General features: G+C 35.6%; 10 protein-coding genes across 10 annotated transcripts; 1 reads left to right on the plus strand and 9 right to left on the minus strand.

Annotated features, from left to right (window-relative positions):
- Positions 1-569: 569 nt before the first annotated feature.
- Positions 570-11,151, minus strand: LOC149076511 (sn-1-specific diacylglycerol lipase ABHD11-like). The gene is made up of 6 exons (XM_089244085.1): positions 10,962-11,151; positions 7,166-7,319; positions 5,808-5,981; positions 5,242-5,427; positions 3,511-3,707; positions 570-874 (listed from the first exon to the last, which is right to left on the minus strand). The coding sequence occupies exons 1-6, from the start codon at positions 10,967-10,969 to the stop codon at positions 742-744; spliced, it is 852 nt and encodes a 283-aa protein (XP_089100211.1). The 5' UTR covers positions 10,970-11,151; the 3' UTR covers positions 570-741.
- Positions 11,152-13,488: 2,337 nt separating this feature from the next.
- On the minus strand, positions 13,489-22,351 carry LOC149076512 (sn-1-specific diacylglycerol lipase ABHD11-like). Its single transcript, XM_089244084.1, has 6 exons — positions 21,962-22,351; positions 20,692-20,845; positions 20,386-20,559; positions 20,001-20,195; positions 15,645-15,844; positions 13,489-13,737 (listed from the first exon to the last, which is right to left on the minus strand). The coding sequence occupies exons 1-6, from the start codon at positions 21,967-21,969 to the stop codon at positions 13,599-13,601; spliced, it is 870 nt and encodes a 289-aa protein (XP_089100210.1). The 5' UTR covers positions 21,970-22,351; the 3' UTR covers positions 13,489-13,598.
- A 3,353-nt stretch (positions 22,352-25,704) lies between these two features.
- LOC149076513 (sn-1-specific diacylglycerol lipase ABHD11-like) lies at positions 25,705-34,112 on the minus strand. Its single transcript, XM_089244086.1, has 6 exons — positions 33,882-34,112; positions 32,274-32,427; positions 30,450-30,623; positions 29,433-29,627; positions 29,104-29,306; positions 25,705-25,955 (listed from the first exon to the last, which is right to left on the minus strand). The coding sequence occupies exons 1-6, from the start codon at positions 33,896-33,898 to the stop codon at positions 25,817-25,819; spliced, it is 882 nt and encodes a 293-aa protein (XP_089100212.1). The 5' UTR covers positions 33,899-34,112; the 3' UTR covers positions 25,705-25,816.
- Positions 34,113-37,292: 3,180 nt separating this feature from the next.
- LOC149076514 (sn-1-specific diacylglycerol lipase ABHD11-like) lies at positions 37,293-48,662 on the minus strand. The gene is made up of 6 exons (XM_089244087.1): positions 48,334-48,662; positions 44,367-44,520; positions 42,716-42,889; positions 39,567-39,761; positions 39,236-39,438; positions 37,293-37,516 (listed from the first exon to the last, which is right to left on the minus strand). The coding sequence occupies exons 1-6, from the start codon at positions 48,339-48,341 to the stop codon at positions 37,378-37,380; spliced, it is 873 nt and encodes a 290-aa protein (XP_089100213.1). The 5' UTR covers positions 48,342-48,662; the 3' UTR covers positions 37,293-37,377.
- A 2,892-nt stretch (positions 48,663-51,554) lies between these two features.
- On the minus strand, positions 51,555-53,976 carry LOC149076515 (uncharacterized). Its single transcript, XM_089242252.1, has 2 exons — positions 53,800-53,976; positions 51,555-51,714 (listed from the first exon to the last, which is right to left on the minus strand). Exons 1-2 carry the CDS (start codon positions 53,964-53,966, stop codon positions 51,555-51,557), a joined length of 327 nt encoding a protein of 108 aa, XP_089098378.1. The 5' UTR covers positions 53,967-53,976.
- Positions 53,977-54,874: 898 nt separating this feature from the next.
- On the minus strand, positions 54,875-73,802 carry LOC149076516 (sn-1-specific diacylglycerol lipase ABHD11-like). The gene is made up of 6 exons (XM_089244088.1): positions 73,402-73,802; positions 63,419-63,572; positions 61,124-61,297; positions 60,811-61,005; positions 59,871-60,073; positions 54,875-55,106 (listed from the first exon to the last, which is right to left on the minus strand). Exons 1-6 carry the CDS (start codon positions 73,407-73,409, stop codon positions 54,968-54,970), a joined length of 873 nt encoding a protein of 290 aa, XP_089100214.1. The 5' UTR covers positions 73,410-73,802; the 3' UTR covers positions 54,875-54,967.
- A 2,846-nt stretch (positions 73,803-76,648) lies between these two features.
- LOC149076517 (sn-1-specific diacylglycerol lipase ABHD11-like) lies at positions 76,649-85,683 on the minus strand. The gene is made up of 6 exons (XM_089244089.1): positions 85,608-85,683; positions 83,675-83,828; positions 82,080-82,253; positions 80,521-80,715; positions 78,154-78,359; positions 76,649-77,059 (listed from the first exon to the last, which is right to left on the minus strand). The coding sequence occupies exons 1-6, from the start codon at positions 85,613-85,615 to the stop codon at positions 76,921-76,923; spliced, it is 876 nt and encodes a 291-aa protein (XP_089100215.1). The 5' UTR covers positions 85,616-85,683; the 3' UTR covers positions 76,649-76,920.
- A 4,223-nt stretch (positions 85,684-89,906) lies between these two features.
- LOC149076518 (uncharacterized) lies at positions 89,907-101,969 on the minus strand. The gene is made up of 5 exons (XM_089244091.1): positions 101,670-101,969; positions 98,007-98,180; positions 94,847-95,032; positions 93,293-93,477; positions 89,907-92,127 (listed from the first exon to the last, which is right to left on the minus strand). The coding sequence occupies exons 1-5, from the start codon at positions 101,835-101,837 to the stop codon at positions 91,986-91,988; spliced, it is 855 nt and encodes a 284-aa protein (XP_089100217.1). The 5' UTR covers positions 101,838-101,969; the 3' UTR covers positions 89,907-91,985.
- A 9,460-nt stretch (positions 101,970-111,429) lies between these two features.
- Positions 111,430-214,953, minus strand: LOC149076519 (bicaudal D-related protein homolog). The gene is made up of 11 exons (XM_089244092.1): positions 214,125-214,953; positions 126,221-126,436; positions 123,057-123,173; positions 122,013-122,159; positions 121,574-121,762; positions 119,647-119,775; positions 117,912-118,121; positions 116,633-116,758; positions 114,884-115,020; positions 113,449-113,569; positions 111,430-112,187 (listed from the first exon to the last, which is right to left on the minus strand). Exons 1-11 carry the CDS (start codon positions 214,380-214,382, stop codon positions 112,035-112,037), a joined length of 1,803 nt encoding a protein of 600 aa, XP_089100218.1. The 5' UTR covers positions 214,383-214,953; the 3' UTR covers positions 111,430-112,034.
- A 7,797-nt stretch (positions 214,954-222,750) lies between these two features.
- Positions 222,751-226,638, plus strand: LOC149076520 (uncharacterized). The gene is made up of 2 exons (XM_089244093.1): positions 222,751-222,784; positions 224,952-226,638. The coding sequence occupies exon 2, from the start codon at positions 225,145-225,147 to the stop codon at positions 226,087-226,089; it is 945 nt and encodes a 314-aa protein (XP_089100219.1). The 5' UTR covers positions 222,751-222,784; positions 224,952-225,144; the 3' UTR covers positions 226,090-226,638.
- Positions 226,639-264,800: the final 38,162 nt, after the last annotated feature.

The following is a 264,800-nucleotide window of genomic DNA, read 5'->3' on the forward strand; positions in this document are numbered from 1 at the left end:
GAAAAAAGATGTCCATAAAAATTTTGATGTCAAATATAGCCAAAAATACGGCAGCTCAATATAAAACATATATCACGAAAGAAAAAAAACTAATAATTAATACTTTATAATGCACTGCCCATATACCTTGCCACCTAAAGATTATGGTTGTCTTATTCTATGTATGGATAGCTTTTTGATTTGTCCCACTATGTATCGCACTTTTTTTTAAACTTATCAATTCAGTTGAATTCTCGATCTCCGGAGGTAAGCTATTCCATTTATTCACAATCCTATTAGGGAAAAACTCCCTGCGACACCGCGACTTGGGATTGTCCCTTACTAAACGGTACTGGTGTTCCCTTGTCGAAGCAGTTAATTGACTGTGTGTATTAACAGCTGATGGTCCATCCTATCCATCCCGTTGAAAATTTTAAACACCTCGATCATATACCCGGGCACCTGCGTGCTTCCAATATGTAAACGTATTCAAGAAATCTTTACATCAATTTCCACACAAATTATGATTACCGTAGTAAAAAATTTGAAATGTTGGTAAAACTGGTTTCGGAATGGAATAAAATGTATATCTGAAAGATGAATTTTTATTTCACATATAAATAAATTCATTGTTGGTTTTTACATTAATTGGATCGAGCACTTGCTATTTATTGATTGATTATTTTGGAGAACAGATGTACATTATCACGATTTCTTAGTGTAAACTTCATTTGCGTCATATAATAAAGAAAATTTTGAAAATCATTTTAAAAATTCGAGAGCTGCCGATACGAATTCTCGTGGAAATTCCAAATGAACCAGATGAGTAGCACCTTCGATAGCGTGAAAAATAGCCTCTGGAAACATCTTCAAGATGTAGTCTTTATCACCGATCCTGTGCAACAAAAATGAAAATCATGCTTTAACGACTATTTCGATTTCACCAGTACAGGCTAGATACACTTCTTAAACTAATTAATTTATCAACTAAACTAATAACTGAACTACAGTATTACGTCATTGCATACTTTCTTAAATCATTGCATACTTTCTTAAATCATTGCATACTTTCTTAAATCATTGCATACTTTCTTAAATCATTGCATACTTTCTTATTTGCAAATATTAATTTGAAGAAATCCGGAAATATCGTTTCGCATTTTTTGTTATGGGTAATGAAAGTTTGATATTTGAACTGAAAGAAGTTCCAATGTAAAAGATAGATAATTTATAAAAAGTGGGACGGAAAAAAAAAACCATTAAAAAGATTAAAAAATAAAAATTCTCGAAAAAAGGAAAATCCAGATGAAAACTCGGATCACAGAAAATAAAAACCAGATTTAAAATGAAAAATGCAGATTAAAAATGAGAAAGTCTGATAAAAAAAAAAAATAAAGATTAAAAATGGAAAATGTTGATCAAAAATGAAAAACGCAGATTAAAAGTGAAAAATTCAGATTTAAACAAAAGTCATCATAAAAATTCACATAAAAAAACTCCAGATCGAATAGAAAAATTCATGTCAAAAAATAAAATTCAGATCAAAAACGAAAAATTTTAGATGAAAAAGAATAATTTCAGAATAAAAGAAAAAATTCAAATTATATAAAAAAGAAAAATTTTAGATGAAAAAGAATAATTTCAGAATAAAAGAAAAAATTCAAATTATATAAAAAAGAAAAATTCTGAAATTAAAACAATAGTAAATCTATAAAAAAAATGGTTATTCATCGATTTGTTAGTTCGCTTTATTCCTCATTTACTAGTAAAATATGATTTTTGGGAATTTTTATGCATGGCATCTAATAAAATAACGTTTCTAAAACATAGCAGTCAATGCATTGTCTTTGAAATCTGTAGAAGCTTACACGGAAGGGTTTTTTCTTCCGTTGTAAGTGTCATTGAGGCAATCAACTGTTGAAATATTTTTGTCGTATATATTCATGGAAGTAAAATACGGTATTTAAAAAGTGATAGAATGTATTTAAGAAATCATAGTTGAGCACATGCTATCCATTAGCAAGACGATAAGCCCGGGTGACGCAGTGGTAAGATGTTCGTTTTCCATTATGAAGGTAACCGTCAAGGTCCACGGCTTAGAATCCGGGCACGACATTAGAGACAAGTTATTTACCTACCTGGGGTGGCCACCTATAGATCGCACCTTCATTCCCCACCCATCTGTACTGGTTAGAAATTGCTGTATTGCGATATAATGACTGGAGTTGGTGTGCGGTAAAGTACAGAAGCAAGACAGTAACCAGTGGAATCGTCCAAAGTTCTGTATTGGGGACTCTATTGTTTCTGGTGTTCAGTTATTGATATCCCGCTTTCTTTATATGCGATGTCCTGCTACTTATACGCTGATGAACTAAACGTTTTCCTAATCATTGAAGATTTCCGATTTGCCTACGAATTGCAACTTGCATGTGACCGCCTGATGGAATGGGGTGATTCAAATCAAACTACCGGTGGCCAAGAGAAAAAAACGTTCTTGATGAACATTGGCAACAATACGCGCTATTTAATTCCTAACTGTATTATAACCTCCTTCGCAAAACATACAGACCTGGGGTATTTAGGTGGACCAGAACTTGTCCACATCGTGTTACGTGAGGACAGTCACAAACAAACAAGAGAAATTCCGCCGCTTATTTGATAAGGAAGTGTTACAGGAGATGCTACGGGGGGGGGTGAGTCACTTATGTCAGCTTTTGATGCATTTGTCTGGCCCATCTTAGAGCACGCATCGCCGGTTTGGAGAGTCCCCACGTGGCTGGTGACATCGTTCTGTGGGAAAGCACTCAGAGACGAATCACTAAGTGCTTGCTTCGTGACTTATACGATCGTCATTTGTGAACGTCTAAGGATTTTGGGTGAACATTCTTTGGAATGGCGCCGTCTCGTCATTCGATTATGCATGATGTAAAATATTATATTCACGGTCTTACTCACGTACTTCATGTTTTTCAGAGATCTGACAAACTCTCCCACCAGAAGCTATTCATTGTGTATACGCATCCCTTTTGAATTTTTTCTCGTTTTTATGTCGGGCGGGTAAAGTTTGGAATTGCCTACCGTCAGACTTGGTCATGTCACCTACATATTCTTTATTTTGCGAACATCTTTCTACATTTGACGTTTCGCCTTTTGTGACAAGATGTCGATTCTGATAATTGTTATATTCATATATTGTAATTATTTATAGTTTTTTTTGCGCCTTAAATAGTATCTGAATTTTTACTTTTGTTCTTGTGTGCCATACGCTTCTGCATTGTATGCATTTTTGTGTGTGTCTTGTATGTAGTTTGGTGGCACATTGTATGTATTTCTGTGTTTATATTTTGAGTATGATATCTGTGTCATGATGTGAGTGCAACATTATGAGTTGCCTTTCGTGATTTAATTGCATAAATAAATAAAAAGATTTCATTAATAGTATTCGTTAATTTTGTCAATTATAAGTATGCCAAGACTGGTAATGCTTTTTTGTTTCTCTTCTAAATGATGAGCGGAAAGACAAATACTTACACATTGTATGTTGATCTGGTGCCGTATATGAATATAGCTTTTCCCGAATATGACCCTTTTAATAAGTTCCTGGGGTTAACGGGTCCGAAGAAATTTTTTTCTATAACATCGATGTTGGCTTTCCACTCGTAACCCTTTTCCGTTTTTCTCAGCTGAAGCACATCCGGATCGAACTTGGTTCTCTCGGTGGTTTGTTCCTGTAAGAAACACACTGTCCATTTGACATCTGTGAATGCAAATTATTGAATGTAAAAATTGATTGGAAATTATAAATTCTCTCTCTCAGTCATCAAGAACAGGAAAAGCTGCAATTATTTTAGATCGCTTCCTTTGTATGTATTTTGGCATAAGACTGTTTACAATTGAATGAGTTAAAGAGAAATTTATGATAGCCCATACATATTTCCTACGCATCTCAAGTTAACACTAGAAGCACTGTTTGGGTCATTTGGGATAAAAAAAATTCAGCTGTTTCAGTGTTAATTTTTCCAATGCTCTTCCAGTTATTGCCCTTTAAAGTTATTTATTTTTAATATTCTAGCAGTTATCAGATTATAATACGAAATAATTTTCAAGTTATGAATAATTATTCATAACTTGAACATTTTTACAGCAGTTTCGGCTTGTCATGTCACAAAAAGTTCTTGGGGTGCCAAAATCGTTTTGTTATTTTTTTTTTTAATTTATTATGATACGAATGAAATCTGCTAGTTTTGTTAGTCAAATTATTTCGTATATCTATGCCGTACGAAAATAGTAATGTTCTATCAACGCAACATTGATGCTAATAGTTTGCGCAGTGAGCCGAACTGATAGTTTTCAACGTCGAAAATCGTCATTTAAGCTCAGCAGTTTGCCATCGGAAATAGTTCATTGTAAAATGTGGAAATTTTCTCTTCTTTTTCAAAAGTATTACACTCAATTATATTCTAATTTAAGAGGTAGATTAGCAGCATGTATATATTTTTGTATTATTTATTTTTGCACATTTCCCTGCTTTGTGTTTTCTGAATTTATTCTAGATGTGTTAAACGCATTATATATATATATATATATATATATATATATATATATATATATATATATATATATATATATATATATATATATATTTATTTATTTATTTATTTATTTAATTTATTTCGTATTTTGCATTTGTTTAGATTTTGGCATTTCATTATTTTTGATTTTTTTTTCATTTTTTATGCTACAATATTTTGCATTCTATGTATGTACATTTAAATGTGTTTAATAAAGTTTTCTCCGACACGGTGCCGCCCTTGACAAGGGCTAAAATTGGCTAAAGGCGATAGGGTCAGGGCCATGTTAGGTTTAAAAAGAAAGCATATCGATATCTGGAGTCGCTTTTCTCGAGTGCCTAAAAGGAATACAATAATCCGTGTAACAAACTTTCTTCTTTTCCATATCCAAATTAAGCCTCTCTCGTACGGCGTTTGACCCTTGCACGCCATTCTGAGTATGGGGTGAGCATATGACCCATATTTTACGGGACACATTATTTCTAATTGGCACCTTCGAAGATATTTCTTTTTTTAATTTTTTCAAATTCATTAGATGAAATCCACCGGTGTTAAGTTTGTGTCAGATTCATTTGGGAAATTAAATTAATTACTAGAAATTTTCTTAGGCACGCGCTTTCGCGCCATCTTCAGGAACCGGCTTACTATGTAGGCTGTTAACAAATGAATAAACAAAGATATGTTCACTCACCTTCGGAGTATGACCACCCATATACTCAAATATCTTCATCTTGGCTGTGAGTTCGTCGACATCAGAGGGGACAACTTTGATGCTTTCCTTCAAAAGTCTCAAGTACAAGAAAGGGAATCGTCTGGCGAGGTCAGAAATATGAGCGGGACTAATGTCTTCTATGATCAACTTCTCTACTTTCTCCGGCTGTGATAAATAAGGAATATTTTAAAATTAAACTTAATTAAGAGAAAAAAATTGTCACCTTTCACACATTCAATCACTAGTAATTGGACAACATGAACCATCAGTTCATTTTACGTGTGACAAACCTAGTCTTGACAATCATATTATCGGCTCATAACCAACAACTACGGAGATTTCTATTCATTTTTGCAACGGATAGACCTCGTTATCCATCAGTGAACTAATGATACTACTACTCATCAATAACCAATCTTTGTACTTGGTAACAAATACAACCAAGTACACGAATGCCTGTCACAATAAAATTATTGTCTCCATCTAGCAACATAAGATTCCAGAAGCACCTTGAAAACATGTGTCAAGTAAGCATATTCACGTACCTCAGTGAAAGCCAAAGCCATAGCTATTTTTCCTCCCATACTGTGACCAATCACTATTGCTTTCGGAATGTTTTCGCTCTCCATAAAATGACTGACATCTTTGGCCATAGTGAGATAGTCAAATATTTCACTCCAATCACTGTCTCCATGATTTCTCATATCCAGTCTGTATAGCTGTTTCATAGAAAAGTTATTGTAAATGTTGGATCAATTTTTCTTATTATTATTTAATTCCTTTAACAATCTTGGTTGTCGAACAATCGTTATTGGCAGAGTTTAATTGGAATAAAAGAGTTTAATTGGAATTAAAGAGTTTAGTTATCAATGCCGATCGAATGAATAAAATGTGTAAAAAACTAATCAGTACCGTAAACTGGGGCAACTTTAAAACAGGTGTTGTAACTTTAGGACAAGCATTATTTCATATTTGACATTATGTGACGGGCTGAGTTTTCGTGTATTTGTCCCGTTCTTCATTTAGATTTCTTCGCAACAATCAGTAGAATGCGCTGAGGTGCTTAAATATATTCTGAGTGATGCTTCTGATTCTTAGCACCTTGTTTCTTCTATTTAGTGATTATCATAACTTTAAGAAACCTTTTGAAACTTTAATTAGTTAAAATCTTACTTCAAGTGAAAACAAACATGTAGTTATCCAATTCATAATTTTATAATTATTAGTTTACTGTTTTAGTTATTTCTGTGTGTTAGTTTTTACGTAATAAAATGCAAACAAATTGCATTTGACGAGGTAACATCAGGACATAGTTGTCCAAATTTTGGTAAGTAGCTCTTGACTTATTATTTACTTCTTATTTCAGGTTCAATTAATTTTTTTTGCTTTATTGTTGGAAGCTGTATAGAAATAAAACTTCTAGTTCTTCTTAAACTTCAAAATAACAAAAAGAACTTTACTTGGAGAAAAACTATAAAAAACGTTTTTTGTTAAGAAACAAACAAAAATAATGAAAATTTTTTCATTGTAAAACTCCTACTGTAGAATTGCTACAGTCTAGTATCTGTGTAACATCAGACGAGAGTATTAATATGGCTTTCTGGGTAGAAAAAAAACTTATGTTACCCCGCATTGCGGATGATTTGTAAGACAACAGAATTATGTGTGTCTCTCCCTATTTATTTCATACATAACGTTTTAAATAATCGCGCATGGTAAGCAAGCTGAGGGTTGTATATAGATTGCACTATATTTTTCCACAGAAATCATGTTCTTCATGTTGTTACAGTGTGGATGCTATGTTAAAAATTGTGCAATACTCTTGTCTTAAAGTTATCCCAGTTCACGGTACCGAAATTCTGCTGAATAATCGAAAATCTCATTCCTCTCTTTTTGAACTTGCCTTTCTGTTCGTTCCGTCAGCGATAGGACCAGAAACACGATTCCATATTTCTTTTGATGACGTCATCCCGTGTATTAATATTATAGGTGAAAGCTCCGTCTTTATGCCCGTAGATGGCTCCACAACATCATGAGCTATCTTTATTGGTTTCCAGCTGTTTGATATTATCAGTAATTACAAAAATTACTGTATTGCAACTAAAGCTTCATGCTTCATTAAATGAATGAAAACTTATTTTTATAAGTTTAAAAAAAATTATTGTCTTTTGTAATAAAAATGAGAAGAAACTCATCTTCTCATTTATCAACATGCACAAACACAACCAAAACATTACCTTATCGAATTCATCGTCCTAGGTTAAATTTAAGCATGATGTCCTGCAGGGCTGGACAGATCTGATGTACAACATGCCCGGGCATGTAAAAGTTTTGACTGGGCATGCACTTTTTTCAACAACATGCTCGACGACAGCATATTAAGTAATTTTTTGGGCATGTATTAATCGGGCTTTTAATTTTTTTTCCGATTTGTCCAGCCCTGATGCCCTGTGAATTTAAATCATTCATTGACGATTTACCATAGTTATCAAAACGAGCTGGGAATTATAGATAATTATCGGTAAAATGTGATAAATCTGCAAACAATTTAACGACATTTGGTCGGTATAAATGCATAATAACCGGATTTACCACTCTACTACTACTTCACCGCACATATATTTTTCTCAGCGGAATTTCTAACGAATCGGCACATGCCAGAACACGTGTTCTAGGTGGATGTGTGAACCCTAACGTATTTATGTTGTCAGAGTGGTGCTTGTTTCGCTTTCTTTCTAGTGCTGCCACCTGTCCCCTTATCTAATCGCAGTCACCATAACATATAGACATTTAAAATAAAAATTGTATTTTTACAGTGAAATTCCATTCATAGTATTATCCAACACCAGGGGATTAACCGATAGCAGTATATGAGAATTTTATATGCAATCGTCTCATAACAACAACTATTAAAATCCAACCTTCAAAATTATTGTTTTATTTAGGCATCAAATTATCGATAGACGATCGTTTATACAGTAAAACTTGCCTTCAATGCAATAAATTATTGTTCCCGTGATATCAATGCCGAAATACACATTAAAAACCTGGATTAAACCGAACTTGTCCAACGCTTAAATGGAAAGGAAAATTTTACCTTCTTAACGGAAAATTTCACACCAACACTTCGACTGTTTTGCGACCAGTAGACAAAAACATCATATAAAATGTTAAAGTAGTGCTCAATCGAAATGTTTTACGCAATCCTTATTTGCCAATGTGAGTGCTTCAATCCCCCTTAGATTAGCAAAAACTGTTTCCGTACTTGATGCTGTCATTTTGATTAGCCATATGCAGTAAAGCAGTTGCTTCCTGAAACTGTGACAAAATTCTCCGGAAACGCATTCTTTTCTACGTTTGAAATCAGTGCAAGGGTTGGATATCCAAATGATGTGCAAGATTTGCAAAATTGTATGCTAGCTGCTTCCCGTGATCGCAGTGCTGAGCAGGGCCGGAATTACAGATAGACGAAGGGAAAGTCGAGGCAGCAAATTTTAGGCGAGAGTGAAAACACCGTTAGAAAATCACCGAATTTTACAGTGATCGGGGCAGCAAAATTTATGTCACCCTCGCAAAAATCCTAGTTACGGCTGCGGTTCTGAGGATTACATAAACATAGACGGCGATGTGCAAACTGAACCTGACGACAGATATTGACACCCCCCATTGGAAATTTTAGAGAAAATCAAATGCAAAAACGTAAATGTGTGTCGTCAAATTAGATGAACAGGGCGGGGTGACGTTTTATACAGAGATCTGTGACAATCGAATATTTAGTAAATACAAAGTGCAAAATGTAACAATTATTTTAACTATATATATTCAAAATTAATTAATTAATTTTCATTTTTCACCAATCTGGAGATCGTTGCATAATTTTACACCTTATGCCAATTGAATCTTTATTAAGCGGAAACCTGTGCTCAATGGAAAAATCTCGGTTTCTCCTTGCGATTTCATTGAAGAACAGGTGTGTTTTAACGTATATTCAATTTTCCCACTTTTACTTTCACCGTGAACCTTCAAGAAATACGATTAGAACTTCATTTCTTTTAGCAACTCCCTAAAAACTGACCTATTGACTACATTTATAATAGTATTTTGAATGTAGTTTTATATTACAGCACCCCAGACTGAGTAAACGTGTTTTTTTTAATGCATTACAGATTTAAAGACTTTATATTTTATATGTTGATATAATTTACGAAATCACACACACACAACACATCATTTATTACGAAATCATTGGCTATAATGCAATAATTTTGACCAATAAATCAATTGATGGCTTCGTAAAATCTTTGAGAATTATATTAAATAGTGTTTTAAATTGCAATGCGCTAATGAATGAGTAATAAATACATTATTAATGTACATGATATTTTTACGTAGAGCATAATTGTAACAGCATTTTAGTGTGTCTACGATTTTTTATATTAGTTACAATCGGTGGCCACGGGCACAATGTCACATACGCCACGATTTTCTTCGGCACCAGAGAACTTATACAAATACAAATACAACGCCACAACAGGCAAATTGCCCAACGAGGTGGCTGACCTAAGAACATCATGGATCCCCGAGCCATTTTTTGGAGTCCCTACCTACTACTGCTACACCACACATGCACCCCCCCCCCCCGCGGAACCACCCAACGAACCCCCAACGAATCGGTACATGCGGGAATGTGCGTGTACGTGTAGTGCAACCTGACGTAAAGTTTGTTTCGGTGTAATGCTTGTTATGTGTAATGCTGTCATCTGCCACCAGTTTTTCTAACTATGAGTGAAGTGTTATGATTGAATGATCTATCGTTGTAGGACTGTTGCTCTCTGTGGCGAGACTTTTTAACGGGGAGATCGGCTCGCATTTGCGCCTTGAAGTTGGGAACCACAGAAAACCAACTTCAGCCGACCACCACTGTGGGGTTCGAACCCGGATCCTCGCATCACGAGTCCGGCACTATAACCACTCGACCACCACAGCGGCGGTATGAGTAGCTACGTGTTGCAATTTAATGATAATGCTGTTTTTAACAATAAATTTTGGAATTCACATTCCCTCACGGAAAATTACATATAAGCTTCCCCTAAATAATAGACATATTTCATATATCTCTTCCATATAACTTGTTTTAGAACAGACTTCACATAGATAATCATCTCTAAATTATAAACTAAATATTAGCCTTCCAGTGGGCTCGAGTATGTCGGAGATGGATGAAGGAGATCGCGTATCTCCTTCATACGCGTACCAGCTGAAAGGTTAAAAAAAATCAGAGAACACAGCAACACTACTAATAACCTGACATATTGGAATTGAAGTCTGGGGCGCGATATATAGCCCAGGTCGATAAGATACTCGCCTAAAGTACCAAAGGATATTTAGAGGTGTCGCGAGTTCGTCCTTGTCAGAAAACTTTACTGACTTCAGAAACGGTGACATGACCGCAGAAAAAATTGCTATTGTAGGGAGTCCCCCATCGAGGGGTTAGCACACCAATCTCTCGATGAGTATAAAAAACAAACCTGCCGTTCGGAATCGGCAGTAAATTGTAGGTCACGGTCTAATTAGCCCTCGTGTGCAGAAAATGACCGGGGTGCGACAAAAATGATCAAAATGATGGCATTGAAGTCTGATCAGGGCCGATTCGATTATAGCATTACTCATTGAGATTTATAAAATAAGATGAAAAATACCTGTCCATTTTTAGGATGAATTGATACTTCTGACGAATTATCCAAGGAAACTCCGATTGAAGGTTTATTAATTCATAAATATGGGAATCTGTATCCGCTTCAACTGCTACCAGCTGCCTGGTAGAGTGACGTTCACTGCCGGTAGATTATCAGCGTGTAGTTGTTATCTTGTTTGATTTACTTCCCTTTTTGGCCTCCAAATTGTATGTGGCAATGGCTTCTTTGTATAGCATAAATTCAAGGTTAAAGTCACGATAAAGTTCGGAAATAGACTCTTATAAAAGCTAGAGCAGGGAAAGAAAAATAAATTATATGATAACCTTGATATAGTGGTTGTCTAATTACTTATGATGATGCCAATTCATGTTTATTAAATGTAGAGAGTGTCCAGAACTTGAATAATATACTCTTGGTTACTTCTTTTAAAGTGTTGTAAATTCTCTTTATTTACTTCGCTGGAAACTTCCGGTTAATGAGGAAGAGTGTGTTCAATATCAACGTATCATTCGCATTCTGATTGCTCCTTGTCAGTGTGCTGGGTATTTTATTCACTCACTTACTGTACGTGCATATAAACATTACCAAGACTCGTGGAGAAAGGAAATGCAATATAGAGAGCATCGCATTGCATATTACTTAAATAATATGAAAATTCAAGCATATACCATCTGTATTTCAAAATCTAGAAGTCAGATGGCAACACCAGCAAAAAAACAAAACCAGCACAATTCTGACTGCCCAAATACGTTAGAGTCACGTATTCACTCAGAACACATATTACGGCATGTACCAATTCGATAGAAATTTCATTAAGGAAATGTGTGCAAAGTGTGTGTACGGTTTAGTAGAAGTATTAGCATAAAGATCAATTCTTCCAACTTTGATGCGCAAATCCGAGTCGATCTCCCTGTAAAGGAACGTCTCTCCACAGAAAACACAACATGATACTTACATAACATGAAGATTCAAGCATTAACCATCTTAACAGCTGGCTGATGCGAAGATGAATTTAGTAGAGAAAGAAAATTCAAAACTGCTCTTGCAGGGGATTGAACCCACGTCCTCTCACTTGCTAGATAAGCGCCCTAGATCACTATAAAGGAAACGGATTTTAATCTTGTCTTTGAACGGTGTACGGCGTACTGTCGTGCACCGTACACGCCGTACATGGACAGTCAAATTATCCTCGGAAAGTCGCCATCTGGTGGCAGATCAGCAATTGTGAGCTCTGGCCTGAGTTAAGTCCGACCATCCATGTACAGTCCCATTCAGAGCACACGAGCTCTAAGGAAAGATTGAAATTCGTTGCCTTTGTTGTCTAGTGTGTTCACCCGGCAAGTGAGAGGATGTGGGTTCGATTTCCCGCAAGAGCAGTTGAATATTTTCTGACTCTTTTCCAAAATTCATCTTCGCATCAGCCAGGATGGGCACAGCAAAAATCACTAACCCCCCCCCCCCCTTCAAATTGTCATGTTTTTTTAATGCAGTATAGGCTTTCTTCCGATTTTCAGCAAAGTGCTGTAAATAGAGGGGATTAGGAAATGTGCTCCATTGAGAAATCAGATTTACAAGGTGTCTGTGTGACCGGATGTATACGGCCATGCCCGTCAAACTGTTTTAAAAATCTTCGTATGGAAGTGAAGAGTGACATCATCCTCGGATTAACCATCCTAACTTCAATATATGGATGACACACATAGATGGCAACACCAGCAAGCGCATCTCTGACAACATAAACACGGTAGGGGCCCACGCATATAAAAATACACGCTCGTGCGCGCGCCTGTGTGTATTTTGTTCAAGGCCGTGGTGTCGCAGGGGATTTTTCTCTAATAGGCTCGTGAATAAATGGAATAAATAGCTTACGTCCCGAGTCGTGAATTCTAACTCAATCGATAAGTTTAAAAAAGAAATACGATACTTACAATGTGTGGAATGAATCAAGAAGCCATCCATACTCAGATCAGACAACTATAATTTTTTATGGACATCGTATTATATTTTCAATTTCAATTTATTTTATTATATAATTATTTTTTTCTCATAATTATTGACATTTCGTGATAATTGCTCTCATTTTGGGTTGTTGTATTACAGATATATCTAACACTTCTTTTTTTTATGGGTATCTTTTTTTTTCAGCCACCTCGTAGATCATTTTGTGTGTTATGGCAGAGCCCCCTGACAAAGGCTGAAAGCACACAGTTTGAAAACCCCTGCCCTATAGGCTCATCCACCATCATTGAGAGCAAGTGTGACGGCAGTATCATCGCTATAGACAATCGCTGTTCTCCATCCTGCTATTTTTAACAATTAGGTGTGACTTTGAGCGGCAAAACCAGTTATTTATTTAAAGCTGGAGTACGATGAGTTAACCCTCCTTTCTAGGTGCCTTAGTGCAGTGAAATCTTATCCATGTTACCCTGGCACACAGCATTTTCCCATGAAAATAAAAATAAAAAAGTGTAATGCTATACATAGATATGTCAGGGATTTTATCTTGGGAAAAAAATTAACAATCGGAAAAGAGATCCAGAAAAATTTAATAACTTTTTTTATTAAAAAGTCTATACAATCGCTATGGCAAAACATTATGAGATAGCAGAGAAACACACACATGCGAATCTGTTTTCCTTTTTAAGCTGCTTGAATGAAGTCAACACAAACTTGTACAAATTCCTCTGGATATTCTGCATGAACGATGTGAGTTGCGTCTGCGATTTCTTCGAACACAGCCTTCGGAAATATTTTGTGAATCTCGTCTTTCTCGTCCATTCTGAAAATATTCGTGGCATTCATGAAATTAACGTAACGAGTGATAGGTATTAAATGAATAGGTAGACATTTTTAGTAAATTATTAAATTATTATTAGATATAGTTATCGAAATTTGGTTCAGTATTCGTTACCGTCCATCGATGCCTGAGTGGAAATTGATCGCTTCTCGGCCTTTTGGCTAAGATCAAAGTGACTGGAAATTGACTAGAGTACGAGTATGTTTTTCCATATTCAAAATTCGCGATCGGGCCAAGCTCAAAAACGAAAGAAAAAATTTTCTCTATTATGTGCCACTGTTTTTTCCTTCCACTTTAATCTTTACTTAAATTCTACGTTTCGGATAACCCCTTAACCTTTCCGGCCCGCGAAAAGTGTTCTCTAAAAAAGTATCAACACACAAAACGATACGATGTCTATCTCCTACGATGCTTATAGGCTGAACATATATTTTTTTCATAACAACACGGAAAGCCCCAATCCATATGGGCTATCACCAATTACCACCAAACAAAAAAATATTCAAGTGCAAGTAAAGTTGCCAATTACACGAAGAATTTGTCAAAGGCAAGTTTAATAACAGCCTAAAAAATTGTCAAAGGCAAGTAAAATTACCAATTACATCCAAGAAATTCAAAGGCCAACAAAGTTGTCAAATGCAACAATTTATATAATTCGTGAAAATAATCTTAATTCTTGTGATTTCAAAAATACCAAACCCTATAAAAACATTTGTTTTTCTTTTACTTTACCTTAGCATTATCTTTCACTCCTTCGCTACGGTTCGGTGATTAAAAAAATATAGTATAACATCTTATTGTACAAAAAAATTGATGATGTAACATAGGGAGAGGGTAGCTGAAACAGAGGACGAAAGTATGGAAAAAATCAGTTTTTCTAATATTTTTTTGTTTCTTTCCTACGTGTAAATAATGATACCACTTCTTTAGATTTAGCTCTGCTAGTTAAATTGCATGTCGCCCAAATTGCAAAAGTTAGCACGTAAAGCGGTTAAACTCTTGACTGCGCAAATAGTCAAAGATACGCGTCTCTTTCTCTCTACACGTACGAAAAAAATGTCCCTATATCTTTCAGTTTCCTTTCGTAAAAGATAGATGACAATAAAAGTCAGACGTTTCACATACTGAATAGGATCGGAGGGGAAGGGGCATAAAACAAGCAAATATGTCATAAGTAAGAACAAGAATAAGTAAATACTAAAAGAAAAGAAAACGAGCACTTATAAATTTGTACATTATCTATACATATTGATCTATTTTCATCTAAAAAAACAATTCAAATTATTGAAGAATGGTTGAGCCAGCCACACTAAGCAACCCGAGTGACAAGATGCTCGTCTTCCACTATAAAGGTTACCATCTAGGTCCATGGGTTCGAATCTGGGCATAGAACATCAGAAGCAAGTTCGTGACTTACCGAGCCGGGGCGACCACCGATGGAGGGAGCCTTCATTTTTCCCACCCAACTCCACTGGTTAGAAATCGCCGTATAGCGATATATGACCGGGATTGGTGTGCGATAAAGTAGCCACATTTAGACCATCATCCAAAAGCGATGGAAGCAGTTAAAGTGATTAAAGTCTGTTTAAAAAAAACTTTTTACTCTCTTTTCAAGACTTTCTGCGAAGAGGAACTAAAAATGCGCACAGCCAGAACAAAGTATTAAAATTAAAGACAAAAGAGTTAAAAAGACAAAAATTAAACGAAATAATCAATCGCTGATAATCACGTAAAATTTTGTATTCAATTTCTTAAATTTCTTCCATTCATTGTAAGTTTGGCTGCATGACAGCCACAATACGTGCACAACAATATTTCCCCAAGCAAAATTTGAATTAAAAAAGAAAAAAATAATAATCACGTACATTTAAAATTAACTACAAACTTACATTCGAAAATCTGATTTAGGCCCACAAATGAAAAGCGTATCACCAGGGAATATTTTTTTGACCTGATTTACGAGTATTTTTGTAAATATTTTCTCATCGAGGATTACTTTGAAATTCGTTTTCCATCGGAAACCATCGTCGGTTTTTGCGAGATCCATTTCAACGCCATAACTGCCTTCAGTGCGTTCATTTGCTGAATTCTAGAAAACAACAACAATGTGTGATGTAGAATTATGGAGAAAATATAAAAATATATAAATTCGTAAAATCGAAAACTCGTAAATGGAAAAGACGTTCGAAGTAATTGCATATTCGCATAGTTCGTGTAAACGGTTCGTAGATTGGAGGTTCATAAAATCGAACGCCGACAGAAACTGTATTCCGGAAGTACATGTGTAATAGCACCATTTCATACAAAAGGGAAATTTTACAGAAGAGGAGTTTGATTTTTATTTTGTGCATCTTTTTTTATACAACTTGCTTCTTTTACAAAGTGAATATTTATGTTATTTATTGAAATTGGTCTTCGTACCCTATATCTACAACAGCGTTATAATACGGCATTACCACGTTATTCCGATCTTGAAAAAAATGGACAAAGTGCCCTTTACCTACAGATATATGGGGTGCATAGCTGAATCCACCAACCGCAAATTACTGGCGAACCGTTGATCCTTGCGGCATACTTCCAATTAGAAAAATATACAAAAAATATCTGCATGAAGAGAGAATCTCGCGCGATAGAAAACTTCTCTAGGTTTAACACATGACTAGATCCAAGAATTCTCGAAAATTAGTAATGTGACGATTGGTGAGGTGTATACGAAGCGACGAACATGAAGCATTCCTTTATTCTGCATTAACCTGCGAAACATACAACCCTTCGTGATGAAGGTTAAAATCGAACTCTCGAGAATGTCTTCGTCTCTCGATACAACTTAAATCTCACGTGTCTCGTGAATAAAAGTATTACTGTACATCCTTGTTAACAGCTTGCCTGTTACATACTCCCCCTCTGGTTTCGCGGACGTCCCGGCAAGGAACCAGCAATAGGCGTTATGGGAAGTTGTTCAGTGTTCTTGTTAGTTCCAACTTTGAGTGGTCGTCCCTTCTTTCGTGATGACACTACGGATACAGCATCCGGTTTCACACATGGTGTGAGAGAAGAAGTACGATATACGCTGACAGAGACACCCGATTTGGCCGGATCAGCGACTATGTACCTCGTAGGCGATCTCTGGGCTAGCACAGGGTATGGTCCATCTCGTTGTGGCGTGAACTTTGTCGACCAGTTCTTCCTTCGAGAACTCGGTTTGGAACCGTTGTCAACATAACCTTTGCGTTCATCCCGTTTTTGTTCCACTTTCTGCTTCACAGAAACTCTTGTAAGGCTTTGCATGGGAGTCAACCTGTTTTCACGACTTCTTTGGGCATGGCTGCGACCTTCTGATCAACGCGCGTTAGGGTTTTGATCCGAATATTTAATGCCGCTCCCCCTGCATTTATCGTTCCCTTCTCTAGCACTGCTTATACTTGTTTGGGTCCTTGACTCATGGAAGCTATTGCTAGACGTTATTGTTTGGCTTGGCATTTTGCAACGATGCAGTATGTGATAATATCCTGGTGATCCTGGACTGCGTCGCCTGGCACCGTAAAGTTCGACTCGTTCGTTCCTGCGGAAACGTAAGTCTAGTACTTGCCTGCCTGTCGGAGTAACTCGTGGTTGCCTTTGCACCGATTGGTGATGAAAGCTTCTTGCGGATCGGTGGATTTCGCTATGGACAGCAAGACGTGGATAGCCAGAAACATGACGTGGATAGTCACGGACGCGACCTGTTTGGTTCCTGAGACGTCTAGACCGATCGCACCGCTGAGGTTCCGATGCCATATCACCATGGTGAACTTCGCCTTCGGGAGTGTCTCCTCCCCCTGGACTGAAAAATTTTTCATTCTTTTTCCACGACTTGTTCAGCACTTGTTTCCGTTGCTGTCCTTCAACTTGTCGTAGTTGGCAAGAATTCAAGTTAACATGCTCTACTACATGTTGAACAGTTTTAATCGTAGACTCGTTCACAAAGTGGAATCGCTTCCGAGTATTTTCCCCGAAGAACCATTGCCTTCGCTTGAGATCCAACACGATACCAGCTTTCTCTAGAAAGTCGATTCCCAAAAGAGTTCTGTTACCGACGATTCCAGGAAGAACTATAAATTTCGTCCTTAGTCGCTTCCATTGGATGTTGACCAATACCGTTGTGGTCCACACATTCACCGTTGATTGCTGTCCGTTTGCAAGACGCATCTCGATAGTTTCCCGATGGAATTTGGCGTTTTGCTCTTTCAAAATACAATGCAGAGTATCACTTGCGATACAGTGCGTAGCACCACTGTCGGCACAGGCAGTTCCCACTTTGCCATTTACATGAATTTTTAACAATGCTACGGGTTTTGTTACAGAAGAGCATAGATTCAGTTCCAACTGACCAAACTGAGCGGTTGTCTCTGTCATTTCGGGATTACAGGTCGGACACTGCGCTCTAATTACCCCCGGATATCCACATCCATAGCAGCTTAGAGGTCGCTGTTCATCCAGGCTGATCATGGGAAGTGTCTGTTCATCTGCACGAATCACTGGTTTTGATGACGTCCATGGATATTTCCTCGGTGTTTGCTTTCGACGACCCTCGACATCGTACTGCTGGTTGAATTTCTTTGTGGAAGTACTCCTGGCATCTTCATACGCGTCGAGTTTCTCCGCTAGTTCCGATGGGGAGATCAACATGGCCCATACATCGATGAAATGTTCTTTAACTTGTGGAGGGCACTTCTTCTTCATCTGATCAGCTATGACTAGATTAATCAAGTCCTCGAATGTTGCGACCTTAACTTCTGTTAACCACCCTTCAAGATACGTTTTCAACTCAAAATAAAAATCACGCCATGAACTCTCCGAGTTCTTCCGATGCTCTACAAAAAGCTGTCGAAATCTGTCCGCATGTAGCTTAAATCGCTTTAACAGCAGTTCCTTGAGATACCGATAGTCCTTGAACTTCTCGTCAGGCTCCCTGGCACAGATCCTAGCCACCTCCTTCGGTAAGCTATTGATGAGATACGTAATCCGCAATTCTTCCGGAATCTGGTGTAATCCCATGTGTCGTTCGAACAGGACCAGGAACAGTGAAATGTCATCTGATGATTCAAAACGCGGAACCGACACTTGAAAGTCCCGATTTGTCACAGCCGGTCGAACGGAAGCTTGGCACTTCTCCGCTTCTATCCTCAGTCTCTCGAGTTCGAACTGCATTTCTGCTCGCCGGTTCCTCTCTTCGGCATCTTCCCGTCGAATCCTCTCCTCTGTTTCTTCTCGTCGAATTCTTTCTTTCTCTTCGGCATCTTCCCGTCGAATTCTTTCTTCTGTTTCTTCTCGTCGAATTCTTTCTTCTGCTTCTTCTTGTCGAATTCTCTCTTCTACGAGGGTCTGTAGCACTCCTTTTGCGAAGACCTCATCGTATTCTTTACTGGACGTAATCAGCTTCTTCAGCTCTATCACTTTCATCTCGGGTTCGGTAGGTTCGGCCATCTCTTCGGCAAGGCGACGGAGTTCGTCTTTTCGATATTTCGCCAAGTATGCCATTTTCACTCACTTGGTACCTAATTAGGATGTCCGCTTAGCTAAAAACACTCACGCGTCTATTTTAAACGTTGGGCGCCAATGTGACGATTGGTGAGGTGTATACGAAGCGACGAACATGAAGCATTCCTTTATTCTGCATTAACCTGCGAAACATACAACCCTTCGTGATGAAGGTTAAAATCGAACTCTCGAGAATGTCTTCGTCTCTCGATACAACTTAAATCTCACGTGTCTCGTGAATAAAAGTATTACTGTACATCCTTGTTAACAGCTTGCCTGTTACAGTAATTATTTTAAATATGCCAGTATTATATAAATTATATGAAATAAAGTTTAAAAATGTATAAAAAAACAGCTTGCACGAATGATAAAATAACGTCATATGGATGTAATTGAACAAAAATTTATTCAAAATGAAAGAAATTGCATTTTATGACAGCGCAGCCTATTAGGAGCTGGCACTGTGACGTCACAAAGCGTGCCTTCGCGGCGTGATTTTTGAGAGTTTAGTTGTGCGTAAAAGGACTATAATTTTATTAATTTAACATATATTTATGATAATTCGCCACGAAAATTCTAGGAAAAATTTAATCGAAATTCGTCTTATTCCGAATTAATATATATTATACCATCAAATGAATAGATAAACTAGAAGATAACCATTTTTATTATCATGCAAGTCATTCAAGCAAATCTTCTCAATGTAAATTGCTATTTGCACCAACCTTATAATAACCGGCCATGATTTTATCCAGTAGAGCTTTTCTCACTATGTTCTTGGCTTGCACCAAGCTAACATCGGCAGGAATCACGTCCAGCATCTTGTACTTCATCTCTAAAACAGTACGCCCTGCAGCTACTTGATCTGGTTTGAGTTTTAAAGGCATATCTTCGATAATTACTTTCTCCACTTTATGGGGCTAAGGAACGAAAAAATATTGTTGTGAAACCATAAAAATTGATGTACTAAAATCGATTTTAATTCGATGTATTCAGATAAATTGTGTCTCCGTCGTAATCTTCTTTTTTACCGAATAGGTCTTTCTTTTTTTAAATTATAGTCAGTTTTCCTTCCCTGGAACACTATTCTAGTCTGCAAACGCCACTTACGTATTTAACGGCAACTTCCATTGCCGCCTTGCCACCCATGCTGTGCCCAATCAAGATTGCTTTTGGAATTTTATGTTGCTCCATGAAGTGATTCACGTCATCACCCATGATCTCGAAGTCGAATGCGTCACTCCAGTCGGAATCACCGTGGTTCCGAGCGTCGAGTTTGTATACCTTCAAAAAAAAGGACAACTTTGTTACTGAAGGCGAAAAAAAGCTCTAATTTCTCGCAAAACTTCTTATTAACATTCAAGCCGAAGAGACTAATTGTTTTCCAGTTCAAGAAAATTAAAATGATTGCCTTACTGTCCGATGAGTGGCATCAGCGAGAGGTTGATCTACATGGTTCCAATCATCTTTTGTCATCGACATACCGTGCATCAATATGATCGGAGATAATCTTTCATCAGCTCCTTTTGATGGTTCTGTGACATCATACGCTATTTTCACGGGTTTCCAACTTGAACAATAGATAATATTAACTTTTTCAAGCGAGTTACACTCGCTCTTCATTTGAAAGGTAGAGGGCAACACTACCTTTCAACAATCATATGATACAGATATCTAGCTCATAAGTTTCCAACACATGAGTTCTCGCGGAACAATTGATGGCGATGAGAATGTTCCATGGAACCCAAACAAATTTTGAATATATCTCTGACATACAGGGTGTCCCGTGAAGCTCATGAAATAATCACAAATTCTATAATCATTAAGTTCTGTATTCAAAAAACCTCACTCCTAGCAAATAAAAAAAATCCAAAGAAATAATGGCTTTTACGACTTAATGCCGGAGTGTTTCGTTAAATACGGATTACGTTTACGGTCACTGTATGATTTCACTGCTTCAAACTCCGGGTGTCTTATAGAATTAACGTCTCATAGAATTCCAACCAGCTTCTCATTTAAAAATGCTATTTTTTAATAAAAATCCAAAAACACTTTCCAACATTACTCAGCACACTCAAGGGGAATCCCTTATGTTGGAATTGGCCCAGTTCGTCTGTAGTATCCAGTATTTATAGAATGAACCTCCACCGTATCTATATTACCCGTTCGTATTTATATCACGAACTACACCATTGCCACAGTAGTGGTCTGCTGAAGTTGTTTTTCTGCGGAATGCGAGAATTTTGTGCCGGAGTTGTTTATCTTTGGTTCCCAACTTCGAGGTACGAATGTGAGAGAACCGATTTCTCCTTTAGAAAGTCCCGCCACAGAGAGCAACGGACCCACAACGGTACAATTATTCAATCATTGCACTTCACTCACAGAAAAAATTGATGGCAGATGGCAGCTCAAACATCGGTCGTAAGATCGGGCCAAGAACCAGGTCACTATTAGATGTTGCTGTAAGAACTCAATGTGAATGAATCATCATAAAGTGAATGAATTCTTTCGCCCCAACCGATTTTTTTGTTCCAGACTGTATTTGATACAAGTATCAAGGCATGATTTTTTTTCCTCAGAGAAACTGAATGACTTATTTATATCAGACAGTAATGTTTTGAGCCCCGTGAAAATTAAACGAAAAGCAACACAACTTATAAGTACCGCTCTGAATAAGTTTACTCACCTGCTCATGGTTAAACTATCGATTGCTGTTGTCACCGAACGAATCACCGGACGAATTTTAGTATTTTTTTCACCTCACGGAGAAGGGAAAAACAGAATGAGATACAACTCTACGTTCGTGATATCTTGGATGGAGACTTCAAATAAATACAGTGTACGTGGAATTGTGGACGCGGGAAAGATTTATCTGCTATAGATAAAATTTCGTACTCGAACAAAGAAACTGTGAATTTTTTCCTCAGTAATGTGTGATAACGTATCTGACAGAAAACGTACAGCGAAAAACCGCTTTCTGCACTCGAAAGGTTTCTTAGCTAAATATTATTACGGACGTTTTTCAGTCAACAGTTCTATCTAATCGAGCCAGTGTTTCCCATCAGTATTGACATACGAGTGAGAAAAGAAAAACCCCCACAAATATATAGAAAAGAAGGAAGTAGTAGTCTTCAAAGATCAAGTAGGGATCACGGACATGAATCGGCCTTGGTTCAAATACTGTCCAAGTCTGTTTATACGACGTTCAAGAAGACTCCTCAAAACGTTGCGAAAATCGTGCTATACTAAATCTTCTTTAAAAATAAACCGCGTACACCCTCGAGACCAGTATTATCCGAAAGAAACTTTTTGAAGGATAATTTCACTCCTCTCTCCAAAATTTTAAGGGGTAATTTTATGAAATGAGGGGTATTTTTTTAATGAAAAAACAAAGTAATATTATATATATATAAAAAAAAAACGCATACTTTAGAAATTTGGAGGAGTACTTTCACCACCTCTACGAAATTTGTAGGGGTGAAATTGAATTTTAATGCGTGAATCACGCGTGTGGATGCGTATTGGCGAACACTGCTTGAGACCTCAAAAAAAAATTATGATTCAATGTTTTAAATCTATATATATGCATACGTTACGGTAAATGTGATGAATCGGTTATCGTTAATGAGTTATTATGAATACTTACCAATCGTCTTGGTAAGTTTGATAAATTTATCACTTTTTTATCGGTCGGCTGAAGTTGGTTTTCTGTGGTTCCCAACTTCAAGGTGCAAATGCGAGCCGATCTCCCCGTTAAAAAGTCTCGCCACAGAGAGCAACAGTCCTACAACAGTAAATCATTCAACCATAACACTTCACTCATAGTTAGTAAAACTGGGGGCAGATGACAGCACTACACATAACAAGCATTACACAGAAACAAACTTTACGTCAGGTTGCACTACACGTACACTCACATTCCCGCATGTACCGATTCGTTGGGGGGTTTCGCGGGGGGGGGGAGGTATGGTGTAGTAGGTAGGGGCTCGGGGATCCATGATGTTCTTAAGTCAGCCACCTCGTTGGGCAGTTTGCCTGTTGTGGCGTTGTATTTGTATTTGTATTTGTTATGTTAATACAAATACAAGGCCACAACAGGCAAAATACCCAACGAGGTGGCTGAGGACAAAGACGCCCATAACAAATATGGATTTCATATATTTCTAAAATGCAGCAATCCTTGAATTAACTATTTATGCATGATAAAATAATATACAATGCTCATAAAAAATATTTATGGGTGTCTTATTCTAAGTATGGATAGTTTCTCGATTTGCCCCAACATGTTTACCGTATTTCTAAAGTTTGTCTTATTTTAACGGAGATTATTCATAATTCCCGCAAGCGTCGTTGGTAAATTTGATAAATACTTGAAATTTATCGCCTTCGTGATTATGCATAATACGCTAGTGTGATTGGTGAATTTTATAAATATCGGAAAAAATCCCTGATGAGTTTAGTGTGTGTGATGAATACAGTCGGACCCCGATATAATGATACAATACATCTATGAATTATCATGTTTAGTTTATCATGCAGTACGATTTATCATGTTTACCACCGATGCGGCGCTTGGGTATTATGCATAACCACCGATAAAAGTGATAATTTTTTCAGTATTCATTAAATTTACCAACAACGCTTGGGTACTACTCATAATAGCCGGTAAAAGTGATTAATTTAGGGAAACATCAAATTTACCAAAATGATTTTTAAGTATGCATAATAACCGCATTTATCGCACTTAACGTAACATACGTAATTGATTTTCTGTCTATGTGTGTGTTCTCTATAGAAATCTAAAATTTTGTATTGGTCATCACCGAATTTTGTATACATGTTACGGCTAAAGACAATTAAATCCTAGGCTTTGCCAAGGCGAGTTGGTAAAAGCCCGAAAAGTGCTTTTACCAACGTTTTCATTTCGAACTCTTATGAAGTCAAAACTCATTTTAAATGAATCAATTAATCATCGTGATTTTATTAGTTCCTGACGCTTAAAAATTGGTAATTATGAAAAACGTTAACCACCGTGAACCTTAACCACCTGAATAATAAGTTCATTAATGAATAATTGGTTATTTATCGTCAGGTTAATTATTTTATTAGTCAATTTTTAACTAATTTTAATTATTGAATAATTATAGGTGATAATTCATTATTAAACGGCAGGAACTAACAATAAGTTCATAACGGTTATTTATTTGATTAAAAAACGGGCTTTGATTTGGTAGATGTCCGAAGGGGAAACGTTAACAAGCGTATTTCGGGCGTTTACCATCTCGCCTTGGTAAAACCTTCAGGCATTTACCGTAGCATATACAGGGTGTCCTGTAAGTGCTAATGCGGTCATCATCTTATCATTCGTCTGTCATAGAGGTGGTTTCAGTTTGAAAAATGCTCAAAAGGAATTCAAAAATTACCTTGTACCAGTTTTGAGAGTGGAAATACATTGTGTCCGAAAATAAAAAATTCAAAATTTTAGACGGTGTCCTTGTCCTCTAACTTCCAATTAGAAAGTTGTTGCCCTGTATCTCCTGAGGCCAACAGAAAAAACTTCCGTGTTTCTAAGTGCAATATTCGCCGAGTTCATAATTAATTTTTGCTTCCGAGTTCATATTTAAATACAATCGAATTATGTTTTAACTAATACCATTATGGCGGAAATCCCGTTTTAACGAACACTTATCTAACCTCCCAGATAAGTTTACATAGGAACAATGAAAAAAGGCTGGAATTCCTTTATAACGAAATTTTATTACGAAGTTATTTCTCCGGTCCCCTAACCTCGTTATAACGGGATTTGGCTATAATTATTAAAGGAAAGCTGAACGTACAAAATTTAGTTTCATGAGAACTTGAATACTATATATTTTTTAGTTCTTGAATGAAAACTACACGCGGATTACACAAATCTGCTGTTTGTTGTAGAAGCCGCAGCGTTTCTACGAAAACTTTTACTTTCCGGTGATTTTTCTGAAAATGGCTGGCATATAACCTCGAGGCTTATTCACTAGAAATTGCGGTGCATGTATTTGTACGTATCAAGTTATATAAACCACCTGTTTCTGAGATTACATTGAAGATATAAAATTCCAGTAGCTTCGTGCGGAAAACCAGAGATTTTCACATGAAACAGAACGTCGTTAAAATATTGGAAAAAATCCCGTAAAATTCACATCATAAGGGATTACGCCGCACTTTTAGTGCAGAAAACAATAACTTTCACTGATGCATTTTAAGAACTCCAACGAATAACGAATCGATTTGAAATGCGAATGCTGATCAATATTATTAATATATTCTTACGCATAATATTTCTGCCAAACAAGGAAGTGCGGCCAATTCGCAAAATGGCTGAGAGTTGTGGCCAAAAAAAGTTCGATTTATCGACATTTATATACATGAAAATAAATAAATACAATAACGTACAGAGTCATCGTATTTTAATTTTATTCAGTGCTACAATTCTTTCTATTGCATTAAAAAAAAAAGTAATGTGAATTTATTGTAAGATGAATCAGAAACAGCAAGTTTGCGTTTAACATCCCCGAATAAACTCGACTGAGAATTCCGTGAATTTTTCTGGATTCTCGATGTGTACCATGTGAGTTACACCAACGACTTCTTTGAATGTAGCTTTCGGAAACATTTCTACGATTTGGTCTTTTGCATCCATTCTGAAAACAAAAAAGTAGTGGTGTGATAACAAAAAATATATATACAGGGTGTTTTTTAAAAAAATCGTTCGATTTAAAAAAATCATAATTATTCAGCTTTCAATCCGTTTTGATCGAATAATGTAAAGGTAGAAAGAGGGAAATCTCTAGCTTCACACAAGTTGACAACAGGTAGCGCTAATGCTCTTCCTTCGACCGCCACTTCAGTGTTTGTCACGATGAAGACTTCACAACAAAAATCGTTTTATGTTCTAAGCTTCGCGAAGTGTGAGTCCGTAACAATTGTTCATCGTGCTTTTCGTCGACAATACCATGGTGTTGAACTTCCTTTCGATCAGAGCATTAGGCGATGGTGTAAAAAATTCCGGGACACGGGTTGTCTGTGCAAAGGAAAATCCCCCGGCCGTCCCTGCATGTCAGACGAAAATGTGGAGCGCATCCGACAGAGTTTCGCACGTCGTCCAGAGAGGATGCAAACATGCTCGCAAAAGTTTGGGACAAATTTGACTACCATATAGACACATATACCGTGCATCCCAAGATGGACATATTGAGCACCTTTAATTTGGTTTTTAAAAAAACTTTGATTAGATATGTAATATAAAATTAATCTTAAGTTTCTATGTTCAATATTTTTCGCAGTATACGCATTTCAAATCAGGTGATTCTTTTTGAAACTCCCGGTATATCGACAGATAAAATAAACCGATCAGTATTTCTTGTCAAAGAATATTAGGAACGGTAATCCAGGTCGGTAAGATATTCGCCTAAAGTACCAAGGGATGTTTATAGGTATCGCGAGTTCGATACCCGGTTCGCCCTTGTCACAAAAATTTCCTGACAAGAGTACAACAGAAACGGCAACACGACTAGAGAAAGAGATTGATACCGTAGAGAGTCTCACATGAGGGGTTAGCGTACCAACCTCTCGGTGAATATAAAAAAAAGCTGACGTTCGGAATCGGCAATAAATTGTAGGTCCCGGTATAATCAGCCCTCGCGTGCAGAATATGACGATGGTGCGACAAAAATTATCTAATGGTCAAGGAATAACGATCGGCAGGACAACACAAAATTACATCACACAAACGGGTATGGCATTTTACTGGCGTAATAACTACACAACCCCTTGCAATGTGAATGGCATATCTGAGCACTACTCGCTATTTGGAAACTTTTTCTGACTGGAACTATGCCTTTAAGATCAATGGTTCAGCATTGAAATGTCTCATGCCCTGTTTGCTATGCACCCTGTATGTAAAATGTATATGTCCTGACTGACTGTCAGTTCAGGACATGACATTAATGATGTCATGACATGACTGACTGATTCACTGATTCATTATCGCCAAGCCGAAAGCGCTGAAGCTATAAATACGAAATTTGGTCAAAAGTTTCATTTTGTAATGTAACACTAAGAAGGGTTTTGTTTTCGAAATTGAACCCCTAAAGTGGATTCTAAGATTATATGGAACAATTCTCACTGAGCCAAAATCACTGAAGGTAAAAAAAAAAATATGAATTTTGGTTAGTATTATATCTTAAAAATTCAGATATCCACTAAGACTGAATTTATGAAATTCCAGTCCCCATGAAGCTGTGTTCAAATGCTACACGGGATAATCCATCGCCGAGTAATTTTGAGGTAACAGAATCCACACGAGCGAAGTCGCGGGTAACAGCCAGCAGCTTGTACTGGGAAAACCAGTCATTCTTACTTATGTAAATGCTGCTAGGTCGATAGGATATTGCTCCATAGTTTTCTACAAAAGTCACTTGTGTGCACTGTGGATAGCTGCTGTGAGACACTTTTACGCTGACTGCCGGAAAGGGGGACGACATGGTCGGGTTTGGTTTGTTTTCTGTGGAAAAAAACTCTCCACAGAGAGCAATCACGACTACATTTAACATTTACGCATAGCACATACAGGTAAAATAACTACCAAATAGTTTCCTTCTGAATTCGGAAGACGGGTAGCAACACCTCGGATGGAACACACGACATGTATTTCTCGGAGGGGAGGGGGGGAGATAAAAAACTTTTGATGATCGTTTCTTAACACATGCACGGCGCATTCCGACATTCACCGATTCGTTCGAGGTTTATTAGGGGAACTTTTACGAGGTGCATGTGCGGTTTAGTAGTAGTAGTAGCATGTGGACGTCACTACATAAGGTTCAGCGATTAGGCTAGCTAAATTTAAATCAGTGACGCGCAGTAACACTGTGTCGAACTGAGTAAAATTTGAAGCTTCTCACATGATTTGAAACAGCATCTGCACCAGCTGATTTAGTCACGGCTGAAATGCTATTAAACACCAGAGACGCATTCATGGTTCTGCCGCCTGTGGGTGGGCTACGTGAATTTTGCCGCCCCCCTCCCATTCCAGTCTAATTATTTGACTACGCTTTCCTCGAATTCGCCCCATCCTGTGATATATCCCACCTGACTCCCCCCCCCCCTTCGTACTTCTTGGTCTCTAAAGTGATTATTTTAGTCATTATCGTGCTTTGCACACTATTTAAGTCACTCACATGCTCTTACACACAGTAAGGTCACTCGTTTGGTCACTCACATGCTTGCTTACGCTCTAAGTCATTATTTTTCTCACTCAAGTGTTCCAAACCCTCTAAGTCACTGAAATCAATTGGCTATTGTCATTCTCTCCACAGGAAATCGAACCTAGGATCTCTTACATACCAGGTAAGTGCACTGACCGTTATACCATAGAAAGACAGTATTCTTTCTCTCAAAATCCCCATTCGTCACTGTTTTGGTCACCCGATGTCTGCGCAAATGCGAATTTATTGGGAATTACACAAATTTCGTCACCCTTCTCCCACTTTACTAATTTTTTTGGCTACTCATTCTTCAAATCTGACGCCACTCTGAACTTTACAACCAGGGCTGTAGCCCACTTTAATCCTCCTGTAAATACGCCACTGTTAAGCACTTTATAAATTACAGTTTGAATAGCTGCAGAAGTTCTAATTGTGCTAGCTTGAGGGGTTGTCCTAAATGCAGTCTTAAGTTATTTGTAGCCAAGTGTGGTTAAGTGTCTCACTTACCATGCGGCGTCAATTTTGGATACTCTTAGCTCGGAAAACCTGTATTTATTTTCTTTGGCAATACGTGAAAAGTACTTACACCCGGAGAAAGGATTCGGTACCGCAGATGAAAAGGGCATCACCGTTGAATACCTTGTCGAACTTATTGCCCAACATCCCATAAATGACTTTATCGCCGATTATAAGTTCGTAGTTTGTTTTCCAGCGAAAACCACCGTCTTCAGACTTTTCCAATTCAATGTCGACGCGGTAGGTATCACGAGTTTTTTCGTTCACAGAGCCCTAAATAACCAGAAAAAATTATAATAACACAAAGTATTCACAGATGGTAATAATTGAAAATTATAGGCGTATACAAAAAAAATTGATAAAACTATATTTATAAAACAATCGAATAATTTTAATCACCTTCATTAAATCCATAAACTTCTCGAGAAGGAATTCATTGATTATACGTTGCCCTTCAGCCAGGTCCGCATCAGCTGGTATCATGTCCAAGCATTTCATCTTCAGCTGTGAAAAACTTCGCATTTGATCGACAAAATAACCTTCGATACTGAAAGGCGTCATGTCTTCGATGATTATTCTTTCCACTTTCTCAGGCTAAAAATGGCAAGTGGGCATGTCAAAAAATATTTTTTTTTTTCAAAATTAGTTTCAGCTATTTCATGATATACAGTAAAACCCTTATTGGCGGACACCCCCTCAGATTCTGTCACCCCTCTTTTACGGTCAAATAATAATTTACTCTTGTACGATAAAAGTATGCATTTTGAATCCCTCAATAACAAATTCAAATTTATTGTTCTGGTCTTAAAACCAATTGCAAAGGTGACAATAACGTGAAAGGTACAATTAAATATAAAGTGAAAATACACTTGAAGGCCCGGGTGACGAACGGTAAGACCATTATATGCATGCTAAACAACAAAATGTACACGTCTATTCGCAATACTGCATAGAAGAAGCAAACCACATTCTACCAAATTCTACAGGTGCTCAACACTGTTCAAAAGTAAATATAATAATATAATTTCATAAAAAGCTACAACGCAAATGAGTTCCGAAACATTGAGATGTCGGAAAGAAACCAGAATATTTTGTATACAAGTCTATCGGCGTTATTTATAAAGTATGTGAAGGATTGGTTTATTGTAGAGGCTCCCAAGTATTTTATTCTGTAATAACTATAAACCATGCATCTCAGAATCACGTGCTGCCAAGTTTCTAATACCCTTTCATTACAGAAAGAGCAGGTATCTTCCCGATTTATCGCCAATACTCTTACCATTCACGAAGATCGAGTCTACTCCGAATCTAAGTTGTGTGAAAACCCGTGAATCATTCAATAACAGTCACCCTGCTTTTACGGACGATTTTTTTTTGTCTCGTCGGTGTCCGCAAAAGACATTTATGCTTACTCACGTGTTTGCCGGCCATTTCCATAGCTGTTCTTCCACCCATGCTGTGGCCAATCAAGATCGCTTTTGGAATCTTGTGCTGATTCATGAAGTGATCAACGTCGTCTCCTAAGATCTCAAAGTCGAATGCGTCACTCCATTCGGAGTCACCGTGATTTCGAGCATCGAATTTATAGATCTACCAAAAAAAAGAAAATACGGAAGAAAAAACAACACAATTATTTGAATTGTATGGGAAAGATTGAGAAAAACCTTATTCTGCTTAACCACATATTAGTTATACTCAATATACAGGACAGAATGAATGAACCGAGAATGACCAGGCTCTGTCGCTTACGTGATTCTAGTCATTGCCCTGGAGGGCTTGTTCGTGCCGAAGGAAATTCTGAAATACAAGGAGAAAATAAACGACGTGATCCCTAAAGCAGAATAACAGATGGAGAAAATAGATCATCATGTTAGTCACCGAACACTTCAACACGTGAACTGTTAGTCACTGAACCCTTCGCAACGAACCTCCGCCGTTTCGAAGTGGTCCTTAATGACAAGTACGGATGCGGTCAGATTCCACCAAAAATGCGCTATGCGACGGCTTGCCATTTCGCGGCGCATCTGCACTTCAGGGTCCTTGATGAACGCTGGACCGCGACATGGATAAAATTGATACTCAAAAGACCAAAACTAACGAAACAACTAGTAAACCTCTTCACCTTCCTGAGCGACAACCCAGAGAAGGCCAAGCTAATGGGGAGGCCAAATGATGACGGAAAAGAGTTGGCTCGGACATTCCAGTGGCACGCCAGAGTTCAACCAGACTGACAACAAGAAGCGTTTGCACAGAGATCCAGTCGGACTCAGAAGGAGCTACTAACGATATGACTTAGTTCCCTCCTTTGGGTCCCACGATGGGGATGGGGGCTTCCGATTTCTCTTTTAATAATTTCGTATGTATATATTGTAAATTGTAATTTTAAATATCAAATGTGAAAATATGTGCCATAAGGTCTTCTAGTAACATTTTTAATTATGAAGTATTCAAATTTATTTAACACTGGTCATTATAAAACTACTATAAAGCTAGGGTCAACCTGGCCCAATAGTCATTTGCAAATATTTTGCTTCCAATATTTGCCTTTCCATGATGCAAAGAAGCCGCGGCGGCATCAGCTGACTGCACACTGGCCCAGCTTGGTAAATATTCCTTGGCGAGAGAATATTTGCCAAGAACAGAATCGTTTTTTGCAGAACGCTCTTCGTGCTGTGACTGTAGACGTCCTTCAACCAATGCGTGGGAAGACGCATTGGAATATCAGGAAGGAAAGCGGCACCTTTGACTTAGGTTGAAAGCTGGAAGGTACTCGACCAGCCTTCCGATACTTTCCAGCCTCGAACATTTCACGATCACTGCCAATGGTGGCACTGCCATACTACTTTGCCCATGGAACGTATTGGACCAGCCTTGACACGAGTGTGGCCATAGTTTTACTCAAGTAATGGATCAAACTTCCGTACGTAGTAAAGAAAAATAGTTTCTCGTGCCAAAGTGCTGCCGACGGTATGAATTCGCAACGTCTCTCCAGCGCCAGCGGTTAAGATCAAACATATATGTTTAAGTCAAGGGCTTTTGATCAGGGGTCCATGGACCCCGTGGGGGGTTTTTAGAAATATTTCAGGGGTCTGTAAGCTTGTCCGAGGTACACAAAATGTCAAGAACCCTGATCTAAGTTTACGTTATGGAAACACGCTGTTGCCAATGACGGCCTTCTATCAGGAGAAACTTTTTCCACTTTAATTCAGTATACAAAAAATAGAAAATATATTTTTTTACTTTACGGTGAGTGGCATCGGCTAATGCCTGGTCCAGATTGTCCCAGTCTTCCTTCGTACGTGTCATGCCATGCAATAGTATGATTGGAGCAAGTTTGTCATCCGAACTCGTTGACGGCTCTATCACAGAGTACGCAATTTTAACTGGTGTCCAGCTATGAAAAGTAAGGAAAAACGATGGTAATAATTAGAGCCCGGATTATACGAACTAAATAAATGGCGAAATATGTACTTAAAAATGTGAATATATGCATGGGAAAATCCAAAATATGCATAAATAAACCCAAAATAAGTAATGCACTAAAACATCGTGAAAAAAGTTAAAAACTCCGAATTATGTCAAAAATGAGAAAATACGCATTAAAAAAAAAATCCTTAAAATCCTTAAAAAAAATGCATATTTTCTATTAGTGCATATTTTTCTATTAGAAAAAAATATTCCCACATATGCAAATACAGCTTACGAAAATAACTTCGAATACTTGGTTTTCCAACTTCGATGCGTGAATGCGAACCGGTCTTTCATTTGAAAAAGTCTCTCGGCAGAGAGCAGGCAGACCCCTTCAACATAATATTTACATAAAATGAAAATTCAAGCACATTTTTCAGCTTTTACTTCACAATATGGAAGGCAGATGGCTGAAAAAGCTAAAAAAAACACGGAACAAACGCATTTCTGACAGCATAAATACTTTAGGACCATGCATGTACATAAAATTACACACCACGTTCCGACATGTACTGATTCATTAAAACATCCACGTAGGAATGTGTACGAGGTACATGTACAGCCCATAAGTAGTAGTAGTAGTAGTAGTTTATGACGGGTTAAAATGTTTTTGCTTACAACATGAAACTACAACGTGCTTATCACTGTTTTTGACAGAACAGTCAACAAATGGTGTTGGCCTCGACAAATACGAAAAGTCTGAGACTTCATTTACAGTGTTTGAATGAACAACCCTTTTAGACCCGAGCATTCATTTTTAGGAAGTTTCAAAATGTGTGTGTGTGTGTGTGTGTGTGTGTGTGTGTGTGTGTGTGTGTGTGTGTGTGTGCGCGCGCGTGCGTGCGTGCGTGCGTGCGTGAATTTTCGATACTCAAAAAATGTATTAGAAAATTTTTATTTTTCAATTTTTTGTAAAGAAATAATTCCCTTCGTTCAAATGTTTTCAGCCAAGATGATATGCAAAGTACATTGATCTTCACGTATAATTTTTTAAAGAATTTTATTGCTAAATTTTATGTAATAAATCACACTTTCCGGAGGCACTTTCTCCTATAAGCCATCTTAAAATCCACTGAAAGTTCAACTTCAAGTGCTACCCTCTGATGAAAACCCCCAAAGTTCATATTCACCATATTTCTAACTCAAAACTTACGCAATTCTTCATGTCAGGGTTCAACTCAGTGAGGTCAAAAGAAAAAATTCTACAGTGAGAAAAAGCAACCAAGCATTTATGGCACCAGGGTCTGAAAAAGGATATACTTTTTTTTTTCTCATACGTTAATTGCATGTCTATAGCAAACATTACTCATTCGTACATTATTCAATCTGTTATAGGATTTTTCAATAGAGAAAATGAAAATTTTATATAATACTGCTCACTTGCACATGGCTGCCATTTTTAGTGAACTTTGAGAAACGGGCGTTTTCTGTTCCCTTTCAAGTTATCAAGGTCAGAAGAGTCCCAAAAAGAGATATCAGAAGTAAAGTTTTTTCTCAACGTTGTTCTTATCTTTGCCTACAAACTACGTAACTTGGTTCTATCTTGATATCTTGAACTATGCCAGCATCCGAGTTGTGACTTTTTACTGCCAAATAACGTTTCCATTAAGCGCCAAGAGGGAGTTGAAACGACTGTGAGTCACTCATTTTCACTCGTCATTTCAAATGAAAAAAACTTCAGCCAAGGTCACTCATTATCACTCACACGAAATAACATACAACAATAATAACTGGGACAAAACATCATCACGATCTTGAGCTCTTTTCCCCTATCGCGACAAATAAGAAAAAATTCATGTATAAAATGATGATATTGCGTTTTTTTAATGAAAATTTCTGTTTCAGAATTTTTTTTCAGATTATTCTCGTATTTGAGGTTATAGAAATGCAGATAAAAGAAGAAAAATTTCTGAAAACTCAAATTTATCTGACATTTGATAAAACAAGGAGAAACAAATATTGAATCGTATTCAATATTTGAATTTTATATTTACCGAAAAACTCTTAGTTCTAAGTAAGCATGAAGAAAAGAATCTGTGTGAGAATCTCACGCAATAGAAGTGAAACTTCTAGGTTTGACACATGGCTAGCTAGATTCACGAATTCTCGAAAATTTGCAATTACTATAAATATGCTAATATAATATAAATTATGTAAAATAAAGTTTAAAGATGTATTAAAAATGGCTTGGGCGCATGATAAAATGACCCGACATGAATGTAATTGAATAAAAATTTATTCAAATAAAAGAAGAGAGAGAGAGCGCAGCGCAGCCAATTAAGGGTTGTGATGTCACAAAACTTGCGTTCACTTGCGAAATATACTCTCGTGTACCCGGAGGGGTGCAGCGTCACGGGGGGAAGGGGAAGGTGATAAACTGCCTGTATATCTTGTATTAACAAGTGAAGAGCGACATTCATGTCATATATATAGCCATCTGGTGGCTCGTCGTCCATGAGCTATTGGCTGATCGATTCACCGTCCATTGCACGGTTCCGTTCGGCACATATATACGCTCTAGCGAAGGAAAATCTCTATCTCCTCTGTAGCTTAGTGGTCAGACCACTCGTCCGGCAATCGAGGGACCCGGGTTCGACTCGCGGTAGAGGCAAAGATGAGTTTTTCCTTCATTAAAAAAAATTAACATCTCAAATAATAAATATCTTCACAACATCCAATCTTCCGTATATCTTGTATTAACAAGGGTGAAGAGCGACATTATTCATGTCATAAACTGCCTTTGTTCGACACAAAAATCATCCAAACCCCATCCCCCTTACCCAACTTTATTTTCTTACACAGCGGAACCTCTGTTGGCATTCCTCACCACCACCACCACCCTGTTCTTCGCGGCCTTTCATCACACAATGAGTTAGAGGAAAAGGAAAGTTGGATTTTTGAGGAAAAATAAAGCTTTTCCCTTTTTTGTGATGAATTTTCTCTCCCTCACCAACTTTCACTGTTATGTCGATGTAGAAGTTTCACTGCAAAAATTCAGACAGATAAACAGTGAAGAAATAAAATGGATAAATAAGCAGAAAAGTATGATTTCAATGCTAATATCTGTTGTAAATATTTATAATTAATACGTAACGACTGGGCCGTCATTTCAACTTTTTCCAGGGGGGGAGAGGGCAAAGATAGCATATATATATATATATATATATATATACACCACTTTTAGTGTATTTTCAAAAGCCGGGACCTGCGTAACAGATATTCAGTATCAATATTATTATAAAATAGAAAAAAATACAATTAAAATAAGAAATCGATATGTGACATAAAGGGCTGCGTTACGAACCCGAAGTCAATTTTTCAAAAATGGCTTTAAAAAAATAATTCATTAAATTGCAAATCAAATTCAAAATTGATTATTATTTCATTTTTTTTCAATCGATTATTATTTTTCAAAAGAAAAGAAAGAATTAATTAATTGTAGTGTAAATATATACCAGAAAAAATACTTTGGACCCAATTTTCTCAGATTTCAGTTTTTGAGCTCATCCGTAAAACGTAAAAAAAAAAAATACTGCCTTCAAAAATTCTGTAATTTCGCAGAAATGCTTATTCGACATGTGTTGGTGATGTAAATCTTGAACGTGGACAGCTGACTATTTTGCTAGAATTTCAAAAATTTTTAAAGTTCGACAAAAAATATAAATTTCAAAAATCTAAACTCAACCTTTTTTTAAAAAAAAAAAATACTTCCTATTGATCAATTGAGGTTCATTTTTTGTATCGTTGATTGTTCAGAGAGTATGAAATCACTTCGACAGAAACTATTACTCATTTGGGCGCAATTTTCCCTCCACACCCGGCATCGATTTCAATCCGCAGCGTGCCTAGGGAGATTGGGATGATTAGCGTAGTAGCGTGCCCCATCATCTTGAGATATGAATATTTTTTCAAAGAAAATTTTTAACATGAAGTTCTTAAAATGACGTATAGATAGCGTGCGTATATATATATATATATATATATATATTTTTTCCTATTCTCTAACAGGTTCGCTTGTACTATGTAGAGTGAATGTACGTTGTTGAGTAGTGGGGTAGAGTCCCTACTTGCACCCAATCAGTATTTTGTGGATTCGAACCAAAGGCTGGTTAAAGAGTACTAAATAAATAAAAAAGTAAAACTCTTCAACCAGCTTTGGTTCGAACCCCTGTTCTTTGTATCACTTTTTCTTTTTCGATTGCAATAATCGATAAAATAATAAATATACATGAAACCTGTACGAAACGGAACTCAAGAGACTGAATAAGTAACCATTTCGACAGATTTCCATTTTGTAAAGGTGCACAAACACACATAAAAGCATTAATCAATGAAGGGACTATATTTTGATTGTGTCGAAGATGTAGATTTCCGTCCCAGACAGGTTTCACTGCATAGTGATATTTCGGCTTACGAAGTTTTAGAGCGTAATTTTCTGGAACGATATATTTCGTTAGTCGAGATATCACTGTCTTGTAACGTGTGAGTTTGAATGCCATCTATCTTTTACAAAAGACAACTAAAAAGAAAAAGATATTTTTACTCAGCCGTTTTGAGAGAGAGCAGCTTTTATCCGACTATTCCCGCAGCCTGAGGGTTAAAGAAGTTTTCTTATACAAAAAATATATAAGATAAAATATTTTTTAAATTAAAACAACTGTGTGCAGCTGAAATTTATGGAGCAATGACGAAGAGATAAACGGAACTCTAATCCCAATCAAAGTTATAACTTGATCTCTGTCATACATCAAAATACTGTAAATTAATGAAATAAAATGTACGGAGCCATCGTAATGGTATTTTGATTTTATTCAGTGTTACAATTCTTCCTATTGCAATGAAAATGCAAATGAAACAAAACCAGCGGTCTTTCCTTTCAAGTTTCTTGAATAAACTCGACTGATAATTCCGTGAATATCTTCGGGTACTCTACGTGTACCATGTGAGTTGCATCAACGACTTCTTTGAGTGTAGCTTTTGGAAACATTTCCAAGATTTTGTCTTTTCCATCCATTCTGAAAACAATAAAGAACTATGATAACAACAAAAAATCCAATAGGCCCTATACACACAATAAGTAGATCAGCATTTTCTTTCAAGGAATATCGATGTGTGCGACAGTGAATAAACTACATCACATGGGAATATATATATAAGGTCTTCGGGGGCTAAAGGTGTCAAAAATTTCTTTCTTGTACTGAGAGAATCGCACATGCTTTACTTATGAAAATACTGCGAAGTCCATAGGGTACAGTTCAATGTTTTTTATTCATGTTTTCTACCAGTCTCTCGTGTGCACTGTCGGTACGAGATCTTGGCTTCTCATACTTTCCTATGGGAAAAATCCCCTGCCTTTAAGGAACATTAAACTTTCTATTCAATTTAGGCCCCCAATTTTTTCTCAAATTTTGGAAATATTTTTATACAATTTAACGAAAGCTTTTAGAATATTTAGTTGCTGGTTATCTTTTTTTTAAACTTCCATTTTAACCATTTTTAAAACCTTCCCAAAATTTACTTATTCATTTTGTACCATGGAATGTTTTAAAATAATTTTAATGAGAAATCTTCTCGTTAAAGAATGCAGCACCTAAGTGCTGAGAGACACACAAAGTTTCAAGACATTTGAACGATATTTTGCTTCCGAAGTCGGAAATAGGATGGCATTGCTTCAAGAACACATGACACATTCCTCAGAAACACACTGGACAACTGTTTACAGAACATGCACGGTACATTTCGACATGGACCAAGTTCTTCAGAGGAATGTTTAGGAGGTGCATGTGCAGTTTAGCAGTAGCATATGGACATAAGGGCAGCATAAGGCTAAGTGCTTAGGCTAGCTAAATTTAAATAAGTGACGCGTAGTAAACGCTGTGCACCGACTGAGTAAAATTTGAAGCCAATCACATGATTTGAAACACCATCTGCACAAGCTGATGTAATCACAGCCCAAATGCTATTAAACACTTGATTGAGTACCGTTTGTATACCTGCAAATGTGCAGAGAAACTAAAGGTGACCATATTGAACTTTATTAACCTGCAAATAAACTCTTGGATTTGCCTTATTTAAGAGGTCTTTAACCTTTCAGACAATGTGGGCTGAATTGAGACTTCCCATTGAACCCGCGGGCCACCAACTCATATAGTTTGGTGTCATCTTAATAGTAGGGGCTAATGGGGGTCCGAGTTATGACCCAGAGGCAAAAATAATTGGAGACAACTTTTACTTATTCTAAAATTATTTCTTTCATTAATGATCAATCTCGATTAGTGCTTTTTATATGTCTTTGGATAAGTCTTTTTTTCACTAATTCTGAAACTTTTTTCATTAATTACAGATTAAATTAATTAATTCTAATTAATTAGTGGTTAGGAAACCACTAAGTGGCATGGGTGTCTACTAACACTAACAAATTCCCTGGACGGATCATGCTGATCCCTTGCGAATACGTGAAGATGGCGTTATTTATTTAAAAAAAAAATTTAATCTGAAATCACTTTAAATGATTCGTAGTTATTTGCTTCGGTAATTCTGAAATTATTTTTCTTCTCAATATATCTTGAAATAATTTCTTTGAATAATTACGCAATTATTCTTTTATTGATAGTGAAAAAATTTCTATAAGTAGTCATGTTCGGTTCTCTCTCACTATAAGGCATTAATTTTGGATACCTTTAGCGCGGACACCCTGTATTTGTTCTCTGCGGTCATAAGGGAAAAGTACTTACACTCGGAATAAGGATTTGGTACCGCAGATGAAAAGGGCATCACCGTTGAATACTTTATCGAACTTCTTGGACAACATATCAGAAAGGACATTATCGCCGTTCAAAACTTCGTAGTTTGTTTTCCAACGAAAACCACCGTCTTCAGACTTTTCTAATTCATTGTCGACGTTGTAGTTTCCACGAGCTTGTTCATTCATAGGCTCCTAAATAATCGGAAAAATGACCGTAATATAAAGTATCTACTAGTATCCATGGTGATTACTAAAAATTGAGCGCACAGAACAAAATTTAATAAAACTACATTAAGAGAATCAAAGACTTTTTTGATCACCTTCATAAATTCCATAATCTTCTCGAAAAGGAAATCAGAGACTATACGTTGCCCTTCATCCAAGTCCGCATCAGCTGGTATCATGTCCAAACATTTCACCTTCAGATGTAATAAACCACGCAACTGATTGACAAAATCACCTTCGAGACCGCAAGGAGTCATGTCTTCAATGATTATTTTCTCTACTTTTTCAGGCTGAAGGAAATGACAATTGGCCTCATTAAAAAATAAATTAAATGTAAAATTTTCATATTGTGATGAACAAAAATTGATTGTGACGATCAATAGAATGAAGAGCTAATTCATCATTTCTATTATTTAATGTTACTGCAATAAGTTTCGATAAAGAAGAAAAATTCTATTCGAAGCTGTATTATGTTTGAAAAAATTTTTTTTTAACGTTTTAAAATAAAATTATAAATGTGACGAAACCTAATAAATAAGGTAAATATCAAACCGATAATATGAGATTCAAGTTAGCGAATAGGAGATAAGCACAAAGGGTGAAAGATTCGTTTTTCATTCCCACAGAAATTCATTTCAGCCACACTTCACGTTCTGAACAACTGCTAACGAATTGTACCATCGACATGGCAAAGTATGTTAGTCACAAAATATCAAAAAATTATGTTTCTCGCGCATAAAATAGTATAGGCCCATGCCGGTGCCCTGGTGAAGCTAGTCATTCGCTACAAGAAATGGCTTAGTTCCTTCTGCTATCCAAAGATGGCGTTAACGTTTTCAATAGGCTCACAAACGTTTTGTTTGTTGCTCACCTAAAATTTGACTATTGTGACACATGCTTTCCCACGTCGACGCGACAATTAATGAAAATACTCGAAAATATTGTGTTAATATGTGCCTGACGGTTACGTTTTTCCATTCAAGATTTCAAGAGTTATGTGCATAGGCGGAGATAGACGAACGTATGGGGGAGGGGCACTGTCGTTATTGCTGGGGGGCACGATGATCATAATGTCAGTTCATATATACACATATGCATTAGATCAAAGAAGACTCCCACATTTATTGCCTGTATTATATAATTTTGATAAAATCTTTCACTTATTACTTAATTGTTTTTTTCGACTACTATCAAAAAACATTAGTTTTGGTTTCTTTTTTTAAATAAATTCAAAAACTAAACTAAGAAAATTTACTGTTTTGTTAATATTTTTTTGAAATTTGGAAAAAAAGAGTTTCAATGAATTTAAGAACCCCATCGTGTGAAATTATCGAATTTTAAAGTTGGGGGGGGGGGGGCAAAAATCCTGATTATGGCCCTGCCCGTAAGTCCTAACTCGTAGAGAAATGGTTCCAATTTCAGTAATGCTCAAAATGTGTTCACAAATCACTCTATACCAGTTTGAGAGTGAAAATACAGTGTCATAAAATCAAAAAATCTAAATTTTTACACGGGTCTTAAAATTAGAAATCGATTGCCCTGTCTCTTCTAAAGCCAACCAACCGAAAACAAATCACGTTTGTAAGTAATATATTTGAATTAAAAAATCGGAGAAAGGAACAGCATAAACTAACGGACAATGCTCTTTTCTCCTCATTTAAACTGTTCTTTTCCAATTTTTCTCCACTTTTTGAATTTTAATATTTCAACAAATATTGCAATTAGAAACGTGCTATTTTTTGTTGGCCTCAGGAAGAAAGACAAGACACCCACTTTCTAATTGTGTTTTTTAAGACAGGGCATGCTTACCAAAATTTATTTATTTAGTGACATGTTGCATTTTCACTCTTAATACTGATACAGGGTGGTTTTTGAACATTTTGAGAATTTTTTAAAATTGGATTCATTCTCCTGCAATGAACGGTTGGTGAAATGAATTTCCAGTTAGGACTTACAGGACGCCATGTATATACAGTCGGCCCCCCGTATTCGCGGGGGTTACGTTCCGGGGGTGACCGCGAATACGGGAAATCCGCGAATAACCGAAACCATAGTTTTCTTCTTGTATATCTCGTTTATTGAACATTATGGGGAAGAGCAGGGTGACGCAGAGGATAGAACGAAATGTAAAATCGGGTGCAGCGATTGTTGGCGATGTTTTCTGAAAGAACATTGTGATTTCTGCTTGTCGTGTCTTCTTCATATCATCAAGTATGTTGTAATATGATGACAAGGCTTTCTGTACCAATTTTTCTAAATGTGAAGAGCGTACCATATGGGGATCTATGCCATGAAAACAATCCATTGCTGATTTGAACGTGCGAAGCCTTTCCGCTATGTTACTCATGGTGAACCTGTCTTCTACTTCTTTATCTTGATCTTCATCTGGTACCGCTTCAGTTTCAGGTGCAGTCAACCTGCATTAATTCCTCCTCGGTCAACACCTCTGAATTGCTATTAATTTAGCTGTTCGACTTCCTCTATATCCACATCATTGAACCCTTCTCCACCCCCCTGTTTCGCTAACGTGACAATGTCTTTTATAGTCTCTTCAGTTGGCTCTGTAGAAGTGGTTGTATCCTTTAGTGCACATTGTGGCAAAAGATTAATCCAACCCAAGAGGACTGTTTCTCTCTTGGGGGCTGCCTCGGCTCTGGTGATGACAGTAATGTCATTAGCGAGCCATTCTAAATATGCACAACTCAAATTTTGAAAACAAAACACATGAATGACGATTTCTGAGTGTTGCAAAAAAAATTCCAATAAAGGAAAAAAAACCGCGAATACGGGAGGCCGACTGTATGTTTGTTTGACATTTGGTTAAATGTTTGGCGTATTTATTGTCATGCTCATGTCATTATCAAATCTAAGCTCGGCATGCTAATAACATAAGATAAAATAATGCAAATAAACCGCGAAATATTTTTTGGTAATAATAGAGTTTTTTTCTCGATGGAAATGAAAAACAATTGCGGACTCTAATCGAAAAAGAAACTTTTTGCAATGCGAATACGGCGATATATATATATAAGCGAAAGTTCAAAGATAAGGTGCCGAAATGCCTTGTATAATACATATTTCTTTTAAGAATTGAAAAATTCAAAACTTTCATTATCATTTCCAATCTTCTAAATAATCAGTCAACATGTTGTAATTTTTTTTCTGTCCCCCTTCAAATGCTCCTTCGCACCCCCCTTCCCGGTGAAGAACCACTGGTTTAGACGTTACATTAATGCTAACTTACGTGCTTGCCGGCAACTTCCATTGCAGTTCTCCCACCCATGCTGTGGCCAATAAAAATAGCTTTTCGAATTTTGTGCTGATCCATGAAGTGATTGACGTCCTCACCCAAGATCTCAAAGTCAAATGCGCCGCTCCGTTCAGAGTCACCGTGGTTTCGAGCGTCGAGTTTATAGACCTACAAAAATAAAATACGGGAAAACTGTGAAATACTTCATTTAAAGATTCCGACTATATACGTTGAAAACGTCACTTTGGATATCAATTTTTATTTTTTTATTTTTTATAAACGCTTCATTTCTCTTGTCATTCCAAGACAGGCCTTGTTTTGTTCATATGACGCTCAGAACCGAAGTTACGTACACTTTAGTGTGCTGCGTTTTTACATAGAAGTAATAAAAACTTTGAAAGCGTTTAACCAAGAATACTATTTTTGACATTTTACTTGAGTTCGAAACATGATTTCTAAAAATTTATTCATAGTATCAGTACGAAATTTTAATATAATATTCTGCTATATATTGTTATATATTCTGCTATATGTTGTTGCCGCTGTGGTGGTCGAGTGGTTATAGTGACGGACTCGCGATGCGAGGATCCGGGTTCGAACCCCACAGTGGTGGTCGGCTGAAGTTGGTTTTCTGTGGTTCCCAATTTCAAGGCGCGAATGCGAGCCGATATCCCCGTTAAAAAGTCTCGCCACAGAGAGCAACAGGCCTACAACGTTACAAATATTCAATCATTACACTTCACTTAAAATTTAAAGTATAGATGGCAGCACTGAAATATCATACACAACACTAGCTACACACTCAGACTGTTAGGTGCACTCACTTTGTTCCAGACTCTGCCACGAAGCTGGGCTGGAAGAGGTCTCGGCAACGGGATAACTCCGGTGGCAGAGACCCTGGCGTTCATTCATTCATTGCTATATATTGTTAAGATCGTGAACTAAAAATCTAGGATCCATCACATATATGTGTCTAGTTACAGTGTTTTACAGACTATATGTAGAATGAAATTCCAAAAACTTCACACTAATATTAACAGATTTGAGTGAAACTTATGAGCATGTACAATCTTTTAAATTTTGGCTCTTAACTTGCACTATTATTAGCTGAATGTACTGTGAAAAATAAAACAAAACATTCCATTCATATAATCTTTTGCAATCGCGTTTCGAATATCACATGAATTTTGCTCAAAATGTTTCATAGAGAATGACAAGGTAGTCCAAAATTTATTATTGTTTTCATAATTTTGGGACACTTTCTAACAAAAAATGTTATTAAAGTTCACTCCAGTACTAGTTTACAGACACGGCCGCAAGTTTTGAAGCGAATACTTTTTTGAGTATACCAACATAAGGAAATTAGTATCATCGGACTTGTACTTCGAATAGCTAAAAGACGATATACCAATGTTGTCTATTTGAGTTGTGAACTTCTCGAGGTACAGCGTAAAACAATTTCGTTACGAATGCGGGCCCCGAATTAGATGCCCAAATTGGTATATTGGTATTATTGGAAACGTTTAAACTTTTTTGAAACACGCTGTTGCCGAGGATGGCCCCTCTATTATCCCGAGCAACTTATTATCACACTTCAATTCAATACACAAAAACAAAATATATATATATATATATATGTCTGTACTTTACGGTGTGTGGCATCGGCTAATGCTTGATCCAGGTTGTTCCAGTCTTCTTTCGAGCGTGTCATGCCATGCAATAATAAGATTGGGGCAAGTTCGTCATTCGCACCAGTTGACGGCTCTGTTACCGAGTACGCAATTTTAATAGGTGTCCAGCTATGGAAGTAGAAAAATAAGGATGGTAATTATTTTGTGACACCATGCAGTTTTACTGCACCTCAAATGCGGTTGTAATATTTTTTCGAAACATTCACGAGTCAAATCATGACATTGCATAAAGTTAGAGTGCCGGTTTTACGTAAAAGCATCGTCCTGACAAAAATATGACATGCAAATTTTTAAAATTTACAACATATAATAAAACATCTGGCGATGTTTTCTTCTGTATATATTTCAACGCGATGATATATACTGTATAAACTGCATGAAACAAAGTCAGCCCCCAACATAATGAATTCGTACCCGGAAATTACTCGAATTGTATCCCTTCAAATAAGCTTCCCCACACCCATATAAAAAAACGGAGATTCATTATTAATTCCCACAGCACATCCCTAAAATACCTTACCATACATACACCTTGTACATATTCCTCCGAGGAATTTCTATTTATTTGGTGCATGCCAGAATGTGTTGCGTGTGTATACCTAACGTATTTATGTTTTTAAAATTGAGAGTGTTTGTGTTATATTGGTGATGCCATCTCTCTTTAATTATAGAAGTGAAAGTGTCAGTTGCTTGAATTTTCGTGTTACGCAAGTATCGGGGCGAAATGTCTGCGTGTTGAGAGCACGTAGCGTTACGTTGGAACCCCATTCTGTTATCTGCATATGAAATATAAAAAATGCTGAACATCAGACTGCTTAAAATATCCCGCTGAGCTGAATGAACATTTTTATTTCGGTGGTATCAAGGACCCTCACGTGCACAGAACGGTTTTTTTGCGCTCAGAGGTTCGATATCTTTACAGAATGACAGACTAACATACTACTTTTAGAATTTGGGGAATTTTTTTCTGCTCGCAAAATATTCTGTGTACACAGAAGCATTCTCAGACTGTAAACGTCCAAATTTAGCAACCTTATTCACCATGAAAAAATGGTGCTTTTCTTAGTTACTTTTGATCATAGCCAACAAACGGGTAAAAATAAAATTAATTTTTTCAGCACAAATATGTCTTCTAGAAAATATTAAAAATAATTATACAGTACACACAATATTATATTACATGTGAGAAACACGTGAATGAACTGGAACCCCTTTTGCCACCCATCAAATAAAACTGTTGTAATTCTTCGATTGAAATTAGCAACCGGTTTCTGATTAATGTGCCGCATGAAAAAGACAACATGATGCGATAATAGTTAATATTTTTTAAGCAATAATATTACTTTCATTACCAACTGTGTCTTTGTTGCTGTTTGTATGTTGTAAAATAACGTTAGTAAAACTTGCGTAGTGCAGTCACCCTTTGCTTTCTGTGATCATAATCCTGAACCAGAATCGAACTTTTCTTTTCTTCTATTCCTTTCGATTGCGAGGATGGAAAAATTTCACGAGTTTTATTCATGCTATTTTGCAACACACACGCACATAAATAACAACTGTTAAAATTTCGAATCAAACTCGTTCATTCAACCAATATTATAGCTTGAAAAATGTGAATAAATATCATATTGCTTTTTTTTCATGCAACGCATTAATCAAAAACCGGTCACTAATTCCGATCAAAGAATTATAACTTTTTTATTTGACAGGTGGCAGCAAAAGTTTCAGTCCGAAGATGTTTCTTATATCGTGCCTCTCATACCAGAAGCATGAACATGCAATTTCTTTTTTGTGTTTATCAGCTGATTGGATCCCTTATTTTTCTATCTAAGTTTTGTCAGAGAGACAAGCATGTTTAATCCGTCTTGAACATGTTGAAAGCATGTTACAAAGTATTTTATGGAAATGATACTCATAGAGTAGCATGGGTAGAGTAAACATTGAAACGTCATTCCCACGCTTTAGAAATTTGCATATCCATGTTTTAGGCATAAAGAGGCCGATATCTAATATAACGCTGCAGTAGTTCTAAACCTTTTTTTAGCCCATGGCACCTTTGGATCATTTTTTTTCTCTTGCCCCCCCCCCGACCGTCTTACCCTGGGACCCTACTCTCATCCAGGACTCTGGTTCAGGCTAGGCGGGACCCAGAGTGGTGTGTCGGGAAGGTTGATGTATAGTGTAGGTTCGTTGGATTTTTCCGTATTTTACACGGCCTTAATTACATAATATACAGAAATACTAAAATACACCTGATGAAAGAAGTAATTTTAGAAATATTGGAAAAATAATTCATGTATCTATATATGTATATATAATTGAAGAAAATTTATAATTTACTAGCTGTTACCCGCGGCTTAGATCACGTGGATTTGGTAATCTGAAAATTACTAGACGATGATTTGCCCATACAGTATTTGAACTTATCATGATCCCCGTAGAGCTGAATTAGCGATAAATAGAGAAGCCTTGTTCACCTTAAAAAAAGGAAGAGAGGCGGGAGAAGAAAGAAAAGAAAGAAGAGTGGAGAGGAACAGTTACAGTGATATATTGGATAAGAGAGTATTAGTACAGTGCCTTGCTTTTTTTTCGCCTTCACCTACAAACTTTTTTTGTAGTTTCTTCTTTACCTTTTTTTGTGTTCCTTTTCTCACTTCTATGTACAGTATATAAGGATTATCTGAGAAAGATACACTACATGTCTGTGTAAGCGGGGCGAGGGGAGGAAATAAAGCTGAGGAGGACCTCCACCATCGTTATCTCGTTGAGATATCATGATCATTTTTGTCGCACCACGGTCATTTTCTGCACACGAGGGCTAATTAGACCGGGACCTACAATTTATTGCCGATTCCGAACGTCAGGCTTGTTTTTTATACTCGTCGAGGGGTTGGCGCGCTAACCCCTCGATGGGGGACTGCTTGCGGTAGTAATTTTTTCCCGCGGTCTTGTCGCCGTTTTTGTTGTACCCCTGTGTCAGGAAATTTTTCTGATAAGGACGAACCGGTTATCGAACTCGCGACACCTCTAAACATCCTTTGGTACTTTAAGCGAGTATCTTATCGACCTGGGCTACCGCGCCCTTGAGATAGCACAAGATACATCAGGAAAAAAAGAGATTGAAAAAGAATCAGCTCGATTGAAGTTATTCCACTGGCGCATGGACGCAATATTACGTCCCTGATCGTAAAGGGATTAAACTCCGTTTTCACCGGGGATTGATTTTTGAAAATCCTCTTCTTAGTGAGTCTACATCATGAAATAAAACTATTGACCAAAAATTTCATGTTTATAACTTCAGCGATTTCGGCTCGACGAGGATGCATCAGTCAGTAAATCAGTTAAGACATGTTATTTTATGCAATTTATGAAAACATAGTAATAGAATTACTGAAAGCAATGATTACAAAATTACTAATAGAAATAATATTTCAGCATTATTGAGAATAATTTCAGTATTGTCAAGAGTAAATAATTCATTAAAAAAATAAATTTTTGATATAAGTAATTTCATAAATGATGAAAATTTAAATTAGTGGAAAATTAATTTCGAACTATCGGGAGAAATTTCAGACTAAATAAAATAAATAATTGGTTTAAAAAAAATTATTAATCAATTAATGAAAGTAAGTTATTTGCAAATAAATTAAAAACTCCAATTCTCTCAATAAAAGAAAATAAATACAGAGTAAACAAAAGTGTTCAATAAATTTGGCCTATTTGAAACCGGGAATACCACGGCATAACCGAACGGCCCGCGGTTTCGTGAAAAGTACAATTTGGTCCGCAATGTCTTAAAGGTTGAAGAGCCCTGGCATACCCGGTCATTTTTATAGTGAAAATTTCTCTCTCGCGCATAATTCAAATCCGTTATAGCATTTCTCAATAGCAAAAAACTAAAATTTATACGTTATTACTCACTTGCTCATGGCTATTGTTTGCAGTTAACGTATAAACTTGAACAAAACAGACGTTTTCCGCTTTTTTTTTCAGCTTATCAGAGCCACCAGAAATCCAAAGAACGATAACAACAGTAAATTTCGCTCAACGTTTGTTGCTGTTAAGTAACTACATCAGCATCCGAGTAGTGAATTTCTACTGCCAAATAATGTTTCCATTAAGCGCTAGGAGGCGTTCCAAAAGGAAGCCGAAACAAGGTCGTCAGTCAATCATTTTCACTCGTGATTTCAAATGAAAAGAAACTTCAGCCAAGGACACTCAGTATTACTCACACCAAATAATATAATAATAATGAAAATGGTAAAAAAGAAGAAGAAGAAGAAGAAGCGCTTGAGCTCTTTTCCTATCAGGACGAGTAAGAATTTGAAATAATAATAATAAATGCTTATCTATATAAAAAATGGTGATTGTGGTTTTCTAGTGGAAGTTCGTGTTCCCGAATTTTTCTCAGATTGATTATAAAATTATTAAAGAAACAGACAAAAGAATAGAAATTCCTGACATCTCAAATTTTTCTGACTCTTGATTGATAGTATCAATCAATCAATTTTTATTTTTACCTCTGTTCAGGCAATTGCCCGCTACAGGAAAAAGTTGGTGAAGTGTGTGTGATAAAAAAAATCTGGGTGAGAATATCGCGCAATAGAACTGCACTTTCCAGGTTGTTACTGGTCGTAATATATCGAAGCGTGGGAACAGACACACTCCTTCCCACTCTACCCTAACCTGATATTCTTTTCTTCCAAACTGAGTGCATCTCTCATCTACAGTCTCTAAAGGGGACGTTCTACGATTCAAGCGGCGTCACGGGGGGATGCGGCAATGAGCTAATATCGCGTAAGCGACAGAGCCCGGTCGTGCTTGGTCTGGTCTGTTGAGTTAATTGTACACCCTGCATTCTCTTAGGGAAAGTTAATGAAACTGCCTTTATCCGGCACAAACCGCAAGATGGTTCAGGCAACCGTTTTTGGAGGGAATGGGGGGGGGGGGGTAAATAGGAAATCTTACGTTATTTCCGTTCCACTTTTTCTGATTTTGATTTGAAACTTCGCACCGCTCCCCAAAAGAAGTTTCACTTCAAAAACATAAAAAAGTGCAAAGAACATAATCTCACACAACGAAAGGAATAATATAAAATTACAAAAAAATAAAATGAATGCGCACGGGGGAGGGGGGGGGGATGAAGAGTGGATAAAGAAAGGTCTCGAAAATTTTCAGAAACTAGATTATTTTCTGCAGTTTGGAAAAATATATTTATTTATTTTTTTATTTATAAAGGGATCTCATTACAATGGAAACGAAAGTGCATTAGTAATCTTTTCGCCGTGAGATACACAAATTGACATTGAAGAAATCCTCTAGCCCAAAGCTTTGCTTGTTTTTTGTTTTAAAAAGCTAAATTTTTTTCCCTCTGAAGACGACACCCATTGTATGCAATAGCAGTTTTTTGTATTTGCCTTATTCATTGAACTCCGTAATTACTGGTTAAATATTTTTTTCCTTCGGCAAAGTTGACCTACGTTTCCAAGTAAGCTTTATGCACGCACGAAATGATGCCAATCGCAGAAGAATAGGATGATGTAGTAGCTGAATGGTTGCGATTATGTTGCGATTTACGGATTCCGTTATGTTAAACTGAATAATTTGAACTTTTTCTTGCAGTCCCGCTTTTTGAAATGTCTCGCCAGAGAGAGGTCCAAACCTACAACAGTATAAATGTTAAATCATTACACCGCACTCATGGTTTGAAAAATAGATGGCAGCTCAAAAATTCACGCACATCACTGTATACGTACTCGGAATGTTGGGTACACATGAACACTTCCGGCACACAACTCAATCAGTGGTAAATTGCCCATAGCGATAGTTTTGCCTGTTTGGAAAAAAGAAATTCCACTTGAAACTTCGACTCAAATAAGTTCAACTTAGTTCTCCATTAGCATAGTGCAGTGGTTCCCAAACTTTTCGAAAAGGCGACCTCTTCCAACAAGGAATTCATCTGCTTCGTACGCTACATAGTGACCATATGTCCCAGTTTTCCGAGGCATGTCCAGTAAATGTGCTGTCCCGAAAACACTTTTCGGAACGCTTTTTTCGGTTTTAATTAGGTGATATTGACTTTCAACAATATTCATTATTTTTTTAAATATTAACTAAATATTTCTTTTGTTTTTTTATGTACATACAGTTCCTTATGCAAGATGGAAGTGTAGCGAGGCATGTACTCCTTGATTGAGGTGATTAAGAAAGAACCATCCGATTTCAAATTACGTTACACTTGAAATCGACCATTAATGAAATTTTTTATAAAACATAGACATCCCCCCCCTTATTTACCATTCTGTGCTTTCAATATTGTAAAAATATACGATTTTGAAATTGGGTGAATCTCTCTAAGTCACCATGCAGGCCTATAAGTATTAACTTGATATATATTGATTACTGTGGAAGTAGAATTAGATAAAATGAGGTTGTATGTTGCATGGTAAGTAGCTCAACTAAGTAAATGGATTTCTTTACTTTTTTTTTTACATATTTTTAAAATAAAAATAAATTTCTTATTTGGACATTTTATTTTAAAGAATCCCTCGCGAACCCCCTAGTTCAGTGACGAAACCCCCAGGGAGTCGTGACGCATGCTTTGAGAACCAGTGGCATAGTGTATTGGAGCTGTTGGTGTTTTTCCGGATTATGGGAAGAAAACAAATACAATCTGTGAAAAAAGGAAGTCGTAAAGGAAGCTGTATGGCTACTTTAAGACAGGGAGTTCTTAACCTATCGTGTGATATTTTTTCCCCATTAGATAACGGCCATGGATTAGCCCTCTGCAGCAATTTTTTCAATGGATCTCCCCGGGTTCCCATGGGATAATTTTCAGTTTCCATCATTGCATAAATGGCACAGTTGGCGCTGAAAAATCGCAATTCATATTACTTTAATTTTTATATGAATACAAAAACAAAAACAAAAAAAAACACGGTGCCCTTGATATCTCCCAAATGACCCTTGAGAACAAGAGTCCTTGTTCCAAGTGAAGGAAACGTCCCTCACTGATTCCAGGAAGTTGATCAATCTTCATTTCATCAACTACTGAAACTAGGTATATAATGGAGGTTTCATATCTACATGCACTCAATGTTGTCAGGTCAAATTAATCTAATTATTTCTGAAAAAGAAAAAGTCTATACTTTACGGTGAGTGGCATCAGATAATGCCTGGTCCACATTGTCCCAGTATTCTTTCGTGGGCGTCATGCCATGCAATAGAATAACAGGCATGAGTTTGTCATTCAAACCCGTTGATGGCTCTGTCACAGCGTACGCAATTTTTATTGGTGACCAGCTATGAAGTGTAAAATAAAATGACAAAATTTTCAAACTCTGATGCTTCTGTAAAGTACTTTCAATATTTTTGATGCAGTTTACGTGCAAAATCACAAAATTTCATTAAGAAAATAAGTTTTTTTTTTTCTAATGGGAAAGAGGAAACAAGGTTTCAACCCTCTAAAACTAAGGTTTCTGAATTCGCATTTATTCTTCTATTATATACGGGAAACGTCATTTCGCTGTAACCCGTACCGTCATCTACCAAATAAACTTACAACTATCAGCATAAATCTTGTAGTAAAGTTTATTATTGGTTTCAAACCGGTATACAACATGAAAATGACCAGTATGTGGTATAATACTATATAACATTTATTTTTGTGCTGAATACTCGTATTTATTTTACGTGCCATAATACCGGTTATATGTTTTTTTTGGTGCTTACCAAGAATAATTTTGGGGCAATTCTTTAAACAACCGGCACTATGGCGAATGAAATTTACGCCGGTATTGAACATAGAAATAAAAATCATACGATATATCATACTATACATCAATAATTTTCATGCAGCATGCCGATTTAAAACTTCATAATAAATAAAAACTTCATAATAAATAAAAACTTCATAATAAATAACTTCATAATAAATAAATAAATAAATAAAACTTCATAATAAATGGTAAATAGTTTCATTTTCATTTAATAGGTGACAGTAGGAGTTTCAGCGCAGTGGTTTTCTATTTCACACAATATTTATTCGCATTCTTTTTCTGTAGCGGGCCACGAGAGTAATTCAAATTTGAATTTATTTATCTCTCAGTGTTCAATCCAAGATAATTTATCCTTCTCTCACTTACACAAATATTTAGGAGAGAAACGTCTTTCGTTCATGCGCTTCACTTCTCCGAAACTATCAAGAAAGCTAAAAAGCCCCCTTGTCAAATATGGCGATGAAATACGGCTCTGTCGATCAATAACAATTCTATACGAAATTATCCGATCTGTTCCCCATGCTTAAACCCTCGCGCCATCTGAAGGATATGGTTCTGTATTCATAGCAAAAGCAGATCGTCGGAAATTAAGAGAGTGGCACCTCTCTCAAACCGCTAAACGCTGGTTTTCGATTCGGGGTCTGTGTCGCCTGTCCCGCATATTACAGCTCCTCAATCATGGAGTGGCTTTGAGAATTAGATCATCCTTGTCAGAAAACTTTCCTGACATAAGGGTACAACAGAAACGGCGACCTGACCACAGAAAAAATTGCTACCGCAGGGAGTCCTCCACCGAGGGGTTAGCGCATCAATCTCTCGATGACTATAAAAAACAAGTTTGCCGTTCGGAATCGGCAATAAATTGTAATTCCCGGTCTAATTAGCCCTTCGTGTGCAGAAAATGACTGTGGTGCGACAAAAATGATCAATGAGAATTAGATACAATGCTTCGCGCACAGTTGTCGAGTCCGCGGATCAGCGGTTTAGGAACACTGGGGTAGAAGAGCACTCGCCCGGTTTGCGAGGAGACGGTGTTTCAATTCCCCGTAGAGGCAACTGACTTTTCTTTCCTGAATTCATTTACTCATAAAGCTAGTAGTCGAAACCCTTGTATGAATTGAGGAAAGTGACATCATCTTCATAGTATTCAGCACATAATAATGTAAAAAGAATAAGTTAACTTATCCACCCAAACTCACAGTCACCCCTAAACCTCTCCATGGAACCCTGGTTAAGAATCACCGAGTTTTAAAGGTATATATCATACGACCGTATTCATTCACAGGGCTTAAACAACAGTCTTAGGGTACGAAAACCGTGCAAACTGGTTTTCGATTCTGACAGTCGTCTCACTACGAATTGGTTAAAAAAACTTGTAATTCAGGTCTTTAACGAATCCGTAGCGCACGGACTGTCAGAAACGTAAAGTCTGCCTGCACCCATGTTTGTAACCTAAAAGGTTTTGTTTTTTAACCAGTCCGTAATGGCGCCGACTCGCAGAATCGGAAACCAGCGCGCACTATGTTCGTACCCAAAGATTATTGTTTGAACCCTCCCGGTGAATACGTAGATATTCATCTATAAATATGATAATTTTGTAATCACTCACTTTGCAGCTTTCGGCATATCTTCAAAGTTTGACAAAAATTTAGTCTTTTTCAGACAAATGAGAAACATTAGGTGAGAAATCAATGGCATTATTTCGATAATGTTCTTTGCGTTCCTTATCTTTGTTACATCGGCGTAATGAATTTTGCCTGCAAATAACACTTCCATCACACGTAAGGAGGCGTCAAACACACACACACGAGGCCAAACGAGGAAGTCTGCCAATCACTTTTTTTTTAAACTCGCTATACAATGAAACCAAGGCCATTCATTACAACTATGACAAAATTAATGGAATAAAAAAACAGAAAAGGATGAAGTTTGTGTGCTATATATCGTTCGTTTATTATGCTATAGATGAGATAGATGCACAAATGAAAGTATGGATTCAGCAAGAACGGAAATATCTCGAAAAACCGTATTGATAACAGTCATTGAACACGCAGCCTCATTGAAAAATTGTATTTGATAGTGAAAAAAATTGAAATGTGCCGATGTAACTGATAATTTTTTTTAAGTGACGGTTACTGAACTCATTTTTACGAGAATAAAAAAAAATTATACAGCTAAAAATAGGAAATTAACTTTATTTCGGAAATCAACTAATTGATGAAAATGTGTTTCTTTCCACTAAGAACTAAAATAAGTTTCATACCTATAGAGATATATCATCAAATTACAATTTTTGTCAAATCATAACAGTGTTACTACTGCAGTCGACCAACGCTGCAGCGATGCTTTTTGTGGATTAAATTTAAATACAACGTTTCTTGTCAAGTAATTTAAAAATATTATTTACTTTTTTAATTTGACATTATTATTTTTTTTTTCATGTCCACAATTAGACCGTGGACCCCAATTGGGAACCACTGCATTACACAATCGACGATTCAATAAGATTTGAAAAAAAATACCGTTGTAGAAGGATTTATCGTTGCATCTATAATCGTTGTAGCGGTGTTTCACTGTATAGTAGGCCTATAACTTTCTAAAAATAATCACCGAAAAGTTCACGTTTTCTATAACCTCTTTGAAAGGAATTATACGCATAAGAAAAATCTGAGAGGAAACAAAAATTACTGCCACAATAGTTTTATCAATCAATAGTTACAAATAGAATTTTCATGTTGATCATAATCATCGAACATCACAAACGTGCCGCAGATACTTCAAGATTTCTGGATAAATTCGCCGCAGTGTCGCACGTAGTCCTCTGGATATTCTGCGTGAACCGAATGAGTCGCGTCTCGAATCTCTTCGAATATAGCCTTTGGAAACTTTTGGACAATTCGGTCCTTATCGTCGATTCTGAAAAACAAGAAAACAATGTAGTTTTATTGATTTTTTGACGTGAAACTTCCATAGAGAGAAAAAAAATAAATTTCTGTGAGGGAAAGAAGATTCATCACATAAAGTAAAACGCTTTATTTTCTTCAAAAAACCCAACTACCTTTTTCCTCTAACTTATTCTGTGATGAAGGTCCGAGAAGCACATGGGTTAATAAAGCACATGTCAATAAAGGTTCCACCGTGTAAGAAAATAACGTTGGCTGTGGAGGGGTCGGCATGGACGGTTTTTGTGTCGGACAAAGACAGTTTATTACATTTCCCTACCCTCCGTGACGTCGCACCCCCACTGGCCAAAGAAAATATATTTCGCACGAGAACGCCAGTTTTGCGACCTTACAGTGCCAGCTCCCTAATTGGCTGCGCTGTGAACGCAATTCCTTTTACTTTGAATAAATTTTTATTCAATTACATTGATGTCGGGTTATTTTATCATGCGTGCAAGATGCTTTAATGCATTTTTAAAATTTATTTGCCACAACTTATAAACTGACGAGCCAAAAAAACTGAGATATGGAACCAATCAGAGTACGGCGCTGCGGTCGGCAACGCCTATATAAAACAACAAGTGTCTGGCATAGTTGTTAGATCGGTTACTGCTGCTACAATGGCAGGTTATCGAGATTTAAGTGAGTTTGAACGTGGTGTTGTAGTCGGCGCACGAGAGATGGGACATAGCATCTCCAAGGTAGCGATGAAATTTGGATTTTCACGTACGACAATTTCACGAGTGTACCGTGAATATCGGGAATCCGGTAAAAAATTAAATCTACGACATCGCTGCGGCCGGAAAAAGATCATGCAAGAACGGGACTGACGAGAATCATTAAACGTGACAGACGTGCAACCCTTCCGCAAATTGCTACAGATTTCAATGCGGGGCCATCAACAAGTGTCAGCGTGCGAACCATTCAACGAAACATCATCGATATGGGCTTTCGGAGCCGAAGGCCCACTCGTGTACCCTTGATGACTGCACGACACAAACCTTTACGCCTCGCCTGGGCCCGACAACACCGACATTGGACTGTTGAGGACTGGAAATACGTTGCCTGGTCTGACGAGTCTCGGTTCCAATTGCTTCGAGCTGATGGACGTGTACGGGTATGGAGACAACCTCATGGATCCTACATGTCAACAGGGGATTGTTCAAGCTGGTGGAGGCTCTGTGATGGCATGGGGCGTGTGCAGTTGGCGTGATATGGGACCCCCTGATACATCTAGATACGACTCTGACAGGTGACAGGTACGTAAGCATCCTGCCTGATCACCTGCACCCATTCATGTCCATTGTGCATTCCAACGGACTTGGACAATTTCAGCAGGACAATGCGACACCCCACACGTCCAGAATTGCTACAAAGTGGCTCCAGGAACACTCTTCTGACTTTAGACACTTCCGCTGGCCCCAGACATGAACATTATTGAACATATCTGGGATGCCTTGCAACGTGCTGTTCAGAATAGATCTCCACCCCCCTTACTCCTACGGATTTATGAACAGCCCTGCAGGATTCATGGTGTCAATTACCTCCAGCACTACTTCAGACATTAGTCGAGTCCATGCCACATCGTGCGGCACTTCTGCGGGCACGCGGGGGCCCTACACGATATTAGGCAGGGGTACCAGTTTTTTTGGCTCTTCAGTGTATTATATTTGCTTATTTATAATAATTACAAATTTTCGAAAATTCGTGAATCTAGTCATGTCAAACCTAGAAGTTTCACTTCTATCGCGTGAGATTCTCAAACAGAATTTTTTTTTCAAATAATATTCCGCTGAGCATGATGCAGCTGTGATTTGTATCCCACTGAAAGCCAACTGAAAAAAAAGGATTGATGAAAAATCCATCACACATTTTAAAAACAATCAACCAATCGGCATAGTGTGTCGTTGCACAAAAATACTTACTCATGACGTAGTGTTTTTTTTCTTCTGATAAATTTAAAAAAAACGGTCCAAAATTTCACTTAAGTGTTCTATCATAAAAAAGGCATATAAAGTGCAAAGTCTATCACGATTTGAGCCCGCATTTCAATCTGAGCACTTTACATAGCTCGGGCTACATCGAAACCAGTGGTTTTAACCTTTCTCCATCCCGCACTAGTTAGAAAATATGTTCATAATTAACTGTGTTAATTACCCACTTGGTAGTCGTTTTAAAATTTTAAACTTTAAATTTAATTGCAAAGTTAAATAGTTTTTTCAGGTAAAAAACAAAAGTATATAGTATCAAAGCAACAAAATGAAATTTACAAGATTTTTTGTGACATTTGTCATTGATTTTTCATATTTTGAAATTGAGAGGATCGATTTTTTTGAAGAGCCGCCCGAATGTGATCACTTAATTTACGTGATCTGGATTTTTTTTTTTTTTGCTTTTGCGGGCAAATGTAATGGAAACCCTACTTCGCAAAGGGGAGTGGTAACGAATGGCCGAAGTGTGTTCGTCAAGCTGTCTTCCTTGGTTTTGGAAATAATTCCAACCAACTGAACAAATGTTCTGAATCAGAATTTTGAAATTCCTACATAATGGTAACGCTCTCTTGTTCAACTTCTAATTAAATTACCATCATAGAATGAACATCGAAAAGAAATGAATCTAGTATCACTAACGGAAAAAATATCGTTCAAAAACATCTGAAAACTGCATACATGAGATAATCATTGTCTTCTATTTCCCTTCCTACTGAGAATAGATGGGATTTTTTCCCCCTCTGAATTTCATGTGACAGTTTCTGCGAGCGAAAGCCAAAAAGTAAGGTGTTGAAATGCCGGTGTAATAAATTATTTTTTAAATAATTTGAAAATTCGATTTTTCATTTCACACTCACGATCTCCTCAATAATTAATCAGTCAAAATGTTCACAATTTTCTCTTTGACCTCGCACCCCCAAATATCCTTTCGTGCACCCCCCCCCCACAGGTGCATGAACCCCTAGTTACGAACCATTGTTCTAAATTTATCGATTGCAACCAGTATCGCAAACTTATCGATTCCACAATAAATGCATGCTTGTTTGACACTTAATTTTTTGACGTTTTTCCTAACATAAAAATCTTGAAAATATGCAAGCATTTATGGAATAAAATACGTGAAAGTATTACCTTACAATTTACCCTCTATTTCATCTCTTCTTTTTCAGATTATTTCTTATCTCATTAAGTTAAAAAATAAACAAAAAAACCATCAATATATACTGTATATTTACATATACACACACCTCTTTTTAATTAAAATTCTCTCTATAGATTCGAATGAAAACTACGCCTACCTTATGCACAATAACTATTCTTCTTTCTAGAATCGCATTGCGTTTCATAAGATGCAGTTTCAAATGTTGAGAAAAAATTGCTATTGTTTAGTTTCTTCTTAAGAAATATAAATGAGGAAACTACTTTTTCTTTGCAATTTTATTTTTTTAATTCGATAAAAATTACCAGATGCAGCAAAGTTTGAAGACGGCTTGTCATAAAGCAGACTCTAGTTTACAGTTACACGATCTCGTTGATTGTTTATCGAGCTGAATTGGAATGTTGTTGAACATTGAATCGGTTTTATGCTGGATCTTTTGAAATTTTTTTTACACATTTTAATAAATTTTACGTATTTTACACATTCATGAATCGGTTCTTGTTTTACAGCGAGCATTACTCTGGGCTTAGAGAGCACAGAGCTGTGAAGAAATAAAGTGAAATGTGGATGAAAAAAATGTGACTTTCAGAATCCAGCATGTCCATAGAACCAGACTTATCTTAACACATGGGCCCATGTGGGCATGACTTTCACATCTATAGGCGGCAGACAAGATTAGATCAAATGTAATATGTAAGGTGCTTACTTATATATGTTACTTCAGCTAAGTTTGGGGCCCCAGAACAACTCGGGCACCCATGATGTTGAGACGGCTGTGCATAAAACCCCCACAAGGAAGAAGCTCACTGAACTCTAGGCCAGGGTAGTGTAGATTTATTGTTTAGGTTTGTTGGATCGTCCGTATTTTATACAGACCTATCTCCACCCATATAATTCGGCTGTTGGGAGGGAAGTTCACCTCTCTTCTACCTTCCGTATCCGTGCTTGTGCCTGGGTTCCAGAGATGATCTTATTTAAAAATTGTTTGTTCATTATGAATTTAATTTTGATTAAATTGAATTCGATAAGCAAAAAAGGGGTTTCGCACTTGAAAAATAGATGGCAGCTCTAAAATTCACGCACATCACTGTATACGTACTCGGAATGATGGGTACACATGAACTTCCGGCACACAACTCAATCAGTGGTAAATTGCCCAAATTCCACTGACTGATTCCACGCATGAGGGTGGGGCCCTATATAAGACAGGGGTGCCACGAGAGCAAAATATGTTCCAAGGGCGGTCATGGGTTGAAAAAGTTTGAGAAACGCTGAATTAAATAGCAATGAATCGCTTTGTGATAATATAAAAACAATAATTGTGATAACATAACAAATGATAATGTAACAATTAGTGATAATAATTCATTAATTCATGCTTAATAATCATTGTTAATAATTAAATGAGTCTAAGTGTAGTTTTGAAAAATCCCATTTGAGTGTGCCGCGGAAGTTAAACTGTGCAGCGGGCTTGAAAGAGGTTGCAAAACTCTGCTGTACTGTATAAAAAATAGATATGAAAGATTCTCGAAAAATTTGTTCCACCAATCACGTATGATCTGAACTAAATTATCGTCACGGTACATACATTCGGAAGAGAGATTTTGGACCACAGATGAAGAGTACGTCACCATCGAACACTTTGTCGAACTCTTTACGAAGCATTTCGGGGACGCATTTGCCGTTATTAATAAGCTCATAATTCGTTTTCCACTTGAATTCGCCCTTGTCAGTCTTTTCCAAGTCCATGTCGATTTGATATTTTTCTCGCGTACGCTCGTTCGACGAGTCCTACAAGAAATAGAATAATAATAATTGACTCACATATTACATATATAATTTCATCATATAAAAATCCACCTATAGCAGCTCCGCTTGGTTGGCGGATCAATCGTATGACACTTAGATATATCATTTCTGGGGTATCTTTTTTTCAATAAATATTTAAATATAAGGGTAGATCAAATGAAAACGGAGCTGTTATAATTTGGTTTATTCTTGTATGAGTGTGGCGAAACTGTGTTGAGGTACAGCGGGATATATGAAGAAAGCAACCTCTACTGCAGAATGGACTTGCCCTAGGTAGCCGCACGGAATCACGTGCTATGTCGGCCAACAGTATCTCCTTCTTCCACCTGAAAAATGAATAATACCATGTTGCTCTTCTTTACTCGCAAACATTCCGCAGACGCAAATGGAAAAAAAAACCCGATTGCCTCTTGGACGGTACTGTCGGCTGACTGTCTGTAATAGACTGTCTAGGGTAAGTTCGTTCCGCAGTACGTTGCTACCTTCTTTATATCTCGCTCTAACTCTGCACAAAGTTTCACCGCACCCATACAAAAATAAACCAAAACTAACAACTGTTCCGTTTTCATTTGATCCACAGCTTGTTATATTGTAACAAGTGAATCGTTGAAATCAATTACGTAAGATCGCTATCCATTTAGTTTTGATGGACAGCAGTACTGTGTGAGAATAATTATTGCGTATTGAAATATGAATTAGGTGGATCAAGTTCAACCAACCTTTAATATTTCCATGACTTTGTCCAGCAAAAATTCCCTGATGATTCGTTTGCCTTCCACAACATCCGTATCAGGAGGTATGAGGTTGAGACATTTCTCTTTCATCTGTAAAAAGGTGCGCATTCCAGTTACAAAATCCGCTTCGATGCCCAAAGGAGTCATATCTTCGATTATTATTTTCTCGACATTGTCAGGCTAAAAGTAGAAATATATGGTTTTTACATGGGCGAATATAGATATGGCACCAATCTTATTATATATGATGGGCAATCAGGCTCTCGTCTCTGCACGAAAAGGATGCACGCATACTTACGTATTTACCGGCCACTTCCATAGCCGTTCTACCACCCATACTGTGCCCAATCAAGATGGCTTTCGGGATGCTATGTTCTTTCATGAAGTGGTTCACGTCGTCACACAAGATGTCAAAGTCAAATTCTTCGCTCCATTCGGAATCTCCGTGGTTACGGGCATCGAGTTTATACACCTGAAAAAAAAAAAAAAATAGCCACATCATCTTTTTCTCAGATTTGCAAACTGACAAAAAAAGACCGTAATTTCTGGATAAATTTTCTTTAACGGACACTCCTCGTTAGCGGATTCTTCTTCAGTGCCAAGGGTGTCCGCTATCGGGAGGTTCTACTATATAAAAAAGCAGGGTTGCTTCTCTCGTGGTTATATATATAGCACACTCTCCTGAACTGCAAGTGGACCGAGTTCGACTAACGGTAGAGACCGCCACGTTTTCTTCCCATATCCACATCGGCATAATATCCAGTAAAGTCTCTTCCCATGATGTAGTGTGAGAGCAAAAAAAATCATATCTGTCTCTATAAAATATTTCCTGGCAAAAATGTGTAATTGGTCAGTTTGCTTCTTATGGATAAAGTGGAAGTCCTTGACTTTTATAGTTTACCTAAACGCAGCATGTGCACAGTAGAGGAATCATTGTAAACTGGTATCAAAACATAGATTTTGTTTATAAAAATTTTAGATAATAAAATGTGCACAAACTCCATATTAATTAATACGTAATTTATCACATATACCTCAAATTATGAATCTTAGAAACATAAACGCCACGATGGAGCTGCTTATAGAAATTACGGAATTTTGTGGCACTGCTACTGACACATAACCGTATATGCACCTCGTAAGCATTCCTCTGTGGAATTTCTAATGATTCAGCACATGTCGGAATGTGTGTTGTGTGTGTTGCGGTATTTATGTTGCCAGAGTTTTGCTTGTTCCGTGCTCTCTTGCTGTTGATGTCATTTGTCTTCAATATTTTGAAGTGAAGATGCTTTCATGCAAAAATGCTTGATTTTTCATGTAAAGTAATTTTTTATGCTACGTGTTAAACGTCTGCCTGCTCTCTGTGAACAGAGCGGCTTGCATTCGCGCCTCGAAGTGAAACGTAGTAAAACAACTTCATCATTTTGTACTGAAAACCTTTTTTTTTTCTTGATGGATCATATCACAATATATCGCCAAAAACTGCTAATATTTTTTGAAGGTACGTAGTGAGTAATTCTGAATATATATGTAAATCCAGTAATTAACTTCATATCCTCGAGACAAATACAGTCGGCCCCCGCTTAGTCGGAAAATGGATACCCTTCTGAAACAAATATAAAATCCTTCTTCACTAAAATTTCTCCCATAAAGACAATGTTAAAGTCCCCCCCCCCTCCCTTTTTAACCTCTTTACGATCACGGGCGTTGTCCAAACTCCAGCGGAATAAATTCAAACAAGCTCTCTTTGTTTGCTTTCCTTTTTCTTCACTATCGCGAAGCTTTATAGCAAGCCTATTATCTACGGAAGACATATAATTTATCTTTGTACTACATAAATGTGAGAGCGAAAGAGAACACGTAGGGTGAGGGTGAAAATAGGACTCTAAAAAAGACTCCCTTATCTATTATACTTCGCTTTTTATGTATTCCCCCTTCTCCGTTTTTCTAGCGTACGGTTAGGCTAGGACAATATTACCATATTTATCGCTAATTCGTTAAATACAGATAATTCAAATTTCTCTCCAAACGCTTTAAAATGAAGTGATTAATATCATAATTTCGACCGCTTTTCTCCCGCTTAATTGAATATTACACTTCGCATGTTAACTGTTAATACACATTAACTACTATACACGTAATATTTTTATTGAATGAAACATTTGTAATTAATAGAAAGTATATTGCTAAGTTAAACACATTTGAGAGTGAGTACCGGCCTCCAAGTATTCAAGTTGTCTTCAACATGTGAATTTAATAACTATTTTTGTTTTTGAATGAGCCGATAGAGGGCGTTAACTTGTCTATTGAAAAGTGAAAATCTTAGGTATTGTGTGTTATTGCAATTAAATACAAATTTCATTTTTTTTTTCCTTTCCTTTCATTTTATGTCTGATTTATTCGAAAGATCCCTCATTAGTTTTCAATATACCTATTATACTAACGTTGTAAAATGGCAATTGAATTGTTTCCAGCATAATCGGATGACACACACTTAATCGGATATTAAGTGCTGGAATCGTTGATATCCGATTAAGCGGGGCCGACTGTATTTACTAAGAATCGGTCCATAAAGAGAAGGAAAATGTCATACCTTCCGATGCGTTACGTCAGCTAATGGTTGATCGATTTCATCCCAGTGATGTCTTGTGCATGTCATTCCATGCAGTAGAATAATTGGTGCGAGCTTGTCATCCAATCCAGTAGTCGGTTCAGTAACGGAATAAGCGGTATTGATTGGTTTCCAGCTTTTCGAAATGAGAGGGAAGGAAAAAATATCAAAATTATTTTCAATGAAAACTTTCACAACTGCCTATATTATTTCTCTTAATTATATTATTTCTCTTTTTTTTTTAGAATAATTTTTACCAATTTTTCCGCTGCAAGTATTTTAGAGATTTCTCTCGCAAAAGGTTATGGAAGAAACGGGTATAACATAAATAGATCAACGTTTCTTAACCGCAGAACAGACCTGATATAATTTTAATTTCAACTAAATGAAAAAGTTTGCAACTAATTTTTGCAACTGATGGAAGTAATATTAACCTTAAGGGTTCAAATATAAAAATTAGATCTTCGCACCATATCTCATACAGTGACATACGGTAAATCGTAATATTATAAATATGTAGTATTGCTAATTGTAGCCAAATAGTTGCAACAAATTTTCTAATTATTGCTAAAAATTGCGGAAATAAACAACTGCAGTTAATCGCGATAAACAAAAGATGTATTTCACGAAAAGATCATTAATAATTATTAGGAGACACTAAAGTAAAATACGAGATATTGTGATCTGAAATAAAGCAGAATATGTGGAACATCGCCAATTATCGCCAAAAACGTTGCCATAAGTAGGCAAAATCACCAATTGTTGTTGAAATGGCTGAAAAAAGAAATGAGAGGGAAATTATAGAGCTACTGGAACTCGAAGTGGATTGAAATGTAGTTCACGAAAAAAGCGTTAAAAACATGAAAAAATACGTGTGATAAATATTTATTTTTATGGGCATAACCATCATAATATCATTTATAAGTTATGAAAGTTATCTTTATTTACGATTTTAGTATAGATTAGAAATTAAAATAAGCTTCTTTGAAAAACAACGGGACAGTCGTATAAAAAAAGTTGGAACAAACAGAGAAGAATATCTCATCAAATATGGTGCACACATCGTCACGCTACCCATGCTTGATTGTTTCGGATATTTTACTGGCCCTTGTGATCAAAAAGCTTAAGAAAGAGAGAGAGAGAGAGAAACGCTGAAATAGATCATTTCATTCCCCCCCCCCATTGTCAGAAAAACTTCGTCAGCTCTGTGTCCTACCTCTTAACGCATATTGGGATCACAGATGAACGCCGGGGCGGGGGGGGGGGCAACAGGACCCCCTATGTTTCCCTGACGATCAGAATTTTTTTTTCTGATGCAAAAAATATTCTGAATAAAATTAAAATTTTGGAAGAAAATACCACTATATGTGTCTGTGTTATTATATATTATCAATTTCTGTTCATTTCAATGCTATTTTGTGAAGGCTAATAACACAAACTTCCTCTCTATGAAATTCATTGCGACCCACCCTCTAAACCAGCCATCCTCAACCTATTGCTCACGAGTACCATGGTGCTCCTCGAAGCACCAAGACTACTCAGTGCTCGTGTCCGCTTTCGTGCTCGCAAGTACTTTATCAACGTTTCGATTAAACATCCCGCAAAAATTTCATTCAAAGATTACAATTTTGCAGATTTCAGGCTTACCAATGTTATTGCCGTCAGAAGTGCTCTTCGTTTGGTGATGGAAATATGCAGCGCTCACGCGACTCGAGAATTTTTGAAGAGCCCTGCTCTAAGCCATGTATGCTAAACCCATGGCCTGCTAGCCAAATGTGGCCCTCGGGGTTTATCTGATGTGACCCGCCCCAAAACCTAATTTTGTAAAAATGAACTAGGCGGCGCATTTACAGATCGCTTAAGTGAGAACCGGGGCACAATTCCAGATCATTTAAGCGGACCGTGGCCCAATTTCAGATCACTCAATTATACCCGTGGCACATTCACAGATCACTTGAGTGACCCGATGCACAGTTCCAGAACACTTAAACAGTCCATGATTTACATTTAGAGATCCCTTGAGTAATATATGACACAGTTTCAGAGCACTTAAACTGCCCGCAGTGCAGTTGTACATTACTCACGTTACCCGCGGCACATTCCTAAATTACTTAAGTGATCCACGGCGTAATTACGGATCACTTGAGTGAAGTGTGGCACAGTTCCAGAACACTTAAGCAGCCCGCAACACATTTCTAGAGCACTCAAGTGGCCCGCTACACATTTTTAGAACACTTGAGCGGCCCGGACACATTTCCAGATCACTTGAAGGATCTGCAGAAGATTTAGAGATAAGTAAGGTGCCACTATAGAAGACTTAAATATAAATACAATAGATAGAATGTTAGTTCAGGTGCGTACAAACTAGGGAAAGTTTTCCTCGTCTTTGGCTCACCGAGTAAGATGCCATCAAAAATATTTCATATTTCTGTGCTGGATGATGTATTATGTGATATATGATGATCATATTTCTGTGCTTCATCATTCAAACCCCCCCCCCCCTTCCCTCGTCATCAAAAGTCAGCAAACCCAGAACCCCCCCCCCTCCCCCTACCGATGCTGACGTAATACTTTAATGATCTCTAACAACGATTCCATTCAATTCAGCAAGTTGCTCCCCCCCCCCCTCCCAAGCTCGTGTAAACGCTTCAAGAGTTTACCATGTTGGACCCGATCGATTGCCTTCTGGAAGTCAAGATAAACTACGTCGACATTTTTACCCTTATCCAAAGCCTTAGTCACTTAATCATAGAAGGAGGTTGAGGTTGGTTACACATGACTTTCCCTCTTTCCGAACCCATTCTGATTTCCCAACAAAATATATTACTCTCGTCCATCTACTTCATCAATTGCCTTTTGATAATGACTTCCAAAATTTTCTAGAGGGAGCTCGTCAAGTTCACTGGACGATAATTGCACACGGCTTCTCTACTATCATTTTTAAATAATATCGGAACCACATCACCAAGTCCCTTGGTACGATACCCTCAGCAATGATATTCCTGCAAATCTGAGCGAGACTGGCCCCAACAATTCATTAGCATATTCCCTAAGGACCCTAGGATAAATATCATCTGGTCTGTTTTGCTTAGGACGTCCACATGTTGCACTTGAATATCATTGAGGATTTTATTGCCCCATGCAACACCCGTACATTGAATATCGTTTTCGGTATTGAAAACTGGCGCGAAAAGAATCATTGAATGCATTACATATGCTTGCATTACTCTCTACCCTAGACCCTAACAGCCTACACTCTTTTGATTTATGTGTTCATTGTATGTCGAAATGCTCTTTAATAAGGGAAAAAATTCATTGATTGATTAAGTTTATTTGATAGTAGGTCATACAAGGACGATTTGAGTCGTGTACATATATGTGCACGTCAGGGCTTGAAAAAAACTATCATTAAAAACGTTTAAAATCGTTAAAAATGAAGATACACGTGTGTACTTCATACTGGAGCAAAGTGATTATAGAGACGCGTGGTCAATTTTTGTGCAATTTGTCATCTTATCAATACAATCACGTCGTCTACGTGTATGCTGTGTCCAATTCAGTGAGACTAGAAAATCCCCAATTAAAAAAAAAAGTTCTAGATTCAAGAAATACTTGCATCGCTATGCGATGTAAGTATATTTAAATAACGTTTTACAAAAGCCGACAGAGACTGGGATCAAAGAATGAGAAGTAAATCCGTCGATCCTTCATGATATCTGACTTGTTGAGGTCTTTGACGCGTAACGAAAGTACGTACTTGATCCTGTCACGCGTGATGTAGAAGAATTCATCTCATCTAAAACATTATTTACTTCTCGGTTCAAGTATTCTACAAATAATGTAATGATGAGTCACCGTCTGTGTTCGAAAGTGACTCTGGGAATGTCGTTTGTCTAGAAAACCGGTACATTGCTCTCTTTCCTTCTTAAAATGTACGAAAATTTAAAACGGTTGAAACTGATAAATACTTGACTCGGTTCGAAGCATGTGAAAAAGAAACTATATAATCGCAATTTAGTTATTATTCGTGACCTTTGACTGTTGTTTGTTCGATTTCCTTTGTGCTGACTGTTTCAATAAAGACAGAGTTCACACACCGAAAATGCGGGATATCTACCCATTCCTCACCTCCGAACTGGTTAAGCTCTGTATGCCACGTCTAGGAGAAAAGTGATTTCAGTTTCCCCAAGGCAAGTGAGTGACCCGTTCATCATCCGCACTTATATTCCTCTTACAATTCAATCAATGAGAGAACAAAGCACACAAATTGACCCGTCACGAATTCAAAAAAACTTCATCGCATTCCCTCCAACACAAATTCTTAAAAAACGAATTTTGGACTGGAAAATTATCCATGTAGAAACTTGGAAATTCGTGCAAAACGAATCTAGGAAACCGGCTATAGCCGACCACCACTGTGCTGCCATCAAGGTTCGAACCTAGATCTGCGCGATGAGAGTTAAGCACGAAGCCCACAGGACCGCACAGCTGCTAATCAATCAATACTAGTGAAATCTTAATCTTTTGATGGCCGATGTTCCCAATTAGATCATCGATATTATTAATTACAAATAATAGTTTACTCACATGAAAGAACTTAATTTTTTGAGAACATCATAAACGGGGTCAGAATTGTCAGATGTAAGGAAAATTCAAATTCTACTCAAAATATTTTTAGAATAGATTTTCATCATTTTTCTAGATTTTTATGCATTTGCTTAAACATATAAAAACACATCAATATGATATTTGAAATTTAATTTGATAAAATTTAGGCAGGGAAAACAAATCAGCAAACTAAAACATTCTGCTCAGTTGTTTTTTTTTTTTTGGATCGGATTGGATTTTGTGTATATTTGGCGCAAGGACCAATTATAGATCAAACTGCGCCAAAACAGATGATCTCGGTTTTTTTGTAATGTTGGAATTACTATAACAGGTGTTTCCTCCATTGTCAGTTGAAATCTTTATTTTCGAAAAAGGGAACATTTTCCACTTTCTTTTTTTCTTTTCCGTGAAATGCCTTTTTTAATAATTTATGAATCTTTGAGATAAGCTCTGTCAGTTTATGCATCCGTGATTATTCGAACGGGAATATTTTTGGTAGCAATTACAATGTAAAGATAGTTGCCTCTATCAAAAGGGAACGTATCCACCTTTTTTCCATAGACTTCGGTGTTTTTCGTCTCACGATAACGGACACTCATGGGACCGAAAATTTCGTCCGCAAACGAGGAGTGTCCGTTAATGGATATCAAGATACATCTAGTCCCGACGATGTAATTCAAACTTGTGTCTGTGAGTGGAGGTATCCACTAACGGGAGTGTCCGTTACGGTAGGTTCGTGTTTCTTATGTTACTGAGGAGAGGGCAATAAGAGCACCTTCCTGGATTAGTTAAAATCTTCTTGAATCAACAGGTGAAGTATAAATTTCCAATTTTTCAGATTTGAACAGCTCAAATTTTAATCAAAAGGTAACATTTCCATTAATTTTCTTTCAAACCGGAACATTTCCAAAATTCAAATGTGGATAACTCTCTCTTGAATGTTGATCAAGAGACATAGTATTTGAATATTCTTATAACATTCCTACATGCTACTTGTTGGGCTGGTTTATACTTTTTAAAGCATTTTGTAAAGCTTTTGTTTTACCACGTATTGAGTTTTTTTACTTTTACTGTAAATTTAGCAAAATTGGAAAAATATGTTTCCTTTTGAAAATAAGCTCCTCAGTTGATGTAGACATCGTGTGGCTGCTCGAGCTATAATAGTGCTGTGAGAGAAAATATGCGTTTTTCTTCCATTTAACGGGGCGAAATTAAAGTTATCACGAGTTTTCAAAATTTGATAGAATATTTCTTGATTTTGGATCGAGTGCTGTCACGGGAGTTTTCGCACTGGAAGAGAGAATTACACCAGCCTAAATATGGTAGGAACTTTTGCGGTTGTGTGAGTGAAAGGAAAGAGTTACTGCAAACATTTTGTTGGGTAAGTGGTAGAAGATAAGGCAAAGGTTATATGATGCCGACGGGGTTTTTATTAGATTTGTGAAGAAAATTTGAAAATTCATTCGTTTTCTTAGAATACGGAGACTGCTGCTACAAAAAATAAGATTGTGGTTGGTGGGGGGGGGGGGGGACTTTCCTCTTCATCAACATAGAAAAGGATGTTTGACATTCAAACAGGGTAAATGTAAAACTTTTTGAAGATTTCTAACTTTATTTTTCTTTTTTTCCAATAATGTATTTTCAATTTCTTTTCTCTTTTTACTGTGTCCAAATCATTATTATATGTTTAAAATATATTTGTGTATACGCTTGAAATGTCAATTGCATTTTTTAAGCTAATTATTCGTGTTTTTAGGGTTAGTTTAATTTTATTTTTAAGGTGTTAAGAAAACGTTTAAAACAATAAAATACATAATTTTTTGAAGTTTGAAATCTTTTTCTGACGATTTATTACTCGTCCCAAAAATGTGTTATTCACTATGAAGACAAGTTTTTCCCCTAACACGTGATGAGTATTGCCCCGTAATTTCTACTTTCACATATAAAAGATATTCCTCGAAATTTAAAATGATAAAAAAATAAATAATAATTGTGTATACTAGAGCCTGAATCACAATGAAAAAAAAAACTTCGTTGCTTTAAGTAGAAGGCATAGTCTCATCCCATCTCTGAAGGTACCAATATTCTACAACTTCTTGTCGCAACGGAGGTCTCGTACGAGTATACACATTCACATTTATATTGGCACACAATGGACACCTTTCGTGTTCTTAGGCTTGAGTGGACCTCTTACGCAATGCCAGAGGTAAAGGGTAAAGCATGAAAGGTTGGTCAATACTGCTGCATCAGCGTGGGCATTAAATGTCATTAGTCATAATAATAAACGTAATTAAAAAAAATTAAATTTCTTTTGACCAATCAACTCAAAAAATGGTGATAAGTTTTGTTTCATCTCATTTCGCTAGGGTAGATTATGCCATTAAATTGTCAATCGATTATGCTGAAATGTTATGATTCTTTTAGATCAGTTTCAAGTGTTAGAATTTCTGTTCCAAGCAGAGCAGATTTTATAGCATTTTTGGTATAGATAGATATAGTTTGGCATATTGAATAATTATAGCGGAATTTATAGTAAAATTCGATATCGTCTCTCAGGTGTAGTTCCACTGTACACCCATTCACAAATGGTTTGAATGCTTAAAAGTACCGAAAGCTAATTCAAGTTTCATGATTCCTTTTTATTTAAATGTTCAATATTTGAGTTCAAATGAAAAAGATTTGTGATAAATTCTATTCACACCATGCACAGGGTTGCTCATGCAGTCATCGTAAGGGCATGGGTGGGGCTGACAGGGCTCCAGCCCTGGAACCCGGAATGATTCTCATTATTTTTTTGATTTTTTACGCTATAAATTCATAAAGGGGCCAGTGGAAGTCTGGTCTGGTTGGCCCGCAAAAGATCCCAGCCTAGGAGCCCAGCTTCAAGATGTGGGGGTCATGCGCAAGGGCTCCAGAGGCACGCGAAGGTGTATTGTAAAAAAGTATCAACTAACACGTAGAATGTTGTGTAGATTGATACTTTTGACAATGATATGGGAGATATACGGTGGTTTAGGGGAATTTTATTGTAAAAATATATAATTTTTTTCATAAGATACTATCAGTGATTGGCTAGGGGAAAAATTGTCACTCACAAAAAAATAGGGTGCTGCATTGTGATTCGAATCTCACCATACCGCGTTAATACAGTATATTGCACCTTACAAAAGCTGAGCTGAGCTGAATGGAGGTTTTTTCGCCAGTTCCGCGGCACAAATTTTTATGGCCGTTCTACTGGTCTTATCAGTGGGCATCTTCGGGAGGATGCCTATGATGGAACGTGTGAGTGAATGTGGTGACAAGTGTGGTAAGATGTGGTGTAAACATTTTGACGAGTCCGGGAAAAGATGTATCTCACAGCTTCAAATTTCTAATTTTTCGCAAGTAATATTATTCGGTTATAACCACCCATCGGATTACGTTGCCAATCCATCGCGTTTACCCATTGAAACGTGAGTTTGTGGCCTTCAATCCACAGCCAACCCTCGTGTCAAGCCTGTGCAGACTGAAAAGATTTTTCTGTGATTTCCCACCTCCAAGATGCGAATGCGAGCAGGTCTCTCATTTGAAAAAAAAAAAAAAGTCTGTCTGCAAAGAGTAGGCAGACTTTCGACAAGATTTTTCCACAACATGAAAATTTCTAGAGTATGCAAGTTAATTTCAAAATTTGGGAGAGAGATGGCAGGCCAGTTCAGCATGAAACACACCTAACTCTAACGACATAAACGGGAAAGAGCCACATATACACTCAGAATACACATTCCAGCATATGCCAATACGTTAGAAATACCTTAGAGCAGGGGGGGGGGGGTATTCAACGAGTGGCACGGAGGCCACGTTTGGCCGTCGGAGCTTTTTGCTGTGGCCCGCCGACCATTTTTAGAAAATGGCTAAAAACGTTGAAGAAACATGACTACGAAAAAAGTAATAATTTGATTACACCAAGAGGCCAGTGAGAGACGGAGCATGAGGCGCAAATAGATTTTGGGGGTAAATTCGGTGTCTAAATAGGCATATCTACCTACAGAATTCACAAGAACTCTGAAAAATACATTCAGGAAAAAATGATTTCAGAGTTTTTGAAAGAGAGCAATTTCAGAAATTCTTGAAAGAAAAATGTTTTAGAATTTTTGTAAGAAATAATTTAGAAATTAATGAAAAAAATGATTTTGAAATTATTATTATTTCGTGATCGATAAAAATTTCTACTCAATAGGAGAATAATTCTCTTATTGGCTTGAAAACCGGCTAAAATGGTTTTTCCGCATTTAGAGCTGTTTTTTCCCAAATTTCATCCGTTTTTAGAATTCAAAAATATCGCAGTGAATATTGCACTTAGAAACATGGAACTTCTTTTGTTAGCATTCGGAGAGACAGGGCAACAACTTTGTAACTGGGTTTTGGGGCACACGAGGACGGTATAAAAAATTAATGTTTTCCATTCTAATAACTATACAATCCTTTTGAAACATAAATGACATACGAGTATTATACATTATTTGGAAACTTTTTCCAATTGGAAGTATACCCCCTCCCCCCGTTTGTTATGCACCCTGTATATTGCTTACTTTTATTTTGAAATAACGAATTAACCGATCGACATGAACTTTTTAGTATTTTATTCGCAATTGAATGAAATATTTTTTGAAGTCATTGCTTCGAAGTCATCAATTCGATTTCAAGACTCGTGTCCCTTTAAATTTGAATTAAGAAAATAACAGTACCCGTTTTGAAACTTGATTATCTCGAACTGAAAACTTTGGTCTAGCCCTGTTCTTATTCGCACCCATTCAATTAGAGAGATGGTTACGTGGTCGATAATATATATACCAATAGAATGTTTTGTTAGAATGTTGGCCATTTAAGCCACCGACTCAGAAGTGGCTCTAATATAAGGTAGACAATTTTCAAACATACAATGGAAATGCTATTCATTGCTATCAAATCTGCCCCACCTCCCTTACTGCAGTGTCAAAATGATCATTGACTTATAATAACTGTAAAAATGGGCAGATACGGTGTTAATTGATGGATTAAGTTGAACGGGAAAGGAAAATCCTATTCAGACCCCATGTACGAAATTTTTCATGGTCCGTTCTTGCTTTACTATATCACCATCAACACATTTGTATGGACAAAAGTACGCGTGAAAGACGCGTAAAAAATGTAAACGGACATAGTGTTCCAATGTGTACAGTAACAAAAGATATGAAAATCGTGAAGAAAAAAAACGATTGGCATCACTGATAATCAGCACGCGTTTGTATTTCCACTATTTTGTCTCACGTCTTTTTTTCCCATCTACTTTTTACGGGTTTATGTTGAAATGTTAAAGTAAATAAAACGTTATCACTCACCTGCTCATGGTCGTTGCTTCGCGATATTACTTTCAATAACTCTTGTTGATTGTTATCAGGGAGAGAGAGAGAGTCACACAGAACTCTAACTTCACCTATGCTATTTTTTATATTTCCTTTGTTGGAGAAACTAACTACACACGTGAATTTCAGACGTTTTCTGTAACTTTTGGCTGTACTACGTAAGCAGTCACGTGACGATCTAGTCGCCAAATAAAAGGTTATCCTTTTTTATATGCTGCAATTTCGTTCCCATGAGCATCAGCAGTAGTAGGCGTTTCACGTGGAAGAGGAAGTCGAAAGGAAGAAAGAAGACCCCGTAGGGTTGCGTACCCATCAATTCGACTGACTGGAGCTGCTAATGGAATTGGCTTTACCCAAGGCCACTGAATCCTCTCAGCCGAACAAAAGACACCATCATACATACACACATTACATAAAGAAAAATAGCAGGGAAATATCAAAACCTGCTTGAGTTTATTATTTTTTTTTATGAAAACGCTATACACGTTCAAAAATATATTTGAACATGGGGGGGTAATGTGATATCTTCTGAGGTCATGTATTTTTCCAACTTGAAAATCGAGGAAAAAATGGCCATTCTACAAACAGCTATAAAATCGAAAAAACAGTTGTCTTTATGGGGACGCAAAAAAATAGGGATAAGGGCAGTTTTAAAAAAAAAATTTTATACCTCTTTACGATCATCTACAGGCACTTACTGTGTCGTGTCAGACACGGCAAACATTCTTCAAATTAAAACTAATGAACTTATTAATATCTATCGTATCGTGGTTGTTCTGGCGCTGGCAGACATTTTTATGTTAAGGAATGGTTGCCGTATCTGACCTGGTCTGACTGAGTAGATGCGAATACACCCTAATACGGCCCGTTTTGTCTGGTAATAAAATCTGAAAAATTGAATGTGCTATATCATTCGATTTGTCCAAACGTGACCTTTTGGTTTTCATTTACATCTTGTGGTGGAGAATCTGGAGAATTTATTACCTCTTGTATCCAGTTACAGTACAGTATAGCATTTACATTATTTTTATGGGCATCTTTTGTTTTTTTCAGCCACCTCGCTGGGCATCATTCTGGTTGTTGTGGCCTTCGTATTGATATTTGTAGAGTGCAACTGGTCTAGTAATGTATACCTCCAAACCTTGAGCCGTATTCACATCGATAAGTTATCGTTAAGGCGCATATACATTTCCTCGCAGGTCATGGAATGCAGGGCCTCTCGCGACCCAAGTTTGGGTCACAAGAGCTTCCGAGATGGATCGTTCCAATCTTCTAACAGGGGCTCTTGATTTATGGATCCCGCCCCAAACCATAATCGCAGAGGTTCCGAGAAGAGTCGTACGAATCTTCTTACAGGCAAGGGTAATGAGATATGGGTCAAAACAACCCAAACTTGATTCGTAGGGGATTCCAAGATGGGTTGCACAAACCCAGTTATAGCCAAGGATTCTCGATTTATGCGTCACGACCAAAACTCGATTCGCGGGGACTTCCTAGATGAGTCTTACGAATCCATTTACAGTCCCCCTATAAATGCACTTATAGTATCACTCTTTTGCTTTCCTAATTTCGAGGAACAAACAGGCCTGTGAGACGCAAAGTAGATCTTGTTAATTTTGGGTCGCGGCTGTCAAGAAATCCGGATGTAATGTAAGCATTCGCAATTGGTTGTTCAGTAATTTGTACGGTGTTGTGAACGATTCTTGAGCTGTTTGAACTGGACCTACCTGGAATTGGATTTTTTCAACAAAAAGAAAAGGAACCCAAAAGAAGTTTGTATACCCACAAGTGGATTATAACCGCTGTAGAAGACCCTAGCTACAAGGTCGGCTTGCTAATGTATACTCTCCTTTAGATTCGACTAAACCAGTGTTCTTCAATCACTGGTCCCATTTCGTTAAATATTTAAAGCCACTTCATGATTTGGGAGCTGCATTGTTGCAGGGTGAGAAGGATGATTTCCAGCTTCCATTTTTGTAGGGGAGAGGGGGGGGGGGGGAACTGGTCAGACATGTGAGTAATAAAACCAAATAAAGAAATAGAATGAAAGTTGAGATGTAGCGCTTTATATCTCAGAAACAACACTGAAGTCACCCTTATGAGATTGTTTCGCAAAGATGCACGGGTGTTTAACTACTAAAAAATCATTGTTATTTGCCGCATCAAACATTAATTACTGAAATTTTTCGGCAAACACATAAACATAATAACCAGTTTTGTTTTGCATGGAATTTACACTGGTGTGCAGCATGAAAATGAACAATGTATAGAAACACTCTATACATTCATTTTCATGCTGCATGCCGTCTTAAAACCAACAATCAATTATACTTTAATAAATATAGCAATAAAGTTGTGTTTTTTGTCCTATAGATGGCAGTAAGCGGGGCACGTATCAGTACATATCATACTATACGCACGATTATACATTTTCTTCCTACACCACGGTTTCAAAGCAACAATCAGCTTTCCTTCAAGGAATATAACGGGTACTTTCGTTCTGTTATTTGATAGGTGACAGCTAGATTTGATAGTTCATTGCTGTTTCTTGCATGTATAATAGTAGAGTATAAATATGAAGTATGGTAAGTCACAGAACTTTTGAAATAATATCCTACTATTTTCTTTCGCCGGTTCTTAAGTTATTTCTCCGATTTATGATGGTCCGCAAATTCTTTGTTTCTAATTTCACCACAAGTAGAGAAAAAATTAAAAATACTGGCTTAAACAATATCATCCGTGGACACCAAAAACTACACGTATGTTCCACAAACTTTTTTGAGATGAGAGCAGGCTTCAAAGCAGGACCGTAGCCAGAAGTTTATTTTGGAAGAGGGCGACTATTATTTCGAAGCGGGGACCACAGTGATAGCCCAACAAATTTTCAACCACGTTATTATATAAAAACCAGTCAATTTATAAAATTTCGGGTCCCCCCCCCTCTCGCTGCGGCTTCGGTTCAAAGTATTTTCGTTTCACTATCTTGTTGGATATTCGGAGATGCAGCTACCTGGTTCGTAGCTACTTTGAAAATTGTGAACATCGACATTATCAAGGATGAGCATGGAAAAGCGTCCTCCTCTCTCAGTTTTCGAATCTGGTAACTCTAGTTGTGTTGAACTCTCAGGAAATTGTGAAGGGGATATAACGGGGTTGATACATCCAGAGTCAATGGTACGGGTTTAACAATAAACATCGAAAATGAAAATTTAATGAAACAGCATCGGGAAAAAATAATTTAATGCATTGTCATGTCATCTTTATGCACATGTTACGCAGCACAATACGTAATCACAAAAAACTACTAAATTAACTATATCGAACATCTTACTCGGGTGAGAATCCTTGAAATCATAAAACTTTAATAAAAACTCACCAAATACTTGAGAAGCTGTTCTTAGTTAAAAATGTAAATGGATCTCAATTGTAATTGGGACTTATGCACATCATACTGTTTATACTGTACGCAAAAGCATAATGTTATGTTTTCTCTTGTCAAGTTGAGAGAATGAATTCTACACAGCTTTGTACGAATTCCTCTGGGTATTCGGCATGCACTGCATGAGTCGCGTCTCGAATTTCTTCGAATATTGCTTTAGGAAACTTTTCAAGTATTCGATCTTTACTGTGGATTCTGAAAAACAAAAACAGTAACGATATTTACGAATAAAAATTACTACTTATCTTAATAATTTAAGTATTATACCACCTTTCAGACCCCAGCATTCAATTTTTTTGGAATTTTCAAAATGTTTTTGCATTTTCGATACTCAAAAAATGCACTAAAAACATAAATGTCTGCTAATCTTTATTACTTAAATTTTTTAGTTTTTGAGAAAAAATAAACATTTCGCTCAAATGTTTCAGCCACGATGATGCAAGGTATATACATATTTGCATACAACTTTTTTAAGGAATTTTATATAATTTATGTTATAAATCACTTTTTTCCCGGAGGAAATTCACACTCTTTCTCCTGGAAACCATCTTAAAAGACCCCCTTAAAAATTCAATTTTGAATGCTGCCCTCTGGTGAAAGTCAACAAAAAAGTTCATGTTCGCCATAATCGTGGCTTAACTCCCTGAGGTGAAAAGAGAAAATTCTACAGTTGAAAAATCAACCCAAACATTTGTGGCACCAGGGTCTGAAAGGGATACAGAATGAACGCTTAAGTCTGTCGTAAATTACTGGCGAACCATTGATACCAGAAGTATACTTCCAATTAGAAAAAGTACCCAGATAACATGTGAACTCGAGATACGTCTTTTATAATGCGAAAGGTTTTATAGTTAATAAAAAAATACCAACTAAAAGTTGTTGCTATTATTGTTGTTCTGGCCTCAAGAAAGACAGGGCAACAATTACTTTCTCATTGGGTTTTTTAGAACAGGGTGTCCGTAATGTTAATTTTTATATTTTAATAGCAGTACAAAACACCTTGAAATATGAATGACGCATCTGTGTGAGGTCTGCATGTTATTTGGATTCTTTTCTTCTAATTAGAAGTGTGCCTATAATATCAATGGTTCGCCAGTAATTTGTGGCGAAAGGACTTGAGCGCTCACCCTGAATATAGAGATGTATGTAATATGAGCTATAACTACATGAAATATGAAATCCCTGAATAGGGGAATGTTATTATAAACAATGGATATTTCGTTGGAAATAAATCTCATAGGGATATGTAGCTCATTCATTCAAACGAAAGAGAAACACTGATGGCTTACACTCTCATTGGTGACAGAGGACCGCAAATGAAAAACGTGTCACCATGATATACTTTGTCGAATTCCTTGGAAAATAGTCCTATGAGTACTTCTTCATTGGAGATCACTTTGTAATTCGTTTTCCAACAATACCCGAATCCTTCTTCGGCTTCTCCGAGATCCAATTCGACTTTGGACGCTTCCCTGGTGCGTTCATTCACGGCGTCCTGAAAAACAAAACGTAAATGGAATATACTAATGTCACCAGAAGTATCTCATTTCTATTATTTTTCTTTTTATAAATAAATCACAATGAGGTTTTAATATCCAAGAAAATGGATTATGTCCTCTGATGTTTTCTTGTTATCACTGGTATTTCAGGTACTCGATTCAGGTTAAAAATATTTTATTTCGAAAAAAACGGTTTTATTGCAATCATGAATCAAGAATGTTTTTCATGAATCACGAATCAAGAGACCCATTTTGATCGACTGAAATATTTCTATCCAATCAAAAAAAAAAATTGTTATTAAATTTGTATTAAATAATTATAGCTACAAACTGTATGCGTGCACGTACAGCCATGCTTGGGTTATGACAGTCGGCATTCGTTACAACGACCCACCTCGTTCCACGGAAAACGGGCGTTATATTGGGAGCAGGGTTGGACAAATCTCCAAAAATTTACATGCCCGGTTGACATGTAACTCAACATAATGGTTCGGGATGGATTTACAGTTAAACTTCGATTAAACGTCACCGTTCTGGACCCAGGGCTGTGACGGATATAACAGAAATATCTTAAAACATGTGTAAGCAACAATACTGCAACGGGATTTCACTGCAGGCTTGGGATGAAAATGGAAATCCTTTAAAAGTGAAAACATACGTATTGCATTTAATTTTACAAAACGGTCAATATAAGAGTAATAATGCACAGAAATGTATTGTAATACTATAAACCTACGTGACTTTAAAATAATCTGTCATCTCCTTCTGTGTCTTAATTTAAAAATGTCTGTCTGTTAATACTCATGTATTTTCTTTTTAGACGATGACCGGATAAGAGAAATTCACGGTTAAACGAGTGACGATTAATCAAAGTTTTACTGTACTTTAAAAATGTAAATTGCTTTTTTATTTGCATTAAAAAAGTCAAGTCATCTATTTATTTTCTTTTAAATGAAGATTTTGAAAGAATTACCCACTTTGAAAGGAATGCGGTCACCAATTAAAAATCTACAATTAGTCAAACGTCTAACTACTATTTTCCGGGCCATTGACGTTAAAAATGAGAGTGTTTAATTTTTTTTTACATGCCCGACGCGGGCATGTGGTCGAAAAAAAGTACATGCCCCGTCGACATTTTTACATGCCCCGGGCACGTCGGGCAATAGATTTGTTGTCTCTGATTGAGTGGTCATTATATCGGAAGTTTGCGGAAAATTAGTGTCTTAAGAGAATTCATATATGAACGAAATAAAAAAATTATAAGCAGTTGGCATTGAAAATACATCAGGTTAGGATATAATAATAAAAAATTTTAGTAATTAATCACACGCACTCACTCAAGTACCGAATTCTCCAATACCAAGTGCCAAGGTCAGACACAATTTGCAAACGAAAACATGGATCTCGTACATTTAATTTGCAAAAAAAAAGAGGCAGGAAAAGAGCTGAGTTTGGTCGTTGCATTGGATTGAATGTTTTTTGCAAGTCATAATTTTGGGTGAAAAATAACACTGGATGAATTGAAAAAAAAGTAGGACTTATCGCACTGGTCGTTTTAATAGAACGGTGACAGCAACGCATGGTAGTCGCAGCGAGCGTCGACTACATTAGGGAATAAAGTGATTGAACAATAACACAGTCGAATCCCGTTTTAACAAATACCGTTATAGCGAAAAAATCTCATTTTGATGAACACTTCTCTAATCCCCAGATAAATTTACATAGGAGCAATGCAAAATCATGGGATTCCTACATAACGAAATTTCTTTTTAACGAAGTGATTTCTCCGGTTTCTTGGAGTTCGTTACGACGGGATTCGACTTCTTATTTTATAGTCAGAGTTCGCTCGCGAGAGATACTCTGCACCTGATATAGTGACATAGATATTGGTTGGGAAAATGAAAAGGGAGAGGGGAGAATGGAGGAAACCATAATTATTGAGAAAACAAAAAATAATTGCAAAATTGATAACGAAAGATCACTTCAGAAATACCCGTTTTTTTGTTTTGTTTTTTTACTTTCACCCTTATCATCACTCAAAGCGAAATCCTCAGCCCCCCGTGCTTGTGGGGATTTGTTCTAAAAATACACCATGTTTTGCTCGGAGAAACAACAAAATTTTGTATTTTTACTGGCAGATATTCTCTCTGTACTTACTTTCATCATAGCTAATCTCCTTTCTAGCAGGAACTCTTTGATAAGATTTTTGGCCGTAGCAAAGTCAACATTTGGAGGAATAATGTCCAGGCTCTTGCTTTTGAACTGTATGAGTTCGTGCAACACTTTGATGTGTGGAAGTTCGATACCGAATGGTGTCATGTCTTCGATGATGAGTTTTTCAACTTTCTCTGGCTGGAAAAACAAAATCGGAGAGAGGCATCACTTCAGTCACCCATCGTCAAATATTTCTCGATAAATAGCATTATTCTCTCCCTAAAACGAGTTTAACACTAGAACGACGGAAGAGTTCATTTTGATCGTAAAGCTGTTTCGATATGCGATTACACCCAAACGGTTTATCTCAAGTTGTTGAAATTTCACAACTTTTCTCATCTTGTTAGGGCTCTTAAATTCCTTAAATAGCTATGTTCTGGGTTCCTTAGTTTAGTGGTTAAATGAAGTTCTACCTAGAACGACGGTAACAGTCATTTTGGCCGCTATAGAGATGCAGTATAACCCCTCTCACAGCCAAATTATAATTTCGCGCGTATAATAAAGACATGCACTTCAAACCCCTGACTAATGGTTAACCCTCTTTTACTGATGAACTCTGTTGTCCCACCGGTGTCCGCAAAAGACAGATTTTACTATATTTCACTAGAACGATTGCAAATCATGCTGAAATGGACAATCATTTTATGCAAATATTAATATTGAAGAGGATAGATGTTCTGTCATGGTGCTTGCTTTTCTTCAGTACCGTTTTGTACCATTCAAAGGCCCACTTAAAAAAAAAGCTCTCTTTGTGGTACGTTATTCAATACATTTTAGCATTTCTATGGATCTTTGCGTTTTTACTAGCATAACGGTTCTTTCTTCGCATTCGCTGGCATAATGTCACACTACGAAAGGAATCTTCATTTTTCATGATTTTACCAACGGAATGGGCTCCACCCCGTGGACCGAGACGATTCTTATCATTTTTCGTATCTTCACATTACAAATTAATTTACAGAGGACCCCCCCCCCCACCAATTATCCCAACCTGGGGGGGCCCCCTCTGAATGATGTGAGGATCCATCCTTTTGCCACATATCGTGCTTTCAACTACGTAAAAAAAATATTACTTGATGAATTATACAAGAGTTTAAAAAATCATACCCAACCTTTTTTTCTAAAGTAGCAAAACACGGGATTAGTGTTTGTCATAAAATGCCCTTTTTTTCCGAAATTCCAAAAAAAAATTGTTAAGTAAAAAAGAACTATAATGCAAAAATAAATCGGAGAGACTGAAAAAGATGCTGTTATAAGAAATTTCGCTGAAGAAAAAATATTTACGTTCAATTTTACTTATTGCTTTCGTCATTCTAAGTAGTTGAACATCTCTGTCGTTCTAGTGTCAAAATGCGTATACGAATTTACATTTTTGTTTTATCCATTAAATTCATACTTTAAATATTTTCCTGGCATATCAGTATTATATGAAATTCAGTCACGTTTCAAAACTTCAAAATTATGGCCTTTACACAGTTTGTAAGCTTTTTTTTTCAACTTACATATTTACCAGCAACTTCCATTGCCGTTCTACCACCCATGCTGTGCCCAATCAAGATGGCTTTCGGAATGCTATGCACCTCCATAAAGTAATTGACATCTTCGCTTAAGGTATCGAAATCGAATTTCCCACTTCTGTCGGAGTCACCGTGATTGCGGGCATCAAGTTTATAGACCTTCAATGAAAAAATTAGAAATCAGTTATTATGCATAATAACCAGTTAATATGTAAAATCACCGTGTCTTTGTAAGCTAAATAAATTTACCACTTTTACCGGCTTATGCATAACACCTCAGCGTCATTGGTAAATTTGTTAAATACTAAAGAAATCCCTTTCACAGGTGATTATACATAATGTCTAAGCGTATCTGGTAAATTTGATAAAATACTTAAAATTTATCGCTTTTACTGGTGATTACGCGTAACACCCTAGTGCATAGTTTCCCAAACTTCTTGATCCATCGCCCCCTTTATCAGAACTTTTTTCCCGTCATCGCCCCGCAACTCAAGTGAGCCCATAGGATCCTATATATGTTAAATTCGTAGCTTCTGTCGCCCCCTGGACCATTCCATCGCCAACCAGGGGGTGATATTTCCCACTTTCGGGGAACACTGTCCTAGTGCAATTGATGAGTTTGATGAACATGCCAAAAAAAAAAATAGCCGAGTCTAGTATGTTTGATAAAAATAGTCGAACCCCGATATAACGAACTTCCATTTAATGAATTTCAGGATTTAACGATTTTTTTTTCCGAATCCTGTCCCTGTGCGAATATTTGTGTCGATTACTCTCGATTGCAACCCTTATATAATGATTTCTATCGATTCAATAAAAAAAATATCGGTTTCATCTGATTCGTTAAATTGAGGGTCTAGAAGTATTTTGAAAAACAGGCAACTTTTTTTCTAATATTTAAGTAGTAAAGAAAAAAATATGAGTGGAGTAGGTCTCTTCCCCCCCACCCCCACCCCATTCATTCGTTATATCGAAGGAAAATCGCAAACTTTGTTAAATAAGAGTTCATGATTCAAACGATCGAAAACATCTGTTAAATAAGGAAATCATTATATCGAAGTACGATCCTGTACAATTTGTTAAATTGGAGTTGGCTATATAGAGGTCCGATATCCGAGATCCGTAAAGTAAGATTCAATTACAGGAATTATTTTCAGATGATGATTATGCGTAACAACCGGCGAATAGGATGAATTCAGAACGATTTATCGTTTATAGCAACGCTTGGTTATTATACATAATCACCGGTAAAAGTAATACATTTTGGGAAATATATCAAACTTTCCCAAATGGTCGGCGATTATACATAATAACCAGTTATTATGCAGAATAGCTGAATTTATCACATTTTTACCGTAACATAAATAACAACTTAGCACTGTAGTCATTTCATGTCATTCGGAGATTTTCATTACTGAAAATCTTCAAAGATGCGAAACGTCAGGACGTAAATACTCCCCCGACCATGGCCAAACAGCCCGGAAATCGAATGTACTAAATTTCAATAACATATAAGGAATATTTCGTGAATAATTAATTACACACAATGCTTTTAAATAAAATTTCGAGTTCGGTCTTACTTTGCGATGCGTGGCATCGGCAAGAAGTTGATCGACATTTTCCCAGTCATCCTTAGATCTAGTTATACCATGCAGCAGTAAAATCGGTGCAAGTTTTTCGTCAGATCCATTTGATGGCTCGCAAAGAGAATTCGCAATGTCGATCGGACGGTAGCTTGAAAAGAAAGAAGTACGTATACAAATAATTTGGAGTAAAGATTTTTGTGTGACGATTTGCTTCAGAAGTAAATGAAATGTCGCGATTTGCAAAACTTTTGTTCCAAACACAAGCAAATATTATTGTATTATAGTTACAAGTTTTGCCTAGTTCACCGTACCTTATGTATCTATTTTTTGGCTGTAAATCCACCTCTACTCGACTCATATGAGTATGTCACTGTATTTAAATTCCTCTTCCAAACCCAGGATAAACATTCTTATCTTTGGATTTCATTCACTCATTATGGAATGCATGAAAGATAATTTCAGTGGTACAATTTCAACAAGCTGCGAGCGGTTCCTTGTGGTTACAGCCCTCTTTATAACTTCGGTCCATTTATGGTAGAAAAGAAAAGAAGGAAGAGACACAGGAAGAAAAACGGAAAAAGAAAGACAAGAAGGGCCTTTTTGTTTTCGCAAGTGCGGGGATAGACTGTGCGGATTTGTCACCAAATTCCTCGTGTGCGGAACTGTCTATACACCACGTCGTTTCCTACCATGAAAAGGGTTTTATAGCTTTCAAAGTAGGCGGTCAATGTTTTTAAAAGCTGTCAAATCAGAAAATATGATTTTACTATGTAATTAATGGTTATATAATAGTTCTTCTAGCTAAAATCGAACATTTGAATTATGTCTCCATAAGACTACTCTACCAAACACCAACTCTGGCCCTATCGCTATATTGCAATTTACTGCCATTAATGAGATGGGTTGGAAATGAAGGCGCTGGTCACCTCAAGTTAGTTAGGGGAAATATCTTATCTATATCCTCCCTCGGGTTCGAACCCAGGACCGTGACAGCAACCTTCCGGTGGTAGACGAGCATCGTACCACCACGCCACTCGTGCGCCTGCCTATATAAGACTGTCAAAATATATAAATTTAGTTGGCCCCTTTATTTGGCAATGTTTCTCTCAAGCACAACATAGTTTTCGTATATTTTCAAATAAAGGCATTGTATATTGTGAGCTCGTTTCAGAACTGATGCTTCTAAGCAACTCCTAAACATTCAATTCTTACTTGTGAGCTGTTCATGTAGTTTCTACAAATACTATCAGAGAATGCCTTCTATTTCTTGACAATCCTAGCAAAAACGATTTTTAACCCTTGTAATTTTGGAGGGAAATACCATGTGTGGAGGAGACCTATTGCTGTGCAGCCTTCAACAATGAGTTAAGGTGGCAAACAATAAATGGAATTTTTATTTAATCATATAAATACAATGTGTTTCCTGAAGTGCAACATCCCATATTTTTTAAGTATTGACAATAAATTATATTTGCCATGTAATAGCATTCATGGGGTACTTGTTTTACTTAATATAACCCTCAAAAATTTTCTCCTCTCGATATTTCAATGCTTGCCAATTAAAGGGTTAACGAACTTATATAAGTATATGTCATGGCTAAAGTTATCTCTCAGGAATATATTACCATAACTTAAATGTTCGCATCAAAACTATTTCCTTGAATTTTTCTGAACAGCTTCAAAATGATATGTGTGAACCAACTCATAATAAATTTAACATAATAAATTTAAAAACTCTCAATAAATTTAACATGAAATAGTTTAAAAGAGTCTTAAAAATTTGTTAGAGTTGACAAGCTGTGTGCGAGCGGTTCTTCTAAGGAGTTGCAGACTATAAAAGTTGATATGGCATCGACATTGTGGCATCATATCCTCGCGATGACAAACAAACGAATATACATGTAGCCTATTTCTAAGAATTACTTACTTGGTCATGGCGTGCTTCGTGTAAGAGCTTAGTCACGTCTATCTTCGATTACAAAGCGCGAAGTACGAAGAAAAGCACGGCGTCCGTGAAAATTATCTGCTACCAGTTATCAACGTGACGTGTCCTTCACGTGTTAATGTGTTAAACTCAAAAAGTGTCGAATAAATAAAGGAAAAGATTACCTTTACACATAAGGTGCACGTACATAGTGACAATTACTTCGGAAAACTTATCGCACGCCCTCATTACGAAAAAACAAGCAAAATTAACTATTGCTATTATCATTTTGCCAAAATTTATGGAAATCAAAAAAACAGTCCAATTATTGGTAGAAATATTTTTACAGTAAAACACTTCTTTTTTTTTTGAGGATGCTTCTGGGACCAAAAAAGAATCATTCGTAAAATCTGGGTGACAGAATCAGAGGGGTGCTTCTGTGGAAACTAAAATACGGTATTGAAGATAGCTGACACGGTACTTTCTTTGCAAATGAAAGGAATTCTGAAGGTATAAGATACTTTCAAAGTCATGAAAGTACATAATTATTGCACAGATATATAATTAAGATTACAAAAGAAATATTGCACTAAGTATACATACTGGATTTACATCTTTTAGAGAAACTGATTGATCAATGTTTGGTGGGTTTTGCTTAGTATTCAAACTCCTTCCCAAACATTGGCCGCATGCGGCCCATGGGTAAGCTGTTGGCCAGCCCAGGTATTTATCATTAGCTGAATATCCCTCGATAATTTTCGGCAATTTTTTAATCCATTTTTCGCATACTACTTCATCAATGACATCAGCAGATTCCACCGCGCAATTTCTTGAATGAAATTTCGCGACGCACACGAAAACGATCCAATCAACCATTTGAAACTTTGAAGATGATGAGTCTGAATCCTTCTGCAGCTTCTCAAGCTTTTTCTTGTACAATCGGGTCGGAAACAGGTAAATTCTTGCTTCGAGCAGAAACAAACCAAACTAAACGCGCATACACCAATGGCCAGTTCTACGGCAAGTTCTTTGCTGTCTCTGGAAATTTATTTTTCCTAGCTTGATTTCCATTCTTCAGCCATCCTTCCTACCGCTGTTCCATTTGCTTCAAAATGGAACATATCTGTGTCCTTCAGACATTGAATTTAGTTGCAAAAGCACGAACTCCCATTTTACGTTTTTCACCGTATTCGGTGACATTGATCCTGTCTCTTCGGAATCTCTTCTTTTAGTGATAGAGTGGCGAGATTACTAAAGCTGGCCATTTTAAAAAGCGTGAAATCCTGTGAAATATACAGTACAATACCAAAAAACTAGCATCGCAGTTCTGAAACATTAACAGCCCAAAATGTCATTGAAAAGTAGCAAAAAGTAGATAAAATATTACAACTTGTGCTACAATCTAGTGAGCATAATTTGAACTAAAATAGTAATTGAGAGCCCGTACTGGGGTTTTAGTCCAATGGAATGCTCGATGAAATGGTGTCCGTGACCGTATCTGAGGGTGACCGTTAAATAGGGTTTCGAAATACGTTATTTGCATAAGCTTTTTGCCGTGATATATTTATTTGGTTGTAAAACAGAGGTGGCCGTATCTGAGGGTTGACCGTTAAGACGGTTTGTACTGTATTAAATAATTTTGACCATGTTGAATTAAATTCACTTATGGCCATTCATAATCAAACTTGATTTCAAAGAAATACAATATAACTTAATGAGTCATAAAAATAAATACTTTTCTGCCTTTTTTTTAATTTCCGCAAATTTTTTTATTTTCCGCTTTTTATTGCCATTCAAAATAATTAGGGAGAAAAAAAGTATTTTTCCTAGACCTATTAAATTATACTGTGTTTCTTTTAAATCAACTTTGATAATGGACGATCATGTCTGAATTCAGTTCAGCATGAATACGAAAAACATTATCTAGTAAAAAGATAACCATAGATATTGGGCTATGTTTTTGGATTTCTATAAATTTTGGCAAAATAATAATAATAGTTAGTTGAATATTTTCTATACGACCGTCATTTTATTCAATGCTTAGGCACAACGAATACGGTGAGAATGTGATAAATCCAGATAAATTTTGCATAATAACTGTTTACTATGCATAACCGCTAACGATTCTGGTTAGTTTGATTCTCCCTAATACTCAATATTATTTAATAATTGATATCATTTCCATAAATTTATTAAATTTGCCGATTACTATTGCATAATCAATTTTGTATTGATAAAAATTGGTCTCATTGCTGTGATAAGATTCATTATATTTGGATGACTGTAAATGTGAGCAGCGTCTGAACCGGACATAATGAACTCTGATTTATAGAATGTTTTTCAAACACCCCCGAAATAACGCCTATAATTTAGTCCTATTTGACGAATTCTCAAATCGAACTTCGATATAATGAACACCTGTTTGACAAATTTTACGATATAACTCCGATATAACAAATGATTTTAAAAAAACTGTTCGTTTTATCGGATTTTCACCAGTTTCTGTGCGTATACAATCAGACCCAATGTAACAAGTTCCTATTTAATGAATTCTACAGCCGCACTCCGGTATAATTTACTCTTATTTGACGAATTCGAAAAAATAACCAACGAACCCCTATTGGACGAATTTTGCGATTGTACTCAGATATTAATGAATTCTCAGTTAGAAATTTTAACATTAACAGACTTATAACTATAACAAACGACGCTTGGTGGTGATTATTATGCACCATTAAAAGTGATTTTTTTTTTCAGTATTTCTCAGATTTACCAACGCTACCCTTCCCTCTTTTTTTCTCTCTCTCTCTCTCTCTCTAAGTATTGTGCATAATTAACGGTTGAAGTGATAAATTTATCAAACTTACCGAGACAATTGGCGATTATACATAATAACTAGTTATTATGCGTAATAACCATTTATCACGTTTACTGTAACATCTATACTACTACTTCATACTAGTCTTGTCATCATGTTTATCGCATTGTCATCCTATTACGATAAACCAGAACACTTGATAATAAACGTTTTTTTACATTTTATCTGAATATTTTTCCGTTTTACGTAATCTCTGAGAGTTTATCACTGAAGTTACACACAAATATACAGTATATTCACAGCTGCTATTCTTTCCCGCCTCCCTTTCCATACGAATAACAAAAGAAAATAGAAACAATCGCCGCGTTCTTCGTATCGAATCGTGAATAGCAATAGTATTATCCGATTTTCGTAATAAAAGTAACGATGATGATTTCAGAGAGAGAGAGGGGGGGGGGGGTTTCGTCTTCTGTCTCTCACATTCTTCATTTTAAGAAATTCACGTCAGAGATAGAGGAATCTTAATTTTACCCCTTCACGTACGAGATTTTGGCAACAAATTTGGACCATCTATGTTTGACGAATCGGCAATAAATCTGGTAATCTTCTAATCTAACCACACGTTCGGAAAAAGAAAGAACGGGAAAGGAAAAATAAATAAATGAAAAGAAAGGAAAAAATAAATAGAAAAGGGGGGAAAAACTGTAATGGGAATTTCTCTTTTCATCCTCACCCTACGGGTTATCTTTCGCTGTTACATGTATATGGTGAAAAAATGTATTGCACAGGGGAACCTGTGTATAACGATAATGTCTCTATCATGATAAACCTGCCTATAACGATATTTTCTTCAGTCCCGGCGGAATTCCTCTTCAATAGGAAATAGCGAAAATAACTCAAACTGTTTTCAACGACATTTTTATTAATCTGTCTATAACAATATTTTTTCTGGGTCCCTACTGCAACGTTGCAGACAGGTTTTACTGTATCTGGGGGGGAGGGGGGGGGGAGATCACTAACAGGAGTATAAAAGAAACGAGGAGGGGAAAAACAACTTTGATTCATAGGGTTACAATAAACCTTCGCGATGGTGAAGAGAGGGGGGGGGGGAAACACTGAGAAATGGATTGAATTTATCTCACTGGGATTCGGACGAAATATTTCTCCCGCGATTTTGAAGGGCGTTAGAAAATATGCAAAAAAAGAGAAAAGAAGAAAAGAAAAAAAAGAGAAAATGTGATACAAGATAATTTTTGTGTTCACAAAATTTTCAAAATAAAATTTTTTTTGATGCTGCAAATGCCCTAAATCCACGAAAAATGTAAAATGTAAATAAGATTTACTATAAAAAATTGTAAATTGTGTTCGGACAAGTTTGTTAAAATCAATTAAGTTCCAATGACCAACATTTCAACCGAAAAATATAAGTTTCGCTTCCGAAAAAATTCTGACCACCGGCCGCAAGCTTACAATGAAAATGCCCATTTCCATTACAAATTTATTTTCTATTTCTCACTTCCTTTCTTTTTTAAAAAATAGGTGACAACATCTACTAATCACATTAAAACACAAGACAGATGCTGTAAAACTAGAAATACAGAATTCCGTACAGAGAGATGAGAATCAACGATATCCGGTCGAAATGCTAAAATAAAACACCAGGCAGCTGATTCAAGGCTAATATAGTTCCTTAGGGTGTGAACATGGTGCGTCTGTATTTCAGGTTCTGGAAACCCGCTTAAACTCCAATTGGTTAAAAACCCGAATTTCAAGTTTTAAAAAAGTTAAAATTCGGGTTTTTAGAATCCGAAATACGGACGCACTATGTTCACACCCTTATTCAGTAGAAATAGTCTGTTATAGCGCAGGCCACTCCCTGAAATCGAAGCACATGGTCGGATCGGAAGCCGACGCGTAATATATCCCTTTCAGACAAAAGCATTAATTTTCTTTAGAATTTTTGAGACTTTTTTTACATTTTTGACACTCAAAAATTTGCATTAAAAACATAAATGTCAGCAAATCTCTATTTTTAAGTTTCTTAATTTATTTATTTTTATTTTTTTGTGAAGAAATAATTAACTTTGCTCAATTTTTTTAACCAAGATTATGCAAGGGTATATTCATCTTTACATACGTTTTTCCAGAATTCTATTGCTAAATTTTATGCAATAAATCATACTTTTCCCGGAAGCACTTTCTTCTGTGGAAGCAATCTCAAAAAAAAACCCGAAAGTTCAACTTTAAGTGCTGCCCTCTAAAGAAAGCCACAAAAGTTCATATTCACCTTATTTCTAATTCAAAACCTACGCAATTCTTTTTAAGTCAAGGCCTATCAAAAAAATTTCTACAGTGGAAAAATGCCACCACCACATTTGTGTTCACACGGGGTCCGAAAGTGATATATCCCTCAGTGGAAATAACCTGTAATAGCCTTCTGCCACAGCGGAAATAGCCGGTTGCCGACGCGTGATAATGATTACTATCACTCGTCGGATTCCGATCCGACACATGCTTTGATTTCAGAACTTAACCTGCGCTATAATAGGCCATTTCCACTGACAAAGGGGCTATGTATTAGCTTTGTGACAGCTGCCTGGTGTTTTATTTTTGTATTTTGGACTAATGTGTCATTGGCTCTCATCTCTTTACACTGCGCTGAACATTTCCATTATACAGAATACCGTGATCTCATCACTTCGAGAAAAAAATTCATATACAAATTTCAATCACATCAATAATGAAATCTTAAGGAATACAAATGTTAGACATGCTTTTTTCGGGAAAAAAATGTCGATTCTTCTAGTCCAATCTATACGCTACTACTACTAATAAACCACACATGTTCCTCGTCCATATTTCTCTGCGGAACTTCTAACGAATTAGTACATGTTGGAATGTGTGTGTATGTATAGTGAACCTTACGTGAAGTTTGTTTCTGTGTAATGCTTGTTATTTGTAGTGCTGCCATGTGCAATCAATTTTTTTAAACTATGAGTTTTGTCTCAATTCATAGAGAGTGAAGTGTAATTAATGAATAATTATGTAATTTATCTACAATTGAAGTTGTAGGCCTGCTGCTCTCTGCGGCGAGAGAATCTATACGTTGTCTTTTATGGTTCGAAATTATTTATTTTTATTCGAGCATCTTAGGAAAAATAAAGCTGCAGACAATAAGCATCTGCCCTACAATACGCACTAAAAAATTCAGATTTGCAAGAGATTACGGTATCCAAGGAATTTCGCTCTCACGTAAAATGTTAGTGAATTGCCTCGATGTCAGTAGGCCAGGTTTGCAGACGGTAAGGATGAGAAAATTTCCGTATAAAAAAAATTATTCTTCAATAAAATTTTCTCATTCGGTGCTATAACAATAGAAAATATTTAAAAATTTGTACAATCCCGATTGATTCCTCGATTTTTTTTTTTCCGATTTCGAATTATGGTGACAATAATTATGCATCATATGATGAACACATAGTTTGTCTTGCGACTATAATTTATTCTTCAGTTGAGTTCTATTGGTAGTAGAGTATAAAGAAAAAGGGAACAAACGATCCCCTTCACTTCCCATCGTTTAGGTATTTTCGCATCTCTTTGACAAATCGGTGAGGCATCTCCAACATCAGAAGATGCGTCGCATTCTCCATAGTAATCAGTTTCGCATTCGGATTATTTTCAAGAACTGTCTGGAAAATCTTGTCTCTGCAATAATAGACAGAATTCAAAGTAATTATGATAATACAATACATTCTAACGCTATCAACCATGAAATATTCGATCCAAAGTGGTCTAGAGTCAACGAAATTGGCTGCGGGAAAATTAATTTGCAAAAATGAATATTATATAAATTATAATTAATTGAATGGAATTTCACACATGAAAAAATATGCGAAATTATTGCATTTCTAAAATAAGTACGAGTCGTCATAATAGCTTGGTATTCAGCTAAAAAAAACATAAAAGTGTTTTGAGGTTTTATGTCAGCCACGCAAGGAACCGCTTAATCCATGTCTGATTTTTTTCTTGGCACAGGGCCTCTGCCCCTTCATAGCTAAGGCTGAAAGGGCTTAGTGCTTAGTCCAGGGTCCGAGACGTCAGTATCAGTTTTACACAATACATTTGCACTATAGAAGTCCTATAACAGATAACCTTTCCTCCGCCTAACCAGATCATGGCCCACCGCTATGTCTCAAATCAAGAGATAAAACATTGTAGTGACTAAGTATTTGTCTCGTTGTAGGTCTGTTGCTCTGCGTGGCGAGACTTTTTGACTTGAGATCGGCTCTCATTCGTGACTCGAAGTTGGGAACCACAGAAAACCAACTTCAGCTGATCTGTGGTGCCGGTGGGGTTCAAACCCGGGTTCTCGAGTCCGTCACTATACCCATTCGACCACCACGGGGGGAACCTTTCCAAAAGGAGAACCAAATATTCCAGCCTAAAGTTCTGTCTATATAGGCTATGGGCCCTCGACATTACGTACTTTCATTTCATACTAGCAAACAATGCATTGCGACACAGAAAATTCTCACACCAAACAGTTAGTACACTAGCCTCACAGTGAGACGCATAGCAAAAAATTTCATTCGGAATCAGCTATAGACTAAGTCCTGGCGTACAGTACTTACGCATCATGCGCATAACTAATCGTGGTGAGACGATAATGATTGAATGTGATATCCCTAACAAATGAATTCTGCAAATGCATACATGGCCGATAAATAGGTTTCGGGGATCAAATGTTTCTCCCAAGTCTTTAAAACTATTGTTACAGCTCAATTGAATTATGATAGAAAATAACATTCATGTTTGAATTATTTATTACCCAATTGAAAATGAAAAAATACATTCAACGTTTCACACTAACGTTATTCTCTTCGATTCCGAGCCTCGGACTAAGAGCATGTCTCCTTCGTAGATTCCTTTGTAAGCCTTCGGACGTAAGTCACCTTCTTCGGCTTTCTTGTATAAGAAATCGATGTCGGTTTTCCATTTGAACTTACCATTTTCCTTCACTAAATCAGCGGCGACTTTTTTCATGAAAATCCTTTGCTAAGGTAAACAGCAATTAAGCCAGATTATTCTCGAAGCAAAATCATCAAAAACCATGCCGAAATTAATTCGAATTCTTTAAATAAGCATACCTACATGTGGACACTAGTCCTTGAACTTCAAATATTGTACTGTATCTGCAAGTGACAGAGTGATACGAAAAAATACACGCCTTACATAAGAATTTTTACTGAATAAAACCAACTATATGTTGAATAACATGTAGTTACAACCAACGAAACATTCATAAAGTATTTATTTATTCTAAAAATTACGCTAAGAGTAAATGTATCGCTAGAGAAATTCTTGATTTTTGTCGCACTTCTAGCAATCTATATTTTGCTTTTATTTTTTATTTTCTAACTTGATTATTCAATCTTTTGGTTGCGGAAACAGTCGGAGGAATGCTCCTCTCAAAACAGCAGGGTGAAAGAAATTTCTATTTTTTGCAGTTGTATTTTTTGTAAAAGGTAGACGGTACCACTTGAACTCATACGTTGCAAATATGTATAATACAGTATAATAAGAAAAAAACAGTGTAATATATAACAGAGAATCTCTGGGTGTGAACCCACAATCAATAGTGACTGGTGGCAGGCAAGCACTCTTCAACTACTCAACAATATACACCCATGTTACACAGTGCAAGCAAACCTGATAGAAAATGTAAAAATAGTAAAGAAAAAAATTCATAAGAAAAAAAAAAAGATTATATCTACGTATGTCATCTATACGTCGTTTTAAGCACTTCATGTTAAAAATAAAAATTAATTCAGATCATCACAGAATGATTGAGCAGGTGACTTACTACGTTGATCATCCGTGGATGATGGAAGCATTCCGAAGTTTAAGCACTTGAAAAAAGACAAAAGTCAAGAATTAAATCACCGATAGTTCACCGAATTTTTCTTCAAATGTTCCGGGGTAAATTTCTTTTGGTGCCGTCTTTTTTTTTTTTTTTTTTAAACATACGGCCATCTTTAACGGCCCCATAACTAAGTACTGCAGAACGGCCTAGATGCCGCGGCACCATGGAAAATCATTTTATTCAGGTCAGGTCTTTTTGTGCAACAGAGAGAGCGGCAGTTTTTTAAAAGCATTTTTGGATTAGGAATTTCTTTACTTTTCTTTCCCAACTCTAATTTCGCATATCTAATTCAGCATAGTTACTTTACTATACCATTAAGTTGAAGTTGTAATAAGTTTCTCATATGACTACAGCTCTCTCCGTTCCTATGCAAAAGGAATTGTTTATGCACCCCCTGTGAAACAAAGTGCTCTGAAGGTGATCTCTTGCAATTTCAGAACATTATTGATTACAAAGGAAAAATATCATATCATTAAGGAAATTACATGGGCTGTAACGTACCCCTTCAGAATCACACACATGGCTTCTCAACATCGTTTTTGCTTCCATCAAAGACATGTTGGGATCGAGTTTGTTCAAAAATCTGTTTTGTCCTAATAACTGCATCCTACAACAATCCATATATTCCTTTTTATCTTCTAGGTACGGAGCTCTGTCCACAAAAACCAATTTCTCGACGGCGTTTGGCTGAGAATGTGAAACAAAAATATATTACCAATGAGCAAAATTGACCAAAAGTCGTGGATGATTATTATTTAATTTTTTCCAGGAATAACATGATATAATTTTATTTTATCGTACGGATGATTTTTAATGGACAATGTTAGCGGAAATTGGACGATAATTGTGAGAATTGATCAGAAATTCCGGTTTTGTAGTTTCAAAATGGGACCACTCCACCTACGATCATGTTTGAACATATTTGGATATATATTATATATAATATAATATTTTATACCGCCCCTCAACAGATCCTTTTTCACGAGAGCGAAAGGGAAACGTTTCCGGGAAAAAATGACGAAAATTCCGTGAAATTTCAATTCGATGAAATTGTAATATTTTATAATTGTTTTATTTATATAATGAAAATTTTGTCAGTGGATGTTTTGTTGGAGGAAGATATTTCATACTTTGCCTGAAACGACCAGGCATTGTATAGAATGCCTGGATTTCATACTTTGCCGGTAACATATACACTCAAACCTCCAATTTTTTTCATCTCTGTTATTTTTCGTGTACATTTTATAATTATTTTTTTAAATACATATACATTACTAGAAAAATGTCTTTAAGATATTTTTCTAGTAATGTATATCTAACGTGTTTCGGCGCCCCTTTTCATTTGTTTGCACAGCGGATATTTCTGCAACCGTGGATTTTAGAAACACTTTCGACTACAATTATTATTATTTTTTAATGAAAAGTGGTTACTGAAATGTCTTAAATTTCCCGAGGGGTCATAATAAGTAGAATTTTTTTTTTTTTTTTGTGTAGACTCTGTGCGTCTTTGAGCTTAAACTCTCCCAGTTGGCGAAATGTGAATTCGGCTTTAGAAAGCAAATTACGGGAGGTGGGGGGGAGACTTCCCCATTCTTTACTTCATATTTTATAGATATCTTGAAAATAACATATTAATTATGCTGCTGTTTGGTGACTTTACAAGTTCTCGTATGCCATAAATAAAAATGTTTTTTGAAAGCGATGAAATGTTTCGAAAATGGTCACTACATGTCCATTTTAATAATATCAAGAATGAACATATGCAAATATTTTAACTTTTGGAAGATAGATGGCGCTAATTAAGGAGGAAAAAAAAGATGAGGATTGCTGATTGGAATCCTATTACGCAGTAGTTCTCAAACTTTTTGACTCCAGCTCCAGGAGCCCTTTTTTGTGAATAATTTTTATGGCAGAACCTTGTAGGTCTCTTTCATTTATTTATATATCAAATTTATTGATTTATATTATATTTCTCGAGTCAACGCGGAGCCCCTGAGACGTGCACATGGAGCCCGTGCTCCGCGGAGCACGGCTATAACGGATTCTAACACCCTAGCTAAAGTTGTGCTACAAAACGCGATATCGGTAGCAGGACTCACCAGATGCTATGATGCTATTTTAGCATGATATATATATTGATTAATTATATATTAAATATTGCTCAATTAATCTCCGTTTTCGGGGAGTAATGCCGATTGCAGTTATTTTCTCCGTTTATTTTCTATTTTTTTAGTTCACAATATATGCATCTCAAAGAACCCACTGCATTTTTTTCAATCATTGCCTGATTTCATAGATCCTCTGATCTTCGGTATGATCGAAATGTGTGTCGATTTTGTATATGAACAATTATTGTTCGAAGAGAAAAGGTCTACATTTCAATTCAAACAAAATTGCAAATTAACGTACTTTCATTAATCTTGTGGCAATTAGTAACGAATAAGCAAACGATTTTGAAACTCAAAATTCATTATTTTATTTAGCAAACATTTTGGATAATTTTCAATATTTTAATCTGGAACAGAATTTTTTTATAATGTAAAATTGTTTACACCATTTAATGTCACGTCATTTACAAACTTTATCAAAAATCACGTGATTTCATGACCTTCATTATTCGTGGTCATTAAATGACGTGGTTTTTTTTTTTGTTTTGACTTTCGTCATTTAGGGAAAATAACCAAATTTTTGCTTTATGTTTGACGTCAGGAGACTACTTGGGTTATCGCTGCTTTGACAGGTTTTATTTGGCTCAAAAATGTTCAATTTTAGGGACTATACACAAACGGAATTTAAATTATTGGCTATTATCATTTAAATTATTTTATTGTGTATTATTTTAAATGAAAATGTTTTTCATTATTGCTCACTGCGTTAGATTGCTCACTCATCTCAAACGCACGGGAAAAGGTGGTTTTGTTGTGAAACAATTTGGCTGGAAATGCTATATCATCAGTGTCATTTAATGAGTGAAACTTGTTTTATGTTTTTAGTCACAATTCACAATGAAGATTTTATTTTTCAAACTTGCAGTTTACTTTACATTTTCGCAATTTCTTAACCACACATTTGCAAATTGAGGTGCAAATGACTTCCAAGAGCAGTCAGTGCCGTTTTAACGGGGGCCTCAGAAAAATGAGAGGGTAGTTGAATTTTTCGAGAATTTTCCAGGTACGGAGTCGGGAAAATCACTTTGCTCGGGGGCCCGTGATGCTCTACGGCCCTGAGAGCAGCGCTCGTGTTTCATTAATTGGAGGCTTTATTACAAAGGCTACAACAGGCAAAATGCCCAACGAGGTGGCTGAAAAAAGATGCCCGTAACAAATATGGATTTCAAATATAACTAAAATACGAGCAACTATACCAAAAAGAAACTAATGAAAGGGTTTTAAGCACACAAGGTCTACATAAAAACAGTTAATTCTTTTGTATTTATTTTGTGCATGATGAACTCTCGGGAAACTGATGACATTTGAAAGTAACTGCATGCCATTTGGAAAAAATTATAACTGGAAGTATGTTTCTCTAAAGTCAACGGTTGCAGAGTTATCCACTGTGCAAACGATTTGGGACAGCCTGTATTAATAGCATAATTGCACAATTGTCTTCAAGAAGGCGATGATGATATGCAATTAATATCATAAATTATGACTGCACATACGTTTTTAACGCCTAACATGTGTCCAATTGAAGCAGAAAAACTATGACAGATGAAAGAGGCTTTCTGGATTCGTCGATCTTTCATGAAAAGTTCCACATCTTTCACCATCAGATCGCAGGTGCATTCCTTTGGCGAAGGACTGTCAAAATGGTTCCTCAGATCCACCGTGTAAACCTTAACAAACAACAAAGATAGATTAGGATTCAATTCTTCAAATTAAAAAAAAACGCTTCTTTTCTCTTTTTTCATCATGACCGGAATAGAAGCGGTTGACCAGATCGATTAGAAACCTTTGTACCGTACAGAGCAGCCGTTGGGAGTGTGCGGCAGAGGCTCCATGTCTTGGGGGGGGGGGGTGCACTTCTGGAATTATTTATTTCGTAAATTCTCGATTGTCGTCTATTCTGGAATTCTGAATTGTTATCTAGAGAGAAATAATTCTGAAATTCTGCAATTTAATTTGAAAAGAAATAATCCTGGAATCATTTATTATCTTTCATAAATTTTGAATTTCTACCAATTTTGGAATTGTTTCTTTAATAAATTCTGAACTTTCATCAATTTTGAAGTGTTATTTCTTTCATAATTGACTGTTACTACATTTAATTGTCTATGTTTTTTTGTATGGATATTTTTCAGCATTCCTGTATACGTATGGATTTTTCATGCCAATTTCCTTCTCGCACAGAGTGTATAAAATCGGGAATAAAGGGCCCAGAAATTTTATTAAGACGCCTCCGGCCCTGCTATTATTTTCGCACCGGGCCCCGCGTCTGGTAAAGGCGGCCCTGGTACTACCGTAGGATAAATATATACCCAGATAGAACAGCTCACAACCCCGGACTGATGTAAAGCAACTTCCGTTTTCCTGGTACCGTAGGACATTCCAGGATCCGGCTGTGTTCTTGTAAGGATCTCTCTTATAACTCAGGGGCACTTTTATTTCAATCAGTACACAGCCCTGATTCATCGTCACAGAGGCAGTTTACTATCATTCTGCGTCCGAGAAGGTTAACTGGGGAAATTAACTGTTATGTCTAACCTAGCAGGTTTCGGGCATGTATGTGTTTTGGTTCTATCAATTATCTTCTGGGGACAAAACTCATGCGTGTAATTAATCCATTTTTGATCGTTCCTCCAATTCATGACCGAATTGCACAATTTTTTAATAGATAATTATATAACTAGTTAAGCAAATAATTTTTTTTTTCAAATTTTAAACATTCATTTCTGTTTGTGGTCATGGGAATTTCTAAATTGAAAATCAGGATAAAATTTCCAAAAATTTAATTTTCAAAAAGTCATAAAATTGAAAATAATGATAACAAAATAATTTGGCACTGTCTCATTAGACCTTTTAATTTCCAAAAATGTCAATTTCATACAAAAATTTGTATGAAAATTATGAAAAAAAATAGTCCGAATCAACTGTGTAAATTCGGGGTCCCAGTATAATTAGCCGTTGGGAGGAAAATTTATCATGGTGCGAGATAAAGATGGATACTCGAGTAGCGTGGTGGTAAGATGCTCGTCTATCATCGTGAAAGTTTCCATTAGGTCCTAGGTTCGATCCCGGGAATAGATGTCGCCTTCATTTCCAACCCAATCTGTAAACGGCAGTGAATTGCGTAAAGCGATATGGCCGGAACTGGTGTTTGGTGAAGGTGATAAAAATGGACGATGTAGAGCAGTTATTTTCAACGTGTTGCTCGCGAACACCGAGAGTACTCAGTGCTCATGCCCGATTTCGTGCTCGCGAGCACTTGATAAAATTTTTCACGTAATCTTCAATTAAACACCCTGAAAAAATTACATTTTCAAAGACTAAAATTGTGCAAAGTTCAATGATGGATATGGGGGCAGCGCTCACGACTCGAGAAAGGTTGAAGACTACTGCTGTGCAGGAATGATATATTCAGTGTATAGTTAAAATAATGTTGGAATAGCGTTTAAGGGGGGTGGAAAATGAAAATGTAATATATTTTTCATATTGTTTCGCAGCTGTTATCCTAAAATAGAGTAACAAATAATCAGGTCGAGCGTCAGCTTGCTCATTGTGGGAGCCAAGTAGGAGAGACTGATATACCTTAGAACATTATTTTTCAAACTTTTTTCTCAGACCATTTTTACCGTAAAATTTCTCCAAATTCATTCTTGGTATCTGTATACAACATGAAACATAATATAAATTTCAAATTACCTTTTCTTGTCTTACTGTAATCATAAAATATGCATTTGGGAAAAGGCAAGTGTTCCAAGAAACAATAAGGGGTCTTGCACCTTAAAGCGTGCACTGTTGTACCTTGAAACAGGGTAAAATTTCAAAAACAAAAAAAATACAAATTGTAATGAGTATTTTTTAAATATAATCTATATATTTTTTGAAATATAAAATATCAAAATAATGACACGAATAGGATTATAAAGGGTGTTATATAATTGAAGTTCCTGTGTACTCTAAGTAGTTTTTCTCAAAAACTACTCATCCGAATGCAGCCAAATTTTTAGGATACCTTAATGTCAGTATGGTGAAAGTACTCAGACCTATGTAGCGTCCTTTCTAGTAGACTTATTACACTGAAACTTGGTACATACGTCACATGGTCCATGGGGGAAAAAGAGAAATATAATAAAAAAGCGTCACTTTTTTTGAACTGATGGTCGAAAAGTAAACTTTTTTCCATACATCTCTCTCCCACGGTTTCATTAAGATATCCTAAAAATTTAGCTGTATTCGAATGAGCAGCTTTTGAGAAGAAATACTCAGATTACGGGGACTTTAATTATAATTACCCTATATATAAACAAAAGTGACAATAGTGGAGGTAGGAACATATATATGTAGTTGAAATGCATAATCATTCTTTATTATACTTGTAGAAACGGAAATTATGTTTCTAAATCTTTAGTTCCACCAGTTCTTTTGATGCTAGATGATCGCATTAGAGATAAAATATGCGTGATGATCATTTGTGCTAAAATATATAGCACTGATAAACAATAATAGTTTTGCATTTCTCCTCCTAAGGAGATTCATTTGGCGAAAAATTCATTCCACACACTTTGTTTTTTCCAACAAATTCGACTAGAAAATAACCGAAGGTTAATGGAAGCGAAGAAATGAATATAGCTGAAGCTTTTATAGGAAAAAATTATAGAAATTTAAAATATAAATTGTATTTAAAAGAAAAAAAGAAGTATTAAAAATTAGCGTAAGTGTTGGGTATTCCGAGGTAAACTTGGAAAATTTCAAGTTTTTATGCTGTTCCAAGGCACACGATCTTTTTGTTTCAAGGTACATGATGCTCTATTATATCTGAAAAATATTAATAATTTTTTTATGATGTTTGGTATGGTTGAACGCTAGGTACAATTTATCAGGAGAATGCAAAGATTATAATTACTAAATTTGAAATGTTCAGATGAAACACAGCAAAAACAAGAACACTATATTTTTTTACTTTATGCGCCTACTTGCGAAATCTCTGCCAATGCCATAGACAGTTCAGTTGTAAGGTTATGTGTATTTCTAATCTCTTGCACTCCGAAAACATCAGCTAGAAAGCAAAACTGTCAAAACTATTTCAAATGGTTCAAGGTTTACTTTGGTCAAGAAACAACAGTCCCCCCCCCCCCCCCATACCATAAATAACGTTTACTCACAGTTCTCCGTAAGGTGTCGGCCAATAGTTGCGATATATACGGAAACATGTTTTTATTCCAGTACAGACCATGAAGCAATATGACCGGAGGGCGTTTAATCTTTTCGGAATCGACCATTTCCGAAGGTATTGGGTGAAACATGTGGAAGGCCATTCTCACCGCTGCCATTTTCGACTAGGTACAGTGTTTTAGACTAGCAACTTGCAGATGTGGATATAATAACAGGATGAATTCGGTTTTCAGGATGTGTTTTTTCAGTCTCGTACATCTAATACCAAGGAAAAATATCTAAAATAAGCAGAGCCTACTCGAATGTTATCGGACAAATGTGAGTTTAATGTCTCGTTAATTGTGAGTTCTTCACCCTCAATTAACAATCAAGGAAATATTGCTCTCTCTGGGACGTGTGCCAACCATTAACCAACTTTACTAACAAAAATGGTAGAATGTTCAAGTTATAATGGCAAGGAGAAAAATAACGTGATTAAAAAATTGCCTTTTTCTAAGAATTTTCATTTGTGCAGTAATTATATCATTCAATTATTCATCATTTTTAATTAATCGATTTTAAATTTTCATTAGTTTTCAGATCATTAGGCCCTAATTTTTATTATTTCTTTCAACAATTCGAAAAATTTCCTTTAATTCTGAATTTTCATCGACTCAAAATTTTCATTAATTCTTCATGTTAATTTACATGTCTATAATTTTTGAGTGAATATTTTTGAGCATTCCTGTATATTCGTGATGATGCACGAAACTTTGAATGCCCCAATTACCAACCTCCCACCTCTCCGTCAATTAAATATATAAAATCGGGGATAAGGATTGTTGCACCGATCTTCGCATCTGATAAAGACGGGCCTGCGTTACTAACGTCCGAGAAATAAAAACTGAATAAGCCTTCATATGCAGGGTCGTAACTAAGATTTTTGCCACCCGGGCTTTTGTTTCCACCTAAAACTACCGCTCCCTAAATTTTGTCATCAACCGAGACATTTGCCCACCCTCCTCTCTAATTCCGGCTTTGCCCATATGCACTTTGTTGCTTAAACTCATTTCCTCTGTAAGTAAACATTTAATTCATTGTTGTTGTTTTTTTCCCTATTTTACTTCCATTGTTTCGAATATGAACAATCAATTTTCAAATTCGGAGTTAGCTATGAAAAGGGACGATATTTCAATCAGCCTTTGTCCACCGGAAGCAATTGCAAACCTGTTAGATTATTCCAGGACACTCGCGAGTTTGCCTAGAATTTCAATTTAGGTCATCAAACGATGGAGCCACAGAAAACATCGTTTGGGAATGCATTAAAATGTATTGAAAGCGTATAGAGAGTCTTTCTTCTGCGATGGATGTCCCCTTGGTCTCTGCAGTGGAGGTGAGCTCCACCGTCTAGCTAACTTTGATGAGTGAGCTGGCCACTCAGCCTCAAAGCGCTATGGGGTACGGTCAAGTCTGAGCCCCTCTATAGCAGGTACTGGGGCGTTCTGAGAAGTGAACTAGACCGTAATTGATACGCAAGATCTGTGAGAATAATTCCAAGGAACAAAGTTTTCCCGAAAATTTCAGTTCAATAAAGATACACAGTGCACCTCATATATTGTTTTCAATTATGTAATGTAAAAAATAATATGTGCTGTAATAACATGCGGAAACGAAGAACTAGCAGAATTAATGCATGATTTATATCCATTTATTATATTATAATATATTATAGTATAATTCCCCAACCACTTTACGATCAAGGCCGTGAATATTGCGTCCAAACGCCAGTAGGAAACATTCAAATAAGTTCTCTCTCTGTCTTCTTTCCTCTCCCGTCATAATCGCGAAGCTTTGTTGAAACCCAGTGGAAAAAAGTTGTTATTTTACCTCCGTTTATTTCTGTACTCCTATTAGTGATTGTTTTTCCACATGTGATATGCCCTTCTACTATATACATATAAGAGCGAAAGAGAACAGGTAGGGTGAGGGCAAATGGAGAAATCTACTTCGTACGTACTCTCTTATCTACTTATCTATTGTACTGTTTTCCTTTTATTTGTTTTGTTTTTCTTCTACTTTTTTTTCCTTCTCCTTTTTTCCCTTTTCTATTTTTCTAACGTGCGGTTAGGTTAAGGTTACTATAGTTATCGCCGATTCATCAGAGATCACACGAAACATTTTTATCAATTATAATTGAATTCGTATATTACTGTGTATGTTTTATGTTGAAGATTAGAGCATCAGTGAAATCAGTCAATGATTGCGAGAGAGACAATGAATCCTTCGAGGTGCATTAAACTAAGAAAAAAAAGGAAATGCATTTTATACAGCCGTCCTTTTTTCCGTTTGGAAATCATAAACAACGCAAACAATTGTTTACATAATTTGTAATTTTTCAAGGGGGGGGGTGAAAAAAATCCCCGAAAAATGGGAAAAAGATGGTCAAATCTATTGTTCTGTCACTTTGGTTCCCCCCCCCGAACGAAATTTCTGGCTACGCCCCTGGGTACAACAAAAAACGGTGCCTTGACCGCAGCAAAAAATTTCTACCGCAAGGAGTCCCCCATCGCGGGGTTAGCGCACCAACCTCTCGATGAGTATAAAAAACAAGCCTGCCGTTCGGAATCGGCAATAAATTGTAGGTCCCGGTCTAATTAGCCCTCGTATGCAGAAAATGACCGTGGTGCGACAAAAATGATCAATGTTATAATAAAGTGCAAATTATAGACAATGCGAACAATTATTTGCAACATTCATAATTTTTCAGATAAAAAATGAAGTTGATATCAATACTACTGCACTCATTTTATAATAGCAATCTGCAGATGATGTTGTGGTGGCGTGATCGGGAAGGTGTCAGGTCGAATTCTCAGGAGACCGGATTAAAATCCAGCCATAGGAAGTTGAATTAACTTTCTTTATTTTATCTGAATTAGCACCATCTATCGTCCAAAAGTTGAAGTAATTGCATACGTTCTTATATAGATTTAGGTTTGATTTACAGCAAAATTTGTGTCTCCAAAGATAGATCTATATTAGATACACACGATATAGATTTTATATCTAAAATTTTATAACTATTCCCGTTATGCTGGGAGCAATGTTCTTTTTCAGTCAACGAAAGCAAATGTCATTTTTAATGTAAAATGTATCGGAGCAAACAATGTGGGTTATGTTATACACTAAACTGCGTTTATGTAACCAGTAATTACCGGTAATTAATATTCACTTAAGTGAATAATTTCCGAGGGTATTTTTTCCCGAGTGTGTCTTGGGCTCATACGTTAAGATTTCCATGCACCATATGCCATCATTGAATCGTGATCAACTTGTACGATTTCAATATGGCATGCCTTGTTACCATCGAGCTTACATTGCTGGAAGGAGCATGACGTCAGCGGTCTCCGCCTTGGCAGTGCTGAGAAAGATGTCCTCAACATCTCTGTCATCAGATCACGTGACTCGGTGAAATCAAACAAGATCCCCTATAGAGATCAATGTTAAAATTGCCGATTTTAGCACAAAAATGAGAAAATTTAGTGGGGTTTTTCGCCCCACATCAATAATTTTAAAAATTGAATTGAATCTTTGGTTTTCGAAATATTAAGCTCGCTTAGAGATACGAAGCCTAGAAAATTAAATATAAAATAATGAGGCAGACCCACTTTTGCGGTGGATATCCATGCAATAACATTAATTTCAGCTTTTTATTTAAATCTTCTCAAGCGGAAAAATGAGAATTAATGTCTCCATGTTGTCTTATGTTATCAAATTGCATCAATCCGTATAGTTTAGGATGTTTTTAAATTAATTATAGGCCCATATAAATTACATCGAAGAACCACAGCTTTAATCAAGCATTTTTTGAAGCAAAAACAGGCAGATCAATAACTTAAAAAAAATTTCGAAATATCTAGCTCCCATCCCGATGCTAATCAAAACCATAATTAATTCAATAATTAAATAATTAATTAATATAGATTATAATGTATATTATAATTAATAAGTTAATACAGATTAAGTTTCACGCCCCTAAATATTCTTTTGGCATTAAAAATTTAAATACTAATTGTATTTGACGATTGCATTTAAACTTTTGGCTGTATATAAATGATTGTAGAGCTAAATTCACTGAAATGACAATTATTTGTAATACTAATTGGATGGAATTGATGTGGTATCTTGATTCAATGAGAGTTTTTGTTTTAAATTTTCCAGCTTCCCAGTTATACTACTACTATTATTAATTAACCATATATTTACATAGGTACACAATCCTCTGAAGAATTTCCAACAAATTGGTACATGTCAGGATGTGTATTCTGAGTTGTTTGCAAGGCCCCAATGATTGATACTTGGTCAGCCGAGGCAAGCTCAAATTTTGGTGTCCCCGGTAATTTTGAAAGAGAAGTAAAAGAAAGCACTTTTTCTTTGTTCCAACACTCATGACACCAGATCCTTCTGCATACCCCCCCCCCCCAAGTTGCAACCCTGGTTGTATGTGTGGCCCTAACATATTTATGTTGCCAGAACTGTGAGTATTTCATGCTCTGGTGGTGGTGCCTATATTTTGAAGTGAAAGTCACAAGTATCTGAATTTTTCACGTTATGTAAGTATAGTGTCGAATGCCTGCTAGCTCTCAGCAGAGAGAATTTTCGATTTTCATTCCCACTGTATAAGACAAAATAAATGATTCAATGACAGTGACACAATATCAACATAAACTTTATTATATACAAGGATTTCAGGTACATGACATATGCACCACTTAAGTAATACAAGGACGGAATCAGCTATATATAGATATTTGCACAGATATACTGTGATACAGCATTTTTGTTATCTACAGATTGTGTGAGTCAAGCATTTTCTACTCATAGAAAACTAAACATGTAGTATTTACATAACATCATATGGCTGCCGTAATATTTCTCATGGTTGAATTGTGGGTAAATTATGCATGCCAACAGTTTTAATGACATGTTTGCGCAAAGGTATACACAGAATGTTCTCAAAGGAGGTTTCAAATTGTTTTTCTTTGGGGGGGGGGTGTATACATTTTTTCCTGCATTTTCCCCCCGAGTGTGTCAATGTGTTTGAGTAATATCAATTTTTCAAACAATAAACAGCCAAAAAAGTTAAGCAGCTTTATCACAGAATTATCGAATGAAATATATGCATAGACTATATTGGGTGATTCAAGATATCTTGAAATAAATTGTGCAAAAAATATCTATCAACTGAGAGATTCATATCAATGTTATGTTCACTGGCTTTTGACATGAAAGTCAATGAAAATAGGATAAAGTGAATTCTCTACATAGGATATTTTCAATGGGCCATAGCCAATTATATCAAAGAAGTTTATATTATTGTACCATAGATAAAATCGAATAACTATGGGAAATCTTCCAAACCAAAGAGTAATATAGTTATACATGTATATGTTTATACGTTACGGTAAAAGCCTGAAGACTGGTAAAACCTAGAAGGTAAGACCTAGGTTTTATATTATCAGACCAGAGAAGGCCCGAGCTCTGTCCGTTCCATGATATAAGCTCTTTACCAGTGCGGGTTGGGCTATGCTGGGGAGAAGAGGCTTTATACTGGTTAGACCTAGGTTTTACTAAGACGAGTTAATAAAAGCCCAAAAAATGCTTGTAAACATTTTCATTTTGGACTTTTGGACATTTCATTTGGACGAAGTTAAAGCCCGTTTTTAAGGAATAAATTTACCATCCCGAACTAATAAGTTCTTAATGTTTCAATAATTATAATTTTAATAATTATACTCAATTAACAATCCTAATTAATTAACATTATAATTATACCACATAGCAAGCACATCATAACGCCACACCTACTTAATTAGTATTAGAAAATAATAAGTTCATGATGGTTAAATAATTCACCAGTTTATTATTAGTTATATAAATACAACGCCATAACAGGCAAAATGATCAACGAGGTGGCTGAGATAAAGATGCCCACAATAATAATATAGAATTATTAGAATAATAATATAAAATTAATAGAATTATTGAATATTGTAATAAACAATTAATTATTAAAATAATTATAATAATTAATTTTTAAGCATCAGGAACTAATAAATTCAGTGGTCAATTGATTCATTATTAACAGGCTTCCACTGTGTGGAGTTATTAATTAATTTTCTCTGAACAGTATGAACCATAAATCAATCAATCAATGTATTATTTTTTCTTAGTTGTCATTACTAACTACTAAGTTTATGCTGGTTAATTAATTCATTTTTTAATGATTATTAATTAATTAGTAAGTGTCAGGAACTAATAAGTTCATAATGATTAATTGATTCATTAAAAATGGGCTTTGACATGGTAAAGACAGAAATAAAAACGTTACCAAGCTTATTTCGGGCTTTTACAAACTCGCCTCAGTGAAACCTGTGTTTTACCAGTCTTTTTGGACTTTTACTGTAACAGTGTAAGGTCGGTATTACACTATAAAAGTTTGATAAAAGTTCCTTTATAAAACTTGAAAAATGCAACCAATCAGTTGCATCAAAATGTAATGCATAGGTTACATTTGAGCAATGCTCTTGTTGGTTGTTTTTTCACAATTTGTAAAAGATCTTTTATCAAACTTTTATAGTGCAATCCCGGTCTGACACATATAAAATTATTGTTAAAGCAGGCATCATTATAGTCAAACTGTAATACTATAAAGGATATTTTATAATGAATCAATAAAAAAGCATCTGCATATATAACTCATGAAAGATGTTGCCATTCAAAAGTACATATTAAATTACATCTCCATTAAAAAGAACATGAATTGATTTATTTCAACTTTTGCATTTTTCTTCTAACTAGCTGTCATTAGAGATTTCAGACCAGGATTCTGTTATTAGCATGGAGGACACTAATAATGTCAGAATAGTATTAAAGTTATTTTAATGAACTAAATATTGTAGTTGTATCTTCAACATATGAATTGACTTCATCACATCTACCTGAAAAATGAATATACATAGGAACTTTCCTGAATCAGCTGCAATTGCTAAATCAATTTCTTCATGCAAGTGATACTTTGGGTTCAGTGTTATTCAGTCACATATAACAGAATGACACATCAATCAGCAAACAAACAAATAAGTAAGAGAAGCCACACAGAGCGTAATGTTTTACTGTGTGTGTGATTTAAAGTTTCCTATTCTATCTCAATGGTGCTTTAAAAATTAGTCTGGAAATACTGGAGACATTACAGGGAAGCAAAAAAATAAAAATAAAAAGTAAATGAAATCCCAAAAGGACATGTTTTTTTTTCCATATGGTTATTGTAGTATGTCTCATTACCTATTATATTATGTATCACTTTCCTCAATACATATATATTTGGAAGACCATTATCACAAGTTTTGGTAATGAGCTCACAATGAGCCGAAATGACTCAGCATTATGATAAATACCAGAAATATTTAAAGATGACTAAAAACTTTGGTCAAAGTAATAATTCCCCAGTGTTGAGAAATCCATAACGTAAGGCAGCTGAAAAGGCGTGTTTCCCCCCACCCCCACTATACTTAATGCATCAGTTTTTAAAAAAGAAAATTATTTTTTACTTATTCTGTGAATCAAAACAATTGGTTTTATTTTGTATTGGATGTTTAGGTTAACATTGAAAAAAAAATAGTGATTTCATTTTATTTATTAAAAACAAAATAACTGAATTTTTAAGTTTTTTTCCCCTATTTCTATCATGTGTTACAAAGTGTATTCGTTTCTAGTGTATTCAATTCTATTTGTTAACAAAATGTTTTTTACATAAAGTGTCATTTCATAACTGAACATATACTTTATAGTCAGAATACTATCTGGAAATATCCCTTCCTCCGATTTTTATAAAAGTTGAAATGTATTTAAAAGAAATCGGAAATATCCAGAACTGATAAATTCTCCAATAGAAAAGTACTGCACTAAAAATTTTCTCATCCCGTTAAAAACTGACTTTTGAAAAAGTATTTATAATTAATTTAGCAATTGACATTTTATGGCTGAAGTAATATCAAATGATTAATGGGCGAAAGTTGCTCAATGACATAAACTTGAAGCCTCAATTCTAGATGAGGTTTACATCAGTGATACCTCAACTTGAGTGGCTGCACTCGCAAGTAATTCAAAACATGAGTGAGGATTTCAACTAAATTGTACAAGCTTGTGAATTATTTGATTAACAAACACGAGCCGCAAAAAGGCTCATTCAGTGTACAAAAAATTTGAATTCAATACCTTTATCAAAAAGTATACAGTGAATGACTACTACTTAACCATATGTGCACCTCGCAAACATTCCTCTGGGAAATTTAAAATAAATTAGTACATGCAGGAACATGTTGTATGTGTATGTATATATGTTTGTGCTTATATGTGCTTATATGTTGCCCTAACGTATCTGTGTTGCTAGAGTTTTAATTGTTTCATGTTACACTAGTGCTGCCTCTGTCTTCTATATTTTGAAGTGAAAATTTTAAATGCTTGAATTTTCTTCTTAAAGTATCGTGTTGAAGGTGTGCCTGGTCTTTATGGAAAGACTTTTTCAAATGGGAGGCCAGCTCGCATTGCCCTTTGAGGTTGGAAAACTGCAGAAAACCAACTTCAACCAACCATCACTGTACAGTCAACAGGAGTATAAACCTGGATACTCATGATGAGAGTCTAGTATGATGCCCACAGGACTGCACAGGGTTGAATTCACTACACTGTTATGGTACTAAAATAATGTTGTACACTAAACTAAAAAAAAAAATTTTAAACTAAAATACAAAATACTCATTTATTTTTTTGTATGAGTACTTATATATTCTAAGCTGCTGAAAGAGTTAGTGAGTGTTTAGTTTAACTTAGGATGCAAGACTTTCATGAAGGAAAGAATTAGATGAAAGTGTTGTAGGTCGAGGTACCACTGTAGTATTTGGTAGTTTTAAAGAGAGAAAAAAAAATATGTTTGATTTTTAATTAAAATTACATGGAAAATCGATATTGTGAAAATAATTTAAAATTAACTTTTTTTAAGTATTTTTACAATGTCTTAATTCAAAGCATTATTTAAAGCTTTATCTTGTAGATAGCCCATTGCTCAAGTTGAAAAGATCATGGAATTACACATATTGATCTGTTTTTTATGTTACTATACAGTTGATCTTACTATTTTTATAATACATTCATTTGAGCAGAACAAGTAAAAATGTGAACTAAGCAAGACTATCTGTATTTTTTGACACTATATTTCAGCGTTGTCCAAATATTTGTAGTCGTGAACTCCCCCACTTCCATTATAGCAGCGGAAACTAGAGCCATCAATCAGTGAGAATGTCCTCAAACATACTCTGGAGCAGTGGTTCTCAACTTTTCAAGCCCATGGCTCGGTTTCATTCATTTTTGTGAATCGAAGGCTCGGTCAAACCCGTGACTAACGGAAAATAAATGAGGAAAATTGAAACAGCTAATCACTAGCGGCTGGTATGAATGATATCAGAGTCTGGCAGTTGGGAAACACTGCTCTAGAGGACATTCCATCCAGAACAAGTAAATATGATACGATAGCCATGCCTGGACTGCCTGAACTAAACAACATTTCATACTCCTATCAAGAGATGTCACCACAAGTACAATTTTTGTCAAATCATTACTATATTAATACTTCAGTCTACCAACACATTGCAGCAGTGTTTTAGCTCGTTAATTAAATTAAAACTTTTCTTTTTAAGTAATTTATTAACTTTTTTTGTAATTCTAAAATTAAGTCATGAACTTCCCCAGTAAAATGACTGTTTATCCCTTGGGGGTCAGACACCTCTAATTGGGAACTTCTGCTATATTTGATAACATTAATTAAATTTGTAATAAAATTCACTTGTGTATAAAAAAGAGGAAATTTCCATTCAGTGAAATAAGAGAATAGCGAAAAAATTTCTAGATCACATTCATGTATTGCAAGAGAACAAATAAAATATCTGCCTAACCGTTTTGTGATTGAGAACCCAAGTTAAAAGCTTATAAGCCTAATTATGAATGGAGAAAAAAATATGAATGCACAAATTCTTAGTGACATTGACCATTTAAATTTAACATGCAAGGTGAAAATAACTTAGATGAACATTTGAAATCAGTAGCTCTCACTAAACTTGAATATTCAAGCTTATCTATAGTAAGTGCATTATAAACGACCGTTCTATTTGATTTATACAGTTTGTGACACTGGCATAGCTTGAAATGAGATCATTTCAAGATATAAAAAAAAAGACTCCTGCAACTAAAACATTAACAAAAAACTATGAAAAATTGCAATATGAAGCACCAGTCAATAAATTACATTTAACACAAATGCATCATTATCTCCACAGACTAAAAAGTTTGCTCTTAGATGCCGGTCTTTTTGGTGGCGGCGGCCTGAGGAGATTGCTATTATGTCTTTTCTTGTCTTCAGCTTCTTGGTTCTTCAGTTTCTTCATCACTTGTTTGTCCAACAGTACTGCCATGTCCATCTAACAATTTAAAAAGGAAATATTTAAACACATCATACATGAATAGTTATTGTGGAAAAAATATACAGTGGATTCCGCATATAGCGTTCTAATTTATGATGTTCCCCTGCTTATAACTCAATGATAGCAACCTTGTCAAATAAAAATTTCATTTTAGACTAAATTTTTCAAATACATTCTGAAAAATGTGCTGTTATCTATCAGAGAAAATATGTAGTCAAGTGTTTTTACTCTATAAAAGTATTACACTGCATTTATTTTTATTTATTTATTTTTTAAATTCTTTTGTTTTGATGCATACCCCAAATTTTCTAAAAATACTAAGACATTTCCCATGTGGACAAATTTTAATAATTTTCACTGTACGTATGTAGCTATATGTATCCTCCTGTATTTTGATTTACAGAATTGACTGAACAGCCTCAATATTTTAATTTGTTTACGTCACCATTTCTAATTTTCTCACCTTCTACATATAGTAAAGATTTGATGTCTAGTTCTGAAATTTATTTTGAAAAGATTGTTTATATTCAATAATGAGATAGCTTATTGAAAATACTGATAATTGTGGTAATAAAAGTAACGACAATGTCTCATAAAAGCTCAAATTATGTCATAAATATGTAAAAACTCTCTAATTTGAAATAATTTTCATCAGCCTGGCATGCGATTTCACCATGATATAGACTTACATTCGATTCCTTCACATATGAAAGTGCACAAATAAGTTCATTAATCATTCTTACTAATTGCTAGAACAATGCTAAGTTCATTTATGTATATGTTATTTGAAAATTTAGTTGCATATATTAGTGAATGCGAGAGACACAAGATGAATCGACAATTTTTCAAGTCAGTGAATATGTATTACGTATCTTGATCATGTTTTTTTACATAAGAAAAAATTTAAAATAGAATGTCTCGTATCTAAGTTTGAGAAAAAAAATGGCACAAGAGATCTACGTAAAATGCTTACTACATACAACCAAATTTCTATTACTCAAAGTTTTGGTATTCCAAAATAATTTCAATTTATTGTATTGAATATTTTCTATAAGTAAAAATTTTCTAACTTGCTGATGTAATATTGATTGTTAGAAGCACTTTCAGATATTGAAGTTCACCTGTATATACATCACAAAACATTTTCGAACATATAGGCAACAAGAAGCATGTGTAAAAAGCACCCATGTGCAATTTATTATTATTATTATGTAGTGTGTTTGAGAATAGAACAACAAATTAAAAATTAAACACAGACCTGCCACTGCTCAAGTTGCTGAGAAAGCTCGATTTTTTGTTGGACAGCCTCCATCAATTGACTGTTGATGTGAAGGACATCTATTCTTGTTTTCGCTAGCTCAATCTCAACTGCATTTTTCCTTTAAGAAAAATAAGAAACAATTAGAAAAAAACATATTGGGGGAGGGGGGAAGGGAAAAAAAAAAGAAGTCGAACAATTAATTGATAACGTGCAGTAAATACTGCACAAGTTACAGACATGCATTTTAAATAAGTTTTGATGCTCAACAATATTTTTACTCTAAAAATAAATCAAGTTTTGAAAAACTTGAAAAGAAAAGAAAATTGATGGTATGACCATATTTTTCTTCCTTATTCCAAGTTGTTTAAGGTAAGAAAATAAAAGAATTCAAATTATTTTTAATTCTCATATTGAAAACCAGAAAAATAATTAAAAAAAAAAAAAAAGAGAGAAAGTTCCTTTAAAGAGCTTAAAAAAAATGTCACTCTATTTTCTTTTTTTTCAACAATAAAGTTTATTACTTCATTAAACTATTATAATGTGAACTATTTCTTATTATGTATCATCAATGTTTTAAATTTAATTTTGATAAACGAACGTACAAAATGCTGTTCATGCCCAAAGATTCTTCAGACCTCAACTGCATTGAAAAATTCTTAAAATCGTGATAGGCTTATTGCAAATGAATGTAAGCAAATGCACCAACATGAAATACATAGTTTATACTAAACTGAGTAAAAATGTGATAAAGACGAAAAATGTGGATTTTGATTGGCTTTTTTCCACCCAGACCATTTAATGTATACAAGGGAGATTCACACAATTTAAAGGTAATGCTGAATGGCTGCTAAAATATTTGGATGTCTAGGTCAGTACTAGCAGAGGTTGGGGTGATTATTAAACAGGAAACAATAATTTAGCTAACAGTAAATTTTGTAGCTCTAAATGGCAATTGTAATAGCAATAAATCAAAAATTTTTACATTTGTAAGAGACTTGGCATAATTCATGATGAGGAAATGTTTTTTTTTTTTTAATTGCTTAATTTTGTAATTCTAAAAAAAAATTGTCAGCAAGAATATCTCACATGATGTAAATTTTTTTTTCCTGCTTAATACAGCTTTTATAGAATTCATAATTCATAATCTGTTCATCATAAATAGGTTTTATGTACTGCAATTGAAAGAAATTTCCTCACTAGCTAAGAGTTCATTATTGATAGTGCGGGTTTGAAATAGTTGTGTATAAATAATTTTGTTTTTACATGAGCTTCGTTTGAAATTAAAGTACCATAAAACCAAGCATAATGTAAGTGTTGTTTACACTATTATAGTTATGTGTTCTATGTTATTAAATGTTGTGTGTTCCACTTTTTCTGCATTACATAGTATGCCACATATTTACGTATATACAAAACAAGAATATGCATTTACCTAGCTACAGCTTGATCACGAACTTCCCAAGCTTTCTTCACTACCTGGTCTTTGGCAAGAGCACTGTTGTTCATGTCAGCTTGGAGTTGATCCCGAGCTTCTCTAAGTGATGCAAGTTCAGTCTCTTGTAATGTGAGCTGCAAAATGACATTGTTAATTAACGAAAGGAACATTGCAAAGTATTGCAAAGTACAGCAGACTCTTGCCAATCTTTCACATATCAGACTAGGGTGTGCCAGATTATCAAAATTGCTGGATTACTGAAACTCAATTGAGAAAGAGCCCATTTAAATAATTTAAACTTCTAGCACAAACATACAGTGACATGTTTTCTTCTTCTATGCTTGCAGTAGACCCGCTTAAATCCACCAGATCACTTGATGGGCCAAATTATCAAGTATCTACTGTAGTTCACAATTTTAAAGTACATATAATATGGTGTATTTGATAGATGTGATTAAAATTCATTGCAGATTTGTCCAGATTTATAAAGTATTATATTCTTTTATAACGGGTAAATGAAATTATCATAAAAACTTTAAGACAAGTACAAAATAATATTAATAATTCATTTATTAATGATTAATAAACAATAATGCAGTTTTGTTGACTTGCAGTTACATTAACAGAAAGAATATTATGGTGAAATATTTACAATACGAAACTTGATTTTTCAGAAACATGATAAGGCATACATTATACAAATATTAGAAAGCTGAGAATAATACACATATAAATATTATTCAATGCTAAGTCCATTGGACCTGCAAATAATACATAAAATAAGTAAATAAATAACGTTCACTGTGAATTCAGACTAGCTTTTACTCTATCATTACCTTTTCAGATTTTAATTGTTATTTCCTTTTCTATTTATTTCATTTATTTATTAATTTAATGTATTTTCTGCTTTTCTAAAATAACTTCTACATTCAGTTTTGTTTTTGCAAACCTTTAGGGGGATGGTAGAGTGACCATATGTTCTGTGATTTACTGGGTCAGAATCATTATTTCATATTATTTGGTGGTCGTGGCAAAAATGCTAATTTTGTAGGAGCTAACTCAGTGCCGTCATTTCAACTTTTTCCGGGGGGGGGGGGAGGCAAAGCACATGTATTCAATGTATGTGTATATATATATATATACCATTTTTAGTGTATTTTCAAAAGCCGGGGGGGGGGGGGGCAATGGCCCCCCTGCCCCCCAAATGACGGGCCTGAGCTAACTTTAACTTGTTGTGAAGTTTTCATCAGGATAAAAATATCATTTTAATATATATATTGTATTCTCTGGAAAAAATATGATATAGTTGCACTCTAAAAATAATAGCAATACCAATATCTAAAATTATGTGAGAATGCTTATTTAATAAATTTTTTTTCAATTAGATTGAAACAAAAATACAGGACATTTTGCATCAGCACTACAGACAACATTAGAAACATTGGTTAACTTGAGTGATCAAAAAATTTATAATTCATTTTTTTCATTGTCTATTTGTGTCTCAAGTTACATGTGAGTTTCGGTCATTGAGTATCATATTATCATATTTATATTATGGATTTGTGTATGTGTATTGCTGTTTCAATAAATTAATTAATATACATGAAAAATGAGTTAAAAATTTTTTGTAGGACTTCATCGTGAATGATATATAGAATAAATGTCAGTCATTATTCAAACAGTTTCAGTATTACAATTGTGGATATCATTGCTCATCTAGAAAGAAAGTAGATAACAGGAATGTACCTTTGTCGTGAGTTCAGTTATTTCTTCAGTCTTTTTCTTCAGCTCCTCATTTTTCTCTAGAAGCTCCTTTTGAATTTTTTCCAACATACCCCTTTCTTCCAAAATTGTTTGGCATGTCACACAAGGCTGCAACATTTAGTAAAAACATGTGTGATAAATAACTCTGCAACTTTAGTAACGCCACATAAATTTATATGCTCACTTGTCCAGTTATATGATACTTCACAATCTAAACTATTGTATTAATTAATCAATGTATTTCCAGAGGCAGATGATTTCTTTTCTCGAAATTCATTAAAATGAACTTTATATTGATTTTCTAAGTTTATTGAAACTTTGTAAGAGAATCAATATTTAAATTTCTTGAATAAATCATTGAATGTCAGCTTCATATATTAAATGTGGTTTTTTTAGACACTTTTTTTTACCTTAAATATTAAGGCCCCCACCCCCCCTAAAAAGATAAATTTAAGGCATTGGAAAAATAAACTTTCCTGTTTATATTTTTTAATAATATTTGTCAAAAGCACTTCCCATTCAATCTGGATTTTTTCTGTTCATTTCATTTGTGATGTTGTCCAAGGTTTTTTCTTATCCATTATTTTAAAAGTGTATACCTTGATAAATAATGCTATATTTTGCAAACTATGTAGCAAGGTCTTTTCCCCTAATTTCTATCTTCCAACTTTAATGCCATCAAATGTCAATGCAATAAGATATTTTGCATCATCATACTTATTACAAGCCTTGTGTGTATATATGTATACAAAAGGCCCATTTCTTAAGAGTCTGGTGATCCAAGCGACTAATTATGACAACTGGCGCGGATTCAGAGCAGTATGTTGGGTGAAGGCAAATTAGTAAGAGCAAAGGGCTTACAATGAACATACGTTTTTCACATTACGTGGTTCTCAACCCCAACAAAGTACCAAAGGATGTTTAGAGGTGTCATGAGTTCGATACCTGGTTCGTCCTTGTCAGAAAACTTTCCTGACACAGGGGTACAACAAAAAACGACGACTTGACCGCAGCAAAAAATTGCTACCGCAGGGAGTCCTACATCGAAGGGTTAGCGCACCAACCTCTCGATGAGTATAAAAAACAAGCCTGCCATTCGGAATAGGCAGTAAATTGTAGGTCTCGGTCTAATTGGCCCTCGTGTGCAGAAAATTACCGTGGTGCGACAAAAATGATCAATTACACACCTCATATAAAGATGAATAAACATGTGTATGAGTAATCAATTATTTTTGAGGAAAAATCAAAATATTCCACTCACAGTATCATCATGACTAGCAAGAGCTTCTTCAATGAGATGCCTCAGCTCTTTTGTGATGGCAGACAACATTCCAAACCTGATATGATAGGCCTGTAGTTCTTCAGGTGATGAAGATATTCCACTATCAGCAGAACAATCATCCCTGCGCCGCCTGAGATCTTCACACAGCCTTCTCAGCTGATGATATATAGGAACAAGTTCTTGTTGAAGCTGGGAAAATACAATTAAAATATGTAAGAAAGGCAATATATTTTCGGATCATAGAGACAGACGACAAAATATAATTTGGGATAATGGAAAATTTTTTTTAGCTGGGAATTGATATCATTATCAAAACTGATTTGCAGAAAATATGTTACACAGGAGAATACAAATTATTCCAGATACAAAAAAATTCAAGTAATAGAGGGTTGGTTGACTGTTCATATGAGGTATAAAATAACAAAATCTCCAGTAGGTGTCTACCACCTTGAAGGTTACTATCACAGTCCTAGGTTCAAACCCGAGGGAGGATATAGATAAGATATTCTCCCTGGTGAGGTTGAGGTGACCACCGATAGATAGCCCCTTCATTTCGAACCCATCTCATTAATGGCAGTAAATTGCAATATAGCAATATGGCCAGGTTTGGTGAAGTAGTGGGTCGTAGGTGTCCATAGAACCATATGAACCACAGCCTTATGCTGCTTTTCTTGGTTCTGAAGTGGCAGATCTGCATTTTAAGACTCTGTGAGAGATGTTGTTGCAAATAGATTTCTCATTCACAACATATTATCACACTTGAAAAGTCTTTGATTTAATATAATATATTGATCTAGAAAAGTGATTCACAGTTTAAAATCTTTGGGCAACAATTTATAATATTTATTTTGTACCAGAAAAAAAACCACTTGGAATATTATTACTAGAGTTTGGATTATATGCATTAAAAAAGTGTAGAATTATGTTCCAAAACTTGGCAAATATGCACTTGAAAATGGAAAAATATGTATTAAAAAAGACAAAACATCCATTAAAAACCCAAAACATGAATAAAAAATCTAAAATATGCATTCTCTAAAAAGTTATAAATTCCTTAATACATACCAAAAATAAGAAAGTACACATTAAAAAATCACCATGTGACATAAAACAACATAGTTTTAAAAAATGCATATTTTATATTTCTTATTGCACATTCATTTTCAAAAAAATATCCCCACGTATGTATATACTGCATATGAAAATAACTTCTACACATTTTTTATTTAGTATTTTTTTTTTTAGTTTGTTGCAGCTGCTCAGTAACGATATACCAGTAACAAAAGAATTTCAATGAAACAGTTGATATTTGAAAAAAAAAAACCCCATCTCTATTAATTCACTAAATCTACAGCATTAATGCTGAAAAAGAACAAAATATGTGAATGTATTTGCATACAATTATGGGTCTAGTTATTACTATAACATTAACACATAAAATTAACAATAAATAAACTGCATATAAAATACTTAATCACCCATAAAGTTCTCAATTTCTAATGTTCAATTTCACTACAAGAGGGGAAAAAAGCAATGCACAATATTTTATTTATTTTTACTCGAATGTCAATATTGGAAACTGCAAATCTCAAAATTATAAATAAAAATGGAGATTTTTTTAAAATAACTTCTAGTTTTACAACACTTTCTTCAATTTAAAAATTTCAATCAGGAAGTGGTGAAAAAATGATAGAATTAATTGAACAACACATACTTTTAAAAGCTCATTATCACTGTCAATGGGTAAACCACTGAAAGCTAATTCATCACATTCAATATCATCATCCCCTAAATCTCCAAGCATTGATGAACCAGGATAAGAAAATGCTTTCATAACGTCATTCTGAAATTTCAAGGATTCATAATTAAAAGAAAAACAAATTACCACCATATGACACCATAGTGTCATTTTACTTTCATTTATGACACCATAGTGTCATTTTAATTTCATTTATGTATTGGTTGGGGTGAATAAGATGAGGAAAAGTTTTCTTTTCGAACAAATGTTTGAGTAAGAAAGATTGAACAGCATTATACTATCATAAAAGCTATAAATTACCACACACACACACTTTTAAGTTTATATGCCCAGTATGCCCAATTTCATTGATTTACAAAGGATAACAATCAATTAATCGGCTATGTAACAATTTAAGATATCCTCAAAATGAGAACATACAGATTTCAGCCATAAAAAAATCAACTCAAAGTAAAATTTTATGTTAGGAATGAAATAATATAGAAAAATTATTTCTCTTTCAGAGTTCATTATACGTGATTCAGTACCCTGTTACAGTTGAGCTTTCATGTGTAAAAAAGTCTACTACTCAAATTTTTAATAACTTGAAGCAGTATCAGTTGCTGTATGTACTTTGAAATATCAAAGTTCAACTCTATATATTATTCTTAAACAGAGCCCCATATACTCGTACCTACTACTGTACATGCAACTTGCAAACATTTATTTCTATGAAGAATTTACAATGAATTGGTACATGCATTCAGAGCCACCTTTACCATGCATGGGGTATGGTTATCTCAACAATTTTGGAGCACCAAACATGTTTAGAACCCCCCCCCCCCCCCGCAGGCTTTTCTCCAATTTTATATATTTTATGTGAGAGAGAAATCTGCATCTATTATTTCAGCATATACAGGAATGCTGAGAAATATCCATGCAAAAAAAAAAAAAAAAAAACCACCATTAAATGTAGATTTAAAAAAAAAAAAAAAAAATGAAAATTCAGCATTGAAGGTAATTCTAAACAAATAAGAGAAACAATTCCTGGAACTAATGGAAATTTTAAAAATTAAAAATATTAGACAAATAATTTCAGCACCAATGAAAATTCATAATTATTGAAAGAAATAATGGAACAGCTTTGGTATTTAATCCATAATAGATGAAAATTCAGAGTTAATGGAGGAAATAATTCCATTTCCATTATAAAAATTCACAACCAATGAAAGAAATGATCCCAGAATCGATGAAAATTCAGAATTAATCGGGGAAATATATATAATTCCAGAATTTATAATAATTCAAAATTAATGCAAGAAATAATTTAAGAAATGGTGAAAGCCTCTAATAATTTACCATGAGCACAGGGCATCACAAAGCGTGGGGGCTCTGTGCGACACACCCTTCAGGGCAGCTCTGTATGCAGGAATGTGTTATGTGTGTATATGCAGGGCCGGAACTAAATACTTGATCAGCTGAGGCAAGCACACATTTTTACACCCTCTTGCAATGCTCAAGGAGAGGTTAAAGGTTAAAATTTGCGCCCCCTTTTGTCCTGTGTCTGAGGCACCAAACCTGCCTGCTTCCCCCCCCCCCCAAAGTTCCGGACCTGTGTATATGCATGACCGCTAATGATTAATGTTGTCAGAAGCATGCTTATTTTGTGATGTACTGATACTGCTATCTTTCTTCCATATTTTGAAAATGGAAAATATCTTGATTTTCATGTGACATAATAGTGTTGTGTTGATGGTTTTGCTTGTTTTCTGTAGACAGGATTTCTCTAATGGAAGACTAATTCACATTCATGCCTCGAAGCTAACCAAATATAAATACTGTAAGTAAATAAATAAATATATACACATACTGTATGAGCAAATATATTAATTACTCTTTCTACCTGATTTTCATTCAATGATCTAGGTTCATCTGCGACTGATGACTGAGATGACATCATCTCAATTTCATTTAGTAGTGACTGCTGCTCAAATGTTGGAGTGCTACTTCTCTTCATCAGGGCATCAAGCTTACACTGCAGTTGACTATTGGCAAGCCGTAGCTGATCCAAGTCTCTTTGCTGTGACCGCAGCTACCAATGAAAAAAATAAACCATTTTGATTTCATCACCTTGGATGCAGCGTTCAAAATATACAAAGTGTATTTGTAATACTCTTGCATGAACCATTTTAAGTGACTATGTAAAACTTAATAGCTATAAGTTTCTTTCATGAATATACATGGTACACACTTATCCCTCACGCTAATTTTGATTTCCTATTGCACATATAAATTAACCCACAGTTCACTTCATCCCCTTCAATATATATATATATATATACCTGCTGCTCTTGTTCTCTGTTTTGCTTCTCGAGGAGCATGATTCTATCACTAGATTCTTCAAGGGATAGATTTAGCCCTTCTCTTTCATCACTCAATGCTGATATCCTCCTTTCAAGCTCACTTTTCCTTTCAGCTAATAGGTTTATCTGCAAAAAACATATTTATCTATCATTTATTTCAAATTGTGGATAAACCATGATTTCATGTAAAAAGATATATCAAGGAAATGATTATTATCCACCATAGACAGAGATAGACTCGAAAGTCTAGGGGGCATGATGGTGAGGTTAAGTCAGTTAATATACACAATATACAATGGTCGGCTCAGCCTTGCAGAAACATGTGCCTGAATTCAGCAGCACTTCCCACTAGAATTACGATAGTTCTTCAAGGTGTTTTATTATTTGTTAACGGAACGGAACAGAATTTATATAATTTATTTCGTCATTTCCCAGCTCAATAAGGCTGTCTGATGGCTTACAGTCTTTCTGAGGCGTTATCAAGAAGAAAGACAAGTTTGTACATGTATGTGTAAAGCATGAGTCATGAGTGTATGTTTGTGTAGAGTAAACAAAAATTGTTAGAGGGTCCTGAAGGAAAGTAAATCACTGGAAATATGCAAATAAGAGTCCTGCAGAATTTTCCTGTATTGGCGCTTACATTATGTTTTCATTCTGATGTTGACATTGGTGGAAAAAACACATTGGTGAAGTTGTTTTACCTCAGGTACGGCTGAAGCTTTACGAAAATTTTGGATACAGAAGAGATTAAAAGAAAAGTTCAAGTGCAGGATTCTGTGATTTGCTGTCGTGCAGAACCCTTATCGACGAAAATTCGAGCTAAGGTTTTTTTCGGTTCTGAAAAAATTCCACCTTTGTTAGAGAATAACCTCCAAATATATCAATTCCTACATGAATTATGTTATGAATTTTTAAACTATATTATATAACAAATTTATGGGACTGTATGTGAAACATAGAAATCATTAAGGATTCATACTAAACTATAGCAGATAATAACAGGAAGTCATGTTGCAGACTCACCTCTTCTCTTAGACCTTCAAGTTGTGAAACATGATCATGGAGGTTGGACCTACGAACATTAAATTGCTCTCTTAATGATTGTATTTGACTTTGAAGTTGGTCCTCTGTTTTAGCAGCCTTGAACAAGAGAAAAAAATATATATAAGAATCACAAATACAGAATCAAAGATAAAAATTTATGAAATTTCATAAGTAGAATATGGTCCAATTAAATTTAATGAGCACAAATTTACTTAAAATAATTCTTCCCAAAACTCCATTTTCAATGGTTTAGTTGGTATTTGTCCAGCACGGACATCTATTGCCCGGCATGTCCAAGAGCATGTATTTTTTTCCTCGACATGCCAGACGTAGGCATATATATATATATATAAATATATAAAATTGGGCATTTTCGTGTTTTTAAATTTCTCATGCAAGTATTCCTACAAACGTGAAATGTCACAGAAATGCTTTCTTTGGTACCCCGCGAATCAGTAGTCAACGTATTTTGCCGCTGTGGTATCGAGTGATCATAGTGATGGACTTGCGTCGCGAGGTTCCGGGTTCGAACCCCACCGTCGCCATAGTGGTAGTCGGCTGAAGTTGGTTTTCTGTGGTTTCCGACTTCGAGGCGCGAATGTGAGCCAATATCTCTCCTTTAAAAAAAATCTCGCCACAGAGAGCAACACACCTACAAACAATACGAATTTGAATCAATCATAACATATCACACACTTTACTTCTGAAATATAGATGGCATCACTGAAAAATCAAACGAAACACTAGAGACGGGCACTCAGACTGTTAGGTATTACACTTCCGGCACAACTCACTTGGTAGTAAATTTCGCACAGATGACGATAGACCGGAGTTATGTTCGGTTTGAGAGAAAAAAAAAGTCAACGTATTTTGATCTATTTTTCACGGTCCTAATGTTTAGCTGCCTGATGCGGTCGTGGGCTTTCATATATTGCAAGTGGGCTCAAAATGAAATCACAATGTAACTGGGCTGTTTTGGAATACGGAAAATTCACTTCCAGCGAAATAATACAGGGAAACAACACTCAATATAACGATAAATCCTTCTACACAAAGATATTTTTTCTAATTTTGTGTTTGGACATATCTATACTCTAATTTTTAACTGCTGCCATCTCGATACAACGATAGTCCCTGTACAATGATTTTCTTTTTGGCCCCTCAGTCACGACATCACTATAATGAGGTTTCACTGTATATCCCAATGGTTGATATTCACGGAAGAAGAGAAAAGACTTCTTAGTTTGGATAAAAACGTAAAAATATATCCTTCCAAAAACTAACGTCCTATTGCACAGTATATAAAGTGTCCGAAACCGATAAAAATTCTGCGATTGATTCAAAAAATTGTAGAAAATAGTTATGTAACATTTCTCTTCTGCACAAAAATATCGAAAAAATATGAAGCTTTTGTCGCTACCTATCGAATAAGGACTAAACTATCCATTATAATTTCTGAAGTGAAGTTATAGTTGTTGGTTTCAAATCAGTATGCAGAAAAAAAAAAATTAACAACGTGCTACGATAGCATATATTATTTGTTTTTATGCTGAATACCAGTGTAAATTCAATGCGCCAAAGTACCGGTTATTACGTTTTTATTTTTACCGATAAATTACGTTTTGTTAACATGAAAAATCACAGTAACCGGTATATTTGTCGCATAAAATTCACACCGGTATGTAGAACAAAAAAAGTAAGTTTCATACCAAGTGTTGTCCATTTTTATTCTGCACACCGGTTTAAAACCAACAATCATTTTGTTTTGAGAATTATAACAGATTTCATTTTATTCAATAGGTAGCAGCAGAGATTATAGCTTCAAGCGATTTCTCGTATATATAATGTTCTTTTAGCGCAAATTGCTACTTTCATCTATTGCCTTACACCAGTGGTCGGCAAACCGTGGCTCGCGAGCCACATGCGGCTCTTTGGCCCGTTGAGTGTGGCTCTTCCACAAAATATATACCACTTGCGGGCGCACAAAAATTCCGGATTTTTGCAAAATCATGTTTAGACATGCATTTTGGCCATTTTGTTCTCGCTCCCTTCCCTTCCTCTCCCAAGGGAGTCATCTTTTTCACGAGTTTTTGCCGAAAAAAGAAAGAGTGAAAGCCTGACGCTCCCAGAGAAGGGGATATCCGTAAGACAAGTAAAATAATAACTTAATAAACTTTAAACAGAACAGAATCAAATTGCTACCCCCCCCCCCCATGCCCAGCTCTTGGCTGGTTGTGGGGTTACGAACGGGCCCAGTAAGGCCTATGAAGAAGGGGGGGAAAATAGACTGTCAATTTTAGGGAGCGTTATGGAGGGAAAGAAGATGTGTCGAAGATTGAAAAAGGTATGTTGAGATGATATGGATACATAGGATGAACGAAAGGACATAGACGAAACAAGTATACAAGAGGAGTGTGGATGGGAGAGTTGGAAGTCACAGTACTCAGTCGCATGATCTGGCCACCCAATCTTAGGCTCACTCCTACCCAGATCCGGTCCCGTACCGTAAATCAGTTATAAATTTATGAGCGAGGTGAATAATTGCGGCTTGACTTCTTTTCAGGGACAAACAGTGCAAAAAATAATAATTAGCAGTTTGACTAATTTTAGATTTTGACCACATTCCTTTAGAATTTTTATACTTCTTTCAAAATTTCGATTTAAAAAATGAATTATATCTTATTTTTGATATTTTTTATGCAAATAAATTAGTTTGTTTTCAAATTTATTTTCAAGTAAGTAAATTCAGTGATAATATTTTTCGGGCATGTAAAATATAGGTTCGGGCATCTAATCATTATTTCAAGTTATATGCTCGACCGGGCATGTAGCGGAAAAAAATATTCATGTAAGCCAGAGGTCATGAAGTTTTAGAAAAAATGCCTCTAAATATTATACTATAATATATATAGATCAGTTTCAAAATATTCTTATTTCATCACCCACAACCCTAAGCCACTCTATAGAATCCTATAATAAACCCAAAGCTTCTACCGCCCCCTCCCGGACCAAAGTGACCAATATCGCCCCAATCATTGCTCACTTTGGGGAAAGTGAGCAATAATTGATGTGATAGATGATGTAAGTGATAGATATACAAATGAATGTGTATCAAAGAAACATTTCATGATAATTATTTATACCTGTTTAAGCTCCGCGGTGAGCCTGTGGTTTTGTTCTGTGAGCTCCTCAAGAAGATGCCCTTTTTCTTTCTCTGATACTCTGTGGATAACTTGCTGCTGGGAGAGTTCTTGCCGAAGCTGGGACAAGTCAGTCTGTAGTTCGGTGACTCTGCTGTCATACTCTCCTTCCAGAGCTTCAAGTTTTCTCCTGAGACCATGTTTTTCTTGTTCTAAAAGCTGAGAAAAAAAAAATCGGAAGAAAATTAATTTCCATTATATAATACCCGTCTTTGTGTTATTACATTTCAACTCAAAGCTTTATACGTCATTCCGTACATTACGTGCTCCTGACCAATCAGCTTCATCAACTTGAATATCATATACATTTATATAGATAAAGGAAAAGAGCTGAAAAGAGCTTATGTAGTGTTAAAAATGATATAATCGTTTTTAGAAGTATATAAATATTATATTATTGTGGGGAATTTTTAATATATAAAAAAAATAACCTAAATGATTATATTAATTATTTGAGTTTTTTGCCTCCTTGCTAAATTCCAGTCATTTTCATGCGTCATTGCAGTCGTAATTTCACGAAATTACTGCTTCAAGCAAGGACATACGAAACTAATGATAGCATTCAAAAAAAAAGTAAAAAATATGCATTCCTATCATCTTGTTTGGCCCACTTTAATTAATCTGTTGAAAAAAAAAAAAAATCTCATAGTCTATGTACAAAAAATAACTCTTTCATGAGTTCACAATGTAATCTTACTTTAGAGAGAGTTCTATTTTTCAACCATTAAAAAAATATTAGCGGGTAGGGCTGGTGATCCGAACGAGGAACCCGGAAGACTATGAATTCACCCTGTACCTTTCATAATTCCTCGGGATCCAGTAACGGTGCCACAAGCTATTTGAAATTCACAAAGGATGTGCCGTAAAAAAAATTGAGTATCCGCGCATTATACGTTCGATTTTCCCCTGTTACTACATACATGCTCATCCTCTATTTTACAAAAAAATTCTTTCCTTTATTTTCCCCTTTCAGGATGTTTTTCTATCGCTTCACGACAAAAGACGACAAAAATAAACAGCTTTGTTTTAATTAATTTTTTTTTCTTCTCCAGGTCACACCAAATTCTATTTATTTTATACGTGTACGTGCATTCTTTCCGCCATTTTTATATTCAAGAAATGACATAAATTTGTATGTTTTTGAATTCCTTTTAATTTGAACAGCGAGAGAAATGAGTATTTGAAAGGGAATTATTTTTTTTAAGATCGTGGAATGAGAAGAATTTTGAGAATGAAAAAGTCTTTTAATTTTCTAGCGAACGATCGTATTATTTTCTCTTTTCAAGATTCCCCAATTCTTAAAACCTCATTTAAAAAGGTTCAGCTCGACACGTTTTTTCTTTTATATGAAGTTATTTCCGTAGTTTTGATATTTTGACTACATCTAAGCATTTTTCCTTTTAACCTGTTTAATAAATTTTTTCTTCACAAATGCTGGCAGACTCACGGCTTTAAAAAAAAGTACCTTTCAACGCTGTTGGGGTTATTCTTTTCCGTGTTACACTGGTGCTGCCATCTCGTTTCCATATTTTGAATTTGAAATGACCAATATATGAATTTTTAATGTTATGTACGTATCATCGTGCTGAAAGTTTGTCTGTTCTCAGCAGAGAAACTTTTACAAATAGGAAACTGGTTCGCGTTTGCGCCTCGAGGTTGATGAACCCCCAAAAAACCAACTTCAGTAGACTACCACTGTGCTGCCAACGGAGTTTGAACCTGGATCCTCACGATAAGAATCCACCACGATGCCCACACGACCGCATAGAGACCACATTCTCGCACTACAGGTGTTGCCACCTATCTTTTTATATTGAAAGATAGGTGGCAACACCAAACACACGAACTTCTAGGCCGTAACTATCGAAACATTCCGACTCACCTTATCCCCTTGGTAGTTAAAACGGCTGTTGACTGCTCTATAGCGAATCATGTAATGTCCATCACTACACAATGATGATGATGCAAAGCGAAAGCAATTTCTTGAAAGCAATGAAATATTGCTCAATTCGAAATTCTACATTGCTAACACACAATTGAATTCATTCAAATACTGTCATAAGGAAAGTTTCAAAGTTGCATCATGATAAAGTAAAATCCGAATACAAAGTTTTTGATAAGCTATCAGAGTAAAACATAATAGTTATGTGTGTATGCTCTATTTATAACAGATCTTTGATGTTTTATTCCAAGTAAAGTATCATATCATGACGGAAACTTCAAGGCATTTACGCCTGTGTTCAAGGAGAGAAAGAATATTCTTCGAATTATATCATGAACATGGAAATGAGATGACGGGGGGATAAAAATGAAAATAAAAGAAGGTCGGAGACCGCCTATTTTTTCTTTTATTACTACTATTATCATTATTATACTTTCCTTATTTTATTTCTCATTCTTTTCTCTTCCCGTCAATTTCGATCTATCTTTTGAAAAGAAGAACCCGGACTGAAATCGGAAGTTCGTGACCTCAATGATGGCAACGACCACCATCTTTTCTCCACAAAAAATACCTTTCTCTCTCTCTCTCTCTCTCTCTCTCTCTCCCTCCGTCCCTATTCTATTTTTCTTTGGTCAGACATTTTTTTCTCATGTCTGACCATACATTTTTTGTTATGTCTTCCTTCTCTGTGGCTTTTTAGACGGTTCAAATTGTTTTTCGACAGATCCCCCAAACCTACGATTTTGGAACACTTCAGAAATGCATTTGATAAAATCAATTGGATTTTAAACCGCTGTAGATTTGTTTTCATTAGCTTTATTCAACAATTTCTCTACCCTCCTAGAAACAGTATCTAGGTGAAGACTTGATAGCGCTTTTCCTTTCTAGTAGATTTATAGCAGAAAAATATTTGTTAATGGTCAATATCACCTTGTTCAATCCCGCTAGCCTCCCCGTGGATTGTAGAAATGAAATTATATCGATTTGTTTACATATCAAACTTTTTATAGTTTTCGTTATACCCAAGAATACGACAATTTGAGAAACTTCTCATATAGGTATCATAGATGCTCAAATTTGTATTGCTTCGTAAGTTTGATAAATTTCATTGCATTTACTAATTTTATTAGCAATTGTGCAAAATGAAGTTGGTAAGTTCGATAAATATGAAAAAATCTTTAAAATTATCACTTTAACAACTTATTAGTTTTGCCATCAAGTAATATAAACCACACGCATTTTGCCATAAAAATGACATTTAAATAAGTGCAAAAGATATAACTATAAAAATTATTATGTCTGGTAATAATGATTATTTTCACATGCATGAACATGTGCACACAAAATCAACATTACCGATTGAATTTGTCATCTTAGACAAGTTTATGCATCAATAATCACCGGTAAATGTGATAAATTCACAACATTTATTCACTTACCAAAATGGTCGGTTAATATGCAGCGTTAGAATTAAAAAAAATACGAGAACCTACTGGGGTCAGCTAAAAAAACGATATCTGTTCTTAACAATAATTTTTATTTTCCCGAAATACATTAGTATTTAGAAGAGATATACCACCAACGGGGTGCAAAAAGCCACAAAAAGTCCACTGCAGATCAGTGATTCTCCGCAAGAAAAAAAAGTCCCCGGACCACCACAATTTTTTTCTCGGTGTTCCGATTATTTAATCAGTGGTCTCAGGCAAGTGGACCACCAATGATTTCGAACGCTGATATGCTTCAAATTTCAATATAATTTGAAGAACTCAAAATTTCTTTTTAAGAAATTCATTGCTATCCACCCTCTAAGCCATATATGATAAACCCTTGGCCCGCGGGCCAAATGTAACCCCGGGTGGGGGGTTATCTGATGTGGCCTGCCCGCTCAAACCTAATTTTTTTTAAATAACTAAGTGGCACATTTACAGATCGCTTAATTTATCTGTGACACAGTCCCAGATTACTTAAGTGATCTGACTTGCATCTTATCGGGAGTAGTTTTTGACGCACTAAGTAAGATACCATTAAGAATATTTCATATTTTCATAAAGGGTGTTGATGACGTAAGCATCATCCCCCCCCTCCCCCCACTTATCATCAAAAGTTAGCAAATCGGAAACCCCTTCTCCCATCGGTGCTGACGTAATACTTGAATGACCCCTTACGGGAAAAAACGTCAGCATTCAAAAAGATAAACATTGAAATCGTAATAAATGCTGAAAGATAACAGCAGAAAAATGTGAACACACAAGAGGAAAAAACCTAAACGACGGAAATTTAGAATGAATATAAATTTTCAATGGTTCCATTGGTTTCTCTCCAACTCTGGATTCACCCGTTAGGACGCCACTGCTTCCGAAACCAGTTATGGTGAGTTATAGGATGTGGAATTACCGATTTTAAGTATACATATAATGCAAAGAAAAATTCTGTATAACATTTTTAATGGCTTCGATTGATGAAGGATCTTTCGCTTGATGAGTTTGTAAAGTAAGTTGGTACCTACTTTTTCTTTTCGGTATTTTTTAGAACGTGAGAGAAATCTTATCCGTCCGAAAGAGATTGTCATGGACTTTTCCCCCCATGGGGAGCCTCAACCGGATCAAACAAAACAAGCAACAAAGGAAAAAAAGAAAATTGCTAGAACATATAACATTCATTCATGTTGCGAAGGAAATTTCGAGTATCCATATACGTCCATTAACGGGAATGAGGTCAATGTCTTGAAATCATCGCTTTCTCGCGCTGCTGTTTGGAGGTTCGGTTATTCGTTGATCACGGGAAATGAATCGTCACATTAACGGAATTCGTTAGATAGTGTGAGAAATAATTTTATGGTAACCGTTAACATCATAAATACAAATGTCTTTGACAAATCAATTGGAAAAAAACGAGTGCTATAATGGGGAATAAGTAGAGCAGATTTTATTGTTTGTCTTGGAGATTTTAATATAGATTTAATGCAAACTACCAATGAGATATTGTTGAATAAAATGCAATGTTGTCTGAATTGGGTTTTGAATCCTATGTAAATCAAGCTACACAAAATAATTCGTGTCTAGATCACTTTGCACATTTTTACTTTACACGGAGAAAAAAAACGATAATATTTACAAAATATATCTTACACTGAATATATTCAGTAAACCAAATGAGTTTCGACGACACTGATTTATCTTTATCTCAGTTTTTACTAAGGCTTCGGGATATCAATGAACTGGGCGGAATTCCTCGTAACGTAACGACTATTAACAGACAGAATTACGAATTCTAAATTATATTTGAATTTGAAAGTTTGATTTGTTTGTTGTACAGGGTGTTTCAAAAAGAATCACCCCGAATTGAAATGCGTATGTTACGAAAAATATTGAACATAGACACTTAAGAATATAATGCATGGCTTCCGAAGAGAAATGTGTACGAGGTGCACTGCTAATGTTTTCCAAGTTTCAATGAATATTCGTTTGTGCAATCAGTAATGATACAACAAAGCACCCAGCAAAATCAAAATCTGCTTCATTATTTCCCCGACTTAACTCTGACCAAAGCTCAAAAATTTCCCTGGCTTTCCCTGAACAAAACTCCGGAAGGCAGCGATGTACTGTAATTCTAAATCTTAACTTTTCAAATTTCGAATTTTTGATTTCAAATTACAGATTTTCTCCTCTTCACAGAACCTTTCCCTGCCTTTTGCAAAATATTCGCATATCTCCCTGACTATTTTTCATTTCTTTGATCTTCACTGATTTTTCAGGTCACTGAGAACTCTGTATAATGTAAGCAGCGCTCATTAATAATTCAAATTATTATTTACTATATTGTGTCACATGAATAAAGAAAAAATAACTGATTGAACAGTTCAAAATGCATTCATACGCGACATGCAAAAATTATATCCTGTCTGGATTTCTGAAAAATATTCAGAAGTTACATCATTCAATAGAGCCTGATGTTCATATCGTTTACAAATAGACATTCAAAAAAAGCAGAATAAAAGAAAGAATGGCGAGAACCAGGGCGTATTTACAGTAGGGGAACTTAGTGGGCAACAAGCCAGGAATGGAGCCCAGGGAATAGCCTAGGGCAACAAGTTCAAAGGGGCGGCAACTATGAGAAATAAGTACCAAGAACGTTAGTAGAATGGAAGAGGGGCGACAAAATTTGTATAGCCTTCCCCAAATCCGTCTTTGCCCAGAAAGCGAGGGACTATGTCAGTGAGTGACAAAAAGAGTGACCTAGAGCGTGTGGGAGCACGTGAATGACAAATAGCGAACTAGAGCATATGCAAACATGTTAATGACCAAAAAAAGTGACCTAGAGAGTCTAGATTAGTGAGAGACAAAAAAGAGTGACAAAAGAGAGCGTGAGGAAGCATGTGAATGACCAAAAAGAGTGAACTAGAGCGTGAGGAAGCATGTGAATGACCAAAAAGAGTGACCTAGAGCGTGAGGAAGCATGTGAATGACCAAAAAGAGTGACCTAGAGTGTGAGGAATCATGTGAATGACCAAAAAGAGTATCGTAGAGTGTATGCATGCATCTGAATGACCAAAAGAGTGAACTAGAGCAGGAACGATCAAAATAGTGATATATGAAGCATGGGAATAACTAAAACAGTGACTTGGATAGTGTGTGAGCAAGGGAGTGACCAAAAGAGTGACTTGAAGACAGGTGCACGTACAAGGGTGGGGGTCCATGTGCGTTATTAGCACAAGATGGTGAATTTGAGCAATAAGCGGTAAACAAAATAGACTAGAAAAGGGTAGAAATAGGTGGAAAAGGGTAGAAAATTTCGTGGCCCACAAGCGGCAAACCATAAATCCGCCTCTGGTTTGAACACCCATTTCTTCAGAGGAAACATAATATATAGAAAGGTATAAGTTTTTCGTTGGATTTCAGTTCAGAGAATTCTGGCATTGAAGACATATATGTTATTGGATTTTACTTCATGTTTCATGGTATCATGAATCAATGCTCTTACGTCAAACTGTATAAATATATTTACATCCATGTTTTTCTTTTTTTCTTTTTTTTTTCGTCCACGAAGCAAAAAAGTTCGATCCTATCAATAACATCTCCCGTGCGTGTTGATGCCACATCACTTTTATATATTGCAAAAAAAATGTGCATTTTAAGTTAAGCGATGGCGTCACGGAAGAATTGCTGATGTTAATGACGAAAGCGTTAATATATACACACACAATACACAAAATAATATTGCGGGTGACGTTACCAGGGTGACTTTATGTTGTGTTGAAGGAGTTATTTTCGGAAAATGAGCGGCTCGTCAAACTGCTCGAGCGAGTAGTAAAATCGTTTATGGTAGTTGCGTCATATACACACACATAAATTCGAGAAGGGAAAAAAATACTTAAGAAAAAGTGATACTTAGACCTAAAGATTTCGAAAAAGCCATAAAATTGCTTCTTTTAACAAAAATAACTAATATAAAAAGAGCTTTTCATGCAAAAGAGGAAAAAAACATATCTTATGGTAATTGTTAAACTACATGGAAAGAATGAAAAATGTCTCGTCATCACGGAAAAAATTAAGGTATTTTAACGCAAAAATAATTAGCTAAGTTACGAAATATTAGAAAAAAGTAGCAAAAAAGTTTTTTCTCTTTCTTGTTACTATTAATCACTTCAAAGAATTAAAAACAAAAGCATATATTTTCAAGTGGTCAAACTCGATTATAACGACCTCAATTGTAACGAAACCTCAGCTATAACGTCAATAATTGGTGGTCCCAGTTGATTTCCCGTATTGATGAGCTTTGTTGATGAGCCTTGCTTAAAACGACGACGAAAACGCAAGGACCTGGGATATAACGACATTTTTTCCATCGCTTTTGTTTCTACTTTCGTGGCGTTTCTCAAGAAATTCTTGGAATGAGAGCTAATCTTCGGAAACAGGGTATAATGTTCGTTTGTTGTTCTATTGTTACTTAACGATGGCTGTTTAGACTTTTTGTGATTGCATTTTTAATTGGGTTGCTGTATTTTAGTAATATATGACATCCATACTTGTTATGGGCATCTTTTTCTCAGCCACCCCGTTGGGCATTTTGCCTGTTGTGAACTCGTATTTTTATTTGTATTTAAGAATATATGAGACTCATTAACGGAACATACTCGTATTGTAACTCAGTTTACCCTTTCCGACTTTTATTAAAAAAGGTCTCACTTTTCTCTGTTTTGTTTTTTTTTTCAACGAAGCACAGTTTTATTCAATAATTAAATATAATGATTCTTGTTATAATTTTTATTATAATTGTATTAAATTATATAAATTATTATAACTGTTATTGCACAAACTAGAAAGAAAAATAGAAAATCTGGGAATCCAAAAAAGTAGGTTCCCCTCATTTAGAATTCTATACTGTTATAGCGAAAAAATCTCGTTTTAACGAAAATTTTTCTTATCTCCCATATAAGTTTTCATAGGAACAATATAAGAAACTGGAATTCCTTTGCAACGAAATTTCGTTATTACGAAGTTATTTATTTATACGGTCTCTTGGAGTCCGTTATAACGGGATTTAACTGTAATTAGCAATGTCCCGTGATTAAAGGTCTTACAAACGTCAAGATCTTATTTCAGTTGTAACGAAAATTCGGTTATACGACAAAATTTAACAGAATATTCGATGTCACAATAACCGAGTTTGACAGCTATCGGCAAAAAATAGAGAAAAATTACAGGATACGTATGAGCAAAATCAATTTTTTTTGCTTTTACTCATACGTATCCTGTAATTTTTTAGATAATGTTTTCTATTTAATAGAAAACATTATTGATGTGCATTTTGACCACTTCAGCGCATCTACGTGTCACCCTTCTGTTTCAGTGAAGCGTTCGGAAAAAAGAGAGAACAAGAAACAAAATAATGAAAGCGAAAGACCGATTGACCAATGGGTTTTCGGGGCAGAGGTTGTTATGGGCTCCGCAGTCATGACGACGACGTCCAAAATATGGCATGAACGAAAGAAAATGCCTTCGTAAAAATCCGTTTCCCATAAATTAACAACGAAGCATTCACCTTCGATATAACTGGCCAAGGTTATTATGTAGGTGCTTTTAAGAAAAGGGGGCACGCCACGAGAAAATTATTATTAATTATTGCACAGTGACAAAGCGAAGTTCAGCCCATCATTTGAGTTAGTGAACTATTACCTCTATTAAAACCCTATAATGAGTATGTAGCTGCGGATGAACCATTACATGTAATAATGGTGATGGCACGTTTAGGCTTGAGAAATACTGTAATTAAAAAAAAACACGCAGTGAAATTTAATAATTAATTCAAAGATTAGCAAGGTAGCTGGACATATTTAAGTATATATTATAATCACGGGTAGTGCTATCATTCGGGTACTGTTATCATTTTCGTCAAGTACGAAACGGACCAATATCATAACAAAAAAACCCTTGTTCAAACGGGAAGAAAATTTGCTTTTGTATAGAATTATTGAAAAAATTGCATGATTTAACATTTTGAAACCTGTTATGGGTAAGAAAAACGGATTTTTCCCGTTTAACCAAACGACACATATGGTCATCGTGCTTACAACCGGGGACTTTTTGGATATAATTATCAATTGATATCGTTATCAGAAACCCGGAGACCCGATGTGATTGCATTAAGCGGCATGCACTTAATATTATGCTTATAGAATAATGGGAATTGCATTTAAAATTGGTGATGCATATTCATATGATAGATTTCGTTTGTTTTAAAGCATGGAAATATTCATCGGGTTAGTGAATTCACATTTCTTTCATCGGTTAAGACTTTCGAAATCGATCTAAATCCATTTTCGAAATGCTTTCGCAGTACTGATCGTATACCATGTCTTGAATTGTTATCACCGCCTGAAGCAGAATATTTACAATACTTGGCTTCGATATTAATGTTATATTAATTATCAGAATATCCTTATGGATTATAAAAAGAAGAGAAAGAAACAACTACATTGAGAAATTTCAAGGTAACGTAAATTGGTCAAGCTTTTTGTTTATGTGCGTGTATTTTTTTAAGGATTAAAGAAGTTTTACATTATTCATTACTTGTTTCTTAGTTCAGTGATTTTGTTTTCCCCTTCATCCTACTTTGCTTCAATTAATCAAATTTAAAGGAACTTATCAAAAGATTTTTTTTTTCCTTCTGCAAATAGTAAACAAAAAAATTTCGTAATGAACCAGAAAAACTGAAACATGCCTAAAGGTAATAAATGCCTAAATAAATCTTAAAATATGAAAAATAGAAATTAGCGTGTGTGTGAATGCATTGCACATTTCAAGAAGTTACAAAGTACCATTCGCTACTCAAACATTCCGTCGCAAAAGACTGAGGATACGTTTCATTAAGCGATAAGACTTCGGGAATGAAAGATTGCTGCTACTAAATGTATCATCACAAACAATTTGTTCGCTCTTAGAAAAAAAAATCTCGTTGTTGTTTAGCAAAGAGTTGTTTTGGGACAACCATAGTTTTTTATAGACAGTATATTTATATTTGATTTTTATTGCTCTTACTAGGGTTGCTGTATTTTTGATATAGTTCAGATATGTATTCGACATCCATATTTTTTATGGGATTTTATTATTCTTTTTTCAGCCCCCTCTGTCTGTTGTGGCTATTGTATCTGTATAAATCAGATTATCTCTCATCTGTTGCGTCAAATGTGCAATGTATAGCATTACAGGAGTCTGTCCAGCCGAAATTTGGGTCTGTTTGTCAGTTTCCATTATTCTTCCCAAAATTCACTATGAAAAACAAACCCCTCATATAATATAAAGTAACGAATCTTCAAAATTTGGCATTTTATTTCTTTTGGGATAAATTAACGAGATTGGTTCGGTGTTTCCTCAAAGTCACTTACTTTTCGTCCAATTAATGACTATTTTAGAAAAATAAGGAAAATTTTAGCGAAACGAAGAACTTTATAAAAAGTCTGGGCAGACAAGATCAGACTCCCTATTCGAAGAGATTAATGTAAAATTAATTACTGTAACAGAGAACTTTTAGAAAAATCGTATTTCTTCAATCTATTGATGTAAATAATGAGCTATTTTACTCGTTAGTTTAAAAAATTTGTTTTTTTTAGAAAAGCTGTTATTACGAGTGAGTTTTAGACAATTAGCCTACGTATTTATATGGTGTATTCAAAACGTTGTATTTTTTTTTTTGACAAGTTTTTACAAGGTCGAAGATCATGAAAACAAATTTTGCTTCCTGCAAATATGTAACATACACACTTTTGAGAAAGTTTTAGTACTCCGAAAGGATTGCAAAAGCAAACACAATCAATGTGTAAAAATTCTTCGTACGTTGCTGTCATTCCAATCTACTGTATCAACACCATCAAAATTTCAGAAAGTAAAGTGAAATAATAAGTATAAAAAGTATAAAAATAAGTATAAAAAGAACAAATACATTTTATCTCTTTTTTTCGCGATGGAGGAGACGCTAAAGTTTCTAAGAAATCTGCATCATTTCTAACAACCAATGATTCTGACACCAGAACAATGTAAATGTTTTTCTTTCCATTATGTGAGGATTTGCTGTTTTCTTTTTGACAATGACAATGGCTGTTGTCAGAACAAAGAATTCAACAATTCACAAAAGAAGAGGAATTTCCCAGTTACACCATCCTAGGAAAATGCTCCCTACTTAACATTTTGTGAGAAGAAGAAGAAAAAAGAAACATATATATATATAAATAATTTTTATTATTTTAATTACATCTCTTCATTTCCTGTTCGAATTCTTTCTCCCCCCTGACAACTACAAACATATAAGTACATTTATGCTACACGTGTAGTTATTTTTCCCATGGGTAAAACATTTTTGCCGGTTAATTTAGTGAGGATGTTCCCGATTGATGTTGTATCTACTTTCACATGTATGGATAAAATCACTCATTAAAGAAAGATTAGACATGAGAAAATTCACGAGTAAAATCTTCAATTCATCCGTAACCATAACTAAAAAAAAATTCTAACTTATTTAACTGATTGTAAATCTAGAATATCTCTGATTTGTTTGGCGCTTTATAAACGGGCGTGAGGATCTTTCAAAGTTTTTAACGACCCTTCATTAGATAGCATAAATAACTTGAGTTAAGGAATGAAGGTATTCTATCTGAGGCAATTTTGCATCTACATTTCCGAGCAAAGAAAGTTGCAAGTCATTAGGTACAACATCTGCTGACAGAAGTACAGAGACTGGATTGCTAGAACATATGCCAGTATGTGATGGAAAAATTTGATGCAGGAAAGCAAACATCCGTTTATAACATAGTTCCAGGTGCTGGAATCTGCATTTATACAAAAGATCAAGAAACCTAACAGAAATCTTCAATTTAGTTTTACAAATTTGAACAAGGAGTGACTGATTGTCGAAGAGAACAGATTTTAAAGTGAGGAAAATATAATGGATGCCATTCCCTTTCAAAATTCTTCAGCAGTGTTATTCCACTGGAAAATCAACGTATTATTGATTCAAAATGGTAACTTGTCAGCGAATTTTGTTCAACAAACTTGGAGAGCAATGACTCATGTCAAGTAGTTTTTTGCATCACGACAATGAAAGAATTTTTGCTTCATTTTGCAATCAGAATTTTTACTTTCCAACCAGTTGAATCATTCAACTGTCACCTTTTTGCCCTAAAGTCAAAACTTGGCTCTTTTTTGTTCCTTTTAATCAAGAGGAGAACTTCATGTCAAGTGATTTGCACACACAAAAGCATTGGTTGATGAGATGGACAGCCCTGTCAAGCGAGCAGTTTCAGAATTCTTTAAAAAAGTGTGATTTTAAGAAACATAAAAGTATGTTCATGCTAGAAGGGAATACCTTGAACATTATTGTTCACATTTTACAGAAAATATAGTTATAAGCTATATACATGAGTGTTTGGAGGTTTCTTTTTCAAACCTGCAACTATCGAAGTGAACTTCGTGGTAAACACTTGTGAAGTGACTTACGTATAACTCATTTTATGACGCCCAAATTAATGTAATAGAAAGAAATATACAGTGAAGCTCGTCTTAACGGTCACACAGATATAATCACGCTTCTTTTATGGCCAAATAATAATTAATTCTAATTTTAAAGATTTCACCAGAAACCCAATTATTAATGGCCACTTCTCTTTTACGAACAAACTATTTTGTCTCAGCGTCCACAATGGAGGGGATTTTACTATACGTAGTTTTGAATAAAACATTATTGTTCATATCTCTGATGATATGAACATAATTTGCGTTAATTTGATAATATCTCCATTGCTTGAGGTATGTTTCGGCCATTTTCTTCTTCTCTTGTTAGAATAAAATATGCGTTTTTGTGAATCACTGTTGTCGTTCCCCCACCACTTTATTGCAACCACATTTGCTAAAAGACAAGTCAAGTGAGTTGTAACTTAATACCAAGAATACGTATTCGATCTCAATGTACCTGAATATAATCGACCATTTTTTTTCATGGAATTATAGGTTCGTTTTCAACGAAGGGGGAAAACACAGCTGCTCACGGAATCGATTTCAATATCCGGCAACAAATCTCATTGCGTGTTTCTCTTGTTGAGAGAATCCATCCTAACGAATAAAATTAAAAACATGCTTAGTCGGAATAAATCTGGTAACACTACTAGAACTGGCCCAACCTCTCACACAGCATAATTTCCTTTTCAAACATCATCCGAAAGTCGGATGACAACAAAGCCCTACATTTAGAGGTTCGAAATTTATATGAATGGGATACTCAAACCAGTGCTCAAACCGAGATAGTACATCCTCATCGGGTAGTCTATATTATGTTTGTTATGTAGTATAACCTACTTGCAGTGAGTCTACCTATATCAGAGAGGAAAAACATACACGACCAAAATGGAAATAAGAACAAACACCTCGTTGAAAGGATGAACAAAAAATGTAAATCGTTCAATAAAGGGATCAACGAAAGGTTAACAGGAATTCCGTGGAACAAGAATTACAGTTTTTTTTACTATATTTTTTCACATAATAAGTGGCTTTGAGGAAAAAAACTAAAATCGACATTTTTACATGGTTAAATAATACCCAAAAAATAGCAACGAACTCTCTTCAGGATGACGCCATCTAGGAAACTCGGTCGATGGGTGTAACTTTTACTGGTTGCTTCTTTATATTTTTTTGTCATAAAAAAACAGTCAGAATTAAGGAAAAATATCTTAACCAGAAAAGAAATGGAAGGTTAAAGAAAAGAATCACACAGATTCACCTCTAGCTTTTATATCCTCGTGTAAAGTTATTGTTTGTTATTTAAGCGAAATCCGTCGTAAAAAAATAAAATGAATGCAACCAATGTTTTTATATTGTCTTGAAATGGAAATAGCTTATTTGTGGTAAGGTCAAGGTTCGGATGCATTTTAGTGCTTGCAAAAGTAGGCTGAAGAAATCATGTTGCCGTTTTCTTCTTTTTCCAAAAGTAATATGTAGGTAAGACCCCTCTCGTATAAAACTTTATGCGTACGATGGAACTTGTAGTTTATAATGGTTACGGCACCAAAAAATGTTTGCACGTTGTCTGATACATCAAATATTAAAGCTAGGCCTATGAACAGCTAGTGTTTGAAAGTACGATAATATATCTATTATATGTGTCTATTTTTAGTAAAAAAAGTTGCAGTCGTAAGCTGAACAAAAACTTATATATTTTGGAGAAAACTAGCACTTTGAACAGCTCAACTTGTTTCATAATTTTTTTTTATGCAGGGTGGCCCAGAAGTCTGGACCTGTTTTGACAAAAAAATATTGGAAAAAAAAATTGTTGATTATAAAATCAAACGGCTTAAAGAATTTGAAAGACGAGGCTTCAAAGTTATTTACCTACTTTATTACAAATTTCTACATGCGCATTTTTAGTTACACGGAGGATATAGATCCTATATAGTGTTTCTTGCCAAATCAAAGTAAAAAAAAAAACTGAAAATCTCTGTTTTAAATGTTTTAAGCCGTTTTTCTCTAGCTTTAACCTTTCAACGGCCAATGTACCCAATCGGAAAAAAACATGGCTATTTATTGATTAGAAAAAAATATATTTTTCTTACATAAAAGCGCTTGATTTTTTTTACAGGAGTTTTTTTCATGACTTTTATGGTTGATATCTCTAAACTAAAGGATAAAAAGAAAGAATAACGGAAAAAAATCAAGAAAATAAATTCAAATCTTAATTCAGCCGGTAAAAATTTAACTTATTTTAATTTTTTCTTTTCAAAACGAGTTCAGACTTCTGGACCTTCCCGTATAACGAAATCTATACTGAGCAGTTTTCTCACACATTAGTAGCATATAAAAAAAATTGTTGCGTGCAAAATTCCATTTTTTTTCAAATAAATTCAATCGAATACTTACCATAGTACATAAATATGGGTTTAAAGAGTATTTGATATGTGTGCGTGTGTGGTGAGTATTTCATCGATCTTGATGCTTAATTAGCATACACCAAGGATAACACTGGTATAAAGTAGAAAGAAGAAGTGGGGGGGGGGGGAGAATAAAATAGCATTCCAAGCTGCAGCTGTATATATAAACACAAACGTCACCGATCAACGTGGGTGTCGTCATGTTTATTTTGGCCACAAGTCGTCCGTCAGCCATGGCAACCGTTCATGCAGGTCGTCGATCTCTCTCTCTCTTAAACCGTGGTCAACTTTCCATACGAATTTTTAAGTATAGATTTGGGTCAAGGATTGATTAAAGGCCAACGGAATAAACACTGGCGAGAGTAAGAACACCCGTAGTCTCTCATGAAATGGGGGTGCCAAAACCTTCGAAGTATCCTATCACGAATGAAATGTCAGATCGCATCTGATTTCCTTCACCTTTTTTTGGGTTAACATTAAATAACCAACAAGTTGAAGTCATCACTTGTCTATTGAATGAAACCGTGGATGTTGGAGATGACCGCAATTTATATCTCACAGTTAAATAAAAAATTTTTGTAATATTTTATTTAAATTATAAATTAGATTAAGTAATTCTCTCGGCTCTCACCAGAGTGGCTTCAATGTGTGATGCGTAAAAACAATTTACACAAATATAAAGGCCACAAAACACACAGGCAAAATACCCAACCAGGTGGCTGGAATAAGATGACTATAAGAATATAGATGTCATGTATGTCGAAAATACAGCAACCCCAAATACGATTAAATTATCGCAAAAAATTTCATACTCATGACTTAGCAAATGTTTAATGCGTATTAAAAATGTGAAACGTTATTACCCATAAGTGGAAGGAAGTTTAAAGTTACACCAAAAGATTAACTCTAATTAGCTTGGTATGAGCTATCGAAATCGATCGAGAATTGACAGTTACTCGTAATACAGCACTAGTCAATGGTAACACAAACGCTCTCCAATGGAATTTCGATTGCAGGTGTTGCTTTAACACTAGAATGACGGAAGCGGTCATTTTGACAGCACACTTACTTTGACATGCGATTACACCCGAACGGTTTATCTCAGGTTGTTGAAATTTCATGAGTTTTCTCATCTTGTTAAAGCTCTTAAATTGCTAAATTATGAATATTCTATAGGTTATTTAGTTCAGTAAAACGAAGTTCTATCTAGAACGAGGGTAGCGATCATTTTGAGATATTTAACTTACATGGTTGCAAAATATGCTGAAGTGAAAAATCCTCTATTGCAAACACCAATATGAATTCTACCATCTTTGCTTTTCCTCCGGTACCCGTTTTGTATCCATTTGGTACCGTTCAAAAGTATACTTTTGAAAAAGCTCGTCGTTGCACTTTATTCAATTCATTAAGCGTCTCTAGGAATCTTTTCGCTTCTACTGCATTGCACTCACTGGTACAATGTCACACGACGAAAAGAATCTTTAATTTTCACTATTCTCACCCACGAACAGGGCTTCAGCGTGAAGGCCGAGATGATTCTTACCATTTTTTGTCTCTTCACACTATAAATTTGAACCTTCGTAGAAGGTACCCGGGGACCCTCACCAAAGATCTCATCCTGGGGGGGCTCTGTTAGATCATGTGGGAAGCCATTATTTTTAAAATCTATGGCTCGAACCTCACACACAAAATTTAAATCGCGGACGCAGGAAATTTCTGCCAGAAATTATGAAATTTTATTGTTTCCCTAATGGGTGTCATTGATGTTTTCCCCAAAACGATTAATTTGTGCAATTTTCATTTCAAAATTTTTTTTTATTGAATGGATTTATAGTGAATTTGCGCAAAGCGATCGGCATCGAAAGCTATCTTCCGTATGTAATCTACGTTGCTCAGAAGGATTTGTGGTCTATTTAAATTTTTTCATTCCGCACATGCAGTCACGTCGTGAATTTCTCAAGCGTATTACACGGGATTAGTCTTTGTCATAACGAGTCTTTTTGTCGAAAATTTCAAAAAATTGGTATCAGAACAATGGTTTATTGAAAAATAAGTCAGAGACTGAATAAATACTTTTTTAAGAAGTTTCGGCATAGAAAAGTAAATTTTGTCGATTTTTCCCTATAGGAGTAAAAATGACCACTACCGTCATTCTAGGCAATTCGAAATTCTCGTCGTTCTAGTGTTAATATAATGTATGCAAGCAGAAATATGCAGTTCATGTTGAAAACAACCGAACGAGATGAATTTTCAGTTATTCTTTTTTTTTTTTATCAAGAAAAGTTGAAGTTTATCCCTGAGGATGAACAAGATTATCACAGTGATAGACATAAATATAATTTAAGAACTTAGTGCGAAAAAAAATTTAAATTAAAAAAAAAGAATAAAAATTGTTAGAATTTTTATATTTTTGAGTAGTGTCTAACGATTTTATTTTTCGATCGCCTTGAATTTTGAATGGGGGAAGGAGGGTCTTCGCTGAAAGTAGGCTCAGCTGATAGCCACCTCATATCTATGCCGATTCGAAAACATTTGCACACTAAGCAATATATAATAGGGTGTAGTAAAAAATACTTTCTATTTTCTTTCGCTCTATTTTTGGACGCTCAAAATACAGTGGATAAAGTAAAATATAGTTAGACGTTGTTTTTCGATTAATTTATTTTCAGTTACTTCAGGCTTAAGATATCTTCTTCGTGCACCACAATCGAAAGAAATTTTATATTTACAAATTATAAAATGTCTATGTAAACCAAATTACGTACAAACAGATTGGGGCTACTTCTTTTTCTCGCAGCAAACCCTCTAGTTCTTTTCGGTGAAAAAAGGATGTGAAGTTGAATTTCACAATAAAATAATTCCAACACTTCAAATACGGTATTAAAATATTCTTCCTTCACGATTACTCTGACCGTAATTTCTACGTGGTCAAAATTCAATGGAAATTGTCCGTAGTTCTCTCAGTCGATCAAAACTTGTTCAAGTCATTGCCATTTTGAGAGAGGTGCTACTTCAATAGTGGTACTATTGGTCCGTTAATAAAACCAGTGCATTACAGTTTTAGAAGAAAACTTGAGCGGTAAAAAAATATCAATAACAATGATTCGATAACATATTTTTGGCTTTTTCAGTTTCACAAAATATAAAAATTTAAATATTCGCCAAGAAGTAGTTTTCGATCAGAACATTTTATAATCAATTTTTTAGTTTTCGCGGTAGTTTCTTGCTTAGACATCACATCTGTTACTCGCCACGCAAGCATGACTAACAAACGATTAAAAAAACCGATAAAACGGTGAAATTATAGATGTAGATACAGAAAAACAACCACTTCCCGAAAAACTACTTTCATACTCGAAACTCAATTTTTTTTTTTAAATTTTATCGAAAAGAAAAATCAATAAAATCGAGAACATTCGTGTGAAAGGGGGGTGTCTAATCACAATATTTAAAAAAATAATAATATCCATTCAACCAGAAAAACACGCATTTACTTCTCAAATGAATTAAACGAACTGCTACACTTGTGTCAGAATGAGGTCAGGAACATAAACAACGCGAGGAATATGGAATTCATAAGAAACAAATAAATATTTAGAGGAACAAATAAGAAGTGAAATCACGTCATTGTTTTGAACGGAACTATCGGGTGAAGTTGTTATTTGAAAAAAAAAGAAGAAATAATAACAATAATGGTAATACGTAGGCGTGACCAGTGAGGTGAAATGAAAAGTGAACGCGGCACAGGACTGACCAACCATAGCCGTCTTCCTTCTCAAATCATTACGAAACTGCCAAGACTTTGAAGAAGAAGAAAACAAACAAAACTCCAAGAGAAATGATCCAACCATCGTTAGGTAATGCTCCATTGGTTAACGGTACCAAAGTTACGCCATGTTTGTCTCGAGAACCGACTTGAGTAATTCATCAAGTGTAGTTTGAGTCAGTGAATTATTTTTATTTTTATTCTTCGTTTAATTAATTTTTCTTTTCTCGTCATTATCCGTTCACACATAGCCTTTGACCTAAAAAACGGAAAAGGATTCAGAAAAAACATCCAGACGTACGACTTATTAAACAATTAAGAAATGTGTCGTAAGTTAATGATAGCACATAGGGCGTGGCTAGAAGAAAGTCGCCGTCTTATTTTCCAGAGCTGGTAAATGAGAAAACTATAACCAGGAAAAATATATTGAATAATATCTATATTTATGTACGTCCATGTACACAGTAATATACACATTTTTTTTTTGCAGTACGGACATTGAGGTCAATGACGTCTAATATTAATGAGAAGCTGATTTTTTAAAAAAACTTTCAAGACTGTTCAATGTAATGACTTTTTGCGTATTTTTTCGAGAACATAGGGTTTTTTTAGAATTTTTTTTTTAATTTTTTTCTACGTGAAAATAATGAAACACAAACAAGTAATAGTCATAAATCAAATTTTGAATCATTTTCATGGAAATTTATTCCGTACGAAAAAAAAATTAATGAGTGTTTGAATTTTATTTTAAAGGGTTCAGTTTGAAGGATGTACGGCCGATTTTCTTTTGGGAACGAATTTATTGGTCCCCACCTTGAACCTTCAATCGTATATCGGAGTGCCGTAGCTAAGACTATAGCAGCTCATACCTCTCATCGTAGCTTTGCCAATTAAATGCAATAGTGAATGGAAGCTATGGTTGGTATAAGAGAATAGGGATGATAATAATTATAGAAAATAAATGTAGCTATAAGTACATCTTTATACCCAGGGAGTTACCAGTCACTTCCACAGGAAATAATTGACAACATATATTGTGGGTAATTGATGCCAACTAATTATATGTGATGGTATGATGCAATGTGAAAATAAATGATGAAATAGTCACCATATGATGAGTAAGGTTCTGAAGATGAAACATGTCAATATCGATGCGATTAATGCTATATGAATATGACAACGAAGAGATGTAAATAATGGTGATGCATATTTTACTTTAGGTAAATAGGGAATATACTTCTCGTTCGGGGGGGGGGGGGGGGTGTCTGTATATAAAAGGAGTTACCCTATTTCACTCCTTAAAATTATTTCAACATCTGATTTCTCACAATATTGAGGATTATAAATCTCTTGTTTATATAGTAGTTCTATATAAACATTATTTCCTTCCACCAGTCCTTTACTTTCGATTTGGCAAATAGATGAGAGCGCCCAGGCTTTGACACAGATGGCAACACCAGTATAACACGAACAAAGTATAACTCTGACAACATAAGAAGCATGCTCTCACACACGTACACAAAACTATTGTCTACATTCATGCAAACCTTTTCGTTCTAAATTCCTCAGACCAATATCTACGAGGCATATGTATGGTTAAGTCAGTGTTTCCCAACGTGGGCAATATCGCCCCCCTGGTTCATGATGGAAGGATCCAGGGGGCGGTAGAAGCTTAGTATTTAGTATAGGATGCTATAGGGTGACTAGAGTTGGAGGCGATGAGAAGAGAAAAATTTTGGAGAAGGGGCGACAGAACAAAAAGTTTTGGAAACCATAGGTTAAGTAGAAGTAATAGCGCCCAGGCCTTTATTTAGGACAGTGGCTCTAAACCAGGGGTTCACAAACCCCTTTGGTGGGTCCTTGGATAGGTTTCATAGGCTTCGTGAGCTTGGATGTAATAACAATCAACTTATTGTTTTTACATCATCATGTCCTGAATGAAGTGATTCGTGGCTTTCATCTATTTGGCAAATGAATCACTGGCATTTGTGTCATTGGCACAAAAGGTCCGTTGAACAGAAAAAAGTTAAGAGCTCCTGATTAAGGGTCTCTTATGCCTCCACGCAGTCAAATATTTTCGATGTATAAATAACTTATTCTTCCAGACCGTGCATGGCCTCGTGCATATGGGCTATAGACATCTGTCAAAATAAAAATAAATTAAATATTAATAATAATTTGAATTTTTTTTTATGCCGACTTAACTATAACGGGTTCAAGTTACGGGGGGGGGGGGGGAGGAAAGACAAATTTTTTCAAGCCTAAAATTTCTCGCCACTTGCAGTTGCATAATTTCAAAGTATGACCTCTTCATCCTTTACACGCATAAAACACAGACACATAAAACTCCTTGTTTAATAAATACAATTTTGCACAGCTCAACTCTTCGAGGCAAAAATGGTAATAAATAACCTTTTTATTTGCGATAGGCCAAGGTATTTTTTTCACGGCTAGTAAAGTAAATGAAAGTATCAATTAGTAAGTTGGTATCTTGTTTCAACAAATGTAAATCATGCAAAACGGAAGGAAAAAAATGATTCGCGTAATAATTATATAAGCGTGTTACAGAATGTACTGTTACAATTAATATTACAGATACAGCATAATGGATTTCTGTTTTAAATGCAAGCACGGGATCTATAGTTTCAGTTATTCATGCATTCGTAAGAAAGTCATCCTGAGTGTTGGAACAGAACGAGCTGAACAGGCATTTGGTGGAGACGGTGATGCCGTGGAGAGGCAATAAAACCACCATCGAATGTCGCAATAAATAACATGATTCATCGGAGGCGGACATTCATTTACGGAAACGACAAATTAAAAAAAGCACGACGTATACAAGATTAATGTAGAAACCCTCTTATGTGTCAAAGAGAAATTGGGCCAAAAGATGATGGCATTCGCTGAACCGAAACATTTTGGGTTTTTCTTTCTTGTGATTTATGCTCATATGATAAGAACGCCGGGATATTATTTTTCATCGATTTGTCAACGGAGAGACGATGTACAGATCTCTGAATACTGGTATGAAGAAGAAAATCTGAGAATCGAGTTAAAATAATATTCTTCAATGAATTAAAATGATAAAAGTCGTGTTCACGTCTTTAACATTGAAATATACGTGGTGTCTATAACTGCGCATTATTTTTTGCGTGCTCTAATTTCAATAGAGGGCACTGCAGAAAAGCAAATCCCAGGAAATATGAAAATCAGAGTCCTATAAAATGCAGGGTGTACGATTACCGGCTAATTTCTGTTACCAGCACTTGAATAAGGTTTCTATTGTCATACTGACATTGGTGGAGTTGTTTTACTTTATCCACGGATCATACTGGCTGTAGCTTTACGAACGTTTCAGACATAGAAGAGATTGAAGAAGGGGGAAATCCCATGAAATGCTGCGATTTCTTTTCGTGCAGCAACCTCTATCGATGAAAATCGGTACTAATTTTTTTTTAGCCAGAAAATTTTCCCTTCATGAGAATAACGTTTTCGCTAACCTCATTCGAATATGTATAAGAAATCCTTGAATTTCTATGAATTTTTGAAATGCTTACGAATTTATTTGACACCCTGTGTAAATTAACAATTTGATTAGGAACACATGCTATAATTGAAAAATTTAAATATTTCTGTTCAGAGGCCCAAGCAGAGAGGAGCATAGACAGCCAGCCCCTAAGATGGTGAAATAATGTTTTGTTAAGAACGTTGAGATATGGAAAGAATGTACCTTTATTGGCTTATTGATAGATTTTTGTCAATTTAAAGTGGGTTTTGAAGATCAGTAACTGAAAATTTCTATGGAAAAGTTCCTTGTGTTTCCCCCCCCCCCACAAAAAAAACCCCCTCCAAAGACTTCTCATCTGATTCACCGAAGAATTCCACTTATCAATTTTCAAAGCATTTAACAATGTTTATTACATACTTTCTTAACATGACGTGATTGTGTTTTGCAAATGCAGATATTTAATAATGAAGTCAATCAATTTAGACGATTTCCTGGAGTGATATACGCATGACATTTATGCAAAGCACGAGAATAAATCTAATCCCATCAAAGTTGACTTAGTGGCATAATCTATTTGCCATTTACATACTTATTTTCTACTATGACGGAATCCGGGTATCAAAGCCAGGAAATCCGGATGATCCGATCTAATCTCGTAATTTCTCTTCCGGGAGATGATAGAAAAACGCATTGACCGGAAGAGCATCGACTACATCTTCTTTTGATATCCAATCAAAAAAAAAAATCTATTCCCACCGTTTAATCCACTTAATAAGTCATCACAATCGGATTTAAAGTTATACTTTCTCTTCGTTCCATAAGCAAACTTATTATGATAACGAATTCGACACAAGAATTTTTTAGAAACCAAAAACTTGTGAAAAAATAAGTCTCCGTAAAGAAATCATTATAACCAGTAGTTTCACACAAACAAAAGATGCGTAGTTTTCGTGCCTCTTCCTCCTCCCCGGCATATGTTATAGGAAAAAATTATGTGGCGATTGTTAATGATACGTAATTTTCATATTTACGAAATATGGTGCGATAAATGTGAAATTTGCTATTTTCGATGTCATGAATGATAAACGATTCGCAAAATTGTAATTTTTGATGAACAAATGCGGAAACTTTACTTTTACCACTTTTCAATAAATAAAATTTCGAAAATTTACGAGTGATTTTTTAAAGAGAAAATAGGAAGTAATTTTGCTTAGCACTTTAATTCTAGAACACACACTTTCAACTAAGTACAATACTCTACTACTTGGACTCGCACACAATCAAACTACAAAAAAAAATCTGTCGTTAGTTTAGTTCATTTTTGTGAATTTATGCGACATTTTTGATTCAAAAATCCTTTTTTTTTCTCAAATGAAAGTGAAGTTTTTGATTTGAGAAATATTTTTCCGTCAAAATTAGTTTTGCGATCAAACGCAAAACTTTTTACATGGAAAAATATTTATGCGGATCAATGTGAAATTTTTTGTTTGAAAAATATTTTTGCGAATGAAGATTTTTTTTTTTTTTTTTTTTTTTTTTTGCGAATGAATGCGAAATTCTGAACTCAAAAATCTTTGAAATTCACATATCTCTGGTGATTGTGTACGGTCAAGGCAAAGACCAAATGATATCATAATAAGAAAATGCAGCGACCACGCACAGACAGCGGTCAAAGGTCAGTGAAGTTTAGTTTACATATAGATCAGTGGGTCTCATGAATATTAACTTCGATTGTCTTTACACAACGTTGGAAGTAGTGGTGTTTATAAGCTGATTTCCAGAAGGGGGTATCGACATCGCTGTATTGTGTCCATTGTAGAAAATTGTATGCATGTGGCCTTGACATGAATAATCCATTAAGGTGCCCTTGAGAAGCAATTATTTTGTCGATTCTCTGCCCGCATGGTTTTTACGACTCCCAATCTCACGAATTGGACATCGAACTAGGAGCGTTTTTCGATTCGAGACAATAGATAGACCGAGACAAATAGTATTTGTTTGTGGGGAGGGGGTGGAGAATTAACTTCTTTTTTACCTTAAACACTAGGTAGGGGGCATGCAGCAATGAGTGTCTTTGTTATTAAAAAATTAAAACAATAATTTTTCAGAGTAAAAGAAATATGGTGGACTGGGTTGTATTATTGTGGAATTTCATAGTGAGGGTGATCCAATTTCGATTGCAAAGATGACATGAAGTGGATAATCATTTTACAGGACACATTTCTGCCAGTCATCTGCGGACGGTCCACATAAGAAGTTATAGTGCAAAATGGAGTGGTACTCCACTCTTGCCCATCCCGGCATTCTATATTTCGAATATTATTGGCCAAGAACGAATGTTTACAGATGAAAACCACCTATCACGAGGCTTACAAAAAATTCTGTCAAAACAAGAGCTTGCCAGTCTAATGCCTGTCTATAGCTCATAGTTTTCCAACCTTTTTTCTTCCATCGCCCCCCCCCCCAACGCAATCTAACCCATAGGATCCTATGTTACACCCGTAGATTTTGCCGCTGAACGTTAACGCCCACATTGGGAATCACTGGTCTAGGTGTACAAATACAAATACCACGCCACAACTGTAAATTGCCATTGTTCAGGAGATCCTGAACAATGGAAAATCCGGGACATTTCCAACTGTCGCAAAAAAAAAAAAAAGAAGATGATAAAAGATAGGAAATTTGCAATTATTTTTAAAATTGCTAAAAATCCCCAACCCTAGTACTGATTTTTTTTAAATATGATTCACTACAAAAAAAAGTTGAACATGGAAAGTATGCGAGCTAAATATTTTATCACAATCATAATTTAATAATAATAATTATGAAAATTATCTTCATCCGCAATTTCAGCAAAAATTAAGAATTCAAGAAGGCTTTAAAAAAATTCAGGATAACTAATATTTGTGAAAATACTGCAATGTCCTGTGAAATACGGGTAATATTGTCACCGCATCATGTTATGAGTCAAATATGTGATCGGAGTAAATAAATAATGACTTCCAGAAACTTAAGTCGGGTTTTCCTAGGAGCAGGTTTTCTGTGTCGCGCGCAACGTGAATCACCCAACGCGACACACCGTCCACTCACCAATAAGAAAAACTGTATGACTGTTTTCCTACAGAGCGCAATACGGCTCACGACAGCGCTTTACGTCGGGCGTGATTGGCTGATTGCTTCTGGAGGACGTCAAATGTGTCGTGCGCCGCGCGTTTCACCGATCTTCCCTTCATTTTATTGTACTTTCTTTCCCTTCCCTTCAAACCGGAGCATGCAGACGACAGAGTAGCTGATGCCAGGGCCATATACTATATAGCCACCGTGAGCTGATGCGCCACGGAAGGAAAACACAAACGCGTAGCGTGATTATGTAACACGTTTCTGCCAACGCGAAATAATCCAGTTCGGTTAATCCAGCGACGCAAGAAGCCTATTCCTAGGAAAACCCGGCTTTACTCTACATGGATACTTATAAATGACGACGACATTCAATTATAAGCAGTTTTTCCCTTTCCAATTTCATCCAACTCGTTAGAAATTTCGCCTATTGTAGCCTTTGTTTTTGTTTCCCACACAAATTAAATAATGAAATAAAAATACATCCGAAACAATAATTTATTCTGTGAAGGCTTTATAATAATATCATCGGAAATGAGCTCTGACCTCTGTCCGAAAGCTACCACTAACAAGGACCACGAATTCAACGGATGATGTGTTTTCACGGTGGCTTATTGTTTTATCGGCGGATCTTTAAATATTCATCACAGAAGAAGGTCATATGTGCAGCAAAAAATTGAAACAAAGGCGAACTCAATGTATAAAAAAAAAGCATAATAAAATCACACTGATAATTTGTTGTGTTTAGGCTTTTATTTTCATTGTCCCATGAGTGAGTGACGCATCAGGGTGAAGTATAGATAGATGAGGTTAGGTCCGGCTGTTTGAGAATCGGCGAAAATTGCCATTTTCCGGTGAAGTCGCCGCTATCAAGATGGATGGATAGCACCCTTTCTACTTAAACTACAATAAGCGACGCAGACAGTTGAGCAATAGGGCTATAGATCGTTATCCTCATGGTTGGGAAAAAAATATGAATAAAACATGAAACCAAACGGAGAAAGAAAAAGGAAAACAAGAGAGAGACCCGTTGCACAAAACCTATAAAGAAAAAGAAATCGTCCAAAGCTAGTAAAAGACCACGAATTCCAAAAGCGTTAAAAAAAATTTTCACATTTTTTTTCTCTCTCTCATAAGTACCTCCAGACAACATCCCATTCATATTCATGGAAGAAAATACCTGAACGTAATTTTTGTATACCCCGGTGGGCACAACTATCAGTTTTTAAAGCATTCAGTGAAATCCGGCTACGTGAAGTTATACAGATTCCTCTGCACAAATATTTACTCAGTATGTACTAGTTTTCTAAAGGAACACAAAATCCCAATTTGAACAAAATCACTGCAAGTTTGGGTTGTGATTCCTTTTCTTCTTTTCTTTTCGTGGCCAGAAATTGTTTAGTTTTAGCGATGATTCTTATCAATGTCATGTAGCACAAAGTCCTAATAACAATATTTTTCCTAATAATATCTTTCTTGCTGTTATGCCGTGTTCCAGGCTTCTTTGAAACAGACGCTTTGATCTGCTTCAAAGAAGCCTGGAACACGGCGTAACAGCCCGAAAGATATGAGCTTTATTACAAACCCCGGCCTGTGAAAAAGCCTGCCTTCTCTCTTTTCAATATTTTTCCTGCTGCAGAATTTTGAACTTGATTCCCTCCTTTCTTTCTCTCTGAACTACGAAACTTATCACTAAGACTCTGATTTCTTATGATTTGCATATTTTTTTTATGATTTTGTATATTTCGCTATTTTTACACGATAGAGCATTTTTTCGTAATTTTAAGCAAATTTTAGGGCTTTTTTCATGAATTTTGGAGACTTTTAAGGTGTTTTTCATGAATTTTTCAGAATTTGAGGCATATTTTCATAGTTTATAGCACTATTTCGCATATTTCAGCAGAACAATGAAGAGGGATTTTTTTTTCACTCTTCATTAGCTTCATTTCCCACGATTGAAAATTTTTCGACGATATTAGCAATAACTGACAATTTTACTTACGAACATACAAATACAAATACAACGCCACAGCAGGTGAAATGCCCAACGAGGTGGCTGAGAAGAAGATGCCCATAACAAATATGAATGTCATATATTTCAAACATACAGCAGATGCAATTACAAATGCAATTACAATTACCTTTGGCATCGCTTTTGGCAATGATCGGCGATTTTTCTCCGATATTAACAACAACTGACAATTTTATTTGGGTGCCTTTGACATCGTTTTTGGCAATGATTGTCGATTTTAGCAAAAATTGGCAATTTTATTTGCGTGCATTTGGCATCATTTTGGACAATGATTGGCGATTTCCCGTAATTTCCTCGAGAGAAAAATAAGAATTCCCCAATCATCTAAATCCCAATAAGCATTCATTCAAATGTTTTACCACATACATTCTTTCTTTTTCTCGGTATAATACAATAAAAATCTCATAAATTTATTTATTTTGTGATTGGAAGTCAGGAGGGGCCGTATAAAAATTTTAATTCGTTTTTATATTCGTCAATAGGAGAAACTGTCACGGCTGGATTTTCCTTTCATTGCTGGTATTTTTTCATATTGTACTTTAATTTCAGAATCAGACATAGCATTTTTGACCCTGCCCACCAGGCGGAGAACAGTTGACTTTTTTTTTCTATTTCAGAAAAACGTCTATTTCATCCATAGAATTTTTATTCTTTTCAGAAACACCTCGCACCAGGGGCGTACGCAGGATTGATATTTGTTGGTGAAGGAAGAGGGCATAACAATTTTCATCCGGAGGAATTTTGAATTACCAACTATGAAAAGAATTTACATTTATAGAAATTGATTGAAAAATATCTATAAAAGGTATTTTCTTTCGATATCGTAATTGATTTATGAAAATATTAAATTTTTCTTCGGCTTGAAGAGGAGGAGGGGGGGGGGGCACGAACCCCCTATGCCCCTCCCCCGCGTACGTTCCTGTCCGGCACACTGAATATGTATCTATATCCTTCGGCGAATCGGATATTTTATTAGTTCTCTTTCTTGATGTATTTATTCTATGTCGATATAATCGAAAAACAAAGAAGAAAATTTAAAATTCTAAGTAATCCGTTAATATTTCGCAACAACGTCCGATCATGATATATATGTACATTCATAGTTGATTCTCATTGAAGTTAAAAAAAATAAATGAGAATAAAAAGTGATGTTTCGTGCGTATGACGAGGCGATTACGCACCTTGAGATGCTGTCTCAGAAAAGTGGGAAACAAAGCTGCTCAAACAAGAAGAATGAAGTCGAACGATGACAAAAGAGTCGATGAGACATCATTCATTCACTGTCGAATAAAAAATCTGGGTCATCAGGTTTCACAATTTCCTCAATTCATTTTTTCCTCCCGTGTTATTGTCTATTCATTTTTCTTTCTTCTTCTGATGGTCATCATTGCGAGGAGATGTGACATCATCCATTCAGGATTTGAATCATCTCCCAACTCACCTTGGTTTCAAAAACAAGTTCATCTTCCACCCACCCACGAATTTCAGGGAATTCTCTATGATTTCACAAAGGACCGAAAAACTGTTTTAACACCAATGCAGTACCATATCGTGTGTAGCTGTGAAAATAAGAGAGAAAAAAAAATGTAGAATTTGAAAATTTTAATATCTGTCTCGACAACGGTAATTTAGCCATGCAATCATTCATGCTCTAAAGTGAACTAATTATATCACAGATTTTTAAGATCAGAACAGCTTTAGACAATTTGAAGTACGGACAATCAGCCATGACGGACCATATTTCATTGATATTAATGAGGGATGTCAAGCCAATTATCTGCTAACTTACAAGCAAAGTGAAATCACGTAATGCAAAACGTCACCATAATAATTTAAGTAAAACTACTGGAAATACAGTCAGCATGCGTTTTTGTTGTTGTTGTTTTTTAGTGTGCGGTGAGGGGGGGGGGTGTTCCCCCCAAATCATTCGTTCCTAGAAAAAATTGGTTACAAAATAAAACCACGACTACTATTTCTAATGATATTTTGCACACTCACGCGAAACTATTTTTGTTCAATTGAACAGATTTCCATAATGGAGGAATAAAATACAGGTGAGTGCAGTACGTTGACGTTGACGCGTCTTATTCTATCAAATCCAGGTGTTCAAATTCGAATATGACGTGTGCCCAAATACGCATATTTGCTTGAGTCTGACGTAGAAACTTTCGCTTCTGAGTTAATGGCCCTTGCTTTTATTTCTTTAAAATAATATGTAAAGGTAAATCTCTGAGCATATGATGAGAAATACGTTTGAGCACCTTATGGAAACCCCTTTCTCTAATAGCAGTTATATATTGAACATAAATTTCTAAACATTATTTTTACAATTCATCATATGCAGTACTTCAAATAGTTCTCACAACTCATGACTCATTTCTTTGGTTTCATTTTGTTTTCAATTTAAAATTCAGTGAAAATTGGTCTTTTGAGTTTTTTAAATACATCTATTATGATGTGAATTATGACAAATCAAAGAATTTCCTTCACATTAGTCATGTGTCCTTTTGTTGTTATTTTATGTGTATTTCATTCTATTTCCTGCATTTCTTTAATGTCAGTGCAATTTTGATTTATCTACACGATTTAAATCAAGTACATGAATCATAAAGTTGAACAAAGGAACAATGATTCTTAAGAAGTTAAATTATTTTCAGTCTTTTGTCATTAAAATTCTTACAAAATATACATACAACTTGTGTATATATATATATATTACGGCCGAGATAATAACATTCGAAATGATATATATTCATTGAGTAATAAATAATTGTAACAGTGTTTGTACATAGACACATATATATAACCATTTCCTTTTTAGAAAAACACATAACTCAAAGAATAGGGGGTCATTCTTTGTGAAATGGAATAAAACATTAGGAAAATGAACTCATGGGATCATTTTGGTTCTATTTTTTTGATGAAAATAAAAAGAGTGTTAATGTGTACGGAAAAGGGCGTAAACATAAAAGAATGGTGAAGGACATGGCCTTTTAGGAAAGTATGGCAAAGAAATGAAAGTTGAAATAAAATTGAAACTGTTATTAAACACAAAAAAAGGAAATGAAAAGATATCATCAGCGATATCTCCAGAATAAAAATGAAAAAAAAACCAAAAAAAAAACAATGAGTTCATCTCTTGGACCTTGCAGAAAAATTTAGGCCAATGTAAGTTAATAGAGGCGTTGGCTCGATGGAATTATTAACTGATACACGTTCGGAAGGCCTTCGGGACGAAGAAAGAGATCGTCAATCGCCCGAAGATACCATCGCCCACACAAACACACTAGTATCAGGTCCTAATGCAATCACGAATTGAAATATAATAGAGGAGAAGAAAAAAATGATGTAAATGATAAAATGCTATTGGTCTACTTTTTTTTCGTGATTTGTGATTTGCATGATAATAAAAATAATAGCAATAAGAAAGTTAATTTCTTATATGATCCCGTAACTTCGATTCGATTGGCTGTTGGACATCTCCATTCCGTACACCGCAGTCAGGATGAGTAACGAATAGCCCCGGGTATTGAGAAGACAATGCTTGTTTTTTAATACTGTATACATCATTAAGTTAACGGATCATGATTGCGGTTCATTATGTAAATTTTAAACATTCGGTAATTTATTTGCCAATTCGCTCTACTTTCGCCGTATTCAGATCATGTTGGACATCGAGTCTTGCACACGGATACATGGCTTCATACATCGGGTTTCGTTCACCGTACCATTACATATATAATTAGAGTCATTACCGTGTTCCTAATTATTTTCATTTGTTAGTTCGGCTTCCGAGGACATTTTTGTTTGTATACTGTAACTACTAAACAGCGCATGCACCTCGTAAACATTCTTCTGAGGAATTTATAACGAACTGGTGCCTGCCGAAAACTATTAAAAAAACACAGATAACGAACATCGACCGACCACCACTGCACCGATTGCGGGGATCGAACCCGGTTTTCGCAAGGCGTCCATCAAGATTTCCACATAATCACACAGCGGCACATTCTTATATTCAGATATCTTAGATCGGAGTTTCTTGACTACTCGCTTCTGCCCTCGTAAACATTCCTCGGTGAAATTTCTAACGAATTTGTACATGCAAGAACGTACGTTCTGAGTGTACGTGTGGTGCTTACGTATTTATGCTGTAAAAGTTATGCATGTCTTGTGTTCTAGTGCAGTATTCCTCAACCGTCAAGCTGCGGCCCGGTAAAGGGTCTTGACATCGGTTAAACCTGGCTGTGAATGACTAACTGTTTCATTTTTGTCCATTTGTTACTCATCAGTCGTATTTCTGATAACGCCTTCCACTCAAAAAATAATAATAATAAATCAACCAGCCTTCCAAAGGTTGAGAGCCACTGTTCTTGCCATTGGCTTCCCTATTTTGAAGTAAAAATTGCAGAAACTTGAGTTTCCATGTAAAGCGCCGAAGAGTTTGCGTTGCTCTACTTTTAAGGATAAAAATTCTTATTATATGAAACATCATCCGAGTCTGTCCGGCCCACCAAAAGTTTTTTCTTTCTTTATTTTGTCCTGCTTCCAAAAAAAATTTGACCCTCACTGCCCTACACCATGGGTATTTGTTCAAGGGTTCTGCAAAGAGAAAAATTCTGAGAAATGCTGTTTTACATAATCACATAGAAAAAAAGAATTGCATTTCAATACTAGAAGCACAGATGCGTGAAACGGTAAACCCTCCACAACATATACGTACAACGCATGATTTTAATATTTTAATTAAGACAAGCAGATACGTACGGCAACTACTTACAAATATGTCACATCTAAATATAGCTTCTTTTTTTCTAACATCTATACAATTTTCAAAGTTTTGAGACAAATGTCTAAAGCTCCTTTTAATAGCTAATGATTAATTCCGTGTCTTTTTTCAACTCGATGATGATTAGCATTGTTTGTCATCAATGACGGGGGTTTGGCGGTATAGCGGAAACAGCTCCTTGATTTTGTACTGTATTCTATAATTTGATCGTACGAGGTATTATACTAGAACAGCAGGTCCTATTCCAGGACTATAAAGTAGCAATAATATGACGAACAAGTTGAAATCGTTAATAAGTTAAGGTAAAAATATTTATTTAAGTAGAGAAAACAATAAAAGTCCGTAATTTTGCTTCTCAGTAACAAGATCATGACTTTCTCATTTTTTTTTTAAATCGCTTAAACCAAAGTTGATGCAAGATAACCTTGATCCCGGATTGGCAGTTCCGAGTGTCCGGGAGACAAGCAAAGGGCAGCAATTATTTACTCGTAAGTTAATCGTCTTATATCCGACCTTGAAAAAGCTTATGCTTGATGGCATTATGTGTAGCTATAGCATATAAGAGAAGAAAAAAAAATACAGTCATTATCCGTACTTTCCCTGAGTCAAATCTTTTTTATACAGATATTATTATTGCTTTTTTATATTTCTTAGAAAATGGAGCGGTTTTTTTCCCTAGAAGAAACATTAAAAAAAAGCTGGTGAAAAAAAAAACCTCTTAAGATAATCGGTGGTAGCTGGAAAAAGTAATAATAGTCGGGTTGTGGATGAATTACGGAACTGCATATTCCGGTTCCGCTTGCATGGGCAAAAGTGATTTAGAAGAGTGGTGGTGGTGTTAACTTCTGTGCAAAGCTCTGCTCTTTGCAAATGAGCCTGGTAAACGAAGAAAAACCTACACTCGGATTTTTCTCGGCTGTTTATTCCTCTGTGAACTTTTCCAAACAAACTTTCGATGGAGAGAAAGGGATATCTTTTGGTAGTTACTCTCTTTACCGAGAAAGCTCATTCAGAAAAGTTATTGACCACCGCAAACGAAAAGGAACCAGATATGCGATTTTCATATACAATCCACGAAAGTTTAATGCACTTCACCGGGGTAGAACTAATTTTCTTCAAGATGCTGGCCATGAAATGCTTCTCTATTTGTTTTGGTTATTTCGGGAGGGAGGGGGGAAGGAGTCATTATGCTGACAGAAGGTGGCCACTGTATGTATTTTTGTATGTATTTTATCTACTTTTCTCGTAATATTTCATTCGATGGAAGAAAGTGATTTCCTGTCACTAAATTATAACTTGAAATCTTCGATATTGACTGGGATCTGTCAAAACAGGATTCCGTCTCCCAGATCCTTCACGAAATGCAAATTAATGAAAACATAAAATTCAAATTTCCTTTTTTGAAAAGCATTTTTAGAGAAACAGGACTCTCTAAAAAAAGTCTAGATATCCCTCTGATTAGTCATAAACCAATTTTCACCAATTCCTCTAAATGCCAATCTACACCGTCTGTACAAAAAAAGCTCTCTCGAACAAGAACTGTGAATAAAATATGCATAAAAAATTTAACTATTCATTCCTAGTCTTCGACATACGACCTTCCTCTAATCTCAAATTTTGGAACAATAGTTTTTTTCTACAATATTTCAGAGGTCTGACTGTGTATCCTGTTAATTCTGTATGTTCAGAACAGAGGCTTTCGCTTCCAGTTTTACTTTCGGAAATAAAAAAAAATGCCTGCCGCGGTGAGAAGCTAATAAATAGGATCCGCGCGGATTGAACTTTCACAGAATGTTACAAATTCCCGGCTCTATTGTCGACTCCCCCACTATCATTAGTTTTTGGTCCAATACCAACAATATCTTTGTCACTTTCAATCACATCCTCTCGTATAGACCCCAATAATATTGTATAAATAAATAAATGTTTAACGAGAAATTGAACCACAAGCATCCCACATCCTGCAGCAGGGCCCCTAGTTGAGATTTTTAGCAAGGCCCAAATATCTCAGACTTTTCATGGGCTTCTCTATAGCCAATTTAAAGCATGAGAAAAAAAAGACGCGATTGTCCCGGGCCCCAGAGCTTCAGCCCCAGCCAGTCCCACTCTTGTGAGGAAGGGTCATGGCCAAAAGTATCGATAAATGTGTTGGATTCACTTTCATTTCAGACCGAAAATTTGGCACCAACTCTTCTTCTGCGATTATGATGATTACATTTATTGATGATTATGTATGATAACCGATCGCATATGGCAATATATCTATTTGTCAAATGCTGTATACTAAGATCATGACCTTGTAATTTCTTATACTTGATTTTATACTTAGATTATGATTTGATACTGATCCCCCCGTCATTTGGGGGGAGGTCAGGGTGGCCGTTGCCCCACCCCCGGCTTTTGAAAATACACTGAAAATGGTATATATATATATATATATATATATACATATATATGCATACATTGAGTACATGCTCTTTGCCCCCCCCCCCCCGGAAAAAGTTGAAATGACGGCCCTGGTCTTCTGGCGATTTGTGCTTTGGCTATTTTACTGAATACCAACTCCGGTCCTATCGCCATACAGAAAATTTACAACCGATCGAGATAGGTGTGTGAAATCTTTCTCTCTAAACAGAAAGCCGTATTATACTTCTGTCCTCGTCTTAGACAGAGGTTATTTCCAGCGTGAGCATATTGAGGTATCATCTATTAGTGGTCGACTCAGGTTCAATTGGAAAAGAAATTATCCATGTCCTTTTCCGGATTCGAACCGACGGACCTGACGGAAGCCTTCATGGTGATATAAGAGATTTTTCCCACTCCGCCACTCTCACCTCCAGCTGCGTACTGACTGATGTACTTCTTTGAAACGTCGATACTACTAAAAAAAACGTGAGTACATACAATCATCTCCATATAGACTGCCTTTATCTACTAATAAATTTTTGATACAAAAATCTCAGTTTTGACAAAGAATTTCATAACACCTCCGTTTCTCTGTTCATACCAAAAAAATTACGAGACAAAAGAAAAAAATTCTTAAGAGAAACAAATGTCTCACTATGAAATAAAAGCAACTGAATGTAAAAATTGGGAGAGTGGAGAGAGATCTGGATTATACCTCCAAATATAATTTAGTGTCATCTATGTTTGATACTAGACACTATGAAAATAACAATCCGGAATTTTTTGTTTGGATAGAGAGATTCACTTATCCGGACACACATATTTCCGTGATTTTCATACATTCTGCCAGATAGAATGTATAATTTCTAATATCACTCAAACATAAAGAGATTCAGTGAAACGAATTCAATGACAAAACACACTTTCATTTGTAAAGAATCGTTAAAATTAATACCATGCAATAAATCGCGTCACATACGAAATGAATGAATTCCTTTCAGAGAGAGAAAAAAACTCAATGAACCATAGTCTTGCGAGTTTTAATGCTCGTCACTGGGTTTAATCTTTTGATGCCCATGAAACAACATTAAAGAAGTCCTCCTGTTCTTCCAAGTCGTTTTTTGCAGAATGTCAAAAGCATTCTTTGCTCTCTTCTTTTGAATGGAAGAAAAATGAAAGAAAGGTGCAAAATATGATGGATAAGGGAATATATTCGGAATACCTTTGAGGCTTGGCATAGACAGTTTCGTTGAAAGAAAGAGAAAAGCCTGGAGGTTAAAACGAAAGAAAAAGAGTTTGACTGAGTAAACATGAGATTTGTTCTCAACGCTTCGGGCATCAAATGAATCCAATGCCTTCATTCGCAAGACTAAGACAAAAAAAAGAAGAGAAAAATGAAGGGAAATGAAACTGAATGGTGGGTTTTTTGCTCGGTTTGGAGACACGGATTTTCTCACATCGCTACCATGAGTTTTGCATAGGAAGCCCGTGTATGATATGCACGAGGACCCACTACCTGATTCATGGAGGAATTTCCCAATGAAACGCGCTATTACGAATGATTTGCTTTCAAGCACCACTGAGATTTTTGCATGGAAAAATGCTTTCCGGTTCTTTTTCCAAGTATCTGAATACTGTGGGTTGATGACACTGACTGAAGTATAAATAAATAAAGACTGTAAATCGAAAATAATTCAAAAATTTAGTAGGAATAAACTATGAAATGCTTGTGAATTTCACAGCAATTTAAAAGTAGCTATGAATTTCGCAAACATTCCCCCCCCCCTCGTCCATATTCATTCACAATTAGTGTAGACCATGTTCCAGACCAGGGATCATGAATCTTTTCTAAACCACAAGCACAGACTATGCTCATGAGATAAAAAACGTACACATGGCAACTCGAGAATTTATCAAAACTTTCGAATCAACATTATTTTAATAATCTAATGAAAATTGAATGGGACTTTTAACTGTGAAACTGAGCTAAATATCATCGATCACTCTTGGATGCGATACTCGTGAGCACCATATATCATGCTGAAGATGCTCATTGTAGATACGGAGTGATTGATTGATTCCGATTCAAATTTTCATCTACTTTCCATCGCAGGAACTATTTAAGTTAGCATTTATTGAAAAGTCGATCCGTAGTAAAAAAGTGAGTAAACGAAAAATGCGTATATTCAAATTCTTGAAAATATATAAAAATATTTACTATCAAAATCGGGGAGAGGTTCTTTTATTGAATGAATTCATTTTAATTATGCAAAGTATTTCATTTCTAACCACCTTTTTCCAGTTAATATTCATATTGAAGTTGTATTTGAGGAATGATAAAAAAAGAAATTGTCCAGTTTTTTTGGTCAACTACACCGTGTCCGGCTTCTCGGAGTGTACGCAGGACCGACATTTGGAGGGGGGCACAAGGATAGAAACTTTGAGTTACTAATCTTTTAAAAAGCATTCAAATTAAAAGAAATTGATTGAACTAGTTTCCTCGTACTAGCATATAAAAACATTTTCTTTCGATATTTTAGCTTTTTTCATGATAATATCGAGAAAAAAACTTTTTAATTTTTTTTCCATCGGGGGGCACAAGCCCCTATATTTCCTTCCCTCCCTCTTTTTTAGCCTCTGTTGCAGAATAACTAGTCGATGAACCACAGCCACAGCCGGAGAGGATGTTCCCACAAACTTCATGAGAATCATTGAATTCCCTCAGAAAAACACAAAATTCCATTTGTATTTGCATCAAGAATGAAAGCATTACATATACATTCATATTTACATTGGTGATATTCGTACGTATGTATGCTGCTTTCCTATGGATTTCATTCTTGAGCAAATTCTGATTCCTTTATCTCTCTCTCTTCTTTTCGTGTTGAAGATCTTATCTCTCTCTTCGTCCATAGGGAATTAACTTAATCCTCGTTTGAACTCACGATCAAAATATCGACAGTCTTCTTACATTCAAACGCGCACGCGTGTATCTTTTTTTACGGGTGTTCAACGGCAGACTGGAATTTATCGAAAGAGAATAATGCAGAAAAATTTAATCGTATTTTTAAAAAAATGAAACTAACTAGAACAGTGTTTCTCAAGCTCTGTTCCGCAAAACACGAGTGTTGCGGGTAACGTGTGTAAGCGTTCAGGTCTGAAATGTTGGCGCTGTGTTATCACCCGTCATTGAAAAGAAACTAAATCACTAGTTTCAAAAAGAGTGCTTTGGTGGTTAAAATCAGACAAATTTTATTGAAAAAACAATAAAATAATATAATATCATGTTAGCATTTTATAAGAAATATAGTGGCAGAAATTCCCGGTGCTGGTCAGGATTTGTGTATTTGATGTTTTACCAAAAGTGTCCTAGAACAATAAAAATTACGGTTCTGTTCAAAATCAATTAAAATAGTATGAAAATTGCTCAGCGAAGAGAGTAAAACTGTTCTGTTAATCTGGACCAATGGTTATTGAGAAAGATACAAAAATTATGCTTTCCATACGGTTATAAGTTAAAAATAATAACGATAATATTATATATATAAAGTTCATCATAACTAAATTTGCACATAATTGTTTTTATTACATCGAAAATATTTTTTGGATTTTGGTTTTATTGAGAATAAGGACCAATAGGTCAAACTGCGCCAACCGAAAATAATAGGCCCTTAACAATTGAACGAATATTCATCGAGACATTGGTGAGTGAAATTAACTTTCTCTGATTTTGATGTGCAAAATCAAAAACTTTATATACTTGAAAAAAATAGCAAAAATGGAACATTTCAATCATTAATATCTTGGCAAGTTTTCATTAAGTTGTTATAGAGTGAATTTCTTTCGGTACAAATTTTACAAATAATTATTTTTTTTTGGACTGTATATAAAATTTTAATTCCTATAATACTTCATATAACCATTTTTGGTAGGTTCAGCCAAAAAGCAGTTAAATTCTCCACTTTTCTCTCATAACATTTCGTATTTTACATGAATTTTAAAATGAACTGCAGAAATGTCATTCCTCTCGGACACTTTTGGTGAAAAACTAAATGTTTTTCTAATCTAAATTATTTCTAGACAGAGTGTCTCTTCCTTCTTCTAGGACATAACGCATGCGTGTGCCTTATTCGATGGAATAATGTAGTTGAATTTTTTTTTATCTCCTGAAAGTTCAAAGTCATCATCAGGGTAAATCGCCGGCGGATTGTCCGCAAACTATAATAGCGATCACCTCGAAAGTCCAAGTTGTTCGATCGAAGAAAGAGGGAAATAAATCAGGTCATCAATCAATAGAACTAACTCTCTCGTACAGACAAGCACACGCACGACAGTAGACAAGTAGTTCGCATAAATATATTCATGCAGGCAGATGGGTGGATTGTCATACCGGAAATGATTGTTGAGTTTCTTCGTTCACGAATCGGGTAATTGTTGAAGATGGCCTGAGACTGAATGATAGAAAGTTATCATTACTACTTTTTTGTGCGGTACTTATCGAGAATTCCTTCTAAATAACGGAATGCTGAATATAGTTTCCGTACAAAATTACCGTAAGAAATCTACTTGTTTACGTAAGAACCGGACTCGGCTGCAGAAAGGGGGGGGGGAAGGGAAACTAATTCGGTTGCAATAAATATACAGTATATCTTGTGTATAATGATTTTTCCGTGACTTCAAAACCGTGTCAACACAATCAAACCTTATTATTCCAATCACTCTATAATAGGTTTTGATCACCATTACATCCCGAAAATCGAATAGCGAATTCGTAGACAAAATTATAATAATTGAAGAAAAAATACAGACGTAAACAAGATAAAATTACAAATCAGAAGGATAAATTTTTTCCCCTTATATCTCTTATTGACTTTATAATAGCGCTCTACGAACGTGAAACATCTGGCATCAATAATACTTGTTTCACAACAAATTTTATAGGTAGATTTCCTGATTGAAATACACATCATAATACGGGTAATCTTAGCAAAAAAATTTCCTATACTGTGTATCCCAACAATATAAGGTGCAACGTAAGATATGCTACGAGGCATTTCTGAGGATGAAATCTATATATCAAAGTCTGCATCCAGAGAAACTGCAGGTATTGCGTTCTTCAGTATTTCATATTAAACTGTTTAGTTTTATATGCTTCATGAATGCCACGAAGCATTAACTTGCTCAGCGGCATTGACGAGATATCTCGGTTTCTTTAAAGGGGTATAATATTGTTATTGATGAGCCCTAATATTTTGTAAAGCCGGTTTCCTCAATGGAAAACTTTTCCCTATACTTTGCACCTGCTAATATCAGAATTATGTCTACTTCATTAAAAAAAAAGTTGACATTTTATACACGGGGATTTAATGATTTCTACAATGCCGTGGAAAGAGTTGAGAACATTGATCAACATTTTCTACTCCATTAATGATAAACTGCAATTTAGTATTAACCCTCGATTAAGCTCAATACTAAAAATGCATTTATTGCCCGTGTTTCTTATTCCAATGGTGGTGTCATCTGCCTTTCATATTTAGAATCGAAAATGGCGGATACTTAAATTTTCGTGTTTTGTAAGTATCGTGTCGATGACTTGACTGCTCTCTACGGAGAGATTTTTTTTCCCCTTCAAATGGGAAAGGGGTTCGTATTCCTACCTCAAAGTTGAAAACCGCAGAAAACGAACTTCAGCCATCAGCGCAGTCATCGAGTTCGAATCTGGATCCTCTCGATAAGAGTCCAGCACGATGCCCACACAACTACACAGCAACACCAGTGAGTCCCTGCTATTTATGGTACAGTAAAAGTGGACAAATCCGAGATCGCCATGGCGACAAAAAAAATGTTATTTTCGCTTAAATTTGCGATTTGTTTAGCCCTATGGTACAGTACCTATAAAACGCCCCGAGATCAGAAAGGAGTGTCGAAAGATATTTGACGCCAATCTAATCAATAAAGACATCATAAATAATTTGTTGCAGAGATGCAAGTATCCGGCTTCATTTACACTATCATTATTTCATTCACGGCTGATAAGTGATGGAAGAAAATTTAAAAGAACAAAACACAATATAATTTCGCAACTATTCTAGTTTTTATAAATATGTCAGTTCGCATCAATGTTTATTTTTTTCTTGTTGTCTCTCTTGCTCAACTGGCCTTTAAAACAAGAAAATTAAATTCAACCAACCATTAATTTTCTTCACATTAATCAAATACTAGTGTAGTTAATACTATACTTAATTAAATAGAGCATGACTTGACTCACCTGATCTGCTTTTTTTTTCATTTTGTTTTTAAATAATGAATTTTTATGAGATAAAGAACGAAGAAAAAAGCGAAAAAAAAAAAGTAAAATTGAAAAATATACACCGATTCTCTCATTTTTCTCAGGAAAAAGGAAACGGAAGGAGAAATAGGTGTGTGTGTATACATGCAAAAGAAAAATAACATCTCTTGTATTTTCTTAACTTCAGGGTTAATCGGTTTTTAATCTCCTCATAGTCTCATTAACTGATATTTTTTTCACCCTTTTTTTTAATTCTTCCTTAATTGTAGCAAAAGAGATTTTGTCTTCATTAGTATTAGATCAACGGAAGGAAATTTTTTTAGAAACAATATAGTAAAACCTCTCTGGAAAAGCTACTTGCCATAAACTGCACTTTTTCCCCAAAAGGCTCCTTTTTTTTCTGGCCTGGAATTTTCTTTTTGTATATTTCATATTATTATTTATATCCACTAAGAATCAACTTCTATCCAGCTTTCTCCGGTCATTTTTTTTTTTTTTTTGGGTCGTGAGATTTTCTCTGTAACCTTCTATTGTCCAGGGCTGGATAAATCTCTAGAAATTGGCATGCGCGGTAGGGCATGTAATTCCACCCAATCAATACAGATATAATAGACACCCAAATCAATATTTTACATGCCCGAAAAACATTATCATTGGTGTACTTTAAAAAAAATAAATCAAAAAGAGATTTATTACTTGCATATTTATTAATCAAAATTTTGAAAAGATTTATATATATATATATATATATATATATATGGGGGGGGGGGCGCCCTACATCGATATGTGAACGTAAAAATCAAAATTTTTTTCTACAAAATCATGACCAACGCAACCCCTTCCATTTCTTGAAGATTTCATTACTGGTGAATGAAATTTGCTTGCTTGGATTTATACGCAGGACGTTACAGTAATAATTATAACAACTATTGTTAGAATAATTGTATTGATGTATTAGAAAATGTCGACAATAAATTTGGACATTTACACATACGCCCATAGTTATATAAACATATGCGTATAAATATAGATAAAGATATAAATCCCTTATACCCCGTATAAGAGGCCCCCCCCCCCCACATAATTATTTTATGTGCCTCTATTAAACACACATCTCTAACGAGCATATTTTCAGAGAAACGAAGGGGATGGACATCGGGTTTTATAGTCTAACTATACCTGGAACATTAATTAACTGTATATATATATATATCTCTTTATATACTATTATATCTGGAATCTCTCATTGTGTTAAAAAAAATTATAATCGATCTTTTATTGATTCAGGTTTATCAGAAAATTTAAACAATATTTAAAAAGCTTGATACATTCATGAAATTGAGAAAACAAAAATAAATATTGTCATTTCAATATATCATAGCCACTAAATTATAAGTCTTGCTCGATGTAGAACTTGAAGAAAATATGACACGGCCAAGGCCTACGGAAATTGTTGCGTCCAGGGTGCAGAAAAATTATAGTTGTTTCTCCAATCACGTAACTTGCGACCTCGAACTCATGGGGGGGGGGGGGGGAACTGATGTGATTTCACCGACTATAACCGTTATATTATTATTATTATAACAAGGCCATAAACGATATCAATGTTAATAACGGTTTTATCCTGCTCAGCTGCGGTAATCATGAATGAACAAGAGATCTTTTGAAACCCATCATTCTTATGATTACCGGTACTAATCCTATCTGATTACCGGTATCTTAGGAAGAAATCACAAAAAGTTTTCTGTCCGTACTAAGCCAGAAAGTTTTATCCTAGACTGTAATAATCTGTTAGCCAATCACATTCTGGAGCGTTTGACGATACAATCAATTCAAAATAGACACTATAGCCTTCAAAAGTTTTACCTTGTGATTTGCATTTCAGATTTTCAATATTCACGTACTATTTGCTTCAAAATTCTGAAATCAATATTACATGGAGGAAGCACTATAAACTCCACTTTTATTGTTGTTATCCCCCATTTTTTTTCCGTTTGTGCACCCCCCCCCCCCAAAGTTAACGCGACATAAAACTAAAACAAGACATTTTTTTTTCTCAATACTTTCGACGTTCGTCTTACACGGATGGCGTCGTTTAAATTACGACATGCAATAACATTGACATAATTACGAGTCATAAATGATACGCGCTGTTAATTTGTGCTGCTCGAGCAGTATCAGGCATCGTAGTCATCGTTGAATGTGTGTGTGTATACCTAACCGTTGAAACTAATCGAACATTAACACGCGCGTCATCGTCTCACACCCTGACTTTGGCTTGAAAACTGTTGAATGCCTGGAAGAGCAATTAGTGGTAGTCAAGAGTCAATGTACTTTATGTATGCATACTCGAATGCGCATCATGAAAGAAATGACATTGAAAATTCGAGATTGAATACCTTCATGAGAGAGCGATAAAAGAGACAGTGATGCGACACGCAAGTTTCATATGAAACGAATTGCGTCTTCGAATGAGATTTGCGTCCTTATAATCTCTTAGAATGCCACAAGGGATGATTCTTCAATTTCAAAATGTGAGAAGAATAGTTCGTTTTAGAATGTCTTATGAGCCTCTTCCTTTTTACCGTCGCCTGTTGTATTCTTCTGAGCCAGCGTTTCTCAACCCATGGTTCGCGATGATAGTAAAGATGGTTCGCCGTCACAGACCTGATTTAATTTCAATTGAACGAAAAATTTTCATATTTTTTCAATCGATAACAGTAATACTCTGCAATGTAATTGCTCATTTTTGTCGCACCTCGATCATTTTCTGTACGCTAGAGCTAATTAGACCGGGACCAACAGTTTGTTTACCGATTCCGAACGGCTGCATTCGACATCGTGGAATTATGACCCGTGTTCCATTGAAATAAATATGAGGCATCGCCAATAGTCATAAAAAAAAAAAGGTTAGAGTAAGTTCGCAAAATCACCAATTATTGCTGCAATTGTTCAAAAATTTCCATTGGATGGGGCTAATGGAAAAAGCGATGTTTTGAATTGTATGTATTTCGCAGGAAAAACATCGAACGCATGAGAAATATATGAGATGTGTATCTGTGTATTTTACAGCCATAATTATCATAACATAATTTATAAGTTATGAAGATTATCTTCCTACATAGTTTTAGTAAAGATAACACACATATTAAAATTAGCTTCGTGGACATAAACGTGAATATTGTATAAAACAACAATTGGAACGACCAAAAGAATGGGAACGTCCCGTAAAATGTGGATCATGTGGCTAGTTCACCTATGCAGTAAGTCTAATTGTTTCCGACATTTTACTGGTCTTTGGATTCAGAGAGGTTGAGAAATGTTGTTCTAAGCTTATATCACGTGAATGAATGGAGCAAAACCATGACACTGATTCCATCAATTTTTCCACACCGGAGACGTAAGAAGAAGTAAATGAGAAACAATTCATTTCATACGACATGACAAATTGTAACACGGATTAAACTTAATCCACTGGCTAATAGGATGAAACCAAAACAAAAGAGAGTATTAATAAACACTGATTCCGGACAAAGAAATTTCTAGAACGGTCATATTTATTCAGGTCGGTAATCGAACTCACGGTCCAGAAATAAGAATAAGGAGGAGAACTCTGTGAATCCAAAAATAAAGGCGAAAACATCAAAAACGTTGTCCATCACGCGATTCCGTATTTATTTCTTCTGTAAGAAGGGAGGATCAGGAAAAAAAGAATAAAAAAAACAACAAATAACACGAAATATATTTTAAAAAAATCGCAGAGGCGTATCGAAGACAACGATCAGCTTGTGTGCCTCACGCAATGCTTCACAGTTCAGCTAGAAATTTATAGACAGATGCACATATAGTCCTTCTAGAAGAACTCGAACCAAATGATAAATAACCACTCGTAGAAACTGACCATAACACGTAGCTACAAAACTTCTAACGACATAATTCATGGCTAATATCCGCAATATTCTATGGTTATGGCTCTCGAAACCGTACATTTTGTTCCATAAAACCATAGCCTGAGAGAGAAACAAACACGAGTGAACTAAATCGGCGAAGTTATACGAAAGCATCACGGCATGGATACGTTACATTTTATGTCTCAAAAACATTTTTTTTCTCTCACATTTCTTTGGGAAAAAAAGTTTCTTTTATTTCGTGCAACAATTTCGTGTTGAGAATAATTTCCAATAATAACAGCTGATATCTAATCAATTCCATAATTCTCTTAATAATAAGAATTTCTTTTAAATTTTAACATCAACATGAAGTAAAAATGTGATTTAAAGAACGGCAATATATAAAGTTCAATTCCCTTATGACGTCATCCAAGTGACCACGAGTAGTTAGTTGGTCATTACAGCCTAAGGTGTCGTTATAGAAGAGGCTGAGGTTTTCCAAAATTTTGTATGAAATATATAATCAAATGCTTTAATTGGGTTGATTTTCTTACCGTTTTGAGTCTTTTAGAGCAGATTATCTCGCCCAAGGTTCCACGGACCCCTTGGGAATCCTTGGTGAGATTTCAGGTATTCGCGAACTCGGATAAGAAAACAAACTTGCTGTTCTTACATCATTACACACTGAATATTACTCTTTCAATTAAGGGATCCGTCACTATTATTTTATTAACACAGGAATCTACGGCTTTCATAATATGCATAAAGGGTCCATGGCAACACAGGACAAATAGCAAAAAAATCTAGGCGCCAGAAGAAAAAAATGCAAGCATCAAGAGAAAATTTTTACCAAAAATAAAGCTTCTTTTAACTTTTTCAGGGCATAGTGAACCTTTTTCATATGTTGGCAGATATGGTGCTATAAATTCTAAATATTTTGCGCTGCTCTCAGCCTCCAATTTAATAACCACACGAAAAAAAATTTAGGCACCAATACCAATTTTTTAGCCGCCGTGGTGACCTAGCACCTGAATTTGTCCAGTCTTGGCCTATGGAACACAAAAGATCAAGAACCTCGGTTCTACAGTCTCTTTTGAGTATTTTACAGTCCGTTTACAGTCTTTTTGAGTATTTCACGGAACACACCTTTGGAATCTGAATCGACAAATTAGGAGTTTTTTTGCTTTGTTATAATATATCCTTGAAGTAGTCTCTCAAAACAAAACAAAGAGCTTAAAGTGATAAGCAATGCATGGATTAAAAAAAGCGGTAAGCTCTCGAATCCCGGAAATGTACTCGCAGCCAAGCTGAAGATACTGAAAAGAACAAAAACAACAACAAAACGCTGATACGATCCCCCCGTCTATTTTCCAATATGCGCGATGAATTCAAACTAAGCGATGTCCAAGTCGGAGCGCTGACAATACAACGAATCTTATTTATACCATCATATTTTTCATCATTCTTCATGTGTTAAGCTTAAAAGCTTAAATTTCGATGATTGGTTTGGAGAAATTCCACAAAAACGAAAACAAAACTGTGTGCTTACAGTCAAATCCCGTTATAGTGAACTCCAAGAGACCAAATCACTTCGTAATAACGAAAAATTGCGTTATAAAGGAATTCCAGGTATTTGCATCGTTCCTATGTGAACTTATCTGATGGATTAGAAAAGCGTTCGTTAAAAAGATATTTTTTCGCTAAAACGGTATTCGTTACAACGGAGTTCGACTGTATATACGAAGTTGTTGCATTTTATTGACGTTAAAAGCTGAGGTAATAAGCTCACCGAAATTATTCTGCAGAAATTCATCAGGACCGTCGCTTATTGAGTATTTTAAACGAGAGAGAGGCATCGTTATAACCGAGTTTGACTGTAATAAATGTTTGATTTAATGGTTGTAAAAAGTAATCCTCAGTGGAAAGAAAAAATCTATTGAATTTTCAATGCTTTAAATGTTTGTGTAAGTTGCTTCCGTGCTTGATTTGATAACCATCGAAAGTTGGCCAAGGAAAATTATATTTGATATTCCGAGACTCTAAAGTACATGATTCTAGTGGCCGATGCATTGCGCATGCGCATTCATCATTCATACATTGATCTCAACTGCTAGTGAAGGAATTACATTTGGTGAAAATTCACTAAGGAAAGTGTTTAAAAAAAAATCAAATTGTTTTTGGTTGAAATTGTTTAGGGTCATTCAAGTATTACGGTAGTATTGATGGGCGGAGGAGGTTTCGGGTTTACTGACTTTAGATGACGAGGGGTTCTTGAATTATGCTTACCTCATCAACCATCCTTGATAAAAATATGAAATATTTTTAATGTAATGTAAGTAATATGAAATATTTTTAAAAATATGAAATATTTTTAATGGCATCTTCCTCGGTGTGCCAAAAACGAGGAAAACCTTTTCCTAGTTTGTGGGCACCTGAACTAACATTCTCCCGATTTATAACTTCTCTACAGAGCCAATTTAGTGATCTCTAAATGTGCCTCTTAAGTGTTCTGGAATTGTACCACTCAAGGGATCTGTGAATGTGTCATGGGTCGCTTAAATGGTCTGGAATTTCGCCACGGGTCACTTGAGCGATCTGTAAATGTGCCGCTATAGGACATTTTCATAAAATTATATTTGATTTGGCCGGCCAAATCAGATAAACCCGAGGGCCACATTTGGCGAGCGGGCCATGGGTTTAGCATATATGGCTTAGAGCAGGGCACTTCACCCTTTCTCGAGTCGCGATTGCTGTATATGCCCATCACCAAACGAAGAGCACCCGACGGCAAATTTGACATAGGTATGCCTCAAATCTGCGAAGTTGTAATCTTTGAACTGAAATTTTTGCAGATTGTTTAATCGAAGCGTTGACCAAGTGCTCGCGAGCACGAAATCGGAAACGAGCACTCTTGGTGTTTCTAGGAGCACCATGGTGCTCGTGAGCAACAGGATGAAGAAGAAGAAGAAAGGTCGCACTGAATTTCTTGAGAAATTTTGTGTTGTTAGCTTTCAAATAGTATTGAAATTAACAGAAATTGATTATAATAACATACAAAAGTATTTTCATGCAAAATTTTAATCAAAAAAATATCTTTTGCTCCAAAAAATATTTTTGATCATCTCTGGGTGGGGCATAGGGACGGCTGGTGTCCTCCCCCTTCCCACGTACATCTCTGATCCAAATAGACGTTACAAGGTAGAGGGCAAAGCTGACGAAATTTTGCTGATGGGGGAGAGGTGGAGATAGGAGTTTTGCTGACTTTAATTACGGGAGAGTAGGTAAAAATGGCTAAAAATCCCCTGACGTAATACTTAACGGCCCCTTTGAGCCAGTTCTAGATATATATATTAACATAGACGACAAATGTGGAGACTTCTAGACCACTTATCATATTGATTTTTGTCTCCTTGTATTTTAATCTGTCGTGAAATAGTTTGCTCTGGATAATAAGGAAGAGAAAAATGAAATACGAAAATAAATTTTCTAAAAAGCGTAACCCTTTATGATATCACAGAAACATGATCATCATGCAAATGGTTAGAGAATAGCGAGTATGGAGAACAGCTCTATGCAATGGAAGAGAATAAAATGACTATTTAACAGGCGTTTTGTAGTTTATACTTTATTCTTCTCCATACATACATGTATTCCTGACTCGACTTTCATTAGCACTTTTCCTTATGAAATAATTCTCTGAAAATATTTAGGACGCAGTTTTGCTCTTGACAGGTTGAAAGAGAGAGCGCATCTCTTTCCCCTTTTTTACTGACCTAACTTAAGGTGCAATATTTTATAAGGGGATATTTGTAATGAGCCCTTTATAGCTTGAAGTCAAGCTGGGCTCGTAAAGGAATGTTATGTAAATGTTATTAATGGCGCCAGAAAGAGTTACGCTAGTTGGAATAGTAACAGAATTACACCGCCTGAATACAAATATATATTTTTTTATATACAATTTACTATGAGCATTATACAAGAGGATAAAAATATAGTTTGTATGTCTGTTTGGATTGAAATGTAAATTTGTCTCTGAAGATCATAAAAGAGAAGGATCAGATTGAATATACATCGATGAGTTATGTTTCTAATTACTGAATAATGGAACATTTATTATTAGTTTGGTTCATTTAATGGTTGTTTTATCTATAAATATAAACTTGATTTTCTCTGTGTGTGTGTGTATGTGTCTGTATGGATGTTCTCAATACAAGTCTACAATTTTATAATAGATATCCACCAAATTTTGCTTCTGTGTTTTGCTTTTATACCGAACAGATTTCGACTTGAACGATAAGCTACTTTAAGAATTTTTCAAGGCCAGCGAATGCCCAAAATGGTCAAACACTTTCCGGTAACAATGACTTTTGAAATGTTTGCTTTTTTTAGTGTGGTTCCGAAGCAATGCGTATCAGATATATTCATTCCTTTGGGTCATTTTCACAAAATTGGACAGAACGTGAACAAAAAAAAAATTTCAGTCAAAACACACAAAAAAATCCTTGGGGGCGCCTCTTTAACTGCTCATGAGCGAAATGTAGTCAGCAGCAAAGTTTGTTCAAAATTGATGGTGATTAGTTTAACCATGTTAAGAAAAAAGCAAATTCCACTTGACATTTTGCCAGTTTCAGCCAGCGTTTAACTTGATATTTATGTTTGATACTGAGAGATGCTGCCATTAATTTTGGTATTTCATTTTCAACTTGGATAAGCAGCGATACTCTTGAACTTTTTTTTTTTTGTCAATTGCATCTTTATTTCTCGCTCCTTTTTTCATCAATTTTACAGGGGCAACCGATTTATTTCTAATTCGTTTTTGATTTGCTAGAGCACGAGTTGCATTCTCAAAGCATAGTCTTCAGATGGAACATTACTGCAGTTTGATGTTGCAGTCAAGAAACTTCGATTTTTTTATTTTTATTCCCCCCCCCCCCCACCAACTTGTGATCAAATCTGGTTATCTAATGCTAAGGAGAACGGTCAGGTAAAAAAGACATTTTTACATGTTTTGCAACACTGATCAAAAACTAATCGTGTTAAAAGCATGTGCTTTTCAAAAATAATAGCGGTCTCCTAACTGAATGAATGAATGAAGCCTAGAACTTTGCCACTGGACTCATGGGCGGAGATACGGGGAGGGCGTGGGGAGGACATTGCCCCCCCCCCCCCAGCATCAAAGGTGAAGTCGACAGATCTAATGCATATATGTATAGATGAATCGACATCATCATCATCTTGCCCCCCCCCCCCCCAGCAATAATGGTCGTGCCTTCTCCCAGACTTCCAAGTCTATCTCCGCCTATGACTGGACTTATCCCGTTGCCGAGATCTCTTCCAGCCCCGCTTCGTGGCAGAGTCTGGAACACTTTATTTTGTGTAAAAAAAAAACCAAAAAAAAAACATACAAACTTTTACAACATATTTTCCACGGACAATTGGGTACTGTCACGATTAACAAATTTTGTGGTGATTACAGACGAGATGGGATTAGTAGTTGGAGAAGTTTCTGGGTGTAGTTAAGATGAATGTAACGGTCTCCTAATTAAAACATGTGGTGAAGTGAAAATGATTTTCAACCATTTTATTTGTTTGATCATTTGATCATTTTTGTCGCACCACGGTCATTTTCTGCACACGAGGGCTAATTAGACCGGGACCTACAATTTATTGCCGATTCCGAACGGCAGGCTTGTTTTTTATACTCGTCGAGAGGTTGGTGCGCTAACCCCTCGATGGGGGACTCCCTGCGGTAGCAATTTTTTGCTGCGGTCAAGTCGCCGTTTTTTTGTTGTACCCCTGTGTCAGGAAAATATTATTTTATTTATCAAAAAAAAATTTGGCAAGAGAAGGCCATTCAATATAAAAAAACACTAACATATTTTTTCCTGAATAAATCTACTTTGTGAATTAATTTCCAATATCAATTGAGATTTGAAAAAAATTTCAAGTGATGACTACATTCTTCATAACCCTTCCAATACAAAATTTGATTGGCTAATTTGATTGCAAAACGAGTTGCTACCTATGTTTTCCAAATGTCACAAATGGGGAAAAAAATTGGAGAAAATTTTAATTTGGCTATTAAACCACTGATAAAATATATTTAAAATTATAAAAAAGATGAAATATGAAAGTATACTTTTTTAAATACATATATTATTTTAAAAAAAGTATATTTCGTAGAAAGTTATCATTGTAAAATTTGAAAAAAAAGAGCTGAAGACAGACAGGAGAAGGATATTTCCATAAGGAATGAAAATTTGTTCCAGTGAAGTTTAAAAATCTATTCATGAAAAAATTATAAATAGAATTGTGTCACGTCAGGGATAGAAATATCAATAGAAAGTGAAAAAAAAAGTTCTATGCTAAATATATTTAACTTAAACTGCTGGGGACAAAATTCAGGCCAATTTCGTGAGAATGGCCCCTTCACGATGGTTTGTCACTTCTTCAATGCTTCCTGTACATGGAGAAAACCCGCGGGCAGGTCTGGGTATTATTGATAGTTATGGATAAGCTAAAAACTTCATAAATGCATAGGATATAAAGTTCTTGTTCGGTTTCATCAAAGTTGATGAGATAAAATTAGACATAGATGAATAATTTTCTTTTCCTCGACTAGAAGCGATATGAAAGAAATAAAAGCGATATTAAAATTTCGATGAGGAAATGATCCGAACAATTATTAGAAGAAATAAAAATGTGAAGAAATTACGTTTTCGTCAAAGAAAAATTGCTTTTTCAGATGAGGAAATGATAGCATCTAGTGTACGTATCCGCGGATAGTATTGCTATAACTGAGATCTTACACCCACAGACAAGAGAGTTAATCTCAACCAACCGCGCGTACCAAACGCAAAATATAGAGGAACCAAAAAAAAAATGTATACAATAAATAAAAACAAATTCTAATGTTAATTTGTTGAAAAGTTCTTTTCTGGAGATGGATTTTTTTTGTTATACGTAGCTTGATGCGGCCGCTGTAGGAGTTGCCGCATGAGCGACCGCCTGTGATTGAGCTCTTCTTACCCATAGCTCCGGGCTGAAATCCTCACGTATTTCGTCTTCTTCCTCAAAGAAGGACATTTACCTCGTTTTTATAGCTCGAATGAAAGAACCCTTTATGCAAATATTTCGATGCATTCAAAACATTAGATGGTTTTCTCATTGCAAATGGAAGAACTATTATATACATATATATATATATATATGAAGTTCTTGTTATATATATATATATATATGTATTTTACATTAAGTATTTTCATTACAACAGGGACGTTGACTGCATCCATTCAAGATAATACAAGAACAATCAATGAACAAGGAATATTTCCACTGTAGAAAAGATTGTTTCTTGTCTGAAGGGAGTCGAATATATTGGTAATTCATCAAGCATTTCGGAAAAAAAATAATTGCAACATTAGCTATAATATATACTGTCGTGGGAATATGTTGTCATAAATAACTAAGTAACTTTCGTCTTTTTTTCGTAGATCATGTCATAAGCTACGATTCTTTTTTATTAAAAAAATAATCATTGATATATTTTTTTGAAGAAATAGTTCCTTCTCTCTTTGGGTGATAGCTCAGTGGTTTTCAACCTGGAGCCATATCGCCCCACACCGCATGGTCTTAAGGTATTCTAAAGGGACCACGAGTGCAAATCAAGTTATGATACATAGGTGTTTAATACATAGGTCACAGAGATCTATGAAAAAATTTGTACTTTCAGAAATAAAGCTTTTATTCGAAATATGGTGGTACAAAATGTGATTACTTTCAGAATCCAGCTTAAATACCCATAGAACCAGGACCACTCTAATGCATGGAAACAACCGGGCATAATCTGGAGGTTTCATGTCCATACCGGACCTATACGATGAGATTTAGTACACAATAAAACCTGTCAGTCTGGACATCTCTATAAACTGGACGCCGTACTATATTGGACAGTTCTGAATGGAACCAATCATATTTTTAAAACACAGAATATTCACAATCCCTCTGTATCTTGAACACCTCTCTAACTTGAACAGATTTTAATGGAACCCCAGGTGCCAAACTCAAACAGGTTTTACTGTACTATGATTTTAAAAAGCAAGCGTGTATAAATACGTAAGTTGTTATTTCTAGCTGAGTACTGACCCTTTCCCAGAACACCACTTTGCTCCGAGCCCATGATTTTTGAGCGGGCCCTGCATAAAACAAAGACAAAAGGGGAAATCACTGAATGCAAGCGCAGTATTGACATCTTTTTTATATTAAAAAGAAAACAGTGTCACCATAAATTTTCTGACAAAATACATTTAATAAGTAGAAAAGGCCATGCTCCTGGATGAGGGTGGAGGGCTGGATAAGACAGAATGGCCATGAGGAAAAAAATTGTCCAAAGGAACCATGGGGAAGGGGATAAAAGGTGTTAGTGACACTAAGTTAGTAAAACACTGTGATAGCAGAGAGTTTAATAGTAATTTACAAACAATTTAGCACATTTTATATTTTTTGAAACACATCAAAACCTGATTAAGTGATGCTAGCCAAAGTGTTCGGTAAATTTTAAAGAATATAATCCTAGATTTAAATAATACGCATTGCGTGTGTATTTTTACAAGAATATCGCATTTTTTAGTGATCAGTAAAGCAGGGCTTGACCACTCGGGAAAAAATGTAGGTGACAGCTTTGGTGTCCCAAGCATGGTTATTTTTCTCAAAAAGAACGGTTCTAATAATGTTTAATCGACTTTTCTCTAAAAGTGATCAGGATAAACCAGTGTTTCTCAACCACCGGGCCCTAACACAGTCACACTAGGCTATGATTGATTCGCAGTTTCATTTTCCCATTAATTTCTCGTTAGGTGTGTATGACCGGGCCTTTCGCTTAAGCAAAAGAGATTTACCGGGCCGTGGGCTTCCAAAGGTCGATAACCACTGGGCTAAATGACCACTTTACATGTAGAAATGCGAATTAAATCAGAAAATTTTATTTTAAAGTAATTTGTTACTCTAACTTACCGTGCACAAATTTTAGGTACCAATACCAATTTTCTAGTTGAAATGTCGACTTAGAGCATAGGATTTGCCAAGCCCTGCCGTAGAGTCCCTTAGATAGCTAATTTTCGCAAGTTCTAGTATATTTCAATGTGGTTTTGGATGGAAAAAAAACTACAAATGCTTAAATATTTTTTTTAATTCTTTTAAATAGGTATTTTTAATTTCGAAAAAAAAAATCAAAATCAGTTCTAAGCAGTAAGTTCCGGTCTGATTAGCGCACGTGTGCATAGGAATAACCAGATGCGACAGTAAAAGAATGAATGGTAGAATGATACTATGCACCAAAAGAAATGAACAAATTTTCAGTTTAAAATATTAAAGTGTAGAAAAATTCTCATTCAATGAGCGGAAAAAATTTCTAGAGCATCAAAATGAAAATAAAATGATAAAATGAGCATTCGCGAACAGATATACAGAACTCGGACACAAAAGTTATGTCATAATATAATTTATAATTTTGACATTATGACTATACCTCACACACAAGGTAATGGATATGCATGGGTAAGTTTAAAAAAAAATTGGTAGTAGGAAAAATAATGACAGAGGCGTGAATTTCGCGTTTTTAGTCATAACTGTCACAGTATGACCTTGATTAAAAGTAACAAAAAAAATGAGTGCGGAAAAAAAGGAGTAAAATAATAATAATGAGGTGATAATGCTTTAATCTGGGCCAAGGATCATGACTTTTTTTTTGTATTCCAGTAAATGGAAAAGCATAACAATGATAATAAAGGAAACTTTTTAATCTTTTTTGATGAGTTTTTAAAGTCTTTTCAGTTTTTCTCGCATTACTGAGAATCGGTTCCTTCCTGCCTTTTGTACAAATTCGTTCTTATAAAACTTTGTGGTTTTTTTTTAAAGAAAACACTTGAAGAAATAGGAAAAGAGGAAGAGACAGTGTTTCGTTTCTGTGATTCTCTTCTTAAACTTTTCGTTTTCTATTTATTTATTTTTCCTTTCGAGGGCAAATGACCCAACCGTATTTGGTCCGGTAAACATCCAGAAGCAGCAGCAGCAACAACACGGGTTCGTGCACCGGAGGGCTCAACACGCAGAGACCGGCTACTACAGATTTATTTTATATATACATGGATGAATCTACGGGGGAACACATACATACACACACACGAGAATTTTTCTGGTTACTGAGTGAAGAAGATTCTTCCTTAATTCATATCAGTGGTTCTGATATAGATCTAATTCTTCTTCTGGTCAACTGCGGTTACATGGCAAATTCATGGTTCATCTACGGCTCCCATAAGAGTTAAGGAGATATTTTCCCCTTATAAAAAACATTTCGAAGCGAAATAAGTACACTATCAATATCTACAGCTCACCACAACGCCTCTGACAAAGGTTGGCGAAGCCCCTTGAAGTCTCGACGCACACTTTGAGAAAACACTGTTTATCTGATATCTATTAGAGCAGCCATTCTCAATCAACCATTGGAATCCCGTTGCCCGGTGGATTCCTTTTCTATTGAGTGGAAGACCCGGTCATAAATACGGCTAATGAGAGGTAAATGAGAAAAAATGAACGACTTACAGCCAGGTACTGGGTCGCTACTCGGTGTTTGAGAAACACTGTATTTGAGCAGAGTCCTACAACCTTTTGTACAGCTGCGGACCGATGACAATAGCTGAACAATTTCGCGGACCAGCAAAAAATAAATAAATAGGGAAAATAACTTGCGGACCGGCAAAAAATAATTAAATCAGAAAGATAATTTGAGATAATTTTAAAACAAACACACACATAAGAATATCTCCAGCCCTCCACGACGCCCCTGACAAAGATTGGTGATGCCCATGGAAGCCACAACGCGAATTTCGAATTTTTTTGTGGACCGGCACCGGTATCCGTACTTTGGTTCAAGAAAACTGTTGGAAGGGGAAGAAAACCGTAGAACTTTTTTGCTTGGTGAGTTATGCCAGATTGATTAATTATGCATTTAGCACGTCATCTTTTCCCTTCAAATTCTTCTGAACGTGACGAAAGATTTTCCACACGTTCTTTTTCAACCCATGAATAACATATAAGGCACTGTTGATGGTCTATTCGCATTTATACTAGACTAGCAAAAAATACCCAGCACTTCCCAAGTTTTCTTCAATTACTGGGAGGATTGGAAAAGTGACGAACCATTATAAAGGAATAAACTGTTATAATGGCAGCATTAAAGATGTGACAAACCATTGTAAAGGCATATATACATGTCCGAAACGCATTATTAGGGAACCACGGTAACCGACATAAACATTCCGAAAGTGATTGTTGGGCCCAGGAACCATTGTTGCCCGACGGGTTTTCGCCCATTTCGGGCATTTGCCCAGCTCTGACGAACTTTTAAAGTAGCCAAGGTTCAATCCCGGTCCTGTTTGGTATATACGCAAAATTTGGCGACGATCGGTCTAAAACTGTACATATGTATAAAGAACAGACAGACAGACAGACATTCACATTTATATAAATGTACTAGCTGATACCCGGCGACGTTGCCCGCCCCGTAAAAAAATTAATATATGTATAGCTTATTAATTATTTCTTAATCAAAAAAAATTCTGCATCAAGTAAGAAAAAATTACTTTTATTTTTGAATATTTTAATTAAAAACTTCAGGCAATCGCTTGTGGATACACAATGTCTTTGGTTTTTCCATCTGGTGTGTAGATGTACAAATTTTTGGGATTACCAACACGCGAACAGGCAACGAAAAGCTGCCCTGAGAAATACAGGGCTCAAGTAGGTTGATACCTGCCATTGCTAACGACTGGCCTTGCGCTTTGTTGATTGCCATAGCAAAAGCTAAAAGAATCGGGAACTGTAATCGCTTGAAAGTGAATGGCATTTCTTCAGTGATAATTGGGATGCGTGGAATGAAGACGTCTTCTCCTTTGGCACATACAGTTAGAGTCGTTGCTTCAAGGATGTAATTGTGCAATTTTTTCACGCAGAGTCTTGTGCCATTGCAGAGTCTCGGTGTCTCCAAATTGCTTGAAAGCATTATAGGTACTCCGACTTTGAGGGTCAACTTGTGAGGTGGCACACCCGGAATATCCAAAGAGTTCAGAAATTCTGCAAGATATAGAACTGTCTGCGCTGAGTCTGTGACAGTGTCAACTGATTTCTAAGATGTGGAGTCAGTCTCCTGGAATAATTTTTTTGATTTTTTCGTTGATCTTGTTCACACTGTCATTTTTCGGTGCCAGAATTACTCCCTCACAGTCACTCATGGTTTTGGTGATTTTGTTGAATGTTTGGGAAGACTTTGTCTCCAAGTTCTTGAACTGAGTTTAAAAACAGGTAAAATCCATTTTGGAACGTAATCAGTCCTTCTTGGGTCCACGGGAATTCTTCCATTGCCAAGTTTGATCAACTGATGTGAAAATGATAGCAGTGCTGAGTCATTTTGCAGTTAAACTCGCATGTTGGTGGATAATGATAATTTTTTAACTTCGTGCCAGAGATCAGCTGGCGTTGAACATTTTTATTCCCAGTTTTGTTGTCGTAGTTATTGCTCTCTGTTGTTAGTGACATCATACGTCCAGCTTGGGCAGCGAATATTATTCAAACGCCTTTTTAAGCATTTTTTAAATTGAAACTATACCTCTACGATGGGCGGTTGATGAGATAAAGGCCGCATTAGCACTTAGAGGACACCCTGTATATAGGCTAGCAGAAATACCCGGCGCTTCCCGGGTTTTCTTCAATTACTGGGAGGATTGGAAAAGTGGCAAACCGTTATAAAGGAATAAACTGTTATAATGGCAGAATTAAAGGTGGGACAAACCATTGTAAAGGCATACACGTCTGAAATGCATTGTTGGGAACCACGGCAACCAAAGTAAACGTTCCGAAAGTGATTGTTGAGGCCACAAAACCATTGTTGCCGGACAGTTTTTTGCCCATTTGGGGCATTTGCCCTGGGCTGACGAACTTTTAAAATAGCCTACGGTTCAATCCCGGTTCTGTTTGGTATATATGCTAAGTCTGGCGATGATCGGCTTAAAACTGTAGATTTGTATAAATAAATACATACATACATACTTTCACATTTATATATAAGATAAAATATAATTATTGTATAACCATGTTTTAGTTCACGGGCAACATCTGAGAATAACTCGCCTCTTTCCTAATGAAAGGTATAAAGGTAATTTAAAATCGGAAATTTCCTGAAGTTTTTAAGTGAGGGTTTTTTTTTCCTTCTCGAAATCTTGGAACTGCGAAATGCATAATTCTCGAATAAAGTTTGTAAGTATGATTAATATAGAAGAAATCATGCGGAAATATCACTTAAATTCAACCGCTTATCGGTATCTCCTGTACGTGATGGGTAGATACATATTTTGATGAAAAAAAGTGATTAAATGAAAATAAAAGCTGAAATAAATGATAATAAAAATATGAGGATAAAAACGTATAAATTATTACCAATCTTGTATAAAATGCTAGCTTCCTTCACATTTATCAGTATTTCTAATCAACATCACCGATCGAATCCATCATCCCAGACTAGAGTTTGAGCAAAATGTCCTGAAAATTTAAGTAATCCATTGACGCGATTTATCATATTTACCAACAAGAGAGCTAGGGGTTATACATAATCACCGAGTGTAAATCTAACAAATTCCCAAAATTCATCAAACATACCAAATAATCACGGGTTATTATGCATTAATTACCGAGATTTTTTTCTTTTACCGTAATATCTATACGTCAATCGATCATAATAATTATTTATGATCTGAATCGTCAGACAAATAAGAAATTTTTAGGTTTTGATATAAATATAGCAATTTTTTCAATTAAATTCTTTTGGAGAATATATATTTTTCGTCTTCTTTTTTTTTCTTGAATGGGTCGGCCGTGGATGTAAACGATGACTGTGGTTAAAGGATTGGACTCAATGATTTGCTTCCATCGCCTGGAGTGCCCGAACCCCATGTTTCTATAACTATATCCACTTCGACTAGAAAAAGGAGGAGGAGGAGGATTGAATTCGAGAACACGTTCGTCTGCGGCTTACGAATAAAGTAAATCAAGATGGAAGAGAAGAAGAAAAAAACAAATTATGTTTATAGGTGCCCTTTTAAACAGTCGAATGCTTCCCTCTTGTTTATCGATGTAATGTATTTGGTTCCGCTTCGAACTTGGAGCCAGAGCACAAGCGCTTTTTTATCATTACTCTGGAAAAGGAAGACGATACATCATACGCGTACAGCAGCCCCGAAAGCATCAAATTTGACTGGCACGCGTGCAGCGTAATTTACTTTTTATTCACAAACCGTCCTCATTTCGATTCCGTTTGCTCCAATTTCTGATTTATATATTTTTTAAATGATACATTTCTGTTACATCGCGAGCTCTGCACCATTAAATTTTAAATAAAAACAAGACATTGAAAAATGCAGTATATCTAGCTCTCGCGTTTGAGTGATCGAAAATCGTCAAATGCGATTGGCTAACGAAACAGATAACATTAAAAAAAAATAGTAAGAAGAAACAATATCATTAATGTGTGCTTATCTAAATTTGAGGGTGATTCGAAAAATATTTCGTTATTGTTCTCTATTTTTTCTCAGTAGATAAAAGTGAGGAATGGACGAATCTCATACGCAAGGTCGTCATGGCAACAAGAAAATCAGTGTTGACGTTTAAGGTTTTCACCGTGATTTATAAATTCGAGATTGAGGATGACAAAAAATATTCTGATTTCATCACAGTGAAATGTCTTCCTTCATGAAAAGGAGGTCATCAAACCCCAAAAAATTTGATAAAAGAAATTAGGACGATTTTTCTAAGCTATGCTTAGCTTCTCTCTGGTGCCTAAATTATTATTTCTTTATTATTTTTATTTCAAGAGAAACATATTTTGTTTAATTTGATAGGCATCGAACATGAAATGTTTAAATTTTTCTTATTCTTACTACTTTGGTACGAAGCAAAAAACATTTCCACAGAGAGCAGGCACAAAACATGGAATTTCAAGCACTTGTATTTTTCACTTCTATATATGGAAGACAAATGACAGCACTAGTATATCAGAAAAATGCACCCGAGTGGTGTGGTGGTAAGATGGTCGTCTACCACCGCGAAGGTTGTCATCAAGTCCCAAGTTTTTATCCCGTGGAAAAGATATAGGTAGCAAGATATTTTCCATAACGAGCTTGAAACGACCACCGATGGAAGGCGCCTTCATCTCCAACCAAACTCGTTAACCGCAGTAAATTTCAGTACAGCGATATATGGTCAGAGTTGATGTGGGGGGAAGTAGTATATCACGGAACAAGCAAAACTCTGACAGCATAAATACGTTAAAGCCATGTATACACACACACACACAACACATTCCCGCATATGCAAATTCGTTAGAAATTCCCCACTGTTACAAAGTATTTACAAGGTACACGTGTACAGTCAAATAGTATAATGTACAAGGTGTCCAATAAATTCGTAAATTTTAAAAATCCATAAAAAGGAATCGGTATATTTGAATGCGGTTTGTGGAAAATTTATTCTCACGAAAGGTTTTTTTTTAGGGGGGTACAGAAAAAAAATTAGTTCAAATTTTTGTCGATCGAGAGCACGGCACGAAAGCAAAATAAGAGGAAGTATACAAATCAGACTCCTATGAAATGCAGGGTGTTCGATCAACAACTCATTTCTGAGTTTTCCTTGCGTGTTTTACCGGCGCTTACATAATTTTCTCATTGTGATGTTGACACTATTTTACTGCACACCAGCTCCGATCATATGACCGTATCGCCATACGGTCATTTTCAACCAGTGGAGTTGGAGAAATGGAGCTGCCATCTATCGATGGTCGCCCTAGGCTCGGTAGATAAAAAACTTGTTTCTGATGTTCTTGCCCGGATTTGAACCCGTGGATCTTGACGGTAACCTTAACAGTGGAAGAACGACCATCTTACCGCTGCGCCACTCGGGCGCTTGGACGACGTCGACACTAGTCCACAGAGCCAACAACGTAGCAGAAGGCCTCCGCGCGCGAAGCTCGTGACGTCACTCAAAAAGGTCATCTCACCTTTAACCATTGGATATACTACGAAAAAGGGTAAAGATGCCGCATACGTCGGCCTGCTATATCCAATGGCTATAGGAGAGATGACCTTCTTCAGTGACGAGCTTCGCGTGGAGGCCTTCTGCTGTAGATAGTGTTGACAGAGTACTACTATTGCTGAAGTTATTTTACCTGTGCTACGAATCACTTTATGAACGTTTTGGGCACAGAAGAGATTGAAGAAAGGTTCAGGTCCAATCAATCCTGCCGGACTGACGTGTAGCGTCCTCTATCGACAAAATGTGAAATAATTTTTTTTCTGTGCTAATTTTTTTTCCCGTGAGAATAATTTATGGAACACTTGTATATGTTTGATCGTAATGAAGAAAGTGAAAGACAAAGATGATTGTGAAAGATCATGATTAATTATATCAACTTGGAATTTTCAGGAAACAGGAACGCGATTTCTTTTAATATTCCTCAAACCATTTTTCCGGAAAAACCTACGGGATTATATTTTTGAAAATTTTCACAAGATTTTTTTCCCTGCTAAATGTTGGTAATATTGGCATATTTGTGAAAGGGTCGGTTTTCTCGATGCCGGGGTTGAGTTGGCAAATCAACGAAGCGACTCATCGGACTAGTGGTTTCGAAAAAATATATACATTATACAGGTAATTTGTTTGCGTCATGGTCTCGAAAGCACGTGCAATCCTCTCTCTTTCTTTCACGTTTTGCCGACTTATTTGTGGAGCCGAAGCCGAGTATTTTTTCAAACGTCTTGGCTCGTGATCGCGTAAAGCCGAAATACTCACACTTTAATCCCCCCCCCTCCGTGACAGCTGGACGCAATGGCGTATAAGAAATGAAGAGACGAATATACGAGGAAACACACGACACATGATCAGATATGTGTGTGTGTGTGCCTGTCACCATTTCAAAACGGGATCGGAATTTTTTGGTTCCACCATGAGATTTAACCGTTTTGGAGCAACGACGATGCCGAAGAGAGCGTACACGTGAAGAATATCCTGATCTTTTATGTCTCTTCCGGCATGTGCTCAATCTCTTTCGTTCATCCATATACGAGATGGATATTCATCTTTAAGATATTATAAGCGCTACATACATATTCAGTAGAAACTAGAAAGTAGTCCGAGTTGATAATTTCGTCGCTCGATCGGTAGCAGAGTACTTTCGAACATGAGCATCGTCTAGACTCTAGACAGATGACCGAAAAAAAAATATTCTAATATTGAAATATGGTGAAACCTCGATATAGCGATACTCTGCGCACCAAGAAAACAACGTTATAGACGTTTTATCGTTATATCGAGAGGCAGCAGTTCAACATTAGAGTATAGATATTTCCGAATAAAACTTGGAGAAAAATATCGTTGTCGAGGGATTTATCGTAATATCTATATTATTACTATATTATTAAACGCTTTATAATTAGGAATTGCCTGTGGCCGCACAAACTTTATTTGTCCCGTTCAGTATTAATTATTAGAAGAAAAAGATTAGAAGATTATTTATAAATTAAAGATTATTAAAGATATAAAAAATTATAAAAAATTATTAAAGATTATTTATTATTTCTCCCATTTATTTTATGTATTAATTTTTTTGCCGGCTCATATAAGTTAGTTTTCTGTTTTACTTATTTTTGTTTCTCTTATTTAAATCTTTTTATATCTTATAGTTTATATCTTTTCTTTTCCCGGTCATAATGAACATAAGCACACCAAGGTATGACAGATCTCCGGCACTAGGCTCCATGGCTACTATAAAAAAAATATTCGCCCCGAAACTTAATGTGTTACTGTGTTAATCTTAAATAAGGTTTAAGGATAACAAATATACAGTATACAATTTCCATGGCAGTGTTTTTCTTGCGACATGGGAAGGGGTGGGCGCAGTTGATGTCTTGGAAAAACCAAACAAAATAATAGTAACTTAGGACTTTTTTTTCCAAAAGAAAACCATGCTTCACTCCTATGAAATTTTGCAAGCACCTATTCCCCCCCCCCAACCCCCGAATTCTGAAGCCCTGGGTACACACTGCACAGTGCATGTATAAAATATCAGTGAGGTTCCCATTTGGAAAAGTCTCTCCGCTGAGAGCAGGCTGACCTTCAACGCAGTGCTATTATAATACAAACATTCGAGCATCTGCTATTTTCATTTCAAAATATGCATAGAAATCAGATGGAAGCACAACTAGAACAATGGGAGCCAATCTCCCCGTTAAAAAAGTCTCGCCCACAGAGAGCAACAGGCCTACAACGATACAATTGTTCAGTCAATGCACTACACTCATAGTTAGAAAAATTGCAGATGGCAGCACTACACATAACAAGCATTACACAGAAGCAATCTTCACGTTTAGGTTCACAACACGTACACTCAAATCTCAACACACATCCCGGTACGTACCAGTCCGTTAGAAATTCCGTAAGAGGAATGTTTGCGAGGTACATATATATGATCAAGTAGCAGTAGTGAGGTTTTCATTCCATGAAACAAGACAAATCTAGAGTTCGTTGAAAAAGTTATAAATCAAATATATTCACACTTTTATATTTTCTAAACAAAAATTACTATCAAAAAACGAGTGCGCAGGAGACAGCTATGAACAAATAAAAATGACAAATGCAGAAGACATGGTGACAGTTTTTAAGAAACTCTTATCGATAGTCATTGTGTAATAAGTTACTGAAGTATACTTGTATTCTTGAATGTTATCTACGAGCATGTTTCAAGAAAAAGTAAAGCCCTTCAGTGTATGCAACCTTCTGAAAGATACGATACCGTAAACAATAGGAAAAAGGAAACAGTTTGTAGTTTCTTTTTCTTCCTCACATCATCAGCACCGAGAAATAGAATTCTTTCATAATTAGAAATCAGAGTTTTTATCGTACTAATTGTATTTTCATGTAATTCTGATTTTCCCGACTAATAAATATCGTTAGCACTTGAAGCTACTTTTTAATTATTGATTGATAGGTGAAAACGCGTATTAAGTTTCGTTTTCGCATTATTTGTTGCTAAAAAAAACATCTCCTTTAAGATTAATCAATTAACTAGCGATATTTTTCGCGTGTATTCGCGTTCGAGTGGTGTTCAGTTCGAATGTCCAGTTCTCTCCAAGTGTTGTCAGATTCCTAATTATTCCATTTTATCTCACCTCAGTAGATTTACATAATAGATGCTCATCAGTATTTTTTATTTTATTCAATGAAATAAAATGTATTGGCCACACACCTATATATCGCATGCACTATTTTTTATACTGTATGTATAAACTTCAGTTAAAATTATTTGAGCTTATGTCTATAAATATTCAACACAAAGTTCTGTACTGAAAACTATAGTGAGTTTTCGAATTTTCAAGAAATTAAGATCCTAACCTCGTGATCTTATTTGAAATGGACATGTTATGGTAAATGTAATTGGTTACTATGCATAGTTACCAATCGTATTGGTATGTTTGATAAGGTTATCACTTTTACCGGACATTATGCATAATACTCATACGTCGTTGGTAAATTTTATGTATCCTGAAAATGAAAACATTATCACTTTTGCCAGCGATTATGCATAATGACCACGTGTATCGGTATATTTGATAAATGCTTGAAATTTATCGCATTTATCTGTGGTTATGCATAATACAGTAGAGCAGCGGTTCTCAACCGGTGCTCCGCAGAGCCCCAAGTACTCTGTGTGCACCTCGCAGGGGCTCCGCGGCGACTCGAGGAAAATAAACTGAATCAGTAAATCTGACAGATAAATAAGAGAGGCCTACAATACAAGGTTCTGCCATAAACATTATGTACGAAAAAGGGCTCGAGTCAAACAGGGCTCCACCATAGAAATTATATACTGAAAAGGGCTCCAAGAGTCAAGAAATGTTGAGAACTACTGCCCTAGAGTGCAATTGGTGAATCTGATGAATACAAAAAAAATCCGAAATGATTTCTGGTATGTGTGATGATGATGAACATATAGTCGAACCCGGATATAATGATAACAACTTTTACGATCCAACCCAGATATAATGATACAATACATGTATGAATTATCATTGTATAGTATATCATACAGTATGATTTATTCAAACGATGCCACTCCCGGGTATTACGCATAATCGCCGGTGCAAGTGATTAATTTAAGAAAATTTAACAAACTTACCAAAATGCTCGGGAATCTTGCATATTAATTTATCCCTTCACCGTAACAGATACACTATATAGTTTTTGAACTTTCTAAGCGAATGTAGATCGGGAAATTTTTATTGTTGCCTACGGCACGAAAAATATGTGACGCCAAATATTTCTACTTCCTCACTCTTATTCATGTACAAAAAAAAAAAGATCGGGAGCACTAATAATACAAATGAAGGACTAAAAAAAAAATTCCCCCTCTATTTGGACCAGTCTTTATTCCCCCTCTCATAGGTGGCTTCCCCTCTGCTAGAGAACAGGGTCTTTTCATGTCTTCACATCCATACTCGACACTATATCCAGCACCAGGTACAGTAGATATTCATAGCTAAGAGATCCGGCTTATTATATAAGGCTGAGGAAAGACTTCTTCCTCCAAGGAAACTCATTTCGCTTTACCGGAAAACTTCTCTTCCCTTTTATGAACCAACTTCAACCATCTGGTATATTCTGAATATGTAAATCAAACGCACTAAAAAAAACACATACGTATTTTCAAAGGTTCTAAAGTTTAATTTCGGTGCAAAACAGTGAATTCTGGTTAAAGGCAATCTATTTAAGATTCTAAACATATTTCGGAAATGATAAATTTGAATTTTCCTCTATTTCCTTTTCATATTCTATTTATTTTTAATTTGCTATTTTCCAAACCGCATGTCACCCAAGATGTAAAATGTTGGTTTATACAGTGAAAAGATCGTATCACAATGTTTAAGTGACTAATAGTTTCTGCCGTAAGTGCAGTAGGACCCCGATTATACCAGCTAATATGAACTGGGCTGATCTATAATTATCCGGCCCTTACAGAATTTCGGCGTTAAATGTAATAAATAAAGCTATAAATGTCGCGAATTACATTTACACAAAAGTTATTTGTGTTATTGTATAGTGCAGGGTAGACAAATCCCAAAACAATCTACGCCAAAAAAAAAAAAAAAAATTGACGCCAAAACAAATTTTACCCGAAGAAAAGGGTCCAAAGTATTGCTTCTTTGGACTTTCCTCAGGACACAGTGACCATAGTTTAAAAAAAAATTGATTGCAGATGTGTGTGTGCGTGTGCAGCACTACACATAACAAGCATTATACGGAAGCAAACTTCACGGAAGGTTCACTATGCGTACGCACACATTCCAACATGTACCAATTCGTTAGAAGTTCCGCAGACGAATATGGACGAGGTGCATGTCTGGTTTAGTAGTAGTAAGCCACAGTGACCCTCTTTCATGTTGACAGATATATGATGCTATAAATTCCAAACATGCTGTGCTACTCTCAGCTTGCCACTTAATAACTACAGATGGAATTTTAGGCGCCAATACAATTTTTTTGGTCGCCATGGCAACCTGGAGCCTGAGATTTTTCCAGCCCTGGTATTGTGCAATAAAATGAATTTTTTAAACTTACGTGAAATATTGCCACGTAAGACAATTTAGTTTGGAAAATTTAGACTGCAGTTTAAAATATTTCTAGAATTTTATACGATGCTTCAGAAAATAGCCTTTAAATTTCTTCTGTCATCGGACACTCTAGAATGATTCAGGAAACATCAGGGTGCAAAACAAGAAATGTGCTCAAGATGTTAGTCTTGTCAAGATTGTTGTAAATTTATTTTTCTAATTGACCTTTTGCAAAAATTGAATTCTCGTCCGCCCCTGTGACTAAGCCAACCCATAAGATCTCATGTTGTATCTGTAGCTTTTATAAACCCCCCCCCCCTCGATAATTCCGGTACGTTTCCCAAAAGGCCGCGATATCGCCCCTTTTAAGAATGAAACCTTCACAACCCGGTGTAGACAATTTTAGCTAAGGCTTATATTAGGAGTATAATGAAAAATCATGCTAGAACTTATTTTCGGGGGAAATACGCTATATATTATGCCTTAAAGTAAATGATGATATTAGCAAAAGCTAAATGAACTTCTGCGTACCTAGACTCGTCCAAAACAATTTTGGTAGGGGTATTCTATTATTTTAACGGAAGACTATTATATAGGGTGCATAACTAACATCTAGCACTGCAAATGACTAGTGAACCATGATTCCTTAGACAACTCTTTTACACACGACGGCATTCTTTGAACGACTTTTACGTGATGCTAGGCATTTAGCATGTCGTTTTAACCTGCACCGAATTTTTTGAAAATGAATTTTTGTGATAACAAGTACCTCTCGGATATCACGAAACTCGGTTAATCGAGGCTCCGATAATTGGGATCCTACTGTACAGTACGTTTCCCGCAACGAAAATAACAACGAATGCAACGTCAGCTCTAAAAATTTATTATTATGATTTTACTTTGCATGCAATAAGTCAAAGAAAAATACGAACGAATGATTTCATCGATAAAATCTAACAAATAGGAGGAAAATAAGGAAATGTTGTTATATTCGTAGCTGAAGAAAACACACGGAAACAATATTTTGATCCATATCAAGGGAAAATTTTGTTTTGTATGTTTGATATATGGTGATAGCAGTGAATAGTCTGTGGCATTCGCACTGCTATCAAGATGATTGTTGAAACTCCCATATATATAAATAATGCATACTTTTTCATATCCGCCTATTCGTGCAAAAATATCGATTTCCGTCATAAAAACGCCACAGACTTTTTTCCCCAGAAAAAAAGATGTGTGTTGACGCATTCACCAAACCGATCATCAAACCTTCAATGACGTCACACTCACATATATACACACACATAAAGAATCCGGCCAGCTGGACCCTAACATAAACCATTTTGCTCCATTTTGAATTGCATTCAGCAGCTGACAAATGTCACGAACTCCTTCGTTTCCGCTCTTTCATTGGTCGCTTCTCAATGCATCCGAAGTAATTGTGTGAATTTTTTTATTTCTTTGTCCACTACCCACTGACCCCGACTAACTTACATTTTTGTTTTCTCGTTGCAAAGGTTTCGGTAATGCTGCAGTTATTTCCTGCGTATATATTTTTATGGCATGGTCCGTTAAATCTAGGGTAATATGATATAGTACCCTGTCAAGTTCCTAAATCATGATCCAATTTGTACAGCTGAGTGTAATCCTCACGGATATTAGGCATAGTAAACCCGAATAGAGCAATAATGGAGCTTAAAGGATGAAACTCTCACCGCCCATTAGGCTATTCCGGATCATTAGGGACTTCAACTGAGACAATTCTAGTGTAGAGTCGTACATGAAAGATGTCATTTACCACGAATTCCTTGAAACAATTCATGACTTTACAATAAACACGGAAAATATTTTATTTTTATATCCTTTATAATGTCATATTTTATACCAGATTTTATAATAGTCACTGAAAGGGAGATGAAGGACATTGCAAAGAAGTAAACAGAGACCCAGATATTACACTCACAGAACTTTTGAAAGACAAGACTATTACGATTTCCCTGTAAGTTTTGTTCGAAGGAGAAATTCATCACTTTGCTTTTATTTTTCGAACAGTGACGTCGGAGCTGGGAATGCTGGGGGTGTTTGAGCCCCCCCCCAGCGATTTATTGCGCGGGTCCGAACCTTAGAGGAGGTATGAAGGTTTACTTATATATCTCCCTCAAAGGTTCGAACACTCTCAGATTTATTCAGAAATCGAAATTCCCCTCCCCGAGCAAAATTATTTTTCTGAGTCCCCCCCCCCCCCCCGACTTGGCGAGACACGTTTACTTTCGAAATTTTTAACCAGAACTGTATTTCAAGAGATCCAGGAGCCCTACTTTACGACAGCACAGCTCACACACCAGGTTCAAAACATTTCCAACCCCGTTTTTAAAATGCCGTCCTTGTAGAATTTCAGCTGATTGGGGGGGGGGGATCATGTATCTGGATTTTGACAAAATCGCTTCAGTAAATAAGTGTAAGTGAGATGGCGCATGTGTCTAGTGAGTATGGTGAATGTGTTACCATAAAATGCCTAAAATTCCAGTTTTGATTAGTTGTATTGAACGATCTTTATAAATATTCAAAATAGGCCTACACTATTTAATCCAAGATTACAATAAAACCCATTTTGAAGAACTCGATAAATTTTTAACTTTCCTCGTGTTGCTTATTTCAATACCACGAAAAGCCATGGCAGGCTACTGAAACATACGCCTGCCAAAATGAAAAGAAGGTCGGGACGATATAATATTGAATTCTATGATTTAAAAAAAAATTCCCCTTGAAAAAAAATCAACAAAATAAACACGTGGAAATGGTTATCGTAAAGTATAAAATGTTAAAAAAAAAACAATTCATCGGATCTCTTCCAAAGAAGAAATAAAATAAGACTTTGACATGGTTTTTCATCTTTTACACAAAATTTAAGCTGTTTTTGCATCCAATTTTCGTGAGGCGGGAGTAGGGGGTTTGTGGGAAATAAAAGGGTGGGAGGAGGAATATATTTTTAATACAGAAAATTCTGGAGTAAGTAAACAGAAGAGCTTCAACGTTCTCTTCCGAAGAGATAAGCATTGAAAATGTGTAACTCTATTTTTGTACGAAGAAGCATTATCACTGGGTAATCAGACACAGCTGTACACGGTCACACGTGTTTTTCTCTGTTATATATATAAATAACATATTCTAATAAATTACGACGAATATATCACGCATGTTTTTTCAAGTTTGGGTGAAAGAGAAAGAAGAATCGTGATGAGCGTGAGGTAATTTCGATCGCAATGATACGGGGCAGAGACGTATATTTATAAGCACATGTTTCATGTGTTTCTTTGATGATAAACACAGTGTTTACTGAATTTCCGAACATTTTTACACCGAATATATTTAATATGCTGTCTTTTGCATTTGCAGCATCGTTCTACGGAGGAAAACCACACAAAAAATTTGGGCGCTGTCCCAATTTTATGGGATACATAGACAAAAAAAAAACGATCGATCGGTACGCCACTGACATTCATATCATTGATTGCACAGTTCCCGTACTATCTTTCCCATGAGATCCTGCTTGTCTTTATCGTGTGGAGAATCTCTTATAATCTTTAAGCTGCTGAATGCTTTGCAAACTCGAATTGTCCTTCCCATCCTTTTGAATTTTATTTTTCCTAAATAAGAAAATGCCTCAGTGGAAGAAATTTCAGCGACCTGCAGAATCTCGTCGATCACTTTGTTCTTTACCCTAGTTTCTAAAAAAAACCTTTTCTTTCTTCGAGCCTGGTGATATAGCATACTTTGAATGCATGGTGTTGCATGCACGTAATATTTAAGCTTATATCGCCATGAGCCATACCACCCGTCCATGTACTATCTTCGTGTGAACTGCATATGAATCACTTTAATCTCATCGAAAAATTCACATGATCCTCGATCTCAAGCGAGTTTCAAAACTTTATGTCGAAAATACGTGAACTTTGTATTTTTCATTGAATGCTCGAACGATATTAATTTATTACATAGGTCGATCTGTCTCGCCGAAATTTGGGTCCGTTTTCTGGACCCTTCACAAAATACAAATTAACGAAACTATACGAGTTTGAAATTTCATTTATTCTATACAAAATTCATTTCTTGATCTCTTTACCTTTTGTGTTCCATGGAACCTTCTTTGTGCCAATAAGGCGGAAGCGATCGACTCCTCCCCCCCCCCATTAATAAGATGAAGGCTACAGACCCCTTTATCGAATAATATTAAGCTCATATTAACGTAAAAACAATAAGTTGTTTCCTCATCCACGCTCAGTGTCCTCAGGAAACCGCTCTAAGGATCCCCAATGGGCTCTGAATGAGCACCAGAACTCAGTCACTAGACAGAGTTTTCTCCCTAAGAGGGCTCGGTGGAACCCCGGATAAGTTGAATAGGTTAAACAATCTTTTTAACCAATGAACTAGTTTGTTTCGATTCCCACAAAAACACTTTCTAAAAAATAAAGAGCATTTTCACAAACACAGGACGCAGTAAAAAAAATTATGGACAGAGTGAATAAATAATTGGTTACCTTAGGTTCGGTAGGCAAAGCACATGTTACCTATGTTCTTCCCGGGAACCCACCCGCGGACCTGACAGTAGCCGCCACGATGGTGCTTACCACTGCACCATTCGAACGCACGTTTCGATTGAGATTTCGGTAACGAAATAAGTCCTCTCTAGCAGAGTTATGGCATTCAGACCCCCTGATAGGATGACCAGACGTCCCTGTTTGACCAGATCAGTTCTAATACCCTGCTCAATTTTCGGCCTACGGCCATACCATGTTGAAAACACTGGTTTTCGTCCGATCCCCGAAGTTAAGCAACATCGGGCGCGGTTAGTACTTGCAAGGGTGACTACCTGGGAACGCCAGTTCGGAATCGGCAATAAATTGTAGGTCCCGGTTTAATTAGCCCTCGTGTGCAGAAAATGACCGGGGTGCGACAAAAATGATCAATGAACGTGCGTATGGTAACGAAAAAAAAGACACATAGAATAATTCCCTTCCTTGTTTATTCATTATTATTATTCTCGATGCTGGGGGAGGAGGTGAAGTACTAGGCTGCACAAAATCGGGAAAATATTATTCTTGAAAACAGGCGGAATTATGCAAAAGATTTTAGTGATTTCTACTGTGGAAGTTATAACGCGGATCAGAGAAATTTCAAAATCTGCTTAAAATGTTAAATTTAATCATAACTTTTATTTTTATTTTTTTTAAATAAAAATTACTATTATTTTCTGAACTTGGCATTAATTTTTTAATAATTCTACAACTGGGTCGTGGACCCCTGGAGGCCCAGGCGCCCCCCCCCCATTGGGAACCACTGGTCTAGATATTCAGGTTACGACATATTAAAATTTTTCGGGTTACTCCTACTTCTTTCGTAAAAGACAAAGATGTAAAACAATACATTTCTCATGCGGGAAAAGGAAATTACGTTTTCGATTCCTGTAATTAAATGTCGAGCATAGAATTTCATTTTCGGTGAATTAACCATTCTAATTAGTCTGTAACAAACGAAATGCTTTCAATTCAGTAAAAAAAAAAATGTTACGTTCGATATATTTGCCCTATTGGTACAATGGCTTTTCCTATCACCCCAACTGAGTAGTAATGACGCCAGAGCGAGCGTTTCCGGAACATATCGATCAGAAGCTCTAATTAGGCTAGTTAATGTGTATAATGAGGAAGAAGTGGGGGAACGCGAATCTCTTTTCTTCTCCTTCGGGGTAACGCGCATATTATATAACAAGGTGGACGATCTCAAAAAATCGCCAGAGATCGCCGCGGATGATAGGCAGTTTCCCTTTTCTCCATCGCCGAGATGAAAGTACACCTTGCTTACGTATACGGTACCTCCGATAGCCATCCATTCAAGTAATTCGTGGATAGCGTGGAATTTGACCCGCTATCCGTTAGCCCTTTTTTTCCTATTTGTATTATTATTTTCGATTTTTCTTCCGTCGCCATTGTCAAATACCAACGACTGGAACAGAGGTGTATATTCAGTGTCGAAAGCGTTTTTTCCGGTAAATAGTTGATGGGATTCTCGGCTTTGCTTCCGGGTTGTTACGGCGTATCGGGTATATATTTGGCCTATAAATGCGTATAGTTTATTTAATCTATCGAAAATATCGGCGATGATCAATCACCGGTAGGAAACGCTGTGTTATAATGAACTCAGCACCAATGGATTTGATCGAGCAAGGTGAAACCGAGACCTAACTTGCCCTACTGCGTGAAGCAGCTAGAATTTAGTAAATTCATCGAAATATTAGATGTAAATATGGCACCGATTGCTTATTTATGAAAGTAAATTATGTGCTGTTTCTACCAAAAAAAAAATCTTTGTGATTAGTGACCCTGCCGATCATAGGCGGCGATAGACTTGGAAGTCTGGGGGGGAGCAAGGTCATTATTGCTGAGGGGGGCACGACGATGATGATGATGTCAATTCATATACACACATATACATTAGATCTGTCCACTCCACTTTTGATGCTGGGGGGGGGGGAGAACAATGCCCCCCCCCATCTCCGCCCATGCTGCCGATGTCTATGCGATTCCTGCACTCTTGTCAAGTGTTGAGTAGAATTAGAGGTGCTATTAAATCACCTGCTGTAGAAATATCTATTGATACAGATATGGAGAGCTCCACGTTCTACCCAGGTTTTACGTAAAATTTCTAAAATCGTACTTGCATCTCGTAAACAATCCTCTGGTAAATGCTGGAACGTATGTGTGTAGCCCTAACGCATTTATGTTGTCAGAGTTATACTTGCTTCGTGTTCTACTCTGGTGTTGAAATCTATCTTACAATATTTAAAAGCGAAATCGCCCGATGTGTGAATTTTTTATGTCATATAAGTCTCGTGTTGAAGGTCTGTCTCCTCTTTTGCGGACAAAGTATGCGCTGAACCTTACGTTGTGGTGGTGACTAGCAGTCAGCACTCGACCGCTGTAAAAAGTGTCTCAAGCCATCTGTCGATAGTACACATGCTCAGTTTTGGTACAAAACTTGGTGCAGTTCCTATTGATAGCACCAGTATAGGCTATTACATAATACGAAAATTCGGACATCTACCATTTAAACATGAAAATATGAATGATAGGTGACAGCACTAGTACAACACAAAACACACATAACTCCGACAACATAAATCAGAGGCACACATGCACACAAATCACACGTTCCAGCGTGTAGCAATTCGTGAATTCGTGAGAAACTCTCGCAGAGGAGAAGTCTGCGAGTGTGCATGTACGGTTAAGTAGTAATGGTAGGGCCACAAGCCATCGCTTCGAAATATTTTTACCTTGGATACCCTATATTACGCATGGTATATATGTGCAAATCTGCAGTTTTTCGCAGCGTATACGCCGGAGGGGGTAGGGTACACCGAAAAGATGTCTCGCAATGTCCCTGATTGGATCTTATTTATTTTCGTCGAAATGGAGGTTCAGATGGGGTTCGAAACTGATGCACTAATTACAAAGATGGTCAAACTGTCATTTCCAGTGATACGTCATCCATCTCGGAAGATCAGGTAGCATTTTTTCAGCACACTTTTTCTTTCTATCTTTCCATTTGTACACTGAGCATAGAATACTCACCCGATTTCTTTTCCTTTCTCATGTGAGCATCAATTTCGCATCCCTATTACAATTCTTGCCCCCAGCACAATATGAGAGGCAAAAAATAGGTACGATTCCCCCCAAAAGAGGCCAGGTGCAAGGTGACTCTTTCTATACGTATACGTTATATAGATCACTGTTGACGTCACAGCCGGGTAACTGTACGATATTGGCGTGATTGAGTTGAATCGGCGGGAATTCAGTACATCCAAGTTGCGAAGTTACTGTCACGTATTCCGAATAAGCAATGCGGTGCATCACACACGGGAGAAAATTTTTGATTAATTCAACTCTCAATTGCGTACTTTTATACAGGGTGTCCTGCAAATGCTAATGCGGACTTTATTTCATCAACCGTCCATCGTAGTGGTATAGTTTCAACTTGAAAAACGCTGAAAGCTTCAAAAATTACTGTTTCGATTTTGATAGCGAAAATACAATGTGTCGCAAAATAAAGATAAAACATCTAAATTTTTATATGGGCCCCACCCCTGTTCTCTAATTTTCAATTTAAAAACGGTTGCAGTGGTCTCTCCTGAGTCCAACGAAATAAATCCTATGTTTTTTTAACTGCAATATCCGCTGAGGTAATTGAATGCAAAATTTGAGAAAAGTTGGAACACAACAGCGTAAATGAGGGGAAAGGAGTTTTGTCCGTTAGTTTTAGCTGTTGTTTTATAACTGTTTAACTATTTTATATCTTAGCGAATATTGCACTTAGAAACATGAAATTTTTTCTGTTGTCCTCAGGAGAATGAGTCACTGGCAGTTGACATCTTCAGGAGAAATGGTAGGCTATTATTGAAACAAAAGTCTTTTGTTTTCCAGAGTTTTTGCTTTTTACACGTATAAATTTCTGATGTTGCTCTACTTTGGGGGGAGAAATGGTGGATGCATAAAAATGTTACTTATAACTCCAACACATTTATGTATCTTTTATTATAAAATAAAACTTCCTCACTTATTTTTTGAATTTCGAACATAAAATAAAAAACGTGAGCATTTTAAGGATTAAATAAAAAAAAAAAGTTTTTTTTGCCTCTTATGAAAACTCAAACCCATGCGACCACTCACTTAAAACGTATATACACATCGTACACATTATTTTTCATAATTTCTAACGAATCGGTACATGCCGGAATGTGTGGAGTGTGTGAACATTAATGGCCTCAACATATTTATGTTGTTTAAGTTATGCTTCTCTTCGTGTTATACTGGTGTGTACTGCTAGCTTTTTCCCATTCTTTGAAGTGGAAATGTAGAATGCCTGAATTTCCATGTTATGTAAAAATCATGTTGTGAAGATCTGCCAGAGCCCTCTCCAGAGAGACTGTTTTATATGAAACACCTACTCGTATTCGAGCCTCGACGTTGGAAAACCATAGAAAACCAAATTTAGTCGACCACCACTGGGTCATCAACGCGGTTCGAACACACAAGTCGAACGTCCCATTAGATGTTGGGGAGTGGTGTAAACAATAAAGTTTTACCAACTATTCAAATTTTTGCTACCTATAGTTATGCTGTTTAATCAAGCAATACAGACAACGTTCCTGTTTAGTGGGAAGAATTGAACATCTGTTTTTGTGGCAACAAAAATCGTGTGTAGTAGCTCTTTGATCAGCCTTCAAATCACTGGCTTCAGTTCTCACAAATGAGTGTGATAACGATGAAAATAACGAATGTAGCCTTATATGTACAAACCTGATTGTGTTTGAACGTTTTTACTTGCTCTATTCAAAATTCAAACGGTCACTTTCTCATGATTTCGCTCATTATCTCAACCCTTTTCGTGACTTCGGAACTGGTCAGACATGCTCTCAGCCCACACTATCCCATTGCACCCACGTTTAAAAATACCGCACGCACGCACACATAAGTCTAGATAACATGACTACTTTAAACGTGTTCTAATTTTTAGCGTTAACCTGCGTGGGCCGTGAGATATACCCGCAGATTCATAGCATTGCATTGCAGTTATCGTCATCTAGAATAACGACGTTGACCAATTTAGTCTGGTCTCGTCGTGTCCAACCTTCAAATTATCCGATGTTAGCGAGAGTCAGCTTCCGTACGAGGCGCGATTCCTCGGAAGAGAAACTCATCCGTATTCATGAGGATGAAAACAAGAAGTAGAGGTGGTTGTTAATTCTGGATATTTAACCCTCGAGCTTATCACATTTCGTGCCGCACGACCTTAACCATACCCCGAATAAATATTGAGAGTCAAATGCAAGTTTGTCCTTATAGGTGTTTATGAATAAGGTGCGCTCTTTCTCTCTGTCTCTTAGCCATTCCTTTCCCCCCTTAACTCTTTAAGACAACGCAGTTTCAAATGACATTCTATAATAGGGATTCGGGTGTCGCAGCAGCGTTGTGCAAAGAATACGTTTCTTGTTTACGAAACGAAAAGAAATTTTAGTCATGTATAAATAGATGTTTTTGTTTTACTTTCGATCTAATTCAGATTTATTCGCGTTTCTAATTTGTTGCTGAGTAAAAGTTGGCGCAAAGACAGATTCGAAAGAAGGATCAATTCTACAGCGCAACCTCCATAAATAGTCCATTCTATTTGACGGCCATCCTCGCTTCGCGGTCAGTTATGCTCGAAAGTCGGATGCATAGACATATAACAAAAAATTAAATATTATTTAATTATGTAATTAAATAGTATTCACTGTCTGGTAAAAAATACATTATTTAGCATTTCGTTGGACCGCCTATAACACTGATTAAATAAACATTCTCAGAACATTAATTTTATGTCAATTTTCATTCCGAACTCACTTTTATGTGAGGCAACCGTGGAAGGAGAGAGTCGTGAAACGTTTGGTTTGTCAATTGAGCGAATGTAGAACAGGGTTTGATAAATCGGTATAAAATCTTAGAAGCCAAAATAATCCCTGTTTCCCCATGACTTGGAACCCTTCTCCACGTTGGCAGACGAGCTAACATAAATTCATAAAAAATTTTGTTGTATGAACGAAGATTTCAATTTCGTAAGTAGTTAGGCACTAGTACCAACTTTTTAGTCCTGGTTCAACGTCGACCTGACATGTGGATATTGCCAAGCTCTGCTAGAGCATCTTGTTCTTGACTAATCTCATCGAAAGCGTCATGGTTTTTGTCGCCTTTGGGCTACACAAATTTTACCGCTCTTCTCCTGTTTTAGTCTAATTTTCTTGACCATTCTTTACTCAAACTGGCTACCTCACCGAATTGACCGCCGCCCTGGGATAAAGCCCGCTAAGCCCGTCTCCGTCTGTAAATACGTCTCTGATCATAGACAAATCATGATCAACGTTTGCCCAAACTATATGGAAGCTAGACAATGTGAGATTGAAATGAATTTGAATATTTAATTCAAAATACATACATTTTTGACTTATCTGATTCAATCGCACTTCCAGCATCATTCCGGATAACGGTAAATGGTCACGATTGATAAGCACCATCTTAGAGAGGTGTCACCGTATGTGTTTGGATGAGTGTTAGGCGTCAACATTTTGAGAATCGTGTGAAGATATCCACTCAAATATTTAAGACAAACCAACTGAAAGCGTTTACCGGCCACTTGAATGACACTTAATGTCTATAGCAGCAGGGCTTGACAAATCGACAAAAGAAATTTAGGCACCAGCCAAATTTCCTAGGAGCCAAGAATGATTTTTTTTTCTCAAGAGAAACGATCTAAACTAAGGTTTTTCGACATCCCTAGCACTTTTTACTTCCCTTACTTCTCTGACTTACTTCTCCTTTCTGTTAAAGACACTGTCTTGTAGCCTAATAAAAAAAAAAAGATTTTGTTTGATTTAGAAATCACACACAGAAAACTTTAGGTGCCAATACCGATTTACATGTTGAATATAACATATTCAACATGTATATCAAAACCGTTCATTAGCCTATCATTTTGTTACGATCGATAAGTTGACCAATTGACCGAGGATGATTTGGAGAATCCTCAAAATGATGATAAATAAAAAATTATGGAAAAGGTATGGGCTATTTTATCTCGTTCATCCAAACTATCACCTGTGTTCCCGAAATTGAAGTCAATAGTGCGTTCATAACCCTCATAAACAGAAAACAAATTGTTTCGTATAGGTCTTTCCTCATATTATGATGAAAGTATCATTAAAGAAACTTGATATCACCAACCTGCCATAAACTTCGGACTTTGTTACGGGCCGGCGGATGCGGTGACCGACGAACTACTTCCACGCCCTGATGGTTTTTAATTGTGTGCCGCAGAACAATAACGACAGCCGATGAAAGAAACGTTCCTTAAAAGTTTTTTTAAAAAAAAATGGAGTACTCTCTAAGGGGGAAAGAAAAAGAGCGATACACACGTTCCCAACACAACAAGAGCGAGTCCATTCTGCTTGACCACTTTTCGCTTCATTATCACTTTCTCAAATTGGCAAATTTTCACTTCCGCATGTGAACGTAATCCGTGGTCTGCGGATTCAAAAAACTCTTCATAAACTTCCTCGTATAACTTTCTTTCTCTGTGCTTCACTGAATTTCGGTGATACTTGCCCCATACATGGGTAAGTACAATGAAACTTGTTGTACATGCCTCTATATGAGCAATTAATGAAAGACGAAAAAAAACACTTGTAGATATCATGCTTATACGAACTAGATATTCGTTTAATTACTAGTAATCGCTTGAGTGGAATGTGCATAAGATTAAAAAAAACCCGTTATATTTGCAATTAAACCCGGTTAGAGGAAATGTTACAGTTTTGGTAACATCGTTCGAGGTAGTAAAAATAAACGGAATATTTTTAATATATAACTACCGAAATATATACGACCACAACCTTATTAAAGTGTTGCATCTAAACCAGCGTTCTTCGATCCCTGTTCCGTGAAAATTTCCTGTCGGTCTATGAAACTTTCGGCGAGTTCATATAGCCCCTACATATCTTCTGATTTATTAAACTGTATTATTATTAACATTGTTGCTATTAAAGAGACGTATCTGTTAACAGACTCTACATTTTTATTTCTGTATTAGGTGTCAGCAGATTTGTGAATTATTTCTATCATTTACTTATTACCGGTCCGCAAATTATATTTCTCCTATTCGTTAACTTTTTTGCAGGTGCCTAAAATGTATATTTAATTTTTTTTTGCTGAAAACTCAAACTTGAAAAAAACAATTGCCAGTCTTCAAATTATTTCTTTTGTTTACGGCATTTATTTTTTGCACATTCTTAAACTATTTCTAGCATTTATTTAGTTTTTTGTCGATGCGCAAACTATTTCTCCTGTTTATTCATTTCTCTTCTTAATTCATCATTTCCATCATTTATTCATCATTTCTCCTTTCTATTTATTGCTCCTGCTTACTATCATTTCCCCTTTTCATTAATTTCTCCTATTTATTCATCATTTCTCCTGTTCATTTGTCATTTCTTCTTTTTATTCATTATTTCCTCTTATTTATATATTCACCATTTGAATTGTTCAACTGCTTTCACCCGTTCGCAGCTGTAAAAAAAGATTGAAGAACGCTGGATCAGAAACCATCGCATCGTTTTGTATTTTTCACAGTCATTGATGACACACTTTTCATGAAACAAAATGTACTTAAGGGATTACGGGAATCGTCACCTGACAAAGTAAAAAGAAACCCGTAAAACAGATTCCCCAACGAGATTATTTGTCACACATATGACACCAAAATCGCATCCAAAAGTTGACCCTAGACCTCAGAGATTCATCTTGAAGGTGGGCCTCTGACCTCGGAGACGAAAATAGGACAGAGATTTTCGACGAAATACACGAAACAAGTTGACAGTTTCGTTTCGAGATAAGTACGACCTGAATATAAATTTTTCCAAGTGGCACGCACGACCATGCACATGAATTCATTTCTTTCGACGGAACCACACATACACACCAACGAATGTGGCAATTACCTATAAGACACACATATATGATATGAGCGTTAATAACAGTCTGTGACAGTGTCGTAGAATGATGTTGGGTATGGCTTAGTTCTGCTCCACTGACAAAAAATGACGATGAAGCCCAATGAAATTTTGCTAAAAGACTTTGAGGATTACCTGGCAATTCATTTCAGTGCGAAAGTCACTTTGGACACCGATACAGATCGGCCCTAAGGGTTGTGTGACAAGTATGGTTGCACCGGGCCTCGTGCTTTGGGAAGAGGCACCTGCACACACAGCAATAGGAGTAAAATTATGTACCGATATTTTTTGTAGTAATTAAAACCAGTGCCTGAGCTCATTGCTGGTACTAGAGGGAAGACAAGGGGGGGGGGGGCAATTAAGGGGTTCTAAATTTTCATCAATTCGAAATTTTCGATTGAAATTTTTTTTATTATTTTACATTCAATTGTGTGCTTGTATTTTTCTGCACGAATATTTTTCAGCATTCCTTTGTATTCTGTAATAATGTATGGATTATTGCAGATTCCCTTCCTCCCCCCCCCCCACAAAATATATTAAACCGGGAGTTATAGGACCCCAAACATTTCCCAGGACCCGAAATTTTACGTATAATAACTTAAAACTGCTCAAGACAGGGTGTCTTTGATATTATGACGTTGAGCCCTTAAGACAAAGGGGATTTCAACAAATGCCCCGCTTCCTACTATGTCAAGAGGATGTTTTTTACTATGAAAAAGTCGTTTATAGTCATTCTCGGGTAACAGTGTAAATCTGCGGGGCATCAGAGTGTCCACGAACACTGGGAAAATGGGGAAATAACCAATTTCAGAGGGCCGCAAAGCTGTTTTTTGCTCCAGGATGCAAAATAGGTCCATCCCTGCTGATATAGTTCTCAAATATTTCAACATAAACGTAAAGCAATATATTCAGCTGAAAATTAATTTTTCGTACTAGGACTAAAATTCCAAAGTCTTATAATGAACAGACATCGATGTTAAGCCGAATAGACATGCATTAAATCGAAAATTTCCAACCAGTTAAGCGCTGTCGTTAACGTGCAAGAGGATCGTGATAATGATTATCATCTAGGAGAGGGTGTTACGAAGTGCGTTGCCTCAACCCACCGCTTATTAAGTGGAGCAGTTGTTGTGATCGGCGGGTCATTTGCATCAAATGAGTATCTCACGCCCATCAGAACTTAGATGGCCGGATGCCACGCATTTTAAACGGACGGGAACACAATCCGGTGGCTATCGGTCTGGGGAAGTGAATGTGTTAAAGGCGTCGGTGGAATACAAAATACTGTACATATACATCGAAGTTGGAAGTAGAGAAAACGCCCTGTTTAGTAAGATAAGGGACATGCATATATAACACACTGTATCTTCTCGTGCGATATAAAGAATGCTGTGTTTGAAAGTTCTTAGAAGTCTTGTTATGAAAAGGGGGTTACTAATATCCAGCTGGATAACAGTACGTGAGCTGTGAAACTTCACAATGGACTCGCGTGTTTCGAAAGTGTTTTCAATCTTTATTCTAACTGATTCTTTACACGTCATATTTCTTGCAATGCAGTCCTCTCAAACTGCCATTACTATCATATGGATATACTTTTGTTTTTTCATAGTTCGTATCATAATATCCCGTTGAACAAGTACGAAAATTTTAAAACCACTTGCAACTCGTGCTTTTGTGACTTGCAAAAAAGACGAGATGTAAAATATTTTCCAGGAATTGATTTATTAAATGAATAATACGGTCAAACTTGGTTATAATGACATCAAAATTTGTTATTATAACCGAGGGGTGGTTACAAACGAGATTGACGTATTCAAGATGGGTTTTTTTTCCGACAAAAAACATAATCAGATGAAATCATATCCTGTGCATGAAGTTTTTATTTCTTTATGATTATGGAGTGACCAGTTTGATCGAGAGGTAGATTAGGGAAATTGATATAATTTATGCGGGACATCGCTGATTCTTGCCAAACATGTCAAATGGCGATGAAATTATCAAATTTTTTTTTTATAAATAACCCTTGGAGAGAGAGAAAAATATGCTTCAGTACGTTTGCTACAATTTATTTCATGGAAAAAAATGGAATTATTATATTATAATTTATGAATTATGCAAATTATTTTCCTTCCTGATCCTATTAAATATTGGGGTTAAAGCAACAAGAAAAGGGAAAATGTTTTACAAACTAAAATAGTCAGAAAGGGCAAAAAATACCAAAATATTTCGACAAAAAATTTGTCGTTATAACCGAGGTGGTTGATTTCTATCGACGTTTTCATTAATTACCTATTCTCTATGAGAATCAGTCCATACCACCAATTACTGCCGTTAAAACCGAGGTGTGACTACAGCTGAGGCCGTTATAGCCGAGTTTGACTGTAATTGTTTCTTCTAATTAGACAACTATGTGCAACTTATCCAATAACGTTTCAAATGCCGGAGTACAAAGAAAGCTGAGCAAAAGAAAGAAAAATTCGCATGTCCTCCCTGTCTTTTTTTTTTTTTTTTTTTTTTTTAAACGTAATCCGCACGCATTCCCAAGTGATCAGCATGATCCCACCACGGAATTTGTTAGTGTTCCGATGATCTTTTTATGTGTGAAGATGGATTGTGTAGAAAACTGCAAAACCTGCTGAAATCTGTATCAGCGGGGGGTGGGTGTGTAATACACCCATTTGTATAATTCTCCGAAATAGCTTTGTCGAACTTCGAGGTGCGAATGGTGCTTGGGTTGCAGAGTTTTCAAGTCTTTGGTTAGACACGTTCCCGCACTTCGAATACATTACCACGACCCCGAAAATGATTGTAAAACAGCTAAAAATAAGCTAATTATACATTCAGCATGAAGACTTGGATCATTCGCAAATTTGCAAGTCTACCTCTACAGGTTACCCTTGTTGTGTCGCAGCAGAGAAGCTGATATTTGAAGACAATAATTTCTTAATCTATCATCTTCATCTATAAACCTGCCAAAGGTACAATCACCATGAACGACAATGATGTTTTTTCCGTTGCGGGTTACTGAATGACCATAATGACAAATACGTATAGTGAGAGAGTATCCCCCCTTATTTTCCGGATTCATTCACTCCCTGTGAACACAATGGGATGTGGCTGGTCTTTCATGTTCATGTCACTAAATGCCTATGGTGGAATTTATAAAGTATACAGTATGACTCATTCGTTCTTCAGACACGGCCATGCTTGAACACGTGTAAATGCATGAATTTTCATGTCATGTAAACATCATGTTATAGGTCTACCTGCTGTCTGCGGAGAGACTTCGAATGGGAGACCGGGCCACATTCGCACCTCGAAGTTGGAAAACCATATTCAGTCGAGAACACGGCAGAGATGTATTTCAAAGAATTGCTTCACGTAGAGGGGGGCTAATAATCCTGAAGTAGTTAGTAATTCATTCGTTAGATAACATTTGGCCATGCCAAACACTGACACACATCACTTATGTGATGACCAAATACTGTTCATAATCATATTTTGTGGTTCTAAGAAACATCATTGTTAATTTTTTTTAGTCAGGACGAAGTTGCTGATTAAAATAAAGTTTAATTTTATTTCGTATCATTGGATGCATTTGAACACATGGATAATTTTCTGAATAAAATGCCTGGATGGAGTCTGACTTTTTCTGAAGAATACTTGATGAGAAATTTCAAGGAAAAAAGAACTAGGAAGAAAGACAAAAAGTTTATGTTTAATGATATCAAGGAAAAATACTTCTTCCAAGAGAAAACCACGAAAGAAAATCCAAGAGGTTTTACCCGTGAGTCAATAAAGGGCATCATTATAAATTCTCAACTTCCAGAAGTGAAAAAAACCATAAAGAAAATACACGTCCGACAATGATGATGATGATGCACAATGAAGTCTGCCATCTTTGATGCGAAAACAAAAACAAAAAAGCGCCAAAGATAACGAGTAAAAAGAACAAAAAAAGGAAGTTTTCTTAAAGATTTATAACCTTGGGATTTTTAAGAAATGGTTTTTGAATGGGGAAGGGGGGATGCGTTTAAAACCTCGTATTGTAGGATAGGTAGTTTTTTTTTCTGCTTTTCCACGTGTTTTAGTGCCAGTAAAAAGAACACTAATCGCGTTTATTGTACGCGTTAATAGCTGCTCGTTAGCTCAAATAATCTCTCTCGCCTTTCTCATTTTAATTCGTAAAACGATCGCTCATTCAATCGGTTCAGTTATTAATGCGTGATTCTACCCTCCGGGTCGAACCTTTCTCATAGTGGGGGAAAAAAAAAGAAATCACTGAAAACCGATGCCTTTGTGTTTTTATGCTATCTTTTTAGGAAGTTGTTAAACGATATGTCATAAGGTTACGGCATGCATAAGGAGATTATAATGATCACAAAAAGGAAATGAATGAGTAAACCATTCGAATGTAGTTTAGATGGTCATCTTTTTTTTGTCAGATTCTGTTTGTAGTATTTGGTTATTCGCGATTTATGCGTCATATTGCATTAACTGCGTGTGATGTGCTTCATTGGATGAATCAGAGTTAATTTATACCTCTATCTCTTCGAGTATAATTGTGTCTCCAGTTAATGGGAAATGTTATTGTTCCATTTTCAGGCTCTCGACGGCATCGTAACGGGTGCTAAAATTATGACCCGTATTATCCGGAGCCTTGAGCCAGACGGGTACGGATTGAGCGACATGATGGGTTCGTGCCCGTCCTAAGACTCAGATTCGGATTTAACGGCAGGCGCAGCGGTCGCGCATATGGAGCCTCGAAAAACCGAAACTTAATTATTTTTTTTTTCTAATTTAAGGGGCCCAATGTTTCCTCTTTAGCCGGGGCTTCAACCGACTAAAATCCGCTTCAGCCAAGACTATCAAAAATTTAAAATATTTTTGCAGAAAAAAAAACAAAACATTGAAAAGAAAGATCCCTTTTTATATGCTGTTTTGATCAATTTCTGTTAATTTCAAGTTCTTTATGAGGGTGAGTGACTCAAAATTTCTTTTGTAAAAGTTCCCTGTGCTCTCCTCGAAGACTCCAGTCCACTACTGTGCCTTCCCCACTCAGAGACGAATTTATGGTTCTGCCGCGTATGAGGCTACACAAATTTTGCCGTCCTTCTCCCATTTCAGTCTCATTTTCTTGGCCAACTCATTCCTCAAATTTGCTACACTTAGCTACAGCCCGATTGGCCTTGTGCCCCATGTAATCCCCAAAATATACATTTGTCTCTGCGACACTTCTTTTGGTCGCTCAGCAATGTGGTTTCTCGCTCTCTGGATCACTCTTTTTGTCACCCCCATCCTTGCACGCTTTCTAGGTCACTCTTTTGGTTGCTCATTGACGTGGTTCGTTTTCTCTAGGTTACTTTGGGTATGCTTGCACACATACATTCTCTAAGTCTCTCTTTTGTTTATTCACACATATATGCACACAGTTTTGGTCATAGATTTTTGCATACTCTCAAAGTCACTCTTTTGGTCACTCACTGACCTAATCCCTCACTCTCTAGGAAAAGGCGGATTTATGGTTTTGCCGCCCTTCTTTTCTTCCACCCATTTTCTGCCCCTGAGAACTTGCCGAGCTGGGGTATAGTCGACTTAGCGCCCCCCCCCCCCCCAGTTGTAACCTCTATCTCCAGCACGAAAAGCAATATATCCTACGTACACCCCAATTCATGCAGGGGATCGCCAAACAAGGGCCTCAATTAGATTCTTGGTCGGCGGGGCAAGCACGCATTTTGGCACCACCCCCCCCCCCTTTAATGTTATGGGGAAGGTTGAAATGTGAAATTGGCACCCCCAGTGTCTAGAGCATCAACGCAGCTGCTCCCCCTAGTTGCGGTTCTGCTCCAAACCATCAAAGATTTCGTTTATCTCATTCCCCATTCAGGTGCAATCCAGAGCGATTTATAAGGAGGGTGTGACTAATTGTCGAAGTTCGCAAGGTCGTCTCGTATTTTACATACGAATGTTTCCCGTATTATCCGGTTCTTGGGCGAGGCGATCGCCCCTATCGCCCTCTCTGAATCCGTACCTACCATAAGTCAATTTCATTTCTATATCAGAAAATTTAACTCAGTGCTGAAAGGCATCTTTTACTGAGGTGGAAAAGGATTATTTCTTAAAGATTGGTCTGACGACATTAAGACATTTATTTCAAAAATACCTTCATGTGCCATGAAAACAATAATAACAATTTATAAACAATTATTTTTTTCTATTGCTTTTTCTGCGTTTTCTTTGACATTATCAACAGGAATAATTTAATAATTCCGAGCCGTCTTGTCTTCCTCAAAAATGCGTCATAAACAAATTACATAAAATGAAATGTGGAATAAATATTTTTTTATCAATCATTTAATCATCTCTCAATGATTGATCGTCAAATCGTTTTCCTTAAAACAAACGTGGTTTTCACGAAATTATGAAAATAAATTTTGACGGAAAAGATTAAAAAATAATGAAATGACCTCATTTCATTTTCTTAGAATATGAAATTCACTGCCCATTGCCAATATACACATTAAGGAGCTAACCCTTTATATCCTGACGGTACTTTAAAGTACCAGGTTAGATAATTTCCTGGTAATTCCCTAATAATATTTTTTTCAATTACAATTAAAATGAGTTACCAAATAACTTACACGATAAATATTACATATCATTACATTTATTACTTTCATTTTAATTTATTATAATTTTCTTCTTATTTTACTTTTCATAATGTCGGATATAAAGGGTTAAGCTAAATTACAAGGGGAAAAAAAGCAATATGGTAATTTTTACTATTAAAAAAATGACAAATTAATTTCCCAAAATCCATGCAAATTTTCAGATTGAAAAAAAAATTTAATCAATAAAACTAATTTTATGCGATATTAGAATACAATAAGGATTTCAAATGCACGGAGGACTGTTTGTAATCTATTTCCAAATTATTAAATCACATTCCTTTTCTGAATTGTTATTTGTTATAGAAGGACATTTTATGATATTTAAATTGGTGGGTCACTTGAAAAAAGCGGCTTCAGAAAATTTTCGATATCATAATAAACGTCGCAGAACAAAAAATGCTTTAATTTAACAGTCATGTTTTTCCTTTTCATTTCTATATCATTTCACTTCTATTCATTTTAGTTTAATCAATTTTGTAAGTTTTGGACATGTATATACATGTGCGTGTATATCTTTTGCATGCGAGTACATATCTGTACGTGTTCAATTTATTGTTTTGTAACAAATATATATTTTTTTTCAAATCTCGATCACTTTCGTTGTATGCATAACCACCTTTATGTGATCCCGCTATAAGAGCAGCGACCTCAAGCGTAATAGATATCTAAATTTCTAACATGCTAAAAAATGTCATGCACAATGATGAGGGAGAATTAGAATTAAGAATTCTTACCTCGAGTTTATGCGAGTATTCCTCGGCGAGTCTTTCGTTGGCCCTACTGATTTCCTCGTTTTTCTCAAGTAAGGCTTTACCAAGTTCTGCAGCTAACACAAGGTCCTTTTCTCTTTGGGCCAGCTGACTATAAACATCGTCCGCGTCCATCGTCCTTTGAGAAGCTCTCTTCTCTACTTCGCTTAAATATTCCTCCAAGTCACCATAAAATCCACCCGAAGACGTTTGCTGCATTTCGACCACTTCGCATGTGGACATCACCGATCAAATAGCGAAATACCGCGACATCGGCGCGTAAAGAATTTCCAAATTCCTACATCCTTATATTATTGGTGAGGAATTAAAACCTTTAAATTTTACGACTAAAAATAACGCTATCTTTGATTGAAGTGGTTCTACAAGATTTAATCTATCGAACAGAGTTGAAACATGTCGGTTTCCACCAAATTCATGTCAACTTTACGAAGGGCATCCACTCAAAATAATTGCCAATCGTTAAAGCGTTAAAGCGTCGGAACTTTGCAGATGAAACAATAAAAAAAAGTGGTCAACTTGCAGTTGTTGTATTTGTATATCCTTCAGCGTTGACCACAAACACTCACAGACTCACAGCACGTGTTGACACATTCACGGATGTTGATCTGTAAAAACTACGAGTAATTTCAAAACAACCATCAAAGACTTCAATTCTCTTCTTACTTTTCTTCACATGTTTGTAAATAACACTTGGAGGAAGTTCAATCAAAACTTATTTTTTAGCGCGTCAAATGGTAATAAACGAAGAACAAAGCGACGTCAACCTTCCACGGCGACGCTCACCTGGCGACTACAGGAAAAACCAGGTAAAAAAAAATAAAGCGAAGCCAGGTGTGTGTGAGTGCATGTGCAATACAGTCGCGCGCCAAAACAACCTTCCAAAGCGCGCCAAACCTCAATGTTATTTTACCGGGAATAAATATAAACGTTAAATATTATATTTATATTAAATCATTCCACATTTTGCGTGTTTTTTTCTCTCTCTCGTTCTCCATCTATTGAAAGTATTTTTTTTTTTTGAAATATTTGTATTATTATGAAAAAATATATATTATTATATCTTTACTGCATACACATCATTTGATCATTTATCTTTGTTACAAATTAGCTTTCTCAGATCTTTATCATTTATCTTCATTATATCATAATCTAAATATTGTCTTTTTTCTTGTTTTATTGTAAAATTCGTGTAAATGTTTTAAGTTATTCTAATTTTCTTTTCGGTTCTAAATGTTTCTTTCAAACTTCCGATAAAATTCATTTGCACACGTTTGCTTTTTAAATTTTTGACTGATATTATTGTTTTTTTCCTTACATAAATATATTTTTTTCAATTTGTAATAAAAGTATTATTAATATTAAATATTATAATTTTTATAATCAAAGCAGATCAAAATTTAGTTCTTTTAATAAGCATATTTTTTTTATGAAAATTTTTTTTAATGAGCCAAGTTTCATAATTATACAGATACACACACTGGAAAAGGAGGTGTTTTCCAAAGTGATCAATGTCATCCCCTTGTGGGCGATGGAACGGTCCAAGGGGCGATAGAAACTACGAGTGTAACATAGGATGCTATGGGTTCACTTGAGTCGGGGGCGATGAGAGAGAAAAAGTTCTGAAGTGGGGGCAATGGCACAAAAAATTTGGGGAACTATGGTCTGAGCAAAACAAAGTAAGTTTTTCGAATTGCTATTATTTCATGCTGTGAATTTGAACCTAACTGTGAATTTGGTTCTTCTTTATATTAAATATAAAGAATACGCGATGTGTCCATAGACCGATTATGACATCTAAACAAAAGAGAACCGGAATAAACTTATTAGAACTTGTTGTCATAAATTGAATCAATATTGTGAATAAGTCAATCGGGAATCATTTTAAATATATTTACATACGACATTTTTCATGATTTAGCATAAAAATAACAGTTAGAAAAAATTGCAGTGAACGTATTTAAAGCCTTCTAATATATCAAGATATTAGGGTGACTCTGGAACTTGCAAGTCCAGTTCATGAAATGCTCAAGTGGAAATGCCTGATTTTACCGTATGGCTGCATTTTGCATTTTCGTCTTTTAACTTAACGGTTTTTCTTGGGGATTTCCGTAGTAGAAAAATGTGACAGGGAGAATTGAATACCTCCTTCCCCACCAAAAAAGTCCAAACATATCTTCGCTTCAAAAAAAAAAAAAAAAAAAAAACCCCACACACACACACACACTCTATTCCAATTTCAGAAATGTATGTCCAACCTTTCCAGATGGCGAATGTTTAAAACTTCATAAGACATTTTTCTTTTGTTCACAGCAGCAGTTTCCAACTTTTCTTCCTTTTAAAGCGAGCACAACTCTCGTCTACTGCCGTGGGCGATTTATTGCCGAATGAGCGTGAATATATACCTAACAGTTTTCATGCATTGTGCGTGATTTGTTCATGCTGCCATCTATTTTTCAAACTATGAGTGAAGTGTGATGATTGAATATTCGTACCGTTGTAGATCTGTTGTTCTCTTTAGCAAGACTTTTTTAACGAGGAAATCGGTTCGCGTGGGTTTTCGAAGTTGAGAACCACAGAAAAAACAGACCACCACTGTGCCGCCGGTGGAGTTAGAATGCGAAACCTCGCAACGCGAGAAGCAGCAGTTTCCAACCTAATTTATACCTCACATTCTGTGGTATTTGTTTTGGCGCATTTTGGCCTTATTGGCCCTTTGCACCATTAAACCCAAAATCCAATCCAATCCATTCTGCGGTACAACAAATATATTCATACTTTGTAAGGTTACGTGCGACATAGATTATTTGTATGTATGATGTTTTCGCCACTTTTTCTTAACTACCACACTCATATGCGGTGGCACATCGGTGCGAAACAACTATAATTTATACAATACAATTAAGCAGTAACGGGAGTGAGATGATGTTTCTCAGCCCAATATATGAAGGAAAGACAATTTTTTCTGGATAATTATGCCAAAGTGAATTCGAAAAGAAACGTCAGCTTGTCCTCTCCGGGAATCGAACCCACTCCTCTTGCAAAGCTATCCAAGCACACTTTCCATGTACATCACTGGAGGTGCGACGAATCCTTCCATATTTATACTCTGTGGTAAAAGGCTTAAAAAAGCAGTAAATTTTAATTTTATACGATTTTCACAAACTGATATTCCTTCGATATTTCGATATATTGCGATATTCTGAATTTATTGCGATATTTCTTATATACAAGAAATATGTGTATACAAGACGAATAATAACAAAATAGTATTTCAAGCAAAATTTAATGGATTTTTTGACACCAAAGTATAAATACAGAATGACTAATTCTATCGTTTCGCACCATCACACATTTGACTTGTTTTTATTGTTTCATGTATTGTCCATCTCTCTATGTATGATCTATGTATGGGTGGAGGGTTGCAATATAACCGACGTTTTAACAGATGCATATTGCGTGTGACGTTCCGCACGCAGCTGTCCAATCAGCGGAAGCGGAACAGCCACTGAGACGTGTAAGACGCGGCAGCTTCAAATAAAAACTCTGCAAAACTCTTTAAATATGCTGCAGGAAACAGCTGCTGTTTTTTTTTTTTCCGTCTCTTTTACTCTCCGTCATTTTTAAAGCCGGGCATCCGAAGAGCTCACGCAGCCGTTTTCCCGATCGGAAAATAGGGGGGGAAAATTGATAGAAAATGATGATCGTTTTACGGGTCCGTTGCTGAGTCAAACGAAACATATGTTACTCAGTGTGTTCAAACCCCATGTTATAAACCATATATATTCACCCTCTCATATTTCTCTCCTCTTTCGAAAATGCCAATAACACCCCCCCCCCTCTCCACGGACGATGAGAAATACCGATCTAAATACCGATATTTCATTAAAAATGGCAATTTAATTTTTGTTATGAAATATAATTTAAGCTATAAAATACAAGTTAAGTAAGAAAATCCCTCTCTCAGTACAAGGTCGAGTAAAAAATTCGAATCAAAGAATTTATAATCTGTCAAAAAAAAATTAATAACTCAAAACATATGGATACAATGAAGAGATATTTTGGAAAGAAAATTCCCGTACTTCCACGGGAAATCGAACCACCGTCCCCTCGCACTCACCCGGACTGTGAGCAAAGTCCCCCACCCCCTTGTTTCAAACAGTTGGCAGCGATATACCAGGGGTTCGTGACCCACAATGAAACGGTTAAGGGTCGTTGCGCCAGAATTTCCAAAATTAAAATATATATTTTTTTAGAAATTTATTTTTATCTTTAATAACGTAAATTAAAATTTATCAAACCAATATAAAAGGTTATATTTGTTGTAAGAATAGTTCTTAACTGAGCTATTCACAGGGTCACAACTAGATACCTCGTCAGGTGGGGCGTGCATGCATTTTGACGCCCTTGGTGGTCGAGTGGTTATAGTGACGGACTCGCGATGCGAGGATCCGGGTTCGAACCCCACAGTGGTGGTCGGCTGAAGTTGGTTTTCTGTGGTTCCCAACTTCAAGGCGCAAATGCGAGCCGATCTCCCCGTTAAAAAAGTCTCGCCACAGAGAGCAACAGTCCTACAACGATAAATCATTCAATCATAACACTTCACTCATAGTTTGAAAAAACTTGTGGCAGATGGCAGCACTACACATAACAAGCATTACAGAGAAACAACAAAACTTCACGTCAGGTTTCACTACACGTACACGCACATTCCCGCATGTACCGATTCGTTGGGGGGTTCCGCGGGGGGGGGGTGTGTGGTGCATGTGTGGTGTAGTAGTAGTAGGTAGGGCCTCCAAAAAATGGCTCGGGGATCCATGATCTTAAGTCAGCCACCTCGTTGGGCAATTTGCCTGTTGTGGCGTTGTATTTGTATTTGTGTAATGTAGAAGGAACAGAAAAAGGGGGAGGGGGAAACTCAGTGCCTTTCTAATCCAACGCCTGGAGCACCAGAGCACATGTATTTTATGCGTATTGTACTGTACAACAATTATATATGTGTGTATATATATATATTAGAATTCTACACCTACTCGTACAATAATTTTAGTGTGTGATAAAAGTTCATTTATATACATAGGCACAAAAAAATAAAAGAAATAATCACTTGGTAGCAAAAATGGAAGTGTAGTCAGTTTTTTTTCTGAACGAAGTTGATTACGGCAAGGGAGGAGCGGAAGAGGGGGGGGGGGAAATGAAAATTTTTTATCGAAAGGGAGCTGCTCTAAAAAAAGTTTGAGAACCACTGCCCTAGAATGTTAATTTAAGCATTGTACGTATATTAATTTTGCTCCTTCCTTCACATTATAGATGGAACACATTTTGTTCAGGGATATTCAAAAAGGCAGGGAAAATCAGAATTAAGAAGAGTTAGAATAAAATTGGAGGAAAATGACCGAGCATATAGGCCTATAGCCAAAGCGTGTTAAAAACGCTTTATTAATACGCCTTGCCTCTATCCCACAAAAGTAAAACCATAAAACCGAAAATTACCACAGTATGTCTCTCTGTCGAAATTCGATGATTTACATCCCATTAAACAATCGCATCAATCGTCCCCGCACCCCAACTTTCCATGTTTTGACTCATATTTATCCGAACTTTAAAACGACGAGCTATGCGTTTTTTTTATCAGGCGTTTCACAAATATTTCATTCCTTCACGGATTCACGACTATCAGCAGGGCCGCAACTAGATATTTTGTCAACCGGAGCAACAAACCCATCTGCTGCTGCTCCCTGCAGTTGCGTCCCCGAGTATAAGTTGGAACAAATATTTTTTTTTGCTTCTCATATAACCGAAATAGAATTCGGTTATTACGAGTATTTTTCTTTTAAAATGTAGGATTTTCGTTCTAGTAAGTTTTGTCATCGGGGAAAAGATGAACAAAAAAAGCAGCATAATAATAGTTGTACACACGATCCCCGTATAATGATCTAATTGCTTACCGGGTATTTCTATTGTGCATCTTATTTTTAGCAATAAAAGGATTGCATTTTGTTAACGTTACGAGGAAAACCGATTTCATTGTCCCTGCTGCAATGAATGGCACAAGGAGAAAAGAAAAAAAGCATTCATAACAAGGAAATGTCAACGTTTGGAAAGAATTGCACTTTGAATCCCAAAAGGCGGGAACAGAAGCCAGAGAAGAAAAAAGAAGAATATGATTCAAAAGCACTATATCCATCATTTTTTTACTCGTTTCACGAATTATTTTTTTCTCTTTTGCTTCACTAATGCATGAAACAATAAAGTTCATTACCTGGATAATTAAATGTTCCACTCTTTTTATTTCCTCTCACATTTTGTTCCGCCAGATTGATATTACCGCTGTTTTTCATTTATTTCACAAAATCAGATTATTGCTGATCCTTTTAATATTGTGTGTATTCTTATTTTTCGTTACTGAGCATTGTCAATGGTTGACCTGAAAAAAAACTGTTAATACTACTATCAAGATTAAGGTGGATTACAGAAATCTTATTAACAAAGGAATAAGTCAATAAAATCAATAATTGTTTGTCTTCTATTCGTTACTCACGATGATTTTTCACCTTTTTTTTGGGTTACTTCGTCTCTATTATTTCATAATTATTTTTGATGTTTCGAATCTTACATATGAATTTTTCTAATCGCTTTGGAACGATACGTATTTATTTCTGAATGAATGAAAATTTTAAATTAGGAACGCAAATGCTGACTAAAAAAACATTTATTATCGCCAAAAAATGAACTGAAATAAAGAATGGATAAGAAATTAATAAATAATAATTTAAAAAAGAAATATATAGCCTTTTTTTGCAATCCGTTTGAATACTGAAAAAAATATGTTCATTTAATGTTGTTTTGTAATTCAATGCGAATACAAAAAATTCGATGTGCCGAAGTCGTAGGCGGAGATAGACTTGGAAGTCTGGGGGGCGGGCACGATGATGATGATGTGTCAATTCATATATACATATATACATTAGATCAATCGACTCTACCTTTGACCCTGGGGGTGGGGGGGGGGGCAATGTCCCCCACCCCCCGTATCTCCGCCCATGGCCGTAATATCTGCAAGAGATCATCAATATAAAGTTTTGCCGTGTAGCGTAGGTGGTAAATGTAGGCCTCAAAAATAATAGGCTGCATTGCAACGTATTCTCCCAAGTCTCGTACGCGTGCGAAAAGCGCACAATGCACGCCTTTAAATTCCATATAGGCCTATAAAAGAAGTCTACCACATATCGGCATCCCTATATTCACCAATGTTTTGTTTGTGTGGACATAGGCACAATTTTGTGTCGGACCTGTAGACTGGGCAGTCTTAAAAACGTCATGGGGTTTCCCGGATGAAGGGATTTTTCTGAGGTCCTCCACCTGACTAGAAATGCCTGTCTACCGATTCGCATGCTTACTCTCGAAATTTTTAATCAGATCTCATTTTTATGAGGGCCTCCAAATTTTTTTCTTTGTGTGTGCTTTTTCTTTATTTCACCCTTTCACCCTTGGGACGAGCCAAAGATCCCAGCCTGAGGGCCTTGCTGCAGGATGTGATGGGGGAAGGCCCATGGTCGAATCGAAATGCTGGTTTGCCCCTTCCCCCCCCCCCGCCAGGCGATAGAGTATTATTCTCGCTTCTGGCAATACGCCCCCTCCCTGTCTGCACCCTCCAAGTTTTCTGAACATTTCTGTTCTCAAGATATGGCTCAAAAGAGTGACAGCGCGTGGCGTCGAGTGGGTTTTTTATTATTCAAAAATTTTAAGAATTTATGTACATAAACAAAAGCTTAGGCTGTCGCACGGGTGCACCGCATTCCTTGCACCCTCGCTTTTGTATCTCCCGATTCTGGAGAACAACGTGAAACAAACATTCACTCTATCGCCCAGCAAGTGTCCATTTTGGTGCCCCTTCCCCATAGTTTTGAACGAACAAAGCGAAAACTGGGCGCACTTCTTGGTTCAGCGTCTGTGGGGTAACAGAATTTCCTGCCCTTTCCCCGCTGCGAATGCTGACCAGTGCATGTCGAAATGAGGATTTATAAGCTTCAAGAAAGAAGTTTACAGTGAAAAAAAATAAAAGAAGATAATGATGATTAAATAAATGAAGAAAAAAAAAATTATATATACATATATATAATTTTTTTCCCCTCAAAACATCCTTTCATCTTCTTGCTTGCTCAAGCTCTGCCATCTAGTTGTCAATAGCTGAACTACAAACTTAACTTTGGAAAACAAACTTGAAACTTTTTTTCTTCTTTCACCTCTGTCCTGATAAAGAGTAAAATATTTATATCTTTCGTCGATGAGTGGAATTCCATTCTAATCGAAAATGTCGTCTTCTTTAATGTCAATGACTTTTGTTCTTATATTTATTTACATGATAAAAGAAACTCAAACAAAATAAAAACTAAAAATCAAAACGTGATCACATCTCACAATAAAAGCAAAAACATTCAAGAAACTTTACAATTAAAAAAAATCAAATTTTTGAACAAAAAAATTAAAAAGATAATAGAGAAAAAGGAAGTTAAATTTTTCATAAAATTTGTGGGTACAAGTGTTGACATAAACACATATAATAATAACAACAACAACTACTACTTGAAATATTTTGTTGACGGTAATGGACACCTAAAAGTGTTGTAAGTACGCATTTGCAAGCTGTTTTTCTATTACAAGAAGATTTCTACTTGAAAAGAATTGGAGGGAAAAATCTTTTCATACGATATTTTGATTGTTCTTCTTTTGTTAAAGCGAAATCGAGAGATATGTGAGGAATCAGTTGAAAACGGGATGATATAAATTTTTGTAATGAGGACAAAATATGTGAAGTATTTATTTGTAAATAGGGACTAGAGCATTTACAAATGATTCAATGTCTGCTACAGGGCCGTAGCGTACCTTTTTGAAGCCTCAGGACAGACATTTCCTTGGCAGCCCCTTAAAAAGGAAAAAATATTTAAAAAAAAAGAAGTGTACGTTTTCTGTAGGGCCCCCATTTGGCTCGGGGCAGTGTCCCTGTTGCCCCAGCCTTGTTAAAGCACTGGTCTGATATGGTATTCATATCTACTATTTATAATTGAAATCTCTTTTGTTTACTTTTTAATGTTTGAAAATTATGCTATTCATTTTCCCCCTTTTATTTTTTTATTGGAAATGTCACTGATGGCATTATTGGGCACAATTTAATGGCATTATTGGGATTGAATCATGTCTAGCCTACCATTTTGCATTATTAGCTGGAAGAATAGTGGCTTATGGTGAAATATATTTCAAATGAGTCAAGTTTTAAAATGTGTTGATTCGCTCCAAAGAAAAAAGTTATTTAAATTTTACTTTTAAAATATTTACACGATAGTGTTTTCCAAACTTAGTGCAAATTGGTCATTGTTTTCGATGTTTTAAAGGATAATTTAAAAAAAAGTTTCATATAGATATCTATTTCTGATAAGTTTCCAATAGTAATGTAATGCAATATCCGATAAGTTGTATAATACTCCTAGCTTGCACTTTTCCTGTCGAAAAAGAATGGTTAGATAATATTAGGGTTTGTAGAAAAAGAAAAAAGGATGTGCGCCATATCAGTTACCAGACCGGAATGTTAGCTTATGCCTGGCTATGCCATCATGTAGCTTAACCATAGAAGTGTCCCTTGGAACCCTATGAAGAGAAAAGAAGAAAAACTGTTTTTGATGCATGTGTATTATGTAATGCACACGTGCGTGTAGTGCAGTGATTCCCAACGTGGGCGTTAATGCCCCCTTGGAGGTGATGGAAAATTCCAGGGGGCGGTGGAAGCTATAGGTATAACATAGGATCCTATGGGTTGGATTGCATTGGCGGCGATGGGAGAAAAAAATTTCTGAAGAAGGGGGTGATGCAACAAGTTTGGGAAACTATGGTGTAGTGTTTGAGGAAAGTTATAATCAGGTCATATATAGTTCAATAAGTCATATACAAGAGGAGCAATTTTGTATCTTCCTGTTCTGCACCCAATTTAAAAATGTCAATTCCTGTGAGAAGCACCATCTCCAAGTCAAATCATCATACAAATTTGCAATCTTAAAAATTCAATTATTAGCCAAACCAAGCAGACCAGTCCAAAGTAATGCCATTCCACCCTCTTTTATCATTATTATTTGGTTAATTTTTATTAAAAATGAAGCAATAAGAATACTAAATGCAAACACTTCACCATGCGCCCCCCTCCCACCACTAGGTTTGATGGTAATCGTCCCGGGTCCAAGGGCTAGAAACCTGTTAGCCCCCCCAGGCCTAACAGGCCTTGAACCCTGGACAATTACAATCAATTTTAGTTTTTTCATGTTATTAATTCACTATAGAAGGACAAAAGTAAAAAGTCTGGCTTGAGGGGCTAACCTGCCTAGGGGACCCTGCTCCAGGATATGGCAGCATTCACTTCAGACACAACTCACCCCTGAATAGAGGGTAAAATTATAGTAGCCTGAATTGTGCACGATGGTGTACTGTTAATACTGGTGATAGACCAGGGTCAATACGGGAATATTGTATTGATTAATTGTCTGGAAAGTCAACAGATTGGTCACAGAAGGTCACATGATCATAGCAATGAAAAACCAATCCTGTCTTATGTGTTTTGAAGATCAAAAGTACACATAAATCACAAGCATAAATAGGAACATCAGGAACTACCATCAATATAACAGAAATGCTTTGTCTTGCAACAATCGTCATTCTGGATAACTGACCAGTTCTGTATAAAATATTGTGCTGTAATGTTATTAGGCCTATTTATACGTGCATGTGAAACAATTATTTTTTTTTCAGGTTATGTTTTGCTTGATGATATGTTGTTTCAAAAGTCCTATATCAACAGTATGATTCATTTTGAAATTAGAGAGAGCCGATCTGAGAAGAATAGGTGAAAAGTTTTTATTTTCATTGAAAAAAATAGCAGAAAATTCAGAAAATTTTATCAAATTTTATTTTGCTTCATTACCTAGTCAAAATTTAATTTGCAATGGATACATTACTTGCTAGTAACTTTGACTCTGTTCAAAGCATTTCACAAGATAATGCCACTGCTGTTGCTCAAAGCTTAGACGGTCAGTATTTCATGATTGATGTTTGTGCTAATCTCGCTAATAAGAAATTTGCTCGTGATCTTGATGGAGTTATTCAAAGAGCAAAAGATTCTGGCATTAAAAAGATTGTGGTTCTTTCGACCAGTCTTCAAAGTTCCAAAGATGCCTTACGTTTGACAAGACTGTACCCAAATTATGTATACTGCACTGCGGGTGTTCATCCTCATGATGCAAAATTGTGGTCAGAGGAGATGCTACTTTACATGAAGGAGATCTTGTCTAATTCAGAGTGTGTTGGTATCGGGCAATGTGGATTAGACTTCAGTAAAAACTATTCGGAACCTGATGTGCAGATAGCAGTATTTGAAAAATTGGTTTCCCTTGCTTGTGAACTTTCCAAGCCGCTGATAATTTATGAGCGAGAAGCCACTGACAAAGTTGTTGAAATTCTTTCAAGACACAGAGAGAAGCTATCTGACATTGTTATTCATTCTTTTGCCGGGAATAGCGAACAAGTCAAAAAATATTTATCTCTTGATTGTTACATTGCCTTGAATGGCTACATTTGGAAAGATAAGTCTGACGATGGCATGAAAAAGATCTTAGAGGATTGCCTGGTACCACTGGATCGACTACTTGTTGAAACAGATGCACCTTTCATGTACCCTAACACTAGAGCTAGTCAGGTTTCATCTGATATCAAGAAAGCACTCACAGAAAAAAGTCTTAGCTATTTGCATAGATATTGTACTTTTCAGAGGAACGAGCCATGCTCGTTGCCAGTTATAATAGAGATGATTGCTCCCTACTACAATGTCAAGCCGGAGAATGTAGCTCTCAAAACTACATTCAGTGCCTTAAAAATATTTGGTTTATGCTGATCAAAATGATTTTAAAATTGTGTCATAACAAATGAAGCTTTCAATTTCGCCATATTTTATTTGAACGGGTAAAAATTTTACATGGAATGGAATCCTGCTATAAATATAGTGTATCTAAAATTGTAGAGGTATATGCTTTGTAAAACGAAATTTATAATATGGCACAAATGAAATGTAATTTAATTAGATATGATTAATTATAAATGTGTATGTGTTATAAACAACTTTTCAACAAAGTAGTCCTATCAACTGTGTAGCACGTTGTGGGTCAAGATCACATTGTTATGAAGACTGCTCCCTGTCGCAGGGCTTATACCTGTGAAAGAATTTATATTTGTCTTTAAAAAATGTTAAAAACTTCTCCGAATAAATTTTATGATACATATTTTTGAACTCATAGATAGTAAATATCATTGCCATAGTTGCCTCATCCGAGTCCCCAGGGCAGACTTTATATTGGGGGGGGGGGGGCTGAAAGAGTTGTTATCATACAAAATAACTTGAATTTCTTTTTGTTGCCCCATTTAGTTCAGGGCACTGGGGCAGTACTCCAGTTGTTCCAATCTAGTTATGGTCCTGGTAAATATACTGACGATGCAATGGTCCCAACCACATCCTGCAGCAAGGCCCCTAGGCTATTGTTTTGTATAAAATTAACTAGATATGAGGGTCTCAACCTTTTGTGTTCCATGGGACTCTGTGCCAATAATAAGTGGGCAAGAACCCTTGCTTGCCAAAAAGATGAAGCTCACATACCCCTTTATTGAATAATATTAAATCTGTAAGGTGGTGTAAAAACAAGTTTTTTCGTCAATCAAGCTCAAAGAACCCTGGAAACCAGGTATTTCTTTCATGTATCCCTTGAACACAGATACGAGTAGATCAATATTTAGGCCTACATTCTTTTTAACACAAAATGCAAAATAAAACATGGTAAAAAAAAAAGTGCGAAATCTTAGGATAGCATTTCTGTTAATGAAGAAACAATTTTGTTCCGTTAATCAAATGAAATTGTGATGAAGTATAATTTTGTTCTGTGAACCAAATGAAATTTTGCATATTTTCACTGTGAGTTTAATGTAACATTCATTGTGGTTGAAATTTTAGATCTAAGCTTTTAAATTTACTAAATTTTTTTTTATTGATACTGTATTATCTGTACAAATCATGGATTACTGTATTATCAACACAAATATTATGTAGAAAATTATTGAGTATGTGTTGTAGGAAAAATGGGTCAAAAAGTTGCTGTTTGTTGCTTTCATGGACTGAATATTTCAGATGGAAAATGTTTTGAATGCCTGAAACAATGTTAATTTTCCCATATTTCATCACCTTCACAGAGCATTTGAAAGAACTTCATCAGTTAGATGTTAATTGATGAAGTATAATTAGGTGAAAAATAGAAATATTTTGATATTATTTACAATTGATCAACTTTTATAATCTGATTTGTAACTTTTAGAGGAAATTTTATTGTTTGTTATCAATCTGTGTACTGAAATATTAAGTGATGGGTATTTCATTGTGAGAAGAATTCATGGATTTTTCCTCAGCCCAAAAGAAACATGATTTTTCTATGCCAAATCAAGTGAATAATCGCTCATTCCTCAAAGTGCCTTAAAACTTTTTCAAAACCACTCAGATTAGCTTTAATTGACTGCGATTCTAAGGCCACAACAAGCATAATGGGCGACCGAGGGGTATGGGGAGGTATAATAGATTGGTGACAAAAACAGTTGTATTGTTTTATTCTACACTGCACATACTGGAGAAGTGAGACAAAGGAGAGAGAAAAGGCAGCTCAACGAGGTGCGTGACTTGAATAAAAAAGTGTTTTCATCTCAATCTTCTAATTTTTGCTTCTGGTGATTGGCCCGTTTTCTCCCCCCCCCCCATCCTCTTAAAAAAGAAGAGCTTTGCCATAGGAATCATCATCACCCCACACCCTTACATTTCAGAAACCCCCCCCCCCCCAGTCATTTTCTGTATCCTCCTTTACTATCTGTGAACATCTCTTCCTCCACCCCATGCAATTTTTTTTACCTGGTCTCAATTCTTGTACTGCATACCTGTTCGTTCCACTATGCACACAGCCTAATTTATATTTAGTGTCTTATAAATGGAAAGAATTTCTTACCTAAGTCTGCATAATATTATTTTTCAAATTTCATCTCAAACTGAAAGAAAGAAATAATATGCAAAACTAGTGGCATACTCTGCTATCAGATGATTTCAATTTTTGTTCACAAGAAATCAAAGTACGGTAGAACCTTGACTTACGGAACCTTTATTTTATACAGAAGTGTGGGGGGGGGGGGGCCTTGAGAGCAAGGTCGACTAGTGACATATACCCTTCACTGGTGTGGTTCAGTGCATGATGGATTAGGAGACTGGTCAAACTCTGCTGACTTAAAAATATTTTTACATAATCATTTGTTGAGCATGAGCAAATCTTGCATTTACTAAAATTATGTATCAAGATTTCATATTTATTTATAAACAAATTTACCTGTGATCCCAAAATTTAAATTTTTCATATTTTCTGGGATTTTGTCTCAACTTACCAAAGTTCTTGCTAATCAAGATCATTCTGAACTTATTTCGCCGTTAATAATTGGGGTTCTACTGTAATATGTGTGCAAAAATATTTTTCCTCCTTTTTTCAAGGATTCAATAGCTGATTCAATCATTTTGAGAATTAAATTTACAGATATTCAGAACAGCCTTTGAATTAAATTGATCTCACTTAGTTGCTTGCTAATTAGAATTAATGCAAATTTATAATTACATATGCAACGCTCTACACTTTGCTAATATAAAAGAAAAGTTTTAATTGAAAATTATTATTTATTAAAGTCTTGTTATTTAAATTTTTTTATAAATGTTCATGAAATATCTTCATTTGTGTGGTGTGTGTCCAGCAAATCATGCCTGAATGATGGAAATTTTCATTATTAAATACGTACTCGTGTATGCGTAATGTGTATTGCACAATAACAGTTGTTTCACATTTGTATAAAAATATTTTTGTGTTTGTTGAGAGCAAATCTTTTTTTTAAATTAAAAAATGCCTATATAGATGGAACTGTAATCAATTATTGTCCCAGATGATCCCCATAATCAAAATATGGAAACATCCCTGATATTTTGAGATTTACATGAAGACAACGTTTGATGAAAATTTTTTATTGTCATCAACATATAGCATGCATCAAAATTATCCAATTTTTTATGATACTATAAAAATTCAATTTTTATTTATATGCAGTAAAGCCTTGTTAAGTCGTCACTCACGTTATCGAGAAATTATGACAGCTTAAGCAATGTGCGATCAGTTTTAATGTGCAATATTGTGAAAATCATATTATTTTAATGTAATATAAAATTCTATAAAATATGAATTAAAATTATAACATTAACACCGTGCAAAAATCTGGTCCAAACATAAGTAGTGTGACTCGATAACAACTATGTCTAATTTACCTATTTTATTGAGAGGAACTTTTAGAAACTGACATTAAAAGTGATTGACATCATATCAAGGTCTTACTGTACCTATATATTGTATTTCCTACAATTGTATGATGCAAACTAGTCCTGTGATAACAGATTTGATCTCCAGTATGTCTAAATATGTTGAATGCTTTGAATTTGATATGGTTAAATATTATTACTAAAACCTTTGGTGTTCAGTACATCTATAAACTCTGGTCCTCCAACTGGCTTTGTTTTCATCTGCTACTACTTACGTGTTAATGATGAGCCTCACTATTGTGATGTTTATGCTTTGTTTTGATTTGAAAAAAATGTGTCGAGATGTTTCTTTTGAAAAATCAGCCATAAAACTTTAGCGCAACTATATACTCTATTTATTTTATTCATACATATTGATTTTGCAGCTGGAGAAAATATTTTTATATATTATATTCTATTAGAGCCCTAGGTTTAGTTTCTCGGTATGTTAGTGCAATTATAGTATGTTCTCTTACCAGTTTGTCAAGAAGAATGAAAATTTTGAATAAACATTTGTTTTTGAAGATCTTTCTTTTTATTGATTTGAGTGGTCTGAATACTTTACCCGCTATTTGTGTTTAACAAACATATAAATCATATGTACAGTATTTCTATTGTATAAATATTCTACTTGGCATATGCATATTACTTGGTACAGCATTTTTAAATTCATGGTCCCCAAAGATGTAATGGGGTTGTCCGCAGGCAGATTCCAAATTAAATTAAAATTATCCAATTGCATTCCACAAATATATGTTTAAATTAGAGATTAGACACAGATACTGTGAGTCAGTGTTCGTTGGATTGCTTGTTATATTTAACTGGAACTTTGGTTCAGGGAAATCAAGAAACTCTGATACATAGATGATATTTTTATCATTCTCTCACGGAGTTCTTTTTATCGAGAGAACTGCATCATACAACTCTGTGTTACCAGAAATAAAGATAAAATAGTTTCGTAAGAGTATATTTTTGGTCCAATTTTCTTTTTTAAATTCAAGTTATTTAGCTTATGTTGAGCAAAAATAGGTATGTATAAGACATGAAAACAATGTTTCTTACTTTTTTATTCAAATTTTCCAGAACAACGGCGAATATCGAAATTCATCCAACTAGATTTATGAGACTATAGACCTTTTTCTGAAATAAAATATTAATACGTTATTGTATAAAAAGAATAAATCCATTATTGTCGTGCATATACATATATAGAACACGTTCGGTCATGTACCGATTTATTAGAAATTCCGCAGAGAAATGTACGAGGTGTGTGTCTGTGCAGTTAATTAGTAGTAGGAAAACTACAGTGAAATCTGTATGCCAGAGGTCTTCAACCTTTTTCCAGTCGCGAGCACTGCCTGTACCCATCATCATCAAAAGAAGAGCACTCTTACGGCAAGTTTGACATACGAATGCGAGAAAAATCAGGATGGTTTTAATCCTTGAGTGCAATTCCTCCAGGGTGTTTAATTGGAACGTTCACCAAGTGCTCGCGAGTGCGAAATCGGACACGAGTATTGAGCACTGGGTGCTTGCGAGCAACGGGTTGAAGATGCCTGCTGTAGGCGAAACGCCTATAGTTCAATGAGAACGAGGGTAGGCAAGCTGCTTAATGATTTTTCCGGCTTATATTCTTAGATGCTCCCAGCTATTTGGTCATCAACATATACTTAAGGTCCTAAAAGACTAAAAGGTCCGTTTGAGCTCAAAATAACTCGTGAACCATACTTTCAATTAGAAAAACAATTTAGATAATGCACCCATTTTTTAGATATGGCGCTCATTTTATTGGGGGACCGAAAATGTACTGATGGACGAAATGTAATTTTTTATACGATCACCCTGTCCTTTAACTTTTAATTATAAAGTTGTTGGCCTGTCTCATCTGAGACCAAAAAAAAAAAAAATCCATGTTTCTAAGTGTAATAATATTCGCCGAGATATTTCAGTTCAAAAACCGTTTAAAACGAAGGAAAGAAAATCATATAAGAGGGACAAAACGAGAGAAAAAATTCGAAACATTCTTTTGCAGTTGCAGTTTAACAAAACTTTTCTAAATTCTGAGATGTTTTCTTATTTTTCAATGAGCAATATCTCGGTGAATATTGGACTTGGAAACGAAACGTGGAATTTTTGTTTTTGGGCTCACGAGAGACTCTCCAACAACTGCTTCATTTTGAGTTAGAGGATCGCGTATAAAAATTAAATCTTTTATCTCGGTCTCGGTACGTCTTTCGTTCGTTCGGTCAAACCGAGCACAACTCCTGGGTACATATACAGTCTCTCGTAAGAGTCTCACATATACGGCTTCTCCTAAATGGGCACGTTATTTAAATACCGTTTCTTATTAACAGTGAGTTTCTATAATCAACGGTTCACGAGTTATTTCAGATGCAACAGGCCTACGTGTATATCATCGCTGAATTTCCCCCAAAATCATTTTACACTTGTGTTGTCTTTTATGAGATTTCAACCAATCTTTCAGGTGGAAATAAAAAAAAATATGTTGAATAATTTAGGCTTTCATAAATTTTCACTTCAAGAATTTCCAGCGAGAAATGTTCAAGACGAAGGGTCCAGCGATCGACTGAAAGAGACGCTTTTTTAGTGTCCGCCATAGACATTCTTGACATTCAGTACAAGATTATAAGGTTTTTGAAAGTTCGAGTTAAAACCGCCCAATACAAGAAGGAATCCAACTCCACAGAGTTTTTTTGATCGACCATTGATAGTTTTACTCATTAATTAAATGGTATGAGATACTGTATACCAGGACTTGACAAATCGAAAAAAAAAATTCAGGCGCCAGCAAAATTTCATAGGCGAAAAGCATTTTTTCACCGACAAAATCAGTCTGGAATAGTATATTTTGGACTTTTCTGGGACCCCCCTTTTCCATACTAGCAGACATGCTACCATAATTTTCGATAATTCTGTGCTGTCCTCAGACTTCAATTAAGTTATCGTATTTGAAAAAAATAGCCGCGATGGCGACCTTGCGCCTGGAATTTGCAAAGCCTCACTGCATATACAGTCAAACCTCGTTAGTGCGTCACCCGGTTAACACGTCACTGCGCTTACCGGGTCACTTTTTGGAAGTCCTAATTGTCCTCAGGCAGGAATTGACACAGCTATGACTTACTCCGTTTAACGAGTCACTCCGCCTACTAAGTCATATTTTTGCTCTCCCAAGAGTGATCCATTAACGAGGTTTGACTGTATATTTAAAGTTTTATGCATGTGAAACATTCCCCCACGTAACTAGTATTTTTACCGCCCGGGCCAAACATGATTTTGCTGCCCCCACAACTTCAAAATTTGACAATTTTATGATGCTTTCCTTCGTTTCCACTTAAAATTTCTGCACCCTAAATTTTTCCGCTCGGGGCAGTTGCCCTCCTTGTCTCCCCCTCTAGTTACCCCACACCCCCCTCCATGCGCGATCCTCTTTATCCTGCCGCATTCAAAACATTTGAAGTTTTACGCAGTTCCTCTGCTCTTTGAATTCGCCACAGAAATAGAAATACTCCACGATAAAATTTTATTCTCAAAATATTAAAAAAAAATTGAAATGTTTCTATTACAGGGGGTCATAACATTAAAACTTCCAGCATATGTATTCATTAGATATCTGATGAATTTCACCAAAGAGTAATAACATTTATTCGAGGAGGATTCTCAAAAGTCTTTCCTCTCATAATAAAACCGAATGCATCATTTTACTCTCCAGTAACTCGTTCGCCAGCGAATGGCCAATCTAATTCAATTGAAGAGCTGCTCTCTTATTTTATTATTATTTTTATTGGAAGTAATAATCAAATAGCAAATTCAGAGCTTTTAAATGTCGAAAAAGAAATAAATGTAAGGGGGGGGGGGGAAACGGACATAAAACGAGTGATTTAAACCGTCGCTAATTCGATCGTACAAGATGGAAACACTACTCTAGTTTTATCGATTCTATAATACAATAAAATAAAAAAAGACGGTATAAGAGTATTTCTCAATTATAATTGAGTTGCGGCGAAAAAAAAAAAATGAAAGAACCGTAAGTTAAAAACCATTTTTTTCCCGTATTTTTCTCCGAAATATTTCCGGAACAGCAAACCGGAAATGAGGTTGCCATCTTTGGTTTTTGTATTTTTTGCTTGTTTTCTTCGCTGTTACTGTTACGGCCTTTTCTTACGATCAAATGGATTCGAAAAGACAAGTTGATTTCCTATTTTTATTTTCCTTTCTCTCATTTATTTATTATTTTCTTAACTTTTTTTTTTGATCACACAACATCGACGTTATTTGTTTTCGCAGACGTCTTTTGTTATTTTATTTTGCCTTCTATGTGTGTGAGGTATCTTTATTAGAATTGGTGACGAAAGGAATTCTGATGTCATAAAAATGAATTTGAAACGAATAAACCAGAGTCAATCAACCAAAAGCTTTTTTAAAGCAATATTTATTTTAAAATATTTTCTGAACTTTACGAATAAAATAAACGTTTTTATGACTTTTTCTTCTATAGTTATTTCAGGCATGAAAGTTATTACGAATGAATGAATGGGAATTAGTCACGCGTTCAATATTTTGCTGATTAGTTTGAATAGCAGTTTTCGAGATTGCATAGTTCAAAGTCTGTTTTCAAACTCTAAGAATCCATTTGGAATCTCCATTATTCCGTTGAGTAAATGAAGAAAGGAATAAGCTAAGAGATGTTTTGAGAAATTTCATTTGAGCCAACTTATTGCAGCATATGGCTTGCCATACATTGTACTCGGACGATCATCTTCAAACACCTTGTTTAAATGGCTTTCATGCCCCCCCCCCCCCCCCCACAGAGGTGGGGCTGACAGGTTTCCAGCCCTGGGGGTCCCGGACAATTACCATCATATTTATTGTTTTTTCATGCTATAAATTCCCAATACAAGGGCCTATGAAAATTCTGGATCAAGGCCCGCGAAGGATCCTAGCCTAGGGGCCCTGCTGTAGGATATGGGGGCCATGATGGCTTTGAAATTTCATTTTCATCCCATGACTTGATTGAAACATTTTCGCAAAATACGTCTTTCACGATTTTTATTTTCTCTTCTACGTGCAGAATATTTGATAGAACTGGTGAAGAAAATAGAGTTCTGATGCCTTGATGGCTCTGAAGTCAATGTCCCTTTGCCCTTTAACAGATTTGCATACTAAATAAATAAATAAAAATGAATTAGAAATGAATAAATCAGAATCAATCAAACAGAAGAAAAATCTTTCAAGCAACTTTTATTTCAAATGTTTTCTGTCCTAGAGAATCTTACAAATAAAATAAAGACACTTTTGTATGACTTTCTTTCTATAGTTATTTCAGGCATGTAATTTATTACGAATGAATGTTAATTAATCACGCGTTCAATATTTTACTGATAAGTTTGAAATGGATTGTCAGTCCGTTTTTCAAACTTTTTTGGTATCAACGAATCCATTCGAATCGAATCTTAACCCTTCCAATGTTTCTGACGTAATATTACGTCAGGAAGGAATAGAAATACCATTCCCTCACTGCTATTGTTATGCTGGTTGTGTGCTGCCTAACAAAGCAACCCTAAAACCGTTCACGCGAGAGAATAAAACGTGCTTTTTTTGTTGTTTTTTCCCTCAAAATCATCTTTTTTCCCGCTCGTCTTCATCTGAGGGATGCATTTAAAAATAAATTTGTAGAGAAAAAGACGCGGACATATCATAGCGATGTAGTTTTTCCTAAGTATGATTATATGATCAGAAATCATATGAGGTCATAGGCGTACGCAGAATTTCCTTAAGTGGGGGTTCCAATTTTTTTTCTTCTCGGGGGGGGGGGGGGGATTTACGGTTTTTCCTGAAAATTAACACTATAATCTCATCTCTCTCAGCTTGAGGAAGGGACCTCCTACCTTTGCGTACGCCAATGTATGAGGTCCTATATCAGAGGCATTTTCAACCTCTTACTCGCGAGCACCACGGGGCTCTCTGAAGTACCCTGAGTACTCTATACTCGTGTCCGATGTTGTGCTTACGAGCACTTAATCAACATTCCAATTAAACACCTTGGATTAATTGCAGAGGGGCAACTGCCCCGTGGTGCAAAATTTAGGGTACGACAGTTTTAGGTGAGAACAAAGAACACCATTATAAAATTATCGAATTTTCAAGCTGTGGGGGTGGCCAAATAATGTTTGCCTCGGACGGAAAAAATCCTAGTTACGGCCCTGCACGAAACTGCTGTCATTTTGCGGTAATCATTCTTTTTCTCAAAAATCTGGCAGAAAAAAACTTTATATTTATATATAATTAATTTTATAGGTTTTTTTTCTTTAAAATTTAACTTTTTGTTCTTTCGTCACATGGAGCTAATCCAATACAGCTGCTATGTCCGTGTGCATTTTTTACGAGACACAAACATTCTTAGCATAACAGCATATATCCTCAGGGCCATAGTGTGCCTCCTCGTGGCCTCGAGGCAGACTTTTCCTTGCGTGGCTCCTTTTGAAAGGGTTATTATTATTATTATTATTATTATGCAAAATTATGCAAAATAAGTGTAAACGTTTGTAGGGCCAGTACCGTCTTAAAACACGGGACTACCCGAACACGGCCGGGGGGGCCTCAGAAAAATGAAAAGTAGCTGAATTTTTCGAGAATTGAAGAGGCAGGGATTCAGAAAAATCACTTGACCCGGGGACTCACGTTGCTCTTAAGACGGCCCTGTGTGGGGCCCCCATTCGGCTCGTGGCCCGGTTGCCCAGCCCAGTTACGGCCCTTCATGTCCCCTATGCGGACGATCCTGAATCTTGTACACATGGAACGTCCAGCAACTAGGCCCAACGATGAAAAACTGAACAGAATCCCATTGAACAGTAAGTTATCACGCAGTTATTTTAAGAGTGCCTACCATAGTAAATATAACGTACTTTGGCAGCCATCATCCATAAGAAAAGAATTGTTTAAGAGTTGGAGAGAATTTTTTGATAGATTCGAAAATCTAATAAAATTTCTTTGACATTTGAAAAGCGCTCACGTGTCAGTTCCGATACCATGGTGTGCCAGTTGTGTCACACGTGGAGCGGGTTGACCACCCCTGATGTTGGAGATAAGAAGGCTTCCCATATTGATAAAAATTTCCGTGCTCAGGTTCACGATGACATGGGGCCACAATAGTCACGATGACATGGGGCCTCTATGATCCATATACGTGTAGCGCTACTTTTTAATCTCTTTCCAAAAGTGAAGACAGGGAAAAAAGTTATTTCTTCAGTTCATGGCCAGTTTCTTTCAACTGGTCACATTTACAGTCCCTCGGCCGGAATATTTTCACAAGAGAATCTTTGGGATGTACCGTATACGGTATACATTATAAGAAGAATCGTAATTCGCTATAAATATTAGGCAGTTCAAATTCTAACTCCTCCTAATGCCTAAACAGAAAAAAAAGGAAATTCGTTCAATAGGGAAAAAATATTCCTATTTTATAACAATTGAAAAAAAACCCCGCAAGATCCAGCACTAATATTTATTTTCCCCCCATACGTTGATTTCTATAAACACCAAGAGATGGCAGCACAATGATGCCAAACGTAGCAGTGTTTTTTTCGGTGAAGAAAAAAAGCCGAAAACACAAGTACTGTGGGTGCAAACTATAGGTCACGACACCGAGGGGTCCGTGTTAATAAAATGGGAGGGGGGAAGCCTGGGTGTCTCTCGGTTCTTATCACTATAACCTATAAACTGTTGTCTGGGGGGGGGGGGGTTAACTAATAAAAGTCTTATCAAAAGGTGATCACAATTGAAAAAGTTTGGGAACCCACTTTTGTATAGTTAATTGAAGGAAAAAAGAAAAAAACGGAAGAAAACGTCGCGATGACAAAGTCTGCATTTTCAAGATCCCCATCAAGTCCTCTTCTGATTAAAATTACTAGCATTAGTTGGAGAAATGAAACAAAACGTGTTCTTTGTGAAAAATAGGAAGTCCATGTATCTGAGAAGAGGAATCCATATGACGAATTTCAGCACCTCTGATCATACGAAACCTCGAACTTTCGAGACTATACTGTACCTCCTCCTCCTCCTAAGGGGTCACTCCAGTATTACGTCAGCATCGGGGGGGGGGGTGTTCGGATTTGCTTACTATTGATGACAGGGGGGGGGGTTTGAAGGTTGCTTACGTCATCAACCACCCCTTTTTGAAGATATGAAATATTCTAAGCTGCTGACGATATTTTGCTTTTTGGGGGGTTAAAAATGGCTGAAAATCTGCTTACGTAATACTTGAATGGCCCCTAACAGGATCATGGTCCCCGCTCTGTCTCAATGAAGAGATTTTAGCAGGAGGTGGAAGACCTGGGCCATGCTAGATGCTGTGCGTGTATGTGTTGTGAACCTAACGTGAAGTTTGCTGCTGTGTAGTGCTGCCATCTGCACATTTACATGTGTGTATTTTTTGCATTTCCGATTCGATCTAATCAATTACGCAAGGATAGGAACATTTTTTATTCTTTCGAACAGTTTGCCAAATGCTCATAGTAGTGAAATGCTTGATGATTCAGATGCGTCCACTAATTAGTCGTTACAGCACTGTATCAGAAAACAAACTCTAGAGATTTCCGTCAAACGGTAGTGCTTATTGGCAAGTGCAATCATTTCTTTAGGGACGCACTTCGTAATATATGACAATGAGAGATGGAGAGAGAAATTGTTATTTCCCATTTATACGTATCCGGAATAACGAATAGCGCATTTCAATTCGATTCGAGCTATCGATGTTGGAAGAATCAAATAACGCCATAATATTAGCATTTGTTTTGTGAAGCTTCGTGCTCTCGAGGATATTGGAAGAGCCAAAAACAAACGATCCCGTTTTCTAATCGTGACGATAATATAGAGAAGTTCTAAGAGTTCTCTTCAAGGACAGTGAGCTCATTTTTATTGTTCTTTCTGTTGAAACTTCATTCACAGAAAGACCTGATTATTCCTAAATCTGGGTATTTCGCAAAACGATCGAAGAATTTCAATGTTTTAGATTGAATTTTTAATAGAATTTAATAGAATTTTCCTATTCATCAACATTAGGGTCCTCTGGACGACGTGCAATATTTTCAGTGTGCTGACCTTCCCTGTGTACAACATATTGCATCCGGATGTCTGACGTTCTATACTGCTGTTTCCGAACTATCAGTTTGGACGTTTGTAACAGCCCGTCTCATGTTCTGCTTCAAAACGCGAGGGTTATGAGGCTTTATAAATTGCCCAAAAGCCGTCACGGCATTACACCGTCTAGTGTAGAACAGCTTTACAAGAGTAAAGCAAGTTGCGGTAATATAGGGCGCAGCATATTAAGCACAAATCAAGTCAGACAAGGAACTGACTGACTGAATTTTAACTTCTACGCTTTTTAAAAAAGAATGAGTGGTGCTGTTGTTACGTACGCTCTAGGCAATTCACATAATCTATATAGATATGCGAATTTCCTAGTGGGTGCGCGGCAGCAGTAACAAAATCGCTTCTATCGGTGACTTTTGGGTTTTTTTTTACGGAATTCATCTTCCTATGTCTCCCACAGTCTGTATATGAAATTTAGTTTCATTCCAATCATTTGGTCTAGATGCCTCCAAACAGGGAAATTATAATTTATAAATTTGTTAGGATCTTTTAATTTTAATATAAATTTAAATTTTGAATGATGCAGAACACTTGATGATGCTTACACTTGCTCACGTAACGACCCCCGCCCCCAAAAAATAAAATTCTAAAAGAAAAACAACCTTTGTTATTCTCTTTCTTTTTTCCATTTTATATGTTTTCGTTCCCAGAATGGGATGTATGTGTGTCCTGGACTTTTGATGTAGTATAAAGAACAAGGGATATTCAATCATGATTTCGTTTTACCTCAAATGCTTCCATATTGTGTAATATAATCTTCTATGTTTTCCAATGCACACTGCAATCAATAGTACAGTACAAAAGTGGATACAGGTGGGGGTGCTGTAGGCGCGACCGCAACCTTTATTCCCCCAAAATATTTGTATCAGCGTAGGTGGTGGAAATATAAAATCCACCCCTACCTCTGGTTCGAAGAACCTGTATCCGCTTATGCAATAGTCTTATGTCTACTTAAAAAAAAAAATGTAGGAATAAAGTCAAAATTTTGCATCGCATTTTTTTTTTCCATTCAAAAGCATTTGTTGTCTTTGAAAGTAATCAAAATCAAAGTTTGTTCATCCTTCGACTGAAGAATTCGAAGCCATTCATGTTCTCTGAAATGTGTAGCGATTGATGCATAAATGCAATGAATGTATAGGAGCAGAATTTCCCGGAAGTCATCTACCGGTTCCCAGAATACTCGGCACATATTTGATCTTCATCGTCTACGTCTTCATTTTGAAATTGAATGACGATTTCTTTGACATCGATCAACGTGGGAGTTGAAATACATTTCGCTCAAATAAATTCCTTTGAATGAAGACGAGAAATCCAGTGACCCGTTGTTGCTAAATTTACGTCAATGCAATTCGACGAAGAAGTACAATCAAGAGGCTTAGGTCATCACAATCGATAATAGACAACATTATGGCGCTCTCTCCGACCAGACGTAGTGTATAATAAATGTCGATAACGAAATTCAATTTGATAATGGATTTAAAAACAAAAAAGAAAAGCAAGATTTAAGAAAAGAAGTGCCAATTGAAGGAAAAGATCGTTTTAATTATGCAAAGTATCTCGGAGCCAGAACGAAAAATACGTCGAATGTGGAAAATTTTGGAAAAAAAAAATCTTTTCTCCATTACATATTCTTCAGTATTTTTTTCCCCCTTCTTTTCAGTTTGTTGATGTTTTCTTATTTTATGGATTTCTTTCATTTCGCTAACGAGAAGTTATTCATACCAGAAAACATCACGTATTCGTTGGTAAATTAGTTTCTTTTACTCCGAACGTCTCAAAGAGAAATTTGTCGAAACCCGAGCAGACAAATTCCTTAATGCATCTAAAAAAATAAATAAATAAAGAAATAGAATAAAGTTTCTTTTTTTCTCTTTTATCTAGAGTTCCTCTCCCGAATGTGAAGAGCAAATATTTCTGCAACGAAATGATCTTTCTTATTTTTCTGAAGGAAAAGGAGAAATGTTTCTTCTTGTCTCGGATTTGTTTCCAAAGATAAGGGAAAAAAAAGAAGCAAGGAGCTGAGTTAAAAATTGCCCCCGGAGAAAAATGCTACTACGCGTTTGGCTGTTAGACATGGAAAATGTTTCTGGGCTGCTAAATTTCGTTATTCAGTGTGTATATACCTATTTCCTTTCTTTTATTTAATATTTTGGCATGAGTGGTGATTAAACATCAATATATTTCTATGCCCATCTCCCAAAGAAAACATTCCCAATTTTTTTTCGTTTCGTGAATTGTTAATGAAATTTTTTGAACGATAATATATTGCATTCATCAGCTATTTTTTACGAGATATTCAAGTTCATATTAAAAAATGGAATCAGTTCTAATGAAATTGAGGGTAAATCTGGGGAATTATCATTTTGATTTCTTTTTCTAAATTTTACGAAATGTTTTACAACAAAAGTGCATTTATTGTTGAATCAATTTGTTGAGAATTCATCATATTTGTGGTTGTTTTGTCTGCATAACAGAAACTGAAAAATTGTATTAAAACTTGAGCTTATTACTTGCTTACTTGAAACAATTAATTTTTCGAAATTCATTATTCACTACATTTATGTTCCTTATTACGCGCATTATTTTATCTACTTTTATTTATATAACCCTTATTTTCATGATTTTAAACCCATAAAAAATCCATAATTCATTACTTACATCTACGCAAATGTTTTTGGATGTATCACTTCCCAATCTTGAAATCGCGACAAAGCTTCACGGCCTTTACTGACCAGGGGGTCTATTACGCTCATGTCGTTATGCCCGCGTTTCAAACGTGTTTGGGGTTTGCGGTGCATTGTGGGATAGATTTACGTCACCATCGCTAAAGGTTGATTTTTCTCACATCGTTACTATATAGCGATATTCGTTATCGACATCGCTACGTAAAACGTTAACTAACGAGAACCGGAGACCACTCGTTATGTTCGCGTTACGGAAATAAACATGGCCGCTCGCGCGTACATTTTTCGATGAAGGTGAGAGCAACGGAGACAAATTAGTTAGAATTGGAAATTATTCATTCATTATTAATTTATCAAATTGTTCATTATAATGAATAATAATTCTCTGAATTACGTTACTTAATTTAGTAACATGATTTAGAGACAGCATTATCGTTTAAAATGTTATCTGTACACATACTGATTGGAAAAAATTATTCATAGTCGTAAATCGTTATAAATTATTATACTCGGTACAAAGATAAATCACTCTACAAAACGTTTTTTTTTTTTTAAATCTTGCATGCAAATGCCTTTATACTAATCTTAAACTCATCTCAATATAAGAATATTATTTAACTGGTAAATCTCTCTATCGCGATGTTTTCAAGACATTTTAAAATTCGCTCAATATTTTTTTTTACACCTCGTTCAAAATCGACGTCAATATATATTTAAACGTCTCCAGATTTTCCCCTTCATAATTCGTTTAATAACATTGATATTTTGTAATATCAATTAAGTATTGCTACTTTCTGTGCAGTACACAGACGTGTAATGCAGTAAACACCATTACACACACACACACACACTATACTCTGCGCACTAAGTACACTATAAAAAATCAAAGTAAATTTTATTAATCAACAAATAAATTTTTTCTAATCCTTGAGTGTTTTCTGATCGAAGTATAAAAAAGATGTCAACAACATTGTAAATTTGGTGGCACTTCATTTTCATGTGTGACGCAAGGAAACCAATTGTCTAATTGATGACGTAAATAAAAGGTTCTTGATTTTGACTTAATATCAAGACGGTAGATTAAATGTGTTAAAAACATGGTAATATATGATGATGATATTTTTGATAATCGTTTTGCAAATTCACATAGCGTCATTGAACTTCAATAGAAAATCATTTTTTAAACGTAATAATTTAGAAAATTTCCCCGCGCGCCAGTATCATGTGTGTGCATAGCCTACCTTTTTCTCAAATATTTGATGAAAGTAAAAAGAATCCGGATGAATTAAAAAAAAAATGTTGCTTAGAAAATTAGGGACAACCAACCGCACGAGTAAATAAAATAATAACGCACGTGCTGCAGCACTCGTTGATAGTGATGATGATTATCAGCAGCGGAAGAAATTATCCGATTGGTCCATCCCTTTCGGAGCTAACGCAACTCTCGGACCAGGGAGTTTTTCGTAAAATAGATAACGACATACCGCGGGTTGCTGAGAAAAATCAAGTTTTTGACAATGGTCGCTGAGATTTGCGTTATGAGGCTCGTTGAGAATTTGCGTTAAGGGCGTGACGTCACTAACGACCTCGTTGTATAACGACGTGAGCGTAATAGACCCCCAGGTTAAAGAACTGTCAGGAGGAAAAGCTGACAGTTCTTTAGCCTGGGGGGACCAAGGGCTGGATCCTACTCATTGAGGGTGTAAAATACAACACCCTTCACCTCTTAAACCATTGGTGATAGAAACCATACTTTCAATTAGAAAAGCATTTACATAACATGTACATTTTAGATGTGTAATTCATTTCACTAGATGCCATATATGTTCCAAGATACAAAATATAATTTTTTTATGCAGTCGCTCTGTTCTCTAACTCCCAATTAGAAAGTTGTTGCCCGGTCTCTACTGAGTCCAACAGAAAAAATTTCATGATTGTAAGTGCTGACTTCGCTGTTAAGTTCGCTGAGATATTGCTGACTGAAAGTTCATTGGGAAATCTCAAAATTTGGTAAAGTTTTAACGATGTAATAGCTAAATGAAGTAATTTAGCTGTTTTTTTGGTCTCGGAAGAGAGACTGGGGAAAAACTATCTATAATTGAAAGTTAGAAGGCAGAGGAAAATCTCAGTATATATATATGGTCCCTAGTGTGACAGAAATGACATATCTGAAATGGGCACGTTATTTAGATACTTTTTCGAATCGAAAGTGTGTACTAAATAATCATATACCAATTTGTGGAAAATCCCATATTATCGCAGTTAATCCCTTATTTCAGCAAGTTTCGAAATTACAGAGCACAATATCGAATATAGCTTTATGAATTTTCCCAACATTCAGCTGGAATTACCATATGTATGTAGCAATCAAATAATGAAAAATATATAAAAATTACATTTCTCACTGCAATTAATTATCATTTGCTAAAAATCATAATATCTAATCGGATAATGATTTCTCAAATTTTAAATTTCTTTACAGTATGTCTCATGTACAGCGTCATGTTTTCTAATAAATTTCATCATGAAAGTTGGTTGAAAACTCAGCATGCTAGAAACAAAAATCATGCCACGAAAGTTTTATAGAAAACATTTATATCTTCACGAATATACATGTTATTCTCTCGAAAATACACAGAAATATTTCACAAATACACTTCAATATATTTTACAAATACACTTCAATATTTTACAAATACACTTCAATATTTTGTTAAAGTTACGAGTCATTTGTAGCTTTTTTGGATATGGGGTTGATCGAAAACATTTATTTCTAATTTAATTTTTTGTCGGTCTCCAAAACGCACTCGCGACTAAACTTTTATCGAAGATGGCGAGTATCGACATAGGGTATATATGACTGAAATTTCAAAACGATTCGTTCAGTATGTTTTTAGAAAACTTCACAAAGAAGAAGACACCGAGTTTTGGAAACAGCTTATAAATAGATACGCAAGTGAGCTATATAGAAAAGGACTGTAGCATTGAAATAAATGCATTCATTTTTTGAGAAAACAAAGAATTTAGATATACACGTACTTAATTTACCTTCCTGTATTCATTATAAAGTAAAAAAATGTCCCGCAATATTGATCTGCAGTTAGCTATCAACCAAGCGAAATTTCTGAAATATTGACACATTCAAAACATTTGAATCCATCAATGTACGCAACGTTTCGAATATCAAACAAAATATGAATGTTGAAATTTAACTGCGGAAAATTTAAAACAGGTATGCTTATAATAAACGGCAAAAACAGTTATACCAATAAGACTCGCAATGGAGCAAATTGCGTACATGGCTTTGGATGATTGGCATCCTGTCTAGCTTGATTTTAGTCATCCCATAAAGTTATTATAAGCCTAATGAAAAATGGGACAGATAACACGTATATATATGTTTATGTATATATTGATACATAAGCTATACTGATATTATTTACCACGCATCCTGAACAAAAGTATCTTCCCCCAATGAATGTACATACACGACCAAGCGTTGTTAGATACAGTGAAATCTCCGGACTCTCCCATTAAGCTCTAGAAGAGAAGGATGAGAACAAATGATAACAAAATAGATCGATAAACTTTTTGGCATATGAGCTGAAACCTCTTAGTATTCATATAGTATCTTTGATCTAACACGTGTTTTGTGATCCTTAAGCTGCATCTATTGAACACTATCTTATTTGGCACGTACTGACTGCTCTTCAGTTGAATAACATTCTACATTATTTCTTCGGTTATTTTTCCCCTCCTTTATATTCTTATTTTTCTGCATGTTATTATTATTATTATTATCATACAGGGAGCAGTTCTTTTTGAGTTATCAAAGTTTTGGATTTCGTCCAGTATCTTCTGTTCGTATATAGTACGGAAGAATAACAACAGCGCATGAGAATGGATATAGGCTTGAATTTTACTCTGGATTTTTTTCCCCCTCTTCCAAATGTATTCTTCCTCTTGATATACATAACACATATTCTCCGGTTTTAGCTATTTCCTCTTAAAGTTATTATTCGATATTTTGATATTTCCGGGATTTCAGTGGGTTTTTTTTCTTCAAGAATTCAGACGAATAAAAGACTTCATGAAAAATGATTTTACGAAAGACTCGCGATGTTGAAATTTCTATTGTTTATTGAATTATGAAATATGGTAATTGAGAATATTTTAAATAAATCTGTGAATAGCCTTGAACTTTGAGAAAATAACGAGGGATAAAAAAAAAACAACTCTGTATTTTCTTTTGCCTAAAGAAATTTCTTGGCACATCTCGCTTTGTCTCGTGAGACATTGTGTTCCACACGTTTCGTTCGTTGTTTTCATGAAAGAAATCATGTTTCAATAGAGATTAGGGACAACTTGTCTGGTTAACGAACGAACAAGTTTATGCTAATTTTGATTACCGGATTCGGTACTTTTAATTTATTGTCTGTAGAAAAAGATATGTAAATAACTCTAAGGAAAATCTTTTTCCCCCATGAACCACACGAAAGTTCCTCTGCAAAAAATTACTTTTTACCACAGAAAAATCATTCTTGCGGAAGTATAATAGTTGTCCAGAAGTACTAATTATGTTATATATGAATGTACATATTTCACATTTAGTCTTTCTCCAAGGAAGAATTCAGATACAAATTATTTAATAAATAATGACGCATAGCACATCACATTTAAGCAAGAGTGTGTTCAAACTATTTACAGTGAATGATGTTGCTTGATAAAGAATTATCAGATCTGGTTTGCGTTATATATTTGAAATTTATTAAGTTCTTAAGCATATTATTTACTTACGAAAAATATTACTACAAAAGACCTGATTCGAGACCATCGTCAAGTTGGCGCATCTTTATATACCCTACAGAGCCACTTTAGTGATCTCTAAATATTTCGCGGATACAAGTGATCTGGAAATATGTCCGGTCCACTTAAGTGCTCTGGAACTGTGCCACGCATCACTCAAGTGATCTGTAATTATGTGTCGCGGATCACTTAAATAATCTGAGAATGTGCCGCAGGTAACTTAAAAAATATAGAACAGCACTGGGGACCACTTAAGTGCTCGAAAAATACGTAACATGTGACTCTAAATGTGTCACGGATCGCTTAAGTGCTCTGAAATTGTACCACTTAAGCGATCTGTAAATGTGCCGCTTAGTTCATTTTTACAAAATTAGGTTTGAGGAGGGCAGGCCGCATCAGATAACCCCCCCCCCCCCATGGGCCATATTTGGTCCGTGGGCCAAGGGCGTTTATGCGATTTATCATTATATGGCTTAGAGGGTGAGTCGCAATGAATTTTTTAAAGATACATTTTTTTGCGTTCACATAGCCTTCAAACAACATTGAAATTAACAGAAATTGATTATAATAACATATAAAGGTATTTTCTTCCAAAATTTCAGTTAAAAAATATTTTTTTGCATTAAACAAATACATTTTTGATTGTCAGGGGGTGGGGTTACACGAGCACCCCTATGCTCCCCCCGTGTACGTCTCTGATCCCACCAATATGAGTTAGAATTCACAGGGGCAGAGCTGATGACGAAATTTTGCTGAAATGTCGAAAACGGGGTTCAAAAATGTCAAAAAATTTGCTTACATAATACTTGAACGGCCCCTTATGTGAAAAGAAATACACCATGTTATGGAGACGTCTGATTATTATATTCTAAAGATTAATGTTTTTTTTTTCAATTTATAGGATATGGAAAAAAAAATTCATCCCAAAGAAAATATGACAGGTAATCGAGAATGCACATATATATATAATAAGAGCAATATAAATATCCGTGTTTACAAAATACATTAATTTATACATCATAAGGTTATAATACTATTATGCTGTAACATTGTGGCCTATGACATCAGGTATGACTGCTCTATTTCGCATGATCTTGAATATTTTTCAGTATTTCTGGATTACTACTACTACTACTACTAAACCACACATGCATCTCGTCCATATTGGTACATGTTGGAATGTGCGTGTACGTGTAGCAAAACCTGACGGGAAATTTGTTTCTGTGTAATGCTTGTTATGTGTAGTGCTGCCATCTGCCACCAGTTTTTTTAACTATGAGTGAAGTGTGATGATTGAATAATTTATCATTGTAGGCCTGTTGCTCTCTGTGGCGAGACTTTTTAAGGAAGAAGTATTTTTGGACTCAAAAATGCCATATAAAAAATTCTGCTTGAGTGTCGTATAGAAAAATATTAACGTTGTTGTATTTACAAGAGTATAACAGGTTGTCAGATAACAGTCCAGTGTTTCGAAGAAACTGTGTTATAGAATGTTGCTTTTTTTAAGGTAAATAGTTTCGAATTCACACTGCAACATAAGAGAAAAAGTCTTATATAGCACCGAATATACAAACTTTTAGCTTTCTCTTCAGCCACATTTCATTCAGGGGTTACTTTTTCGAACTCAATGATTTTTTCTTAATTTTTCTTTTCTGTGAATGAAAAAAGTAAAAGTTATACTGATAAAAGTAATTTAAACATTTATGCATAATAAATAAATAAACATTTATTTATTTTGCCCAGAGATCTTAAGTCTTCAAGTTATTAGAACTGATAAAATACGGCTATGGATAAAAAGAATCAACCTGTTTGAAAAGATATAAGGCTAAAATGAGGAGACGTAAAAAAAAATATTATAATTTCGAGTTATATATATATATGAGGCACTCTCTCTCTCTCTCTGTTAAAAATTTTTTGATTAAATTGGACGTACCGTGGGTTAGAAGAAAGAATCGATTCAACTCAATTCTTAATTACCCAATTCTTTTGGTAAATAAACTAACGAAAAATTGTTAGGCCGGTTGCCTCAACATTGGTACCGATTGCATGCGTATATAAACTGAGTATAATAAAATTATTCTGAGAATTATGTATTTAGCATAACCCCATTTAACATATCAAATGCAACTGAGAGCCTTCAAAATACTCCATACATATACAATCTCATATCAATATATGATATGAGAGGACATGGACACCGCAACATTGGAACTATTTCTAATAAAGTAAAGCTGTAAGGGATCAGATTCCGAACCACGAAGAAAATCTGGATAAAAAATATGCAATCCGTCTTCTCAAGTGGGCCAAATAAAGTTTTTCGATGATGAATGAATATGTCTGATTATTATATTCTAAAGATTATTATTATTTTTTAACACGGGCTGATTTGTGACCCTAATGATATATACCAAGGGTCCAAAAGCATTAGGAGAGTACGTGTTCAGGGCCGTCATTTCAACTTTTACCGGGGGGGGGGAAAGCACATGTACTCAATGTATGTATATATATATATATATACATACATACATACATACATACATTGCCCTTTCCCCCCCCCCCCCCGTAAATGACGGGCCTGTACGTGTTCGCTTAATTAGGTTTCGCGTTCCAAAATTAGGTTTGAGGTCACTGGCCATATCATATAATTCCCAGAGTTACATTTGACCGGCGGTCATGTGGGTTCAGCATGTATGATATTTACGTAGAGATACAGATGAATAAAATTTAACCTTTCTCTGAATATTTTGAAACTATTTTTTTTTCGGATATTCATATTTTAGATATCACTTATTATTTCAGATATTATATTCGATTCAGTTTTTTTTTTCAAATTCACTCAAATTTTCAGTTCTATACCGTTGAAATGCAGGTTCAATAAGGATTTTTTTTACCCATTTTAATAACCTTTCTACTACGACTGGGTTTAACTTTTGTGATTCTTTGCTCCGAGAACATATTTTCTTGGTTGTGATGAATGATATTTATTAGTTTCTACCTGCTCACTCGGTCGTTACTTTCTTGTTCACAACATAACAGTTCAACGATTGCGGTAAGAAGATCAGCCACAGAAAGAGAAGTAATACTCCCTATAAAGACGTAAGGAAACAAAAGAAAATATCTTTAAGGAAGCCAATTTCTCTATGGTGATATAAGAGAAGAGAAAGATGGTGTCTCTTGTGCGGAACGGTAAGAAAGCGAAAAGATTTCTCAACATCACTTTTATGACTGAAGAAATAAAAGATAGAAAAAAATTGTCACAGAGAAAGTAGATCCCCAAGAAAAAGAAGAAGACCGTCTCGGTACCGGAAGGATTATACTGTGAAATTCTCAACGCTAGCATAAAGACGCGGAAGGATTTTTCGTGTACATAAAGATCAACTGAACGAATGGAGAATAGCGACAAAAAATGTTGTTTGACGAAAAGAATGAAAAAAAAATTCCTTAAAAGTGTAAGAAGATGCGATGGATGCAGTAGGAAAAAAAAAAAGTCTGCAGTTTGTTCTTTGGAACTTCGTGATCTTGAAGAACGTAGGCTCTCACAAGCCGTTTTCTTCGGTCATATCAAGAAAAGAATAAATTTTATAACGTCAGTTTCACTCACGCATTCAGTAACATACATGAATTTTCTTTTGTTCGAAAACATTTGCGCTCGAAGTTTGGCATGTTTTGTGTCGGAAAAACCGTTTGTTTTATTCAATTTTTAGTTTTTGAAACATAAGTATTATTTTTATTTCTTACAGATTTTATATTTTGTTTTAACTGAAGAATTCTCTTTTGGTAAGGATTTGTTGGTCAAGTATGTGGGTGGCGTGACTTGTACCTTATAAACTCTACTGTAATAATAAATCCCCTCATCATTTGCCATATTGTTGATATGTCAGTCGAGTTACTATATTTATTATGAAGTCTAGGTGGAATCCATGAGGATTTTTGAAACAACTTTTGCCGTAGAGAATTTGATATATTTGAGGTCTGTTGAAAATATGTCATCATAAACACATTTTAAGTTCAGATAACTTTAAATTGGCCTGGAATTATATATTTAAAATTATTATGTGCGTATTATTGAAAATTTATTTATAATAAATCAAATTACTTTGAGTTAAACATTTTTCAAACTTAATTTTTTCGCTGAATTACTTATTCTATAATCTTGATCCTAATAAAACTGACATATTAATTATGCTAATTTTAATTGCTTGTTAACCAAATTGAGTCAAAATCTGTCAAAAGATAATGACACTGTCGATTACTTTTTTATTTATATTTTTCATATCCTTTATGTTTTCAATAAAACGATTGGACTACAGCGATCTCTCGCCGATCTACTTGCCCCTAATAATCTTATAGTTTCTTTGCTAGAAAAATCAAAGAAAAAAAAACTCTTTCGTTCATCGGGCAAAAAACATCAATGTCATTCCAAGTTTTTGAAAACTTTAACAGGAACTAAAATATCAAATATATAAAATTTTCTCTTAAGTCACTATAATGTTTCATATGTATGGTATTTTGTATACTTGGGAGTAAGTTAACTTATTCCTAGAATTTAGTGATTAGAAGAAAGATTCCCAGAATTTTTTGCAACCTCTTCGTATGCTTGTTACTACGATTTTAACAGAATTTTTCTCCCCGAAACAATTGAATCATGTTTTTCTTGAAACTTACATGGAATAAACAGTAAGCAAAAACAATTTTATTTTTGTAGTTTCTCATAGCGTGAATTCCAGATTTGACAAAATAAAAAAGTAGTAAATAATTTTGATGTAAGAGAATAAGTTCTTATAGTTTTATTTATTTGTTCTTTTTAATTTTTTTAAAAGATTGAAAATACAAATACAAATACAACGCCACAACAGGCAAATTGCCCAACGAGGTGGCTGACCTAAGAACATCATGGATCCCCGAGCCATTTTTTGGAGGCCCTACCTACTACTGCTACACCAAACATGCAACCCCCCCCCCCGGCGGAACCCCCCAACGAATCGGTACATGTGGGAATGTGCGTGTACGTGTAGTGCAACCTGACGTAAAGTTTGTTTCTGTGTAATGCTTGTTATGTGTAGTGCTGTCATTTTCCCCCAGTTTTTCTAACTATGAGTGAAGTGTTATGATTGAATGATTTACCGTTGTAGGACTGTTGCTCTCTGTGGCGAGACTTTTTAACGGGGAGATCGGCTCGCATTTGCGCCTTGAAGTTGGGAACCACAGAAAACCAACTTCAGCCGACCACCACTGTGGGGTTCGAACCCGGATCCTCGCATCACGAACAATGAATCACATAACAATGCGTATAGAATTGGGTTTATCTCTCTCTCTCTCTCTCTGTCTCTCTCTCTCTCTCCAATGACACTTGAGTACTTGCTTTCGCTTCCAAAAAAAAAAAAAAATCTGCATTTCCATAGCCATTATGCTTTTAATAAAAATAGTGAATTGCAAATTTCTCGTCAACTACTTGCCCTGATGATCCTGGTTTCTTTTCAGAAAAAAAAGAAAAGAAAAACCTCTTTCGTCATCGTGCGGAAAAAACATAAATGCTATTTCAATTCACTGAGATGAACAGAGAATCGATTATACGAAATTCATTTTATTTCCGATTCAACTAAACTAAATTTCTTCTAAAATCCACTACAATATTTTAGGTGCATAGCATTTTACATACTTTGAGTCAAGTTAACTTATTCCAACAATTTAGTGATTAGAAAAAAGATTCCAAGATTTTTTCTATATCTTCTTTGTGAGCTCGTTATTACAATTTAACAGGAATTTTTTTTATTAACAAACAGCATAGCAAAAACAGTTTTATATTTGAAACTTTTCAAATGACGATCTCTTAACGTGAATTCCAGATTTGACAAAATATAAAAACTAGTAAACCATTTTAATGTAAAAGAATAAGTTCCTCTATATATATAAAGAGTTTTATTATTTATTTTATTTTTCTTAAAGAGATAGAAAAAATAATTGTGTAGAGATATATAATATATATATAGGACTCGATCTCTCTCTCCAATGACACTCGAGCACTTGTTTTCGCTTCCAGAAAGAATCCACATAATTGAAGAAGGGAACAGCCAAAGAAGAAGAATCTTCAATGTGTGCATAATTTTCTGTCTCTCTTTTTATTTTATTACTTTCTTTTTTCTTCTTTACCTTTAGAACCATTTTTCTCGGGATTTGCGAATTTCAAGAAAATAAAAACTGAAATTTCTTTTGAATGGAATAAGACAGATAGAGCACAGCAATTTCTGAAAGGTTAGAAAACCACGGGGAAAAGAGAAGGACGGTGTGGATAAAAAAAATGGTTGTAGTAAATTCTTAAAGCATGCAATTTTCTGTGCTTGGTGAGTTATCTTCATTTTGGCTAAAATAGTGTCTCATATAATATAGATACTATTATATAACAATAATATAATTATTTAACTTACTTTCGTGCATTGGCCGGATAAAATACGAGGTGGTCAAATCAACCATTGACACAAAAATGTTTGGTTTGCACTAAAACAATTATCATGGAGTTTTTTTTATTGATAGATTTAAGAAAGATAGATCAAATTTCATTCACAGATGATGCCGTATCATGAAAAATTCGATATTACGCATAAAATGTGAAACGAACAGTGCATAATTGTATGTATACATATAGTATATATTTTTTTCACGATTTGTGTTGCATGAAACTACCACATTTAAATACATGCCCCTTTTTATTTGTTTAGATGTAGTCCGAAATATTAAAATATGATAATTTTATGTAACACAAATCGTAATAAACGTCACTGTTTGCATCGCATTTTTTATGTTTTCTCTTCCAAGAAAGAATCCCCGTAACTGAAGAAAGAGACCTTCACCTGAGACAGCGAAAGAAGAATAATTTTCAATATGTGCATAGTTTTCTATCTTATTACTTTCTTCTTTCTATTTTACCTTTAGCCCCACTTTTTTCGGGATTTGCGAATTTCAGAAAAATAAAAACTCAAATTTCTTTTGAATAGAATAAGATAGAGCGCAGCAATTTCTGAAAAGTTAGAGAAGCACGGAAAAAGAGAAGGACGGCACATGGAGGAAAAAAATGGTAGTAGCAAAATTTTAAAAGCATGACCATTTTTTGTGATTAGCGAGTTACTTTAATTTTCAATAAAATACTGTGTGTTTTGATACCAGATTGAATTTTTTATCTCAATTATTTCACTCACTTCTGTACATTGACTGTACATGGTCATCGAAAATGCCATGACACATCTTCAGAATTAATAAAAAATCATAAGAGCCATTTCAAACGTAGATTTATTCAAATAACCTACATTCAATCAGCTTTCCGATCTCTCTTTAGTAAGACAATGAATACAATAAAATGACAATATCCAAGTAATTACATAGGACTGATCTACACGCTACTGTAAAATACCTGTTTTAAATGTAAATTTTATAAGTCGACCTACCTTCCTAATTCAAATTTCCCGTCGCAGCCTAGCCGAGAGGACTACCTGTGAGTTATTAACTGCTAAACGTGACATTGAAGGAGTAGATTTGAAAAAAAATAAAAGTAATATATAAAAAAAGAATGTAGTATATTTTTGATCCAATAACTACTATATAAATGTATAAGACACTCTCATTGATACACCCCTGGCCCACCCTTGTAGGGTATACAGGTTTATTGTAGTTCAGACGTCACCATCCTACTTAGTACAGATCTACTTAGTACAGACACCAAGCTGAAGCTTCACCCCACTGTATCGATCTGGAAAGCCCAGCCTGTCGACGGTAGGGTAAAACTGTCTCACGACGGTCCTATATATATAAGATACTTAGTACTTATATAATATTACAGATTATGCGTGTTTATTTTTCAGTGTGCCTAAAGTTATGTTAGTTTATCATGGAGTAGAGTTTTTTTCGATAAATATGAAAAATATAGTTTTAAACTTCATTCACATATGACGTTGCACTACGAAAAACATGACATTGAGAATAAAATGGGGCATCAATATAATTTATGTTTATTACGATTTGTGATACATGGAACAACTATGATTTAAAGCAAACACCCCTTCACTTGTTTAGATATAGACCGAGCTGGAAAGGGTGCTCATATTTAAATATATTGCAGTTTTATTTAACATAAATTGTAACAAACTTCAATTTATACACTTTGTATTGCATTTTATATGTTATGTCGAGTTCTTCGTGATACAGTGCATAGTCACCCCCAAGGGTGTGCGGCAGGTGGGGTCGCACTGGGCCCCCAAAAACTCAGCAATTTCGATTATTTTGAAATGAAAAAAAAATATTAGCTATACCAAATATTGTTTTTTTCAGTAAACAAAGTGTCTGAGCTTCACAACTCTAGGGAATTCTGGAATTTTTCTCATAAATTCTGAATTTCTTCTTCGAATATGTTATTCTGAGTTTTTCGTCGATCCTGGAATTCTGTGTTTTTTCAGTTCTAGAATTCTGAATTTTCGCCAATTCTGGAATACTGAATTTTCGCCAATTCTGGAATTGAATTTTCATCAATAATTAACAATCTAATTTTCTTCAATTCATTTTCTAAATTTTTATTAATTCTGCAGCAATTAATTTTATGCGTAAATTCTTAATTTTTTTTTTTTATTGTCGCATCCCCTACCCCCAAAACATATACATATATATAATCGGATCTAAGGACCCTCGAAAATATCAAGACACCATTGGCCTCGCTATTCTTTTGCACCGGGCCACACGTCTTGTAGTGGCGGCCCTGATACAGTGTCATCTATGAGTCAAATTTTGAAATATTGTCTTAAATTTATCAAAATAAATTTTTATATCATGACAAATGTTCGCAAAAGCACACTTTTTTTGTCGTACTGGCTGATTTTTTTATTAAATTTTTAAATATGCCATGTAGTAATTTTCAACCACGCTATAGATTAAAAATAATTTTCTTGTATTTTATCATTTTTCAAAAATATTATCACTCCCGAAAATAAAATAAAAAAAATAGTTACTTTATAGTTTTTTTATACAGTTATTTTTTCTTTTCTAAAGATGAGTTTTCACGACGATGAACACTTAATTTAGAAATTTGAAAGTGTAAAATTTCAATTGTTTCAAGTTATTGAGTGCATCTATTAAAATATTTCTATAAGAACCCATAAAAATATGAGAATACACGAAGTGTGATTGTTACACGCCCTTACAGTAAGACATATCGTCGGCATTTAAAGTTGACATGATCTCAGCTGTCTCTCTCTCTCTCTCTCTCTACAGCATTAATCATTAACAATCTCTCTCTCTCTATGGCATCTTTCGCAATAAGATATTAAAACTAAGAAATATTTTCATTTTATGCAATTAAGAAACGTGATTATCAAAAATACTATTGTTTCTGTTGAACTTGTAACTTCAATATTCCAGTGGTTTCAACGTTGGGAAGCCCACGGCTTCCTTTTTTGTGAGTGGAAGGCTCGGGCATACGCACGACTAATGAGAAATAAATTAGGAAAAACGAAACAATGAATCGCTCACCGCCCGATTCGACTAATATCAAGGACCGGTGGGTGGGAAACATTGGAATACTCCACATATTTCGCCGGTAATTGAAAATATCGAAACCCACAATATCAAAGATATAGTCCTTTATAAATGTTATTATTAGGTTTACAAGACGAACTTTCCGCTGAAATTCACTGCCTCATATTGTTACGGTGCAATTTTTATTACCTAATCTTTCTCACGCATTCACAATGTATATAACAATATTACTTTATATATAAGCGGTATATTCATATTATATATTACACGAAAGCATTTCCTCTCTCGAGAGAAAAGATTTATCATCGGTGGGGAATAAAATTTTTCTTTGTACGGAGTAAAAGAGGAATAAAATGCATGTAAATATTCCGAAACAGCCACTAATTTCCAGTTTTTGCTGATTTATGAGCAAATTTATTCAGATATTAAATATTAGGTAAAACTGTGTGTGTGTGTGAACGAAACCGCCATTTAAACTAATAAACGAAATGTATGGTATAGGCATGTTTACACAATAAAGATTACTTAGATTACGAGAAATAATTTTATTTATTCTTGTTTCTACTGTTCTTGGAGCTTCAAGGTTTAGCGAGTGAGACAAAAAGCATCATTTGCAGTAATTAATTTAAAGAGTAGTTTGTTCGAATGTCATTTGTCTTCTAAGACGTGACGTTTTGTTCGTTGATGCCGTTCATATAATCGTGTCCGGGAATTCCCCGCCATGCATTTCACCACTAGGAAAGTTCACCGACAACAGTTCGACATGAGTGAATGAACGAGTGAGTGAACAGAGGCCGCTCACTTTCTTCCAAGGTCACTCACCTACCCAATAGGTCGCTCACTTTGTCATTCACTCATTCGATCGCTCGTTCACTCAGTCGCTCATTCTATCATCAAGTCACTAGGTTGCGCACTCAATCACCTGGTCGCTCACTTTCTCATTAACTAGGATGATCAATCTCACTCGCTTACTCTCGAACTAGATCGCTCATTTTATCACCAACTCACTCTGTAGTCACACACTGTCAATCACCAAGTTGTTCACTTACTCTGACTAGGTCGCTCACTCAGTCACACACTTACTCACTAGGTCACTTAGTCAAACACTGGGTCACTCACAATGACACTCGCTCGCTCAATGGTCAGTGACCTAGCTCACTTACTTATTTACTCACTCACTAACACTAACTACTCTTAATAGTTGCTTCTTCGGCCCGGAATTTATACTGAGAAATATCATCCATTAATATAAAAAACGCCCCCTGGGGCGAAAATTACTGTAGTTAAGGGAGGCTGCAATGTCTCCACTCAGCGCTTCCGCTAATAAAATGCTGTTATAAGGGATCGAGAAGTATGTCTCTGGTGTATTGATTAGCGCATTTGCCCAGTACAAGGTGGGCAAAAAGTTCGTAGAAACTTTAAAATATTCATAAAAACCGGAAAAATAACGAAAATAAAAAACGGTTTGCAGGGTTAGCATCGGTAGGTCACGGGAATTTTTTAAGACCAGAAAAACTCAAAGAGCAGCCGATAGGTGGCGCTGACGTACACAAGTCAAAGAAAAGATACGCAAATAACGAAGAGAATGCCTCCAAATCGTCTATTACAACAGTATGTGTTCCACATGACCACCACCACCACCACAGTGAATGAAATGCAACATATTAATGTTTATGACGTTTGCAACACGTAAAACTACCACAACAGTCAGGTGTAATTTCTCTCTTTTTAAAAATTTGAAGCTAATGAGATGAATTTTCCTGATAAAACATTTTTATATGAATACATTTAAACTGACTTCCCCTCGTGTTCTTAACTGTTTAATAAAATCATCAACAACAAAAAATTTTGATAATTGAAATAATTACTAAGTAGTTTTCAGAAATTGAAATAATTAGATTAAAAATTGGTGCGACGGCATAGATGAGAGGCTAGCTAACACCATCTATAGCAGAATGCCTCCGTTTTAAGCTTGTGATGTCACTGAAAGTGGTATCTCACCTATAGCCATTGGATATACTTCAAAAAAAGGTATAGATGGCGCATGCGTCGGTCTCCTATATCCAATGGCTATAGGTGAAATGAACTTTTTCAGTGACGTCAGCAGCTTCGCGCGTAGCCTTTCTGATATAGATGGTGTTGGTCTAACACGATGACTACACGACCGCATAGTTATTCCTTGAAACTGCATAACGTACTTACTTTTACCGAGAATTTATAATTATTTGCCTCTTCTAGAAGCACGTATTTCTCCAATATTCATTTGGTTTTCGTACATGGAATGAGAGGGTTTTACGATTAATTATTGTATCGAAACATTTTGATATCATTTCTTTAATAATGGTAACAGTATAAAAAAACTCAAATTTTTCAGACTTTAAATTTTTATAAATTTTTCTAACTTGCAGCATGATTTACTTTCTCTTAAAACAAATATAAATGAAATTAGATTTTCACGATGATCGTTCACCATTTTTGGTACCTCATTTATTCAATTTTTTTTTTGTCATGTGGTTATTTTAAATTTTATTTTAATAATCATATTCGTTGTGTTTAAACCCATTACATGTCTGATTAGGTCAGAATTACGCTGCAAAAGCTTTACAAAATGTTGTTTTATAAAACTTGAAAAATGCAACCGATAAGCCAATAGTACATATGCATTAATTAATGTCACCGGCACGCTTATTGGTTGTATTTTGCAAGTTTTATAAAATAACTTTTCTAAAACTTTTATAGTGTAATCTCGACCTCACTCAAATTTCGATAATCATCGGATTAAAAAAAATACTTCTGGAAAAATGCAAGGTATTTCAAGACTTAAATTATTAATACATACATACTTAATAAATTATTAATTAAGATCTGAGAATTAGAAGCGACAAAAGGAATAATAAATTCCCTGGGATATTCGCGACTAAAATTATTTTCCCCACATTTTATTCAAGTATAAAAATTACAGTTAAAATTCATCTTTGATCAAAGTTCACGGTTTTATACATTTGCCCATTTTAGTTTTTTCATGCTCATTCAAAATACTATTTTTACGTAACTATTCACCAAAGTAAAGCTTCGCGGTGCATTTTTAGGTTTATATTCGATGCTTTCAAATAAATTGAGCTAAATAAAATTGTCATTCGTGATTTCGCCGTATCTATCATATCATCATCATTCAAATATATCGAGAGACTCGATACATCCTTATTTTTATTGGAATATATTCATCGGTATATTAGATGCACTTCGTAATTTATTAATGTAATTGGATAGCGTGGTTTGTATAAGTGGCCAAGAAAAAGGACGAAAATAAGATCATTCTTTTGATAACTTCTAAACAGGATGATATGTTATATTCAGTGATAGAGAACATGATTTACGAGAAAATGGAGTACATTCCTTGTTTTCATATTCATCTCCCCGTATGCTGTAGATAATCTAATATATATTCTTATATGTATAGAGGTGAGAGCATATGTTTCGCCAATATGTGTATGCATGTATATACACCATTGCTAACAAATCAATAAACTCTGTCTGAGAGGCGTCTGGTTGGAAATTGCTTCTTCCATTTTACTGTTCTGTACTTCTAAATTTTTCAGAATGTAATATGTACTTGTCCGTAGAGATGAACTTTTCCCCTTCTCTTTTTTTTTCAATAACTCAACATTTTGAAATAGCGTGAGTCGACTATTTTATTATCTCGGGACTTATATCGGTTCTTATTTGAGGAACGCAAAGTCCCATAGGAAAATCTATGGCGTTGTTTGAATATTTGATTACAGGAATGGAATTTAAAACAAATGAGTCTGACATGAAGTAGCAATTATATGAATTGCTTGGATCAGCGTTTTAAGAAAATATTAAAGGTTCCGTGCTATGGTAGCCGATCTGGAGATATGATTGTCGGTTTAAATGATTGTATAATTGTATGTGATACGGTAAATGTGATAAATCGGTAATTATGCATGATTACCAACCATCTTGGTAAGTTCGATAGATTTATCACTTTTACCGGCGAATATGCAAAAAAAAACCCAAGCGCCGTTGGTAAATTTGATAGACTAAAAAAATTATCACTTTTACCGGCGATTATGCATAATAACCAAGTTTCGATGATAAATTTGATAAATAATTGAAATTTGTCTCGTTTATCTATGATTATGCATAATATGTTAGGGTAATTGGTGAATATGAAAAAAAATTCCAAATGAGTCTACTATGCGTGATATAGAATATAGTCGACCTCAGATATAATGACTACAAATTTAAAGATCGTGCCCCGGTACACTAATACAATACATGTATAGTTTATCGTACAGTGCGATTTATCATGTTTACCAACGACGTGACGCTTGGGTATTATGCATAATCGATTGTAAAATATAACTTTTTTTTAGTACTTATTAAATTTACCAACGACGCTTGGATACTATGCATAGTCACCGGTAAAAGTGATAACTTAAAGGAAATTTATCAAACTTACCAAAATGCTTGGTAAGTATGCATAATAACCACATTTACCATACCATATATGTGATTAAAGTCATCGGATATCGACCAAGGATGATTACAATAACGTGAATAAAGTGTTGATGGTATTATATTGCCAGGTTAGTAATATGAACCATTTCTTGTATTTTTCTCATTCCGTACAAAATCCGACGGAGATATTGCTCATACAGTAAAATCTCTCAATAACAGCACCCTTGATAACGAAAATTTTGTCCGCTAACCGGAAGTGTACGTTTTGCTATAGGATAGGAAAATACAATGAAACCCAATGACGTAATTTGAGGGTAACGTAATTTGTTTAGGTCATATAAAATGACATGTCCCAACTGATTCATTGACTGACAGATTCATCATCGCCAAGGTGAAACCGCTGAAGCTAAGAACACGAAATTTGGTCAGTAGTTTTATTTCATGACGTAAAGACGCTCTAAGAAGGGCTTTTTCGAAATTTGACCACTAAGGGGGTTCAAAGGTTATATAGAGAAATCACGCCAAGCCGAAACCGCTGAAGCTACAATTATGAGCTTTGGACAGTAGTTTTATTTCATGGCATAAAGACTCACTAAGAAGGGTTTTTTTCGAAACTCAACCCATGGGGGGGGGGGGTTTATAAGATGGTTTCAAGGCTATGAAGAGAGATCATGCCGAGCCGCTGAAGTGAAAAATATTAAATTTCGTCAGTATATTTTTATTTTCTAATGTAGAAACACACTAAAAAAAAGAGATTTTTCCAAATTCCTCCCTGGGGGGGGGGGGGGTCAAATATTATATGGAGCAATCATCGCTGAAGCTATAAATGTGAAATTTAGTCAGTTGTTTTATTTTATGATGTGAAGTCTTACTGTGGAGGGGGGGGGGGTCATTTCAAATTTCAACCTCTAAGGAAGCCATTAGGTGGTTCAAATGTTATATGGGGCAATCATGACACCGAGTTGAAACTGTTTAAACTATAAATATGAACTTTGGTCAGTATATCATATTTTATAATGTAGATACCCACTAAGACGGAATTTCTGAAAATTCAATCCCCCCCCCCAAGTGGATCATGATAGTTTCAAATGTTATATGGGGTAATTATAATTTTTAGATTACCAAATCCACTCGAATGAAACCGCTGGTAATAGCTAGTTTTCTTGTATTTTCGTTTGCATTCATTTTAAGGTTTTTTAATTCGAAAATTTTTCGATTTATTTTAAGGCAGTTTTTTTTTTATGGTCGTTCTTCTATACTTATCGTAATTTGGCTTGATGCAAATTTCAGCCAGTAATATCCATTGTAAGTTGGTGATTTATGACAGGCAGGTTTTATGTCTATGTGTGTGCGTATGTTATATTTGCTAGTTTCTCATGTAACTCTTTCATATGAACCAATAAGTTCATGTAACGAGACTCTTTAGATTCCCCTTCCTTTTTTATAAATACATTTAAAGTCCGTTATAACGACAGTTCATTAATCACGAGAAGAATTTTTGTTATAACGGACTTCTAAAGCGAATTCATATCTTTCTTCTCTTTCAGGTTATAAAATTTATAGATAGCAGTACTGAAAAATCAGATACAACACCGTATACGCACTCAGACTGTCAAGTACACACACACTCCCACTTTCGGTACAACTCACTCGGTAGTAAATTGCTCATGACGATAGACTGGAGTTGTGCACTGTTTGGAAGAAAAAAAGGGTTATAAAAATGGAAAAAAATGCTAATTTATCTGCATTAATATATCTTTTAGATCGTTTCGTTCTATTATTGGCAGATGAACATAACTCTAGACCTAAAATTGAATTGTTGGTCTCGCTGCAGTTAATTCTCTGAAAAATTTACATAGACTATTTCGTATTATCAAAGTGATTTAGTTAACCAATTGAGCGATTAAAATTCTCAATTATTATACCACTGATCCCTTGCATGGACTCGTAAACATTTTCTGCTAATTAAAATGGTTTTTAGCACGATATTTTTTCAGTCCTTCAGAAACGACCTTAAACTGCAAATTCTGTGAACCTGTGATCTCTTAGTCACCGAAAAAGACTAAAGTCTAATAAAACCATCACATAAACCATGTGTACCGAAGACCAAAAAGCGAAAGAAGGGGTTGAAACAATTTAACTTTTCTATGTTCCTTCTTTGTTATAAGTACCTCAGAGTAATTGTTACGAGGAACAATTTGCCACGATATGAGTCATCATGTTCAATTGTTGAAGAAAGACAAGGAAGAACCAACATTTTTGAGAAGTCTTTTGACATTATAGTGAATGCTTCTTAATTTTCCACTCGCTATAAACGAATAATTTTTTTGTATCTTTATTGTTAGCTATTTGATAATCACTTGCACATCACTCGTTATAGCCAGATTGTTGTCATAAGCCTTACATACATCAATTTTAGTTTCATCACTTTAATTTCAATTTCGAGTTTGGGGAGTTCTTTTTTTTTGCAGTTAATTTCAAATCAAAATTTTGCCTTATTTTCTGAATATCTTTTTTGTCGTTAGAAAATTCTCATAAAACATCTCAAAATGATTTGTTTTTTTATTTTTAACATAGACTTCTTCTGAGAATTTGGCGAATTGGCTTTAGGAAAAACCACTGAATGGTTTGATTTTCAGTGGTTTGTAGAAATTACGGTTATGGTTTTGTATTATGGTTATGGTTTTAATGGTTTGATTCAGTAGATAAATAATAATTTTCCGAAATTATTATTTATCCGTAAATATAATGGGTAACCGCATCATAGGGGTGTCCGTTAAGAGGGGTTTTACTGGAATTTTAATTTGCATGAAACTCTAGAAAGCATGCATGTGAGGTGAATAATGTGGATAATGATGGAGAGTGGGGGTGAATAATGAAAATATGATCACATGATAAGGAGATTAAAATATATTGGAATATATTTTAAATTCTTTTTCCATATTTTAGAATATAAAAAGTATTTTTTTCGTTCTAAAGCAACATCTAAATTGAAGGAAATTATGAAAATATTTCATGAAACATTGCAGGTATTCAAGAAAAGCCTTTCATTACTTCTTAAAAATAAAAGAAACCAAACTAGTGCATATTTCATGAAAAAAAATCTTTCATGTATTTGCACAATGTAAATTTTTGAGAAAAAATTGAGAAGTAAATATCAGAAAATAATTAAATAAAATTATGAACAAAAAAAATTTGTAATAAACTTAAATAACAATAAAAAATAGGTTTTCTTTTGGTTCTCTACCATTTTGAAGCGATATTCGATATTCTTTGAAAATTCCAACCATTATATTCATCGAATTTTTATTTTTTTCAATATAAATATATAAAAAACATTTTTCTTTTGTTAAGAATTCTAAGTGAAAAAGGAATTTTCTTAAATAAATCATGAAACAAAAGCGAAAATTCCGTCGAATAAAAACGAAGATATCTTGGTGAAAGGAAAAGAAACAAATTTATAATAATGAAAGTAAATTTTTAAATAAGGATTTAAAATAGTTTCGTGTTTGTGATTATCCAACTGATCCTAAAGATAATTATATCCAAATTGAGACCTAATCTCACCCTATTGCGAGTTATATAAAATAGGTTAATTATTATTGAAAGGAGAAAAAGGCGCATGTGGGTTCATGAAAGCTTTCGAAATTAATGTGGGTGTTATGATGAAAATATACAAGTTTGAGACGTAAAAGCGTTATCAACCGTAATTTCTTCTCCCCGAGTTTTCTTTCCTTTCGATATTGGAGTCGAATTTTCTCATTTTAACTCGCTAAGCTCATTAATTTTGCAAACATTAATCCATTTAGTGTATTTTCTTAGGAGAAAGGAATTTTGCGTTTCTTTTTCTCCCTCCTTTTCAAACATTGTCTTGAAATATCTCGTGACGCATACGCCATTCTCTTAAAAGCATTAAATTCTGACTTTTGATTTAGAATATTTTTAATACGAAATTTACGGATTATATTACATGCACTTAAAGTTATAGTGTGTATATGTGTAACGTATTTTCCGGGAAAAAGCGTTGCATGGGCGTATGCGCCTAAATGAGCAAAAACCATTAAAATGTATTATGAGCTTAACGTAAGCGCTACATTTAAGAAGACGGAGTTTAATTTACTTTGAACTACTATTAACTTCCATTGTACGAAGAAATGTTTGTTAAAATATTTTAGTTAAATACTGAAAACAGATTCTGAGTAGTAGAAAAAATTTTATTCATTAAAATTTCAATGTTTTATAATGATTTTCATAGTCAGTATCATGGAAATAATTTTTCTTTTTTTGAATCGAAAATTAAAGTGTGCACGTTACAAGCCTCCGAAGTTTTCAAAACGTAAGCGACAGAGTATTGTGTGAAAATACGGTAAATACATTTTCGTTGATGGAACTTTTAGAAAACTTTCTGGAATAAGCGTATTTCTTTCTTACAAACCGAGCACAACACTGGTCTATTGCCATGGGCAATTTATTACTGAGTGAGTTGTTACGGAAATGCGAGTGTATGTACCTAACAGTCTGACTGTCACGATCGTACAA

Source organism: Pholcus phalangioides, unplaced genomic scaffold (assembly GCF_987345545.1).
Source record: "Pholcus phalangioides strain wild (caught in Gottingen) unplaced genomic scaffold, Ppha-v1.0 ptg000015l_1, whole genome shotgun sequence".
NCBI lineage: Eukaryota > Metazoa > Arthropoda > Arachnida > Araneae > Pholcidae > Pholcus > Pholcus phalangioides.

Coding starts and splice junctions, on each gene's coding strand:
- LOC149076511 (XM_089244085.1), bottom strand. Junction 5,982..7,165: donor CTGACGGAACGAACAGAAAG/GCAAGTTCAAAA, acceptor TCTATGAAACAG/CTATACAGACTGGATATGAG. Junction 5,428..5,807: donor TGGCTTTGGCTTTCACTGAG/GTACGTGAATAT, acceptor TATTTATCACAG/CCGGAGAAAGTAGAGAAGTT.
- LOC149076518 (XM_089244091.1), bottom strand. CDS start 101,837: ATGGCAGCGGTGAGAATGGCCTTCCACATGTTTCACCCAATACCTTCG. Junction 98,181..101,669: donor CCGACACCTTACGGAGAACT/GTGAGTAAACGT, acceptor TTGTTTGTTAAG/GTTTACACGGTGGATCTGAG. Junction 93,478..94,846: donor ATGTGTGTGATTCTGAAGGG/GTACGTTACAGC, acceptor TGTTTACCTTAG/CAAAGGATTTTCATGAAAAA.
- LOC149076517 (XM_089244089.1), bottom strand. Junction 82,254..83,674: donor CCGATGCCACGCATCGCAAA/GTAAGACCGAAC, acceptor TTTTCATTGAAG/GTCTATAAACTTGATGCCCG. Junction 80,716..82,079: donor TGGAAGTTGCTGGTAAATAT/GTAAGTTGAAAA, acceptor TTGTTTTTCCAG/CCAGAGAAAGTTGAAAAACT.
- LOC149076514 (XM_089244087.1), bottom strand. Junction 42,890..44,366: donor CCGATGCCACACACCGTAAA/GTACAGACATAT, acceptor TTATTTTTGTAG/GTCTATAAACTCGACGCTCG. Junction 37,517..39,235: donor ACCAAATCCTTATTCCGAGT/GTAAGTACTTTT, acceptor TATTGTTTTCAG/AATGGATGGAAAAGACAAAA.
- LOC149076519 (XM_089244092.1), bottom strand. CDS start 214,382: ATGTCCACATGCGAAGTGGTCGAAATGCAGCAAACGTCTTCGGGTGGA. Junction 119,776..121,573: donor GATCATTGAATGAAAATCAG/GTAGAAAGAGTA, acceptor TTGAAATTTCAG/AATGACGTTATGAAAGCATT. Junction 115,021..116,632: donor TAACTGAACTCACGACAAAG/GTACATTCCTGT, acceptor GTCATTTTGCAG/CTCACATTACAAGAGACTGA.
- LOC149076512 (XM_089244084.1), bottom strand. Junction 20,196..20,385: donor TGGAAGTTGCCGTTAAATAC/GTAAGTGGCGTT, acceptor TTCGTTCCTTAG/CCCCATAAAGTGGAGAAAGT. Junction 13,738..15,644: donor CCTAAATCAGATTTTCGAAT/GTAAGTTTGTAG, acceptor GAATATTTTCAG/AATGGACGAGAAAGACGAGA.
- LOC149076515 (XM_089242252.1), bottom strand. CDS start 53,966: ATGGAAGTGTTATTTGCAGGCAAAATTCATTACGCCGATGTAACAAAG. Junction 51,715..53,799: donor GATATGCCGAAAGCTGCAAA/GTGAGTGATTAC, acceptor TACACTTCATAG/CTGGTCACCAATAAAAATTG.
- LOC149076516 (XM_089244088.1), bottom strand. Junction 60,074..60,810: donor AAGTCATGGAAATATTAAAG/GTTGGTTGAACT, acceptor TATTTCTTGTAG/GACTCGTCGAACGAGCGTAC. Junction 55,107..59,870: donor CCAAAATCTCTCTTCCGAAT/GTATGTACCGTG, acceptor CTTGTTTTTCAG/AATCGACGATAAGGACCGAA.
- LOC149076513 (XM_089244086.1), bottom strand. Junction 29,307..29,432: donor AGTTTATGGATTTAATGAAG/GTGATTAAAATT, acceptor CTGGTTATTTAG/GGCTCTGTGAACGAAAAAAC. Junction 25,956..29,103: donor ACCGAATCCTTTCTCCGGGT/GTAAGTACTTTT, acceptor TTTTGTTTTCAG/AATGGATGCAAAAGACCAAA.
- LOC149076520 (XM_089244093.1), top strand. CDS start 225,145: ATGGATACATTACTTGCTAGTAACTTTGACTCTGTTCAAAGCATTTCA.